At 43.8% G+C, this 288,358-nt stretch overlaps 8 protein-coding genes and 1 pseudogene across 32 annotated transcripts; 4 read left to right on the top strand and 5 right to left on the bottom strand.

Moving 5' to 3' along the window:
• Positions 1-608: 608 nt before the first annotated feature.
• Positions 609-27,299, bottom strand: pole (polymerase (DNA directed), epsilon). Its single transcript, XM_036935548.2, has 47 exons — positions 26,733-27,299; positions 24,442-24,577; positions 23,862-23,942; positions 23,710-23,754; positions 23,519-23,611; positions 22,169-22,323; positions 21,650-21,794; positions 21,353-21,433; positions 21,009-21,116; positions 19,790-19,900; positions 19,591-19,676; positions 19,319-19,438; positions 19,060-19,192; positions 18,633-18,746; positions 18,328-18,540; positions 18,123-18,230; positions 17,612-17,740; positions 17,374-17,476; positions 14,975-15,121; positions 14,731-14,876; positions 14,331-14,479; positions 14,067-14,159; positions 12,138-12,440; positions 11,613-11,808; positions 11,076-11,290; positions 10,818-10,920; positions 10,539-10,619; positions 10,174-10,296; positions 9,651-10,079; positions 9,150-9,293; positions 8,731-8,871; positions 8,242-8,395; positions 7,866-7,972; positions 7,494-7,670; positions 6,946-7,169; positions 6,474-6,694; positions 5,166-5,370; positions 4,778-4,951; positions 4,343-4,468; positions 3,810-3,942; positions 3,457-3,655; positions 3,174-3,305; positions 2,662-2,855; positions 2,198-2,398; positions 1,671-1,796; positions 1,341-1,430; positions 609-1,205 (listed from the first exon to the last, which is right to left on the bottom strand). The coding sequence occupies exons 1-47, from the start codon at positions 26,798-26,800 to the stop codon at positions 1,086-1,088; spliced, it is 6,882 nt and encodes a 2,293-aa protein (XP_036791443.1). The 5' UTR covers positions 26,801-27,299; the 3' UTR covers positions 609-1,085.
• A 592-nt stretch (positions 27,300-27,891) lies between these two features.
• On the top strand, positions 27,892-71,634 carry acacb (acetyl-CoA carboxylase beta). 18 transcript variants are annotated; one of them, XM_090190249.1, is made up of 54 exons: positions 27,892-28,119; positions 31,772-32,429; positions 37,901-38,033; positions 38,249-38,387; positions 38,597-38,706; positions 38,901-38,982; positions 39,129-39,227; positions 44,565-44,674; positions 44,970-45,080; positions 45,308-45,517; positions 45,742-45,912; positions 46,131-46,292; positions 46,400-46,563; positions 46,889-47,039; positions 47,153-47,256; positions 49,352-49,433; positions 49,627-49,772; positions 49,909-50,059; positions 50,175-50,309; positions 50,634-50,780; positions 51,084-51,272; positions 51,955-52,055; positions 52,158-52,246; positions 52,370-52,494; positions 52,842-52,955; positions 53,147-53,260; positions 53,355-53,444; positions 53,540-53,658; positions 54,840-54,863; positions 55,441-55,581; positions 56,006-56,105; positions 56,414-56,521; positions 56,755-56,811; positions 57,303-57,344; positions 57,473-57,688; positions 57,883-58,038; positions 58,335-58,538; positions 58,808-58,963; positions 59,081-59,203; positions 59,363-59,632; positions 60,279-60,376; positions 60,680-60,800; positions 60,939-61,049; positions 61,620-61,763; positions 62,050-62,170; positions 62,382-62,478; positions 62,863-62,959; positions 63,197-63,332; positions 63,648-63,825; positions 63,984-64,108; positions 65,648-65,802; positions 67,269-67,439; positions 67,689-67,825; positions 67,918-71,634. In XM_090190249.1, the coding sequence occupies exons 2-54, from the start codon at positions 31,792-31,794 to the stop codon at positions 68,042-68,044; spliced, it is 7,401 nt and encodes a 2,466-aa protein (XP_090046375.1). In that variant the 5' UTR covers positions 27,892-28,119; positions 31,772-31,791; the 3' UTR covers positions 68,045-71,634. The 18 variants fall into 18 exon arrangements, with proteins under 18 accessions (XP_090046375.1, XP_090046383.1, XP_090046384.1 ...); XM_090190248.1 differs by having other exon boundaries at positions 27,946-28,276; XM_090190250.1 differs by having other exon boundaries at positions 27,946-28,276; positions 63,984-64,096.
• Positions 71,625-90,422, bottom strand: LOC110535758 (forkhead box protein N4). 3 transcript variants are annotated; one of them, XM_090190266.1, is made up of 10 exons: positions 90,295-90,422; positions 87,015-87,115; positions 82,840-83,027; positions 78,928-79,040; positions 78,696-78,803; positions 77,681-77,808; positions 77,364-77,460; positions 76,720-76,927; positions 73,123-73,506; positions 71,625-72,778 (listed from the first exon to the last, which is right to left on the bottom strand). In XM_090190266.1, exons 2-10 carry the CDS (start codon positions 87,092-87,094, stop codon positions 72,453-72,455), a joined length of 1,632 nt encoding a protein of 543 aa, XP_090046392.1. In that variant the 5' UTR covers positions 87,095-87,115; positions 90,295-90,422; the 3' UTR covers positions 71,625-72,452. The 3 variants fall into 3 exon arrangements, with proteins under 3 accessions (XP_090046392.1, XP_036791445.1, XP_036791444.1); XM_036935550.2 differs by lacking the exon at positions 90,295-90,422 and adding an exon at positions 87,760-88,013 and having other exon boundaries at positions 71,625-72,709; XM_036935549.2 differs by lacking the exon at positions 90,295-90,422 and adding an exon at positions 87,760-88,013.
• A 10,058-nt stretch (positions 90,423-100,480) lies between these two features.
• On the top strand, positions 100,481-145,012 carry LOC110535759 (unconventional myosin-Ih). The gene is made up of 32 exons (XM_021620998.3): positions 100,481-100,617; positions 104,017-104,166; positions 104,369-104,484; positions 106,155-106,353; positions 106,770-106,850; positions 107,044-107,223; positions 107,388-107,486; positions 107,691-107,804; positions 110,237-110,308; positions 110,475-110,594; positions 110,693-110,760; positions 110,856-110,961; positions 117,376-117,456; positions 117,667-117,758; positions 118,020-118,114; positions 118,274-118,320; positions 119,187-119,267; positions 119,544-119,649; positions 119,820-119,937; positions 124,032-124,145; positions 124,235-124,311; positions 124,393-124,461; positions 127,124-127,208; positions 127,415-127,577; positions 127,689-127,772; positions 136,584-136,677; positions 142,415-142,470; positions 142,633-142,768; positions 143,004-143,074; positions 143,333-143,430; positions 143,605-143,704; positions 144,667-145,012. The coding sequence occupies exons 2-32, from the start codon at positions 104,041-104,043 to the stop codon at positions 144,691-144,693; spliced, it is 3,075 nt and encodes a 1,024-aa protein (XP_021476673.2). The 5' UTR covers positions 100,481-100,617; positions 104,017-104,040; the 3' UTR covers positions 144,694-145,012.
• Positions 145,013-145,766: 754 nt separating this feature from the next.
• On the bottom strand, positions 145,767-151,255 carry LOC110535030 (BTB/POZ domain-containing adapter for CUL3-mediated RhoA degradation protein 3-like; annotated as a pseudogene). The gene is made up of 6 exons (XR_016484506.1): positions 151,154-151,255; positions 149,912-150,069; positions 149,445-149,531; positions 149,272-149,324; positions 147,357-147,553; positions 145,767-147,034 (listed from the first exon to the last, which is right to left on the bottom strand). The product of XR_016484506.1 is annotated as a BTB/POZ domain-containing adapter for CUL3-mediated RhoA degradation protein 3-like (transcript).
• LOC149979604 (BTB/POZ domain-containing adapter for CUL3-mediated RhoA degradation protein 3-like) lies at positions 149,268-164,420 on the bottom strand. The gene is made up of 4 exons (XM_090189056.1): positions 164,354-164,420; positions 149,900-150,069; positions 149,445-149,531; positions 149,268-149,324 (listed from the first exon to the last, which is right to left on the bottom strand). Exons 1-4 carry the CDS (start codon positions 164,418-164,420, stop codon positions 149,268-149,270), a joined length of 381 nt encoding a protein of 126 aa, XP_090045182.1.
• A 1,963-nt stretch (positions 164,421-166,383) lies between these two features.
• LOC110535760 (ubiquitin-protein ligase E3B) lies at positions 166,384-190,818 on the top strand. 4 transcript variants are annotated; one of them, XR_002475305.3, is made up of 28 exons: positions 166,405-167,278; positions 167,437-167,606; positions 167,720-167,831; positions 168,028-168,087; positions 168,198-168,302; positions 168,419-168,515; positions 168,635-168,720; positions 168,830-168,912; positions 169,204-169,309; positions 169,465-169,585; positions 169,783-169,960; positions 176,908-177,071; positions 177,286-177,453; positions 177,545-177,716; positions 179,475-179,593; positions 179,703-179,817; positions 181,611-181,710; positions 181,818-181,937; positions 182,134-182,310; positions 182,556-182,666; positions 182,883-183,020; positions 183,381-183,446; positions 183,530-183,588; positions 184,168-184,350; positions 184,589-184,700; positions 185,640-185,732; positions 187,745-188,246; positions 189,192-190,818. XR_002475305.3 is itself a non-coding variant. In XM_036935556.2 (27 exons), the coding sequence occupies exons 2-27, from the start codon at positions 167,446-167,448 to the stop codon at positions 187,934-187,936; spliced, it is 3,198 nt and encodes a 1,065-aa protein (XP_036791451.2). In that variant the 5' UTR covers positions 166,384-166,540; positions 167,437-167,445; the 3' UTR covers positions 187,937-190,818. The 4 variants fall into 4 exon arrangements, 2 of the variants coding, with proteins under 2 accessions (XP_036791451.2, XP_036791449.2); XM_036935556.2 differs by having other exon boundaries at positions 166,384-166,540; positions 187,745-190,818; XR_016484507.1 differs by having other exon boundaries at positions 181,789-181,937; positions 187,745-190,818.
• A 3,759-nt stretch (positions 190,819-194,577) lies between these two features.
• mmab (metabolism of cobalamin associated B) lies at positions 194,578-198,836 on the bottom strand. Its single transcript, XM_021621001.3, has 9 exons — positions 198,627-198,836; positions 198,089-198,153; positions 197,910-198,003; positions 197,765-197,822; positions 197,604-197,676; positions 197,399-197,496; positions 195,482-195,546; positions 195,326-195,385; positions 194,578-195,230 (listed from the first exon to the last, which is right to left on the bottom strand). The coding sequence occupies exons 1-9, from the start codon at positions 198,731-198,733 to the stop codon at positions 195,146-195,148; spliced, it is 705 nt and encodes a 234-aa protein (XP_021476676.3). The 5' UTR covers positions 198,734-198,836; the 3' UTR covers positions 194,578-195,145.
• Positions 198,837-198,870: 34 nt separating this feature from the next.
• mvk (mevalonate kinase) lies at positions 198,871-227,067 on the top strand. Of its 2 annotated transcripts, none has more exons than XM_036935558.2 (10): positions 198,871-199,290; positions 213,707-213,854; positions 214,253-214,400; positions 215,194-215,349; positions 217,665-217,768; positions 218,137-218,182; positions 218,634-218,724; positions 220,109-220,228; positions 220,437-220,590; positions 226,017-227,067. In XM_036935558.2, the coding sequence occupies exons 1-10, from the start codon at positions 199,213-199,215 to the stop codon at positions 226,166-226,168; spliced, it is 1,197 nt and encodes a 398-aa protein (XP_036791453.2). In that variant the 5' UTR covers positions 198,871-199,212; the 3' UTR covers positions 226,169-227,067. The 2 variants fall into 2 exon arrangements, with proteins under 2 accessions (XP_036791453.2, XP_090046393.1); XM_090190267.1 differs by lacking the exon at positions 198,871-199,290 and adding an exon at positions 212,238-212,471.
• Positions 227,068-288,358: the final 61,291 nt, after the last annotated feature.

The following is a 288,358-nucleotide window of genomic DNA, read 5'->3' on the forward strand; positions in this document are numbered from 1 at the left end:
GCATCCAATTACAGAGGAAGGAGAGTCACCATATTATGTTTAGGAATGGTGGGGTTTCCTGATCTGGGCAGCAGCACTCAATGAGTGTTTAAATGCGCATTAATAATTCGATATTAAACAGATTATTGCAGAGTATGCAATTGTCATGTCAACACTTTACTCGGTTTATTTTAAATCGGCGTAAGGTCAAAATCAAATAAGCATACGCCGATTATAACACCTGGTTTTCTGAGCAATCTTTTGAATTATTAGGACAAGTAATCAACTTAAAATCGGCGTTCCAGCGGTATATTTGATCTGCGCATATGCCAGCACCGGACGAGAGCCTCCCTCTTTAGTGTGAGTGAAGTGAGTTCGGAACAACAATGTATACGAAGTAGTTCACTTCACTTGCCCGAATTAAGAATAAAATATGCTTCCCAAAAAGATAACATGTTCGCTGTGGAAGAACGTTTATTATGAGTGCCGATTTCCTGCATTTATCAGCGTCATCAGGTAGCCTGATTTCAGATGTGTCCATGTAAACAGAAACTGATAAACGGGACTGATAGAGGATCTCACAAACTCTGCCTTCAGAAAATGTGCATTGAAAGAAACTGTCCATTGTGTACTCATTACAAAAAAATATTTATTGACAAAAATATTAAGACAATATGAAACCCTTGACCAGAGGCCTATAATTTCTCTCATCAATAAGCATTCCTATACAAAGTCAAAACACCATATCTACAATTTCGCATTGAGACTGGAAAGCTGATTGGCAACTCATTTACATTTCCAGTACTTGGGTGGTCAAGAAATGTATGTTTATGTTGTTTTTACAGCTACAGTATAGAAAAGCATAGAGGAATAAAGATGCATTATCATAATTTATTGTCACATCAAAGCTCTGTCTCAAAGTGAGCAATATTCCCATTCTGTCCATTCTGCATTTAAATATCTCCAAGCAGGTGACATCTGGGTGAATTTGTCCAATAAGAAAAAGCCTGCGGTGTGCTCTAATGAACACAACCCTGGTAACTGACAGGATCTCCAGATACAGCCACAAAAGCCAGTTTTAGCTCACAGACTCAGACTATGGCTCATCATCTAGACTGGCTTATTTGTGGACTCATGACCAGTAGCCAGTCAATGGTCTCTTCCAGGAAGTTCATGTTGTAGTGTGCGGCGATGTTCCGGAACACTTTGATCTGCTCTGAGAAACTCTGTGGATGGAGAAGAGGAGACCTTTACATATCCGAGAAAACACAATGGTTCATAACCTTTGAATTTAAGATATTATAGTGGGTGGCACATCGTTTTAACACGGCTAGGGACACATGGGTTGGAGGAGCACAAACCTTGGTGGGGAAGGTGAGTTCAAAGTCTCCTGCACAAGTGCAGTAAAGAGGCATGTTGGCCTCCTTCACTCCTTTACACTTGGCACAAGCCTGCAAGGGAACGCAAGGCACGTTTTTACTTCCCAGTGAGACACGGTCACAATTCCTGAAAACAGTAGTTACTAAGTAGTGAACCTGGGTTGTGTTCATTAGGCACCAAACTGAAGAAACAGGCAGGGACTACCTGAACTTCTCCTTTTGAAAACGTATTCTGTCGCTTTCCTTAATGAACACGACCCAGGTCATATGAATCCCAAAGGATGCGTCAGATATGAGGTTTTGTTTCCTCACCAGGTCCTGCAGAGTGTAGCTCATGAGTTTCTTCTGCAAGGCCTCCACCAGGGCCATCTCAATGGACTCAGTCTCATACTGGGTCTGGCAGTTGGAGCAGAACCACTGGGGCAAAACAGAGCCGTCCTGTGAGCACCGAACAGATGATTTACATAGTGAACACGAAGGAGCACGCACGCACACACAATTTAAACCAAATTGAACATGTTTCATTACTTGAGACAAAATCAATTTAATTTGAATTATATTAAAATAAAAAAGTGTTAATTCAGTATTGTTGTAATTGTCATTATTACACACACATACATATATATGTGTGTGTATGTATGTATATAAGTATACACACACAAATAATAATAATATTAATAATATTAATAATATTAATAATAATAATAATAATAATAATAATAATAATAATAATTCGGCCGATTAATCGGTATCGGCTTTTTTTGGTCCTCCAATAATCAGTATCAGTGTTTAAAAATCATAAAATCGGATTGGATGAGCTGTAGGGGGGGGGCACTGACCTGTGCCACCGAGGGGTCCTTGCAAAGGTCGAGGTCGCGGCAGAAGTTGCAGTGGTGGCAGATGACCTCGGGCAGGATGTAAGAGTTGCAGGGGTCGCGGAACTGGGCTTCCTCCGAGAACTCACCCACATCTACCAGACGCAACAGGTCCCTCTTCAGCTTGTTCACCTGGTTCACTATGTTGGCATCCAGGGAGAGGACCTACAGGGGAAGGTTGTGTTCATTAGGCACCAAACGGAAGAAAACAGAACTGAAATGCTCATTTTTGTTTTCCGTTTTGAAACAGTGTGCACTAATGAATACAACTCTGGCGTGAAATCACTAGGCACAAAACGGAAGCAAAACGGGTTGAAACTGGGAGGGACTACCTGAATTTACCCAATAAGAAATTACACATTTTCATTGCAAAAATGCTTTGCTACGGTGTGCACTAATAAATATGACCCTGGTTCCCAGTCACTGACCTGGCAGACGTATTTGATGAATTCCAGGGCTGGGTTGCTGAGAGGCAGGTGGGAGCCAGGCAGGACGGGGAACATTTCCGAGGGCTGGGTCACGCTCCGGGTGCCTGTCACCTTCTTCTGGATCTTCTGGGTGATGGTGAAGAAGTTCTGGGTCAGCTCGCTGGACACATACTCTTGAGAGAAGGAGATCATACCTGTGGAGGAGAGACGGCTTATTTTCATCTGTAGACTGCTAGACTGGATAGGTGGGGAGACTATTGAAGGTTATAGCTGGCTAATAGTCAGGTATTGCTGGGTTGTCCAGTGTAAGCCAGCTAGGGGAGACTATCGAACAATGTAGCTGTCTAGTAGTCACAGGAAGTAAGTGGTGGACAGCAATGTAAAAGCTATTTGGAGATTAGACACAAACCAGATCACCTTAGACACCCGTGGTGGTCACTCCTCTGTTTTCACACCAAAATAACTTTGTTTATGTCTGCGTATGGTTGTGGTGCCGCTCTCTCGTTACTTACCGGGAAGTGCTGTGGAATCTCCTGCTGCCTGCTGGGAAGTCTGGCTTCCGCCCCGCCTCTTAATGGGCGTGGCTCCCGGGGCATTGCGTCTTAGCTCCTCCCGCATGCTGTGGTAGATGGCAGCAATATAGGCTGAGAGGAAAGAGGAGACATGGTAAAAGACAGACGAGCACAGGAAATCAGGGAGCTGTGCCCACGGACCACCTCCAACTTCATTCTGGATCAAACACTGTACACGTGCTAGGCTAATGATGACGATGCTTGCGATAGTGCGCTGGCCTACCGGAGATGATCATGAGGAAGTATTTCTGACAGGAGGCGGTCTGAGGCAGATACTGCATGATGTTCCAGCTGCTCTCGATCAGCTCCTCCACGTCATCCACCTCTCTGGCTCCATCCTCCTCCTCCTCCTCGTCAGGTTCCTCCTCGTCCTCGCTGCCCTCCTCACCATTCTCCTTCCCCTTCTTCTGGGCTGTCCCGTTCTGAAAGTCAATGTAGGTAGTGAGTGTCATTTCAACCCCAAATATTTTCATTGGTTATGAGACATAGGAAAAACAACACACACATCCGTTAAATGTGAAATTAAATTGTACTGGTCGCATACACATATTTAGCAGAAGTAGAACTAGAAGGTACCTCTCCATACAGGACGCTGGAGGGCAGTTTGCCCTTCACGCCTCCATAGTTGGCCAGATCCATCCACATAAGGAACTCCCAGCAGCGGGAGAAGGAGATGGAGAGGGAGTGGAAGATTTCCCGCGAGTGAATGCTGAGGAAGATTATTATTTTTTTTTTAAAACAACCTCAGTCAGAACAAGTTGGAAAAAAAAAAAAGTTCATAAAACAAAACCTTGCCTACTAATTTATGGTTAGTGCTTGAACCCATAGGGTGACGGTATGCTTGGCTGCATGAAATCAAAAAAAGGTGACGACTAATTTCCACAAACCTTCACCCCATGCGATCTAGCTCTGAATTTATTAAACAACAAACTAAACAGGGCTTGCACTCACTCTCTAACCACGCATCACTGATTTACGAGCGCTGTTTGTTTATTAGGTCTAGAAATGTTTGATAGACAGCAAAATTATTATTTTACAGTGACGACCAAACCCTCCCCTAACCAGGGACGACGCCGGGCCTGCCCTACGGGTAGGTTAGCTAACCCAACCTGTTGGTGATGTACTCCACGTAGCCGATGGCGTCGTCAATCCGCCGCTTCTTAGTGCAAAGGAGGATGCGGTTAAAGTTCCCGTACACCACGGTGGAGCCCAGCCGCTTGAACTCTGCCACCAGCCTGAGATAGGAGAGCAGAGAGAGCCATTCATCAAGGCATCCAACGTCAATACATGACGACAGACCGTTTAGAATTAGAATACATTAATACAATTTGAGTAAAATTGTTATTTCTAAATTTTCAAAGTTGGGACAAAAATAAATTGTTGTGTCCAATCACATAAAATGATACCAACAATAAGAATTCTGATCATGTCGTCATCACCCCCCCCCCCCCCAGATAAAGCTGCATTTGAAATGTCTACAGTTGACTCCAATGGAAACAACCAAGGGCCAAGTAGGGTTGTGTGTGTTGGGCAGTGTCACTTACTGGAGGAATACCTTCTTCATCATGTTGTGTAGGGTGCGGTGCAGCGCCGGGTCGTAAAGAAGCGAGCTGGGCGAGCGCAGCCAGCGGTAGAAGTGCATCACCTGGTTGTCGGCGTAGACGTTGTGGTACCGCGTGATCTCCCGCACCCAGCCAACCACCATGCTCTTCAGGATCCTGCTTGCAGACAATACATCAAATCAAACTTGATATATAAAAGTACATTATTTTAACCTGTGCTGGGCTACAGTGCAAGGAAACGTTGTAAAAATCAGCAAAAAAACAACAACACGCAGGCTAGTTAGTTTAGAGGCGAAACGGGTTGCTTGAGGGATCTGGGGTGTTTCGAGGTGTCGGCGGCAGTGGTTGCATGTTATTACGAAGCGGTCACCTGAAGGTGTTGGAGCAGAGGGCGGTCTCGTCGTAGCTGGCCACGGCACTGGCGCCCTGGTTCCCCGACATCATTTCCTCCAGCGAGGCTTGCTGGATGACGTCAAAACTGACGCCCAGGCTGGCTCCTCCCTCCATGTCGTTGACATGCTGCGACTGCAGGATGGTGTTGACAGCCAAACTCTGCAGGTCCAGCTCCACACACACTGAAAACACAGTAGAACGACAGGGGAAAGCAGGTTGAAAACTAGTTGAAAGCATATTTCCATTTGTTCCCAATGAAGTTGTTTTAAAATGTACCGCATCACTGGTAGCTATGTACAGCTGATTAATTCCTAACTACAAGACAATGGTTGGGGCTACTTCAATGTGTCAGTGTTGTCCATAATGTTTGTATTAGAGCAGGGATGATAACCCCAATAATTACAGGCAACATCATTTTCCTATCTCTTTCTTCAATTTTGCATTTGTCAGTTATGTTTGTGTGATTATGCTACACAACGTCCCTAAAACCATTCTTTGGTCATCGGTAATGTGAACTATATGAATTCCTGCTATGACAACATCTGAAAGTATCTGCCTGTCCCGGGTTTCGACGCTGTGTGAGTGAGCCACTCCATCACCCACTCCGTTGACATTGTGCAACCTTTCAAAATGCAACTACTTAACTACTGTCGTTTCCGTTAAAAGATGGGAGAGTGTCTCAGCTTCCTGTGCGTGTCTCATCGATTTCTCAACTCTCAATATCGAGCAAATGGCACCACTTTACGACGACAGCTGGCTAAGCCATACGGTTTTGGTGTGCACACGGAGCGTGGCCTTTGCAGTGAACACATCAAGTAGGCCCACGCCTAGGAGCTGGGAAGTTTGAGTAGGACATTCATTAAAATGACATAGCTATCGAGCACCAAAATCATAATTAGCGCAATCTAGCAAAGTGTTTTTGGATTCCCACTTCCTCCGGCGGTGAATGATGTAGCCTACGTAAGTTTGCAATTTTTTTCGGGGGGTTGACAAATTCATCTAGAAAAAGAGCCAAAAGAAATGAGATAATTCTGGGTCATATTTTTAAAATGTTGCACATCAAAATAGCAAATCATGCATCTCCTGGATATGATGGAAGAAATTGACATTTTTTCTTGTATCAAAGACATCTGAAAAAAATCGCTATGGGGAAGCAACTACGTATTCATGTATTTTTTCATTTTATTGGTTGTATTTATTGTTATCAAGCTAAATGTTTAAATGTATCATGATTTGACCGTTTGTCTATACGGCCCAGTGTGTGTGAATGAGTAAGGCTGGCTACCTGTTGAGTAGCAGCCCTGAGCGTTGATCTCCATGGAGCCCCGGTCATCAGCCTCCATCACCAGCCTGCTGTCGTCGGCCTCCTTGCCCCCCAGGTCAGGCCTGGCGGTGGGGGACAGCCACAGCAGGTGGTTGTGTTTCCTCAGGTGCCTGGCCAGGAACAGGTCAGAACCAAAGATGGACACGTCGTGGGGCAGGTTCCCCACCGGCAAGTGGTAGTATCTGAGGTGGGATGGAGGAGAGGGAACAGTAAGCGACAGTAGCCCAAAATGAGCATAAAAGTCAATGATATGACACAAATGAAACCCCAGACTAAATATGTAAAGTGTGAAGATTATTATATTGTTTTTGTATATACACAAATAGAATGTAACGTAACCCCCCCCCAGGGTTCTTATTCCAGATGTGCCATGTAGACTGTGCTAGGTGTACAGAGCCAGGAGACAGACCTAGTCTCGTGCTGTGTTACCTACCTGGCCATGTCAAAAGCCTGCGACAGGCAGCTGTCCAGGTTGAGGTAGTGGCGGACCATGCGGCGGGCACCGTGGCGCTGCCAGTCCAGCACGTTGTAGCTGATCTCGTCCACCACATGCACCGGCACCACCGGGAACTCCTCTAGCACCGGCATGCCCGCCACCAGCCGCCTCAGCTCCCAGTTGGACTGCACTGCGATCAGGGTGGGCCCGCGGCGCTCCCCCTGAATACAGCGAGAGGACAACGTTCAATAGTGTTACCAGGGCCGTGTTCATTATGCACCAAACGGAAGAAATTGGACTGAAACCCGGAGGGAGGACCTGCACTTGCCCAATAAGAAATGCTCATTTACGTTTTCAGTTGCAAAACGACACTGCTCTATCCTATTCATCTGTGATAAGCATATAACCTTACACCTTCAATAGCAAGTCTGAAAACTTTAGAGACAGAGAAGGCCTAAACAAAACAACACACCCGAGAACAAGCTGGAGAGAGCAATAGAGTGGCAGAACTATGCAGGTGACAGGGGTGCAGTGGATGGAGGTACCTTGTAGTTGAGCAGTATGCGCTGCAGGGCTCGGTGGATGGCCTTCACGTCGTTCTCAGCCCGCACCTCAAAGGTGTGTTTCTCGGGGGGCAGGAGCTCTTCGCTGGTCTTCTCCAGCAGAGCTGTACGCTCTGCCCCATACAGGGTGTTCAGGTTGGGCATCTGGTTACTGCGAACCTAAGGTAGGAAGGGGAGGAAGACGAAGGGGACTTGATGTCTTTTTTTTCTTCAACAATTTCCTAGGAAATTAATCACTCTCGCGTCACACGTTTGTGTAATGAAGCAGTACAAGGGAAAAGTCAACTATTTTAAAGGGGAAATCTGATGTGTAGGGTGCCTGGGTAGAGTAGAGTAGATGAGGTGTGGTCTTACCGTGTCCAGGACAAAGATGCTGGCCTTGCGCTGTGAGGGGATGAACAGGCCGAACAGGGCTTTGTGGCCCTGGCTGTGGTGGTAAAGGTAGACGTGTCGGACGCTCCCTGGGGAAGACAACACAACAATACTGATTCAACGCTCCCATCGTCACGTTCAATGTAAGGGGTCGTGTTCATTAGGCACCAAAAGGAAGAAATGCCAGGTTTAGGTTGATTTACATCATAGTAAATGTCAAATCAGTCAACACAATAACTTTAAAAAAAATACAGGTAAAGAAAGATTACAAATAGATGTCAAATATATGGACGACACATTGAGACACAGTAGAGAAACAGTGAAGGGAATCTGCAGTGTCAGTGGGAGCTAGTCCTACCAGGCTCCAGGTAGCTGAACTGGGCCAGGGACCTCATCTCCAGGTGCTCCAGGTCGTACGTCTCAGCCTCCCGGCCGCCCAGGTCCCGGGCCAACTGCTTGTTGACCATGCACATACAGCCCAGCTGTACCAGGGCCCGGAACAGCAGAGGGACCTGGGGGAAATAAAGAGAGAGAGAGAGAGAGAGAGAGGGTTGTTCATTAGGCACCAAACAAAATAAAACAGATGAAAAACATGCCTGGGCTACCTGGACTTTTATTTTACAAACTTATTTTAAAACTTAATTCTGTTTATATATATGTATAACAAAAAAAATTGTACTGGACACACAGAGACTAACACTCAAAACACAGCCATTGATTAGATTTCCCTAGCTATGAAATGTTAAACACGCTAACCAAGACACACAACACTGGATTAACCCCACCTAACTGCTTCTTGTACACATCCAGGAGGAACACGACCTTGTCCTATCCTAACCCCTGGTACCTGTGTCTCGTAGACCCCCTCTATGTCTGGGGCAGAGAGGTCAGCGTTGATCTCGTTGATGTGCTCCTGGTACATGTCCTCAGGGACAGAGTACTGGTACAGGTAGTAGACGACGTTGGAGCGTGGCAGAAGGCGGTTCACCTGCACAGAACAAAAACCAGAGTGCTCAGTCATCAAATAATAACAGTAATGATGAGAAATTTTACATTTATAGAGCTTTTCATTACAAAGAAGAAAAAAAAACCCAACAAGCTTTTAAGCGACACCAACAAAAAAAAAGCCAGGCAATTTGAAACCGACGACATATCATTCAAGAGTAGACGGACGCTCACGAGAGGGTCGGGAGGCTTGAGCGGTCAGCGGAGGGAGATTGTCACGGGTCTATTAATCAATCCGTCTCTCATGGGACTAACATGTACCTTCTTGTATGTGGCTCCCTCCTCCTGCTTGGGAACCTTCTGGTTGACGTAGAACACCCGCGGGATGTTGAGCTTCATGCAGTGCAGGTCACTGCCGATCACAGCCCACAGCTTATACAGCCCAGGGTGACTGGTCTCTGCAATCTGGGGGAGAGAGAGAGAGGAGAGGACAGGACATCCAGTCACACACAGACTTCTGGGTTTAAGCATTATATTAATTAGGAAGAGCATTCACAAGATATATACAGGTTGTTTTCCTTCTGTTCTGTACAGTTCCCATGAACTATTCAGAAACAAAACAAAATGGTATTTAGCGTTTTAGTCAGCGTGCACACAGTTTAAGCCTAGTCCTGTACAAAATACTTTAAACAGATTGACTCCATTGAGCAGCAGCATGCTTTTTTAGATCAGCACGAGGCTTGATCTGTGTCCCGGAAACCGGCCTAACTAAATGTTATTTGACCCCCCCCCCCCCCCCCCCGTAGGCCTAACTTAACCCACCTGTACGATCTGCCAGGGCATGTCCAGGATACTGCGCGCCGTGCGGCGGAGGAAGCTACCCAGGCCTGTGGCGGGGCCCGCGTCCCGGATCACCCCTCCCCCCATGGCCTGGACCTCGCCGTCCAGCAGGCGCCGGCGCTTCCGGCGCTCCTTCCTCTGCCGCAGCTGCAGCTCCCACTTCTTCTTGTGGTAGCGCAGCCACACCAGGCGCGCCTCCTGCGTTTCCCCAGTGGGTGGTGGAGGGCCGAGGATCTCCCTCCAGGACTGGGTGAGCTCCATCTCCTGGGACTCCACGGCCTGGCTGTTCTCTCCCTGCGACACCCGCTTGCGCTTCGTGCTGATCAGTATGGCCGGCTGCAGGGGTCGGGCAGGCATTCCAAAGTCCTCAATGTCAGCCGCCTGCCCTGCCTCCAGGGCATGATGGGCCACCTGAGAGGGGGAGGCAAGAGAGGGGGAGTGGCGTGAGTGGGTGTGTGCGTCTTTCTGTGCGTGTCGCCGCTAACCGTTGGCTAGGCGGGTGTACCTGTCTCTTGCCCTCGCTGGTGAACAGCTCGCTGATCTTCTTCTGCTTGTAGATGTCGTTCTTCTCCAGCAGCTTCTTGTGGAGCCAGTCCGGGTGGCGCACTCTGGGCACGGGGTTCTTCACCTACAGCCCGGATCATAACGGGACCAGATAGGGTGAGCAGCGAGCACGGAGCAGGTACAACTTGAAATAATCTACATGGATCAGGAGTAGGGTGAAGTTGCACCTAGGCACTGGTCTTGGATCAGTTTTGCACCCCCCACTAATGGGTAAGGTTAGGATTTGGGGAGGGCAAGCTGATCCTAGATCTACACCTAGGAGCAACTTCACCTCAGAGCCACGGATCAGAGCTGCTGTGGGTTTACCTGTTGCAGGGCAGCTGGAATGGTGATGATTTTCTGGATGGCACTACCCAGTCTCTCAATGTAGTAGCTCCAGTCAAGGATCTGGAGAGAGCCCATGGCTAAACTCGTTAGTGACTGTGACTCAGCTAAAACGCTATAAGAATTGCGTCACTCTTATACAAATATATATATATTATTTTTTTTAAATCGCCCATTCAGCACATCAACAGTCTTTGTATCGCTGCATTGCAGTGTGCCAATATGGAAGCGTCATGAAGTGAAAATCGCCCAGAGACTTACGGAACGGATGTCCAGGTCGTGGAGGCTGGGCATCTTCAGCCACTTGCGCAGGAAGTGCTTCTTAACACTGGGTTCAGCTTGGAAGATGGCCAGGGGGATGGCCCTGTCAGAGAGAGAACGAGAGAGAGGAATTAACACTTCTCCACTGTCGTCATTAGCAATAAGCGACACTACACTAAAATGAGCTGAAGACAAAACGGGAAGTGAGGAGCCATGACTGTCAGTCTATGGTTGTGGAGTGTGGGTCGTCTGCCTCACCGCTCCGTGACCGGCGTGCCCTCTGGCTTGCGGGAGATGATGTAGCGGCAGCTCAGCCCGGCGTCCTTCACCATCTGGTCACCCAGGAACTCGGCCAGACGCTTGGCCGTGCTGATGGTGTTGGACTTCTGCTCGCCATAGTCCTCCAGCTTCCGCGACATGGAGCGGTTCTCCGAGATGAGCTCAAACAGTTCCGCGTCTGGCATGTTGGCAGCCTGGGCAAAACAAATCCCGTCAGGACACAGCATAGTAGAACGCTCAGATTACTTCTAACAAACACGCCCTCTGACATGTAGCCCCGCCTGCAACGGGGAATCACGTCAGCTCTCTACTATTGACAATCTGCAACTTTCCGCAACATTTTCCCCCCGAATGAACGGGGTCCGGCTGATGTAGCTTTCAACATGCAAGCAGAGATGGGGAATATTATTACAACGGCCCAGGTTGGATCGCTCTTTTAGTACATGGATGAATGAAGAACTGATCAAATGTAAAAGTTATCACACACGGGCGCGCGCCAGGAAACAAGCACGTTACCTTGCTGTAGAGCACGTCGAGCCAGTAGTCGGCCACCTTGGCCACCGAGTCATACACCTCCTCTAGAGTGGTGCCTTTGAGGAAGGCCTCGAACACAGACGACTGGAAGATCTTGATGAGCTGCAGCTCGCCTCGCCTCTTCACCTCGAAACCCTTGAGCTCGGCCAGCGAGCCGTCCTCGTTGAACACAGCGTACCTGGACACAGGGCAATGTCGTAATCAGTGTTATCAGGAGAATGTCGCAATTGTGTTATAAGGAGAATGTCGCAATCAGTGTTATCAGGAGAATGTCGCAATCAGTGTTATCAGGAGAATGTCGTAACCATGTGATTATCAATGTCATTGGCTGGATTCCCTCTCTCTGATTGTTGGGAAGGGCCCGCAAGTAAGCATTTCATTGTTAGTCTACACCTGTTTTTCACAAAGCATGTGACTACTAATTCAATTTGGATAAATGATGCCAGCTGGCCACCAAGAAAGGAGAACCATCATTCTCCATATTCCCCCCCAATCGCCAGTATGTACCTTTTCTTCAGTTTCTTTCCCTCCTCTTTGGAGGCGGGCAGGATCATGGCCAGGTAGGGCCCGTCCACCTCGAAGAAGATGCTGTTTTCCGCCCGCGTCTCATAGGTCAGCGAGGCAGGGTCCACCAGCTCCTGGTACTGGTCGTTGGTGAAGCCTTCCTTCACCATGATGTTGAGCATGGCGCCCGGGTAGGAGATGGTCACCTTGGGCTTCTTCTCGTTGCTCGTCTTCACCACAAAGTTCTCGGGAAAGGTGTTGGGCAGGACGCACCAGATACCATCCGTGTCCAGCTCCAGAGGCCTCCTGTAGTGCCACAGACAAAACACAGTAACATAAGTGGTCGAGTTTGCATCGAAAACAGAAAATATATATGGGGAGGGGGGAGGAAACTATGCTGCCCTACCAAGCAAAATGGAACTGAGAACAATTGCTTTAATTTACCTTGGTTTCACAGTAACTTTATGCAGTTACTGCTAACATGACCCCCATTTTCTAAAAAACACAATAGAGGCAGGATACTTGTCCACATGATTAAGCATGTATTTAATGTAGCAAAAATAACATTAACTCATTTTTAGACCAAATAAGCAGTTACTGGTACACAACATGCAACAATTTCAAAGATTTTACCAAGTTACAGTTCATATGAGGAAATCAGTCAATTGAAATAAATTAAATAGGCCCTAATCTATGGATTTCAAAAGACTGGGAATACAGATGTGCATCTGTTGGTCACAGATGCCTTAAAAAAAGGTAGGGGCGTGGATCAGAAAATCAGTCAGTATCTTGTGGGACCACCATTTGCTTCATGCAGAGTGGCATCTCCTTGTCATAGAGTTGATCATGCTGTTGATTGTGGAATGTTGTCCCACTCATCCTCAATGGCTGTGGGAAGTTGCTAGATATTGGCGGGAACTGGAACACGCGGTCGTACATGTCGATCCAGAGCTTCCGAAACATTCTCAATGGGTGACACGTCTGGTGAGTATGCAGGCCATGGAAGAACTGGGACATTTGCGCACAGATCCTCACGACATGGGGCTGTGCATTATCATGCTGAAACATGTGATGGTGGTGGCAGATGAATGGCACGACAACGGGCCTCAGGATCTCATCACGGTATTCATGTGCATTCAAATTGCCATCGATAAAATGCAATTGTGTTCGCTGTCTGTAACTTACGCCTGCCCATACCATTACCACACCGTCACCATGGAGAACTCACAACGTTCACAACGTTGACATCAGCAAACCGCTCGTCCACACAACGCCGTACACGTGGTCTGCGGTTGCGAGGCCGGTTGAACGTACTGCCAAATTCTAAAAAACGATGTTGAAGGCGGCTTATAGTAGAGAAATTAAACATTAAATTCTCTGGCAACAGCTCTGGTGGACATTCCTGCAGTCAGCATGCCAATTGCACGCTCCCTCAAAACTTGAGACATCTGTGGCATTGTGTTGTGTGACAAAACGGCACATTTTAGAGTGGCCTTTTACTGTCCCCCAGAACAAGGTGAACCTGTGTAATGATCAAGATGTTTAATTGGCCTCTTGATATGCCACACCTGTCAGGTGGATGGATTGCATTGGAAAATTAGAAATTCTCACTAACAGTACTGTAAACAAATTTGAGAGAAATAAGCTTTTTGTGCACATGGACAATTTCTGGGATGTTTTATTTCAGCTCATGAAACATGGGACCAATACTTTACATGTTGGGTTTATATTTTTTGTTCAGGGTATATTCACTGTAACAATAAAAAAATACCTGTGACCATGCCATGTACAGCCATGGTGAAGCAGAGTGCTGTTCATGCATGATCCGTGTGCTACCCAGCACTACACACAGGTCTCTCTAAAAAAGACAAGTCTCCATGACATGAGTGCTAAAAAAGAAAGCATTTAAGAGGATGGACATTATTTAGTTACCCGATCTGTTCCACGATCTCTCTGGCCTGGGTGATGATGTTGGCTCCGGTGTAGCACACGATGCCAGCCATCTCCATGGAGTACCAGCGGGCCCTAGTGGAAAGACATGGCAACCACACAAACACAGCAGCACTGTCAACAGGTTGCAAAAACATTTTCTACCTACTGAACACAGCCCAGATCATTTTTTCTCTCTCTCGATAAAAGTAAATATTCCTCTCTGGGAAGGGGGGGGGGGGAGAGAGACACTGCAGCTGCACCTACCCTTTCCTCATGACGTAGCCATAGAAGGAGTTGAGGATGCACTTGTGGGCTAGCTGGAGAGAATCGTAGAGGATCTCCATGTTCTTACAGCGCTTCACCAGGGCAGCGTCACCACTTTCCTGGGCTGCAGACAGTTTCTTCTTCCACACCTGCAGGACCACAGAGGACGGAGAGGAGAGAGGGAAACACTTAACACGCTGCGGACAGGCATTGTCCCTGGAATCATGAATGTAGCGACAACAACAACAACAAAAAGCCAGCACGGTTTGGGTTGGCACGAGTGTAAAAATGGTATTCCTCCCCATGTCAAATGCACACCTTGTGTTGTATGCATGATATCTTTGGGGCTAGTTTCTAGTGGGAGAAGAGTAAATAAGTATGGTAGCTCTTTGGCAAGTACCTTGTGCAGTCCCTTAAACTCATAGCGACGGTCTCTGAAGGCTCGCACAGTGTCCACGTAGAAGGAGTTCTCCCTCTGGCAGATGGTGGTGACCCGCTCCTCCAGCTTGGTCTGGCGGACCTTCTTATAGGCCCTCCTGCAGTAGTCTGGGACAGAACAGACAGCGCGCGAATGTCATGAAGTGAAGTGCACAACAGTAACTCACCGACTACTTCTGGGCAATCTAAATTTCTCCCTCGCTCACCGCCCAGGCGTTTCTTCTCGTGGCGGGCCTGCTCCTCCAGGTTGAGCTCATGGAAGGCCCGCGGCCGGCCGTTAGGGAAGAGCGGAGGAAACTTCTCTGATTCCAGCTGCTGCTGGATGCGGTGGAACTCACTGCGGCTGGCCGGCACTGCAGACAGGGCAGAGCAAGCAGGTGAGCGGGAAGGGAAGAAAGAGGCAATTACAATTAGGGCAATATATTGAATTAATCCAAATAAAATTGAGCACGATATTCCAAATGCCTTTCAATCATTATTTTTATGAGCGCCTATGTCCGCTTGTTGCCTTTTGGTCTCGTCTCCTTCTGTGCTGCGTACCTCTTCCCATTTACTCGCATGCACGCACACAAAGCCCCTCCCCCCTGCCACTCACAACAACAAAGATGAGAGATCACTTCTTTCTCTCTGACAAGCGGTTTCAACTCGCCATTTGGTCCAACAGAAAATCGGGTTATATGGGCACTGAAGATAGGCCACCTGATTTGAACATCTGAACAAAGCGGACAGGCTAGCACGCTGTTCAAACCGTTGGAGACGGACAGAAGGGTGTGCTCATGACAATTCAACTGTTCTACCTTACTAGCTGGCAAATGGATCCAAGTTGGCAAACTTGAAATATAGAGATCCGCTGGCTGACTCACTAGCATGTGGGCTTGTGCTTGAGACACTTAAATGAGACTTGAATAGATTTTCTCTAATGCCTTCTACTTGAAGTCATTCATTATTAGTGAATGTGCAGTGTGGCATGGTTCTGGTTAAATTTGGAACAAAAATGGCATTTTCATAGACTGAGTTGGAAGCCAGATTATTGAAAAAAAAAAAGCAGGGTAAACTATTTTGATAAAAATAATTAAATTATTAGTGGGTTTTATGGTTGTGGAAGACTTATATTTAGCCGAGGTATACATTTCACAAGCCCTGAATTTATTTGATTATTGCTTGAATGTTTTAAATGCCGTGTATTTAAAATTGTACAAAAAGCTTATTTAAAACAATTAAATAGATTTCTGGACAATTCATAGCCATATTGCCCAGCCCTAATTACCATTAAAAACAAAAAACTGTTTTAAGTGAGAAGTAGGCATTGGCATGAAGCACCCCACCCCCCCAAAAAACAGAAGAAATTCACATGGAGCACCATAATGCCTACTCCACCCATGCTCTACCAAGGTTTTCCAGCACACAGCTTTGACCTACAGTAGCTATGTTGGTCTATTGTACTTCAAACAATGTGTATGGAGGTTGCTTAGGATTCAAACCTTCTCAAACAGCTAGCTGCTAATGGCTTAAGTAATTTGTGTAAAAACCTTCCACAACCAAATAGATTTTTTCCTGTTCGTTAGTTAACTGTTAGCCATCTTTCAGATAACTGGTGTTAGCTAGTTACAGAGACTAACTGCTGTACTTTGGGTACGCACGCTAACGTTAGCTAGGTAAGGCTAGCTAGCCATCTAATTGGTCGACATGAAAAATATGTTCGCATTGTCGGAAATGCTTCAAAAAGGAAGCACATCGTTGGTTCTTAATGGACAGAAATGGGCACGTGAGAGCGATAAATTATCAACACGTAAGAAACTATTGCACCTACAAATTTAGTCGATCCAACATGTTTTATGTCAAATGGTCACTTTACGGACACTATAGTCTCGTTTTAATCCGACGACTGGAATTTGAGCTAGGTGGGTGGAAATAATTTTTCTGAAAACTACCTTGTTAAAATTCCAGTATGTGGGTCTTGGTAACGACTGGACAGCTAATGATGAAAGTTTTGTTGTGTACCTCCAATTTAAAACATTTAACAAGGCAAGTCAGTTAAGAACAAATTCTTATTTACAACGACGGCCTAGGAACAGTGGGTTAACAACAGATTTTTACCCTTGTCAGCTTGAGGATTCGATCTAGCAACCTTTCAGTTACTGGCCCAATGCTCTAACCACTAGGCTACCTGCCGCCCCCAATCAAGTTGATTTGCTAATTTTCCTCGACATTGGTGTCATATTGACTTGGATACGATGGTAGGTAGATATGAATTTAACATTAAGTTTCAGCCATTGTGACAAGTTACATCTCTGAAATAGACCGTCTTTAAAGCAAAGCAAGGGCTTAGGGTGACACTGGTACAGCAGCAGAAAACAGAGGCCAGTCTAAAAAGAGCTGACCTCCGCAACACATGTTAAGTTAGTGTTTTATGTATCCCTATATTTCTGTAATTACGGGACTATCACTCAGTCAAGAGTGCGCCTGAGTCTTATCGTTGATGGACCTAGCCTGGAGTGGAATGGCTACCATGTTGTGTGTTCATATAGTATAGTAAACTTTGTTAAACTGGAACCTTGTCGTTGTGTCATTTCGAGTTAACAACACACACACTACATGAACTTACTGATCTCCCCCCTCCATTGCCAGCTCATCTTCCTCTGACAGTTGGCCCCCGGCTTGTTGAAATCGCAGGCAGCACACGTGGCCTCGTCAACCATAGCAGAGGGCTGAGGAAGAGAAAGGGAACAGAACAGTGTTGCTTTCTGGAGCGTTGCCAGACCGAGCCCTTCGAAATGATGCACGCAATAAAGGGAGCATCCATTGTTGACACGTGCGCGCATTCACACAGCAGTGTAGTTTACCTGCAGGCGGTTGGTGAGGATGATGTTGGGGTACATGGCCGCCACGTCCAGATGGTAGATGAGTGGACACTCGATCCTGTTGGGGACCTCCTTCAAAGAGAGGAGCTTCTTCTTGATCTCGTCACACACCTGCAGACAGGGCAGATGATGATTCATGGAAAGTACAGCATTTCATTGCGGAGAAAATAGAGGGAATGTATTTTCCATTTACACGCACACTATGGGGGTCAATTCTAACGTTCCCCTTTCTTTAGGGGGAACATTTTTACTTTGACAATGAGAAAGTGGATGGTGTTTTGTGGCCCGAGATTGTACATCAAGAGAAGTTGGTAACGCTATAGATGTCACCGTTCTTAAATATAAGGAGACGTAGGTTGTTGGCATGATAATGGGCGGGCCACAATGGAAACAAGTCTAACTATTTGTCTATATAATCCTCGGCAATTTTGGTACATGTATTGGTAGGCCTGGCGTGGCTTCTTTATGTACTGTATTTTAAATCAAATCAAACCTCGTTGAAGTTGGTGACTTGCTCCAGGGGAATCTTCTCCTCCTCCTCGATGGCGTGACGCAGCGTTTCCTCCACCCGCTGAAGCAGGAAGTCGAATGCCGCCGGATTCTGTCCAACACACCAGAAAGAAAACCGTGTCAACAAAACACGTCAACTAAATACCCACACAGGCAAATAACGGACTGGGCCCCGAGTAGTGCCATACCATTTTGAAGCGGCAGGGGATGTCGCTGCGGAACACGCCGGACTCCAGGGCCTCCACGTGACCCCCCACGTAGGTCTCAGAGTCCATGACGTGACCATCGTCTGTCAGCTTGTTGAACACCTGCTCCTGCTTGTTGGGGAAGACGATGTTGGCATGGTAGGCCTGCACCATGAGCAGCGCCTCACACAGGGTCCCCGAACCCTTGCGCAGCACCTGCACACACAACCACACACACCAGTGAGCAATAGTCCAATCCCACCACCCCACAGTCCATGTTTCAACTGACAAACTGATAAGAGACAAACCTCATCCGGCTCCATAGGGATGATGGTGCAAAGAGCAAAGATGAAGGGGTGGACGTACTTCATGTAAAGATAATACGTGGCCACGGCATCCGACACAGAGTAAGTGGCCAGAGTCTGGGGACACAGCCATGGGAAAAACAGTCAGACAACCAACCTGCATCACATCTACACCCACAACTTGAACTCGTTCTCAATTCACCTTTCCTCCATCCCTTGCAACCTCTCTTACACGCCGCCTCCTTCTCAAAATACACTGGATAAGAGGCTCGAAAAGGGGAGGGACCTTGGACCTTCTCCTCCAACACGAATTAGAAAGCGGCGAGGAGATAGGATATCAGGACTCAGAGAAAGACATTGAGATAGGACCTATCTCACCACTTCTAAAAGCGGTGCCTGTGTTTGTGTCTCCCAGAATGCACCAGCTGACCTGTGACTCCTCTGTGGCCATGCGGCACATCTCCTCGGGGTCCAGCTCCACTGGGTCATAGCCCAGCTTGGCCTTGGCCGCCGCCTTCAGGTTGTGACTGCCAACCGGCAGGTAGCTGTCACGCTTCACCCACCTGGCACACACACACACACAGGTGGGTTAGACAGTTTGTGTTAGTGTGCGCGTATCATTATTTGTGCAGGTACAACACCACACAGATAGCGAGGCACTGTGTTATGAGATGCATGGTGGCCCTTACCTAAAGGCGTCCATGTGGATGGCCTGGCTAGCCCTGTACTCGCCCTGGTTGTCCTTCTGGAAGCCAATCTCTCTGTACATGTTCAGGCCGTGGTGGGCAGCCCTGGTCTCCACAAAGGGCCTTTTGGAGGGGAGAAGTGGAAGAGGGAAAGAGATAAGGATGAGGGGAGAGTGATGAGGCAAGTGGGGGGGGATCAGTTGAGCACAGTAAACCAAACTAAATTCAGTTGATCAAAGAGTTGATCGGTTGATCTGTCCCCCAGACCGCCTCACCAATCGAAAAAGTCTCCGTTGTAGGTGACAAAGATTTCGGGCTTAGTTTCTTGGACGTGCTCGAACCATCGCTGAATGAGACCCGCCTACAAGCACAGAACACAGCATGTCGTCAAGTATGTATGTCTTTATATTGTACGTATTTATGTATGCCCGTAGGCGTTTACTTGTCTTTCGTTATTGATGCTCCCCTCCTTACCTCGTCCGGCTCATTGAATACAGTGAAGGGTCCCTCGTACTCTGGCTTAGGGGTGAACTCAAAATCCTCAATGTCCTCAGAGACAATCTCTCGGTTTGTGATCAGGTAGCCCTGGCAGGAATCATGAACAGTTAAGACATCAGTTAAAGAAGCAGACGGGAAACAGACAGGAAATCCAGAGCTCCAGATTAGGACATCCTCATCGTAGACCCAGATCGGGATGTGCTTTTGTGCTAACGACAACTAAGATACAGGGATGTAAACTACGGGGGGCATTGAAACATGCAAAAAAAGAATCCCTGCTAGGTGGGAACGCAGGTTTTAACCAATTAAACAACAAAGAATATGATCTACATGATCCGTCTCTGTGTGTCAAAGAAAAAGTGGTTCATGTGAACCTAACCTAAAAAAAAAGAAATCCAACTTTACTGCAAATAGAAAAACAATACACTAATATTGCTGTTAGCCATGACAGCCTTTACAATAGAACGCTTGTGACCAGACACAGCTAAATATTGCACTTAGGGGAAAAAAACCCATCTTAAGTAGACACAGAATTAAACAAACAGGCATTCTCTTTTTGCTCTATTATAGTGGCCACTATAGTAGACATCGTTCAAGTGCACAAGCCTACATGCGTGCATACCCCTTTATATCCACTGTATTGAATAGGTGAAAAAAAGGTTAAGTGTGTTGTGTTCCTTTCACCATACTGTCGTCCAGCATAAGCCAGGCCCAGCTCCAGCTACACTTGATCCCTGAATCCACTTGTTTGACAAGCAACGCCTCATTTTTCACCTAATTCTCTCATTTCCCTCTACATACTGTAGGGGGGAAACATTACTGTTAGTTCAGTTTGTTAGCTAGTTAAGGTTTCACACAGATTGCCAGGGTCCAGTAGGCAACTATAGTATTTGCGTTATAACTTGAGGAAGGGCAAGGAGTCGTATACCAGTTAATACTATAGAGAATTGGTTAGGTTACTCATGTTAGCTCATCTGATGTTGCAACGTTAGCTAGCTAATGTTAGCTGCCTGACTTTATTAACAAGCTCATTTTCACACCATAAACTAAATTATTTAATCGGATAAGTTGGCCAACGTTGCTCAACATTTCTCTCTCCCCGGCGAATTTAGCCGAAAGGTGACTAGTTTGCATCCCTGAAGATAGCAGTTTGAAATGTCTTGCCAAATCCTGAGACCAGGCTGGTCCAACGTACCTGTCCGTCGATCATGTAGGATATCATCATAATCTGGTCCGTTTCTGCGTCAGGGAATTTCAGAGGAAGCTTGGTGGTCTCTATGTCAAAGGCCAGCACAACTGGGTCCTGAAAAACAGGGAAACAAAATCACGACTACAAACACTGCTCGGAATGTCAGTCAGATTGTGAGTTCGGTCAATTAAATTATAAAAATGAAGATAGAGAAAGATCGTTGTATCTGGACAACAAGAAAAACCTGGATGGCTCAAAGATAATCCCAAACAACTGGAAATCATTTTAAAACATCAGATAGATGGCCATCAGGCATAAGTTAAAAAAACTAAACTAAAACATGTTCTTACTGGTCGTTCCACCAGGTCGCTTCTCAGTATGATCTCTGGAGGGTATGCACTACCCCTGTACCGAACGTTGTACCAGTGAGCCTAGGGAAGAAACAAAGAATGTGAACTGTAAGTCTTCATAGGGGATTACTGTGGAGAGAAAGCCCATCATTCCACAGAGCACCCACTGCCTAGCCTGGTCCCAGATCCGTTTGTTCCGTCTGGCCAACTCCAATGGTCATTGTGGCGAGATAACACAAAAAGGATCTGGGAGCCCGGGCTATCCATTGGCCAAGCAGGAACGTCCAAGGCCCTTACCACGTGGATCTTAAGGTCGATGGACAGGCGCACGTGGTAAGGCACGTCGTACTCTCTCATGTCCACTATGTTGTCCATCTGGTCGGAGGTTTTCTTGGACAGGCCATCTTCATCCGCTGCCGAGACACTGCCTCCTGCCAACGCACTGATGAGCAGAGAGCTCGTCAAAAACAGATCGAAAGACCCAGAATAATAGAATTTCACGATGATACTGTGCTACAGCACTCCACATCACAGTAACACTTCATTCCACAGCCTGTGAGGGTTTTAACCGAGAAACTACACGCTAACACCATAACGAACACCCAAGAATTACTATATTGTAACAAATATCAGGAGGTAACCATTTTTACCACAAAGTTAACTCTTAAAGACTTTCAGATGATTACCAGAAAGTACAACATTTTACCAAGTATTTTCACATTAAATACTGCATTTAAAAAAAGTGGCAATAGGGCTATAAAATAAAATGTTTACCAAAATCACACCGTCAGTCTACGAGTCACTGAGATACTGTACCTCGATAACATTGAGGTGTAGGTATCGTTGGACTTCTCCCTCTCCCGATTCTTGCGCACCGCCGGCGAGATCTCCCGTTTGACCTTCATGAGGTCATCCACAGTGTTGAATGAAAGCTTGATGTAGCTCCTCTTTAGTCCCACCAGGTGATTGGGCTACGGAGAAAACATACGTTGACATGGTTATCCTACAATAATACTGGATGCCATCTCACAGAGGTCAATGTCTGAGCCGGCGTGGACGTTGTTGACGTCATCACGTTTTATTATATAAAACCCAGTGCGTGTACGCTAGAGACGTCCTGCTGCAGCGTAACAGACTGAATCTGCCGGTATTAGCCATTAGCCTGTGTGGTAGACATGCGCCTTGCGTTTTGTCAGATGGCAGGATGGCGAAAAGTCCAAACAGTTTGAGCTATAAACTATTTGGACCCTTACGAATGCAAACATATTTTCTGTTTTGTTCTACGACGCCCACAGACTTCACGAGACTTGTCTCAAGTTGCCGACGTCCCAACTGCAAACAGCTCTTCTCACAAATAGCCTGAGTGGTTTGAGCTACCAACTAATATCAAAATAATAATCGAAAGCTAAGACTCACGAACACGAAAGCGTTCTCCCTTTTGCTCTACGACGACCCCATAACCTTCACAAGACTCGTCTGAAGGTAACCTGGTACTGAGCAGTAAAATTTTTTTTAAAAACGACCAAAAATGAATAGGCTTTTTGGGACCAGGGTAACTAACACATGTAACTTTTTTTGGTTCTACTTGAGATGCTCGACGCGCTGCAAGACCACTCCTTAATGGAGATCAAAAAGATACAAACCCACGCGGATGCTTGAAAGACAAACGAGAAGAGACCAATCACAATACTGTTTAACTAAAAACTAACTAGGTTTCCCTTTTTATCTGTGGACTAAATCGTCAGAGTAGAGAAAGACACTATTTTGTATGACTCCTGGTTAAAAATTCTACAGAGAATCAGCTACAAAAAGAGGACCATATGCACGTCAGGTAAAATAAAAAAACAACCCGACGTTCATCCAGAACAAACTAAGTAGCAACTGCTAGCTAGCTAAATGTCGTTGAATCTTTCATATCTGTTTCAACCTGCCCCGAAATTAATAGAATTGATTCACACTTGATTTTGGTACTTAACATGCGTGTCATGATGACGTCTGGTGGGGATAGACAAAATGATAACGCACGAGCGGGGCCGGCCATGGTGTTAGACTCAAGAGGGTTAACACAATTTCACATTTTAAGAATGATCACGAGCTCAATGACTGTATACGTCTATTATTCAGTGACTTATCTTTTTCTAAATGGGCTATGGTTTGGTTTCTCACCAGATCCAGGTCCTCCTTAGGGAGCATCTCCAGCTTCGCCACCTTCCCTTGGAACTTCTTGGACAAGAATGAGATGACTTCTCTCTCACAGTTCTGGATGGGGCACATGGGTGGTCGACGTTGTCATTCATATGAGAAGCAATAAAGCCTGTTCATTTAAAAACCCGAGTACCTGGTCATCCCTGACTTACCTTTTTAGTGGCTATGTAGAAATAGGGCTTAAAGGGGAGGGGTACCTACAACAAAAGGAAAGTGAAACAGAAGAATGAGATTGCAGCAGCTGAACATCGCCATTGTGATCAGTCTTGCACTAGTGTTTATATCAGGTGCTCAAGATCTTCACCTTGAACCTGCTGCCATCTTCCTGGATGAAATAATAGTCCACAGCGCTGACCATCCGTTTGTCATCGTCCAGAATCTCTGTCTGAGATGGGAACAGGAGGATTAGATATTGACAATAGTCACATTAAGATGAGATGATCAAGCCTTGCTAAAACAGTTCTTAAATTCTGGCACAAGAACCAGACTTGTATTATAAATACCTTATTGGTCTATGTCAGCCTAAGAAAGAGTCTTCCACAATGCAATCCCCAATTTGGGGCGGCAGTGGTTAGAGCGTTGGGCCAGTAACTGAAAGGTTGGTGGATCGAATCCCCGAGCTGACATACAAATCTGTACAAATCTGTTGTTCTGCCCCTGAACAAGGCAGGGGCAGAACGTTCCCAGATAGGCCATCAGTGTAAGTAAGAATTTGTTCTTAACTGACTTGCCTAGTTAAATAAAGGTTAAACAAATATATACAAATACAACTATCATAAAAATAGAACATGAAATACATGAAGCTAAAAGAGAGCAGGTCCAACTTAAGGGCATCCTGATCATCTGCTTTGCAGAGCCCATTCTGGTCTGTGTGGTTGACCTACAGGGTGCATGTTGATGAGCCAGCCAGTCTTCTCTCCTGGGTCCTTCATCCTCTCGAACCCGAAGCGGGTGTCCATCTCGTCGGTGAACTGGCTGCGCTCCAGCCGGATAGCAGCCGACATGGATGACCGGTCATCCCTACAGAGGAGAATACATAACATCAGAAATACTTCTACAGTGTGACTGTTTTGTGTATGTGTAATTAACTAACTAGTTAACTATTCATTTAGCCACGCAGCAGGGCTGGGGTCATTTCGATTGAGGGCAGTCAACTCAGGAAGGGATTTTAATTCAACATAACTTCTACTCCTAAGTTATTTAAGAAATCATTAAATGTTTGTTTTTTCCAAATTTTGAGTTGTTATTTAAGTTTACTTCATGAACTGAGTACCAGCATTTCAATTGGACCCCAGCCTAGCATCTAAAAAAAGGATGTAATAGTTTATTGTACATTGCTCAGCGATTCTCCGGTCAGAACCGTCTACAATTTTATGAATGTAACTTTAGCAGCATGAAACTAGCTATCAGGTACCAATTGTTATATATACAGTGGGGCAAAAAAGTATTTAGTCAGCCACTAATTGTGCAAGGTCTCCCACTTAAAAAGATGAGGCCTGTAATTTTCATCATAGGTACACTTCAACTATGACAGACAAAATGAGAAAAAAAATCCAGAAAAATCACATTGTAGGATTTTTTGCAAATTATGGTGGAAAATAAGTATTTGGTCAATGACAAAAGTTTATCTCAATACTATGTTATATACCCTTTGTTGGCAATGACAGAGGTCAAACGTTTTCTGTAAGTCTTCACAAGGTTCACACACTGTTGCTGGTATTTTGGCCCATTCCTCCATGCAGATCTCCTCTAGAGCAGTGATGTTTTGGGGTTGTTGCTGGGCAACACGGACATTCAACTCCCTCCAAAGATTTTCTATGGGGTTGAGATCTGGAGACTGGCTAGGCCACTCCAGGACCTTCAAACGCTTCTTACGAAGCCACTCCTTCGTTGCCCGGGCGGTGTGTTTGGGATCATTGTCATGCTGAAAGACCCAGCCACGTTTCATCTTCAATGCCCTTGCTGATGGAAGGAGGTTTTCACTCAAAATCTCACGATACATGGCCCCATTCATTCTTTCCTTTACACGGATCAGTCGTCCTGGTCCCTTTGCAGAAAAACTGCCCCAAAGCATGATGTTTCCACCCCCATGCTTCACAGTAGGTATGGTGTTCTTTGGATGCAACTCAGCATTCTTTGTCCTCCAAACACGACAAGTTGAGTTTACCATAAAGTTCTATTTTGGTTTCATCTGACCATATGACATTCTCCCAATCTTCTTCTGGATCATCCAAATGCTCTCTAGCAAACTTCAGACGGGCCTGGACATGTACTGGCTTAAGCAGGGGGACACGTCTGGCACTGCAGGATTTGAGGCCCTGGCGGCATAGTGTGTTACTGATGGTAGGCTTTGTTTCTTTGGTCCCAGCTCTCTGCAGGTCATTCACTAGGTGAATGAACCGTGTGGTTCTGGGATTTTTGCTCACCGTTCTTGTGATCATTTTGACTCCACGGGGTGAGATCTTACGTGGAGCCCCAGATCGAGGGAGATTATCAGTGGTCTTGTATGTCTTCCATTTCCTAATAATTGCTGCCACAGTTGATTTCTTCAAACCAAGCTGCTTACCTATTGCAGATTCAGTCTTCCCAGCCTGGTGCAGGTCTACAATTTTGTTTCTGGTGTCCTTTGACAGCTCTTTGGTCTTGGCCATAGTGGAGTTTAGAGTGTGACTGTTTGAGATTGTGGACAGGTGTCTTTTATACTGATAACAAGTTCAAGCAGGTGCCATTAATACAGGTAACGAGTGGAGGACAGAGGGGCCTCTTGAAGAATAAGTTACAGGTCTGTGAGAGCCAGAAATCTTGCTTGTTTGTAGGTGACCAAATACTTATTTCCCACCATAATTTGCAAATAAATTAATACAAAAAATCCTACAATATGATTTTCTGGATTTTTTTTCCAATTTTGTCTGTCATAGTTGAAGTGTACCTATGATGAAAATTACAGGCCTCTCATCTTTTTAAGTGGGAGAACTTGCACAATTGGTCGCTGACTAAATACTTTTTTGCCCCACTGTATAAAGGTACAGGCTCGCACGCTGTCGCCATAGAATGCCCTTAGATCTTGTCTCTTTAAGTAAGTAATTAATCAGAGGTCTAATATTGGGCTAACCAGAGATATTTTGTTGACATGTGAATTGAAACTTGCATGCAGCCATTTCAGGCAGTGACTTACTGTTGATTGTCCTGGTCACCCCCTTGTCCCCTCTCTGACTTGTACCGTCCACTGTTTTGTAAAACCATCTTGGACGGGATTCTGTGGGTAACGTGGCCGAAAAAAAGGTAACTTGCATTCAGTGACAAATAGTTTGTGAGAGATATGCAAATCCACCTCGCAAGTGAAAGCTACAGCTAACGTTAGCTAGATAACTGTTGGCGAACGTCGTTAGTTGCCACGCGAAACTGTTGACTGTGTTGAAAACACAAAATATAAAACTGCTCGCAAATGGTTTGCATATGGCAAATAACTTCTCTCCGTACACCCAACTGAAACCCTAAAACTTTTTCTCGTTCAAATTCTCATTAGATAGCTAGCCTAGCAGGCTTTGACAGACGTAGGTGTTGTTCTTTTGCAAGTCAGAATTTGGCGCGTTCTCTCCTCTTGCCGCGAGATTGTTTTGGGAGTGGTCAAGTCTTACGTCTCTGTGGATGCCCCGCCTTTGGGGTGGTACTTCGCAAGCCCTTCCCTCTCATCGTTCCTTTGAAACGTAGCAACTCGGGTGCGTTCAGTTCGCTTGGACGTTTGCTACGTTACTGTACGACACGTTTCCCCCAAAACGTTCTTGAACAGACTTTGAGGTACGTTTACGCCATTCGGTGGATGTGCTGGGGTTTGGCTTGAGCAATGATTGAAGTATTTTTTTAAAGGGCAGAGGTGCATTTTCAAACCACAACTGAACCCCTCCCTGATTTTCAAGTGGTCGTTCAGTACAGCACTCCTTGTTCTATTACGTGTTTGTGTAATGAACGCAGCCGTGCTGCCTGCAAATAATTTTCACACTGTAGGGCCATTGTTTTTTGTTTTTTTTACAGGTAGTGAAATCAACTCACAAAATCCATGCATTTCATCCAGGCAATACTAGATGAAGACAACTTCAGACATCTGCCCCTTTAGAATAAGGTTGCATCATTGATTGATGGCAATATTGTTTTGCATAATAGCTACAAGGTTTTAATTTAGTCACTAATGAAAAACTGATTATTTTAGCGACAAACCAAAACAATTTTTAGCAGCACAACACCACATAGCGAGCTAAACATGTTGCGAATTCGATTATGTTGAGCCGCAGGTCGCCGTCTATGGCCCGTGACCTGAACGATAATCGAAACCCCTCAGTAACTATGCCAACAATCGCGACCCCGAACCTCAAGATTTATTACGTTAGCCCACTCACTAGAAATAAATCTACTCTTGTCGAATACATGAATCATGCCAACGTGAGCATGCGATGTAGCTAGATATAATAATAATAAGACAGTAAGATGTGTACTCTTTGACACCGTTTACTCAAAACGAAAAACGTTTTGTAACAAAAACGAGAGGTTCAATTGGACATATTCAGGTAGGTCCCGCCCTGTTTCGTTCGGTCGTTCCAGTTTCTCTGTTGCTTCCGTTTGGTTCCGAAACGGTAAACGGTTAATCTGTTGCACGCGTGTGGCTAGTCGACATCACAATTGTTAGCATCAACACGCCCAATAAAGCTGCAATGGACGGTAGAGGTAAGCCTACAACTAATTAGTTAACTAGCTACAGTACTGAACTAACCATAGTCATCGGACAATAGTTGGCTTTCAAAAACGCGGTAAAGAGTGTAGCTAGCTAGCCAGGCTATTCTTGCTTCCATATAACTAGTCAATGCCCAGCTTGGTTAGGAATGTTTACTATATATTGTTGCCTATTTTAGCATTGGGGAGTTGAAACTTTATGCGACATGTAGCCTAGGCCTGAGATCCAGGATTATCCATCCACATTTGTGTGATATTGTGTAGAATTGGCCCTGAAAAATGTTTTTGCACCAAATCCAGAGATTTGATAGTCTACTGTAATCAATGTCCGAGATACCTAACGTTAGTACTTTTGTAGACTACCCCATCTGAAATATTGATGAGATGAGTATCACTTCTGACCTAGTCTGATGTTTTATAAACTTAAACTATTGCATGGGCATACTTAGAAATCAGAGCATTGAGCACATAACAATCTACTCAAGCATGTCAGAGGAAAGCATATATTAGAAATGGCCCTCCAGTATTCTGAGTCAGGAGCCTGTTCACTTCGAAGTTCAAACTTGGCAGAGAAGAGTATGCCTTTTATTTTGTATTTTTATGTGACATGGTATCATTTGGCCCTTTCGTCCTGTGCTTCATCCTATACCACTGTTGTTTACATGACTTGTCTGTCCCTCTCCCTCCCCACTCCATTCCCTCACGGCTGACCTTTCCCCCATATGGGACAAGGACAGCTGTCAGCCGTGCTCATGTGTGAATAAAACCCACTTGTGAATTAAACCCACTCGGTTCTCTCTCTTCAGCTGCCAGAGACCGGTTGTGTACTGGTCACAAGGTAGTAGTGAAGGAAAAGCCTGCCTCGCTCTGCCGTACCATGTAGCCTAGTCCCCGAAAACACTGCAAAAGGTTTTTTTCTGCAAATGATTCCATTTGGGTTAATTATACAGTAATTTACAGGCTACCTCGTGCACTGTCAAGACAGCATATTTGGCTGATTGTTTTTTTACCGCCTATTTGTGTCTAGTGCTTTTAGACTGTCCTTTTCATTATGAGGTAGAAGTTGCCCTTTACCACAGAACTAGGATCAGATTACATTACTCCCTGACCTTGACAATTAGCAGGATAAAGACCTAAGAAGATAACTGACCCTTGATCAGTGGTTGGGGCAACCTCCACATAGTCAGTTCTCTGTATAATGTTGGTAAAGCATTGAGAGAAAGACTAATCTATTCAGATTGTATATCTGATTTTCTACAAGGTACACTACTAGGTACACTATGTGGACACCCCTTCCTATTAGTGGATTCGGCTATTTCAGCCATACCCGTTGCTGACAGGTGTATAAAATCGAGCAGACAGTAATGGAATCTCCATAGACAAACATTGCCCGTAGAATGGCCTTACTGAAGAGCTCAGTGACTTTCTATGTGGCACGGTCGTAGGATGCCACCTTTCCAACAAGTCAGTTCGTAAAAGTTCTGCCCTGATAGAGCTGCCCTGGTCAACTGTAAGTGCTCTTATTGTGAAGTGGAAAGGTATAGGAGCAACAATGGCTCAGACACGAAGTGTTAGGCCACACAAGCTCACAGAACGGGACCGCCGGGTGCTGAAGCGAGTAGCCCGTATGGTCTCCTCGGTTGTAACAGGCTTGTTCCATACTGCCTCTGGAAGCAAGGTCAGCACAATAACTGTTCGTCGGGAGCTTCAGGAAATGTGTTTCCTTGGCCCTGCAGCAGAATAATGGTCTGGGGCTGTTTTTCATGGTTCAGCTATGCCCCTTAGTTCCAGTGAAGGGAAGTGTTAACCCTACAGCATACAATTACAATTCTGTGCTTCCAACTTTGTAGCAACAGTTCAGGGAAGGCCCTTTCCTGTTTCAGCATGACAATGCCCCCATGCACAAAGCGAGGTCCATACAGAAATGGTTTGTCGAGATCTGTGTGGAAGCGCTTGACTGGCCTGCACAGAGCCCTGACCTCAACCCCATCGAACACCTTTGGGATGAATTGGAACGCCAATTGCGAGTCAGGCGTAAACGCCCAACCTCACTATTGCTCTTGTGGCTGAATGGAAGCAAGTCCCTGCAGCAGTGTTCCAACTAGAGGTCGACCGATTATGATTTTTCAACGCCGATACCGATTAATCGGCCGATTTTTAAAATACAATATAAAAAAATATTAAAAAAACATTTATTTAGTTGTAATAATGACAAATACTGAATGAACACTTTTAACTTAATATAATACATCAATAAAATCAATTTAGCCTCAAGTAAATAATGAAACATGTTCAATTTGGTTTAAATAATGCAAAAACAAAGTGTTGGAGAATAAAGTAAAAGTGCAATATGTGCTATGTAAGAAAGCTACCGTTTCCTTGCTCAGAACATGAGAACATATGAAAGCTGGTGGTTCCTTTTAACATGAGTCTTCAATATTCCCAGGTAAGAAGTTTTAGGTTGTAGTTATAGGAATTATAGGACTATTTCCCTCCATACCATTTGTATTTCATTAACCTTTGACTATTGGCTGTTCTTATAGGCACTTTAGTATTGCCAGTGTAACAGTATAGCTTCCGTACCTCTCCTCGCTCCTCCCTGGGCTCGAACCAGCAACACAACGACAACAGCCACCCTCGAAGCAGCGTTACCCATGCAGAGCAAGGGAAACAACCACCCCAATGCTCAGAGCGAGTGACGTTTGAAACGTTATTATCGCACGCTAACTAGCTAGCCATTTCACTTCGGTTACACAAGCCTTATCTCGGGAGTTGATAGGCTTGAAGTCATAAACAGCGCACTGCTTGACGCACAACGAAGAGCTGCTGGCAAAATGCCCGAAAGTGCTGTTTGAATGAATGTTTACGCACCTGCTTCTGCCTACCACCGCTCAGTCAGATACTTAGGTACTTGTATGCTTAGTCAGATTATATGCAACACAGGACACGCTAGATAATATCTAGTAATATCATCAACCATGTGGAGTTAACTAGTGATTATGATTGATTGTTTTTTATAAGATAAGTTTAATGCTAGCTAGCAACTTACCTTGACTTACTGCATTTGCGTAACAGGCAGTCTCCTTGTGGAGTGCAACGAGAGGCAGGTCATTATTGCGTTGGACTAGTTAACTGTAAAGTTGCAAGATTGAATCCCCTGAGCTGACAAGGTGAAAATCTGTCTTCTGCCCCTGAACCCACCTTCCTAGGCCGTCATTGAAAATAAGAATGTGTTCTTAACTGACATGTCTAGTTGAAAAGATTAAATAAAGGTGTACTTATATATATTTTTTAATCTGCAAATCAGCGGCCATTCCGATTAATCGGTCGACCTCTAGTAACAATTGCTTGTTCACTTGATAGAATTCCTTACATCTGAGGCAGTCACATAATTCATTTTGAATCAATATTAATTTCCTTGTTGGTACAGTGACGACATTTGGATTAGAATCATACTTAGGTTAATTCTCTCTTTTCATGGATTTGCAGTTTCAAGAGGATGTCTGTGAATGCTCCCACTTCTACTCTCGGGATTTCTGCTCGTATTGTGGCTACTCTGGAGGATTAAGGACAAGATGATGCTGGACCAAGGTGTGGAAACTCCGACTGGGTGTGGAAGCTCTGCAGCTGCAGCACAAGAGGAGATGCAAGCGGCCGATGGTCCCACCGCAGCTGTACACACCCCTGCTCCTGTTGAACACTCCACACCAATGGTTCTTGCATCATCTACCTCAGACAGTGGGGCCAACAGTCCCCAAACCCACATTGACCCCTCTGAGGGACCCATGATACCCAGGGCAGGGGGTTCCCAGCCTCCTCAGGCCTCTTCAGAGGGGATGACAGAGCAGTACACACAGACCCAACCATCTCCCTTCGTCGTTCCTCAACCTCCCAGTAGAACGACCAGACCCAAGCTTAGCTCAGGCCCCGAGGTTCGACGAGCCTGTCTCAAGTTCATCCTGGGGGCATCGGAGGACAATTCATCAGATGACGAGCCGCCTTTGACCATGAAACCCCCTACAGGTTCGAGTTCCTCCGAGGCCACCGCCTCCACCGTACGGCAAACTGCATCAGCAACCTCAACCGCCTTCTCCCCCCCACAGCAAGTTCAATCAGTAACGTTAACCACCACCTCCCCTGGCATGAGGTAGGCCAATGCAATGTTGTTTTGCCCCTTAGTTCAAGTTAACTTTTGTTTTCATAATCGAGAACCAGTTTAGACATCCTCAATTTCTCTAGTCGGGTGACATCTGAAATGTATTTTGTTCAGAATGTGTTGGTGGTGAATGCAAGTGCCTGCTCCAGTAACCCAGTATGAATAAATAAATGGACCATTGAGCAAATTAGCTCGTATCTCATTGACTAGTGAGGTGAGGGTACCTGTCAGTGCAGTAGCCTCTCACTGACAGTAGAGTGCGTTGTTGCCCAACAGGCGAGACCAAGTGTTGGCCAGGCCTGAGTGGAACTTTGCCAACCACATTGTGGTATGATTGCTGCCTTGTGTTCTGTCTCCAAACAACCAGCCTGCCTGTGATCGCCTGACCACATCATGCCGCTGACAGTGAACTGTATTATTGTCGCATGCCTCACGTCTCTGCACTATTAATGGAACATGTCTCTTGACTGACCTTGAGAACCAGGGTCCGAGTCCCAAGGGCCACACGACGACGTATTGTATGGTAGCTAGACAAACCTTAATCCCGCCCTTGGAAGGTCTCTGCAAATACATTTGACTTGCTGTACGTGGCCTTTAGGTATAGGCCACGAGGAGCTATTGTTTATATTTTTTTGGTGATATCGTGATGGATATCTGGGGTAGTTGGTCAGCTAAGCTTATCTAAGTCTACTTCTTTGACCGCCCCATTCCACTCTGAGCCAAGTATTAAACACTTGTTTGTAGACTTGAGCCACTTGTGCAGGAATTACCATGGAGGTGAAGCTGAAAGAGGAGAAAGGTAAGAACTTACTGAGAATTTATCGTGTTTTTTTTTGTTTTTTTGTAAATAAGCCTTTTGTTTTTCCTAATATTAAGAAGTAGCATAGGCCTGTGAATAGCACTGACTGACATCATGCTACTGTGTAGGCTTACACAACTATGTTTTGGCAATTTCAGTCAGTTTGCAAAATTGCTACATGAAACGATTAACCTTCAAGTTTTTGTTTACAATGTGCATGAAGGTTATGATAAGCTTTAGTTTGGTGGTTTGTGAAGGGACAACTTGTATTTAACTTTAATGATAATTGATGCACCCTCTGTGTGTGTGTGTGTGTGTGTGTGTGTGTGTGAGTGAGAGAGATATCAGACAAGACTGTCAAAACGCGTCTAAACAAACACTGCGGTGCTCTGTTCCCGTTCCATGTGAGTCTGTGGGTGAAGAATGTTTTGCTCTGCCTGTGTGACTGGAGAGGGGAGGTTGTGGCTCAGCTGAGAGGAAGGGATTGGTGAAGGTCTTATTGTTTTGGTCTCAGATTTGAACTCCGCTATTCACACATCAGAACCAATCTGCCATGTAGGGAGATGGAAGCCTCACCTGGTTCCCGTATGGATCCCCCCCTCACCTGGTTGTCTTAATTGAAAAGAAAAAAACTAAAACCAGAAGACACTAGGCCCTCCATGGAATGAGTTTGGCACCCCAAGCTTTAACATGCTGCAGTAGCAATGTTTTCACCGGTGGAATTGGGGTGACCACATCTAAAAAGCCCAAATGGAGGAAGGGAACTATTTTTGCGGAACAGTGGACAAAGTCAATGTTTCCCATTGTTTCTGCAGACATCTTTTGAATCTTAATTGTTGTCCTGTTTCCTAACTCCTTCTGAGACACCCTCGGAGAGTGGGGTCATGCCAGGCATCAGCCATTATTGACGGCGACCCTGGAGCAATTAGGGTCAAGTGCCCTGCTTAAGGTCAAAAAAGTATAATTTTTTACCTTGTCGGCTCTAACTTCAAGGCCCTGGTCTCATAAACTGTGAGAGATTTTACTGTCATTCTGTTAGTCAAATGTTCTGTGTCAATTGTTACAAGAAGCCTTCTGCAAATAGGTGTATGGTTTGTTGCCATCAAGTTTTTGCTTGGCATATTTTAAAGTGAAAAGTCTCAGCGTCACTCTTATCGTGTCCATTATCAGTCAGATGTCGGCTCTGATGAGTTGAAAGACTGCAAAACTAGCCAAACAGAATGTCTGGAGCTTGACAAGTGCACTTTCATCACAGGAATATGAAACCCCAAAGTACTGTAACTCTTTTGACTTCTGGCTTGAATTCCTGCAATCCTACAGTGCTATAGTCTAACTGAATATCCCCTCCCCCCCATTTCAGCCCTTACTGAAATAGAACATTGGCAAGCCAAGCAATGGAATTGCGATGCCAAACTTTTCCATCCTCCGGATCATTTTAGATTGGATGGAGGAAGAATGAGCTGTGGCGCCCAGTGAACACTACCCCGTGTCATTAGTGATGTTTGTCAACATTTTACTCATTGGCCATGCCAGGATTGTGACTTACACTGCACGCGCACTTGTTATTTAGGCACATGTAATGTCTTTCAGAAGTTTGGCTAGGCTGGTTGCCTGAGGGCTGAAATAGCATGTTTTAAATTTGTCCAAAATCATCCGGAGTAACAGCAATTCATTCTAGTTGAGCTTTCGATCAGTAGACCTTCATCAGAGGATATCTCCACAAAGTGGGACAGATTAGGCCACGCAGTGAGCCAGAGGTAATTGCAGACACCTGTGGTAATATTAAATACCCAAAACGGCCATTAGATAGAAATACAGGATAGAACGGAACGTTATGGATGTATTTCTACTAGAAAAAAACACATGTACGCAGGGAGTGTGGTGTTTGTATAAGGAACCCATACATTCAGAGAGGACAACAAAGCAGAAAAACGCCTAGCGGCCCTATACTTCTGGGTTTAAGTATCAGGCCACTAGGGCTGTCATGAATACAGGACACCCTAATACCAGGGAGGCAGTGTGTGTGAAGCTAAGTTGATAGGTATTACAACATGACCCTCGTCAAAAAGTCCTCACGGTTGTAGGGTGCCTAAAGTATGAACCCAGAAGAGTTATCTATGGCAGAGTTTACAGTTGTTGTCTCCTCCTCTTGGTCACACTTCCACCTTCTCAATGCCCTGGAATTGTAGAGAAGACACACTGGACAAAGTCCAAATCATCCCAAATCTCAATGAAGTTACTTTTAAGATAATTTGTGTAGGACATTTGAAAACATTTAGCCTACATATTTTAAATGTTAAACATTTTGTAATTTGGGTGAACTGTCCCTAATATTTGATTTCCCTAGGCCTAGCTATAGCTTCAACTCTCATTTGTATATGGATTGAGGAGACTGCTGAGTACAGATTTCTTTCTGGTCTTGACATTGTTTTTCTCAGTGATCCATAATTGAATCGTCATAATTTATAGCCACTAGAATCAACTTCACTGAAATGGTGGAAGTGAGTGGCAGGCTTCCTCTTAACCCTTCCCTGGTACACTATCGTTTTATGTCGCGTGTCAGCTTTCAATGAAGTGGACAGAGTTTCTGAAGGAGTCTGGCTACTTATTAAGTCATCACGTGATCATGTTGAACCCTGTTATTGTATCATACCTTTTGCATATGAACTTGGTTCATATTAATATTACTGGTGGTTTGGCACAATGGAGAGATTGTAAAATTACCTGCCAGGCCTTGCGTGTGTAATTAAATAAACTATGCATTTTTGCTGATTACACGTGAACTCTTAATTGGCTCTGTGGTCTGGGAAGTCTTGTTTATACGTGCTGTGACTACCAGAGCCACACTATCTCTGACGCACCTCCCTGACGGTAACAGAGAGGATTAGTACTTTGTTTTATTGACATCTTGTCTGATTGTAGCCGAGTTGGAACATTCGTCTATCTAGGTAGGCTGAACACCCTGTGTAAAATATGGCTGACGAGATCTTTGGCTTTACAGAGAAGGTAAGGAACTTGTGACCTGAGCAACAACGGCACAGCTGCTGCTACCCTACCTAGAGACTAAACTTTGTCTGACTGCTGCAATGGTCCATCGATTTTTAACAATGTCGCCGCTGTTTCCTTCTCCTTGTTATGGGTTTTGTCGCAGAGTCTGATGATGGGCTTTCCCCTTGGGACAGTAAAGTAGGTTATAGCATATTGTAACTTGCTAGCGCTGGACGGGAATTTTCTTCTAGTAGTCTTATGTCCTACTTTACCGGGACATACTTTACATGCGTAGATTTGTCACAACACAGACGTGTGAGTGCCAGTTGCTTGATGTTTCACTTGAGTAGGTACTAGGTTACAAAATTAAATACTGTAGGTTACAACATTGACAAATAAGAGGACACATGTCATTTATGGGGTCTAACAACATGAAATTCCTCCCTAAGCACTCTTTATGCTTTATCAAATGGCCTGTTCAGTGGAAGTGCTAGACTTCCTCTTACTCCCTTCCCTGGTAGGCTATAGAGTTGAGTGTTGGCTCTTTCTCGGTAGTGAACTTCTGAATGAGTCTGGCTACTAATTTAAGTGATCATGTTAAACTGAGAATTTGAAATCCATTTCCAGGTTAATTCTCACTAAGTTGTCATTGTTTCCATTATCTTTTTCATATGAATATGGATATTATTGGTGGTTTGGCACGATGGAGAGATGGTACAATTCTTTGCTAATGATAGCCTAGTTACACAAGTCCTTTTTGCTGATAACACGTTAACCTTTGCTTGGCTCTGTGGTCTGGGAAGTCTTGTTTATGCGTGCGTACTTGCAGTGTGCAGGAATTGAATTACCAGAGCCACACTATCTTTGAGACACCTCTGTAGGTAGGTAAGAGAGGATTAGCAATGCGTTGTGTTGACAACTGTCAGATCGTAGCGGAGTTTAAACATTTGTCACGGTAGACTGAATACCTTGCGTAGGATATGGCTGACGATAGCAGTATCGTGATATCGTTGGTATTGCGGCAAGGAAATAAAACGACGCGTATTTAACTTCTTTAGGAAAATTAGCCCTAATGTTGCAAACAAACATTTGTTGTCATCCAGAGTCACGTGTATTTATTTTCCAAGCTGTAGCACACTATTTTACATACAGCAGGTTTTTAAAAGACGAAAGAGTTTGCTTTGCGTTTTCATTTTTAAAACTATTGCTTTACTGTTGTCGTCCCTGGCATAGCTGACAAGATTTTTACAGAGAAGGTAAGGGCACTTACTTGTGACCTGAGAAACAACAGCACAGATGCTACCCGCTGAAGAGTGCAATTGACTGCTGTAATGGTCCATCGATTACCGATGCTGCTGTTTCCTCCTTGTTATGGGTTTTGTTACTGAGTTCGGTAATGGTTTTCCACTTGGGACAGTCAAGTAGCCTATAGCATATTGTAACTTGCTAGCGCTGGATGGGAATGTTCTTCGAGTAGTCCTATGTCCAATTTTACCGGGACATACTTTACATGATCGTTTTGTCACATCACAGAAATGAGCGGTTGCTTGATGTTTCGCTTGAGTTGGTACTAGGATCCAAAATGAAAGTGTAGGTTACAACACGAAATGTTGACAAAAAATGAGGCATTGACACATTTGTGGTCTTCGCCAACAACTCGTCTGTTTTTCTCCAGGCCTAGCATGTCTCACCCACACCTGGTGAAGAAGGTTCGCGAGATCCGGAAAATGGAGCTGCAGAGAGACTTCACAGTGGCCTCGCCAGCCGAGTTTGTCACCCGCTTCGGTGGCAACCGGGTCATAAATAAGGTAAGACGCCCCTGTCTGTCTGGGCCTTTTGGATGAGTGTCGCAAAATGTTCACTTTTTTTTTTTACTGAACTCCTCGTCAATATACGTGCAACAGAATAAGCAGCCAAAATACAGCGTCAACGTTGTTCTAGAGTATTGTCGTTTATTCTCAAACTATTTTATTTTCTCTCTCTCCATTTCACTTTTGCTCTCCACCTATTTCTCTTTATCAAGGTGCTGATAGCTAATAATGGCATAGCAGCGGTCAAATGTATGCGTTCCATCCGCCGTTGGTCCTACGAGATGTTCCGTAACGAGAGGACCATCCGTTTTGTGGTGATGGTCACCCCTGAGGACCTGAAAGCCAACGCAGGTCAGTGAGACAGGTTTTCGCAGGTCATCAGCAGCAGTTCCAGAAGGATGTTCCTCATTGTGCCACTCAGCAGATCTGGAGATAAAGTCTACAGCGGGAAACGCCATAAATTATTTTCATTAAATGACTCCATGGAAATATCTAAATCATTTCCCTGGAACCTCTGGAAAAATAACTGGCGTGACTGTCTGTGTGTGGCTCTTCTATAGAGTATATCAAAATGGCGGACCACTATGTACCCGTCCCAGGCGGAGCCAACAACAACAACTATGCCAATGTAGAGCTGATCGTAGACATCGCCAAGAGGATTCCTGTACAGGTCAGACTGTGTTCCTCCACTCTCACCCACAGAGACATTCCCAATCCCAAATCAAGTCACAATGTTCTATGATAAGTGGACCGGCGGCCATGAGGGTTCCAGTCAAATTCCCATGTTCTTAGGGCTTTGGTCTTATCAAGTAATTCTATTTTTATGGCTCAGACTCTGATCTCTGCTTTTTCTATTGTTCATAGGGGGTCTGGGCCGGGTGGGGTCACGCCTCTGAGAACCCCAAACTACCTGAGCTCTTGGACAAGAACGGAATCTCTTTCTTAGGTACAGCCCTGCATTAAGCCGTTTGTGGATTATTGGATTGTAATGATTTCCCATTGGTAATTTCAGGTTTAATGACATTACAACACAAGCGCCATTCATTGCGATGTAGATATCGTTGTTGATTTTTTTTTTGGTGCGTGTCTCAGGGCCGCCCAGTAAGGCCATGTGGGCTCTGGGAGATAAGGTGGCCTCCTCCATCGTGGCCCAGAGCGCAGACATCCCCACCCTGCCCTGGAGTGGATCAGGTGATGTACCTCTCTGCCTGCACCCTTACCCTCAGACAACCCTGCCACATTCCCTATCCCCTACTACATAATACTCCTAACATACAGTATTAGGACTCTGACTGGGTTACTGAGTGGGTTGTATATTGAGACTAATGATTGTAAGGGACTGTCAGGTTATTACGAGGCCCGGAATTAAAAGGAGTTGGGAAAGAATGGCTTGTCTGTGGTACATCATCAAAGCTAATACTTTAGCAATATGAATACATTTTGCAGTTCAATAATACACAGAATCATCAGATACAGGTTTTGTGACTGCACCAAGAAGGTACAGACTTTTATTGACAATTTGTTTTGAAGAGAACCTAACTCAGCCACACCTTCTTTCACACTTGGACTCAAATGTGAAGGGCTGATCTCAAACTCAGCCAATCAGAGGTCAAGTAGACAGTCAAACCCCTCCCTGGAACTATAAAATAATGTGAATAACTGAAAAAGAGCTGATGTGATTGGTCAAAAGACCAATTAGTGGGAAAAATATCAGAATTGGGCTGCCTGTGTAAATGCAGCCTCTTTGTGTCCTTTGGAAAAATATAATTTAAGGTTTAGTAAGTACAGTCGTGGCCAAAAGTTTTGAATGGCACATTCATTTTCACAAAGTCTGCTGCCTCAGTTTGTATGATGGCAATTTGCATATACTCCAGAATGTTATGAAGAATGATCAGATGAATTGCAATTAATTGCAAAGTCCCTTTTTGCCATGCAAATGAACTGAATCCCCCAAAAACATTTCCACTGCATTTCAGCCCTGCGCACAAAAGAACCAGCTGACATCATGTCAGTGATTCTCTCGTTAACGCAGGTGTGAGTGTTGACGAGGACAAGGCTGGAGATCACTCTGTCATGCTGATTGAGTTTGAATAACAGACTGGAAGCTTCAAAAGGAGGGTGGTGCTTGGAATCATTGTACTTCCTCTGTCAACCATGGTTATCTGCAAGGAAACACATGCCGTCATCATTGCTTTGCACAAAAAAGGGCTTCACAGGCAAGGATATTGCTGCCAGTAAGATTGCACCTAAATTAGCCTTTTATCAGATCATCAAGAACTTCAAGGAGAGTGGTTCAGTTGTTGTGAAGACTTCAGGGCGCCCAAGAAAGTCCAGCAAGCGCCAGGACCGTCTCCTAAAGTTGATTCAGCTGCGTGATCGGGGCACCACCAGTACAGAGCTTGCTCAGGAATGGCAGCAGGCAGGTGTGAGTGCATCTGCACGCACAGTGAGGTGAAGACTTTTGGAGGATGGCCTGGTGTCAAGAAGGGCAGCAAAGAAGCCACTTCTCTCCAGGAAAAACATTAAAAACATATTCTGCAAAAGGTACAGAGATTGGACTGCTGAGGACTGGGGTAAAGTCATTTTCTCTGAATCCCCTTTCCGATTATTTGGGAAAAAAGCTTGTCCGGAGAAGACAAGGTGAGCGCTATCATCAGTCCTGTGTCATGCCAACAATAAAGCATCCTGAGACCATTCATGTATGGGGTTGCTTCTCAGCGAAGGGAGTGGACTCACTCACAATTTTGCCTAAGAACACAGCCATGAATAAAGAATGGCACCAACACATCCTCTGAGAGCAACTTCTCCCAACCATCCAGGAACAGTTTCGTGACGAACAATGCCTTTTCCAGCATGATAGAGCACCTTGCCATAAGGCAAAAGTGATAACTAAGTGGCTCGGGGGAACAAAACATTGATATTTTGGGTCCATGGCCAGGAAATTCCCCAGACCTTAATCCCATTGAGAACTTGTGGTCAATCCTCAAGAGGCGGGTGGACAAACAAAAACCCACAAACTCCAAGCATTGATTATGCAAGAATGGGCTGCCATCAGTCAGGATGTGGACCAGAAGTTAATTGACAGCATGCCAGGGCAGATTGCAGAGGTCTTGAAAAAGAAGGGTCAACACTGCAAATATTGACTCTTTGCATCAACTTCATGTAATTGTCAATAAAAGCCTTTGACACTTGTGAAATGCTTGTAATTATACTTCAGTATTCCATACTAACATCTGACAAAAATATCTAAAGACACTGAAGCAGCAAACTTTGTGGAAATTAATATTTGTGTCATTCTCAACTTTTGTCCACGACTGTACACGGTAACCTCAGTGCCTTTCGACTGTAGCCTGGTCCTTTGCTGAATTCCAAGGCCTACACTCTGCGCATCGTTGTTGTGCAAAACGTGGGCCTTTTTGCCTCTGTCTTTGTTGTCCAACTGTGGCCGATGTGGCAGCAGTGTAATCTCAATTTGAATGAGGGGGATGAGGTGAAGCTATTGAAGTAGAATAGGGAGCCTCCCATTCAATTACTAGTGGCTATGCCATCAACCCACAAAAGTTCCAGAATGGGGTGAAAATGGCAGCCATATTGGTCCGGGAGAAATATAAACCTGTCTGATTGGAAGTAAGAGGCATAATCCTGATTTTACTTAACGCAGAAAAATAAATATAGAATTATTGTCAACCTAAAATATTGTCATAATTATAATTTCAATTAATACATGTTTTATACAAATAGTCTGTATAAATAGGCTCTGAAAGATAGTGCCTTCGGAAAGTATTCAGACCCATTGACTTTCTCCACGTTTTGTTACTTTACAGCCTTATTCTAAAAATGGTTTTTCCCCCCTCATAAATCTACACACAATACCCCATAATGACAAAGCAAAAACAGGTTTAGACATTTTTGCTAATTTAGTAGAAATAAAAACTGAAATCACAGTTACATTAGTATTCAGACACTTTACTCAGTACTTTGTTGAAGCACCTTTAGCAGTGATTACAGCATTGAGTTTTCTTGGTATGACGCTACAAGCTTGGCACACCTGTATTTGGGGAGTTTCTCCCATTCTTCTCTGCAGATCCTCTCAAGCTGTCATGTTTGATGGAGAGCGTTGCTGCACTGCTATTTTCAGGTCTCTTCAGAGATGTTCGATCAGGTTCAAATCCGAGCTCTGGCTGGGCCACTCAAGGACATTCGGAGGCTTGTCGCGAAGCCACTCCCGTGTTGTCATGGCTGTGTGCTTAGGGTCGTTGTCCTGTTGGTAGGTGAACCTTCGCCCCAGTTTGAGGTCCTGAGCGCTCTGGAGCCGGTTTTCATCAAGGACCTCTCTGCTCCGTTCATCTTTGCCTCAATCCTGTCTAGTCTCCAGTTCCTGCCACTGAAAAACATCCCTGCAGCATGATGCTGCCACCACCATGCTTTTTGCTCGGTGTGTAGCTTTCCAAATCCTGTCCAATCAATAGAATTTACCACAGGTGAACTCCAATCATGTTGTAGAAACGGGATGCACAAAGGGTCTAAATACTTATGTAAATGAGGTATTTCTGTTTTTTATAAATTTGTAAACATTTCTAAACCTGTTTTGGCTTTGTCATTATGGGGTATTGTGTGTAGAATGCTGAATATTTATTTTTATTTGATCCATTTTAGAATAAGGCTGTAAAGTAACAACAAAATGTGGAAAGTCAAGGGGTCTGAATTAGAGGTCGACCGATTAATCGGAATGGCCCATTTCAAGTTTTCATAACAATCGGGAATCGGTATTTTTGGACACCGATTTTGCCTTTAAATTTTTTTTTTTACACATTTATTTAATCTTTATTTAACTAGGCAAGTCAGTTAAGAACACATTCATATTTTCAATGACGGCCTAGGAACGGTGGGTTAACTGCCTCGTTCAGGGGCAGAACGACAGATTTTCACCTTGTCAGCTCGGGTCGCGATCCGATCTTACAACATAACTAGTCCAACGCAATAACGACATGCCTCTCTCTCGTTGCACTCCACAAGGAGACTGCCTGTTACGCAAATGCAGTAAGCCAAGGTAAGTTGCTAGCTAGTTTTAAACTTATCTTATAAAAAACAATCAATCCTAATCACTAGTTAACTACACATGGTTGATGATATTGCTAGATATTATCTAGCGTGTCCTGCGTTGCATATAATCTGACTGAGCATACAAGTATCTAAGTATCAGGCGCGTAAACATTCATTCAAACAGCACTTTCGGGCGTTTTGCCAGCAGCTCTTCATTGTGCGTCAAGCATTGCGCTGTTTATGACTTCAAGCCTATCAACTCCCGAGATGAGGCTGGTGTAACTGAAGTGAAATGGCTAGCTAGTTAGCGCGCGCTAATAGCGTTTCAAACATCACCCGCTCTGAGCCTTGGAGTGGTTGTTCCCCTTGCTCTGGAAGCTATACTGTTACATTGGCAATACTAAAGTGCCTATAAGGACATCCAATAGTCAAAGGTTAATGAAATGCAAATGGTATAGAGGGAAATAGTCCTATAATTCCTATAACTACAACCTAAAACTTCTTACCTGGGAATATTGAAGACTCATGTTAAAAGGAACCACCAGCATATGTTCTCATGTTCTGAGCAAGGAACTTAAACGTTTGCTTTCTTACATAGCACATATTGCACTTTTACTTTCTTCTCCAACACTTATTTATTTAAACCAAATTGAACACATTTCATTATTTAGTTGAGGCTAAATTGATTTTATTGATGTATTATATTAAGTTAAAATAAGTGTTCATTCAGTATTGTTGTAATTGTCCTTATTACAAATAAATAAAATAAAAAATCAGCCGATTTAATCGGTATCGGCTTTTTTGGTCCTCCAATAATCGGTATCGGCGTTGAAAAATCATAATCGGTCAACTTCTACTCTGAATACTTTCCGAAGGCACTGTATGTAAACAGCCATGCATGCATGTCTACATTTTTGGTTTCATGGAAAGCTGTGTGTGCTATTATGTGATACAGTGTCAGTACTTGTTGCATTTACAACTTGTCTAAGTCCTATCATCAGCTGTTTTCAACCAGTGTATGGCTGTGGGTTGACTGCATTGTTTGAAAGGAATGTTGTTTTAAATAACTGCCAATATACCAATTATGGAATAACGTCTCTAAAATTGGCTGGCTAGCTAGCACATAAGATATAGTAAAATAATGAATTTATTACAGCACTGGCAAACCATGGTTGACCAACTCTACTTTGAAATTTGTGTTGCGGCGTGTTTACATGGTTTTGATGATTATTCTAATGTGCCTACACAGCCTATTGTTTATCTCTGTCATTAGTGTATTTGTATAATGCGAGGTCTCTCTGTATCACATCCGTCCGTGATTGGGAGTCCCATAGGGCGGCGGACAATTGGCCCAGCGTCATCCGGATTTGGCCGGGGTAGACCGTCATTGTAAATAAGAATTTGTTCTTAGCTGACTTGCCTAGTTTAAATAAAGGTTAAATAAATAAAAATTAAAAATGTATTTTTCTCCTGCCTGTGCTGTAGGTCTGAGAGTAGACTGGACAGAGGACGACCAGAGGCTGGGCCACGTGATTAGCGTGCCTCCGGAGGTCTACGTGCACGGCTGCGTACGTGACGCTGACGATGGACTGGCGGTAAGCAGCTCCACGCCATCACCCGCCTCACTAACGCTGAAACCACAGAGACAACCTTTTCTAGGCAATCCCTCTGTTTGAAATAATGCCCTTTTTTTAAAAGATGTCTGAAACAATATATTTCAATGTACTTTTCCCAGAGAAAATAAAATATGGCTGCTATTCGGTTACAAACCAAGGTTCATGAATAGTGGAGCAAACTGAAGAAATGCGTTGGTTTTATACAGTAAAATTAGATTTTAAGGGTAGGGTTGCTGAATGTCCTTTCATTTTCAATGTGCCTTCTCCTTTAAAGGGAGCAGACAGAATTGGCTACCCGGTGGTGATAAAAGCGTCAGAAGGAGGAGGGGGCAAGGGCATCCGGAAGGTGGACAACGCTGAGGACTTTGCCAGCTTCTTTAGACAGGTTTGTGTCGTCACACTGTTACACCACACACCTGTATGCTGATTCTCATTGCTGCTGGGGAACGTAGTGTCCAAGAACCACAATCAGGAAATGAGTTGTGCGACTTGGTGTTGTCGTCGACAATGTTTAACGCAGCGTATCTGCGTGTGTGTGTGTGTGTGTGTGTGTTTGAACTTGTTTTTAGTAAATTATCTAACAAAAATCATGCGACGGATCCCCATCCACAGGTGCAGGCGGAGGTGCCCGGCTCGCCCATCTTCGTCATGCAGCTGGCCCAGCATGCCCGTCACCTGGAGGTCCAGATCCTCGCCGACCAGTACGGCAACGCCATCTCCCTGTTTGGCAGAGACTGCTCCATCCAGCGGAGACACCAGAAGATCATTGAGGAGGCCCCGGCCACCATAGCATCTGCCACCACCTTCGAGCACATGGAGCAGGTGAGACACAGAGGGGCTTTCCTCATCTTTAAATTCTCCACTTTGACATTTAGATACTTTTCTCTCTGCCATTTCCAATTTAATATTCCATTTGAACACTAAAAGTGATAGGGCATGCAATGGAAAATGTTTCACAATGGCATGCCCATCCCTGTTTCAGTCTGTTTTTCATTTGGTGCCAAATGAACATGAGCTCTCTATCTCTCTATATGTCTATATGTCAGTATGCAGTGCGGCTGGCTAAGATGGTGGGCTACGTGAGTGCAGGCACTGTGGAGTACCTCTTCTCTGAGGACGGGAGCTTCCACTTCCTGGAGCTCAACCCCCGTCTGCAGGTGGAACACCCATGCACAGAGATGATCGGAGACGTCAACCTGCCCGCCGCCCAGCTCCAGGTACGCTTCAGCCAGAGGTCAGGGGTCACACCCTAGCTATCACAGCCTCGTGGTTTAATCTCTGGTCCTTTGCATTCCAGGTTATATTTTTCCGCAGTCTCAGTGAAATTGCTATGTCATATTAATGTGGTTGTTGAGATGTTATGTTCTGGAAGCCCTAGGGACTGATTGGAGATAGACCATGTTGGGTCTAACTGGGTCAATTTCCTTTGTTGTAGATAGCCATGGGGATCCCCCTCCACAGGATTAAAGATATCCGCGTGCTGTATGGAGAGACGCCTTGGGGGGACACCACCATCAATTTTGAGGCCCCCGACTGTGTCCCCAGTCCCCGGGGACACGTCATCGCGGCCCGCATCACCAGCGAGAACCCAGACGAGGTGTGCATTCTTAATTCTACAGGGCTGGCCGGCCACATTCTAAACAAGCGATGGCATGGGTTCTGTAGGCTCACAACTGGCCCGTCCTCTCTCCTTGTAACTCGCAGGGCTTCAAGCCCAGCTCGGGCACGGTGCAGGAGCTCAATTTCCGCAGCAGTAAAAACGTGTGGGGCTACTTCAGCGTGGGGGCTGCTGGGGGTCTGCATGAGTTTGCTGACTCCCAGTTCGGCCACTGTTTCTCCTGGGGGGAGAACCGAGAGGAGGCCATTTCGTGAGTTTTTCCTTACCTTCTGCCATAGACTAGACTATCAGTCCTTCCGATGATGGTTCTATCGACCCCTAGCCCCTACTTCCTAGCCACTCCTGGAGACCTGAGAGGATTGGATAGGTGGAAGCAACAATTCCACCCGGCCAATCTGAAGGCAAGGTGAAGCTATTATCGTAAGACTTTTCCAATCCTCAGATCTACAGGAGCGACTAGGGTGTATGGGTTAGGCCCGGTTCCGTTTGGAATGCAGCATGAGTTAACGGTGTGTGTTGGTGTCTTGCTGTAACTGGGTGGTGATAGTGGCGGTGGTTACTGTGTGGTGGTGCAGGAACATGGTGGTGGCCATGAAGGAGCTGTGTATCCGGGGGGACTTCAGGACCACGGTGGAGTACCTCATCAAGCTGCTGGAGACTGAGAGCTTCAGGAACAACGACATCGACACCGGCTGGCTGGATAATCTCATCGCTGATAAAGTTCAGGTAGAGAGCACCCTTGTGAAGTGTGAATCTGAACCATTTCAATCCTGTAAATCTAACAGTTGGTAAAAACAAATCTTCTAACGTGCTTGTGTGTGGCGTGTTTTCCCCCGAAGGCAGAGAGGCCAGACACCACGCTGGGCGTTGTCTGTGGGGCGTTACACGTGGCGGACGCCAGCTTCAGGAAGAGCATGTCTGACTTCCTGCACTCACTGGAAAGGTGAGTACTACTTTACTGACTTTATTGTCCCCTTGGGGACATTTTGTCGCAGTTTAAAGTGGCATTTAAATAACAAAACTAATTGACAATACAACATTCATAACAGTTACATACCAATAAAAAGAGACTAACCTGCTGGCCTTACTGAGTGGATAGGAACATTAGCCCCAGCTATTTAGGAGGGATATCACACCTGGCACAAATTGTCTAATTCTGTTTTTCTTGCCGAGGGGTGCCCTATACCTGCACCCAGAGGGGAGTAGTTCAAAGTCCAGGTACGGGGGGTGGTTTGGGTCGAAAACGATTTTGTGAGCCTTGCGGAGAGCCCTGACATTAAAGATCTCCTCCAGGCCTGTTTGTTTGACTCCATGTACCTTGCTTACTGTGGCAGCATATTTCTCTGGCTGACAGTGCCAAACCAACAAACAATAAACAAAAAGTTAAAACCCTCTCATTGAAAGATTTGTAAAACAGAGTCTGTATAGTTGTCTACTTTGAAAGATCCCAGCTTTTTGAGAAAGTACAGTCTCTGTTGACTCTCTTTGTATATCAGGTCTGTACATTTACTCCGCTGAAGCATATAGTCCAAGAGTCCAGATATTTAGATTCCTCTATATTCTCTATGTTCTGACCTCTGATAGATGTTGCAGAGGTAGGTGTTGCTCGCTTCCTGAAGTCTATGCACATCTCTTTGGTCTTGTTGGTATTGAGGACCAAGTGTGATTCGTCACGCCACTCTACAGTCGTTTAGGACCGGGCCATGGTGTTTCCCATCATCATGCATCAGTGAACTTAACGAGGTGTCTGTCAGGATGGTAACTAGTACAACTATTAATGTACAGGAGTGGGGACAAAACACATCCTTGAGGAGAGCCTGTGATGTCTGACACGTGGGGACCTACTATGACCCGCTGTGACCTCTGGCTCAGGAAGTCCAACAGCCACAAAACCAGGCAGAAGAAAAGTCAATAAACGGAACTCTGACATGGGATTTGGCACCCTCTAGATGTCTATAGGCCATGTTGAGGAGTGTAAGAATGGCATCATCAACTCCTCTGCTGGGCTGATCTAACTACCTGAAGGACTAAAAACAAAAGATAACCATTTTAAAATATACTGTGTCTGTAAAATATGTACAGTTGAAGTTGGAAGTTTACATACACTTAGGTTGGAGTCATTAACTTGTTTTTCAACAACTGCACAAATTACTTGTTAACAAACTATGGTTTTGGCAGTTAGGACATCTAGGACAAGTCAGTTAGGACATCTACTTTGTGCAGGACACAAGTCATTTTTCCAACAATTGTTTACAGACGGATTATTTTACCATCACAATTCCAGTGGGTCAGAAGTATACATACACTAAGTTGACTGCCTTTTAAACAGCTTGGGAAATTCCAGAAAATGATGTCATGGCTTTTGAAGCTTCTGATGGGCTAATTGACATAATTTGAGTCAGTTGGAGGTGTACCTGTGGATGTATTTCAAGGCCTACCTTCAAACTCACTGCCTCTTTGCTTGACATCATGGGAAAATCAAAAGAAATCAGCCAAGACCTCAGAAAAAAAATTGTAGACCTCCACGTCTGGTTCATCCTTGGTAGAAATTTAGTGAAGGCATCACGTTCATCTGTACAAACAATAGTACGCAAGTATAAACACCATGTGACCACGCAGCCGTCATACGGCTCAGGAAGGAGACGCGTTCTGTCTCCTAGAGATGAACGTACTTTGGTGTAAAAAGTGCAAATCAATCCCAGAACAACAGCAAACAACATTGTAAAGATGCTGGAGGAAACAGGTAAAGTATCTATATCCACAGTAAAACGCGTCCTATATCGACACAACCTGAAAGGCCGCTCAGCAAGGAGGAAGCCACTGCTCCAAACCAGCCATACGGTTTGCAATTGCACATGTAAACTTCCGACTTCAACTTACACCAATCCGATGGTTTTAAATCATTTTTTTGGGGGGGGGGGGGTCGAATACCTCTGTAAGCAGCAAGAGAATCTCAATGTCTCCCTAGCCTGTCTTATTACTCTAATGCTTGTGCTATGTACTTTTCTAAATCCAGTATGTGAAATGTCTTCTTGTAGAGGCCAGGTGCTGCCCGCAGCCAGTCTGCTGAATACTGTTGATGTGGACCTGATCTACGAGGGGGTCAAATACTGCCTCAAGGTAGGAGGACCTGATGTTACACCTCTCTCATTCTCTGTCATGACTGAACTCCCTCATTCTCTCGGGGACAAATCCTAACCAGTCATGGTTTCACTTAGTCGCCCATTGACGTCAGTGCATGACTAAGTGAATATGTGTCTAAAGAGGAAGTTATCAACCAATTCAACCCCCAACTGTGTTTTATGACTGACAGGTAGCTCGCCAGTCCCCCACTACGTACGTCATCATCATGAACGGCTCGGACATCGAGATCGACGTCCACCGGCTGAGCGACGGCGGGCTCCTGCTCTCCTACAACGGCAGCAGCTACACCACCTACATGAAGGAGGAAGTGGACAGGTGAGACTTCCTGTCCATCTCAAATCTGAATGGATGGATGGACTGGCCATGAAATCGATACTTTCAAAATGGTCATCATTTGTCTCACTTGGGAGTTGATGCTCCATCGTGAACGTATGCGTTTGTAACCCTCTAGCTACCGCATCACTGTTGGCAACAAGACGTGTGTGTTTGAGAAGGAGAGGGACCCCACGGTGCTGAGGTCGTCCTCTGCTGGTAAACTCCTGCAGTACCTGGTGGAGGATGGAGGCCATATCTGCGCCGGGAACTCATATGCGGAGATCGAGGTGAGCAGAGGGTTCCATGAGAACATACTGTACCAGTTTGGGTATGACAATTAGATCCTCATTAGATTGGTTGTGTGTGTGTACACACGGACTGAGGTCTGCGTTACGGTTGCAGGTGATGAAGATGGTGATGACGCTGACGGTGGTGGAGTCGGGCTGTGTCCACTACGTGAAGAGGCACGGGGCGGTGCTGGAGCCTGGCTGTGTGGTGGCAAGATTGGACCTGGATGATCCCAGCAACATTCAACCAGCAAGTCACACATTCACCAACTTCTATACAACTCTTTCTGCATCTGAAATGGCAACCTATCCCCTATATACTGCACTTGGCTTATATCGGGAACAGGGTGCCGTTTTGGGCGCAGCCTTTAATACAGCTATTATAGGAGGCAGCCTTTTCTATTGAAGAAATATCATTTAATACGATCCAAATCACAAAATGATTCTATACGTCTAAAACATAGGTCATGTAAATCACACACTTTCAGTCAGTCAATCGCAGGGTGGCTTGGTGGTCAGGACCACATTTGAAGGCTGTTTTTATCTGAACCCTATCTTCCTGTCGGTCTCCTAGGTGGAGCTGAACACGGCCTCCTTCCCGGCCCAGCAGCCGCTGCCCATCGTGGGGGAGAAGCTCCACCAGGTCTTCCACATGGTCCTGGAGAACCTGGTCAAGGTCATGGCCGGCTACTGCCTCACCGAGCCCTACTTCAGCAACAAGGTGAGGGCCTCCACCCACTGCAGCTGTGCAGCGCGTACCAGTACAGTGGCTTACTGCTTTATTCCAGTTTGTCGTTATTAGCAGACGATCAGATCTCACAACGTCCCAAAGAAGTGCTTTAAGTTCTCCGGAACCACGTCCTTCTTGGATGATTTCTATAAAGACGTGTCTGGAACGCAGGCAATAGAATGGCATGCCTTGTGCACACTGTAGAATAGGGAAGTCGGTCAAGCTGTGGGACGGGGGTGTGATATTGGGGTGTGTGATGGCAGCATGTCTCCCCCCCCCCCCTCCTGCCTGCAGGTAAAGCAGTGGGTGGACACCCTGATGAAGACCCTGCGGGACCCCTCGCTGCCCCTGCTGGAGCTCCAGGAGTTAATGACCAGCGTAGCCAGCCGCATCCCGCCCAGCGTCGAGAAGGCCATCCGCAAGGTCATGGCTCAGTACGCCAGCAACATCACCTCGGTGCTCTGCCAGTTCCCGAGCCAGAGGGTGGGTGACTTAGCCTTAAGCTGTAGCCAACGCTCAAAGTATCTGAAACTTTTCTACATGTGTGTATTTGAATCAGGGGTTGGAACCAGTTCAGGGAACAGAACCCGAAAACAACTGGAAAATAACAAGATTTTTTTTGAAGAACGGAAACAGAACCGGGAACAAGGTTCCTCCGTATTAGCCGCTAGTATATAGGAATCTAGTAGTATATCAATAATTATGGAATTGAGTGAAGGCCTACTGCTAATATCCTAAACGCATTATAATGCAAGTCATATCGTGATGCCCAGCGCTTCAAGCCAAGCCTCCTCCGTGCCCGTCTGTCTCTTTCGCTCTCTCCCCACCCTGCAGAATTTCAGTCGCATCTCACGCCCAGCACTTGTCTGTATGAGTCAAGCTTGTAAACAACTAGCTTTCCTGGTCTATAGAGCAGTTTTCTATCTCCACTGATTGGTGGAGTAATTTAATGCGCTAAATGTCAAAACTGTGTTGCTTTTTGTAGTTAAAGGAACAATATAAACGGGTACCCTTTTTTTTCTGGTTCAAACCGGTTCAGAACTTTATTATGCTGGTCAGAACAGCGGAACGAAACGATTGGAAAATACGTCTGGTTCCAACCCCTGATTTGAACCCAGGTCTGCTCTACAGTACACTTGGTGAATTGGTTTCCCATCCATTTCAGATTGCCTGTATCTTGGACAGCCACGCAGCCACCCTTCAGAAGAAGGCCGACCGGGAAGTGTTCTTCATGAACACTCAGAGTATCGTCCAGCTGGTGCAGAGGTCGCACTTCTCTTATTTCATTACCTGAATCATCACTCCATGACATGTACGACTTCAGATAGGATGTTGGATTGTAATAGTGGGTGGATGAATTTGCCGCAGGTACCGCAGTGGAATCCGAGGATACATGAAGTCTGTGGTGCTGGATCTGCTCAAGTGTTACCTTCAGGTGGAGATGCAGTTCCAGCAAGGTGATTTTGGTGTTTCACTGTGGATCTAATCGAGACGATATCCTGCTGTTTATGACTTGTTTCATGTCGCGGTGATGCATTGTATGGCCACATTATTTTTTTTTTATCCCTTTTTGTGAACAGCTCACTACGACAAGTGTGTGATCAACCTGAGGGAGCAGTACAAGCCTGACATGACCCCTGTGCTGGAGAGCATCTTCTCTCACGCTCAGGTCTCCAAGAAGAACGTCCTGGTCACCATACTCATCGTAAGGCTTCTCTCTCTCTCTCCTCTTCTCTTCTTTCTCACTCTCACTCACACCCACCACTTCGCATCCACTTGATGAAGAACAATGAAATGAAGCTTAAACATAAATTCAGTATAAAGGAAACTTCATTGCGCTAATGTTTTTGCTGTTTTGGAGGGGTCAACCTGCGAACTGTTTTTCTCATTGACTTTCACTGGATAATGAAACCACTCTTTTTAAAATAGTGTAGTTTTCTTCAGTGTAAACACTGCAGTTTTCCTTCATCGGCAATTGATGGTGACGGGGACATGTTTCAAGACTCACCAATGCTAATAGGGAGTGTGCTGTGTGTCCCTGGTGACGTATAGGATCAGCTGTGTGGGCGGGACCCCACCCTAGCAGACGAGCTGATGGTCATCCTGAACGAGCTCACACAGCTCAACAAGATGGAGAACTCAAAGGTGGCACTGCGTGCCAGACAGGTACGTTTCGCAACTGTTTGTACTGAATGATGTTTTCGCACAGCGGAGTGTACCGCTCGTCAACATTCTAAGACCCCCAGTCAGTCTGGTACGATGGTAGCTGTTATTCACTTAGATGGGCACTACATATTGTAGTTTAGTGGCTTCAAAACAACATTCTGACTATTGATGGACACGTGTGTATTTTTCAGGTTTTGATCGCTTCCCATCTGCCCTCTTATGAACTGAGGCACAACCAGGTGGAGTCCATCTTTCTGTCTGCCATCGACATGTATGGACACCAGTTCTGCCCAGAGAACCTGAAGGTGAGCGTCACGATTTCTCCAAAACAGCTTTTTTTGTGTTTTTTTTGTACTTCCGTAAGATCCGAAGGATAATATTTCTTTACCCCTCGGGCAGAAACTCATCCTGTCTGAGACCTCCATCTTTGACGTCTTGCCCAATTTCTTCTACCACTCTAACCGGGTGGTGTGCATGGCTGCCTTGGAGGTGAGCATAGTGCACAGCATATAAACCTGACATGGCTTCATCCTGATGTAGATTTGAGCTCAAAAGGTTTTCCTATCGTGGCCCCCTACCTGTAGGTGTACGTGCGAAGGGGCTACATTGCTTACGAGCTGAACAGCCTCCAGCATCACCAGTTGCAGGACGGGACGTGTGCCGTAGACTTCCAGTTCATGTTGCCGTCGTCCCACCCCAACAGGTACCCAGCCACCAGTTCTCTACCAGAGTCACAAAGCAGCTCTACAACAAACAACCTACAATGTCCCAACTCTGGATTTGCCACTTTCAATACACGGCTGCCATAGCTGCCAACTATCCCCGGTAAAAAAAAAGAAAGTCTTGAGTTGAGATAGAAGGGGTAGGGTAGGGTGCAATTTGAAATAGACAGGAAAGACGTTTAGTTTACAAACTAAAGTTACAACTGTGCCATTATGCTAACTGTGTCGTTAATGAAAAGCAAGTTGGTTATATATAGTTAGCTAATTTACTTTTCACCGCATAAGGATTTCAATGATTCTCAAGCAATGTGAATGGCCATCTTTTTTTTGGTGTATATTTGTTAGTGAATGAGCCAATCGTATTTTATTTTGGTCCGTCTTTATACCGTCTCTCTGCAGTCCAGTATTCCTCTGGTTCTCATTGATCTGCTCCTATTTCCCATTTCTCCCCATCAACACGCAAAAGATTCACCCGAGTGATTCACTCGGCGCGCGCCAACACGTAGTCCATTCAACTCTACATGCTCAGCATCTCTGAGAACGTGTGGTTCAGTCCCTATACTGAGAGCACAAATAGGGCCTGTAAACCCTGGTCATGGTACAGTCTGTGTGCTGTTTCCTTTTGTGTAGAGCAGTAGATCATCTTTGTCCTCCCTGACACCCCCCATAACCCTCTCCTTTTTGGGACAAGCCCTTCAATGTAATTGTTTCTCCACTGCCATTTTGGGGCAAACCGCCAGGCAGAAGTAAACTATTGGGATGGACTATCAAGATGCCAAAGCTCTAATTCCACAAACCAGGAAACTGACTTCCTTTTTTGTTTAAAAAAAAAAATTCACAGTTGCGAAAATTCAATTAGCTGAAAGTCAGGCCCAATTGCAAATGATTGACTTTCGGCTTTCCCCTCTGCTCTATCCTGTTTTGTTAATGTCAGGTTTTGTAATTGCAACTTGATAAATCACAATGGATCTCAATCACACCCAGTAGTTAAAATAAAATTACCCATTAGCTACTTTTAACATTTTAACTTTGGAATGGTTTTTCATGGTCATTATTAATGTGCAAAGCTAGAGTATGCCGTAAAGTGAAACTAATAAGAATGCATTGTGGTCAAGGTTGATCATCCACTGCTTACATTCACCTGTCAATGATCTGATTTCAGAGGGAGCAGCCCTACTCTGAACAGGTAGAGTACAGCTCCTCCTTCCAGGCAGCCTGCCACACTGTGTCTAGCTCCGTCTGTGTATGTCTCCTAGCAATGCATGGCTGAATGCGCTGTTTTGCTCTTCCCCATCTTTATAAAAAAAACACAAAAAAACATAAACCTCTGCCGAAGGACTCCTCCACCACCTCCTTCCTAATTTATACCCTTTAAAAAAAATGTACTGCCTTTCTCAACTTTCATAGAGATAAGTACCTTTTGAGAAGCATATGTACTTTGTCTGACCTACTGTTTGCAATGTGTGTTTTAAAACCTTTTTTTTTGTGACAAAAAGCGCATTCTGTATTCTCCAGTTGCAGATTTGACCCTCTTAGGCCACTATAGTAATCTGCCCTGCCTCTTTCAATCAACCATAGTCAGTTATACACAATCAGTCAGTTAATTTCGAACGTATTATCAAACAAAACATGTCTAGTAAACATAGATGTTGCTGTCTGTTATGCTTTGTGGAAAGAGAACAGGTACAGTATGCTATACCATTGCTCCCAGTGCCCACCCCAACCCTACCCAGGTGTCACCAGTGTGTCGTCCCTTACCTCAGGTTGACGATGCCGGTGAACAGTGTGGGACAGTTTGAGATGAGGCGGCAGGGTAGCGAACTCTTCCTAGATGGGGCGTTCTCTCCCCCATGTCAGCGCATGGGAGCCATGGTGGCCTTCCAGTGTTTCGAAGACTTCAAAAGGTAAAAAACCCACAGAGAACAACTCTTGGATGTCTGGTTTGTCTGGATGTCTGGTAATATAAGCCTTGTCCTGACCTGAGGCGAGTTCAGCTTCTGTTTGCAGCGAACATGTTGCCACAATTTCAGTTGAATGATTTGAATGAACATTCCGAAGTGTTACAGTGAAACATCAAACAGCTACTTTTTTTTGGATTACTGTGGCTTTCTAGCGACAATATTCAAACTGTAAACGACTTAACCATTCCTACTAAATATAGTAGAAAGTCCACATGGCCACTTGATTATTTTTAGTGGAAGTTTAGACCCGAAACAGACATTTTACGTTCGGGGCACACAATCTTCTCATAACTTTAGCGAACAGTCGCGGTTAACACAAAACAAGTGGAATATTAGGTGTGTGTCCGTCTGCTGGGTTTGTGTGCAGGAACTTTGACGAGGTTATCTCCAGTTTTGCTGACCCGCTCCTGGAGAGCCCGCTTTTCCCCGAGGCCTGCCCCAGCCTCTACGAGGAGGATAACTGCAAGGTGACCGTGTGATGGGATTGTGTTTAGAGGCTTTATGGAATTGTTGCTTCTGGGGGGTGCTCTCAAGCCACAAGGGGTCTACTAAATGGACAGAAATATTGGCGAGAAAATACCTCATTAGAACAACAACAAAAAACATTTTTTTTGCTTAAAACAAATTTGTTTCATTAGATAAGAAATGGATATGATATAGATATCTTTGCATATGAACTATACAGCTACAATCTGGGTGTTTTTTTTTTTGGTATACGAGGTGAAGGCTGACATTTCTCACTAAGCTGTGATTATTTCCCCGTGCGCTCCAGCAGAACATGAAGGAGAACCCCATCCACATCATCAATGTGTCCATCAAGTCGGCGGACACAGAGGATGACGATACCTTGGTCACAGCCTTCGCTGCCTTCGCCCAGTCTAAGGTCAGCAGCACGGTTCATCCCACCAAACTCTCACAGTATAATTATGTTGGGGCTTTTTTCCTCATAGGGGTGAATCCTAGATTCTGCTCACGTTGAATTTCAACTTAGTCTCCCGTTGACCTCAAACACAGGATTAAGTGAATATTTGACTGAAGTGGAAGTTAGGATCCTTCTTCATTGTTATCCCGGGTGTCTCCTATGATTATACTTGATATGATGATTTCTTATTACAGAAGGTTTTACTCTTTGAGCACGGCATCCGAAGGATCACGTTTTTAGTCGCACAGAGGGTAAGATGTTTCTACAAGACCATTTTGAAATGGCCTCGTACGGCCATCCTGATCTCGCAAGCTTCCATTCTGTTGCACGGAATCCGCGTAGCAAAACCGGATTGTAAGCTCGCGAGATCGAGATGGTCGTACGAGGCTACATTTTGAAATATCCTTTTGCTGCTGTTGAATACGACTGTTAATAGTGCTCCGTCATCTCTTCTTATTAATCTGATTTGACTTACTATTAACTTAATTTTAATCTACTTTGGATTTACTATTAATATACTATTAACTTCATATTAACTTACTATTAAACTATGGCTAATAAAAGCAGGGTCGTTTCCATTAGTGCACACCGCAGCAAAGCGTTTTGCAACAGAAAACGAAAACGAGCATTTCTTATTGGACAACTTCAGGTAGTCCCTCCCTGTTTCCGTCAATTTTCTTCCTTTTGGTGCCTAATGAATACGACCAAGATGAATCTAATTTTCCTCTTTGATTTTTACCAGAGGGAATTTCCCAAGTTCTTCACTTTCAGAGCCAGAGACGGGGTAAAAAAACAACTTCTTTACAATTTTTTTTTCTTTTTTTTTTTTTACATTAACTAGACATTTTTTATACATGAACAGCTTTAAAACACTACCCACTCTCTCTCCACCTGTGTGTGTCTCTCTCCCAGTTTCAGGAGGACCGTATCTACAGGAACCTGGAGCCTGCTCTGGCCTTCCAGCTGGAGCTGAACCGCATGCGTAACTTTGACCTGACGGCCGTGCCCTGTGCCAACAGCAAGATGCACCAGTACCTGGGTGCGGCTCGCGTGCAGGAGGGCGCTGAGGTCACAGACTACCGCTACTTCATCCGAGCCATCATGCGCCACTCTGACCTCATCACAAAGGTACGGAGGGGGGGGAATAAACGCCACACAAGTGCAGGGGTGGAAGGAGGCCCCTTTACAAAAACTCTCTTCTAAACAGGAGTTAAAAATACATGTATTGATTTTGCTCCCTTACATTGAAAATAAATCATTTGTGTCTTGCTTGGAACATGACTTTTCTCTCAAAACGCTGGCACCCCTTTCTCTCTGTCCAGGAAGCGTCATTTGAGTACCTACAGAACGAGGGCGAGCGTCTTCTCCTGGAGGCCATGGATGAGCTGGAAGTGGCCTTCAGCAACACCAAATGGCGCACCGACTGCAACCACATCTTCCTCAACTTTGTTCCGACCGTCATCATGGACCCCTCCAAGGTCCGTGTGCCTGTGCTGTTGGCTCCTCCGAGACAAAGGATTTTGACAACAATCCCATTTTAGTAATAGTCCATCTTAAAGGGGGCTTATGTGGCTCCTGATCCAAAAAGGGTTCCATAAATGGACAGAAATATTGCCCAGAAATGACAGGGGCACTCCTGCCCATACACACGAGGAAAAGCATGTTTGCCTAACACAAAGGATTGTGGGGTTTCATGAGCTAGTTAAAGTGATTTGTGTTATATCATGATGTGTATATGAACTACAGTATGTGTTGCCACTCTTGTGTCCTGTAGATTGAGGAGTCGGTGCGCTCCATGGTGATGCGTTACGGCAGTAGGCTGTGGAAGCTCCGGGTGCTCCAGGCCGAGCTCAAGATCAACATCCGGCTGACGCCCACTGGGACCGCCATCCCCATCCGTCTGTTCCTCACCAACGAGTCCGGCTACTACTTGGACATCAGCTTGTATAAGGAGGTCACAGACCCCTCAACGGGACAGGTAGGCCGATCAGGAAGAGCACTATAAACCGGCACGCAGGCTGGGATCAGCTCACTGGCACAGATTGGTGCACGATGCACAGCCAGAGAAAGTGTTGAATTCGCAGTGCAGCAGGGTCTACATTTTGCTAAACGCTTCACAGGGTATTCCTGAAGACCATATGGAGGCTTAACAAATCAGTTATAAACACTTCTATTTCAGTTTCTCTATCCGTTCGATGCAATGATCTGCAGCTGACAACTGACCTCCGTCTCCCCTCTGACCTCTAGATCATGTTCCAGTCGTACGGGGACAAGCAAGGCCCTCTGCACGGCATGCTCATCAACCATCCCTATGTCACCAAGGACCTGCTGCAGTCCAAACGCTTCCAGGCCCAGACTTTGGGCACCACCTACGTCTACGACTTCCCAGAGATGTTCCGACAGGTGGGGGTTCCTCTCTCTTTCTCTCTCCTTTTTGACACTTGACCCTTTTTAACTGCAGGTACTTAAACATTTTTTTAAATGAATCTGTTTTTTTTTTTAACCTTTTGTGTCTCATAGGCCCTCTTTAAGCTTTGGGGTCCGGGGGACAGCTACCCTAAAGACGTGCTGATGTGCACCGAGCTGGTGCTGGACCCGCATGACCGACTGGTGCAGATGAACCGCCTGCCTGGAGACAACGAGGTAGAGCACATAGCGTGCTCACGTGGATTGGAGCTACAACATATTCTAGTGTTACAGACACGAGCAAAGGCCATCTTTCTTTTAAAGCCCCTTATGTTGTCCCGAAACCCTCCTGGCAATCCCGAATACTCTACTTGGCTCTTTATCCCTCTCTCCCAGGTGGGAATGGTAGCCTTCCGGATGCGGATGAAGACTCCAGAGTATCCCGAGGGCCGCGACATCATCGTCATCTGCAACGACATCACCTACATGATTGGCTCGTTCGGGCCCCAGGAGGACCAGCTGTTCCTGCGGGCGTCGGAGATGGCCCGGGCCGAGGGCATTCCACGCATCTACATCTCAGCCAACAGCGGGGCGCGCATCGGCCTGGCCGAGGAGATACGACACATGTTCCAGGTTGCCTGGACCGACCCCCAGGACCCTTACAAGGTGACTTATCACCAGTCACTACATAACAGTAGATTCTACAGTGTACATAAGACCTTTTCTTTACAAGGACTGTTCAGTTGAGCGCGCCTGCTACTGAGTTGTCTTCAGTGGCCTTGTAAAAAGGGTTTTGACTTGTAAGGGCATACTATGCAACAATGTACTTTATTTGGTAAATATTTTCTTAACTCTTCTTCAACTGCACTGTCGGTTAAGGGCTTGTAAGTATGCACTTCAGGTTAAAGTCTAAAGTTCTTGTATTCGGCGCATGTGACAAATAAAGTTTGATTTGAAAGGTGGAAAAAATGCACTCTGGAAATGTTAATTAGAAATGTTAGTAGATTTGCAGCAGCAGAGGTCACGGCAATGCAAATGAAATTACGTTTCTTAAGATTTTTATTTTTCTGACTTAATGTTATTCCTTCTGTCTGTGTGACACTGGCAAAGCTGATTTGTTACCATGTGCTGGTGGCGTGGTCTAATGTGTCGGGCAAACTGACTGGTGATCAGAAGAGTGGGTGTGATTGATTTTCTCTGTGGGGCATAATGGCAAGGTGTAATCCTGATGACCTCTTATCAGACTCTACACTGTTTCTGTGTCTGCCCACTTTCTTGGAACTGATGACTGTTTGCTTGTCTCCACCTGTAGGGTTTCAAGTACCTGTACCTGACGCCCCAGGACTACACCCGCATCAGCTCCACCAACGCTGTCCACTGCCACCACGTGGAGGAGGGCGGAGAGTCCAGGTGGCACACGCACGCCCGTCACCTGCGGGGTGTACTACAAAGCAGGATCAATTAGTTAACTATTGATTTGTTGGGACATTTTTTTTTTTTTATGCTCAAACGACATATCTATACCCATTTTCAAGCTTATCTTCAAATATCACAATGTTATGGCAGGTCAGCCAGCTAACTCCTTGAACCTGCTTTGTAGTATACCCCTCTGGTGCTCGTCACCCTTATCAACTAGCACAGCTAACACACACAGTCTGGTATCCCAGAGGTTCGCTGACTCACTCTCTCCCCATCCCGTCGACTGGACTCCAGGTACATCATCACTGACATCATAGGGACCGAAGATGGTCTTGGGGTGGAGAACCTGAGAGGATCAGGCACCATCGCCGGGGAGTCTTCCCAGGCCTATGACGAGATCATCACCATCAGCATGGTCAGGAGGACACACACACACACACACACACACACACACACATCTCTTTGTCTGGTGTTAGATAAGCCACAAGGCATGCTATGCTTAACGACCTGGGTTATGTTGAAGCTATGGTACTGTATGTCCTGGGTACTGCAGGTGACGTGCCGTGCCATTGGGATCGGGGCTTATCTAGTGCGTCTGGGGCAGAGGGTCATCCAGGTGGAGAACTCCCACATCATCCTGACCGGGGCTGGAGCCCTCAACAAGGTACGTCTCTGTCCCCTCTGCTTGGATTCTTCATGCGTTTTAAAACTCTGAGACTTACATAAGAAGTATACACAGGCCCACTGTTAGGATAACTATGGGAGCTTGTATGTTCAAAATAATATATGAAAATGTGTTTTTCAACTAAAATACCCCTCTAACCCTCATACTACCAACATATTTTATATACAGTGCATTGCGAAAGTATTCGGCCCCCTTGAACTTTGCGACCTTTTGCCACATTTCAGGCTTCAAACATAAAGATATAAAACTGTATTTTTTTGTGAAGAATCAACAACAAGTGCGACACAATCATGAAGTGGAACGACATTTATTGGATATTTCAAACTTTTTTTAACAAATCAAAAACTGAAAAATTGGGCGTGCAAAATTATTCAGCCCCTTTACTTTCAGTGCAGCAAACTCTCTCCAGAAGTTCAGTGAGGATCTCTGAATGATCCAATGTTAAGTAGTGAAACCTATTTTAAATCGCTATAACTGCAATGTCCTATAATCCTCTGGATATGTGACGCGTTTCCACTGCCCTTGACAGTGAAGCTGTTGTCGTTACAGGTTCTGGGTCGAGAAGTGTACACCTCCAACAACCAGCTGGGAGGCGTCCAGATCATGCACAACAACGGAGTGACGCACACTACGGTGCCCGATGATTTTGAGGGCGTTTTCACTATCCTGCGGTGGCTCTCCTATATGCCGAAGGTACATTATGAAAAAGAGGAAGCCCAGGTCTGACTCCATATTCATAAAGATTCTCAGAGAAGGAGCGCTGATCTAGGATCACATCCCCTCTGTCCATGTAATCATATTCATTATGATCTGATGGACAAAACGGATCCTAGATCAGCACTTTTAATCTGAGACGCCAATTTGGCAAGACAGCCCAAACAGATCTCAGACCAGGCTGAAGATGTCCTGTAAGAGGTCAAACTCAACCGACCAACCCCCAGATAGGAGTTGTCAGCACATTGTTCTACTCTTATTTCAGACCAAGCACTCTCCGGTGCCGGTGATACCACCCAAGGACCCAGTGGAGAGGGAGATCGAGTTCACCCCCACGAAGGCTCCCTATGACCCCCGCTGGCTACTGGCCGGGAGGCCCCACCCCAGTGAGACACACTCTGCAGCATACATAACCCTCTTAACTCTGCCCAGATTCTATTTCTCCCAGCCCCTGAATTGACAGACATGGCTATGTCACCCAGTGCAGTGTACTGAATATTAAATTATATCAAATCAAACCTTTTAAAGTGCATAAAAAAGTTTGCGATACACTGTACATATTGCTGTCATAGACTATTTTTGTTGTGATGTGTTTAGCTGTAAAAGGAGCCTGGCAGAGTGGATTTTGTGACCATGGCTCGTTCATGGAAGTGATGGGGTCTTGGGCCCAGACAGTAGTGGTGGGCAGAGCCAGGTGAGTGTACTGTATACATACACACACACACACACATGCGCGCAATATAAATGATTACAGAAGACATATGGGTAACAATTTCTTAAAAGCTGCAGGTACAATGCAGTTTTAATACATTCATGCATTTTAAGACTAGTCATGAGCATGTTTGATCCCCGTTACGTCTTATACTCATCTCATAATGACCCTTACTAAATATCAATCATTTCGAGTCAGTTGATACATGGAGAGAGAGACATAGCATTTTAATTATTACATACAATTATGAAGGCTCATCGATGATTAGAACAGCTTGTTCAGCGTTATACCTGCAGGATATGGAATCACTGAGATGTAGCAGTTCCGAAGGCAGACTGCCAACTAATTTGTAACGCAACACCACAGGTTAGGAGGGATTCCCCTTGGCGTCATCGCTGTGGAAACACGCACCGTTGAGGTGGCTATCCCTGCCGATCCAGCAAACTTGGATTCTGAGGCCAGAGTGAGTGGCTTTGTGTCCTCCATTATATGTTGTGATTATGTATTGGACCTGCTTGGGCCGTATGCCAAGGCGACATGTTAGTCAACCATCATGAATTAAGATTTGATGCCTTTGCTCATTTTCAAAAAGGGGACACATGATCTGACAAGGTAATGCAGACTCATTCGACACCTGCAACAGAGTTTAACATCCCTCTGTGTGTGTCTCTCTCACTCTCACTCACACTCACTCACTCAGCTGGTACAGCAGGCCGGCCAGGTGTGGTTTCCGGACTCTGCCTTCAAGACGGCCCAGGCCATCCGTGACTTCAACCGTGAGCGGTTGCCTCTGATGGTGTTCGCCAACTGGAGAGGCTTCTCCGGGGGAATGAAGGGTACTGACTGGCCAACCTGGGATCATTTTCAAATATTGTTGGATTGCTGGATTGAGCTTGCCTGTTGCAATGGGACTACTAGGACATCTCAAGTGCAAGTCACGCTCACCCTGGCACTCCAGCCAGACTAATGCAAATGCTCAACGCATTTGAAAAATGTCAAATAGTATTTGAACCCTAGTCTGGTCCTGGCTGGAAAACCCCCACTACAACACAGCGGGGTTTTTTTTTCTTCTCGTTTTTCTTCTAAATCTCGAAACTATATTGTAAATATTGGTTTTACCACAACTGCAAGTCCGTTTTTATTTCTCTCAGACATGTACGACCAGGTGCTGAAGTATGGGGCCTATATCGTGGACGGCCTGCGTGAGTTCCGCCAGCCTGTGTTGATCTACATCCCGCCGCACGCTGAGCTGAGGGGGGGATCCTGGGTGGTGATCGATCCCACCATCAACCTTCTGTGCATGGAGCTCTACGCAGACAGAGAGAGCAGGTGGGCCTTTTAAAAAAAAAAACATGGCAGGGCAGCTTCTCTCCAGAGTCAATGTGAATGAGCTGCTCTCTTACTCCTTTCCCTCTTCTACTCTCTCTCATCCCCCTTTCCCTGTTGTCTCATCTCCACCACTCTCCCCCTCCCCTCTCCCTGTCAAGGGGTGGTGTGCTAGAGGCAGAGGGCACTGTGGAGATCAAGTATCGCAGGAAGGACCTGTTGAAAACCATGCGCCGGATCGACTCGGTCTACGCCGGTCTGGCTGAACAGCTTGGTAAACAGCCTGGTAAACTCTTACAACAGTACCTGTCGTTCCACCCATATGTACGATAGGCATCGTGTTTTCTTTTTAGTTAGCATTGTAAAAAAATAAAAATCTAAAGGTCATGAACAGTCAATCGTGTTTGTGAAGTTATGATATTTGAAGGAAACCAGATCAAAGTATGAAAAGTGTCTGTTGCTTCTACATTGATAAAGTGTGATCATAAAGTTACTGGGCCCCTCCCCCATGTCAAACACTTAGATTTAGGAGGCGGGATTATTAAGGGGATAGGGTGACATTAGCTCTCATTTTAATACACCGATGATAACATGATATTCTCTTGCCTAATTTAAATAAGTGCCACCTTGTAACCAAAATTGGAGAAGATGTGTTTGCAGAGTGGCATGGTTTATATAGCTAGATAGCTACTCTACTGGTGCCAAAATTCGGAATGTAGGGTATCAGCAAATCTAATTTAAAGTTGACCCTATTCATCTATGGAAAAGATACTTATGTTTCCCCTTTCATCTGTGTCTGGCTAGTTACTGGCTAGCTATGTCTTCAGCTAACTTGGAAAAGGGGGGGTGGGGTCGTTCAAAACTCGGACGCAGTTGTAAAGTCAGCACATCTGTCTGTGATGCATCACAAGAGACATGCTAAACGGGAGATGTATATTTTTTTCAAATGTCCTGGTAGTTAGCCATGAGAGAAAGAACTTTTCAGAATGACTGTTCAGGACCTTTTAAAGTTTTTCCATGTCTAGATTCCAGTGGTGGAAAGTTTTTACGGTTTTTTTTTTAGGTATCTGTACTTTACTATTCATATTTTTGACTTCTAATCCACTACAATCCTTTAGAAAATAATATACTTTTTACTCCGTACATTTTCCATGAAACCAATAGTACTTGTTACGTTTCGAATGCTTAGCAGGACAGGAAAATTGGCCAATTCCCACACTTATCAACAGAACATCCCTGGTCATCCCTACTACCTCTGATCTGGCGGACTCATTAAACACATTTTTCATTTGGAAATTATGTCTGAGTGTTGGAGTGTGCCCTGGTTATTCGTAAATGTTAAATACAAGCAAATCGTGGCGGCTGGTTTGCTTAACATAAGGAATGTGAAATTATTTACTTTTTGATATATTTAAAACCAAATACTCAAGTAGTATTTTACTGGGTGACTCACTTGAGTCATTTTCTATGAAGGTATCTTTACTTTTACTATGGGTACATTTTCCACCAGTGCTAGAGTCACAGGGGTTCGACAACCATTCAGAAAACAGCTGGGTCGTGTTCATTAGGCACCAAACGAAAGGAAACAAGACTTCCTGGACTTGCTAATGCTAATTTTCTGCTTTCCATTGCAAAATGTTTTTAAACATCTTGAATTCGGTGTCCTAATGAACAGGGACTGAAACGGGGAAAGACTTCCTGGACTTGGCCAATAAGAAATACAAATGTTCCACTTTTTATTGCAAAATGTTTTTAAACCTCTTTAATTCTGTGTCCTAATGAACAGGGAGGAGACATTGGTTAATAAATCCTTTTGACTGGCCAGGTACACCGGAGCTGACAGACAAACAGCGGAAGGACCTGGAAGCCAAGCTGAGGGCCAGAGAGGAGTTCCTGCTGCCCATCTACCACCAAGTGGCAGTGCAGTTTGTGGACCTCCACGACACCCCTGGTAGAATGCACGAGAAGGGTGCCATCACGGTAAAATAAAATCCTCCCTTTTGTGTTTTACAACAACACTTTGTGTTATAATTGGGGTTGGAACCCCCAAAAATTCAAATAGTTTCGTTCTGAATGGAACCCACATTTAAATTCCTTTCCACTGTTCCAACTAGCCAAATAACGTTCTGAACCAGTTTGAAAACAAAAAACGTTATGGTTTATATCGTTCCTGTCTGTTATTTTTTTTTAACATTTAGCTCAACATAAAATTACTTCACCAATCAGTGCGGATAGAGCAGCTTGCTATGGAGTGGGCAAGCTATAGTTGTTTACATGCAACTATAGCAAAATGCGACTGAAATTTTGCGGGTGGGGAGTGAGAGATGGTGGAGGAGGCTTGGCTTGAGGCTCTGGGCATCTTGTTATGACATACATTATCTGAATTAGTTACACAAAATTATACCAACAGAAGAGCGGCTTTTATGAAGGAACTTTGAATGTCCTTGAACTTCCAAGAGTTGGCTTAGTGTTGGACCAGAGCTAGCTGCCTAACCTTTTTTTAAAGTTAATAAATCCAATGTGGAATGTGATAACTATAGTAACCTTAACTAGTATTGAAAAAATGTATCCATTCTTTAATTAAAAAATCTTCCTCCCTAATTTCTGAATCATGTTTGTAATGTCGATAGACTACAGTAGCCTATGCTTCGGAGAGGGAGGGGCAGGTAGCCACATCTGGCAGGCAGACAGTGGAATACATTTCTGAGTGACAACGTGAGGGCTTTGCATAGGTGTTTTGTTGCATTCTTTTTGGTACTGGAAAAAACGCCAGAACATAAAATAACTTTATTAACCGGTTGCCATTCTTTTAAAATGACAGTTCTGTTCCAGAACAGTGTAGATCACTTTCGTTCTGATTCTGTTCCTTGAAGGATTCCAATATTTTCAGGTTTTTGGTTCTGTTCCCTGAACTGGTTCCAACCCCCAGTTGTGATAGTCAATCAAACAATGGAAGGTGCCAGAACAAACCCTGGAAAGCAAAATAAAGTTCAATGAGACCTCAATGGGCAGACAGGAGATGAATACAGTGCCTTGCGAAAGTATTCGGCCCCCTTGAACTTTGCGACCTTTTGCCACATTTCAGGCTTCAAACATAAAGATATAAAACTGTATTTTTTTGTGAAGAATCAACAACAAGTGGGACACAATCATGAAGTGGAACGACATTTATTGGATATTTTGATTTGTTAAAAAAGTTTGAAATATCCAATAAATGTCGTTCCACTTCATGATTGTGTCCCACTTGTTGTTGATTCTTTACAAAAAAATACAGTTTTATATCTTTATGTTTGAAGCCTGAAATGTGGCAAAAGGTTGCAAAGTTCAAGGGGGCCGAATACTTTCGCAAGGCACTGTATGTGATGCCTGGTCCCATTCTCCACACCTGCCATGGGGCATTAGTGTCCCTCACTCTATGGTCTATGTAACCTGGTGGTCACATGCAGGACATCCTGGACTGGAAGAATGTGCGGAGCTTCTTCTACTGGCGTCTGCGGCGCCTCCTGCTGGAGGGCGTGGTGAAGTGTGAGGTCCTGCAGGCCAACCCAGAGCTGAGTGACGGACACATCCAGTCCATGCTGCGCCGCTGGTTTGTGGAGACAGAGGGCACGGTCCAGGTATGGATGTCACAACGTAATTGCTCTGTTCATGTGATACAAGCAAGGTTATCCTATTGTAATGTACCCCTGTCTGAAACATTTAATCCCATGTCACCCTCGGAACATTTAGTTATTTTTGGTCCAGTGTTTAAGATGTTGGGTTACTGCGTGGGGGACCCAGGTTTGAATCCCACCGGTTACACAATCTATTACAATCCATGGTGTGTAGAAGTGTTTTTAGAGTTAGGTTCTGTGCTTCATTTCCAGGCGTACCTTTGGGACAATAACAAAGCGGTGGTGGAGTGGCTGGAGAAGCATTTGGCCAAAGAGGACGGCACACGATCCGCCATCAGAGAGAACATCAAGTACCTGAAGAGGGACCACGCCTTGAAACACATCCGCAGGTACACACACACACATACACACACACACATTTCTACACTTGAAAGTACTGTGTGCATATAATCCTATGTATGTACTGTGTGTGTTATCCCAGCATTGTGCAGGCCAACCCTGAGGTGACCATGGACTGCATCATCCACATGAGCCAGTCCATCACTCCATCCCAGAGGGCCAAGATCTCCCACCTGCTGGCCACGATGGACGGCACCGCGCCCAGTTAAACTCCAGATCTGAGGCTGAGCTGCCCAATGCCTTACACAGGAAATCCCTGAAGTTCTAGCATAGGGGAGAGAATAGATAAGTAGGTCTGTGGAATGTGGACCCAGGGCAGGGGGACACATGCACTATCTCCCCATCGGTGCCTCCTACTTTCTATTGTTGAGTTGAGACAATAAAGCTAAGGCGCCAAAGAAGCCAAAACGTGTCTAATTCTCAGGGTTAGGGGCTAGTTCGGGCTGCTCATACGCTATAACCATGCAGCACTATACACTACACATGCACTAGATCAAGGGTCCCTGCTTTGGGTAGATTTATTTTTCTTTCCGCGGATGGTCGGGGGGCCGGAACATAGTTATAAATCATTTGTACACTGCAAATTGACCACAAGAATCCAAAACATATATAGTATTTGACAAAAACAGTATAATTTGAAACCTTGATTTCATTGGAATACGATCACTTATGCCTCTCTATTTATGCGTGGGAATACTTGGGAACAGATTCCCTAAATTAAAATCCCTTTTAGCTGATTTCCTAGCGATTTTAGTCTTCTATGTTCAACAAATGAAATATATTTTTTTAAATCTTCAGCTTGGGGTGCCAAATAAAATCGCCCGGGGGTTTCGGTAAGTATTCAGAACCCTTGACTTTTTCCACATTTTGTTACGTTACAGCCTTATTCTAAAATGGATTCATTCGTTTTTTCCCCCTCACCAATCTGCACACACTACCCCATAATGACAAAGCAAAAACAGATTTGGGGATTTTTTTCTAAATTATACAAAAATAAACACTACAAGCTTGGCACACCAGTTTTTTGGGATTTCTCCCATTCTTCTCTGCAGATCCTCTCAAGCTCTGTCAGGTTGGATGGGGAGCGTCGCTGCACAGCTATTTTCAGGTCTCTCCAGAGATGTTTAATCGGGTTCAAGTCCGGGCTCTGGCTGGGCCACTCAAGGACATCCAGAGACTTGTCCCGAAGCCACTCCTGCGTTGTCTTTGCTATATGCTTAGGGTCTTTGCCCTGTTGGAACCTTCACCCCAGTCTGAGAACCTGCTCCAGAGTGCTCAGGACTTCATCAAGGATCTCTCTGTACTTTGCTTCGTTCATCTTTCCCTCGATCCTGACTAGTCTCCCAGTCCCTACCACTGAAAAACATCCTCACGGCATGATGCTGCCACCACCATGCTTTACCGTAGGGATTGTGCCAGGTTTCTTCCAGACGTCACATTTGGCATTCAGGCCAAAGAGTTCAATCTTGGTTTCATCCTTTAGGTGCCTTTTGGCAAACTCCAAGCAGGCTGTCATTTGCCTTGTGCTGAGGAGTGGCTTCCGTCTGGCCACTCTACCATAAAGGCCTGATTGGTGGAGGGTGGTCCTTCTGGAAGGTTCTCCCATCTCCGCAGGGGAACTCTGGAGCTCTGTCAGTGACTCTTGGGTCACCTCCCTGACCAAGGCCTTTCTCCCCTGATTGCTCAGTTTGGCCGGGCGGCCAGCTGTAGGAAGAGTCTTGGTGGTTCCAAACTTCTTCCGTTTAAGAATGATGGCCTCCGTGTTCTTGGGGACCTTCAATTCTGCAGAAATGTTTTGGTACCCTTTCCCATATCTGTGCTTCGACACAATCCTGTCTCGGAGCTCAAGGGACAATTCCTTTGACCTCATGGTTTGGTTTTTACTCTAACATGCACTGTCAACTGTGAGACCTTTTTAAATAGACAGGTGTGCCTTTCCAAATCATGTCCAATCAATTGAATTGACCACAGGTGGACTCCAAGTTGTAGAAACATCTCAAGGATGATCAATGGAAACAGGATGCACCTGAGCTTAATGTTGGGTCTCATAGCAAAATGTCTGAACACTTACGTAAGTAAGGTGTTTTTATATACATTTTCAAAAATGTCTAAAAACCTGTTTTCGCTTTTTCATTGTGTGTAGATTTATTTAATACATATTAGAATAAGACTAACGTAACAAAATGTGGGAAAAGTATTGGGTTCTGAATACTTTCTGAATGCGCTGTACATGGCAACATATTGGTGTGGTATTGTAGTTTTAGCGGTTCAAGAGCAGTGGGGAATCCAAATACTTCCAAATCAAGCATATGGAGCTTTTATGCACATTTTAAAAGTATAAAAGTTATCAAAAAGCTGTAAACAATCAACCTATTCCAGACTGGTCTACACATTTTTAAGTTTGAAAGGTGTTTCTAGTTATAGGCTAAAGTTTTACCATTCTAGTCTATGGCCATTGAAATGCATTGGGAAAGGGCTGTTTTTGGTGTTTGTAGCTTTTACGGTTTTGGCACTACAGGTTCCAGTGGAATAATAATAATTGAAAACATTTTTTTAAGAGTAAACCATTTTCATTAATCACACCTAATTATCAAAAGTACAACCCCCCCGCCCACCTGACACGACAGGCAGGTTAAAGTAAATGGTCGAAGTATTTGAACTCAGGTCTGGTTCCATGTAGTTTTAACATTGCTATGATCAGAGGGAACCACCACTACTCTTTAGCATTTCTGATTCACTTCATCAATAGGATTTGAAAACATGAATTGAATGGATTGGACCATGTGCCTTTTTATCAGTATTCTATCAAGCTTCTCATTGCTAATGCTGTACACTGGCATTTTACAACGGGGGTGACCAGGGTTTTTGCTCTGGTGTGTTGATCATTCTGTTCATATCTGGGAGAATGTGTGCCGACCTTTGAATGTACGCCAGCCAGGGGCCGAACAAAGCCCTCATTTGTGTACCATGTAAAATACTTTATTTTTTATGTGCCAGTGCAAAGACAATACACAAGCCTGTCTGGGGGTTGGGTGATGTGTAGCCTTTACTTCAAGTATGTTCCTAGGCCGTCATTGAAAATAAGAATTTGTTCTTAACTGACTTGCTAGTTTAAATAAAGATAAGATAAAATATTGACTAATTTCAGTGACATTAAATTACATTAAATTAATTTTAATTCATTTCATTTACAGAATCATTTCAGTGACAATGGTCTAGTAGGACAATTTCATTTTTTCCCCCTCATTAATTTAATCAAAAAATGGGATATGTCAGTATTGCCCTTAAGACTAACCTGTACAATTTGAAAGTCAGGTAATATTTTTTAGTTTTTATTAACCAGTGTTTATTTGTGTGCCCTTGAATTTCTTTGCATTATTGTTTTTTTTGACTGAATAACAAATACACCTGAGTCATTTCGTTTGTAATTTTTTGTTGTCAGTGATGGTGTATGCTGGAGTCTGAGTGAATAATCCTATATAAATGCAGGTGGATAAATTCACACCCGTAGTATTTGTATAGTAATAATTTGGAACAAATTGACATTGATATGACTGACTGTGATGTGTGTTTTCATTGTTTTTAATATAATGCTGATTGTTGCTTAAACGCAGGTGAACAGGGGCAGAGAAGGGTATAATGGGTCCCCAAGCCGTTCTGCTGCTGTTGCCTTCATCAAAATACCAGATATCCATTTGAAATTGTCAATAATATATGTAAAATATCTGCCATGTACTTACCCCTTATTAGAGTAATGTATAGTATCTGTAAATAAATGGAATGAATCTGTTTTCAGCAAGTAACTTTTTATTTATCCATTGTGATTTTACAGTACATGTAGCCTGACATCCTCCCAAAAGTTGTGAATAATTCAATGAATATTATGAATTTGGACTTTGACAGATTTTAGCATATTTTCAAATGCTGAAATTTGTCAAATGGTCTACAAATGCTATTATTAGACAGGTTTTGGAATGTATGGATAAATACTGTTTAAGAAACAAGCTTTTCAGTGGAGATCACAGGGATTTAAAACACAAATATACAGTAAACGGTGTTTGATAAATTCCTCCCCTTCTCCAGCTGCCATTTAATAAATAAAACATCACAGTAATACTGCCTAGCACAATACACACAATGGGTAAATAACAGGGAACTAACAGTGCCATGGTAAGGCTTACAAACACAGGAAAGTCAACATTGTACAAAACTGGCAGAGATGGTTCCTGTTGCCTGCTAGGTTTGTGTACGAACAGTGTAGGACAGCTCTGGGGTCTTTGCTTGGCAAAGTTTCCCCCCAGAGACATCACTATATTTTAGTCAATTTCCTCCCGAATTTCCCTTTTCCTCATTGGTTACTCCTATTGTAAAACCACACAGGTAAAAAAGCAATGACTTTGACCAAATCACCCTCCGAGCAGACTTCTTTCTCTCATCTGAAGTAGTGGCTTAGGTATGGCAACACAAGTTGCTCTGTCATCGGGGATAGAGAAAAGCGATGAGGATTCAGGCTTTTCAGTGGAGGATGTGGGGGCTTTTTGGTGCCAGGAGTGGGATTGACAAGTTGTTGTAGCTCTCCCCTTGTGGTTCCACTCTGTGGTGCAGGGGATGTTTTCATTAAAGCAGGGCAGTGATGGGCTTGCTGTTGCCTGGCGTGCCCATGTATTGTGAGGAGAGGGTGTCCAGGGCGGCGTAGGAGGTGTACATGCCCGTCACCTGTAGGTCTGAGAAGGGCATGCTGCCCCCGCTGTAGACTGGAGGGAGGCTGCCCGTCATGGTGCCAATGTCACAGTCAGACAAACGCAGGGGAGAGTTACTGAAGGTGCCCAAAGCCTCCAGGTTAAAGCTGTCGTCTTTCATCTCCCACAGGTTACCTGGGGAAGGAGGTAATCGTGTCACGTCACTGGTCATCACTGCTTCTGAAAGCCAAGAAAATGGCCCAACTGCCATGCAAAGTCACGTTGGTATGCAGATTGTTAAAGGCCCAATGGTGAAAAAGAAACAAATAGCTTTTTTGGCAAGAGCAATTTTATTGGCAGAGGTTTGGAACTCAGGTTGTTCTATTAACCAATTTACTGCCTGGTGATGTCAGGCAGGCCAAAACATCCGGTTTTCAGGTGGTCTTTTCAAACGACTCTTACACTAAAAGGGCATTATCATAATAGAAGAAAATCACAATATTATTCCAACCTCACAGTGTGGAAATCTATATAAATCACATTTTTGATTGCACTGGAGTTTTAAGACGGTATATAATGTTGTTGTGACTAGTACTATAGCTGCCCACCTTGTAGAGCGAAGTCCATGATGCTGGTGTCCAGTGTGTCCACCTCTGCGTTGACCTCACCATGGAGACTGTAGAACTCGTGCGGCTGCTTGCCGGGATGCTGGGTAGCGAGGAGGCTGTTGGAGAGGTCAGGAACGGTGTGGAGGGGGGGCGTTTGGGCAGGGGGGGGGGACACCGGGGCCAGCCTGGCCTGGGCATGGAGCTGGTGGTGCTGGTGCATGGGCAGGCACTGCAGGGACAGGGTGACCATGGGCTGGGGTTGCATCTGGCCCGGGACAGGCAGGGATAGGCCAGATGGACAGATAGGCAGACGGGTCATCCCGGGGTCCATGGGCTTCCGTCTGCAGCTCTCAGGCCGGTCCGTGATCAACCTGTCCAACTCATCTGACAGGGAAAGAGGGAGCAGACCAGTTCAGCGACTGATGACTCCCTTTAAAATGTAAAAAACAAAGCAGATTCTTTCTCTGTGATGCTGCTTATCACAAGGGCTGGCTTACCAGGGCCCAAGAGGCAGCTATTTTTTAAAAATAAATAAAGTAAATATATACAGTATAGATATGTAATATATATTTTAGTATTTTACTACAACCGCCAACCAGAGGAGGATTCAGGAGCCCGCTCTCAATGAGCGTAGACAGTCTGCTGCTCCCTGCTGCTGCTCTGCTAATTGTCAGTTGTCAGATGGGGGGGGGGCATGCCTTGATTGGGTAACTGATTAATAAAAAATGAACTGCATAATAAATTGATGTGACTGGTCAATTGTGTGAGTCGGGGGCTAGGCAAAAGAAAAATACTAATTGCATTTGTTTATCCAACTACAGGAGCCCGCTCTCAATGTTCAAGATGCACCAGAGAGCATCATTTAGCCACAGAGGATCAATAGTTTCTCAAAAATAACAGTGGATTACATTTTAGCACAAGCACATACAATACAGGTAAAATGTCAAAATAAAGGAAAAACCAACATGGTATCTTAAAAGGCCAACACGAGCTGCACCATGGCATAGATTCTACAACTGGACCTAAACCATGCCAGGAAAATGCTTCCCACTCCCACATTTTATTATTTGTATCCCTCATTTACTCAAGTGTTTCATTTACTTTGGCAGTTACTGGTTGCCTGCAGTCGGGAAGGCCACAATTTGGCCAGCATGCGTGCCAAATATATAGCTTGGTGCGTTGTAGCCATAGACATAATCCATAGAAGGGTTTTGGAACTTCTTACCCTGGCAATTTGACTATTAAACTCATGGGTACACTAGCAATGGCTGCCAGTCCTGACTTAAATGGGAACTGCCATCTATGGATTATATTTCTATGGTTGGTTGCTGCTGTCTGTTTTGCAGGAAAAACATACAGTTTGGAAAGCCAATGCCTTTCGCTGAAAAGAGAAGACTAATCTGTCTTTAGAACCAATAGAAGCAATAAAGCCCTACAAAAAGGGCTTTATTACAGGCAGAAATACTTCTCAGTTTCATCAGCTCTCCGGGTGGCTGGTCTCAGACGATCCCGTAAGTGAACAAGCCGGATGTGGAGGTCCTGGGCTGGCGTGGTTACATGTGGTCTGCGGTTGTGAAGCCGGTTGGTCGTACTGCCAAGTTCTCTAAACGACGTTGCCAATTGCACGCTCCCTTAAAACTTGAGACATCTGTGGCATTGTGTTTTGTGACAAAACTACACATTTAAGAGTGATGTTTTATTGTCCAAAGCACAAGATGCACCCGTGTAATGATCATTCTGTTTAATCAGCTTCTTGATATGCTACACCTGTCAGGTGGATGGATTATCTTGGCAAATGAGAAATGCTCACTAACAGGGATGTAAACAAATTTGTGTACAAAATTGTAGAGAAAGAAGCTTTTTGTGAGTATGGAAAATTAATGGGATCTTATATTTCAGCTCATGAAACATGGGACCAACACTTTACATGTTGTGTTTATATTTTTGTTCAGTATATAGTGCCCCATCATGACAAAGCAAAAACAGGTTTTTAAAACTGAAATATTACATTTACATAAGTATTCAGACCCTTTACTCAGTACTCTGTTAAAGCACCTTCGGCAACTATTACAGCTTTGAGTCTTCTTGGGTATGACGCTTGGCACACCTGTATTTGGGGAGTTTCTCCCATTCTTTTCTGCAGATCCTCTCAAGTTCTGCCAGGTTGGATGGGGAGCGTTGCTGCAAAGCTATTTTCAGGTCTCTCCAGAGATGTTCGATCGAGTTCAAGTCCGGGCTCTGGCTGGGCCACTCAAGGACATTCAGAGACTTGTCCGGAAGCCAATCCTGCGTTGTCTTGGCTGTGTGTTGTTGGGTTGTTGTCCTGTTGGAAGGTGAACCCCCACCCCAGTCTGAGGTCCTGAGCACTCTGGAGCAGGTTTTCATCAATGATATCTCTGTACTTTGCTCCATTTATCTCTCCCTCAATCCTGACAAGTCTCCCAGTCCCTGCCACTGAAAAACATCCCCACAGCATGATGCTGCCACCACCATGCATCACCGTAGGGATGGTGCCAGTTTTCCTCCAGATGTGACGCTTGGCATTCAGGCCAAAGAATCAGACCAGAGAATCTTGTTTCTCATGGTCTGAGAATCTTTACAGTAGATGCCTTTTTGGTAAACTCCAAGTGTGTGCCTTTTACTGAGGAGTGGCTTCCGTCTGGCCAATCTACCATATTGGTGGAGTGCTTGGTGGAGTGCTGCTTCCTTCTAGAAGCTTCTCCCATCTCCATAGAGGAACTCTGGAGGTCTGTCAGAGTGACCATCAGGTTCTTGGTCACTTCTCTGACCAAGGCCCTTCTCCCCCAATTGCTCAGTTTGGCTGGGTCGGCCAGCTATAGGAAGAGTCCTTGTGGTTCCAAACTTCTTCCGTTTAAGAATGAGGGAGGCCATTGTGTTCTTGGGGACCTTCAATGCTGCAGACATTTTTTTGTAACCTTCCCCAGATCTGTTTCTCGACTCAGTCCTGTCTCGGAGCTCAAAGGACAATTCCTTCAACCTCATGGCTTGGTTTTTGCTCTGACATGCACGGTCAACTGTGGGACCTTATATAGACAGGTGTGTGCCTTTCCAAATCACGTCCAATCAATTTAATTTACCACAGGTGGAGTCCAATCAATTTGTAGAAACATCTCAAGGATGATCAATGGAAAAAAAGATGCACCTGAGCTCAATTCTAATGTAAGTATCATAGCAAAGGGTCTGAATAGTCATGTAAATAAGGTATTTATGTTTTTATGTTTTATACATTTGCTATAATTGATGTTATTATGGCTTTATTATACGGGTTCTTGTTGTTCTTTAACATCAAATTTACCACGCATCCAATTGCATCTCGGTGCACAGATTTGTTTACCGAAAATGAGGGTGTGACTATGATTTCTTAATCCAGCCCTGTTTATAGCAGTCCACCAAATGTGACAAATGGATAACCTCTTTCGTTTATTCTTGAATTAGAATGTTTTTAAACATTATGCAATGGAAAAGGTTGTCCCTCCCGGTTTCCTCCCGGTTTCCTTCCCTTTTCTTTCATTTTGTGCCTGTTGAACAGGACCCAGGTTATGTGTGAATGGGCCTCAGTTGGTCCTGTGGTCTCACCTGGGTTGGCCATGCTGCGGCGGATGGCTGGGAGGTCCTTACGCTTCCACTTCTGCATCTCCTCCTCCATCTTGTCGATCTTGACCGGGTTCAGGGCCCAGAGGCAGCCCTTACGAGACGACCCACTCGTCTTGTTCTCCACCTTCTCAAAGCACTTGTTTAGCGACAGGTTGTGTCGGACTGAGTTCTTCCATCCGTCTGGTGCTGTCTTCAGGCGGATGAAAACCCAGGAAGAGGAAGGAGACATTTAAACGACTGACTTAGCACAATGCTTACCTAAAATATCTGCTTCCCCAATCCCTATTGAATATTAGGCCAGATTAAGCCTAGTCCTGGACTAAAAAGCATACTCAATGGAGATTCTTTATTGAGCGTGCTTTTTAGTCCATCGCTAGGCTTAATCTGAGTGGGAAACCAGCCCTTTGAGCTGGGGTGTCAATCTCATTCTATGGAGTGCCTAGTGTCTGCAGTTTTTTGGTTTTTCCTTTCAATTAAACCCTAGACAACCAGGTGTGGGGAGTTCCTTACTAATTAGTGACCTTAATTCATAAATCAAGTACAAAGTAGGAGCGAAAATCCGCAGACACTCAGCCCTCTGTGGAATGAGTTTCACACGTGCCTGAGAGGATCCGATCGAGTCATACCTTAAAGTAGGGGAAATGTTCCTTCATGAAGGTGTAGATCTCGCTGACTGGGAGACTGCCTGTCTTGCTGTTCTTCAGAGCCATAGAGATCAAACAGCTGAGGATGGACCGAAGTAGCGAGGCAATAAGTGCATTAGGCTACACATACTGTGGATAATTAGACCAGGTTCGTGTTCACTGGGCATCAAAGGGAAGAAAACTGACTGAAAAAAGGAAAGGACTACCTGAATTTGTCCTTTTCCTTTGTCTGCCCTAATGAACACGACTCAGGCAATACAATAATACTATAATTCCACATGGCCCAGGGGGAAGCTCACCTGTAGGAGTAGATGGGCTTGGGGAAAGTCTTGGGCTGCAGGTCCTGGTTTTGTGGAACCAGGCGCGGCTGTGTGAACAGGCTTTGGTTGTTGAACGAGACATTGCCATAGAGCCCAGCAGGAGTACACTGAGAGGGAGAGAGGGCAATGAGAAATTAGTGAACAATCTAGAAAATCTGTATCGTGTATTATTTTCAACTTATTTCAAAAACATATTTCTTGTTGTTTGAATGAATGGCATCTAAATATCAAACCCTTAATCAGCAGCAGGCGGTAAACTGGTAGAGTAATCTCTAACGAATTACATTACGTTGCTCTAATACCCATGTAATAACCCTGTAATTACTCTAATAACAATACTATATTAACAGGTTTACATTGTAACTTAGTTATCCACTGGACAGCTCTTATAACTATTTTAGTAACACTAAATACTCAAACTATTCTGTGTACAAAATATTAGTCACAGCTTCCTAATATTGAGTTGCACCTCCTCAGAACAGACTCAATTCGTTGGGGCATGGACTCTACAAGGTGTTGAAAGCGTTCCACAGGGATGCTGGCCCATGTTGACTCCGATGCCTCCCACAGTTGTGTCAAGATGTCTGGATGACCTTTGGACCATTCTTGATACACATGGGAAACGGTTGAGCGTGAAGAACCCAGTAGCGTTGCAGTTCTTGACACACTCAAACCGGGGCGCCTGGCACTTTCTACCATACCCCGTTCAAAGACACTTCGCCTTGCCCATTCATCCTCTGTATGGCACACACACACAATCCATGTCTCAATTGTCTCAAGGCTTAAAATCTCCTTCCCTTCATTTACACTGATTGACGTGGATTTAACAGGCGACATCAATAAGGGATCATCATTTTCACTGGGATTCAGCTGATCAGTCTATGTCATGCAAAAAGCAGGTGTTCCTAATGCTTTATACACTCAGTGTATGTAACAATTCATCTCTAATTAACAAACTGCATCCACAGCCCAGTTGCAGGGATGACGTAGTTACCTGGCTAGTCTGGGTCAGAGTGAACACTTGTTGGGGTGTAGGTTGGTAGACAGAGGCAGGGCATTGGTACCCTGGGGAGGGCTGCCCATTCATGGAGAATGGAGACATCTGTGGAGTAGACCGAGGACAAGTTTAGTATATTACGTTTTTCCTGTACTTTATTGTCCTAGAGTATAAGCATTGATTTAAAAAAAATGTGTTGATAAATAATTGGTCGGGAAGCAAAACGTACACTTCCGCTTTGGGCGGTGATGACATTAATTCCCAGGGGGCTGTGCTGCATGTTGCTCTGTAGGTGGATCATGGCTCCCTGTCCCCCTGCCATGGTTATATTGTTCATCTGAGCTGTGAGGAAGGAAGAAGTACAACATCCAGGTCAGTCTCCAATCAATCTCCACACATCGGCCCTGTAGATATATTAAGCAAGACTACCACCCTATTCCTTTCAATAATCAGATCTGTGATTGTTCAAGGAGGATGCATTTGCAAAGCCCATGGCCCTATCAAGATTTAGCACAGGCCCGAGTCTATACCCCCTTATACTTTAACGATTTTATTTGTCTTGCAAGTCTTAGGTTGGCAGTTATAGCTTGTTTCCAACTGTAATGGCTTTGGCTAACTTGTCCATCCGGGCCTAGCTGTACTCCTGAACTATCCAATCAAAGCATATGTGTGTGGATTTGAAATGGCGCTGCCCCACCAACGTGGAGTGTGGGTGCATCTCACATTGAATCTCACATTCAATCTCACATTGAATCCAAGGTCGTGTGTGTTTGTGTGTCTTATCCTGTGTAAATAGCCGGTCTTTTTCGTATATATCTTTTTTTTTGTACTATTTCTTTTATTTATATATTTTTTTGTTTTGAATTTTACTTTTGCTACAACTCCCGTACGGGCTCGGGAGAGACGAAGGCTGAAGGTCATGCGTCCTCCGATACACAACCCAACCAGCCGTACTGCTTCTTAACACAGCGCGCCTCCAACCCGGAAGTCAGCCGCACCAATGTGTCGGAGGCTACACCGTGCACCTGGAGGCTAGCGCGCACTGCGCCCGGCCCGCCACAGGAGTCGCTGGTGCGCGTTGAGACAAGGAGATCCCTACCGACCAATCCCTCCCTAACCCGGACGACGCTAGGCCAATTGTGCGTCGCCCCACGGACCTCCCGGCCGCGGCCGGTTACGACAGAGCCTGGGCGCGAACCCAGGGACTCTGATGGCACAGCTGGCGCTGCAGTACAGCGCCCTTAACCACTGCGCCACCCGGGAGGCCCTTTTTCGTATATATCTTAATCTCACTTTCTATCTACGAACTAAATATACTTTCCTGCAACCCGCCTCACCCAATGTGGTACGGCTCTGCTATTTTTTATTCATTTTAACTGGAACTTCCATCAGGAGCTAGCCAGCTAACTAGCTACGAGTCTTTGTTAGCCACGGCTAGCGGTCTTCACCTTTTTCTCGGTCACCAGCCAGCCTTAGTTCGGACATCACCTGCCAGTCTGCACAGCATGATATCAACCCAGAGCATATCAGACTGCTTCTCTCTACCACATCACTGGATTCCTGCCGCTCTGGATCATTATACCGGATCATCGCAGCTACAGTGCCTTGCGAAAGTATTCGGCCCCCTTGAACTTTGCAACCTTTTGCCACATTTCAGGCTTCAAACATAAAGATATAAAACTGTATTTTTTTGTGAAGAATCAACAACAAGTGGGACACAATCATGAAGTGGAACGACATTTATTGGATATTTCAAACTTTTTTAACAAATCAAAAACAGAAAAATTGGGCGTGCAAAATTATTCAGCCCCCTTAAGTTAATACTTTGTAGCGCCACCTTTTGCTGCGATTACAGCTGTAAGTCGCTTGGGGTATGTCTCTATCAGTTTTGCACATCGAGAGACTGAAATTCTTTCCCATTCCTCCTTGCAAAACAGCTCGAGCTCAGTGAGGTTGGATGGAGAGCATTTGTGAACAGCAGTTTTCAGTTCTTTCCACAGATTCTCGATTGGATTCAGGTCTGGACTTTGACTTGGCCATTCTAACATTCTTCAGCTGCCCATTGCACTAAGACTAGGAAACACTGTCACCACCGATAATAGAGAATTTCAATAAGCATTTTTCTACGGCTGGCTATGCTTCCACCTGGCTACCCCTAACCCGGTCAACAGCTCTGCACCCCCCACAGCAACTTGCCCAAGCCTCCCCCATTTCTCCTCCACACAAGTTCAGATAGCTGAAGTTCTGAAAGAGCTGCAAAATCTGGACCCCTACAAATCAGCCGGGCTAGACAATCTGGACCCTCTCTAAAATTATCCACCGCAATTGTTGCAACCCCTATTACTAGCCTGTTCAACCTCTCTTTCATATCGTTTGAGATCCCTAAAGAAAGCTGCCGCGGTCACCCCTCACTTCAAAGGGGGAGACACTCTAAACCCAAACAGTTACAGACCTATATCTATCCTACCCTGCCTTTCTAAAGTCTTCAAAAGCCAAGTTAACAAACAGATCACCAACCATTTAGAATCTCACCGTACCTTCTCTGCTATGCAATCTGGTTTCCGAGCTGGTCATGGGTGCACCTCAGCCACGCTCAAGGTCCTAAACGATATTAAAATGCCATCGATATTAGACAGTACTGTGCAGCCGTCTTCATTGACCTGGCCAAGGCTTTCGACTCTGTCAATCACTGCATTCTTATCGCCAGACTCAACAGCCTTGGTTTCTCAAATGACTGCCTCGCCTGGTTCACCAACTATTTCTTAGATAGAGTTCAGTGTGTCTAATCGGAGGACCTATTGTCCAGTCCTCTGGCAGTCTCTATGGGGGTGCCACAGGGTTCAATTCTCAGGCCGACTCTTTTCTCTGTATACATCAATGATGTCGCTCTCGCTGCTGGTGATTCTCTGATCCACCTCTACGCAGACGACACCATTCTGTATTCTTCTGGCCCTTTGGACACTGTGTCAACAAACCTACAGATGAGCTTCAACGCCATACAATGCTCCTTCCGTGGCCTCCAACTGCTCTTAAATGCAAGCAAAACTAAATGCATGCTCTTCAACCGTTCGCTGCCCGCACCCGCCCGCCCGTCTCGCATCACTACTCAGGACAGTTCTGACTTAGAATATGTGAACAGCTACAAATACCTAGGTGTCTGGTTAGACTGTAAACTCTCCTTCCAGACTCACATTAAGCATATCCAATCCAAAATTAAATCTAGAATTGGCTTCCTATTTCGCAACAAAGCATCCTTCAATCATGCTGCCAAACATACCCTTGTAAAACTGACTATCCTACCAATCCTTGACTTCAGCGACGTCATTTACAAAATAGCCTCCAACACGCTACTCAGCAAATTGGATATAGTCTATCACAGTGCCATCCGTTCTGTCACCAAAGCCCCATATACCACCCACCACTGCGACCTGTATGCTCTCGTTGGCTGACCCTCGCTTCATATTCGTCGCTAAACCCAATGGCTCCAGGTCATCTATAAGTCTTTGCTAGGTAAAGCCCCGCCTTATCTCAGCTCACTGGTCACCATAGCAGCACCCACCCATAGCACGCGCTCCAGCAGGTATATTTCACTGGTCATCCCCAAAGCCAACTCCTCTTTTGGTCGCTTTTCCTTCCAGTTCTCTGCTGCCAATGACTGGAACGAATTGCAAAAATCACTGAAGCTGGAGTCTTATTTTTCCCTCACTAACTTTAAGCATCAGCTGTCAGACCAGCTTACTGATCATTGCACCTGTACACAGCCCATCTGTAAATAGCCCACCCAACTACCTCATCCCCGTATTGTTATTTATTGTTTTGCTCCTTTGCACCCCAGTATCTCTACTTGCACATTCATATTCTGCACATCTATCACTCCAGTGTTAATTGATACATTTTAATTATTTCGCCACTATGGCTTATTTATTGCCTTACCTCCCTAATCTTACTACATTTGCACACACTGTATACTTTTCTATTGTGTTATTGACCGTACGTTTGTTTATCCCATGTGTAACTCTGTGTTGTTTGTGTCGCACTGCTTTGCTTTATCTTGGCCAGGTTGCAGTTGTAAATGAGAACTTGTTCTCAACTGGCCTACCTGGTTAAATAAAGGTGAAATAAAAAGAATATGAAAATAAACCTGTCTGCTGCTCCAGCAGGCTGGCCCCCAGCCCCTGGGAAGGCCCGTTGAAGTCTCCTTCGCCACCACCGCGACCATCGGCCATCTGCTGAAGCCGGGGAACGTCTACAGAGGTGAGCCACGACAAAGACTGCAGGTCCCCGGGGAGATCCTCCTCGCAGAGCTGGGAGGGGTCTGTGGTCAGAAGTCTGCAGAGGCGGGACACAAGCAACACAACCACTCAGATACACAGCCTAGATTACAACTGTTCATTATATCCAGACCTATGTTCAAATACTAGTTGAAAGCATTGTTGCGATAGAACCAATACCAAAAGTCCCAAAAGTGCAAACTCTTAAACAAATGAGAAAGTAACATTTTAGAAATAGTATTCGAACCCAGGTCTGGTTATATCTAGGGCAAATATAAAATACACTGACTGAACAGCGAGTTATTGTGAAGTAATACATTCAATACTGGAGGGGGAGAAGTGAGAACAAGTCATTATTCAGGAGTATCATTTTATCTGGGATTTACCACAAGTAGATTATAGAGTGCTATTTAATTAGGTAATTACTGCAATAGTAACATTATGGACACTAGCCAAGATTCTCAACATTATTAATCCCTCTTCAAATTTGCTTGTGAACTTCCTCATCAACATTAGACATTTTAATGTTTACTTCCCCAGTTTTGGGAAATACTGTACAAAAAAGTCTAAAATGAATTTCCTTACCAGCGTACAATGAAATGAGTTAGGATTTACTGTATAATTTCTGCTTAATCGGGGCATGGGCCTGCCTCTCAGCTTTTTATCATTATTTTTATTTTTTTTAAGTAGGGCTCTGCGGGAAGAAAAGAGAGGAATCCTCTTGAATCCTCTCCAGTCGTCTTTGCACACACTTACTGTAGAAGACTTCAGTAATTGGGGTCGCTATGACAACACTCACTATTCAGTTTCTTTGTGGGTCTGAACACCGTAGGACCCCAACCCAACCCCAACTGCAAGCAAAATCACCCCTATGTCAGGTGACCACAATCTCCCTCTAACCATTGGCTGAATCATACGTACACAGCGCATGAGATCATTTGAAAACATGGGAGAGCGGCACATGTTGCTCTGTAACAGTTGGCCTTGTCTATTGAAAAGTGATTGTGTCCCAAACGACAAATCTGCCCAGTGGCACGTGGCTCTATTGTTTCCCCCCAGACCCTTCCTTGATTGTCTTTGCCGTTTAAAAAAAAAAACAGTCCCTGCATTAATCTGTTGGAATGACAGCTCTCACACAAGAGACAAGTAGGATGCCATCTGCTTCCCTGTCCCTTTCCAGCCTCTCCCCTCAATGCCCCCCCCCTCCCTCCCTCCCTGCAGAAGGGCAGTAGACAAGGCCCTGGGGGAAGGTGGGGGTGAGGGGTTGGAGGTCAGGCCACACTGCTCACTCAACCTGTCACCTGAATAAATTACATCATTTCACCAGGGCTTTGGACACCTTGACTGCGTGTGCCAGTAAAGGCTTGTGAATAACCGTCTCTTTCAAAGCAGAGAGACAGAAGCTCCTGTGAAACTGTATACCACAGACAACACCTATTTCATCTTGAGCTTTGAAGTATGAGCTTCCTCTACCCCCCCCCCCCCAAAAAAAAAAGACACGTACATCCGCCACGTACATTCTCTCTCTCTCTCTCGCTCTCTCGCTCTCTCGCTCTCTCGCTCCAGCAGAAAAAAACACACCAAAAATATATATAGTTAAGGCTAAATCCAAATTGGTAAAACACATTTTAGAGAGCACTAGTTCCAATGGAAGCATATGCCCAAAATATTATTATTTTGGCCTCAAAGGAGCAATCTGCAGTTGCTACATACATTTTTTGGCTTACAAATGAATAATAATAACAATTGTTTCTTGAAGAATATAACTTAGAAAAATGCCTCTTGAGTTTAGTTCAGTTGTTGTACCCCATCAGAATCCAAAATATAAGCTTGTTTTACTCTGTTTGTAAACATCGTAAATGTAAACAAACACTGTAAAGCCTCAAAGATGCTTGAAAATATAATTTGGATATCTTGGATGATCAATCCTTTCATCAATATCTCTGTTTGTCTATACATTTAAGAGTGGTTATGCATTAAAGAGTGGTTATACATTTAAGAGTGGTTATGCATTAAAGAGTGGTTATACATTTAAGAGTGGTTATACATTTAAGAGTGGTTATACATTTAAGAGTGGTTATACATTTAAGAGTGGTTATACATTAAAGAGTGGTTATACATTAAAGAGTGGTTATACATTTAAGAGTGGTTATACATTTAAGAGTGGTTATACATTTAAGAGTGGTTATACATTTAAGAGTGGTTATACATTAAAGAGTGGTTATACATTTAAGAGTGGTTATACATTAAAGAGTGGTTATACATTTAAGAGTGGTTATACATTTAAGAGTGGTTATACATTAAAGAGTGGTTATACATTTAAGAGTGGTTATACATTTAAGAGTGGTTATACATTAAAGAGTGGTTATACATTAAAGAGTGGTTATACATTTAAGAGTGGTTATACATTTAAGAGTGGTTATACATTAAAGAGTGGTTATACATTAAAGAGTGGTTATACATTTAAGAGTGGTTATACATTAAAGAGTGGTTATACATTTAAGAGTGGTTATACATTTAAGAGTGGTTATACATTTAAGAAGCTTTTTTATTGTTTCAACTCAATGCAACTTCACAGAATTTTTCCACTTACCTTGGCTGTAGTTGGATCCCCAATACAGTTATTGGGATATGTATTTTGTTTAATTTACATAGGTATTTGATAGTTATTGTGTTTTGTCAGTATGCCAATAGCCCCCCCCCCCCCCCCCCCCCCACAATTCTTTCTGAAATAGTCTAAAGCACCTTACAAGCACACCAAGCCAACTCATATTACACAAGTATCCCTCTCTCAAGGACGTCTGACGTTTATGGTGGTTCAATCTACTTTTGAATGTTATAATTGAGATGCATCAAATGCAGACATGACATTGAGATGCATCAAATGCAGACATGACATTGAGATGCATCAAATGCAGACATGACATTGAGATGCATCAAATGCAGACATGACATTGAGATGCATCAAATGCAGACATGACATTGAGATGCATCAAATGCAGACATGACATTGAGATGCATCAAATGCAGACATGACATTGAGATGCATCAAATGCAGACATGACATTGAGATGCATCAAATGCAGACATGACATTGAGATGCATCAAATGCAGACATGACATTGAGATGCATCAAATGCAGACATGATTCATGAATGAGTATTGGGGTGTTTGTAAGGTGTTTTGGACCTTTTTTTTCCAAATGAAAGAGGTACAAAAATCATGTTAGGTTGTGTTTTGAGTAAAACATGAACATCCCTTTAATGATTAGTGGGATTTGAACTAAATATTTCAACTCGATTGGAAACAGTCCTAGCCTATGACTCTTACTTAAACGTGTTAAACGAATGAAAACTATGCAAGGAGGTCCCATTCTTAACGCTTGTCTGAAAATCTCGCAAACATCTCTAGACCCTCCCTCCCTCCCTCCCTCCCTCCCTCCCTCCCACACACTTAACCCACAATAAAGTGGATGTTCAGCGAGGCAAGGCATGTTGGACTATGGTGTCCCCCATCTAGCACCAGTCACACACGTTCAACACTGCAGCTCACCCCGCTCCACCCCCTCCCCCTCTTATTCCCTCCACCTCCTCCTTCTAATTGGGAGCCACTTCTCTGCAGTAGTCACCCGGAGAGCCCCATCTCCCCCTCGGAGCCGGCGGGCCAAGAGGCTCAGTCTCTCCGTGTGCCGACAGCGGGAGTGTTAACAGAGCTGATGGTTTCTGACAGATCCATTCAGACTGAAAATCATTCATTCTAAGGTTGTTGTTTTTTTTTCTCCACTTTTTCATAAGCCCCCTCCCTTCACTGAAAGAGCTGTCCATCTACATTTAGATGAAACATATAGGGATATTTTGGGAAAATATATCTTGGAATTATCCTTATGCCTGAACATTTTGAACCATATTTTCAGTGTTTAAGCGTTGCCAACTTTACAAAATACAAGATGTATCAAAAACCTTATATCGGTGGTTAGGATTTAGTCTGGTTAAAATCATTCAAAGGCTGTCTGTAAAGTAACTGAATGTTATAAATCCAGTCTTACCTGTAGTCTTGTGGAGAGGGATGATGACCTGAATTTTCGAGAATTCCTGACATGCTGGTCGTAATTCTACTTTCTATCATTTCCTGGGATGTTTGATAATGCTGCAACAAGGGAAACAGTGCAACTGCGTAAGACATCTAGGCTACAGTGCTTTCATTTCATTTAGGCCTGGGTCTATTTCTGTTTTCAAAACTGAAACAACAATTTGAATTCCTTTGTTTCCTTGTTTTAGCAACTCATTATATATGTTATTATACTGGCATTTAGATAAATAAAATATTAGCACATCAAACAGACTACTTATGGGGAAAAACAATAATTTTCTATTATTTATTTAATCATACAAGCTACAATGAATGTATATAGAAAACCATCTGAATCGGATTATGACCAGTTAATGATGGGACCTGTAAGCTAATGACAATCATATCATAACACTTTAATATTAACATAGAAAACAACACGTGGGATCTTTTTGGTGTAAAAATGATGGTGTAAATCAATTTATTGATATTGCCAATAATCGCTTTTTATTTCATTTCAGTTCACAAGGCTATTTATTAACTTGATTGCTTAAAAAATATATACTTGATGTGCAATCCCAAAATATCGCCGCGTTTCCCACCCTCACTGACATATCAATTGTCCTCTAATTGAAATGATCCCCTCTCACTCAAAGTCTTAGGCCTACAACTATTTGCTGATAGTCGTTCTCGTAATTCCGAGAAAAAAATGAAAATCTTACCTGTTTAGAATTATCTGCAGCAAATTTGAGCTGGCGATGAGCCCCGTGTAGCCTACTGTATTTTCACTGTGCTGCACTTGTTTCCCAAAAACCGTTTTTAAATTTCCCTCTCTGGAACTGTCCAGCAGACTGTCATGCGCAGTAGGTCTACCCTTGTTGCTCAAGGGGCCTGCTGCCAATGTAACAACTTGTGACAGTCCCGTGGAAGACAGCAAGCACACCATCCACACAGTCTAAACAGATCTGCAGTCTGTGCTTACTTTTTGTATTTAGGCCTATATGCTAGTTCTTCCTTTAATTATTGGGATTGTGCGCAGTTCCTGGATAAACTGTAGATATCGCGCTCAATAGCTGCAGCCACTGAGACTTTATCCAATATTGTTGACAATTGTCATAGTAAGATGACAGATGATAACCTATATGTGTGATACTTTTTGTTGGTCAGCTAAAATAAATTGCTTTGGTTATGACCGATGCGCAGGTGCACTTTAGATGCGTCGCTAGACTACAATAGGCTACAAAACACTTCATCACTCTGCCAAGCCTTAATTGAAAATCAGCACTAACCTGTAAAAAAAAAAAAAAGCACACACACATATATATATATATATATATATATATATATATACTAAGAAGTAAGCGGAATAATTGATCAAGTAAAATGTTATAGCCTATTTTTAGCCTATACAATTTTCCTTCAATAAATTAATGTCGAGTCCATCTCCATAAATTCCTTTTTTTTTTTTAAGTATTCAAAAAAATAGAGACCCTCGACTGTTATGGTGTCTCGCTACTTGTGAGCGTCTAAATGAATGTACATTTTAGGCGAGTGTTTGCAGACAATTGTTTCCCCGCCACTGCACCCGCGTCTTTCTCTGCACAAAAGCGGGAAAAAATAGCCTGGGAGGCGCGCATGGGAGGTAGGAGCCCAGGAAACCTCAAGGCTGGAAAGGTTGACAGTTGTCAGAGGAGATTTGCGCTGGTGAGGTCAACCTGTGTTATGGAACACAGACAGTATTTCGACAAGTCTTCAAGCGACAATAAATAGTAGCAATAGACTCTTATGGGCTATAAGCACCCATAAATAGAGTAAAGACTGTTAAAAGTAGGACAAGTTTTCCTTGTTTAGGCCTATAGGCTACTTTAAAAATATATATATATTTTTTTTTTACTTACCTTATTTTGTGGGTTTACCAGATTTAAAATCTGTTGACCACGTTCACATACACAAATAGAATTGGAAAGACTTCTAAAAGTACAATTCACAACGGGAAATTAACATAAATTCCTCTAAGTCTGTGGGGATAGAGCCAATGACAGTGTCAACCCCATGGGACACCACAGATGGTAAATTGCGCTGTCACAATAGAAACAATCAACGATTACATGCATGAACGTAACGGACAAAATAAGACCATCAAAGACTCTGAACGCTTAGGTCCTAGAGCCTGTGGACTTCCACTGTATTCTTCACAGGGCTTCAGTTAGATTTTTTTTTACCGAGGAACACAAACCCCTTCACTGATTCATGCATGTCTATTGTATTTATAGGGATCTCCCATAGATATGTAAAATTATAATGGTTTATTTATCACTACAGTCTATTTTATAATATTGTTGCTGTTAAGAGAGAGAAACAAATATGTTGACAGAGAAATTATGGGATTGTAACTAAATATTTCGAGTTCTGCTTGTGTGTTTAATACTGTCTGGTGTCCTTTTGACTGTGCCCTTTGCACTCTCAAATGATTTCACAAGTGGTTACATTAGTTAAATTATACTGGTAAACGATTGGAGTGTGTGACATACAGACACTGTCTACAGCCAAGGCAATCAACCAGTGCCCGGTTTCCCAATAGCATTTTAAGGCGAAGTTCATCGTTATCGTTGTTTCCAAAAAAACATTGTTTTTAACGTTGCACTTGAAAACTCTCACAATCTAACGCCTGCCCCAAACCACTCGTAGAATAGCTAAGTGCGTCGTTAAATGTTTTTTTTTGCGTCACTTTTTACACAAAAGTTATCTGCCAAACACAGAATCACAGTGTTTATTCATCTCTGTGACCGCCGATAACTTCACAACTAAGTTCATGTTAAATACACATGTGCCAATGTCTTTGCAATTGTTACAAACAAGCAAATTATATAAATATGCTTAAAATTAAAAACAAGATGATTGCATTACAAGATGAATAGCCTACCTACAGTATAGGCTATAGGTGTATACAGTATATTTCAATGAAATTGAAAAACATTTTCATGCTCTTTGAATTTAGTTTGATTTTGCTATTTGGCTACTGTCAAAGTTTTTGCCTCAATATATTTCCGAATGTGTAGCCTAACGTGCGCAATGATGTGCCAAATATTGATTTAGTGTATTATTATAGGGTAAGTATTAAAATAAGCCGCCTCAACATTTGCAGCAGTAGGTGGTAATATCTCTATAGGAGCTGATCCGTCGTCAGTAGGCCTATTGTGAAACAATTACAATGTTAAGATTTTAATGGAGAAAGCTTTTACAAAAGCAGCACTCACTTTCGATCCTTTAAGTATCGACACATACTGTATGTTCCAACGACGCACGTAGATACCTTCTCCCTGTGTGGTGTTCTGGGAAATGCACGTTACATCTTTGGCCCATGCTTTTCTTTCGATCCTATCAGTATCAACACATGTTCTAACAATGCACTTAGCATCACAAACGTTCTCTCTACGCGCTTGTTTGGGAAACACGTAAACAAGTTCCCTCGTAAATAACGAAGTATCTATCTGGCATGATCATCATAATGTTTAAGTTACATCACAACTGGGAAAGAGGCCTTGGGCCCATATTCATAAAGACTCAGAGCAGACATGCATGGACAGGGGGGACCTGCTCATAGATCAGCTCTCCTGCTCTGAGATGATTTATTAATATGGCCAAGATCACCAGATCCCCCTTAAACAAGTACTGTCACCACTGTTTGCATCAGTCAAGGAAGTCCCAGTAAACGACTCCCTGCGGTTCAGTGAACACAGTGATGACATTCCGCTCTCTCAGGAATAATGGGGGGGAACAACGGGATTCCCTCTCTAAAAGAAGCAACAACCAGTGTTTGGTGGCTCTGTTTTTGTCTTCCACCTAAGTGTTTACCAAAACACCCCTGTCTGTCCTTTGGACACTTCTAATAGGCACCCCAGCCAGAGAGCCAGAGCCAGAGTGTCCCCCGGAATGACACATTACCCAGGGTGACCTCATGGCCAGAAAGAGGAAGCTAGCTGTCAGCAGTGCTTAACCAAAGTGCAGCAGGAGAGTTCAGCATGCAGCCAAAGCCTTTCTGTTCCTGATTAGGCCAGGGTTGACCTGATGGGCTGACCTCAGACTTGGGGTCATTCGGACCAAAGGCCTTGTTGCTTTTGGCAGTTGCTGCCAATTGCTACCTAATAAGAAGTTGGTGGTAAGAACATGGCTTTATTTAATTCAAGGGGTGTTTGAGAAGTGTAGAAGTGACCACTGAACCAACCCATATGGAAGTTTACACATTTGTTGATGTATGGACAGTATCTTAATAATCCTGAACACTCCAGTAGGTCGACATCAGTGTCAGCTCTGACCTTTTAAGGTGAAAAAAGTGAGGGGTGACTGGACATGGTCTCTAGACTCCAGTAGTACACCCAAATAAGCATTTGGGGACAATCAGACAATACAAGATGCCATTCTGACATTATATTCATTCTCCATTATAAAAAAGACAAAAACACCAAAAAGAGTTACAAAAAAGTGACTGCCACTAGTCCATCCATTCTATATTTTATATTCTCTATCTTTTGCGGAGGCAGGTAACCTCATGGTTAGAACCGAAAGGTCGCTGGCTTGAACACCCAAACCGACAAGGTGAAAAATCAGTCGATGTACCAGGGCGCCTTACTACAATGCCTGACCCTGTAAAACAACACATTTCACTGCACCTACCCGGTTTATGTGACAATAAAAACATATATTTTTTTATAGTTCTAAAATGGTCTAGAGAGAGCAAAGATATACTCCTTCAGGACTGTCAATGAAGTTCTCCTGGAGTATGCTCTGGAGGACAGCTAACGACTGCCATAAAGTTTTGACTTTGAACTGCTCTAACACAGGCAGTCATCTGTTAGATTCAGACAGAGAGGAAATAGTCAAAGAGGTTGAACTTCAGGGGTGACTCTCTCAGACAGGCTATTTTATTGATCTATGCCCCATTTAAAGTCCTCTCCTGCAGTTTCAAGCCTTACGGAAACCCTGAAGCCCAAGGCAACAACAACAAAAATAGACTCTTGGACTTACAGTATCTCATCTGGATGACTTAATATCTCATTCGAACAACTTAGTATTTGGTTTGAACGACTTAGTATCTCATTTGAATGACTTAGTAATTTTTGAAAACAGAATTGTTCTTTTGTCTAATAAGGCCTCATTTATTTACGCATCGATGGGGGGATTGTGAGATAAATCTCCTGGTAGACGCTGCACTTCCCAGGAGTCACGTGTATCCCCTGTCGCAAGCGGAGACAGTGGCTATGGAGACATATGTCTCCAAATCCCTGCGTCAGGGGTACCTTCGGGCCTCCACTCCACTTCTCAATCAAATCACGGTGAGGTACAGTTACCCCGCTACCTCTTATACCACAGCAATTGGGTCAATGCACAGGCGCGCTTCTTCACAAAACTGGATCTCAGGTGCGCATAGTACCACCTCAGGGCATTATGAGTACCTCGTCATGCCGTACGGGTTGATGAATGTTCCATCAGTCTTCCAATCCTTTGTAGACAAGATTTACAGGGACCTGCACGGGCAGTGTGTAGTGGTGTATATCGATGACATTCTGATATACTCCGCTACACGCGCCGAGCATGTGTCCTTGGTGCGCAGGGTACTTGGACAACTGTTGGAGCATGACCTGTACGTCAAGGCTGATAAATGCCTGTTCTTTCAGCAAGCCTTCTCCTTCCTAGGGTATCACATTTCCACATCAGGGGTGGAGATGGAGAGTGACCGCATTTCAGCCGTGCGTAATTGGCCGACTCCCACCACGGTAAAGGAGGTGCAGCGATTTTTTTAGGTATTGCCAATTACTACCAGAGATTTATCCGGGGTTTTGGTCAGGTGGCTGCTCCCATTACCTCACTGCTGAATGGTGGTCCTGTACGTCTGCAGTGGTCAGTTGAGGCGGACAGGGCTTTTGGGCAACTAAGGGCTCTGTTTACCTCGGTGCCCGTGCTGGCCCATCCGGATGGATCCCTCTTTGGCGTTCATAGTGGAGGTGGACACGTCCGAGGCTATGATAGGAGCCGTGCTCTCTCAGCGCTCGGGTAGGCAACCGAAGCTCCGCCCCTGTGCCTTCTTCTCGAAGAGGCTCAGCCCGGCGGAGCAAAACTATGACGTGGGGGACCGGGAGCTGTTGACTGTCGTCAAGGCCTTGAAGGTGTGGAGACATTGGCTTGAGGGGGCTAAACACCCTTTTCTCATCTGGACTGACCACCGCAATCTGGAGTACATCCGGGCAGCGAGGAGAATGAACCCTCGCCAGGCAAGGCGGGCCATGTTTTTCACCCGTTTTGTTTTCACCCTTTCGCACAGACCAGGTTCCGAGAACGTTAAGGCAGACGCACTGTCCCGGCAGTATGACACAGAGGAGCGACCCATGGATCCCACTCCCATACTCCCCGCCTCTTGCTTGGTGGTGCCAGTAGGTTGGGAGCTGGACGCGGACATTGAGCGGGCGTCACGTGCAGAGCCCGCTCCCCCTCAGTGTCCAGCTGGGCGTCTGTACGCCTGATCTATTGGGCCCACAAGTCACCCTTTTCTGGTCATCCTGGGATCGGTCGGACGGTGCGCTGTCTTAGTGGGAAGTACTGGTGGCCCACTTTGGCTAAGGATGTGAGGGTTTATGTTTCCTCCTGCTCGGTGTGCGCCCAGTGTAAGGCTCCTAGGCACCTGCCCAGAGGTAAGTTGCAACCCTTACCTGTTCCACAACGGCCGTGGTCGCACCTGTCGGTGGATTTCATAACCGATCTTCCACCTTCACAGGTTAACACCACGATCCTGGTTGTTGTGGATCATTTTTCTAAGTCCTGTTGTCTCCTCCCTTTGCCCGTTCTCCCTACGGCGCTACAGACTGCGTCTTCCGGCCCTATGGGGTGCCTGAGGATATAGTGTCTGATCGGGGTTCCCAGTTCACGTCGAGGGTCTGGAGGGCGTTCATGGAACATCTGGGGGTCTCGGTCAGCCTTACCTCAGGTTTTCACCCCGAGAGTAGCGTAGGAAGGTTCCTCTGCCCTCTCTGGACATCGAGGGGGCCCCGGCATACACTTTTTGATCCATCCTGGATTCGAGACGTCGGGCGAGGGGCCTTCAGTACCTCGTGGACTGGGAGTGGTACGGTACGGAGGAGAGATGCTGGGTTCCGGAGGAGGACGTGTTGGACCCTTCTATGCTGCGGGACTTCCACCGTCTCCTTCCAGATCGCCCTGCACCTCGCCCTCCGGGTCGTCCCCGAGGCCGGTGTCGACGCGCGGCAGGAGCCGTGCGTCAAGGAGGGGTACTGTCACGACTTCTACCGAAGTTGGTTCCTCTCCTTGTTCGGGCGGTGTTCGCCGGTCGACATCACAGGTCTTCTAGCCATCGCCGATCCATTTTTCATGTTCCAATTGTTTTGTCTTGTTTTCACACTCACCTGGTTTTAATGCCCTAATTACATGTTGTATATTTTCCCCCATGTCCTTGTCGGGAATTGTTTATTTGTAAGTATTTGTGCTATGTGTTACTGGTACCCATGTGTTTGTTGTTTTGTATGCCGTTAGTTTTATATATTAAACTGCTCCAGCTATTCAACAAGTTCTGCTCTCCTGCATTTGACTTTCCCTGACACCAGTTACATGCATTCTACTCGTATAAATGTATGGAAAAATATGTTCTATTTAATTTTAAATATATTTAATTGTATATTATTATTATTATAAAATACTATAATACTCAAATTTTTATTATGAATTGTGAGGGACTCCACAGGTGTAACTAAAATATGCTGGGAGTCAGAAAGCAAGTGCAGGTGGTGAGTTTAATATTAAACAGAACATTGAACAATATAACAAACATGAGTAGCATATAGACATGAAACACACAGTCAATACTGCCTGGGGAAAGAACATAAGGGAGTGCCAGATATAGGGGAGGTAATAAGTGGGGTAATGGAGTCCAGGTGTCACCGATGATGATGTGCAGGTACTGCTTAATGATTGAAGCCAGGTGTGCGTAATGATGGATCCCAGGACGGTTGGTTAGTTTACCGGCGATCAGAGGGGAGGAGCGGGAGTAGACGTGACAATGGGCAAGAAAGGCAATGAATAGCCTACTTCCTACAAATGTGACTTGTTATGTTATGATTTTGATGATGTCAAGGTTTGTAATAATATGTAATTGGCCAATCAAATCTAAAAAATGTAACATGTATGTAACAATAGACACTAAGAAATATCAGATTGTTTTTGAACTAGCGATCCACACATAATGGCAGCTTCATCTCAATGTATTTTTCAATTTTAGACTTTTCAAATATATTCCATTCTCCTGTTTATATTCTGGGTATTTTCCCACTAATATTCCTTTATGTAATTAAGCTTTCACATGTGTGTTTTTCTGTTTAAGAATCTTGTTGGTACTTGCTTCTGTGCACAAATCAATTGCCGCTGCAGTTTGAGACTATTTATTCAATTTCTTTATCAAAAGAAGCTGATACTGGCCTTTATTATGTATGATTATTTCAGCCTAATTAAATTGATTAATATTAGGGTGTTTCTATTCATACATTTGACAGTGGCTCATAGCTCATGCAGTGGCGACCTGTCATTCAGAAATGAATAAATAAATACAAGTCACATGTCAGTTTGCAAACAATGTAAAAAAAAATATTGAATTCAGTTAATAAAGCTGCATACACATGGTCTCTTTTTTGTTTTGTTGAGTAAGGCAGCTCCAAAATGCAGGTGTTTCAGCCTAGCTCAGTGCTTTCTGTGGTGGTGGGGGGGGGCGAGCCAGCAAAAAGAGGAGCATTGCGCCGTGATTTGCTCAGTGTTCTGTCACTCATGGGGACAGTAGGTCATCAACAAGTTTAAGTTCTTTGTAAGGGTAGCCATCCCAAATTTCAGCCCTTTGGGTCTTGCGATAGAGTTATATCACAAGTGCCCTTCCAAGAAGGCTCAAGGTCATTGGCCACAGATAAAATGTCAAATCATGTTATATTTACAGTAGCTTTGATTGGACTGATCATGTCAACATCTTACTTTCAAAGTTTTAGCTAGTAGTCATGAATCAAATTGACAATCTACTGGAAAATCCTTTTTAATCCTTATCATATGAAGATAAATAATGAAGAGAAATTATAGATACAAATGTATCTGTGCTCATTGGCCATTGGGCATAAAGTTTACTCAAGAAGTTGGAAGTCACAAATTCAACAATGAGTCGTTTGGAAGGAAAGAGTGGCTAACTACAAGCATTGCAATGCAACCACTAATGTTAGCCTGCTATTCAATGGTGTGGCTCTGTGTTTTTTCCCCCGAGTTCCCACTATAAATCCAGAGAATGCCAGACTTTGATGACAAAGTTTGATGACAAAATTAGCCCACAAAGAAAATGTATTGTATGCTGCTGCATAATTTATGTAATATGCCAGGGAGATATGTATACTGTAGCTAAGAAAGTAATACTAAGTGTATGTTGTGTAGTGAGCTGTTAGTAGCCCATGTGCCTCACCATAATAATTTGGTCTATTTTCACCAACGCGGTACTGTAAACACATCATTCATGGCTGGTGTGTGCTTGTTTGCCAACTTTTTTTGTACAGTTTTGACAGTGCTACTGAGGTGGCGCAAATTCAGCACACACAACATTCTATAATAGTGTTATTGTCACGCCCTGGCCTTAGTATTCTGTGTTTTCTTTATTATTTTGGTTAGGCCAGGGTGTGACATGGGTGATTTATGTGTCTTGTCTTGTCTAGGGGTTTATTAGATTTATGGGGTTGTGTTTAGTAGAGTTGTCTAGGAAAGTCTATGGTTGCCTGGAGTGGTTCTCAATCAGAGGCAGGTGTTTATCGTTGTCTCTGATTGGGAACCATATTTAGGCAGCCATATTCTTTATGTATTTTGTGGGTGGTTGTCTCCTGTGTCAGTGTTTGTACCACACGGGACTGTTTTGGGTTTTCACGTTTCTTGTTTTTTGTAGTTTGTTCATGTATAGTTTCTAGTTATTAAAGAACCATGAACTTCAACCACGCTGCGTCTTGGTCCTCCTCTCCTTCCCAGGAAGAATCCCGTTACAGTTATTTGTGTTATTATGTGTTATTTGACATGTCAAATTAAAAGCTTATTTGACGCATTAAATAGTGTTATATGACGTGTATCTTTTTTGACAGGCAAAGTTCAACGTGCCTCACCCTAATAATTTGGTATTTTTTCACCTCTTAATTTCGCCTACTGTTCTAACTTGGTGGTGCACATGTAGCCTATAACCTGTTTTAGAGAAATGTAATCATCGAATTTTGCAAGAACTTTCATTGTCTTCTTATATGCCGCCTTTTTTTTAATCCTACGGCTCTGACTTGACTTGCCATAGTTTGTACATCATGTCAGCCATATCAGCTATGTTTTTTTTAAAGGCAGTAAATGAGCCTGAATGAACTGTTTCGCTGCCAGACAAGGCTCCGCTGAAAGCCAGGTGTAGCAGTGGTAAGGTGTTGGGACTGCTGTGGGGACAGCTTTATTTAGACCCTTACAGTTTGTCGGTACCGTTTGGCACCGCTATAGTGCAATTAATGTATTGTTTAGTGTTGTGTTGTATAGTGGCTTTGCTGGCATGCATCCCACATTTTTTTTGCCCCACCAAGATGTACATGCTAAAATCACCACTGAGCCCATGTAAAGCCTACCTAAAACATGTATAGCCTACCTAAAACATGTATAGCCTACCCTACATTTGAAGTCCTTCAAAATAGAAACTAGATATCTTAGTGGTAGAAAGTAGAATATAAACTGGATATAGGCTACTGTAGGTTAAATAAATACAACCAAATAGGCCTAATCAAAAGAATAGTGATAAAGGGGGAAAAAAAGATAAGCAGAGCATGCCCAGAGCTTGTGTCTGAGCACTACCAGAGCGAAGTTGGAGTGGGAGAAAAGGCCGTTTTTTTCTTTTTTGATCTTCTCCAGCCATTCCAGACGAATTACACCCGCTCCTCGCTCCACACTCGCCCACTAACACGCTCTGGCACTCAAAAGCAGCACTTTCTTTAGGCTATCAAAAGGACTGTCAGTGCGGAAGTATATCAACGGATGGAATCAGTGAATAAATGGCTGCAGCAACGGTCTGATTAGCACAACTGGCAGTGCACAACAAATGAGACCTAATTAACACAAAATAACAATTCAGTAGTTTGAACAAGATAATCAGTCATTCAAACGAGATACTAAGTCTTTCTAACAAGATACTAAGTCGTGCTGACGAGATCATTCCAAGAGTCTGGATTATTTTTTTGTTGCCACGACTTCTATGTGACGTGGCAGATAGTGACCGTGCTCTGAGAGACCGCTGCATATGCCTAATATCAAAAAGGTTGCTCCTGTTCCTCTGTCACAGTGCTATTGTATTGGGAGATCACACACCCTCCATCTTTCAGGTTTCGAGGTGGTAAATGGGGTTTACCTTTGTGTGACCAGGGTCAAGACCAATCAGCTGTGTTCTTTGGGAGGACAGCCCTTTTCATGGGCTTAGAGGGTAAGATGAAGACACATTTGTATTCTCATTCACGGGTGATCTCCGCACAACGGCGGCTTTAGACATTGCCTCAACTCCAAAAGATCTATCAATATGCCCTTTGAAAAAGACACAGCAGTCGCTGTGTATTCCAGAGGGATGGATGGTTCATGGACACTTCAATGTCAAGCTGCCTGATTTTTTCTCTGTATTTAGCCTTGTCTATGATAGGCTGCATCCTTATAGCGCACTACTCTTGACCAGGGCCAATAGGGCATAGTGCAATGGCCATAGTACAACGTCGGCCATGTTGGGAATAACTTTCAGTCATTTTTCCACTCTTATCCTTTGTGCATTCCTATTTTTCTGCACTGTGGATGTATTCAGTGCTATACATAGGGGGGAAATGCTGTTCACACATACATCTGAAATCATATGTAGGTTAAAAGAAATACAGGTGTTTTTTTTATATCATATAGCTTCCTCAGCTAAGAGAGAGACAAACATTTTGTGAAAGTAAAGAACTGCCTTCGATGTACTGTATACAGGGAGTAAGTAAACTTGCTGACCCTATCCTCCAAGGCGGGGACCTGAACTGAAGACGGGGGCCCATTCTTCGTTCTGCTACTCAGAAAAAATTACTATGATGGACTATGAGAGAAAGAAAAGAGAGAAAAACTGAGAGCGAGAGAAGGAGGAATAGGGGGAATGGGAAAGAGAGAGAGAGAGAATGAGAAAGAGAGAGAGAGGGACCTGGCAGTAATGGTCTGAAGATGTGAGTGGTATCATCCAGCCTTCATTCTCAGCATGGAATCTCTAATGGGAAAATCAACCTCTCTGACTCCTCTGTAATTGGATTTAACCGGGTCTCGTGCAGAATCAGCCCAGTGGGTAGCTCAAAGCTTGTTAAGATTGGACAAGCATTGCTGGGCTCCCTGGTTGGGGAGAGTGAGGCGAGGGGCTCAGGCAAAAGAAGCCCCCTGACAACTTCTCGGAGTGGAGGGTGGATAATTGAAATGGGCAACATCTGAACATCCATTATGTCTAACTTTACTCTAATGCTGGGAAGCAGCTCCAACTGCCACAAATAGAAGGAAATTGGATCTTTTCATTTGGTCATCGTGTCAGTGGAAACGGACACCTGTGCTTCCCCTGTGTGTGTGTGTGTGTGTGTGTGTGTGTGTGTGTGTGTGTGTGTGTGTGTGTGTGTGTGTGTGTGTGTGTGTGTGTGTGTGTGTGTGTGTGTGTGTGTGTGAGAGTTTGCTACTACAGGTTACCATGTTACTGAGATAACCAGGTTACTGCTCCCTTATGGTCTTTCCCTGTGAATAGTAAATGTGGGGAAGACCACAAACAGTCTTCAGGCTAAAGTTTTTATTTTAAAAGTGGTCTCTTTTTTTATTTCAACTGTGTATTATTAGGGCAAAAAGTGGACTAATATGATGTGAGAGAATGATTGGAGTATAAAGGGCCATTATGTTGGTATTCCTTGGCCTTTTGGAGATTATTTTGTAAACATTAGGCATTTCCTGTCAAGCATGTGTAGTTTTCCATTGTGCAAACTCCAAGCAAAGTTTTGTGAATCAACAATTAACAGCTTCTGATCAGAGAGCTCTGAGATTTGATATTAGGATTGTATTCATTGGGCCCCAAATGGAAGAAAAAGGATGGAAACAGGGATTATCTAAATTTATCCAATAAGAAACACTTGTTTTTATTTTCTGTTGCTAAACATTTTGCTACGTTTTGCAATGGTGTGGATGAATGAATATGACCCAGTTTGGCACCTTGACAACAGCCTTATGTCGAGCAGGGAGTATTTGCAGCAGCAGTCAGGGACCCTTATGAAATAGTAGTGGCCCGGTAGAACTATAAACTGAGTAGTTTGTAATTAGCCCGTCGTTTATCTGTCTAATCAAATATCATTAACAGGACCTATGCTGTGCCAGCAGGGGGTTGCTGTGGTGGTGGTGCTGCTGCAATGACACACACGCGCGCACGCTTAACGAGAGCGACTCGGAGGACGGTTGGATTGGATTGTGTTTCTGCATCTTTGTGTTACACCCCATCGAGCTAGTAGACCACTCAGGTAAGCACCGAATAAGATCTCCCTCTCCCTCCACCTCCGTTCTCGACGGCATGAATGATAGATTAAGCAGCTGGGCCGCAGTCTCCCGAGGATGGGTCAGTGCGATCACGGCGTGGAGGAGCAGAGCACGCAGGTATACAGCACCACCATACCCTGTGGTAGATCTTTACTTAATGGGTAGCGGCTACAGAGGAGAGAGAGGACTGTACCGTAAATACACAATTTCTTCAGAATTGGATTTTTGCCAACTAACTGTCAGCACACATGTGACATAACTCTGGTCCAGAGAGGGTGAAGAATTTACATCCAACCTGGATGTCATCATCCCGTTCCTGAGTTTGACTGAGAACTTACCCACACAGATTTGGAGAATGCAGGTATGCTTCAAATGTACTGTATGTGTACCATTTTGTCTTTTCACAGATGGGATGTTAACTTTTCATAAGGTCTACTGTAAAACATTCCTTGCTGCTCCTTGGCCCCTAAGAGCGTTAACTAGTTGAAATGCTTTAAAGTCGAAAGTTTGATTCATGCTAAAAGATAAAATAACCAATATCATCCCTTTGGGTGCTCACTGCCTGACCGTGTTAGATTTAGAGGGGGGGGGGGGGGGGGGGGGGGGCATAGAGGCCCAGCCAGTGGACCATAGATAGATAAAGTGCTTACGACAGGGATGGAGGCCCACTCTTTGTTAGTGGGGCGTAACAGGATCGTGTGGGTCAGGCAAAGAGATTGGCTTCCATACCGTGGGGCGGAATAGAAGAAGGGAGGGAGGCAGATTCATTCCATCCTTAGAAGACGGATATGTTTTCCTCATGGAAACATTAGGGCACGCAATGGAAATCGTTTGAAAATGTTTTGCAACAGAAAACAAACATGAGTGTTTTGTAGTCCCTCCCTGTTTCATTCCATTTTCTTCCATTTGGTGCCTAATGTTTATGACCTATTTTTCACTGGGTCTTGCTAGTTTGTTTTCCCCTCCTGCAGTTCTCTCACGGGGACGAGAGGAGGTCAACATCGTCTCAGGTGACGTTGTTTGACACTCTAGACCGAGACGAAGGGGCATCTCTTAATTCATTCATTTACATTTTAATTGGGCGGGCTGCAGCTAGCCTAGCGGTTAGAGCATCGGGCCAGTAACTGCTAAGGTCGCTGGTTCGAAATACCTGAGCCGACAAGGTGAAATATCCGGCGATGTGCCCTTCATCAAGGCCCTTAAGCTCCAGGGGCGTCGCACTACTATGGCTGACCCTGATAAAACAACACGTTTCACTTCACCTATCCAGTGCATATGACAAAATAAAACATCATCATTTTTAAAAGGCAATTATTGGTCCCCTGATCTGACAATGAGTCACTTTTATCAGTCTATAAATTCTGTATAGCCTAGATGGAGAGACACATGGAAAATACATATGTCCATTGAATTATGTTACACTGTGTTGAGTCTGTCTCCGATACAGTTCCCTCACAGATCCAGTGTCTTGTGCACAGTTATTGGTTTACTGTGACCACTCTCCAAATACAGGAATTGTCCATCAAGGTAGTTGTATTAACAGTAATATTTACCCGTTGTCCATATGATCTGTTATGGAGCTGTACGGTAGACTCCCAAATCCCCCCTGTCTCTGAGCGTTGCACATCATCTGTTTGCACTGCCTTGAGAGATGCTTGTTCCCATGAAGGAATGGGGTGTCACAAATACCCCACACAGCCAACACCACTACCATCATATTAGTAGATTGATTTTGACGTCTCAAATGGGGTGCCTTCAATGATATTGTTCACCTGTCTCATTGGCTTAAAGTGGGGGTGAGAATGCTGAGAGGGGGTTGGTGAGAGACACGGGGTGAGGGTTATTGTTAAGAAGAGGGGGTGGGATTGGGGGGTGGGTTAATGGGGGGGTAGGGGGGGTGCTCTCATCCGACTAGCCCCCCTCCATCCATCCATGAGGCCCCATGTGAGGAGGGTAATGAAGTCCAAATTGCAGCACAGGATTGCTTGGAACAAGCCCCTATTGTCCGCCCTCAAGGCACACTAAATGAGTGTCACAGCAAACAGCGGGACACAGACCGTTACTGCACTATTTAGTCTGCCCCGTTGTCTCAAGACGGCCCCATTTCAGAGGGTTCTCAGATCAGACAAATACTGCCCCTCTCCCTCATTCCCTCCCTCCTTTGCCCTCACCCTTCCTCTGTCCAACCGAACCCCCTTCTCATCCAAACATAGGGCAAATCTTCTCTATTGTGTTTTGACTGGCCAGCATGAAATTGATTGTGACATTAAATGTTTTCTAATGAATAATTACTGAATGGATATGCTGGGGGACTATATGTAATGGATTGTAGACTGCATTTTAAAAACCTTATTTTTGTCTCTGCTCCATGGTATTTACAGGACAAAAACACTTGGCCTTTCTCAGAAGTAATGAGGGCTATGGAATAGGAAAGGGGACTTGGGGGTGGGGGACTAAGGGCTTTGTGTCAATTACATCCAATGGATTATCTTTTTAAAATGTTTAAATGAGAGTTGAGAATCAAAGGATTTCTGCCTTCCAAAGAAGGAGAAAAAAACCAACCAACAAAAGCTGGGAAAAAACCTTTGGACCAAGTGTTGGTGTTGAGAATGCAAAACAGATTGGTGGAATTTTTCCCACTCTGCTTTCTTAAATGTGCCGCTGTTTTGTCGTTCCCCTGTTCCATTTGCACAGGGTGAGGGTGGTGTGGTGGTTTACGGGCCGCTGGCCGACGCCTCTGTACTATGTGCTCTGTAGCAGTCATTAGTTTCTGTCTGTAGACTACCATTGCCCAATCAGAGGGCTCTGCTTCAAAGCCCCATGAGACCCACAGAGCCCTCGTTTCAATAGAGCTAACAGCTAACTTTAGCTTTTTCTGCGGATTTCACACCTCCGCTGGGTAACCAAGGACCCCTCTGCAACTTGACTTAAATATACAATATGGAGGTGTAGTTGCTAATTGTTTACATTGTTGGCTGCATGGTTATACAGTACACATGATATACATATGATATAATATGATATAATATGACATATGATATAATATTAATCAATTTCCTATCTCATGAAAGCACACAAATCCTTAGTTTTAGGCAAACAATATCTGATTTTGCTCATGGATTGGAGAGGTGTGCCTCGTTCTGTCCAATTAATTTATGGACAATATTAAAGTTTTGTATCGCATCTTATATTCATCCTGCTTATCCATCCACTTTTGTTTGGATGCCTGTAAAAAAATCACGTAGAACTACATAAAAACATCCATAAAATGCATTCATAAGCAGTACAATAATACATTTATGAAACACTTATCTTCTTCATTCTTCCAGTCCTTATGTAGGTACCCTTCAAATCAAATGTTATTTCCATGTGCTTGCCTGCAGGGGTGTGCCCGGGGTCAGCTGGACATGGAGGGGGCTCTGACCGCACGGGACCGCGTGGGGATCCAGGACTTTGTCCTGCTGGACGCCCACACAAGCGAGACTGCTTTCCTAGACAACCTGAAGAAACGCTTCAGTGAGAACCTAATCTATGTGAGTTTGGTCGACTTAGTACCAACATTTAAAAACATACATAGCATGATGTATAATGACACCACTTGCAGACCCTGTTTGTTGCAATAGTTGAAGGAAAGATATATTATAAGTAACATTCTGGGAAACATTTAGAGAATGTACAGCTATCAACTTACAGATATTAACCACAGTTATTAACCAGGTTTTTCTTCACATGAAGACCTATATAGGCACTCTGCTAGTGTCTGTGAACCCCTACAAAGAGTTGGATATCTACAGTAAAAAACAGATGGATATATACATGGGCGTCAACTTTTTTGAGCTTCCACCGCATATGTGAGTGTCATATAATTAGCACGCCAATGTGTGTGTGTGTGTGTGTGTGTGTGTGTGTTTTTGCATGTCTGTTTGCAAATCTTTTTGATTGTCAGTTGTGAGAGGATATGTCATACCACAGGATAAGCCCATACATGGTATACTGGTCATTCTACAGAAGTGGTACAAATTGGGGGTTGAATTTCTTCTCCAAATTTGTATCCTGTATCTTTCAACATATGTCAGGTAGACATATACATTGGGGCAAAAAAGTTTTTAGTCAGCCACCAATTGTGCAAGTTCTCCCACTTAAAAAGTTGAGAGAGGCCTATAATTTTCATCATATGTACACTTCAACTATGACAGACAAAATTATGAAAGAAAATCCAGAAAATCACATTGTAGGATTTTTAATGAATTTATTTGCAAATTATGGTGGAAAATAAGTATTTGGTCACCTACAAACAAGCAAAATTTCTGGCTCTCACAGACCTGTAACTTCTTCTTTAAGAGGCTCCTCTGTCCTCCACTCGTTACCTGTATTAATGGCACCTGTTTGAACTTGTTATCAGTATAAAAGACACCTGTCCACAACCTCAAACTGTCACACTCCAAACTCCACTATGGCCAAGACCAAAGAGCTGTCAAAGGACACCAGAAACAAAATTGTAGACCTGCACCAGGCTCGGAAGACTGAATCTGCAATAGGTAAGCAGCTTGGTTTGAAGAAATCAACTGTGGGAGCAATTATTAGGAAATGAAAGACATACAAGACCACTGATAATCTCCCTCGATCTGGGGCTCCACATAAGATCTCACCCCGTGGAGTCAAAATGATCACAAGAACGGTGAGCAAAAATCCCAGAACCAGTACATGTCCAGGCCCGTCTGAAGTTTGCTAGAGAGCATTTGGATGATCCAGAAGAAGATTGGGAGAATGTCATATGGTCAGATGAAACCATAATATAACTTTTTGGTAAAAACTCAATTCGTCGTGTTTGGAGGACAAAGAATGCTGAGTTGCATCCAAAGAACACCATACCTACTGTGAAGCATGGGGGTGGAAACATCATGCTTTGGGGCTGTTTTTCTTTGGGGCTGTTTTTCATGTGTGTTTCGGTAGTGACATTAAAAGGTGGGACTGCATTTTTTATGTTTAAAAATGAACAAAACGACTTATTAGATCAGTATGTTTCAATGTAATAAAATAACAACTCCATATGTTCTACTGAAGTAAAAGTGTTAATGCAAATTTTAAATCGTTAATAGCTTTATCGTCAAACATGAAGTTTAGGAGCAAGGGATTAGAACAACCTCAACTCAATTGAAATACGTGTATAAACAATGACTTTGCACTATATTAATTTAATAATATGTTTATTATTGCCTTGGATTGAATTAGAATGTATCGTCATGTAAATAAATGTCTGACATTTGGAGACTTAACTGTTTTGGTAAATCGTTTTTTTTTTGTTGAGGGGGTGGGATTGCAATTTGCACCACTTCTGTAGAATCATCCATATACAACATGTATACAGTGTTTATACGGCTGTCTGACAAAATACCATAGGTGGGTCCAGACCTAAAGCATGGGAGCAGCATATACCATCATTATCATCATTGCATCGTTGAAGAAATTTGAAATCTGGAATGTGAATATACATTTCACTTGACACACTATATTTCTGTAGTTTTGCCCTGGCAGACAATGCCTACCACACCATGCTGGCTGAGGCCAACAACCACTTCATCCTCATCTCTGGGGAGAGTGGCGCTGGCAAGACAGAGGCTTCCAAAAAGATCCTGCAGTACTACGCTGTGAGCTGCCCCAGTACCACCCTACTGGACAATGTCAGGGACCGGATGCTGTTGTCCAACCCTGTGCTGGAGGTCTGATCGGACAGTTCCTGTCATTCACTGTTATCACACATCTGGTCAGATCTTGTCCCAGATCTGTTTGTGTTGTCTCGCCATTGTGCTGTGCTATAGTCATTGCCATCATGACTATATTGTACAAACAGATCTGGGACCAGGCTATCACACACCATGGATCACATAGTTTATTTTGGGGTGGCAGGTAGCCTAGTAGTTAGAGCGTTGGACTTGTAACCGAAAGGTTGCAAGATCAAATCCCTGAGCTGACAAGGCAAAAATCTGCCGTTCTGCCTCTGAACAAGGCAGTTAACCCACTGGGCCGTCATTGAAAATAATTATTTGTTCTTAACTGACTTGCCTAATAAAATAAAGGTTAAGAAAACATTGTAGTTAACCTCTTAGTGACTAACACCTTTGTTCTTCCTCCACAGGCTTTCGGCAACTCCAAAACACTGAAGAATGACAACTCTAGCCGCTTCGGGAAGTACATGGATATCCAGTTTGACATCCAGGTAAGGATGGATGGGTTTATGTTCTTAAAGTAAGCAGAAGGCATACCAGGGTATTGTTTCTTTCAAATATTTTTGCTGCGCTTCATGGCGCATTGGAGAAAAATTGCATTCCCCACCCACCTGGCACTTCAGATAAGCAGTTTGTTGAGGCTAATTGGATCATTAATCATTGTCACATGTCTGGCACTCTCAGGGGGATGCCGTGGGGGGGCACATCCTGGGCTACCTGCTGGAGAAGTCCAGAGTGGTCCATCAGAACCACGGAGAGAGGAACTTCCACATCTTCTACCAGCTGGTGAAGGGAGGAGAGGAGGACCTGCTGCATCAACTAGGCCTCGAGAGCAACTGCCAGCACTACAGCTACCTGGTGCAAGTATGGGCTACCACTGTGGTCAACTGATGTGCTAGCTCGGACTAGGCTAACTGGTGCATGCTTGGGCAACCACTGTAGTCCGCTGACGGGCTAGCTAGAGCTAGGCCAACTGGTGGGAGCCATGCATGGGTGCCACTGTAATGTTGACTCCCTCTCTCAAAAAGGGCGAGTGTGCCAACGTGGCCTCAATCAATGACAAGAATGACTGGAAGACAGTGAGAAACGCCCTGTCCGTCATCGACTTTGACGAGAGAGACATACAAGTGAGTTGCTGTCACACTGCTTGTGGAAACAGCTTTTGTGATGACATTCATTCAATTGCTTATTGTGCTATACTGTGCACTACTACGCTGTACATCATTTTTGCTTTACTACTACTCTGGCCACCACCTCAAACCTAACCCTAACCCTAACCCTAACCCTAACCCTAACCCTAACCCTAACCCGCATTTCTCCATTCTCCACAGGACCTGTTAGGGGTCATCGCAAGCGTCCTCCACTTAGGGAACGTGCAGTTTGAGCCTGACAGCAAAGGCTACGCCACGTTGAACAACAGCGCTGAGCTCCTCTGGGTGTCAACAGTAAGCTTTGTTAGTCCTTAGACACTCCACAACAACACCATGCCAATGCCTTGCTGGTCCTTAGACACTCCACAACACCATGCCAATGCCTTGCTAGTCCTTAGACACTCCACAACAACACCATGCCAATGCCTTGTTAGTCCTTAGACACTCCACAACAACACCATGGCAATGCCTTGCTAGTCCTTAGACACTCCACAACAACACCATGCCAATGCCTTGCTGGTCCTTAGACACTCCACAACACCATGCCAATGCCTTGCTAGTCCTTAGACACTCCACAACAACACCATGCCAATGCCTTGCTATTCCTTAGACACTCCACAACAACACCATGCCAATGCCTTGCTAGTCCTTAGACACTCCACAACAACACCATGCCAATGCCTTTCTATTCCTTAGACACTCCACAACAACACCATGCCAATGCCTTGCTATTCCTTAGACACTCCACAACAACACCATGCCAATGCCTTGCTATTCCTTAGACACTCCACAACAACACCATGCCAATGCCTTGCTGGTCCTTAGACACTCCACAACACCATGCCAATGCCTTGCTAGTCCTTAGACACTCCACAACAACACCATGCCAATGCCTTGTTAGTCCTTAGACACTCCACAACAACACCATGCCAATGCCTTGCTATTCCTTAGACACTCCACAACAACACCATGCCAATGCCTTGTTAGTCCTTAGACACTCCACAACAACACCATGCCAATGCCTTGCTGGTCCTTAGACACTCCACAACAACACCATGCCAATGCCTTGCTGGTCCTTAGACACTCCACAACAACACCATGCCAATGCCTTGTTAGTCCTTAGACACTCCACAACAACACCATGCCAATGCCTTGTTAGTCCTTAGACACTCCACAACAACACCATGCCAATGCCTTGCTGGTCCTTAGACACTCCACAACAACACCATGCCAATGCCTTGCTAGTCCTTAGACACTCCACAACAACACCATGCCAATGCCTTGTTAGTCCTTAGACACTCCACAACAACACCATGCCAATGCCTTGCTGGTCCTTAGACACTCCACAACACCATGCCAATGCCTTGCTAGTCCTTAGACACTCCACAACAACACCATGCCAATGCCTTGCTAGTCCTTAGACACTCCACAACAACACCATGCCAATGCCTTGTTAGTCCTTAGACACTCCACAACAACACCATGCCAATGCCTTGCTGGTCCTTAGACACTCCACAACACCATGCCAATGCCTTGTTAGTCCTTAGACACTCCACAACAACACCATGCCAATGCCTTGCTGGTCCTTAGACACTCCACAACACCATGCCAATGCCTTGCTAGTCCTTAGACACTCCACAACAACACCATGCCAATGCCTTGCTGGTCCTTAGACACTCCACAACACCATGCCAATGCCTTGCTAGTCCTTAGACACTCCACAACAACACCATGCCAATGCCTTGTTAGTCCTTAGACACTCCACAACAACACCATGCCAATGCCTTGCTAGTCCTTAGACACTCCACAACAACACCATGCCAATGCCTTGCTGGTCCTTAGACACTCCACAACACCATGCCAATGCCTTGTTAGTCCTTAGACACTCCAAAACAACACCATGCCAATGCCTTGCTGGTCCTTAGACACTCCACAACACCATGCCAATGCCTTGCTAGTCCTTAGACACTCCACAACAACACCATGCCAATGCCTTGCTGGTCCTTAGACACTCCACAACACCATGCCAATGCCTTGCTAGTCCTTAGACAATCCACAACAACACCATGCCAATGCCTTGTTAGTCCTTAGACACTCCACAACAACACCATGCCAATGCCTTGCTAGTCCTTAGACACTCCACAACAACACCATGCCAATGCCTTGCTAGTCCTTAGACACTCCACAACAACACCATGTCAATGCCTTGTTAGTCCTTAGACACTCCACAACAACACCATGCCAATGCCTTGCTGGTCCTTAGACACTCCACAACAACACCATGCCAATGCCTTGCTAGTCCTTAGACACTCCACAACAACACCATGCCAATGCCTTGCTGGTCCTTAGACACTCCACAACAACACCATGCCAATGCCTTGTTAGTCCTTAGACACTCCACAACAACACCATGCCAATGCCTTGTTAGTCCTTAGACACTCCACAACAACACCATGCCAATGCCTTGCTGGTCCTTAGACACTCCACAACAACACCATGCCAATGCCTTGTTAGTCCTTAGACACTCCACAACAACACCATGCCAATGCCTTGCTATTCCTTAGACACTCCACAACAACACCATGCCAATGCCTTGCTAGTCCTTAGACACTCCACAACAACACCATGCCAATGCCTTGCTAGTCCTTACGACACTCCACAACAATGCTTTGCAGACCACGGTCCCTGTACTTTGCTGACTTTGTGTTGTGTGTGATCATCTGTAGTTGCTGGGCGTCAATGTTCAAGTGCTGCAGGAGGGGCTGACATCCAGGAAGATTGAGGCCAAAACAGATGAGGTGAGAAGGAGAAGAGGGGTGGTGAATGACTAAATGAATGAATGAATGAATGAATGTCGAGAGAGAAGGCAGGGACTACACTCACTAATAATGGGCATTTCTAACTTAACTCACTCGTCAGGTCAGGTAGTTGTTAATGTGTGCCTTCTTTTTCATCAACATCCAGGTGCTCAGCCCGTTCACAGTGGACCATGCCATCTATGCCAGAGATGCCCTCGCCAAAGCCATTTATGGACGCACCTTCACCTGGCTGGTCAATAAAATCAACGACTCCATGGAAAATAAGGTTAGCAGATACAGTAAGTGAAAAGTACATGTCAAGATAAAACAGGAGCATTGGTGATCCGTGTGAATGACCACAGTTTCCTGAAATCTTTTCGACAGGACTCTTCAAGGAAGACAGTAATTGGTCTCCTAGACATTTATGGCTTTGAAGTTTTCTATGTCAACAGGTAGGTGGACCTAAGTTGTGCAGTACATTGTAGAAAACTATTGGGCTACATTTTAAAGTGCACTTCAATTGAAATATGTTGTCTGTCAATTCCAGTTTTGAACAGTTCTGTATAAATTACTGCAACGAGAAACTGCAGCAGCTTTTTATCCAGCTGACCTTAAAGTCGGAGCAGGAGGAGTACGAAGCAGAGAATATTGGGGTAAACGTAATTTATTCTTTTGGGTTCTATTTGGTTCTGTTTAGTCAATACATATAATATGGAATTTTTACCTCGTCAAAGTATTACTTTGGCATTATAGGTATTGTTGAATCCTGGAATGCCTTCCCACTGGGAACAAACTGATTAAAACAATGTTGTTTCAACATAATTTGTCAACGTATTGTGACGTGGAATCTACGAGGAAAATACATAGGATTTTTTTTTAAGTCATCAACCTGCTGCAGTTTCAACTGTTGTTTTGAAGGTGAAATTTCACCCACAGGATTATGTCATCGATTTTCAACACAGACAAACTTTGCATAAAATATGTTGAATTTGTACATTTAAAACAATGTCAGATCTTCAACGTAATATCCACTATAAGAAAACAAACTATACTGAGCAGCAACTCCTACTTGGGAATTGATCTGTCTTTGGTCTCCCATCCAGGGCTTTAACCAAGTCTCCACTTAATAGATTCACTGTTGTTATATAAGACATTCTAAAGGATAGGTTTAACAGAGCAAATGAAAGATAACCATATTTCAATGATATATCATCAATGATGCAAATTTAGGCCTATATAGCATTTGTGAAGTAATCCACAGCTATTGTTTCAATTCAACCCAGGACTCAACTAAAACTAGACAATACATATAGGCCAAGGGTTTCAAGCTTTGGTTGATATCAAATGGAATTCAACAAGTTAATTCAAAAACGACAGTGGCTTCAGAAAGTATTCACACCCCTTGACTTTTTCCACATTTTGCTGTGTTACAAATCGGGATTAAAATGGAACAAATTCAAAAAGAAATTCTCAACATTCTAAATAAAAAACTGTAATGTCAAAGTGGAAGGAACTCCAGTGTGTATTTGGCCTTGAGTTTTAGGTTATTGTCCTGCTAAAGACGAATTTGTCTCCCAGTGTCTGTTGGAAAGCAGACTGAACCAGGTTTTCCTCTAGGACTTTGCCTGTGCTTCGCTCTATTCCATTTATTTTTATCAACAACAAAAACTCCCTAGTACTTGCCTATGACAAGCGTATCCATAACATGATGCAGCCACCACTGCTTGAAAATATGAAGAGGGGTACTCAGTGTTGTACTTGATTTGCCCAAAATAGCACGTTTGTACCGACAAAACTGTGGTTATATGTAGAAACCAGACAACAAAGTTTACAGTAAGCCTCAAAAATCTCTAAATCTATATATCCCCAAGCAACTGTTATGTACAACTGCGAACCAATCAGTTGGTAAAACAGAGCGGTGACACGAATCCAAACAACTTCTACAATTTGTTATTACAAAAGTGGATTTGCTCGAAAAGAATGTAGAGGCGATCGTGTCACACGCACAACAAGGCATTTGAATGAATGAGCAAGATAACAAAATGAGTCTTTTGGAAACAAAGTTGCAAACATTAGAAAATGAATTGGACCAGCAATAAAATAGAATTAGACGAAACAGCATGAGAATATTGTCCTTACCGGAAAATGAGGAAAAAGGTGACCGTACCAGCTATGTGGTCAAACTGATATCAGAGGAACTTCACATGGCTATATCACCAGAAGATCTGGAACGATGCCACAGGATCGGCATGAAACAAAATGACGCTAAATACCCAAGCATGGTAACCTTCAAACTGTGGAACTATCAAACCAAAATTAACATTCTGAGGTCACAGGGGGGAAGGAGATCAAAATCCACGGTTGGTCCATTCGATTCGGCCAGGCTGCTAAGCTGAAAGAGAGACGCAAGGAATAGATTCCAATCAGACAGTTACTGTAGGAAAAGGGGATCGAGCCTCAGCTCTGTTCCCAGCAGTGCAGTGGGTATGGAAGGGAACGCAAAGGATGGAATTCACAAGCGCCAATGAAGCCCTAGTTACAAGAAACCTTCCCAGTTGAAGGAGGAGAGCCCCCTTCTCCGAGAAGTGGACGAAGTAGGAAAAAACAATGAGTGCACTAGGCTACATACAGGGATGCCTAAGACCATCTTATTGTACATTGAGACCATATCCTTTCCCTCTCCCCCCAATACAATCTACAGTAGTGGCCAAAAGTTTTGAGAATGACACAAATATTAATTTTCACAAAGTCTGCTGCCTCAGTATGTATGATGGCAATTTGCATATACTCCAGAATGTTATGACGAGTGATCAGATGAATTGCAATTAATTGCAAAGTCCCTCTTTGCCATGCAAATGAACTGAATCCCCCCCAAAACATTTCCACTGCATTTCAGCCCTGCCACAAAAGGACCAGCTGACATCATGTCAGTGATTCTCTCGTTAACACAGGTGTGAGTGTTGACGAGGACAAGGCTGGAGATCACTCTGTCATGCTGATTGAGTTAAAAAAATAGACTGGAAGCTTCAAAAGGAGGGTGGTGCTTGGAATCATTGTTCTTCCTCTGTCAATCATGGTTAACTGCAAGGAAACACGTGCCGTCATCATTGTTTTGCACAAAAAGGGCTTCACAGGCAAGGATATTGCTGCCAGTGAGGTTGTACCTAAATCAACGATTTATCGGATCATCAAGAACTTCAAGGAGAGTGGTTCAGTTGTTGTGAAGAAGGCTTCAGGGCGCCCAAGAAAGTCCAGCAAGCGCCAGGGCCGTCTCCTAAAGTTGATTCAGCTGCGGGATCGGGGCACCACCAGTACAGAGCTTGCTCAGGAATGGCAGCAGGCAGGTGTGAGTGCATCTGCACACACAGTGAGGCGAAGACTTTTGGAGGATGGCCTGGGGTCATGAAGGGCAGCAAAGAAGCCACTTCTCTCCAGGAAAAACATCAGGGACAGACTGATATTCTGCAAAAGATACAGGGATTGGACTGCTGAGGACTGGTGTAAAGTCATTTTCAATGATGAATCCCCTTTCCGATTGTTTGGGGCATCCGGAAAAAAGCTTGTCCGGAGAAGACAAGGTGGGCGCTACCATCAGTCCTGTGTCATGCCAACAATAAAGCATCCTGAGACCATTCATGTGTGGTGTTGCTTCTCAGCCAATGGAGTGGACTCACTCACAATTTTGCCTAAGAACACAGCCATGAATAAAGAATGGTACCAACACATCCTCCGAGAGCAACATCTCCCAACCATCCAGAAACAGTTTGGTGACGAACAATGCCTTTTCCAGCCATAAGGCAAAAGTCATAACTAAGTGGCACGGGGAACAAAACATCGATATTTTGGGTCCATGGCCAGGAAACTCCCGAGACCTTAATCCCATTGAGAACTTGTGGCCAATCCTCAAGAGGCGGGTGGAGAAACAAAAGCATGGCTTGGGTGGGAAAGGATGGAAGGTTGGGACAGGCTTGGCTTGGGTGGGTAAGGATAGGAGGTTGGGACAAGCATGCCTTGGGTGGGGTAAAGGGGCCAGAAAACAGGAAGAGTGAGGTGGAGAGGGATGGGTTTGGCTTGGGAGAGAGAGAAAGAAGGATTTAACAATACTACAATGTACATTTATTTAAAAAAAATTGCAAACCTGATGTAAAATGAATAAGATGAATATGAATAAGAGTTCTGGACAGATTAGGAGATGTTGAGAAATTATTATTCCTTGTTTGTCTTTATAGCTCAGTTGGTGGTTGTTGGTGAGAGTGGAGCGGGGCTCTGTCCGAGGGAGGCCTGATTCACGCAGTCTCCTCTGAACAGTTGATGTTGAGATGTGTCTGTTACTTGAACTCTGTGAAGCATTTATTTGGGCTGTAATCTGAGGTACAGTTAACTCTAATGAACGTATCCTCTGCAGCAGAGGTAACTCTGGGTCTTCCTTTCCTGTGGCGGTCCTCATGAGAGCCAGTTTCATCATAGCGCTTGATGGTTTTTGTGACTGTACTTGAAGAAACTTTCAAAGTTCTTGACATTTTCTGGATTGACTGACCTTCATGTCTTAAAGTAATGATGGACTGTCGTTTCTCTTTGATTATTTGAGCTGTTCTTGCCATAATATGGACTTTGTCTTTTAACAAATAGGGCTATCTTGTGTATACCCACCCCTACCTTGTCACAACACAACTGATTGGCTCAAAAGCATTAAGAAGGAAATAAATTCCACAAATTAACTTTTAACAAGGAACACCTGTTAATTGAAAGCGTTCCAGGTAACTACCTCATTAAGCTGTTTGAGAGAATGCCAAGAGTGTGCAAAGCTATCATCAAGGCAAAGGGTGGCTAGTTTGAAGAATCTCAAATCTATTTTGATATGTTTTACACTTTTTTGGTTACTACATGATTCCATATGTGTTATTTAATCGTTTTGATGTCTTCACTATTATTCTACAATGTAGAATAGTCAAAATAAAGAAAAACCCTCGAATGAGTAGGTGTGTCCAAATATTTGACTGGTACTGTATGTACAACGACATAATCCACAAACGTTTGGTACAGAGGAGTTGGATCTTAAAAGCCCTAAAAAGGCATAGTGCCTCAAACTACAAAGAAGTACGTTGCATTATGTTTTTGTACGTTTTCTGTTAAGTGTCCACTCAGCCCTCATGCTCACATGCTTTATGTATGTAATGTATACAATAACTATGTATTCATACTGTGACTCTCCCATATCATGGAATACCCACCGCCCTCATATGACATGTCTGCCAAAAAGTTTTATCTGGTTCTTTGATTTGATTTTATACAGGACCAACAATTTATTGCATGGAATTTGCACGGGCTCCAAAAAAAGAGAGAAGCCTATTGTTCTTGAACACGTAAAAATAGGTTGTCAGAAGATGTGGTTTTCCTGCAAATGTTACATTTTAAAAAAAGGAGGAATTTAAAATTTAAAGAGGAGCTGGGTTGGAGAGGCCTATGCTGCCACCTACTGTAGCAACAGCAGAGGTGTAGGCATCCTGATAAATAAGAATACATCCTTTTCCCGTATATCCCAGTACACGGACCAAGAAGGCCATTTTTCTAACATTGAATTGTACCTTATATGGTGAAAACTACACATTGATTCCATTGTATATCCCACCAGGGGCAAATCTTTTTTTTGTTGTTGATAGAATTCAAGCTATATTAGATCAAATCCAGACAGTAACTATTATTTTAGCAGGTGATCTAAAGCATAATGTACATTCGATAAGATTGGCAGACATAGAAATAAAAAAGGCACATTCAAGGGACCTCCAAAGAGGCTGAAAAATTCTATCGCTACAAATAATTTACAGGACACCCGGAGATTACTATTCTCAGCTACGAAAGACTAATCCTATTTTTCTCAAAGTAAGAAAAGCTATTCAAGAATTTACTACATTTCTATTTCCAAAAATGCTCTCAACAACATTCCATGATATAGTGATATTGGATCATTCCATACGCTTTAAAATGAAGGCCAGGCTGTTAGGAAGGGTAATGCAACCCCTGGGCCAGACTACACTCAATCATAGGACCTACTGAAGAGATGAGTCTTCAGTAAAGACATAAAGGTCGAGACAGAGTTTGCGTCTCTCACATAGATAGGCAGACCATTCCATAAAAATGGAGCTCTATAGAAGATAACAAGCTAGCTAGCTAACAAGACGAACTAGCTAGCTAGCTTGCTCGCTCACAAGACTAACTAGCTAGCTCGCTCATAAGACTAGCCAACTGCGTTGTTGCTTGCATGAGATTGGCTGTTGTCTTGGGGGTGGCACACAGCCTGTTAGGCATCATTCAGGATTTAAATGCCCCATGAGGGCTTAGATGCTCCACAAGCTTTTAACTCAAGATAAGTGACATTTAGCTTGCTAACATTCTAACTTATAAACTGATAATGAACTCCAAACACAAATGAAAGCATGGTGTTAGCATGAAATGTACCATCGCTTAGCGTAGCAATCAATAAAAACGTATGCGCTGATCCATTGTGGGCTCTGCCGCTTCAGCCATAGTATTATTGTCAATCCATCATCAATACGTCCACACTCCTATTCATAGAGTTTATTTTGTGATCTTCCCAAAACAACTTTTTTTATGTCACGATCATGAGATAAATAAGTTGTGATCTCGACATAATGAAGGAATTTATTTATTTATTCATATAATTCTGTATGTTACATTGTTATTACACTGTAATAAGGACCCCTGAAAATGAAGTGTTACCGAACCTTGTTGTGCTTTTAAATGTTTGAAAGCGCAGTGATAAAAAAGTTTGGTGACAACCTAACCAAAAATTTGACATTGATTTTCCATAGGAATTTGGTCATTTTTTAGATGGTTGAAAGCATAGTGATAACACATTGGGAATTCAACAAACTTTCGGCTGTCTTTCTGATGTTGTAATCTTATTGATCACGTAACAACCAAATATTACCCAATTGTCAATGCTGAAATGACCCAGTGGGTTGTGGATGTTTCTGTTGAGTTTGACTCAGGTAGTATTTCCCTCACTTACCCATGTTTTCCTATCACCTATTTCCTTTCCTCTTCAGTGGGAGCCTGTCCAGTTCTTCAACAACAAGATTATCTGTGACCTAGTGGAGGAGAAACACAGGGGCATCATCTCAGTGCTGGTGAGGACACACAAACAGCACCCTATTCCCTATCTAATTGCACTACATTTGATCAGGGCTCTGGGCAAAAGAAGTGCACTACATACGGAATAGGGTGCCATTTTGGACACCCATAAGACTGAACCCATACAGTAACATGAAGCATCCTATTGGTTTTGGAAAGGACATAGGCTGAAATGGCGAGCGGTGATAATCTTGTTGCTTTCTTAGGATGAAGAGTGCCTGAGGCCTGGAGAGGCCACTGACCTCACGTTTCTGGAGAGGCTTGAGGAAAAATTAGACAGTCACCCTCATTTCGTCACGTGAGTGTAGCTACCTCCCCTCCCTCCCGGCCCCCCACTCCTGCAAACGTACATATTGACCACGCACAACCCTTCTCAAGGATATACAATGGTGTAACTTTATCACTTAAATCAACCTCCCTTATCACTTAAGCCCAAAGCCTTAAACATTTTGCTGATAGATCTATTATTGTCCCACCCTGTGAGTTGACACAATGAGCTAAGGCTCTGTCCTTACATTCCTCTCACTCTTCATCCCTCTCTCCATCCCATTGACTGCAGGCACAAGCTGGCTGACAAGAAGACACGTAAGACGCTGGAGAGGGGCAACTTTCGCCTTCTGCATTACGCCGGGGAGGTCACCTACTGTGTTGTGGGTAAGGGAAACCATGGTGTCAGGCCCAGTGGGGGCGTTACTCTGCTCCTCAATGTCCCTACATGTCCTACTACTAGATCTCACTGCCACTATCACGTGTCCCTTCTCATTCAGGACACTCTCTCACATGTTGTTATTGTTTTTATTTGTGTCATCCCAGGGTTCCTCAGCAAAAACAATGACCTGTTATACAGAAACATCAAAGATGTGAGTCTGCAGGTTTCTACTCATGTATTATGTGAGACGAGGAAGGGACTCTTCAATTGGTTCCTTAATTATTTACTCTCCTGTAGACTTATTGTAAATAATAGAGGAGGAGGGGAATGCAGTGAATTTGGCCAATGGGTCTTGGGTATACACTTGATGGGTGGTGTGTGTGTGTGTGTGTGTGTTTATCCCAAAGAGATCCTATTAAATTACTAGAGGGGCAATGTCATAAACCCTCGAAGTTCCAGAATGGGGGGAAAATGGCAGCCATATTGGTCAGGGAGAAATCCAAACTAGTCTAATTGGAATAAATGGCAGGAGAGGCATTATCCTGATTTTACTTATGCAGGAAAATGAAAGTAAGGCATGTGATATGTCAAAAATTGTGTAATATAATTATTGTCAATCTAAAATATTGTAATATAATTATAAATACAGTTTATATGGGTATTATACAAATGTACTGTATAAATAGCCTCTATGTATATATGTAAACACACCATAAATTACTACATTTGTGCTTTTATATGATACAATATTAGTACTTGTTGCATTTACAACTTGTAGAAGTCCTATCATCAACTGATTTCAGCTGAGGATTGACTGCATTGTTCGAATGGAATGTTGTCATATTGGCAGTTAATAAAAACAAATGTATGGAATCATTCTTCTAAAACTGGCTAGCTAACATACAGTGCCGATCAATTCTTCAAATTCTTTATTTGACACAATATCTTATCATAGCACTGGCACCTCCTTGACCAAAAAGGCTGACCTTTATCCAATCATCAGGTTCATGTCCATTCTGTTATTTTAATTCCTAATTCTATTGTTTAACCCCCCCCCCCCCCTTTCCCTACTCACAGGTGATGCGGCAATCTAAAAATACCATAGTCAGAGAGTGCTTTGCATCAAAGGAGTCGGATGGCAGGCGGCGACCAGAGACGGTGACAGCTCACCAAGATTTTCTCCCACCTCTTTCCCATCTGTCCCCCTGAAGTCACGATTACATTGTTTCTTTCCTTGTACATTGCCTCAATAGTATAACATATTAAATATAGCATGGCTGTATGGGGACGTACCGTTTTCAGAATTACCAATAACTGAGAAAAGCAATGTGCTCTGTGTTTAAATTAGATTATTCATTGTCCCCTTGAAACAACACTAAATTGTAAAAGCAGTCTGCTAGAACTGACACTGATTCCAGGCCTGTTTCTTTGTAGGTTGCTAGCCAGTTTAAGAGCAGTCTGCTGGGACTGACAGACATCCTCATGTCTAAGGAGCCCTGGTATGTGCGCTGCCTCAAATCTAACGAGTCCCAACAGCCAGGTGAGAGACCCTCTGACCTCCACCACGTGCACCACATCTTCACCAGCTGGTGGCACTTCCAAACTGCAAAACGGCAACCTGCCAACTGTGTTTATGAAGCAATTTCTCCTCCTTTCTTTCTCTTTTGCCCTCTGTCTTTCCCTCCTTTTGTGTGCGCACACGCACAACAGGGCAGTTTGACGACGTGCTGGTTCGGCACCAAGTGAAGTACCTGGGGCTGATGGAACACCTTAGGGTCAGACGGGCAGGTTTTGCATACCGATGCCGCTATGACGTTTTTCTGCAGAGGTAGGACAATAGAACTTATTACGTAGAGGGAGGAATTTCAGCCTATGATTTTGCCTTCACATGAGCTGTTGATATTAGGGGCCTGGTCAAAAAATTGCATCCACCTCCCAAACGTAAAAAATATTTTCACATGACCCTGCTCTTGTACAGTAAAATAAATTGCACACCCCCCCTCATAGAATGAACTCAAAATAAGTCAGATGTTCAACATTGTGATGCCATATTTATAATTATATATATATATATATATATGCAACAAATCTTCCACCAACAGATTTGTGTCAATGCAGCACACAACTATAAAGCATACTGACTTCGGCAACTTCAATATCACGGTTTGCGTTAACACCACAATAAATAGACTATGTCAATCTTGACCAACAGAAAATACATCCCTCCCTACCATGTAGGTTCTACCCAGTATTGAATGTCATTGAACGTTTGTGTTTTGTAACAGATGTCTCTTTCCATTCATCAAATGGACGCTGCACAGTTTAGATTGATTGAATGGTTGGTTATATGTCAGTAAAACAAAAAATTGTTGTGGAAATTACCACCAGGGATACCTGAAGTCAATTGTAACAAGTGCGCTGAGAGTCGGGAAGCAAGTACAGGGAGCGAGCGTTTTAATAAATAAACAAAACCATAAACAACGCAAAACAGAAACAACGCATCGACATGAAACAGAGTCAACTCTAGGCATACTGATGGTTTTGTCACAAAAAATGTTGCGTAAGTATAGCGAATATTCCCACTCTGCTATTAGCATGTGCGTTCTAGTCAACTGCTCGCAGATACAGTGCGGGTTAGCCTACTAAATGATGTGATTATTATGGACAAAAATTATTTTTGTTTATCAAACGGCAGCCAAACATCAATCATCAGCCGCGTCCTCAGAGAATGCGCAGACCAGATGGCTCGAGTGTTTCCGGACATATTCAATCTCTCCCTATCCCAGTCTGTTGCCCCCACTTGCTTCAAGATGTCCACCATTTTCCTGTACCGAAGAAAGCAAAAGGTAACTGAACTAAATGACTACCGACCCATAGCACTCACTTCTGTCATCATTAAGTGCTTTGAGAGGCTAGTTAAAGAGCATATCAACTCCACCTTACCCGACACCCTAGCACCACTGCAATTTGCATACCGCCTCAAAAGATCCACGGATGATGCAATCGCCATTGCACTGCCCTATCCCATCTGGACAAGGGGAATACTTATGTAAGAATGCTGTTCATTGACTACAGCTCAGCCTTCAACAACATAGTACCCTCCAAGCTCATCATTAAGCTCGGGGACCTGGGTCTGAACCCCGCCCTGTGCAACTGTGTCCTGGACTTCCTGACAGGCCGCTCCCAGGTGGTGAAGGTAGACAACAACACCAATGGCGCATGCTCAGCCCTCTCCTGTACTCCCTGTTTACCCATGACTGCGTGGCCACGCATACCCGAGCCACAGACCGCCATCATCCAGAAGGCTAGGTCAGTACAGGTGCATCAAAGCTGGGCCCGAGAGACTGAAAAACAGCTTCTATCTCAAGGCCATCAGACTGTTAAATAGCCATCACTACCCGGCCTCCACCCAGCACCCTGCCATGAACTTAGTCACTGTCTCTAGACGGCTACCACCCGGTTACTCATCCGTGAAACTTAGAGGCTGCTGCCCTATGTACATAGACATGGGACACAGGTCACTTTAATAATGGAACACTGGTCACTTTAATAATGTTTACATACTGTTTTACCCATTTCATATGTATATACTGTATTCTAGTCAAGTCCATCCTATTCAACCATTGCTGTACATGTACTATTCTACACATGTATTCTTCAGATATACTATATATTCTATCCACATGATGGCCATAATGTCTATACATCCCATCACATATACATGTATATACTGTGTGTGCATGTATATATATATATATATATATATATACACACCGGACTCCGACATTGCTCGTCCTAATATTTCTAAATTTCTTCTATAACATGTGTATGTGACCAATACAATTTGATTTGATTTGATTCATGTCACCTGAACCCTCGATATTTATTGAAAGGAACATAAAGCTCATCACCGTGCACTTTCACCACCTTGTGAAGTTCATCATAACTTAATTAATCTGTATCCTAAAAAACTGCATGATTTCCCATGATGTCGTGACATGTTTTATCTGCATGTACACTCTTAGACAAAGGTTTCCAAAAGGGTTATTCAGATGTCCCTATAGGAGAACCCTTTTTGATTCCTGAGAGAACCCTTTCTGATTTCACGTAGAACCCTTTTGGGTTCCATGGAGAAACCTCTGTGGAAAGGGTCCTACATGGAACTCAAAATGGTTTTAGCTGGAACCGAAAGGGTTCTACCTGGAACCAAAAAGGGTTCTTCAAAAGGTTTATCCTATGAGGACAGCCGAAGAACCCTTTTAGGTTCAAGATAGCACCTTTTTTTCTAAGAGTGTACTTTACTCGCATAAAAATGTTGGATGGAACCTGGTTAATGTGAAGCCATTTTGAGGATGTTGGAATTATATTTTGGACAAACGCGTGCATGCCTAATCCCTTATCAGATTAAAACATTGTGAATGTTCGTACCACATATAAAAAGGTAATACATTTTAAAAGTTAAATTATACAGTAAATATTTAGGCTGTATTAAAGCGTTAGGCCATTCCTCATGCACCTAGAACCTGTAACGGCTTTCTAGGTGTGAAGGAGAGTCGGACCAAAATGCAGCGTGTAGATTGCGATCCATGTTTAATGAACAACGTAAACACGAATTAACACAAACACTACAAAACAAAGTAATGACCGAAAACAGCCTATACTTGTGTAACCAAACACAGACTAAGGACAATCACCCACGACAAACTCAAAGAATATGGCTGCCTAAATATGGTTCCCAATCAGAGACAACGATAAACACCTGCCTCTGATTGAGAACCACTTCAGACAGCCATAGACTTAGCTAGAACACCCCACTAGCTACAATCCCCATACATACACACCACATACAAAAACCCATGCCACACCCTGGCCTGACCCAATACATGAAGAAAACCACAAAATACTTAGACCAGGGCGTGACAGAACCTATGTTTCCACGTTATTATAGGAAGACATGGGAGACTGATGATCTGCAACAGACAGCGCATCAGTATCAGAATTAAAAATACAGCGAATGGCCTGCTACTGTGTCTTTCTAAACCTTATAAACTGCCGAGAGGAGATCCACAACTGATCCAAATGGAATGAAACATTGAAATCAATGCCTTTGCCAAGTTATATTTTCACTGCAGCCTAGTGTATCATTTTGTACACTTGAAAACAGTAATACAATTATTCATTGCATTGTGGTGTTGTAGGCTAGTCTAGCTAGGATAATTGTATTGTCCCTAAACAAGATCTACAGGGGAGCTTTCTGATCTGCGTGTCTCATGTCCTCACTGTTCTTTCATGCACAATAATGCAGCTGGCCTATTCACTGTCTATCAGCTATTCCTATTTGTTATTGTGGATTCACATTGAAAACTGATGCTGCTTTGAATGCTTTTATATGTGGTATGATTGCTAGTTAGCCTATTGCATATCTTGACAAATGATCCACCTACAACTACATATGTCACTATGACAGTTAGACTGGAAGACTATTACTGATCTGTGGCACAGTATAAGTTAGTGTGTAGAAAAGTGTAGTGCATAAGGGACGTACCAAAACACATTGATATGGTGGAGGCACATGCAAGCAGATAAGGAAATGTGACTATGTGTAAGAAGTTATAAACAAAAAATGATATGGTAAAACCTGCTAAAGACTGAAAAAAAAAATGCACTACTCTCCCCTGTGCCCAATAAAAAAAACATACAACACTCCCCAAAGTAATTTTTAATTTTTTTTTAAATAGGGGATGGTTGTCAATGTCTACCTGTCCATTATTATTATTTTTTTTTTGTGTCCCCTTGGGGAAATTTGTCTTGTGTCTCAACACAAACAAGCACAGGTATTACATGCAGTACAACATACTGTAGAGCATTAGGCCTACTCCATCTAGGTCTAGGACAATCAGGTGATGTGTGATCCACCTCCAGATACAAGCCCCTATGCCCAGCCACCTGGCCCTATTGGAGAGGAGTGGCTGCAGAAGGAGTGGAAGTGCTGGTGCAGCACCTAGGTTACCTGCCAGATGAGTACAAAATGGGCAGGTGAGAGCAGCTAACCAGTGTGGGCAACTCATTTCTCCTTGACTAAATTGGTTCATACAGAACTCTGTTACCTTTCCATTTCACTTTAGAACCAAGATATTTATCCGCCACCCCAGGACACTTTTTGCTACAGAGGATGCATTTGAGGTCTGCAAACATGATCTTGGTAAGGACAGGAAAACTAAGATAAATCAAGAGGTTTTATTTATTTGCATAGAGATTTTAATATTACTCATTGATATTACAGCATCAAGGATTCAGGCCCAGTACAAGGCATACTGGCAAAAAGGACAATTCAGAAGACAGAAAGAAGCCGGTAAGTGACTGCTAAGCTACATGGTGTGGTCCTCTGTAGCCATTGTTGGGGAAGCTACTCTAAAAATATAGTTTACCAAGCTACCAATTACTTCACACTAGAAGACATTAAGCTACACTAAAGCTACCCTTAAAGGGCAAGTCCGCCACTTTTCAACCTCATTTTCATCATCTCCAGCACCAAACCAGTGTCTACATATGTGAAAACAGTACATTTCTATGATCTGTGGTAAAAAAAAAATATAAGAAGAAATTAAAATTTAAAAAACAGGGATTTTCAAAAGCTGCAAGAGTTTCTAGCCAAAGGGAGGGTCTTTTCTTGCTCCTCACATCACTGCGAATCTCATAGTGTTTTAAAATAACTGTTCATATTTAATGATGTCATCGGGTAGAACTTTTTAACTTTATAACTTCTACAAAACGTAGAACTGCGCCGTTGTGAAAATATGTTGACACTGGTATTGTGCTGGAGGTAATGAAAATGAGGTTGAAAAGTGGTGGAGTTGTGCTTTAAGAAAAATGTTGAAAAAGTTGTTCACTACATCCAAACTACTCCATCGTGAAAAATTCTATATCATAGACTACAAATCAGAAGAACAGATCAATTTAGGTTCATATGTTAGCAGAGGGGTTAACATGGCAAAAAAGTAATTGACTACTGAAAAGATTACCTAGATTTGAATTAGGTTCAACTACCACTAAGCTACTGTAAAATGTAGTTAAATTACTAGTTGAACTACATGTAGTTCACTATTCCCAAACACTGCCTGTAGTTTAGTTGGTAGAGCATGGTGCTTGCAACACCAGTATAGTGGGTTTGATTCCCAGGACCATCCACATATAAAACAAAAATGGATGCACGCACGACTGTAAGTTACTTTGAATAAAAGTGTCTGCTAAATGGCATATATTTATTAAATATACACTGAACAAAAATATAAATGCTACATGTAAAGCGTTGGTCCCATGTTTCATGAGCTGAAATAAAAGATCCCCAAAATTGTCCATATGCACAAAAAGCTTATTTCTCTCTGATTTTGTGCACAAATTTGTTTACATTACTGTTAGTGAGCATTTCTCCTTTGCCAAGATAATACATCCAACTGACAGGTGTGGCATATCAAGAAGCTGATTAAACAGCAGGATCATTACACAGGTGCACCTTGTGCTGGGGAGAATAAAAGGCCACTCTAAATTGTGCAGTTTTGTCACACAACACAATGCCACAGATGTCTCAAGCCTTGAGGGAGTGTGCAGTTGGCATGCTGATTGCAGGAATGTCCACCAGAGCTGTTGCCAGAGAACTGAATGTTAATTTCTCTACCGTAAGCCCCCTCCAATGTTGTTTTAGAGAATTTGGCGGTACGTTCAACCAGCCTCACGATCACAGACAAAGTGTATTGCTTCGTATGGGCGAGCGGTTTGCTGATGTCAATGTTGTGAACAGAGTGCCCCATGGTGGCGGTGGGGTTACGGTATGGGCAAGCATAAGCTACAGACAAAGAACACAATTGCACTTTATCAATGGCAATTTGAATTCACAGAGATACCGTGACGAGATCCCGAGGCCCATTGTCATTCCATTCATCTGACACCATCACCTTGTGTTTCAGCATGATAATGCCCCATGTCGTAAGGATCTGTACACAATTCATGAAAACTGAAAATGTTCCAGTTCTTCCATGGCCTGCGTACTCACCAAACATGTCACTCGTTGAGCATGTTTGGGATGCTCTGTATCGACGTGTACGACAGCGTGTTCCAATTCCCACCAATATCCAGCAACTTCCCACAGCCATTAAAGAGAAGTGGGAAAACATTCCACAGGCCACAATCAACAGCCTGATCAACTCTATGTGAAGGAGATATGTCACGCTGCATGAGGCAAATGGTAGTCACACCAGATACTGACTGGTTTTCTGATCCACGGCCCTACCAGATGCATATCTGTTGTCACGTTCTGACCCTAGTATTTGTGTTATTTGTTTGTTTGAATTGGTCAGGACGTGAGTTGGGTGGGCATTCTATGTTTTGTGTTTCTAGGTTGGTTTTCTGTGTTCGGCCTAGTATGGTTCTCAATCAGAGGCAGGTGTCGTTAGTTGTCTCTGATTGAGTATCATACTTAGGTAGCCTGGGTTTCACTGTTTGTTTGTGGGTGATTGTGTCTGTGTTTTACACCACACGGTACTGTTTTCGGTTTCGGTTATTCACGTTACGTTTATTGTTCAGTTTGTGTTTTAAATAAACAACAGTGGACACTTACCACGCATTGGTCCTCCTATCCTTCTCCTTCAGACGAAGAGGAGGAAATCCATTACATCTATATTCACAGTCATGTGAAACCCATAGATTAGGGCCTAATGGATTTATTTAAATTGACTGATTTCCTTATACAATCTGTAACTCAGTCAAATCTTTTCAATTGTTGCATGTAGAGTTTATATTTTTGTTCAGTGTATTATGATGTGTGTCACATGATATAGGATAAATGGTAAATTTTTTTGGAGAGCAGGAACATTGTAGACAAGCTGTATATTAATTTAGCTGGCCATGGAAACAGAATGGAGTAGTCTGAACTAAAACTAAATATACAAAGACATTCAATGAGTTCACCGTTCTCTCCATTTTTTATTAAGAGACCTGTTGTGTCATGTGATCCTTAGCCACCAAGATTGAGACTTGCTGGCGAGGAGTACAAGCCAGGAAAGCGAAAGGGAGGAGGCAATGGGCTGTCAAGGTCATCAAGAAGTAAGATGGAGGACGAGGTTATATCTTCAGGCTCTAGCACTACAATGTTGACCCATCAACCAAAATTACATAACCTCGTTTATAATCTAGACTATGTCATAGTTTAGGTCCATAGTGGATTGAAGCTTATCATTTCCTAGCACAGTCACAGAAGACAGAGGGCAGTGTTACAAATACATGAACAATTTGATAATTTTCTATCCCAGGTTTATTAAAGGATACATGGCCAGAGGGGAGGCAAAGACCACCGATAACTCAGAATACCTGGCCTTTGTCAGACAGAACTACCTAAACAGGCTGAAAGACAATCTCCCCAAAATGGTTCTGGATAAAACCAGCTGGCTAACCCCTCCACCGGTATTGATGGAGGTATGTATTGACATTGGAATTAAATTACATTGAATTGAGGATGGCTATTTTGCTTAAAGGGGAAGTTCAGTGAAACTTGGCTGTGGAACTGTGCTTGCTCTACTTGTACAGACCTCAGAGATCCTACGTCAGCTCCACATGCGTCTCATGGTGAGGAAGTATATCAGAGGTATCACTGCACAACAGAAGGCACAGGTAAAACCATAATTACTCCTTCATTTTCCATTTTTACCCAATGAGTCCCACCATCACGCCAGTCTTGAATTAGGACCAGAAGTTGAAAGAATACTGAAATATCCTACTCAAGTAGATGTACTGTTACTATGTATAATGACAAAGGCTACATACACCTGTTAGTCAGGCGTATTGAGGTAGTATGTACATGTAGGTATCGTTAAAGTGACTGTGTATATATGATGAACAGAGAGTAGCAGAAGTGTAAAAAGAGGGGTTGGCGGGTGGTGGGACACAATGCAGATAGCCCGGTTAGCCAATGTGCGGGAGCACTGGTTGGTCGGGCTAATTGAGGTTGAATGTACATGGATGTATGGTTAAAGTGACTATGCATATAAGATAAACAGAGAGTAGCAGCAGCGTAAAAGAGGGGTTGGGGGGGGGGGGGGGGGGGGAACACAATGCAAATAGTCTGGGTAACCAGTCTGGGTAACCACCTGTTCAGGAGTCTTATGGCTTGGGGGTAAAAACTGTTGAGAAGCCTTTTTGTCCTAGACTTGGCACTCCGTTACCGCTTGCCATGCGGTAGTAGAGAGAACAGTCTATGACTGGGGTGGCTGGAGTCTTTGACAATTTTTAGGGCCTTCCTCTGACACTGCCTGGTGTAGAGGTCCTGGATGGCCGAAAGCTTTGCCCCAGTGATGTACTGGGCTGTACGCACTACCCTCTGAAGTGCCTTGCGGTCGGAGGCCGAGCAATTGCCGTACCAGGCAGTGATGCAACCAGTCATGCTCTCGATGTTGCAGCTGTAGAACTTTTTGAGGATCTCAGGACCCATGCCAAATCTGTGCCCGACAGGCTGGGACGAAGGTCACTGTCTACCGGTGTACAGCTAGCTAGCTACAGTTGTCCCCCCGCCCTTTCTTCTGTGGGGTTTATCGGCGGATGCCATCCAACGTTATTGTGCATTAACGCCACCTACTATACTGGAGCGCCCCCCCTGCCTCCCATCTGTCCTAGCATAAACATTTACCAATAGAAGTATAAAGAAGGGTTCCTGCAGATGCAGGAATGCCAACATGCAGGAACGGCCCGAATTGCAGGCCGCAATTGCACCCTTCTCAATATGGGGAGTGCCAGGGCACACTGGACATACCCAAAATATTTGATGTCAAATTAGCTCTAAAGGCAACAACAAAACCTCATGGAAATGCAACAAATAACAATGAACCAAATGCGGTGTGCGCCTGTGACTCTAGAGACGAGGGGAGCAGGGAGGGGGGAGAGAGAGCAACCAAGTCGACTTGCACTGGTAGATTAAAGGGTTCTCCACAGTGATTTAACAGTCTTTTTATTTTTATTTATCCTTTATTTAACTAGGCAAGTCAGTTAAGAACAAATTCTTATTTACAATGACGGCCTACCAGAAGGAAAAAGGCCCCTGGTGGGATGGGGGCTGGGATATTATTATATATATTTTTAAATATATAAATATAGGACAAAACACACATCACGATAAGAGAGACAACACAACACTACATAAAGAGAGACCTAAGACAACAACGTAGCAAGGCAGCAACACATGACAACACAGCATGGTAGCAACACAACATGACAACAACATGGTAGCATCATAACAGACAACAGCACAGAGGGCAAGAAGATAGAGACAACAATACATCACGCAAAGCAGCCACAACTGTCGGTAAGAGTGTCCATGATTGAGTCTTTGAATGAAGAGATTGAGATAAAAACTGTCCAGTTTGAGTGTTTGTTTCAGCTCGTTCCAGTCGCTAGCTGCAGCAAACTGAAAAGAGGAGCGACCCAGAGATGTGTGTGCTTTGGGGACCTTTAACTTCGATCTTTAACAGAAAGTGACTGGCAGAACGGGTGTTGTATGTGGAGGATGAGGGCTGCATTAGATATCTCAGATAGGGGGGAGTGAGGCCTAAGAGGGTTTTATAAATAAGCATCAACCAGTGTGTCTTGTGACGGGTATACAGAGATGACCATTTTACAGAGGAGAATAGAGTGCAGTGATGGTAGCATTGGTAGCAAATCTGATGGTAGAATGATAAAGAACATCTAGCCGCCCGAGAGCACCCTGACCTGTCAATCTATAAATTGTCTCCGTAATTTAGCATGGGTAGGATGGTCATCTGAATCAATGTTAGTTTGGCAGCTGGGTTGACAGAGGAGCGAATGCGATAGAGGAAATCAAGTCTAGATTTAACATTAGCCTGCAGCTCTGATATGTGCTGAGAGAAGGACAGTGTACCATCTAGCCATACTCCCGAGTGCTTGTATGAGGTGACTACCTCAAGCTCTAAACCCTCAGAGGTAGTAATCACACCTGTGGGGAGAGGGGCATTCTTCTTACCAAACCACATGACAGTTGTTTTGGAGGTGTTCAGAACAACGTTAAGGGTAGAGAAAGCTTGTTGGACACTAAGAAAGCTTTGTTGTAAGACCGTTTAACACAAAATCCGGAGAGAGGACAGCTGTGTATAAGACTGTATAATCTGCATTTAAATGGATGAGAGAGCTTCCTACTGCCTGAGCTATGTTGTTGATGTAAATTGAGAAGAGCGTGGGGCCTAGGATCGAGCCTTGGGGTACACCCTTGGTGATAGGCAGTGGCTGAGACAGCAGATGTTCTAACTTTATACACTGCACTCTTTGAGGCAGTTAGCAAACCAGGCCAAAGACCCCCTCAGAGATACCAATACTCCATAGCCGTCCCACAAGAATGGAATGGTCTACCATATCAAAAGCTTTGGCCAAGTCAATAAAAATAGCAGCACAACATTGATTAGAATCAAGGGCAATGGTGACATCATTGAGGACCTTTAAGGTTCCAGTGACACATCCATAACCTGAGCGGAAACCAGAGTGCATACTAGAGAGAATACTATAGACATCAAGAAAGCCAGTCAGTTGCTTATTGCTAAGTTAAGGCAAAATATAAATAGGCCTATAATGCAATTGCCAAATTAAATTCTTGAGGTGGAGTAACTCTGCAAGATCAAGGTCAAATTATGGGCTGAACCTGTTTTTAGTTCTCATTTTCTTTATGGGGGTGTGTTTGATAACAATAACACTGAAAATATCAAAAAAGAAAGTCCAAGTGTCTTCAACAGAGGGGATGAAGCTGATTCTATATCATTTTAGAGGCCAGTTCATGAAGGAAGGCTTGCTCATTAATGTTTTTTAGCAAGCATCTATGACAAATCAGGACATGTCATGTCACTGAGCAGCCATTACAAACAAAGGCTGTAAAACAGTGATCACTAAGGTCATTACTGAAAACACCAGACTGATAACTGTCAGGATTATTTGTGAGGGTAACATTGAGGAGAGTAGCCTTTTCTGGATGTTTGGAGTCATACTTTGTGGGATTGGTAATAAACTGAGAAAGATTTAGGGAGTCCCATTGCTTTAGGACTTGGTCAGGTGGATTTAAGTATGTCCCAGTTCAGGTCACCTAACATGACAAATTCAGACTTAGTGTAAGGGGCCAGGAGAGAGTTTAGGGTAGGTAGGGTACAGGCCGGTGCTGATGGAGGACGATAGCACCCAGCAATAGTCAACAAAGAGCTATTTGAAAGTTTAATGCTTAGAATCAAATTGTTTGGGGACAGACTTGTTGGAGACAACCGAGGACTGAAGGTGATCCTTGGTAAAGAGTACCACTCCCCAACCTTTGGAAGATCTGTCTTGCCGAAAAAGGTTATAACCAGAAAGGTTAACATCAGTGTTCAAAACACTTTTCCTTAACTACGTCTCAGTAATGACCAACACATCTGGATTGGATCTGTGAACCCACACTTTCAATTGATCAATTTTAGGTAATACGCTTCTAGTGTTAACGTGCAGAAAACCCAGGCTTTTACGAGACCAGAATCAGTGAAGCATATATCAGAGCACAAGACAGAATTGGGTCTTGCAACAGTAGATGGGCCAGGGTGTACATGCACATTTCCAGATATCATCAGCAGTAATACAATCAAGGCACGGCAGAAGACAGGGAGACCTATGCAGCGCTGATTTATCTGAATGTGCATTAGATGGCAACAAGATCATATTGTACAGCAATTTCATCAGGTAAGATGAATACAAAGCTGGCGAGAGGTGGTTAGAATAGGAGCTATGGAGTGTTCCAAAGATTCTGCTGCACAAAAGTATGTAGAACTTCAGGACTACACAAGCAAAGCTCCGTTGGATCCGTCACGGATCCGTTAACTGTGTGGAGCCCTTAATTTATGGTTAGATATGTATAATCTCATCTGAGGAGATAGTACCAGTCTTGACCACATCAAACCAAAATAAGCTAGTTACACTAGCTAGCCAGCTAGCTAACGTTAGCTAGGCTAATTGAGACTAGCTACATAACTTTAACTGTGTGCTTTCTCCACACCATTCAGATTATTAAGTAGCAGCCCATTGTTGGCTCTTGGTGTGGTAGCCATTCCTTCTCTTTTAACTTTTAGTTCTGTTATTATATTTCCATCTTCCATTGATTAGCCTAGATATCTAATAAATTGCCACATGGAGGCTCTAGCTCTATAGACAGGTTAGCTGATAACGTCACGAAAACAATGCTTCAATGGGGCAGAAATCCTGTGTTGTTGTGATTCTTGGTGGCCAGATAGCTAGCAACAATGACAAGAAGCTGCCATGTGGGGAATGGTAGGTGGATAGTTTCAGTTAGTTTTATCTTATTATTGATACCATGTCTTGTTTTGAGGTGTTTCGACACATCTACACTAATATTATTAAAATTAGCTAGGTAGCTAACCTAGCTAAAACTATGAAATAACACATATGGAATGATGTAGTAACCAAAAAAGTGTTAAACAAATCAAAATATATTTGAGATTCTTCAAAGTAGCCACTCTTTGCCTTGATGACAGCGTTGCACACAATTGTTTTGCCTGTTTTGCATGTTATTTTGGCATTAATACGTGTCATATCAGTTTACAAACAATGTAAAATAATATATATTATTCAGTTAATAAAGCTGCTTACACACACATTCTCTTTTTTGTTTTCTTGAGTAAGGCAGCTCTGAAATGCAGGTGTTTCAGCCTAGCTCAGTGCTTTCTGTGGTGGTTGGGCGAGCCAGCAGAAAATAGGAGCATTACGCCGTGATTGGCTCAGTGTTCTGTCACTCATGGGGACAGTAGGTCATCCCCAAGTTTAAGTGCTTAGTAAGGGTAGCCATCCAAAATTTCAGCCCTTTGGGTCCTGCAATAGAGTTATATTACAAGTGCCCTTCCAAGAAGGCTCAAGGTCATTGGCCACAGATAAAATGACGCCAAATCACGTTATATTTACAGTAGCTTTGATTGGACTGAACATGTCAACATATTACTTTCAAAGTCTTAGCTAGCAGTCACCATCATGAATCAACAATCCACTGGCAAATCCTTTTTAATCCTTATCATATGAAGGTAAATAATGAAGAGAAATTATAGATAAAACGTATCGGTGCTCATCGGCCATTGGACATAAAGATTACACAAGAAGTTGGAAATCGCAAATTCAACAATGAGTCGTTTGGAAGGAAAGAGTGGCTAACTACAAGCATTGCAATGCAACCACTAACGTTAGCCTGCTATTCAATGGAGTGGATCTGTGTTTTTTCCCCCGAGTTCCCACTATAAATCCAGAGAATGCCAGACTTTGATGACAAAGTTTGATGACAAAATTAGTGCACAAAGGACCGTCACGCCACCTTCACAAGATGAGTCCAAAAATGTATTGTGTTCTGCTGCATAAATTATGTAATATGCCAGGGAGAAATGTATACTGTAGCTAAGAAAGTAATACTAAGTATATGTTGTGTGCCTCACCATAATATTTTGGTCTATTTTCACCAATGTGGTATTGTAAACACATAGTTCGTGGCTGTTGTGTGCTTCTTTGCCAAACATTTTTGGACAGTTTTGACAGTGCTACTGATAGTAGTGGTGGCGCTTGGAAATTCAGTACACACAACATTCTATAATAGAATTGTGTTATTTGACGTGTCAAATTAAAGGCTTATTTACGTGTCAAATAGTGTTATATAACGTGCATCTTTTTTGACACGCAAAGACCCAAACGGTGTTCAATGTGCCTTACCCTAATAATTTGGTCTATTTTCACCGTTCTGTTCTAACTTGGTTGTGCACATGTATCCTATAACCTGTTTCAGAGAAATGCAATCATCGAATATTGTAAGAGCTTTCATTGTCTGTTTATATGTCCCCTATATTTATCCTACGGTTCTGACTTGTACAGGGAGTACACTGTAAAAACGGCCCATGTTCTGAATTCTGTCGCTGTACATTTCAAAAGTGCTGAACAAATAGTTATATTGACTAGATAGGTGGTCTTTCGCTCATTAATGTCTTAATCGAAAATACGGATTGCCTCTTATCCGCTTGTCATCCAGAAACCACATTTGTTTATGCAAGTCAGCCATATCAGCAGTTTTTTTTAAAGGCAGTAAATGAGGCTGAATGAACTGTTTCACTGCCAGACAAGGCTCCGCGGAAAGCCAGGTGTAGCAGTGGTAAGGTGTTGGGACTGCTGTTGGGACTCTGCTGTTGGGACAGCTTTATGTAGGCCCTAACAGTTTGTGGGCACCGTTTGTCACTGTTATATTGCAATAAGTGTTGTTTAGTGTTGTGTAGTGGCTTTGCTGGAATGCATCCAACTTTTTGTTTTTTGCCCCACCAACATTTACATGCTAAAATCACTGCTTATTATTCTCAGATACTGAGACTGTAATGAGTCTGTCAGATGTTCTCAGACCTAAAAAGTTGCCTAATGAGATGAGCCTATGTCTAGCTGTAGCTATTGTGTTGACACACACAGTCATATGCAAGATGCATTAATGTATTGTTCTCTCTCACTTCACATGCAGACACACAGTCAATGAAATGAGATTGATGAGTAGACAATACATGATTTGTGAGAAACACTGATGTTGAATGAATACATCAATCATTAAGGTTAATGTAATGAATGATAGGCCTACTTCAACTCTCATTAATGTGTAATGAACGGCTGCACATTTTATGTGATTGAATTATGTGATACTTGGCTATTTTATGCTTTCATACATCATCTGAGTGATCTAACCAAATATAGTTAACGAATAACGAATAATGAATAAAAGAATAATGAAACTTGACCCATTCTATTTTATACTTACTGAGTCTGGCTTTTAGATTAACATTATCCTACTTTGCACATGACTAAGTACATCAGATAGCTAAAAATCCTAAATCTCTCGAAATATGTCATGACCAAGCAAGCTAATGTTAGCTAAATAGCTAGCTAGTTCACTTGTTTTTGATGTTAGCCTCGCTAATGTTGTTCCCTAGCCCACCATACATAGTGACAATGACGTGCTAGCCACAATAACGGCTAATATTTTCGGGTGCTGGTTAGCCATGCAGCTAGCTAGCTAACTTACTGTAGCTGTAAGGATGGCCTCTCTTGTACTTGAAGGAGAACTGGTCACTGAAATGCAACCATTGATTCTCCTCCTTGTGTTTTCCAGAAGACACAGACACTGGGTATGTGTCTGGATTGTCTCCTGACTCTCCTCAGTCTCCTCCGTCTCCATTGTTTTTCACACACACCGCTTTGATAAAAAAAATGTTTTACTCTCTTTCACGACAAGTCAGACTAACAAAGTTATTTTTGCGTTTTTGAAAATCTGCCTACCATCATCGTTCAGTCTGCGTGCACGGCTTAATTGGATTGGCCTGTTTGGTGAGCAATGCGCAACATTTTATTTGAGGGGCCCCAGCCCATGTAACATCATGATAAACTATGAATAGCCTACAAAATTGTAGTCTGTAATTTATGGCTTTAAAAAGGTAGTGAAATACAATAATTAATTCAAAACATACTTAAGTCAAAATGTAATTACTGACTTAGAAAAATACTCAAAGTACTCGGGAAAGCTACTCAATTACAGTAGCAAGAGTATTTGTAATTAGTTACTTCCACCCCTGTTTAGGACTTTTAAAACACAAAGTGTGTTTGAGCTACAGACTTCTGGGTTGTACCATTGGAGTCGTCTATTTTTTCTGCATCCATACCAATCATTCGTTTGTGTGATTAACGGGGGCTGAGCTAGAGCAGTGTTTGAGAGACAAGAGCAGATCCCGAAGAGGCTCCGGGCTGGGTCTTTTTTACTAAAACATCCGAATGGTTAAGCTACTAAAAACGATTAAAAGCTATCTATGAAAAGATGAGACTCTCATGTACACGCTCTAGCTACACAAGAGTTTTTAGAAGGTAAGGGGTTCTTCTACATAGAAGATCGTAGGAAATCCCAGAACATAGTGTCTACAATACAGTAATAAGCTCACACTTTCACTCCAAATTCCTGACAGTTGTCACTGACGAGTTGGATATTTATTTCCCACTGAGCAAACCATTTCTGTACTTACAGCTTCATATAAATTCATTCATTTTTGTTTTGGCGGACCGTATTTTCTTTAAATTGACATTTGTGAATCAAACTCATGAAATCAACTGTTTATGTGAAATTGTTGTTCAATCTAAGGGCTGAACATGCAGATAAATGAAAGTCAGATAAATAAAAACTAGATTTTTGCTATCCATTACGTCATGGATATAGTAGGCAACAGACTTTTGTTGCAGTACTGTACATGTTTTATTTTATTTACTGTGTTGTAGGCATAGGGGCCTAAAAGGTTAGGATTTTAAACCTTGTATAACCTGTATAGCCTATGCAGATGTTTGTGATCACATGAATGTGTAATTCCATCTTTGTGATGTTTATTAATTGCGTTTCCCTCCCAGCTTCAACTCAAGGGGATCACCAGTGTCATCTTCAAGGGCAAGAAGGACAGCTACCCACAGAGTGTCTCCCAACCCTATGTGGACACCAGAATCAGTCAGTATATAGTAGCACAGCGGTTCCCAAACTAGGGATCGCAACCCCATGTGGGGTCGCAGGAGGGGACCTGATATGGGGTTGCAGGAGAATTTCCAAAATCCTGAGAATAAAATACGATATACAACTATATATATCTAAAAAATATACAGTGTGTATATATATATATATATATATATATATATATACACACTGTATATTTTTTAGATATATATAGTTGTATATCGTATATATATATATATATATATACAGTACCAGTCAAAAGTTTGGACACACCTACTTATTCAAGGGTTTTTCATAATTTTTGACTATTTTCTACATTGTAGAATAATAGTGACGACATCAGAACTATGAAATAACACATATGGAATCATGTAGTAACTGTCACTTTGGCATGAAGAGATTCGGGAGACAGGCGCAGGAATGCGTAATAGTTTTTTTTATTATGCCCAAATTACGGCGTGCTGTGTTAAGGCACAAGGACAAAGACCAAACAAACACGTAACAAAAACACAGGGTTGAAACTCAAACAAAAGAGCGTGGAGTACCTCTAATAAAATAACACACGCACACAATGATTATCGCACGGGACGAGACCCGTAATCATCTGCACAATCCACAAGGGCACGAAAGCCCATAACACACAGCACAGGTACTCACACGCACCAACAGACGTAGTAACAATAATCGACAGCACCATGGTGAACAAAGGGGACATTATACAAATACAATCAGTGGGAATAGCTGCTAGGTGTGCGCTATGAAAGTTCCAGAGGGATCCATGACAGTAACCAAAAAAGTGTTAAACAAATCAAAACATATTTTAGATTCTTCAAAGTAGACACCTTTTGCCTTGATTACAGCTTGAAGGAGTTCCCACATATGCTGAGCGCTTGTTTGCTGCTTTTCCTTCACTCTGCGGTCCAACTCATCCCAAACCATCTCAATTGGGTTGAGATTGGGTGATAGTGGAGGCCAGGTCATCTGATGCAACACTCCATTACTCTCCTTCTTGGTCAAATAGCCCTTACACAGCCTGGAGGTGTGATGATAGTGATGATAAATGATAGTCCCAATATGCGGCAGGTAGCCTAGTGGTTAGAGCATTGGGCCAGTAACCGAAAGGTTGCTAGATCGAATCCTCGAGCTGACAAGGTAAAAATATGTTGTTCTGCCCCTGAACAAGGCAGTTAACCCACTGTCCCTAGGCTGTCATTGTGAATAAGAATTTGTTCTCAACTGACTTGCCTAGTTAAATTGTCATGAACGTTGTTGTAAGGACTGTCGGACCAAAGTGCAGCGTGGTATGGGTTTAACTATTTATTTAGTGAACCGGCACAAAAAACAATAAAGCACAAACGAAACGTGGAGCTAATGGCGTGCTCACAGGCAACTAACCAAAAACAAGATCCCACAAAAACCCAGTGGGAAAAGGCTGCCTGAATATGATCCCCAATCAGAGACAACGATAAACAGCTGCCTCTGATTGGGAACCATACCAGGCCAACATAGACATACAATAACCTAGATAACCCACCCTAGTCACAGCCCCACCTAACCAACATAGAGAATAAAAGTCTCTCTATGGTCAGGGCATGACATTAAAATGTTTTAAAATAAACACAAACCAGATGGGATGGTGTATCCCTGCAGAATGCTTTGGTAACCATGCTGGTTAAGTGTTTTCTAAATAAATCACTGACAGTGCTCGTGTTTCTTGGCCCAATCAAGTCTCTTCTTCTTATTGGTGTCCTTTAGTAGAGGTTTCTTTGCAGCAATTCAAACATGAAGGCCTGATTCACGCAGTCTCCTCTGATCAGTGGATGTTGAGATGTGTCTGTTACTTGAACTCTGTGAAGCATTTATTTAGGCTGCAATCTGAGGTGCAGTTAACTCTAATGAACTCATCCTCCTCATGAGATCCAGTTTCATCATAGCGCTTGACGGTTTTTGTGACTGTACTTGAAGTAACTTTCAAAGTTTTTGACATTTTCAGATTTGACTGACCTTCATGTCTTAAAGTAATGATGGACTGTAATTTCTCTTTGATTATTTGAGCTGTTCTTGCCATAAAATGGACTTGGTCTTTTACCAAATAGAGCTATCATCTGTGTACCATCCTTATCTTGACACAACACAACTGATTGGCTCAAACGCATTAAGATGGAAAGAAATTCCACATATTAACTTTTAACAAGGTACACTTGTTAATTGAAATGCGTTACAGGTGACTCATGAAGCTGGCTGGGAGAATGCCAAGAGTGTGAAAAGCTGTCATCAAGGCAAAGGGTGGCTTATTTTAAGAATCTGAAATATAAAATATATTTTGATTTCTTTAACACTTTTTTGGTTACTACATGATTCTTTCTATATGTGTTATTTCATAGTTTTAATGTACATCTCTACAATGTAGAAAATAGTCAAAATAAAGAAAAACCCTTGAATGAGTAGCTGTGTCCAAACTTTTGCCTGGTACCATATATATATTACAATATCGTCTCTGTACCTCAAATTCGTTGTCATGTGGTTAACCATACAAATCTAAATGAAAATGATTCACATCTAAAAGATCAAATTCACACTTGACCGTTGTTCTTGAACCATTCCCACTGTGAACGTCTAGACCTGCTACGCTGTGAAACCACACACTAGTCCAGAGACTGATACTACCAGCCGCAATTGATATGGTGAAAACAATGTGTGGGGTGACAGAGGCACAGAAACTCACATCAATACCTTTGCCAGATAACACTGTTGAGCAAATAATTGATGCTATTGCTAGCAATCAAGAGGGACTCTGACTGAACGACTCAAAAACTCCCCAGGTTATGGACGTTAGCTGTGAGGTGCCGAGATGCCCATGCATTAACTTTGTTCGCTCTACATGTCGGGGGATGCAATTCACAAGGACGTGCACGCCTGTTCGCAAACCTATGTGGAGATATGGGATCAAAGCATGACAATGTTCTATTTCACACCAAGCCTTGGTGGTTATCAAGAGGGAGTGTTGGAAAGATGTTTCGAATTGAGAGGGGAACTGTTGTCATTCACAATAGATGTTAAAAAAATATATAATAAAAAGAGAGACTTGGTCGACTTTGTAATGGAAATAAAATGTGTCTCCTTGCCTATGTAACAGACATATTTGGGAAAGTGAACGAACCCAAGCATGCAGGGGAAATACAAAAACATTCAACAGTTGAGTGACCGAATCAGTGGATTCAAAGGAAGGAATTCTTATTGGAGAGTCTTTCAAAAGCAAACCATGCCCCATTCCCTCGGCTGTGCATGTTTCTAACAGAAAACAGCATCAGTAAAGTGTCCCACACGATTGATGCCTGCTCACCTCCAACACTTGGAAGAGCGCATATTGACCTACAGCGGCAAGAACAAGTATGTGAACCCTTTGGAATTATCTGGATTTCTGCATAAATTGGTCATCAATTTAGATCTGATCTTCATCTAAGTTGCAACAACAGACAAACAGTCTGGTTAAACTAATAACACACAAATGATTGTATTTTTCTTGTCTATATTGAATAGATCATTTAAACATTCACTGTGTCTGTTGATAAAAAGTATGTGAACCCCTAGGCTAATGACTTCTCCATTAGCTAATTGGAGTCAGGAGTCAGCTAACCTGGAGTACAATCATTGAGACGAGATTGGAGATCTTGGTTAGAGCTGCCCTGCCCTATAAAAAACACTTACAAAATTTGAGTTTACTATTCACACGAAGCATTGGCTGATGTGAACCATGCCTCGAACAAAAGAGATCTCAGAAGACCCAAGATTAAGAATTGTTGATTTGCATAAAGCTGGAAAGGGTTACAAAAGTATCTCTAAAAGCCTTGATGTTCATCAGTCCACAGTAAGACAAATTGTCTATAATGGAGAAAGTTCAACACTGTTGCTACTCTCTCTAGGAGTGGCCGTCCTGCAAAGATGACTGCAAGAGCACAGCGCAGAATGCTCAACGAGGTGAAGAAGAATCTTAGAGTGTCAGCTAGTCTTAAAGAAATCTCTGGGACATGCTAACATCTCAGTTGTTTGGAAGGAACACACAACACTATGTGTGGAGAGAAAAAGGCACAGCACACTAACATCAAAACTAACATCATCCCAACTGTAAAGTATGGTGAAGGGAGCATCATGGTTTGGAGCTGCTTTGCTGCCTCAGGGCCTGGACAGCTTGCTATCATCGATGGAAATATGAATTCCCAAGTTTTTCAAGACATTTTGCAGGAGAATGTAAGGCTATCTGTCCGCCAATTGAAGCTCAACAGAAGTTGGATGATGCAACAGGACAATGACTCAAAACGCAGAAGTAAATCAACAACAGAATGGCTTCAACAGAAGAAAATACGACTTCTGGAGTGGCCCAGTCAGAGTTGTGACATCAAACCGATTGAGAGGCTATGGCATGACCTCAAGAGAGCGGTTCACACCAGACATCCCAAAAATATTGCAGTTGAAACAGTTTTGTAAAGAGGAATGGTTCAAAATTCCTCCTGCCCGTTGTGCAGGTGTGATGCGCAACTACAGAAAACATTTGGTCGAGGTTATTGCTGCCAAAGTAGGGTCAACCTGTTATTAAAACCAAGGGTTCATATACTTTCCCCACCCTGCACTGTGAAATGTTTACACAGTGTGTTTAATAAAGACATGAAAACATATAATTGTTTGTGTGTTATTAGTTTGAGCAGACTGTGTTTGTCTATTGTTGTCACTTAGATGAAAATCAGATCAAATTTTATGACCAATTTATGCAGAAGTCCAGGTAACTCCAAAGGGTTCACATACTTTTTCTTGCCAATATACTTCCCAATCTGTTTCAATGTGATCCTGGCTCTGCTGACATGCTGGTAAGTGAAATCGAACAGCTGATTGAGCTGTCATGTGACCAAATGCATTTACGGGTCACTACAGATGAGTTTTGGTTCCTGACTCAACGGGAATACCCTGCCGTTTCCCTCTGAGCATTTATGTCGCATTCAAAACAACTGGGAACTCTGAAATCTCTGACTTCAGTGCGTTCAAGACAACTGGAAACTCGGAAAGAAATGGTCATCCAACTCGGAATTCCAACTCGGGACCTCGGGCCTCTTTCCAGAGCTCCGGCTTTCCGACCTGAAGATCACTGACGTCATAATTTGACCTTGAGTTCCGAGTTGTCTGAAAAACACCATAAAACTTGTGGTAGGCTACCCTTCACCAGCTCATATCTGTGTGAAGCTGGATTCAGTGCTCTCTCCTGCATTAAACCAAATATTGAACCAGTTTGGATGTGACCTCAGAGATGAGGTGCGCACTGTTGACCACGCCCCTTGACTTTGAGAAGCTCCGACACGACATGCATCAAGCACACCCATCAAGCACACCCATCTCGTTAGTGGTGGTAAGATAAGAGACTATGTCAGACTCATTTGCAATTGACTGTCATAGCCCCACATTACAATGTGATGGTGAGTTAAAAAGACAATCAGAAACACTCTTAGAAAGTTTTTAAATTGACTGCCACAGCCCCAAATAAACAAGTTAACATCGGCTGTTAATTACATTTTTTTTTTCACCAGGTTGGGGTCGCAGGATTTTTCAGATATCAAAATGGGGTTGTGGAACAAAAACGTTTGGAAACCCCTGTAGTAGTGAATAGTATCTGTGTATTATGGGGTGTCTTACTTAAACTCGTATTTTAGGGTCAAATGCCACATTTTGCGCTATGTTCTTTTTTCAGGTGAACAGGACATAAATATGAAGGTCCTGCAGATGATTCGCCATGAAGGAATCAAGGTAATCAAGACACTTGTGTTGCAGTGTGTCCTTGACACTTAAAACTTTTCTCTCTTTTTCTCTCCTGCTCCCTCTCTCACTCTCACTCTCGTACTCTTACACCATCTCTCTTCTCTCTCTCGCCCCTCTCTCCCACCATCTTTCTTCTCTCTCTCTTTGCAGTACAGCATACCAATAGTGAAGTACGACAGGAATGGATTTAAAGCCCGACCTCGGCAGCTCATCCTCACACAGACTGCTGCCTATGTGGTGGATGATGCCAAGATCAAGCAGAGAGTGTTGTACACTACTCTGAAAGGTGAGCATCCAGCATGCTTTGGATGGGATGGATGGGGTTCTAGCTTGTCTGATCGCTCTTGCAAAATAGATTTGATCTCAATGAGACGAATCTTAACTTCCATTTAAGTCACATTTTCACAAGGGGAAGTTCGGATTCTCCCCAATGGGACTAATGTGGATAAATACTGGTTGTATAGAATAGATTTGGTTTTAAAGTGTACTGATCTGTGTGAGTGCTGCTTACTCGATTACAGGTGTGTCGGTCAGTACCTTGAGTGATGGCATCATCATTTTCCATATTCCAAGTGAAGACGATAAGCAGAAGGTAGGAGGACACGGTCTCCACACCCTCACACAGCGTATAGAATAATAGCCTGGTAATGTCCGTGTAGTGCCTCTGTTATTCAAGTGATTCTAACCAGGAACTGCTCAAAATGGAATCCGATGTGCATCCAAAATGGCGCCCTATTACATATAGTGCACTACGTGTCCTGGTCAAAAGTATTGCACTATACAGGGAATATAATGCCATTTCAGACACAGTCCTAATGCTATCCAATGTGTCCTGACCTCGTGTGCCCAGGGGGACCTAATCATGCAGTGTGACCACCTGTTTGAAGCGTTGACCAAACTCAGCGTGGTTGCCAACAAGCAGAGCGCCATCAACGTGGTCCAGGGCAGGTAAGGCTGTGGCTGACAGGATTGATTCTGGGAGTTCTAGTCCGATGGATCAAGAGGCCAGATGAGCTTAATTCTGATTGTTATTTCATTTAGGATAGTCCACTCAGTAACAATTTCCAGTGTTTTCCAATGAGTTCTGGGTGAATATGACTATGATATGTGGTTATTTTTTAGCGTCAAGTTTCAGATGAAGGCGGGGAAAGAGGGCATTGTGGAATTCAGCAGTGGCCAGGAGTCCATGGTGTACAAGGACAAGAATGGACATCTCATGGTGGTGAGTGATGCTGTTACTGCTGCTGAGAGGGGCCTGGTTGCCTGTTCCCAGACCTGTTTGTGCTGTCTTGGCCAACTCCTATGGCCATTGCCACATAATTTGCCTCAGATCTGGGACCAGGCTCGTGCACAGCTGGTTAGAATCACATGCTTTCTGCAGATTTTTATTTTAGCTGCTAGAAGAATGTCACGGCTTCAATAAGTAGTGAGTGCAGGAGTCAGGCGCAGAGAGCAGGGTCGTTCCAAAGATGTGGATCTTTAATATTCCAAAAAACCAGAGAGACGGTCACGCCACACACACAAGGGCGCGTAAAGTCCCAGTCCAAACAAACAAGACGAAACTGATCGGAAAAAAGAAACCACAAGAATAATCAAACGCCATAACCAGAAAAACAGGTGCAACAAATCAGACACAACTAAATGAAACAGAAAAGGGGATCGGTGGCAGCTAGTAGGCCAGCGACGACGACCGCCGAGTGCCGCCCGAACAGGAAGAGGCACCATCTTCGGCGGGATTCGTGACAAAGAAGACATTTATTTTTAGTAGAATGTTTCCTTTGGCTTCCCAGTGGCATTATACACAGAACAGACAAACAAATATTGAAATGACTGTGGTCGCATTGATATGATATCAAACATAGGAAACGTTAACAAATGTTTGGAGTAAGATGCAGTTATTGTATGGTTTTTCATGAGGGCATGCTCTACCTTGGGTTATGGACATACTGTGAACCATACAAAAAGGAATCCGGAGTCCTTTTTGCAGCAGGCAGCTCCAGGATCGCATTCATTTGGCACCAAACGGAAGAAAATGGACTGAAACAAAGAGGGACTACCGTGTCCAATAGGAATCTTTCATTTAATTGCAAGGGTTTTCAAATGTTTTCTGTTACGTCCCCTAATTAACACAATGTAGGTGATCAACACATGCAGGCTGAACGAATGACATATTTGTCACTCTAGGTTTCCACTCGGACCAGGGCTCGATGACCTGTGCAGGACATAGAGACACACTAAGGAGAGGATGGACAGGCACCCAGCAGACAGACACATCATCTGGATTAGACCAAGATTTTTGCTCTTGTATTGCCTGATTCCAGATCTGTTTGTGTTGTACACAAACTCAATAGCCAGTTGCAAACAAATCTGGGATCAGGCTGGTTTTTGTTAGAGATGAACACCCCAAAAATACCTACAGCTGTTGCTTTCAGAAAACCCGAAACTGCAAATGTACAAACCATTGAATCAATCAATGTATTTAATGTCAATCAGGCAATCTCTTAAGAAAATATATTTCAGTTCTTCTTATGCACCAATCCTGTGTGATAGAATTGACTGGAGCCAACCAAGTGTTCATTTAAAGACATACTCCGGTACTTTGGCGACTAAGAAAGTATTTTTAAACCTCCCACATTGGGCTGAATGTGTCAATTTGTAGTTTGTAGTTTGAAAGCGACTTTTCTTGAAGCTGTGCTGCGTTATTTTCCCTAAATTTAACCTCACGTGGCCAGCCACCTAGCAATTTGAGTTCTAGCCAATGAGCTTGCATTTGAGTGACAGTGTTATCCAACAAAGTTGCAGGGCGGGCCCAACGGCTCAGTGGACACAGCAGAGAGAGAGAGAAATGACGTCGTGCACATACAGTATGTGACATATTATGCCATTTTCAGGGACCACTTTTGGCTCATGAGCACTACTTTCATAACTACTGACTAATAAGTATACAAAAGTACCGGAGAATCTCTTTAAGGGACCCAAGAAAAGCACAAACCTGTGTCATGTCTATGATCTACCACACACTTGTATATTTCAATTCATTTCTGTTTGTGAATTCAAGGCTAAGGGAGCCTTTATGTCTCTGCTGGTTTAGTATTTCAGATGTAATATTCACATTACGGTGTTGTTGAATTCAGAGCAAAGTGTACTTACTCTCTAAAATAGTACATTATATATTTTTGTACTATAGCAACCGTCAGGCTAGGAATCATTGATTTTGGAACAAAGTCATGTGTATCATAATTTTGTATTTCAACCAACATTCAAATGAAATTAGAAAAATAAAATCACAACATTATAGAAATCTTAAATTATTTGATAAGAGGTATCTATAAACATTTAAATGCAGGACAAGTATGGTTTCCTAAAAGAGAACACATGTGGACATACAGTTACATTCCTTAATGAATACCCTGATGAGGGCCAGGTCTAAATGATCTGCCTGTTAAAAGCTTGTAGGAGAGAGCTCTCTCCTCCTTCAGCCTTGGAGCTCCATCATTCAATCAACCTGGATAACACATCACAGCTCAAGTTCTTCCCTTGTAAGCAATCACTTACATGGCAAGAAGGGACAATGGGTTAAATGGGAAATCCTATTAATTAAAAAGTGGTTGTGGTAGAGTAGAGGTACTCTATTGTATGATATCTTTTTAATCAACTAAATGTTGACTGATATTCAATAGGGTGAATTTAAAAAATGCAACAAAAATCGTTGGAAATTGATAGAACATGAAAGGCTGCGAGCAGCGACACCGTCTCAGACACAATGAGATCATCTGATTCGATACTGCCCCCTAGTGGGCTTTTATTGTAGAACACCTGATTGACAGCCATCATACAGCTTCTTCAAACACTTAGAAGACTTTTCTTTCAACACATCCAAAAACTCAGTGACAAACGTTGCATGATTCTTGTTCTTCTGGATTGCATTATAGCAAGGACCAAAGAACACGATGCTGACATTGCAATTCCCTCCAGTATAACAACTGACATTTCCATTCCACACATTTCCAGTCCCATTAACAATCCTATTTACATTCACGCACAGTAGAAAAACAAATCATCACCTCCAAACTCTGCAACCACCAACCGACAGATGAGAAAAACAAAAATAATCCTCAGAGCACTACACACAACAAGATAGCCTACAAATGAACACACGTGAAACAACTTCACCACATCACACTACGCTTCAACTCGTCTCTCATCCTCAGCAGTGAGCTCCTGTGTGAGAGTAGGAGTGGGGAAGAAGAGGGAGAAGGAGAGGCGCTGGAAGTAAGGCACAGAAGATTTCCACTGAGTCCAGGGTCAGACATTTAGGGCCGGGCTTTGTATGGTCGAGGTCAGTCAGGGGTTACTGGTGGTGGTGTGTGCGGTCGTCGGGCCGCTTGACGTGGATCCTGCTCACCCTGTCAACGCGCTCCTCGTCTTCGTCCAGGTGGTGCGAGTGGCCGGCGGCACCCCCTGTGGCCTCCAGCGGAGCGTTGTCAGGACCCCTCCCGTCCTGGGACTCATACAGCAGGATGTTGAGGGGCTCCTCGTAGATCCACTCCACCTGGAACGGTAGGGGAGTGGATATATATGCATTTATGTATGTCTGTCTGCCTGGGTATTATGTTATCTGAACGTAAAGTACGCCTGTACTTTGTTAAAAAAACAAATGTCACAACGGCATATTAAAGTACGCTATTTTATGCTAACAGAAGGTTAGAGACAACCAACTCATGAATTGAAATAATTTACTAAGAAGGAATCAGTTCTGTCATCAGAGATGGAAGCCAGACACATGATGTACTTGCCCAGTTTGTGCTGATTAAAATATCTTAATGACGACATCTCACTATAAGCCATCCCAGAGTATGATTCACTTGCGTTACCTTGGTCTGCTTCTTCTCGGTGGCGTAGACGATAGAGGTGCAGCACACCTCGGCGATCTTGCGGCCCTGGCCATATAAGGACCAGCAGCAGATCTCGTTGCCGATCACGTCTTTGTTGAGGACAGCTTGTTAAACAGCTCGATGTTCTTCAACATGTTGTCATCAGAGTTACTGCCTGGAGGGAAGGAAGGGGAAGCCTGCAACAACCGGCTGCGTGTCACATCATCGACTATGCTGTCGGACATCAGATTGCAATATCAAATGACGTGGCTATGTGATATGTTGTGCGATATTGCAGATTTTTCACTTGAGATTTACAGTTAAAGTCGAAAGTTTACATGTACTTAGGTTGGAGTCATTAAAACTTGTTTTTCAACCACTCTGCAAGTCGGTTAGAACATCTACTTTGTGCATGGCACAAGTAATTTTTCCAACAATTGTTTACAGACAGATTATTTCACTTATAATTCACTGTATCACAATTCCAGTGGGTCAAAAGTGTACATACATACACTAAGTTGACTGTGCCTTTAAACAGCTTGGAAAATTCCAGACAATTATGTCATGGCATTAGAAGCTTCTGATAGGCTAATTGACATCATTTGAGTCAATTGGAGGTGTACCTGTGGATGTATTTCAAGGCCTACCTTCAAACGCAGTACCTCTTTGCTTGACATCATGGGAAAAATCTAAAGAAAGAAGTCCTCGGAAAAAAATTGTAGACCTCCACAAGTCTGGTTCATCCTTGGTAGAAATTTAGTGAAGGCACCACGTTCATCTGTACAAACAATAGTACGCAAGTATAAACACCATGGGACCACGCAGCCATCATACGGCTCAGGAAGGAGAAGCGTTCTGTCTCCTAGAGATGAACGTACTTTGGTTTGAAAAGTGCAAATCAATCCCAGAACAACAGCAAAGGACCTTGTGAAGATGCTGGAGTACAAAAGTATCTATATCCTCAGTAAAACGAGTCCTATATCGACATAACCTGAAAGGCAGCTCAGCAAGGAAGAAGCCACTGCGCCAAAACCGCCAGAAAAAAGACAGACTACAGTTTGCAACTGCATATGGGGACAAAGATCATACTTTTTGGAGAAATGTCCACTGGTCTGATGAAACAAAAATAGAACTGTTTGGCCATAATGACCATCGTTATGTGTGGAAGGAAAAGGGGGATGCTTGCAACCCGAAGAACACCATCCCAAACGTGAAGCACGGCAGTGGCAGCATCATGTTGTGGGGGTGCTTTGCTGCAGGAGAGACTGGTGCACTTCACAAAATAGATGGCATCATGAGGATGGAAAATTATGTGGATATATTGAAGCAACATCTCAAGACATCAGTCAGGAAGTTAAAGCTTGGTCGAAAATAAATGGGTCTTCCAAATGGACAATGACCCCAAGCATCCTTCCAAAGTTGGACAACAAAGTCAGGGTATTGGAGTAGCCATCACAAAGACGTCAATCCCATAGAACATCTGTGGGCAGAGCAAGGAGGCTACAAACCTGACTCAGTTACACCAGCTCTATCAGGAGGAATGGTACAAAATTCACCCAACTTATTGTGGGAGGCTTGTGGAAGGCTACCCAAAAAGTTTGACCCAAGTTCAACAATTTAAAGGCAATGCTACCAAATACTAATTGAGTGTATGTAAACTGCTGACCCACTGGGAATGTGATGAAAGAAATAAAAGCTGAAAGAAATAATTCTCTACCATTATTCTGACATTACACATTCTTAAAATAAAGTGGTGATCCTAACTGACCTAAGACAGGGAATATTTACTGGGATTAAATGTCAGGAATTGTGAAAACTGAGTTTAAATGTATTTGGCTAAGGTGTATGTAAACTTCCGACTACAACGGAACCATAATTCACTGCCAATTTGTCTTTATAGACGTAAGAGTCTCACCTGGTGTAGGAGTATTTATCGTTGCTTTTGTTGTGTAACAGTTTGACAGTAGGCTGTGTAGAGACAAAACAACAGAGGAAGATGCCAGTAAATATTCAATATGTGAGACTAGATCTTCCCTAGTAAATACCGGACTTGTCCGTCACTCTGATGCCTGACTCAGTCAACAATACCTTATTAGAGGTGGCAATGAGTCTGTGATCTTCCTTCGATGATGTCACCAGGAGAAGTTTACAGAACTGCTCGTACGACTCTTTGTTCTAGAACACCAATAAAAACACGAGACGGTAAAGACAGATTTTGTCCAGAATCAATATGAATTTGGACATAGATCCTCTAACAGATTGGGTGGGTTGGCTGGGCCAGTAATGATATATTTTTAGGAGGTATAGGCAGTGAGAGGAAGTAGAGCTATACAAAGGCAGAGTGTGGGTGCAGGGATGAGACTTAAACTATTTCACACATTGTGCCGACCAAAACCGTACTGGCTCTAATATTTTCATTTTGACATGGTCCTTTCCAGCACGATTCAAGCAACTATGGTGGCTGCATAACCAAACCAGTGCAGCTTGGCTCAGCAGTGTGAAAAGGGTGTAAAGAAAAGACTAGTCTTGAGGGTGAGGGTTACTTGAAGGGCAGCCTGACACTCATCAGCCAGGCCCTGGACCAGATAGTACTTGGACTCAGCCAGCATCTCCTCAGTCTCCCGACGACTCTCTGGGAGTGGCACCACTCCATCTCTAAGGTAGTTCAGAATTGTCCCAAAGTGTTTCCCACACCGGTCAATCAAGATCCAGCCTAGAAAGGGACAAGCACCAGATTAGAGACCACTTTCATTTGTAATTAGTGTATGGGGTCAATTCCATGGTAGTGATGCTAAGACTCAGAGCTCTCGCTTTAAAAATGTATCCCAAACAAAAAACAATGTTTTCTATGTTAAATAAACCATACAACTCTATGCACAAGGATGACTTTGAACAATTTCCACTGAAAATTTTACCAACACCTTTACTTAAAGAACAGTGCAGATGCAAAGTTTGATAACAGAATGATGGCGCCAACAGCACAAACCATCACTGTTCTTGAAGTAAACGTGTTTTTGTAAAAATGTCTGTGGAAATTGTTAAAAGTAGTCATTGTGCATAGTTATATGGTTTGTTTAACTCTGCAATCATTGATTTTCGTTTCACATACATTTTAAAGTGAAAAAGCTGAGACTTAGCATCACTCTGTTCCTGAAGAATTGCCCATAGCCAATTCCTAGGCTCGTTGTCATGCTCGTCTTGACAATGAATATTTAGGAGTTGGCAAGACAGCACAGACAGACCTCGGACCAGGATAGCAAAATACAGAAGCATGTTACAAAGACTCCTCACTCAGACACTCTGGATCCCTCCAACCATGCGTTGTGGTGCCACTGACGTCTGACAGATACAGTACCTTCACTGCCTGTGAGGACCTCCATAGGACCTGCTATGGCCTAACCCAAAACCAATCTGATTCTCAATTCTCACAGTTGGTCGTCTTCCCCAGTTAGTTGCCCTGCAACGTACCCTCCACTCACCGAATGGCAGCTAACTTTTGTTTTGGCCACAGGTCACATACATAACCACAGCTTTATATTCTAGACATAACTAGACTCCCCCCAGTTAACTAACGTTAGCAGACTAGCTAACTATAGGATAACCCATTCATAGTAGCGCCTATTGACGATAATACCTTCTGGCCTGGGTTGGCCGCAGGAGTGTTGTTAAAAGAGCCCAAACGTTCATTCTGAACGTTAAAACGCATCGCGTGCGGTACGGTTTGGGAAACATAATCTTTATGTATCTTTAAAAATCAGCGACAAATACTTTTCCAAAAAGTTTAAATTAGTACACACCTTTATAGGTTTAGAGTTCCCACACGGCCATATTTCCATGTTACAGTGGAAGACAGTGGACGACCTGTTCTAACTAACTTCGCTATCTGCATCTCCGAACACCTGTGTGTAAATGGAATAGAAGCCACGGAAAAATACTGTCAGCTTTAACTGTTAAAACAATGTATACTATACATTGTATAGGAACGCTGTATTTTGCATTTGTGAAATTATTTTGACATGATATAAAAAAAAACATACAGTACCGCAAATGAGAACCGAATCATGTTTAGATTGAATATTTGGCTGTTTTGGCTTCCAAGCCCAATTCGCCCTTTAAACAGAACAGTAAGGTCCAATACTGGACTAAACCAAGAAGACTAGCTAACGTTAGGCCAAAGAGACAAGAATGTCCCACATTTGACAAATGAGTGATCATTGATTCAATGTTTTCTATTCCCGAAAGTGCTAGCTAACTACCATGTGATTTAGAACAATAACATTATTCAGTCATATCTACCATAGAACCCACCCCCAACAGATTTAGGTAATCTAGCACCAGCTCGAGTCAGGAATCACCCACTTCCGGACACTAGTATTTTGCCAGCGGAACTTCTTATGTGATTATGTTTAACGGCGGTTTGCATTCAACAAATGTTGCATTACCGTCAACTACTAGACTGGAGTATAACTCCCTTATACTTTGCTTGATAAACAAATACCCTACAATCTACAACACTCACAACAAACAAAAAAATAATAATAATGTTAAAAAATAACACCACCCTACTCCACTATTTAAATATATTTAGTCCCACTTCAGGCCAACAACCTAAAAGGATGAGACAACCCCACCTTAACACACCCTGTAACTTTTCTGATGTAAAGTCTTGCACACCCAAATACCTCTCTGCAGCTGCCACCACAACCTCAACTTTCTGCGAGTTACGTTCCATCCCTGCAGTACAGTTGATAACCATTGCTATAAAAAAATCCAATCTTACTGAAACATATATCACTTGTTGGCGTCTCCTTCCATACTGGTACAGATCTACTACTATGCTACACATTCATTTGTCTCATGCCCTTCTGCACACTTCTAAACTCTCCTTCCAGACTCATATTTAGCATCTCCAATCCAAAATGTAATCTAGAATCGGCTTCCTATTGCGCAATCCTTCACTTATGCTGCCAAATATACCCTCATAAAACTGACTATCCTACCGATCCTTGACTTTGGCAATGTAATTTAAAAAATAGCCTCCAACACCCTACTCAGCAAATTGGATGTAGTCTATCACAGTGCCATCCGTTTTGTTACTAAAGCCCCATATACTACCCACCACTGCGACCTGTACGCTCTTGTTGGCTGGCTCTCACTACATATTCGTTGCCAAACCCACTGGCTCCAGGTCATCTATAAGTCTATGCTATGCCTTATCTCAGCTCACTGGTCACCACAGCAACACCCACCCGTAGCACGCGCTCCAGCAGGTATATTTCACTGGTCATCCCAAAAGCCAACACTTACTTTGGCTGCCTTTCCTTCCAGTTCTCTGCTGTCAATGACTGGAACGAATTGCAAAAATCACTGAAACAGGAGTCTTATATCTCCCTCTCTAACTTTAAGCATCAGCTGTCAGAGCAGCTTACCGATTACTGTACCTGTACACAGCCAATCTGTATATAACACACCCAACTACCTCATCCCCATATTATTACTTACCCTCTTGCACTTTTGCACCCCAATATCTCTACTTGCACATCATCATCTGCACATCCATCACTCCAGTGTTAATGCTAAATTGTAATTATTTCACATTTCTTGCCCCCATTCATTTAACGTGGAGCGCCTTCACCCTCTGACCAGCAGAAACACAACCAATTATCACAAGACCACTTCTGGTTACCCTCACCGATTCCATGGCATCCAACTCCGTTTTCACCCACCCTGAAACCACAAATGGATCAGCCAAAAGGCAAGAGTACACTTTTTCCAAAAACTTCACTCCGACTGTCACAGACTCATCTTTATCCTGACCCTCCGAGAACATCACCAAACCTATCACCTTCCAACTCTTCGCCCTCATGTAACAGTATAACTTTAAACCGTCCCCTCGCCCATACCCAGGCGCGAACCAGGGACCCTCTGCACACATCAACAACAGTCACCCACGAAGCATCATTACCCATCGCTCCACAAAAGCCACGGCCCTTGCAGAGCAAGGGGAACCACTACTTCAAGGTCTCAGAGCAAGTGAAGTCACCGATTGAAACGCTATTTAGCGCGCACCACCGCTAACTAGCTAGCTATTTCACATCCGTTACACTCATTCACTTTCATTTCTCCGCCTGTCTTCAGCTCACTCTGCTTACACTTTCTACCATTCTTTAACATCTCCCCTTTTCCCGCAATTTTTAACCGACTCAAGCCACCCTCTTCCTCCCTCTCTCTCTTTGACCTCTTCTGCCTCTCATTTTCCCTCCATTCGTCCTCTGTATTACAAGTAAACATCTCCTTATGATAATACTGCACTGACATTTGCCAGGAGAACAAACTATGACGTCAGTTTAGTATGGTAATAAGGAAACCTCATTCAAAAGATATTACCAGTGGTGGAAAAAGTACCCAATTTTCATACTAAAATTAAAGATACCTTAATAGAAAATGACTCAAGTAAAAGTGAAAGTCACCCAGTAAAATACTACTTGAGTAAAAGTCTATATTGTTTTTATTGAACCTTTATTTAACTAGGCAAGTCAGTAAAGAACAAAGTCTTATTTACAATGACGGTCTACCAAAAGGATAAAGTTATCCCACGGGGACGGAGGCTGGGTTTAAAAAATAAATAAAAATATAGGACAAAACACACATCACGACAAGAGAGACAACACAGCACTACATGAAGAGAGACCTAAGACAGCAATACAGCATGGTACGCTACTGCTACTCTCTGTTCATCATACTGTATATGCATAGTCACTTTAACCATATCTACATGCACATATTACCTCAATCAGCCTGACTAACCGGTGTCTGTATGTAGCCTCGCTACTTTTATAGCCTGTCTTTTTACTGTTGTTTTATTTCTTTACTTACCTATTGTTCACCTAATACCTTTTTTGTACTATTGGTTAGAGCCTATAAGTAAGCATTTCACTGTAAGGTCTACACCTGTTGTATTCAGCGCACATGACAAATAAACTTTGATTTGGTAGCAACACAACATGACAACAACATGGTAGCAACACAACATGGCAGCACCACAGCATGGTAGCAGCACAAAACAGGGTACAACCATTATTGGGCACAGACAACAGCACAAAGGGCAAGAAGGTAGAGACAACAATACATCATGCAAAGCAGCCACAACTATCAGTAAAAGTGTCCATGATTGAGTCTTTGAATGAAGAAATTGAGATAAAACTGTCAAGTTTGAGTGTTTGCTGCAGCTCGTTCCAGTCGCTGGCTGCAGCGAACTGAAAAAACGGGCAACCCAGGGATGTGTGCTTTGGCGACCTTTTACAGAATGTGACTGGCAGAACGGGTGTTGTGTGTGGAGGATGAGGGCTGCAGTAGATATCTCAGAGACGGGGGAGTGAGGCCTAAGAGGGTTTTATAAATAAGCATCAACCAGTGGGTCTTGCGAATGGGTATACAGAGATGACCAGTTTATAGAAGAGTGCAGTGATGTGTCCTATAAGGAGAATTGGTGGCAAATCTGATGGCCGGATGGTAAAGAACATCTAGCCGCTCGAGAGCACCCTTACCTGCCGATCTATAAATTACGTCTCTGTAATTTAGCATGGGTAGGATGGTCATCTGAATCAGGGTACGTATTGCAGCTGGGGTGAAAGAGGATCAATTATGATAGAAGAAATCAAGTCTAGATTTAACTTTAGCCTGCAGCTCTGATATGTGCTGAGAGAAGGACAGCGTACCATCTAGCCATACTCCCAAGTGCTTGTATGAGGTGACTACCTCAAGCTCAAAACCACAGGGAGGTAATAATCACACCTGTGGGGAGAGTGGCATTCTTCTTACCATACCACATGACCTTTGTTTTGGAGGCATTCAGAACAAGGTTAAGGGCAGAGAAAGCTCGTTGAACACTAAGAAAGCTTTGTTGTAGAGCGTTTAACACAAAATCCGGGGAGGGGCCAGCTGAGTATAAAACTGTATAATCTGCATTTAAATGGATGAGAGAGCATCCTACTGCCTGAGCTATGTTGTTGATGTAAATTGAGAAGAGCGTGGGGCCTAGGATCAAGCCTTGGGGTACACCCCTGGTTATAGGCAGTGGCTGAGGCAGCAGATGTTCTGACTTCATACACTGCACACTTTGAGAGAGGTAGTTAGCAAACCAGGCCAAAGACCCCTCAGAGACACCAATACTCCTTAGGCGGCCCACAAGAATGGAATGGTCTATCGTATCAATAGCTTTGGCGAAGTCAATAAAAATAGCAGCACAACATTGCTTAGAATCAAGGGCAATGGTGACATCATTGAGGACCTTTAAGGTTGCAGTGACAGATCCATAACCTGAGCAGATACCAGATTACATAACAGAGAGAATACTTTAGACATCAAGAAAGCCAGTCAGTTGATTATTGACAAGTTTTTCCAACACTTTTGATAGACAGGGCAAAACAGAAATAGGCCTATAGCATTTATGATCAGCTTGATATCCCCCTTTAAATTAAGGATGAACCGTGGCTACCTTCCAAGCAATGGGAACCTCCCCAGAGAGGAGAGACAGGTTAAAAAGGTTGGAGATAGACTTGGTGATTTATAGGTGCAGCAACCTTAAAGAAGAATGGGTCTAAACCATCTGATCTGGATGTTTTTTGGGGTCAAGTTTAAGGAGTTCCTTAACCACCTCGGACTCAGTGACCGCCTGCAGTGAGAAACTTTGTAGCGGGGCAGGGGAAAAAGAGGGAGGAGCATCGGGGCTAGTCGCATTAGAAGGCGTGGGAGATGAGGAAATGTTGGACGGGCAAGGAGGCATGGCTGAGTGAAATAGGAATCCTGACTTAATGAAGTGGTGATTAAAAAGCTCAGTCATGTGCTTCTTGTCAGTAACAACCACATCATCAACATTAAGGGACATGGGCAGCTGTGAGGAGGAGGGTTTATTCTCCAGGTCTTTAACCATTTTCTAGAACTACTTGGGGTTAGACCCACAGAGAGAAAACTGCTCCTTAAAGTAACTAACTTTGGCTTTCAGGATAGCCTGAGTGCACTTATTTCTCATTTGCCTGAACGAGAGCCAGTCAGCCTGAGTATGCGTTTGCCGAGACTTTCGCCAAATGCAAATCTTAAGGTGGAGTAACACTGCCAGATCACAGTCAGTTATTGGGGTGTGTTTGTTAATAATATAACTGAAAATATAAACAAATAAGGTCCAAGTGTCTTTGACAGAGGGGATCAAGCTGATTCTATACCAATTTACAGGTATTTTGTTATAAATATACTTAAGTATCAAAAGTAAAAGTACAAATCATTTCAAATTCCTTTTATTAAGCAAACCAGATGGAATGATTTTCTTGTTTTGTAAATGTATGGATAGCCAGGGGCACACTCCCTCACACATGTACAAATGAAGCATTTGTGTTTAGTGAGTCCGCCAGATCAGATGCAGTAGGGATGACCAGGGATGTTCTCTTGATAAGTGTGTGAATTGGACAATTGTTCTGTTCTGCTAAGCATTAAAAATGTAACTAGTACTTTTGGGTGTCAGGGAAAATGTAGTAAAAAGTATGTAATTTTCTATATGAATGTAATGGAGTAAAAGTAAAAGTTGTCAAAAACATAAAGAGTAAAGTAAAAAAAACTTTTTTTTTTTTTTTTAACTAGGCAAGTCAGTTAAGAACACATTATTATTTACAATGATTGCCTACACCGACCAAACCCGAACAACACTGGGCCAATTGTGCACCACCCTATGGTACTCCCAATCAAATCAAACTTTATTTGTCACATGCGCCGAAAACAACAAGTGTAGACCTTACCGTGAAATGCTGACTTACAAGCCCTTAACCAACAGTGCAGTTCAAGAAAGAAAATATTTACCAAATAAACTAAAGTTAAAAATAATAAAAAGTAACACAATAACACAACAATAACGAGGCTACAGTGCCTTGCGAAAGTATTCGGCCCCCTTGAACTTTGCGACCTTTTGCCACATTTCAGGCTTCAAACATAAAGATATAAAACTGTATTTTTTTGTGAAGAATCAACAACAAGTGGGACACAATCATGAAGTGGAACAACATTTATTGGATATTTCAAACTTTTTTAACAAATCAAAAACTGAAAAATTGGGCGTGCAAAATTATTCAGCCCCCTTAAGTTATTACTTTGTAGCGCCACCTTTTGCTGCGATTACAGCTGTAAGTCGCTTGGGGTATGTCTCTATCAGTTTTGCAGATCGAGAGACTGACATTTTTTCCCATTCCTCCTTGCAAAACAGCTCGAGCTCAGTGAGGTTGGATGGAGAGCATTTGTGAACAGCAGTTTTCAGTTCTTTCCACAGATTCTCGATTGGATTCAGGTCTGGACTTTGACTTGGCCATTCTAACACCTGGATATGTTTATTTTTGAACCATTCCATTGTAGATTTTGCTTTATGTTTTGGATCATTGTCTTGTTGGAAGACAAATCTCCGTCCCAGGTCTTTTGCAGACTCCATCAGGTTTTCTTCCAGAATGGTCCTGTATTTGGCTCCATCCATCTTCCCATCAATTTTAACCATCTTCCCTGTCCCTGCTGAAGAAAAGCAGGCCCAAACCATGATGCTGCCACCACCATGTTTGACAGTGGGGATGGTGTGTTCAGCTGTGTTGCTTTTACGCCAAACATAACGTTTTGCATTGTTGCCAAAAAGTTCCATTTTGGGTTCATCTGACAAGAGCACCTTCTTCCACATGTTTGGTGTGTCTCCCAGGTGGCTTGTGGCAAACTTTAAACGACACTTTTTATGGATATCTTTAAGAAATGGCTTTCTTCTTGCCACTCTTCCATAAAGGCCAGATTTGTGCAATATACGACTGATTGTTGTCCTATGGACAGAGTCTCCCACCTCAGCTGTAGATCTCTGCAGTTCATCCAGAGTGATCATGGGCTTCTTGGCTGCATCTCTGATCAGTCTTCTCCTTGTATGAGCTGAAAGTTTAGAGGGACGGCCAGGTCTTGGTAGATTTGCAGTGGTCTGATACTCCTTCCATTTCAATATTATCGCTTGCACAGTGCTCCTTGGGATGTTTAAAGCTTGGGAAATCTTTTTGTATCCAAATCCGGCTTTAAACTTCTTCACAACAGTATCTCGGACCTGCCTGGTGTGTTCCTTGTTCTTCATGATGCTCGCTGCGCTTTTAACGGACCTCTGAGACTATCACAGTGCAGGTGCATTTATACGGAGACTTGATTACACACAGGTGGATTGTATTTATCATCATTAGTCATTTAGGTCAACATTGGATCATTCAGAGATCCTCATTGAACTTCTGGAGAGAGTTTGCTGCACTGAAAGTAAAGGGGCTGAATAATTTTGCACGCCCAATTTTTCAGTTTTTGATTTGTTAAAAAGTTTGAAATATCCAATAAATGTTGTTCCACTTCATGATTGTGTCCCACTTGTTGTTGATTCTTCACAAAAAAATACAGTTTTATATCTTTATGTTTGAAGCCTGAAATGTTGCAAAAGGTCGCAAAGTTCAAGGGGGCCGAATACTTTCGCAAGGCACTGTATATACAGGTACCGAGTCAGTGTGCGGGGGTACAGGTTAGAGGTAATTTGTACATGTAGGTAGGGGTGAAGTGACTACGCATAGATAATAAACAGCGAGTGGAAGCAGTGTACAAAACAAATGTAATAGACTTGGCACTCCGGTACCACTTGCCATGCGGTAGCAGAGAAAACAGTCAATGACTTGGGTGACTGGAGTCTCTGACAATTTTATGGGCTTTCCTCTGACACGCCTATTATATAGGTCCTGGATTGCAGGAAGCTTGGCCCCAGTGAAATACTGGGCCGTTCACACTACCCTCTGTAGCGCCTTACAGTCAGATGCCGAGCAGTTGCCATACCAGGTGGTGATGCAACCAGTGTCAGTATGCTCTCAAAGGTGCAGCTGTAGAACTTTTTTAGGATCTGGGGACCCATGACAAATCTTTTCAGTCTCCTGAGGGGCACTGTCTTGGTGGGTTTGGACCATGATAGATTGTTGGCGATGTGGACACCAAGAAACATAAAACTCTCAACCCGCTCCACTACAACCCCGTTGATGAGAATGGGGGCCTGTTCAGCCAGCCTGTTCCTTTAGTCCACGATCAGCTCCTTTGTCTTGCTTACGTTGAGGGAGAGGTTGTTGTCCTGGCACCACACGGACAGGTCTCTGACCTCCCCCTTATAGGCTGTCTCATTGTTGTCAGTGATCAGGCCTACCACTGCTGTGTCATCTGCAAACTTAGTGATCGTGTTGGAGTCGTGCCTGGCCATGCAGTCATGGGTGAACAGGGAGTGCAGGAGGGGACTGAGCACGCACCCCCGAGGCCCCCTGTGTTGAGGATCAGCTTGGCAGATGTGTTGTTACCTACCCTTACCACCTGGGGGCGGCCCGTCAGGAAGTCCTGGATCCAGTTGCAGTGGGAGGTGTTTAGTCCCAGGGTCCTTAGCTTAGTGATGAGCTTTGAGGGCACCATGGTGTTGAACGCTGAGCTGTAGTCAATGAACAGAATTTTTACATAGGTGTTTATTTTGTCCAGGTGGGAAAGGGCAGTGCGCAGTGCAATAGGGATTGTATCATCTGTTGGGGTGGTATGCATATTGGAGTGGGTCTAGGGTTTCTGGGATAATGGTGTTCATGTGAGCCATGACCATTCTTTCAAAGCACTTCATGGCTACAGACGTGAGTGCTACGGGTCGGTAGTCATTTAGGTTACCTTAGTGTTATTGGGCACATGGACTATGGTGGTCTGTTTGAAACATGTTGGTAGTACAGACTCAGTCAGGTACAGGTTGAAAATGTCAGTGAAGACACTTGCCAGTTGGTCAGCGCATGCTCGGAGTACACGTTTTGGTAATCCATCTGTTCCGAAGGCCTTGTGAATGTTGACCTGTTGAAAAGTCGTACATCGGCTACAGTGATCACACAGTCGTCCGGAACAGCTGATGTTCTCATGCATGCTTCAGTGTTGCTTGCCTCGAAGTGAGAATAGAAGTAGTTTAGCTCGTCTGGTAGGCTCGTGTCACTGGGCAGCTTACGGCTGTGCTTCCCTTTGTAGTCTGTAATAGTTTGCAAGCCCTGCCACATCCGATGAGCGTCGGAGCCGGTAAGGCTTATGGCCTTATACAGCTCGTTAAGTGTGCATCGGTTTGTGGTGGTATATAGACAGCTATGATGACAACTCTCTTGGTACGTAAATAGTGTGGTCTACTGCTTATCTGTGACGTGGTAAGGTTGGACTCAGATGCAGAGAAGAGACCATACGAGGAATCAGAGGTTAAGGATAAACGTAATACTTTACAGAGAAACGGTAGCCGCAGGATCACAGTACACTTGCAAAAACAACAAACAGTAAGTCTCGCAAACTCACTCAAGGAACAAACACACACGGATAACAATTCAAGCTTCTGCAAAGTACAAAAGAAAACACACCTCTTTTAACAGGGAAATCATAATGAGTAAATTGGACACACCTGAGTGACGTTAATGTCTCTATGACGGTATCTGCTACCCTCTGGTGACCACTGGAACCATAAGATTATCATGAGATACTCTACATCAGGCGAGCAAAACCTTGAGACTTCCTTAATATTAGATTTCGTACACCAGCTGTTGTTTACAAATATACACAGACCTCCACCCCTTGTCTTACTGGAGGAAATTATGATAGTGTATTTTGTCATTATGTGTCAGCTAACAGAAGCATGCTATTAAATGCATGACAATAAGATCATGTGTGAGCATGGAAGAAGTTGTATCCATAGTTTCTGCACTTGGCTTCAGGGTTTTAAAAGCGTTCGAAAATGAGGTTGATATCGGTCAGCTAATAGAGGACTAATAAAAGCCAAGTGCACTACTTTTGTGAAAAAAGAATGAAAAAAAATCATATTGTTTTTTTTATTAATATCAGATTTTTCAGGGTGTGCTGCAGCACCCTCAGCGCCCCTACTTCCCTCTAAAGTACAGCTTCACCAGGTCATCTAACTCAGGCATTTCAATGGTGGTGCACACAGCACAAACCACTTAATTTTAATGTCGAAATATTGCCACTTTATTCTCAAAATATTGCCACTTTATTCATACAATTTAATTTAGGCTTTATTCTCAAAATATTGCCACTTTATTCTCAAAATATTGACACTTCATTCTTGAAATGTTGCCACTTCATTCTCAAAATATTGCCAGTTTATTCTCAAAATATTGGGACTTCATTCTAGAAATATTGCACCGCAGTTAATGTATTTCTTCTCTTCACTTGGTCCTAATACTCTTCTGTATTATTGCGAACAATATGCATTAGAAAAAAATCATTTTTGTTCTGTACAAGCTTCCTTCTTTTCACTATGTCCATTTAGGTTGGACTAGTAACCAAGTGGTTGCAAGTTCAAATCCCCGAGCTGACAAGGTACAAATCTGTCGTTCTGCCCCTGAACAGGCAGTTAACCCACTGTTCCTAGGCCGTCATTGAAAATAAGAATTTGTTCTTAACTGACTTGCCTAGTTAAATAAAGGTTATAAAAAAGGTTAGTATTGTGGAGTAACTACAATGTTGCTGACCCCTCCTCGGTTTTCTCCTATCACAGCCATTAAACTTTATAACTATTTTAAAGTCACCATTGGACTCATGGTTTAATCCCTGGGCAGTTTCCTTCCTCTCCGGCAACTGAGTTATGAAGGACGCCTGTGTCTTTTTAGTGAGTGGGTGCATTGATACACCATCCAAAGTGTAATTAATATCTTCACCATGCTCAAAGGTATATTCAATATCCACTTTTTTTTACCCATCTACCAATAGGTGCCTTTTTTTTGTGAGGCATTGGAAAACCTCCCTAGTCTTTGTTGTTGAATCTGTGTTTGAAATTCACTGCTCGACTGAGGGACCTTACAGATAATTGTATGTGTGGGGTACAGAAATGAGAGCCATTACATTGTTTTATGTTAAACACTATTATTGCACACAGTGAGTTCATGCAATTTATGTGAATTGTTAAGCACATTTTTACTCCATAACAAAGGGTTTGAATACTGACTGACCCAAAACATTTCAGCTTACATTTTTTTTTAAATGAATCTGTAAAAATGTATCAAAACATAATTCTACTTGACATTATGGGGTATTGTGTGTAGGCCAGTGACACAAAATCTCAATGAAATCCTTTAAAAATTCAGGCTGTGACACAACAACGTGGAAAAAGTCAAGCGGTGTGAATACTTTCTAAAGCCTCTGTGTATGGTGTTATTTCATGGGGGACTGAGGTCTAAATACAGCACATTCTACTCCACCCGCTCCATTGGTCCCAATGCAATACACCTTAGACCTATAAATTACAAATTGGCTTGTTGATAAGAAATGGGGGACTGAGGTTGTTATACCCAGCAGCACTTTATAATCCACCCATTCCAGTGGTCACAATGCAATACACTGTAGGGCCAATTACATATTGGCTTAAAAAAATGAGAAAAAAAAAACAATTCTATGTGCCAAATTAAAATGGGGTTGGGATTACTCAGTAGGGTCTGTAGAATCTATATACGACTTTATTTATTGGGGGACTGTGGTCTAAATCCCCAGCCGCACTTTCTACCCCACCCACTCCATTAGTCAGAATGCAATACGCTATAGGCCTAGAAATGACAAATTGGCTTACAAAGAAAAAAACATTTGATGTGCCGAGGTAAAAGTGTGGTTGGGAATACACAGTAGGGTCAGTAGAATGTGTATACTGTATGGTGTTATTTCATGGGGGACTGAATAATACAGAGCACACTATATGGATTACTGGATATTAATCCTGTGTTACATTAATCCCAAACCAATGAATTAATTGACTGGTGTGTTGAATATCAGTTGGAGAAAAAAAACACCTTAAAAAAAATGTTAGGATTAGCAATGTTCGAGTCGGGAGTATAAATATATAAATACAGTATATATACAGTGCATTCGGAAAGTATTCAGACCCCTTTACTTTTTCCACATTTTGTTACGTTACAGCCTCATTTTAAAATAGTTTTTTTCCCCCTTATCAATCATGCACACAAAATATCACGTAATGACAAAGCAAAAACAGGTTTTATACATTTTTGCAAATGTATTAACAATAAAAAACTGAAATATCACATTTACATAAGTATACAGACCCTTTTCTCAGTACTTTGTTGAAGCACCTTTGGCAGCGATTACCAGTGGCGACCCGTCATTCAGGGCAGAGCCCCACATTTTTTGCAAAAAATAATAATAATAAATAAAATAAAAATCTATGAATATTGTTTTGGGGGGGCTTGCCTGTTTTGCATGTTATTTTGGCAGTAATACGTGTCACATATCAGTTTACAAACAATTTAAAATAATATATATAATTGAGCTAATAAAGCTGCATACATACTTGGTCTCTTTTTTGTTTTCCTAAGTAAGGCAGCTCCAAAATGCAGGTGTTTCAGCCTAGCTCAGTGCTTTCTGTGGTGGTGGGGGGGCGAGCCAGCAAAAAGAGGAGCATTGCGCAGTGTTTGGCTCAGTGTTCTGTCACTCATGGGGACAGTACGTCATCAACAAGTTTAAGTGCTTAGTAAGGGTAGATATCCAAAATTGCAACCCTTTGGGTCCTGCCATAGAGTTATATTACAAGTGCCCATCCAAGAAAGCTCAAGGTCATTGGTCAAAGATAAAATTATGTCAAATTACATTATATGTACAGTAGCTTTGATTGGACTGATCATGTCAACATCTTACTTTCAAAGTCTTAGCTAGCAATCATAATCATGAATCAAGTCGACAATCTACTGGCAAATCCTTTTTAATCCTTGTCATATCAATAGAAATAATGAAGAGAAAATTTAGATAAAAACGCATCGGTGCTCATCGGCATTTGGACATAAAGATTACACAACAAGTCAGAAATCGCAAATTCAACAGTGAGTCATTTGGAAGGAATCAGTGGCAACTGCAAGCATTGCAACGCAACCACTAACGTTAGCCTGCTATTCCACACTGAGGACCTTGGGTCTTAGGGGCGAGGACCTTGATGATCTTCTTGGCCTTCTTGTGACACAGGGTGCTGTACATGTCTTCGAGGGCAGGCAATGTGCCCCCGGTGATGCGTTGGGCAGACCACACAACCCTCTGGAGAGCCTGCAGTTGCAGACATTGCAGATGCCGTACCAGGTGGTGATACAGCCCGACAGGATGCACTCAATGGTGCATCAGTAAAGATTTGTGAGGGTCTTAGGGGCCAAGACAAATTTGTTCAGCCTCCATCTTCTGTGTGAGTGGACCATTTAAGATTGCCACTGATGTGTACCCCGAGGAAGCTTTTCACCTTCTCCACTGCGGCCCGTCAATGTGGATGTGGGCATGCTCCCTCTGCTGTCTCCAGAAGTCCACGATCAGCTCCTTCGTTTTGTTGATGTCAAGGGAGTGGTTATTTGACTGGCACTGCTCTGAAAAAGGGCCCTCACCTCCTCCCTGTAGTCTCTCTCAATGTTGTTGTGATTCAGGCCTACCACTGTTGTGTCATCTGCAAACTTAATGATTGAGATGGAGGCGTGTGTGGGCACACAGTCATGGGTGAACAGGGAGTACAGGAGGAGACTGAGCACGCACCCTTGTAGGGCCCCTGTGTTGAGGATCGGCGTAATGGATGTGTTGTTGCCTATATGAGTTATTGGAGAGTAAATTACTTTGTTTAAAGAAGTTAAGGTTTTATGCTTGAAGGAGACAGCAGACTGATGAAATGAAGATATATTCTTAATAATTAAATGATATTTAAATATAAATGTGTTATTTATTTAAGGTTAGGGTTAGGGTTAGTAGTGGGCACCAATGTTGACAATTCGATATATTGTTTGATATCGATATGAGCAAGGCATATTGTGATATCAGTTTATTCTTCCTCTTAACCTACACTACATAAATCAAAATCAAATCACATTTTATGGGTCACATACACATATTTAGCAGATGTTTATTGCGGGTGTTGCAAAATGCTTGTGTTTCTAGCTCCAACAGTGCAGTAGTATCTAACAATACACACAAATCTAAAAGTATAGGAATGGAATTAAGAAGTATATCAATATTAGGATGAGCAATGTCTGAGTGGCATTGACTAAAATACAGTAGAGTACAGTATATACATATGAAATTAGTAAAAAAGTATGTAAACATTATTAAAGTGACTGTTGTTGCATTTAAATTGACCAGTGATTCCATGTCTATGTACATAGGGCAACAGCCTCTAAGGTGCAGGGTTGAGTAACCGGGTGGTAGCCGGCTAGTGATGACTATTTAACAAGTTGTTGGCCTTGAGATAGAAACTGTTTTTCAGTCTCTCCATCCCAGCTTTAATGCAACTGTACTGACCTCACCTTCTGGATGATAACGGGATGAACAGGCCATGGCTCGGGTGGTTAAGCCCTGTGGTTGCGGGCGGTGATACAGCCCGACAGAATGCTCTCGATTGTACTTCTGTAAAAGTTTGTGATGGTCTTAGGGGCCAAGACCCCACCTCCTCCCAGTAGGCTGTCTCGTTATTGTTGGTAACCAGGCCTACTACTGTTGTGTCATCTGCAAACTTTATATTTGAGTTGTAGGCGTATGTAGCCACAGTCATGGGTGAACAGGGAGTACAGGAGGGGGCTGAGCCCGCACCCTTGTGGGGGCTCCAGATGTGGTTAGCGGGTGTGCGCTAAGTGTTTCAATTGGTGACGTCACTCGCTCTGAGACCTTGAAGTAGTTGTTCCCCTTGCTCTGCGATGGGTAACAATGCTTCGTGGGTGACTGTTGTTGATGTGTACAGAGGGTCCCTGGTTCGAGCACAGGTAGGGGCGAGGAGAGGGACAGAAGCAAAACTGGGACTCTTATATAGAGAAAACTAAATACGCTATTGTTCTGCCAGCATAATATCCTGCTGCTATGAGAATGGTAAACATGAAGAAAAAAAAAAGATTCAACAAGTGATTCTTTATAAGCCATAAATAGCGTTGGATTGTTATACGTCACTAATTAGCTTCCGCCCCACAAAGGAGTAACCAATAATAGCTCCCCCCTTTTCATAGCAATACCTATAGTTCCTATAAGTTGCATCAAACGCTTAAATTGAAGAGATCCAGTTCAAACAAGAGTAATTGTGACAAAATAAATGCTAATAGTTCAGTATACATACAATGTATCAATACTGAAATTATTATGTAAGTGTCTACTCTCACACAATTACATCCCACTCACAATATATTCTGTGCGACAGTGCAAGGATTAATGGTTAAATTGGATGCAGTCAATGTGTATTGTTTACATTTTGAAACAGCGTACGGACTCTACTTAATGAGGGTGTCATTTCCAGTGAACGTTCGGTTATTATTGAGTAATGTTTTATTTCGTTTTTCATGTTAGTAAAATGCTTTGACAAGTATATCAATCAATTGGTGGCGATGAAGTATCTAATCTGCTATGCTAACCAACACAGCTAGCTAGCTAACCATAATAGCTAGCTGACTGGCGACAAAAGCTAGCGAGTTATTTGCCGGGTCTAGTTATCTACCTAACGCTACTGTAGTACGCTAACTAACCGATACAATTGATTGGTACCACATTGTCAGTTTGTCCATTGGATAAAAACATAGTTTATGTTGCTAGCTAGCTACCTGCCTTAGGAATGTCAACGTTTGAGACCAGACAACGTCGTCAATTTAGCTAGCTAGTTAACATGGTCTCAAGTTGTAATGACGTGTTAATGTTACATATGTTATTTAAATAGTTATTTTCCTAGAGTTGACAATTGTAGCTTTTGCTGGGCTAACCGAAGCGCAAGCTAGCTATAGCTCTCGAAGGGTGTCTAAAAACTTGGATCTCGAGGATGTACAAATGACTTGAGAAGCATAGCGCATTCTGAGCTGCAAAGGTCTAGGCAAGACCAGAGGAAAACACAGGTATACCTTAATTTGAATGTATTCATATTCTATTCCAGTGTATGGTTCTTCCCCTCCCCTTACCACACTGAGACTATAGATGTGTTAATTTGACCATGAATATTCATCCCTATTATGTTTCAGCACCAACTAAGTCTGTCCATTTTGCCTGACCTTAGGGGTGCACAATGTTTAGTGCAGCTCAGAGTTCCAAGTCTGAGTTTCTGGACAAAGCCAGGCAGGCACGTGAGGAGAGGAAGGGGTACAAAGCAAGGGACAGAGCAGCCACCCTAATTCAAGCGCTGGTCAGGAGATTCCTCTGTCGCTGCAGACTCCAGAAACAAATAAGGTTCGCTTTACAAGCAATGCGTGCTGTTATGCATTAGGACACACAATCTTTCATGAGACTAGTTTGTGAATAAACCTTTTGAAGTAATGTATGAATGCTCTCTTTCTTACTAGGAAAGAAGTTGATGACTTATTCCAAGATGCCGGGACCACAAAAAGAAACGCACTATCCATTTTTAAAATTGCACAGAAGTTACTATTCATTTTTTGCCAAGATGATAAGTTGGTAAGTTCTTTAACCCCTACACTTTACCCTCACTGATTTGAATGTATGTTTTGTACATCATTATTAATTGTCTCTTACAGGATGATGTCTCTTATTTACTAATTGAAAGGCAAATGAATGATTACATATCAGTATAGTACTTGAGATTGTTTAGTGTACATATAACTAACCAGCTATGATGCTTTTAACTACACAGAGATTTGAGAAGCTTTGTCGCTACATTCTTGGCAGCATGGATGTTGAAAATGAGCCCAAAGTGAGTATGATTATAGTGAAGGAATCATCAGTGAGAACAGATTTTGAATTAACCCAGGGTGTGATTGACTCTGACTTTATATATAATAATGTATTGTTCTTTGTTATCAGGTTTGGTATGTGTCATTGGCTCTTTCTAAAGACCTCACCATCCCTTGGATCAAGCAGATTAAAGATCTCCTGTGGATCTCCTGTCAGTTCCTGAAAAAATTAAAGGTAAATCAGAATGCTTTGATGATAATAACCTTCTTTAAGAAAACAGGTGTACCATTTTAAATATTGAAATGTTATAATTGGATCTTTACACCCCTTCTTCCTTCTGTCTCTTGTAGCCTGACATCATGCAGGACAATAAGCTGGTGACTCTGTACCTCACTATGCTGGTGACTTTCACAGACACATCAACCTGGAAGATAGTGAGAGGGAAAGGTCGGTCTCAGGTCAAACCACTGCTGCAGTACACATACCTCCTCTATATAAGTGTCTTGATGTTGAAAGGAAAAAGACAAAGTGGAATCCTCCATTTTTTTTTTCTCCCTCTGTGGTAGGCGAGGCCCTCAGACCAGCATTGACCCGGATCTGTGAGAACATCATGGGGCATCTCAATCAAAAGGGATTTTATTCAATACTGCAGGTACAGTGACTCATACGACATCTTCCATCTTTTCATCAGGGCTTTTAGAATTATTATTATGTTGCTGATGTTTTATTGGTGGTTTCTGCAATTTTGTATTCCCTGGTAGATTCTACTCACCAACGGATTGGCACGCTCCAGACCCTCACTTACCAAGGGCACACTCACAGCAGTATTCACACTGGCATTAAGGTGAGTGGCCACTGGAAGCTCTCTCATTCCCATTTGACCACCACGGATCAATTGTCTCTGCATCACTAGAGCCTGGGCCAGATCTATTGTTGTATATACCCAATGTTCTGCTTGCTCACACTTCCCTCTGTAACTGGGTTTGTTGGAAGAAAAAAAAATCAAGTGGCTTAGCTTCATGGAATATGAGGTCCTATCTTATCATAGTGTATGATCTGCTTGGTCACCTTTTAGGAATGCTTGGAGCTGAAGAAGGCTCGGGAGCCATTAGTGTAACTTGTCTTTATTTTACAGACCTGTCATTGCTGCTCACTTCTCTGACAACTTGCTGAGGTCTCTCCTCATCCACATCATGTCTGTCCCAGCAGTTGTCTCCCACATCTACACCATCACCCCAGAGGTAAACGCTAAACACTCAAAAAGAAGAAATTGCAGCCAATTCTCTACCTAGTGCACCGTGTAGGGTGCCACTTCAGATATATAGACATTATTGTATAAACATATAATAGCTTGTACAATGACAAAGCCTCTGAGTGTGTGCTTGTCTCTGTGCAGTGCATGACCACCATCCAGACCCACGACCTGTTGAGGAAGTTCATCCTGTTCCTTAGCTGCGAGGAGCAGTGTGTCGACATCTGTGTCTGCCTGGAGGGGAGCCACACACTGTGCTTACTGGGTAGGGCCGTTTACACTGACTCTCATATCTATTCTATGGAAATATTGGCTACTACTGTGAGTGTGCATGTTTGAGTTGCCTTTTTTTTGTCTCTCTCTTTCTTGTCTTTCTCTGTGCGGTGCTGTGGGAAACATATTGAATCAGTTATTTGGGGTTGCTGCTCTGCGGGGCCTCCATTTCATCCTGTTGTACTGTAGGTAACCTGATTCACCTGGGCTACCTCAACGAGAAAGTACTGGAGGAGGAGGCCAACCACTTTGTGACGGAACTGACGGACATGCTGTCCTACTGCCAGAGATACGTGTCCCAGAAGAAATCTAACCTCACCCACTGGCACCCTGTCCTTGGCTGGTTCTCCCAAACCGTAGACTACGGGTCAGTGAGACATCCTCATAGCCTGATCACAGATCGGTTTGTGCTCTCTTGCCGACTCTTATGGTTGTTGTCATTCCAAAATCAAGTGTCAATGACCTTAGGGGCAAAACAGCACAAACCGATCTGGGACTGGGCTATGAAATGGGATCTCAACTAGGACAGTTATGGTGTCTGCGTTACTCCACACCGGCAGTCACGAGTCATTAGCCTTCTCCAAGCTCTGATACTGCTGATGGTCTTTAGTAGCTTACCAACTTGCTAACTGCCTTGTACTCAGTCCCTCTAATCACTCTGACAAATGTAAACGAAAATCTAATCAAATACTTAATGAGAGCCCATGAGCTCATGTTGTGCAATATTTCTATAGGCTATGCAATTGAGAAAACAGAGTTTAAAAAAAAAAAAATGTTTTTACCCCTTTTTCGTGGTATCCAATTGTTGTAGTAGCTACTATCTTGTCCCATTGCTACAACTCCCGTACGGGCTCGGGAGAGACGAAGGCTGAATGTCATGCGTCCTCCGATACACAACCCAACCAGCCGTACTGCTTCTTAACACAGCGTGCATCCAACCCGGAAGCCAGCCGCACCAATGTGTCGGAGGCTACACCGTGCAACTGGCAACCTTGGCTAGCGCGCACTGCACCCGGCCCGCCACAGGAGTTGCTGGTGCGCGATGAGACAAGGAGATCCCTACCGACCAATCCCTCCCTAACCCGGACGACGCTAGGCCAATTGTGCGTCGCCCCACGGACCTCCCGGTCGCGGCCGGTTACGACAGAGCCTGGGCGCGTACCCAGGGACTCTGATGGCACAGCTGGCGCTGCAGTACAGCGCCCTTAACCACTGCGCCACTCGGGAGGCCCCCAGAAAACAGAGTTTTGATGGCCTCTATTAAAGAGAGGAGGATCTTATCAGTTTTCTATAGGCTAGACCTACTATATTTATTTCTCAACTTTCCTAATAGTAAGCACATTGCTTCTCTTTACTGGCTGGCATGAAAGTGAACCATGGGAAAAGCGTCCTCCATTCCCTATTTAAGTGCATAGATAACATGTATTTCTTTCCCATGCCCCTGTTTTGAGACAGGTCATGCTAATGGTCCATTCTAAATCAAAACAAATTTCACACATATATTATTTAGTATATGTAAAGACTAGATTAAATCAAGAATAGTCTGATTGTTGACAATATTAGCCCATCACTTGTGAATGACATAGTATCACTTGTGAATGATGCCCAGCCTCTGTGCAGTGAGGCAAGAAACAGTGCATGCCTTTTTTTGCAACTTTTTCAAATCATAGTCGCAAACCCCTTTGCGTGGCCAAATAACTTCTTAAAATTAAGAACATTAATTTGCTTTACAACTGGTGTGGAGCCTAACTAGCATACATAGGAGCCTAACTAGCATACATTTCGTGGTATCCAATTGGAAGTTATAGTCTTGTTCCATCACTGCAACTCCCGTACGGACTCGGGAAGAAGCAAAGGTCAAGAGCTGTGCGTTCTCCTAAACACAACCCAGCCAAGCCGCACTGCTTCTTGACACACTGCTCGCTTAACCCGGAACCCTCCCCTACCTAACCCGGATGACGCTGAGCCAATTGTGTGCTGCCCCGCGGGTCTCTCGATCGAGGCCGGCTGCGACTGAGTCTGGACTCGAACCAGGATCTCTAGTAGCACAGCCTTGGACCACTGTGCCACTCGGGAGGCCCTGGCAGCGTCCGAGTTTCAAGTTTGGGGAAGATAATTGTTGCCATATATAATAATTATAATAAAGCATTACATGTATAATCGCATTTGCGGTCACTTTTGAGAATGGTATATTCCCGCTAATTGCATTCTCAATATTCACTGTTATAGCCTACTGCCGTGAGCTTATAATGTGAAGAAATAGCCTAATAGTTTATCAACATTTTAAGCTAAACCAGGGATCCCCAACTGGCACCCCATGGGTGGTTTTATTTGGCCCCCCAGGTTTTCTGAGGAAAAAAACTTTCAAAACATTTTCAATTAATTGTTGGACATAAGACTGTAAAAACACCAGGAAATCAGCTCCAAGTGATTTTAATTTAAGAAATCTGCTCCCAAGTATTCCAACGTATAATGGAGAGATGTGATCGTATACAAATGTAAGCAAGGTTTAAAATGATTATGTTTTAATCAAACATTATATTGGTTTGCGCTTCTTGTGGCCAATTTGCAGTCCACAAATTATTTGTAAATAAGTTCTGGCACCCGACCTTCCGCTCAAGAAAATATCGTCCCACGACTTAATCTAGTTGACAATCAATGAGCTAAATATTATGATCTGTTGCATCAGCCCAATTGCTTTAAACATGTTTTTTTATGCTAGTGGTTGTATTTAATTTGGGATCTGTCGCATTCGACAACTGTCCCAGATTATGTTTGGAATATTTATTTCTCGCACCAATAGAATAGGTCAACTTTTGTACTATGGGAGTTAGTAGATTGACATAGGATAGTGCTTTTGCTGTTCATTTGGCCTTCCAACATCTTCAATATGCGCCTCAGAATTTGATAAGTACGAGCACAGTTGCGTCCCAGATGTGTGTGTTCACTTGTAGCCTGTGAGAAGGACCTGATCACGTGACGGTCATTGACTAATAAGAATTGCGGTATCTGAGAAAGCCACGTGAGTGAGAGGTGCTTTGGAGAACTCAGCTGGGGGAAGGAATTATTATATTTATCCAAGGGCACCATGACCGCTAGGCATTATCAATTGCTTGTCAAATTGTGAATGAGAGACTGATAAAGTGTGTGCAGCCTGTGCAAAAAATTAAACAAAGCAGCGCTCATGCTTTTCATGCGTAAAAAGGGAAAATCATTAGTCACATCCTGCAGAATGTATTAAAAATCAAAACATGTAGCCCAATGTTTGTTTCACCACTAAAGTTGCATAAATAACTCATCATATATGAGGACCTGTTAATTTGTTAACCGCTCAACACAGAATTTCATTCCAAAATCGTTTGAAGAAAATATACAGTGCCTTGCAAAAGTATTCATCCCCCTTGGCGTTTTTCCTATTTTGTTGCATTACAACCTGTAATTGAAATAGATTTTTATTTGGATTTCATGTAATGGACATACACAAAATAGTCCAGATTAGTGAAGTGAAATTAAAATAATGATTTGTTTCAAAAAAATTGTAAAATAAATAAATAATGGAAAAGTGGTGCGTGCATATGTTTTCACCCCATTTGCTATGAAGCCCCTAAATAAGATATTGTGCAACCAATTACCTTCAGAAGTCACATAATTAGTTAAATAAAGTCCACCTGTGTGCAATCTAAGTGTTCCATGATCTGTCACATGATCTGTGAATATATACACCTGTTCTGAAAGGCCCCAGAGTCTGCGGCACCACCAAGCAAGCGGCACCACCAAGCAAGCGGCACCATGAAGACCAAGGAGCTCTCCAAACAGTTCAGGGATAAAGTTGTGGAGAAGTACAGTTCAGGGTTCGGAGCACCATTAACTCCATTGTAATTTTTTTTTAAAGAATATGGCAACACAACAAACCTGCCAAGAGAGGGCCCCCCACCAAATCTCATGGGCCAGGCAACGAGGGCAATAATCAGAGAGGCAACAAAGAGATCAAAGATAACTCTAAAAAAGATAACTCTTCAAAACTCCACAGCAGAGTGTCCATAGGAGCACTTTAAGTAGTACACTCCACAGAGCTGGGCTTTACGGAAGAGTGGCCAGAAAAATACTTTACTTAAAGAAAAAAAGAAGCAAACACGTTTTGTGTTCGCCAAAAGGCGTGTGGGAGACTACCCAACCATATGGAAGAAGGTACTCTTGTCAGATGAGACTATAATTGAGCTTTTTGGCCATCAAGGAGAACGCTATGTCTGGCGCAAACCCAAAACCTCTCATCACCCCCAGAAAATCATCCCTCCAGTGAAGTACAGTGGTGGCAGTATGATGCTCTGGGGATGTTTTTCATCTGCAAGGACTGGGAAACTGGTCAGAATTGAAGGAATGGTGGATGGCGCTAAATACATGGAAATTCTTGAGGGAAACCTGTTTCAGTCTTCCAGAGATTTGAGTCTGGGACGGAGGTTCACCTTCCAGCAGGACAATGACCCTAAGCATACTGCTAAAGCAACACTCAAGTGGTTTAAGGGGAAACATTTAAATGTATTGGAATGGCCTAGTCAAAGCCCAGACCTCAATCCAATTGTGAATCTGTGGTATGACTTAAATATTACTGTACACCAGCGGAACCCATCTAACTTGAAGGAGCTGGTGCAGTTTTGCCTTGAAGGGGCAAAAATCCCAGTGGCTAGATGTGCCAAGCTTATATAGACATACCCCAATAGACTTGCAGCTGTAATTGCTGCAAAAGGTGGCTCTACAAATAATTGACTTTGGGGGGTTGAAAAGTCATGCATGCAATTTTTTTTTAGCATCTTCAAAGTGGTAGGCTGTATAAATCAAATGATACACCCCCCCCCCCCCATTTTTTACAAATATATATATATATATATATATACAGTGCTTGCGAAAGTATTCGGCCCCCTTGAACTTTGCGACCTTTTGCCACATTTCAGGCTTCAAACATAAAGATATAAAACTGTATTTTTTTGTGAAGAATCAACAACAAGTGGGACACAATCATGAAGTGGAACGACATTTATTGGATATTTCAAACTTTTTTAACAAATCAAAAACTGAAAAATTGGGCGTGCAAAATTATTCAGCCCCTTTACTTTCAGTGCAGCAAACTCTCTCCAGAAGTTCAGTGAGGATCTCTGAATGATCCAATGTTGACCTAAATGACTAATGATGATAAATACAATCCACCTGTGTGTAATCAAGTCTCCGTATAAATGCACCTGCACTGTGATAGTCTCAGAGGTCCGTCAAAAGCGCAGAGAGCATCATGAAGAACAAGGAACACACCAGGCAGGTCCGAGATACTGTTGTGAAGAAGTTTAAAGCCGGATTTGGATACAAAAAGATTTCCCAAGCTTTAAACATCCCAAGGAGCACTGTGCAAGCGATAATATTGAAATGGAAGGAGTATCAGACCACTGCAAATCTACCAAGACCTGGCCGTCCCTCTAAACTTTCAGCTCATACAAGGAGAAGACTGATCAGAGATGCAGCCAAGAGGCCCATGATCACTCTGGATGAACTGCAGAGATCTACAGCTGAGGTGGGAGACTCTGTCCATAGGACAACAATCAGTCGTAAATTTCACAAATCTGGCCTTTATGGAAGAGTGGCAAGAAGAAAGCCATTTCTTAAAGATATTCATAAAAAGTGTTGTTTAAAGTTTGCCACAAGCCACCTGGGAGACACACCAAACATGTGGAAGAAGGTGCTCTGGTCAGATGAAACCAAAATTGAACTTTTTGGCAACAATGCAAAACGTTATGTTTGGCGTAAAAGCAACACAGCTCATCACCCTGAACACACCATGCCCACTGTCAAACATGGTGGTGGCAGCATCATGGTTTGGGCCTGCTTTTCTTCAGCAGGGACAGGGAAGATGGTTAAAATTGATGGGAAGATGGATGGAGCCAAATACAGGACCATTCTGGAAGAAAACCTGATGGAGTCTGCAAAAGACCTGAGACTGGGACGGAGATCTGTCTTCCAACAAGACAATGATCCAAAACATAAAGCAAAATCTACAATGGAATGGTTCAAAAATAAACATATCCAGGTGTTAGAATGGCCAAGTCAAAGTCCAGACCTGAATCCAATCGAGAATCTGTGGAAAGAACTGAAAACTGCTGTTCACAAATGCTCTCCATCCAACCTCACTGAGCTCGAGCTGTTTTGCAAGGAGGAATGGGGAAAAATGTCAGTCTCTCAATGTGCAAAACTGATAGAGACATACCCCAAGCGACTTACAGCTGTAATCGCAGCAAAAGGTGGTGCTACAAAGTATTAACTTAAGGGGGCTGATTAATTTTGCACGCCCAATTTTTCAGTTTGATTTGTTAAAAAAGTTTGAAATATCCAATAAATGTCGTTCCACTTCATGATTGTGTCCCACTTGTTGTTTATTCTTCACAAAAAATACAGTTTTATATCTTTATGTTTGAAACCTGAAATGTGGCAAAAGGTCGCAAAGTTCAAGGGGGCCGAATACTTTCGCAAGGCACTGTATATGTATATATATTCCAGGTTGTAAGGCAACAAAATATAAAAAATGCCAAGGGGGATGAATACTTTCACAAGCCATGTTATTTTCTAGTTTATTCAGCTACAAAATTAGTGGATTTAGTTATTTCAGCCACACCCGTTCCTGACAGGTGTATGAAATCGAGCACATAGACAAACATTGGCAGTAGAATGGCCCGTACTGAAGAGCTCAGTGACCTTCAACGTGGCACCGTCATAGGATGCCACCTTTCCAACAAGTCAGTTTGTAAAATTTCTGCCCTGCTAGAGCTTCCCCGGCCAACTGTAAGTGCTGTTATTGTAAAGTGGAAACGTCTAGGAGCAACAATGGCTCAGCCGTGAAGTGGTAGGCCACACAAGCTCACAGAATGGGACTGCCGAGTGCGGTAGCGCGTAAAAATTGTCTGTCCTCGGTTGCAGCACTCACTACCGAGTTCCAAACTGCCTCTGGAAGTAACGTCAGCACAAGAACTGTTAATTGGGAGCTTCATGAAATGGGTTTCCATGGCCGATTAGACGTACCAAGATCACCATGGGCAATACCAAGTGTTGTCTGGAGTGGTGTAAAGCTTGCTGCCATTGGATTTTAGAGCAGTGGAAACATTCTTTGCAGTGAGGAATCATGCTTCACCATCTGACGGATGAATCTGGGTTTGGCGGAGAAGCCTTACCGGAAGAGTGGAGGCTGTTATAGCAGCAAAGGGGGGACCAACTCGATCTCACACACACACACACACCCACCCACCCCCTTCCCACTCAACCTTTACTTCATCCCTCCAGTCTGAATGAGTCCATGCCACTGGTCACGAAGCAGTTGCAGTACCTGTGGGGCATGCCTGTGATCCGGACTCTCTTCAGTGACGTCCTCAGCAAAAAGCTGGAGACCCAGGAGCCCACGCCTCCGCCACAACCTACCACATCCCAAAACAACCTGCCAGTCAAGAGTAAGTCGAATTTGTATTTCAGTTTCTCTTTTGTTTTCTCATCAGGCACTTAATCGTTTAATGTCATGGGTTATTTATTTTGACACCATTATCAGATTTATTATCACATACCTGGGTTGTTGTTGTTTGATCCAGATTATATTATAGAAGTGCATAATATAAGTTGTGTTTTTTAAAACAATGAACTAACCTTATTGGATCGGTTTCCTCTTAGGTCTATTCAAGCGGGCATTTCAGAAGTCTGCCTCAGTACGAAACATCCTGAAGCCAGTTGGCGGGAGACGGGTGGACTCCGCAGAGGTTCAGAAAGTGTGCAGTATCTGTGTACTGTACCAGACAGCCCTCACCACGCTCACCCAGATACGACTGCAAATCCTTACTGGTGAGTCCCTGCATAGTTCCATTTGAATCAGGCACGCATACACACGCACACGCACATTCTCTCATGTTGTGTTCGGTGCTGTCCCCCTCAGGCCTAACCTACCTGGATGACCTGCTGCCTAAGCTGTGGGCCTTCATCTGCGAACTAGGACCCCAAGGAGGGCTCAAGCTGTTCATAGAGTGCCTGAACAACGACACAGAGGAGTCTAAACAGCTGCTAGCCATGCTCATGCTGTTTTGTGACTGCTCCAGACACCTCATCACGTGAGCTCCATGAAATGCTAACACATAACTTACACGTTATACAGTATGGGGTGGTTTCCTAAGTATAGATTAAGTCTAGTCCTTGACTAAGAAGCACCTCTTTCAGTCCTAATCTGTATCCAGGAAACTGGCCCTAAATACAATATCCCATCTCTGTGCTTACTTATACAGTCATGGCCAAAGGTTTTGAGAATGACACAAATATTAATTTCCACAAAGTTTGCTGCTTCAATGTCTTTAGATATTTTTATCGGGTGTTACTATGGAATACTGAAGTATAATTACAAGCATTTCATCAGTGTCAAATGCTTTTATTGACAATTACATGAAGTTGATGCAAAGTCAATATTTGCAGTGTTGGCCCCTATTTTTCAAGACCTCTGCAATCCGCCCTGGCATGCTGTCAATTTACTTCTGGGCCACATCCTGACTGATGGCAGCCCATTCTTGCATAATCAATGCTTGGAGTTTGTGGGTTTTTGTTTGTCCACTCGCTTCTTGAGGATTGACCACAAGTTTTCAATGGGATTAAGGTCTGGGGAGTTTCCTGGCCATGGACCCAAAATATCAATGTTTTGTTCCCCCGAGCCACTTAGTTATCACTTTTGCCTTATGGCAAGGTGCTCCATCATGCTGGAAAAGGCATTGTTCGTCACAAAACTGTTCCTGGATGGTTGGGAGAAGTTGCTCTTGGAGGATGTTGGTTCCATTCTTTATTCATGGCTGTGTTCTTAGGCAAAATTGTGAGTGAGCCCACTCCCTTGGCTGAGAAGCAACCCCACACATGAATGGTCTCAGGATGCTTTACTGTTGGCATGACACAGAACTGATGGTGGCGCTCACCTTGTCTTCTCCTGACATGCTTTTTTCCGGATGCCCCAAATAATCGAAAAGGGGATTCAGAGAAAATTACTTTACCCCAGTCCTCAGCAGTCCAATCCCTGTACCTTTTGTTGAATATGATTCTGTCCCTGATGTTTTTCCTGGAGAGAAGTGGCTTTTTTGCTGCCCTTCTTGACCCCAGGCCATCCTCCAAAAGTCTTCGCCTCACTGTGTGTGCAGATGCACTCACACCTGCCTGCTGCCATTCCTAAGCAAGCTCTGTACTGTTGGTGCCCTGATCCCACAGCTGAATCAACTTTAGGAGACGGTCCTGGCGCTTACTGGACTTTCTTGGGCGCCCTGAAGCCGCCTTCACAACATTTGAACCGCTCTCTTTGAAGTTCTTGATGATCCGATAAAAGGTTGATTTAGGTGCAACCTCACTGGCAGCAATATCCTTGCCTGTGAAGCCCTTTTTGTGCAAAGCAATGATGATGGCACGTGTTTCCTTGCAGGTAACCGTGGTTGACAGAGAAAGAACAATGGTTCCAAGCACCACCCTCTTTTTGAAGCTTCCAGTCTGTTATTCGAACTCAATCAGCATGACAGAGTGATCTCCAGCCTTGTCCTCGTCAACACTCACACCTGTGTTCACGAGAGAATCACTGACATGATGTCAGCTGCTCCTTTTGTGGCAGGGCTGAAATGCAGTGGACATGTTTTTGGGGGATTCAGTTAATTTGCATGGCAAAGAGGGACTTTGCAATTAATTGCAATTCATCTGATCACTCTTCATAACATTCTAGAGTATATGCAAATTGCCATCATACAAACTGAGGCAGCAGACTTTGTGAAAATTCATATTTGTGTCATTCTCAAAACTTTTGGCCACGACTGTATATGTTATATGTTGACCATCCTTTGTGTGTTATACAGGATCCTGGATGACATTGAAGTTTACGAAGAGCAGATCTCGTTTAAGACGGAGGAGCTTGTAACCATCTCCTCATTTCTCAACACGTTTGTTTACAAGATGGTCTGGGATGGCATTTTGGGTGAGTCTCCTCCTCCCTCTGTTGAATTCTTGTCGTACTCAAAGGCGATGTCTTGAGGATAGGGTCGTTGAGTGTGTGCATTAACTTAATGTGATGTTGTCTGTGACAGAGAATGCCAAGGGAGAGAAGCTGGACCTGTTCCACAGCGTTCACGGCTGGCTGATGGTGCTTTACGAGCGGGACTGCAGGAGAAGGTTCTCCCCTGATGACAACTGGCTGCGCAAGTAAGTGCCCCTCCGGGAAACATACTTATCCTAATCCCTGATCCTTCCCATAGTTAGTCTGCACTTCCCAAAACCTGCTAAGGTGATCCTAGTGATCAGTAGCGGTCAAATGCTTGAGGAGCGCTTGATGAAGCTTTCCCACCACAATGGAACCAATGGAACATTTGTGCCAACTTTGACCACCCAGTACTCCACGCAAGCCATGTTGGGCCCACCTCCAGTACTTGGAAGTATTTGACTGAATTGAAAATTGATTGAATTTAGATTCTGTGTCACACACAATAACCCATAATGTCAGTGGAATTATGCTTTTAGAAATCTTTACGAATTCATTAAAATGAAAAGATGAAATGTATTGAGTCGATAAGTATTCTTATGGCAAGCCTAAATAATTGAAAGAGTAAAAATGTGCTTAACAAGTCACATAATAAGTTGCGTGGACTCACTCTGTGTGCAATGAGTTTTTGACATGATTTTTAAATGTTACCCCATCTCTGTACCCCACACATACAATTATCTGTAATGTCCCTCAGTCGAGCAGTGAATTTCAAGCACAGATTCAACCACAAAGTCTAGGGAGGTTTTCCAATGGTTCGCAAAGAAGTTCACCTATTGGTAGCTGACATTAAATGTCCCATGGTGCAGTTATTAATTACACTTTGGATGGTGTATCAATACAGCCAGTCACTACAAAGATACAGGCGTCCTTCCTAACTCAGTTGCCAGAGAGCAAGGAAACCGCTCAGGGATTTCATCATGAGGCCAAAGGGGATTTAAAACATTTTATAGAGTTTTTAATGGCTGTGATTAGAAAACAACTGAGAATGGATCAACAACAATGTAGTTGCTCCTAATACTAACCTAATTGACAGAGTGAAAAGAAGGAAGCCTGTACAGAATACATTTTTTCCAAAACATGCATCCTGTTTGCAATAAGCCACAAAAGTAATACTGCAAAAAATGTGGCAAATAAATGAACTTTTTGTCCTGTATTCAAAGCACTATGTTTGGGGTAAATCCAACACATCACGTAGTTACCACTCTTTATATTTTCAAGCATGGTGGTGGCTGCATCATGTTATGGGTATGCTAATCATCAAGGACTAGGGAGTTTTTTTTTATTATAAAAAGATAAGGAATAGATCCAGGCAAAGGCACAATCCTAGAGGAGAACTTAGTTTGGTCTGCTTTCCAACAGACACTGGGATACGAATTCACCTTTTAGCAGGACAATTACCCAAAACACAAGGCCAATTATGCACGAGTTGCTTTTTTTTCAATTATGCACGAGTTGCTTACCAAGATGACATTGAAAGTTCCTTAGTGGCCTAGTTATGGTTTTGACTTAAGTCTGCTTTAAAATCTATGTCAAGACTTGAAAATGGCTGTCTAGCAATGATCAACAACCGACTTGACAGAGCTTGAAGAATTGTACAATCCAGGTGTACAAAGCTCTGAGATTTACCCAGAAAGACTAGCTGCTGTAATGTATTGACTCGGGGTTGAATACTTATCTAATCAAATTATATCAGTGTTTTATTATCCATAAATATTTTTAGATTTCAGAATTTTTCTCACTTTGACGTTAGAGTATTTTGTGTAGATCGTTGACAAAAAAATGACAATTAAATCAATTTTAATCCCACTTTGTGACACAATAAAATGTGGAAAAAGTCAAGGGGTGAATACTTTCTCAAGGCACTGTATTTGTCCCAGGCCTGATCAGTAGGGGAAAAAAAATTATATTTGAAAAGGTAAACTCACTGACTCACTCTTTCACCCCTTGTGTCCAGGGATCTAAAGCCTAGCCTTTTGTTCCAAGAGCTGGAGAAGGGCAAGAGGAGAGCTCAGCTGTTACTTCAGTACATCCCACATGTCATTCCACACAAAAACGTGAGTCTGCACAGAAATAATATTTGTCCTTCCCTGGCATTCGTATTTGTCGTTTCACTATACCAATAATGCACATAGTGTCTCACTCGTTGTCCTCCCCACTTTAGAGGGTCCTGCTGTTCCGAAACATTGTCACCAAGGAGAAGGAAACCTTGGGATTGGTGGAGACCAGCTCCGCCTCTCCGCATGTCACCCATATCACCATTCGCCGCTCACGGATGTTAGAGGTATGAAATGGATGTATCCATCTTTTGCATGTTTTCCTCCACACTAGCATATCACTAAGAATGTATTCTCGAAACAGTGTTATGCAAAGGGTACATATTGGCACAGAGCCTGATGTCAAATACAGTCAGGCATGGTGGTTGTAACTGATACCCAAACTGATCACCCAAACTCTTTGTGTCTGAACTCTCTCATAAGGATGGCTATGACCAGCTCCGCCGGTTGCCCGTCAACTCCATCAAAGGTGTGATCCGCGTGAAGTTTGTCAACGACCTGGGTGTGGACGAGGCCGGCATCGACCAGGACGGCGTCTTCAAGGAGTTCCTGGAAGAGATCATCAAGAAAGTCTTCAATCCGGCTCTCAACCTCTTTAAGGTTGGCTCTCCAGACCTTGCTTCAAATACTTTTTGAAATAATTTTGAGTGCTGTATCTGTGCTTGATTGAGCTTGCCTGTTGTACTGGAACCAATAGAAAAGTCTCAAAAGTGCATACACTGCCCACCTGGCACTCCAGGATAGGCTAAAGCTAACACTCATAGTCTTTTGAAAGATTCCAAATAGTGTCAAGGTACTTTTAGCCACTGCTGCTGCTGATTTTATGCTGATGTCTCCCCCCATAGACCACCAGTGGCAATGAGAGGCTGTACCCCTCCCCTACGTCCTACATCCACGAGAACCACCTGCAGCTCTTTGAGTTTGTGGGGAAGATGCTCGGAAAAGCCATGTATGAGGTGTGCCTGCGCTCACAGAGGATGTTATTCATGTGAAATGATGAAATATGTAACAAGAATGACTTATTTTAAAGCCACTAGCCCAACTCACCACTTTTTCCCGCTATAATGCTGAGGGATAGGTCTGGAGAAATGTTGCCACAATTTATATATGGAGCTATCGATGCGAAGCCTGATAGTCCATGAGATCAACGTGTGTGTGTGTGTGTGTTTCAGGGTATCGTGGTAGACGTACCCTTCGCCTCCTTCTTCCTCGGCCAGGTCATGGGCCACCATCACAGCACTTTCTATAGCTCCATTGACGAGCTGCCCTCCCTGGACTCTGAGTTCTACAAGAACCTCACCTCCATTAAGGTCAGAAAGACCCCTCCCCCCCTCCCAACACACAGACACTGATAGTTGTTTAGTTCCTGAGATCATGTTCATTACAGCACGCAATGGAAAACGATTCAAAACAATTTGCAACTGAAAACAAAAGGGAGTGTTTCTTATTGTATAAGTCCATGAGGTCCTTTCTCCCTGTTTCGGTCTGTTTTGTTTCTGCTTGGTGCCTGATGAACACGACCCTGGTTTATGGTGACTGCTATTTTGATTTGAGAAGTTTTTTTTTTGCTTCGCTGTTAATCCGTCGCTACTTTCTGTGATCAATATCACTCCGAAGTTGTGGAAGTCGACTCAAAATAGTTATTTGATCTTCGTCTTGTCCTTTTCCAGCGCTACGACGGGGATGTTGGTGATCTAGGACTGACGCTATCGTATGACGAGGATGTTATGGGACAGGTAGAAGCCATAGTTTTTCTCTGAATGTAGAAAAACAGAACTCTTCTCTCGTCTCTTAATACTGTCTTCGTGTCATATCGCAGCTGGTCTGTCATGAGCTGATTCCTGGAGGAAAGACGATGCCAGTCACCAATGAAAACAAGTGAGAAAGATACAGTATCTAGAACAAACATGTATATTTTTACATTTGCTGATGTCATTTGATGTTAACACTCTTGTTTATTGTCCCTGTAGTTATAACAAGTTGGGTTGGATGACGACGTGGGGTTCCGTCCAGGAACAACCCCTAGCCCCTACACCCGGCCCTTTGACAGTTGTGGAGATCTGATAGGTGTAATCAATATGGTGTATGTCCTACCAAGCCTATCACAGGGCAAGGTAGATAGGTATAATAAGCAATACGCTAGTACATCTATCAAAACTTTTCAGTTCTCCACAAGTACCTAGGCGGAAGGGCTAGAGGGTTGTTTCTAGACAGGCCCAGGGTTCTCCCCAAAGGATGTAAGCGGTTCGCTGTGCCATCTTGCGGACTGTCTGCACCACTATGTTAAAAAAAAAAGGAAAGGAAATGTTTGGCTCTAGATTATAGGAAATGGCCCCCCTGGGCCTCCCCCACAGTACTCGGCAGCACCACCTTGTTAAAAAATGCTGGGGAGAACCCTGAGGCCCATGGTGTTCCGAGTCTGACTTAACCTCACCTTTGACGTTGTCCGTGTTGCAGGATCAGCTATATCCACCTGATGGCGCACTTCCGCATGCACACGCAGATAAAAGAGCAAACGGCAGCTTTCATCCGAGGGTTCCGCAGCATCATCAACCCAGAGTGGCTGCACATGTTCTCCACCCCCGAGGTCCAGCGCCTCGTCTCCGGGGACAACGCCGAGATAGATCTGGATGACCTCAAGTGCGTGACCTTCCACCCTCTTTCCCCTCAATTAGCTTCTCCACAGCTCTTCGACCTGCCAATTCCCAAACATTGTAGGGAAATCCTGAAATCCTATAATCCTAGGTTTGAATGTCCCATTTGATTGGGTAACGAACAGTGAGTTGACTGTGTAAGGTTGTAAAGCCAAGGTGAAGGTGCTTGCTGACATGGTCTCTCTCGCTCTCTCTTTCCTGCCCGCTCTCTCTCCTGTTGTCAGGAAACACACAGTGTACTATGGAGGTTTCCACAGCAGCCATCGGGTCATCATCTGGCTGTGGGACATCCTGTCCAGTGACTTCTCCTCTGAGGAAAGGGCCATGTTCCTCAAGGTAGTAACAACCCCCAAATGTTACTATCCTGAACAAAAATATGAACACAACATGTAAAGTGTTGGTCCCATGTTTCATGAGCTGAAATAAAAGATCCCAGAAAGGTTCCATATGAACAAAAAGCTTATTATTCAAAAATGTTTCTTTACATCCCTGTTAGTGAGCTTTTCATCTTTGCCAAGATAATCCACCCACCTGGCAGGTGTGGCATATCAAGAAGCTGATTAAATAGCATGATCATTACACAGGTGCACCTTGTGCTGGGGACAATAAAAGGCCACTCTAAAATGTGCAGTTTTGTCACACAACACAATGACACAGATGTCTCAAGTTTTTAGGGAGTGTTCAATTGGCATGCTGACTGCAGGAATTTCCACCAGAGCTGTTGCCAGAGAATTGAATGTTAATTTCTCTACCATAAGCCGCCTCCAATGTCAATTTATAGAATTTGGCAGTATATCCAACCAGCCTCACAACCGCAGACCACGTGTAACCACGCCACCCAGGATCTCCACATCCGGCTTCTTCACCTGTGGGATCATCTGAAGAGGGGAGGATGGTTCTGAGGAGTATTTGTCTGTAATAAAGCCCTTTTGTGGAGGAAAAAGTAATTATGATTGGCTGGGCCTGGCTTCCCAGTGGGTGGGCCTGGTTACCAATTGGGTGGGCCCCTGCCCAGTCATGTGAAATCCATAAATTATGGCCTAATGAATTTTCAATTGACTGATTTCCTTCTATGTAGTGTAATAAAGTAAATTCTTGTAAATTGTTACAATTAACGTTTATATTTTTGTTCAGTATAAAATGCTATTTTACTGTTCATACGTTAACTGCATTACGCTGGCTTGCGGGGCTGTCAGTTTGAGACCCCTGCTCTAGAACGCCCTTTGCACTTGTATAGTTATGTGATCCTCCGTTGTTGTTGTTCTGCTTTTACAGTTTGTCACCAGCTGTTCGAGACCACCCCTCCTGGGTTTTGCCTACCTCAAGCCCCCTTTCTCCATTCGCTGTGTGGAGGTGTCCGATGATCAGGTGAGAACACTTGGATCATTGGAAAGTCCTAAGCCACATGTTTGTTTAAAAAATAAATATATATATATATATATATATATATATATTACTGCTCAAAAGAATAAAGGGAACACTTAAACAACACAATGTAACTCCAAGTCAATCACACTTCTGTGAAATCAAACTGTCCACTTAGGAAACAACACTGATTGACAATAAATTTCACATGCTGTTGTGCAAATGGGATAGACAACAGGTGGAAATTATAGGCAATTAGCAAGACCCCCCCCCCCCCCCCCCCCCCAATAAAGGAGTGGTTCTGCAGGTGGTGACCACAGACCACTTCTCAGTTCCTATGCTTCCTGGCTGATGTTTTGGTCACTTTTGAATGCTGGCGGTGCTTTCACTCTAGTGGTAGCATGAGACGGAGTCTACAACCCACACAAGTGGCTCAGGTAGTGCAGCTCATCCAGGATGGCACATCAATTGCGAGCTGTGGCAAGAAGGTTTGCTGTGTCTGTCAGCGTAGTGTCCAGAGCATGGAGGCGCTACCAGGAGACAGGCCAGTACATCAGGAGACGTGGAGGAGGCCGTAGGAGGGCAACAACCCAGCAGCAGGACCGCTACCTCCGCCTTTGTGCAAGGAGGAGCAGGAGGAGCACTGCCAGAGCCCTGCAAAATGACCTCCAGCAGGCCACAAATGTGCATGAGTCTGCTCAAACGGTCAGAAACAGACTCCATGAGGGTGGTATGAGGGCCCGACGTCCACAGGTGGGGGTTGTGCTTACAGCCCAACACCGTGCAGGACGTTTGGCATTTATTTGCCAGAGAACACCAAGATTGGCAAATTCGCCACTGGCGCCCTGTGCTCTTCACAGATGAAAGCTGGTTCACACTGAGCACATGTGACAGACGTGACAGTCTGGAGACGCAGTGGAGAACATTCTGCTGCCTGCAACATCCTCCAGCATGACCGGTTTGGCGATGGGTCAGTCATGGTGTTGGGTGGCATTTCTTTGGGGGGGCCGCACAGCCCTCCATGTGCTCACCAGAGGTAGCCTGACTGCCATTAGGTACCGAGATGAGATCCTCAGACCCCTTGTGAGACCATATGCTGGTGCGGTTGGCCCTGGGTTCTTCCTAATGCAAGACAATGCTAGACCTCATGTGGCTGGAGTGTGTGAGCAGTTCCTGCAAGAGGAAGGCATTGATGCTATGGACTGGCCCGGCCGTTCCCCAGACCTGAATCCAATTGAGCACATCTGGGACATCATGTCTCGCTCCATCCACCAACGCCACGTTGCACCACAGACTGTCCAGGAGTTGGCGGATGCTTTAGTCCAGGTCTGGGAGGAGATCCCTCAGGAGACCATCCGCCACCTCATCAGGAGCATGCCCAGGCGTTGTAGGGAGGTCATAGAGGCACGTGGAGGGCACACACACCACTGAGCCTCATTTTGACTTGTTTTAAGGACATTACATCAAAGTTGGATCAGCCTGTAGTGTGGTTTTCCACTTTAATTTTGAGTTTGACTCCAAATCCAGACCTCCATGGGTTGATAAATTTGATTTCCATTGATAATTTTTGTGTGATTTTGTTGTCAGCACATTCAACTATGTAAAGAAAAAAGTATTTAATAAGAATATTTCATTCATTCAGATCTAGGATGTGTTATTTTAGGGTTCCCTTTATTTTTTTGAGCAGTGTATATATATTTAACCTTTTTATTTATCTAGGCAAGTCAGTTAAGAACAAATTCTTATTTACAATGACAGCCTAGGAACAGTGGATTAACTGCCTTGTTCAGGGGCAGAATGGCAGATTTTTACCTTGTCGGCTTGCGGATTCAATCTAGCAACCTTTCGGTTACTGGCCCAACGCTCTAACCACTAGGCTACCTGCCGCCCCAGCACACACAACTAGTACGCCTATTTTAGTTGAAGAACTTAGGTTTGGGAAGTCAGTCCCTTGAGACTACTTTGGTTCTCCGTGTGTTAGTGTTTTCACGCTCCTGTCACCCATCTCTCTCTAGGACACGGGGGACACCCTGGGCAGTGTCCTGCGGGGTTTCTTCACCATCCGGAAGAAGGAGCCTGGCGGCCGCCTCCCCACCTCATCCACCTGCTTCAACCTGCTCAAGCTGCCTAACTACAGCAAGAAAAGCATCCTGCGTGACAAGCTCCGCTATGCCATCAGTATGAACACAGGTTTTGAGCTCTCCTAAAATAAACTCCCCCCTGCTCGTGGTCTGCTGCCAGCAAAACTAAAGGATAAACAACTAAAGAGCATCCTCCTTACCCAGGCTAAGGGTGGCAGCCGGTCAAGTCAGTGGAGCTTCACCAAAGCTGAAGGCGAAACAAATAGGATACCCCCTTATCTTTATCCCAGTCTAGGAAACCAGAAGAGCGCCACCCTCTTTTACCCCAATCAGTCTGGATTCTGGAAACTCCACCCACCCCAAGGGCTTTCAACCCTATTTGCTGCCTGTGCAACCATGGTAACTTATGTTCTGACCAGTGGCAGTCATTGCCCATGTGAGTTTATTTCATTTTTTTAGTAGCTAAAGAAATTGTGGGAACAGCACAATAGAAACAGTCACTCTTTACTCCCACACACCCGAAAACCAAACCCATGCTAATAATCGAAACAAGGAGGAATGTTTAACCTAACACATTGCTGAACTAAAATGGCTCAGTGTCTTACTATTTCTTCTCAGGCTTAACAGAACGATACTTGGATCTAGCACTCCCACGTTAAACAAACTGGAAAGCAATATAGATGCAATGCAAGCGATTACACGCGATAGACTCCACACTGGAGCAAAATCATATGAAGCTTTGTTCTACCTGTTGGAACAGGATGTTACCCGAGCAACTGTCCGCTGTCATTCGGCGAGTCTTAATAACCTTGTTTTTAACATGACGGAAGCACCTTTTCATAAAGAGACGACAAATCACCGCCTCGTGTTCAACGACAAGTTCTGACCACGGAGATGTGGTCACGTGTTGGCGCCTGTGTCATATCTGTTTATTGTCCCTCGTGGGTTAATTAGGGAATTAAATCCTGACGATCTGTCTCTCTCCCCATACACACACACACTACAGTCAGTCACCTGACAACAGCTTTGGAGCCTGTTCTCTAATGTATTCAAATTCATGTTACACAGCAATGCATTTGTGACCCGAAGTGATGCCATCAATACTTAAACCAAACTCCATGCCGTTATTTGATACCAGATGTCCCCGTTATCTTCTGTCATGGTTCCGGAGTCTCTTTTCTTGTTGCATTTGAAAATGGATAATACAGTGGCTCTGTTTTTTTAAATATGTTTTGCTGTGAAATATCTGGGTCATATAACAACATGCGGACACAACATTGACAACCATTGTTTTTTCCACTTTGCATGTCCCTAATTGTGACATTCCCAAGCTAATCTGTTACAGTGAAGTCAATCATGAACATTTCTCTATATCCACTAGGATTGGCCATGCCTCTTGGAATGGAATCAAGCCATGAACACATAGGACAAGGACTTGAGCCTGCTTACAGACAATTGAAGTCCCATGCTCCCTTTACCGCCACTGAACCGTCCAACCCAGGAAGGTTTGGTGTCAAGCATGTACTGATTCTCACTTGTGTCTGGTAACCTTACAGCCACGTGGAAAAGGGTATACACAGGGAGCAAACCATACTATTTGTCATGGGCTGGTTGATCATGTGAATCTGAAAGCATTGCGTGTGTGTCTCTCTCTCTCTCTAACCTCTCCTTTCTTACCTACTCTTTCTTGCACATATAACCCTGCTCTTTTTGTGAGGGACACACACACAAAAAAAAAAATATTCTAAAGATCGGAAATAATTACACCATGCAAAACGTCAAAGGGGCAAATAAAAAGAGACAATTTGGGGCAGTTGTTAGTGACGTGTAGTTCCAACGTCAAGGTGGTTGCAGACGAGGCAGCAAAGGGTCCTTAGTTTTAATCATGTGGAAGATGAACAGGCTGATTTAAAAGCAATAGCCTATTTGTTGATTCAGTATTTTATGCAAAACTGTTTCATGAGGGGTGTACATGTGTGCGCTGAGCGGTTGTCAGAACCATAGACATGGCTCTGGTCATAAAAAAAGGGAATAAAGCCTTTTTAAGCACCATTTAATAACTATCTCTTATATATCCTGGCCACTGGTTAACAGAACTTAGTTCTGATGATTATACAGGCATGTTATGGGCATTAAACAAGGTTCTATATGGTTTTGAATTGCTTTGCTAACTGAAATCTGTGCTCGATTTGTCTGTGTATAGGAATATTAAGGGGGTACAACATACCTGTACAGGCATTTCCCCCCCATTTATAAATGCCATTAATCTCATTGACAAATAGAAATGACAATTTGTCTTAGTGACTATGGGAAGACTTTACCTCAATGTTCAGTCTGTTGTGATCACTGCGATATATTTCCTTACTTCCCAAGGACCTCTGACGAATCATTCGCTTACAAAAAAAGATTGCAGTTTTGAAACTGCAGTAAAAATGCAGTAACTGCAGTCGACTGGTACCTTGAACTGCAGTTACACTGCAAAATTACTGCAGTAAAAAAAAAGTATTATTTTGGACGCAGTATTTGCAGCATACTGTAGTTATACTACAATCTGACTGCATCTTTTTCACTTCAGTGGTGCCAGTCTGACTACAGTTACCCATTTTATTTCCATCAATTGTTTCAGCATGCTGAAATGGGTTAGAAATGAGTCATGGAATGGAAATGGTCAGTGTCCCGGAGAAGACTGGAGGATACCTCACAAGCTCTGTCTGGTGTTTTAATGAGGGCACTCCTCCATTTTAAACGATGTCATGAAATCTCGCTATATCTTTTTATGAATTAGAAGAAAAATAAATCCAGGAAATGTGCAACATACTTCTATGAAAGTACTGTCCCTTCACAATCTGTGAAGTGTCTTTGGGAACTGGTTGCACTATGTGAAATGCAGGTAATTGAAAACTCAATTTCAATGTAAAACATGTCTGTGTAAGATACTATTTATTCTGTAAAAACAGTAACATAATTGTTAACCATAATTATTCTAAAAACTTTACTTATCAACTGAAGTGAGTGTGTCTTGGTTTTATTTCTAGAGGAATCAATCCATGTATTTTCTCACTTCGGGACAAGTTCTGTATAGCCCAGAGCGGTATTTATTAATTAAATAATGATATAACAGTTGTGAAGAACAGGTTCTGTCAGTTTCATAGAGATTCATCTTTATCTGCCATTATAGCGTCTGACACCATGGGCAGCGCCATTGAGGTTATCTCCATTTTAACGTAGTACATTTTCTTCTTCACGATTGGCTGATCCTTCCTGATGAGCCGGTTGGACATGACTCCAGGTATTCAGGAGGGATCAGCCAATGAAGATGCAAGTCACACCCAGTTGACTGCGTTAAAATGGTGGAAGCCCTCAATGGCGCTGCCCATGCTAAAATTGCCTTTTGGCCACTAGAGGCCTCTATCATTCTCTATGGTCAGTTCTCTATTAATGTCGTTACTATCTGCAAAGTTTGATTGTGTCACATGCTGGTTTATATTGTGCACACCCGAAGCACCCCAATCTGTCAGTCGACTCTGATGTTTGGGTTGTGAGCATGAATATCAATGCGTCCTTTTCAGAAACAGTTTGTTTTCTGATCATTTATCTAAAAAAAAATAAACACAAAAAAAACACGAGTACCCATCCAAGTCCTTCTCCAACGCGCTGGTTCACAGCTTTGCGGAGGTAAGTGCATTAAAACTAGTCAGACGCATCAATTCGCTGTCAAAGTTCACATTAATTACTTTGTTATTACTACCAATCTGCAATGATTTATTGATTTACTTTTGTTTCTCAAACTTAAGGACATTGTTCATCGTTGAGATCAAAATTACTTTCAGAAAGTTAAGGAGACAGGATCGAACAACTTGAATTTCTTTATCACATCTGTGACTGGTTTACTTGCATTGCCTGATTTTAAGTCATTTCCCTCTGATACTGGGGGTTTAATGGTATGCTTACTGCCCAGGGTCTGTCCTCTGTTTAGTATACACTTTTTCAGCAGGCTTATTTATATATATATATATATATTTTTTTTTTTTTAAAGCCTGTTTGAGAGGTAAACATTCTACAGCATTAGTGGGAAAGCAAGAGCCTGCTATGCATGCAAGAGTAATGGTCACCTGACATGCAGAAGGCATACTGAATTATGATTTGTTATGGACTACTACAGTAACAACAACTTGTTTGGTTTACACATAAGAATACACTGGCTTTTGTCTATGTGTTGCAGGACCAGGCTGGGGGAGCCCTGCATGAAGACTTATCTTTTAGAATGTGTGGAGGATGAATGGGCAACTGGGTATGGTTGTAGGTGCCAGGGGCACCGGTTTGTGTCAAGAACTGCAATGCTGAACAGTTTCCTGTGTGTATCAAAAATGGTCAACCACCCAAAGGACATCCAGCCAACTTGACACAATTGTGGGAGGCATTGGAGTCAACATGGGACAGCATCCCTGTGGAATGATTTCAACACCTTGTAGAGTCCATGCCCCAACGAATTGAGGCTGTTCTGAGGGCAAAAGGGGTGCAACTCAATATTAGGAAGGCGTTCTTAATGTTTTGTACCCTCAGTGTGTATGTATATGTATGTACATTTCATTACAAATGTATGTGAACACCCCTTCAAATTAGTGGATTTTGCTATTTCATTCACACCCGTTGCTGACAGATGTATAAAGTCGAGCACACAGCCATGCAATCTCCATAGACAAACATTGGCAGTAGAATGGCCCGTACTCAAGCTCTGACTTTCAATGTGGCACCGTCATAGGATGCCACCTTTACACGCAGTTTGTCATATTTTTTTTCCTGCTAGAGCTGCCCCGGTCAACTGTAAGTGCTGTTATTGTAAATTGGCAACATCTAGGAGAAACAACGGCTCAGCCGCTAAGTGGTAGGCCACACAAGCTCACAGAACGGGACGGACGAGTGCTGAAGCGTGTAAAAATCATCTGTCCTGCATTGCAACATTCACTACCGAGCAACGGCAGCCCAATAACTTAATCGGGAGCTTCATGAAATGGGTTTCTATGGCCGAGCAGCGGCACACAAGCCTAAGATCACCATGCGCTCGCTGCCTTTGGACTCTGGGGCAGTGGAAACATGTTCACTGGGGTGATGACTGACGTTTCACCATCTGGCAGTCCGACGGACGAATCTGGGTTTGGCGGATGCCAGGAGAACACTACCTGCCCGAATGCATAGTGCCATCTGTAAAGTTTGGTGGAGGAGTAATAATGGACTGTGACTGTTTTTCATGGTTCGGCCTAGTCCCCTTAGTTCCAGTGAATGGAAATCTTAACACTACAGCATACATTCTATACGATTCTGTGCTTTCAATTTTTTGGCAACCGTTTGGGGAAGGCCCTTTCCTGTTTCAGCATGACAATGTCCCTGTGCACGAAGCGAGGTCTATACAGAAATGGTTTGTCGAGATCAGTGTGGAAGAATTGACTGGCCTGCACAGAGCCCTGACCTCAATCCCATCGAACACCTTTGGGATGAATTGGAACGCCGACTGCGAGCCAGGCCTCAGTGCCCGACCTCACTAATGCTCTTGTGGCGGAATGGAAGCATGTCCCTGTAGCAGTGTTCCAACATCTAGTGAAAAGCATTCCCAGAAGAGTGGAGGCAGTATTATCATATATTGTATGTGTTTTATTATTTTATTGTGTAGTAGATCATATGGGTTGAAAGTTGTTTTTGTTCTCAGACAGACATAAAGGTCATAGCTTTCTAGGGGGGAAACAGCACATTAATGAAATATTGCCGTCTTGCTAGATTGATGACGAAACCCACAGCTAAACAGTGTAAAACATCTGTCAGCTCAACTGGTTAATCTTAACTAACAGTAAGTTGAGACCACGACTGACTTCCTAAGGGGGGGGCTTGTTCCTAGAAATGGCACTGATTATACACATACTATACGCTGCTCCAATGACAGGGTCCTGCAGAGCCTGATGGTGGTCCTGCCTTTTCAGGGAGTAGGTAGGTTCTAAAATAGTCTGGGTCAGATCGCTGCCTCTGGTCTTTATCTCTTCTCAGTGCGGAGACATGGGTCTTGTTCATTAAAGCAGATTGTTTTTGTAGCAGAACAAATTTGTTATTGGACAACAACAAAAAAGTATCTCCCTTTTTTCAAAACATTTGCTCCCTACTGAACACAACCCTGGACTTTTGATCTACTCTTCCATAATAAGGTCTGGTAAGCAGCACCATAGTAAATTAATAAATACATATTGTCACATACACATGAAAGGTGAAGTGAAATGTGCTTTACAGGGTCAGCCATAGTAGTACGGTGACCCCGGATCAAATTAGGGTTAAGTGCAATAATCCTCCATCTTTGTTTAAAACTCCACTTGACAGGAACCCATAACACTGGCACCTACCCTGTGTGCTACAGCTTTAATAGCTTCTCACACAGGAAATCATGACTGCTCAATCACCCACCTGCATTACCCGCCATACGAGGATCACAATCTGTCTCTTATGACCTGGGCCAGTAGCATTTCCCAGAAAAGCCAGGCCTGGTGCCAGATAGTGACGGTGTGTGAGTTGGAAGACAGAGCCCTTTTCACAGTAGTGAGCCGGACCGGGCTGTACTATGCTTGCTTGGTTAAACATCCACCATAGTTGTTGAAAAGATGTTGGAAAGCCCAGTGTGAAATGAGGATATCTGAACCGACAGTACAGTTCTGAGGACCAGTTGTAATAGGTTTCCAATATGACCTTCAGCACTTTACAGTTGAGGTGTAGAAGATAATGGTAATGTGATGATGGAAGAAGTTTATTTACTGCAGCATCGGATGACAGCATAAGAGTTTGTAGAAATGCTATACAAATATAGGTTTATGATCATTCAAAATGGAGTCTCATCTGTTTTCATTAGAAAAGTGTACTTTCTGATGCCGAGTGATAAAAGCTAGTCATCCAGTTCTCTGAAATACCTGATAAAGAAATTGTATTGAAAGCTTCTTGTGATACAACCTGTGCTTCATATACACAATACAGGATTATAACTTGTGCGCGTCATTACAAAATCAAACCTCATTTTATTATTATCCTGTTCAAAAATGGTTGTTGCAACATTTTAAAAAGTACCGCATGGCAAAAGTAGTGTACGTACGTTTAGATTTTGCCTCTAGCGAAGTCAAATTTGGATTCAAGTGTTTATTTGAAATCTAGGAAAAGTTCCATCACGAGATACAGTATTTAAACTTAGACCCATCGAACTGCCTTTCACATAAAACAATGCCGATGACTTGATTAATTCAACCTAGAAGCAGAACAAACGTTGTTCCACAAAGGTCCCTGGTTTGATCTTTCACGTGTAGACGTGTGTCACTCGGGTCTTTTGTAGATCGTCTCCTCGTTGCCTTCTTTCATGGCTGTGTACCTGGCCACTGTGAACAGGTAGTCGCTCAATCTATGGGAAGACGTTGATAATCATTTACCTCACAAGAGTACACCACTTCCTTAAACGCATGATAATACATCTGCACATTTATACAAGGATAATACCTGTTCAAATATTTGGCAACATCAGGATCGGCCTCACCTGACCGCACAATAGGGGAAACACTGGAAAGATAAGACGAGTGTTATGGCTGTTTCTGGGGCTATCACAACGTTATACAGTGTTGGGTCTAAACAACCGTATGATTCGTTGGAACTCACCTGCGTTCTGCTCTGCGACACACTGTCCGTGCTATGTGGAGGGCCGCACTGCTCTTTCCTCCAGACTAACCGGACAGAGAAGTTAAGATAAAAACACAAACCAATATGCACAGACAATGTATTCACCCAAAAAGGGTCCTTATGAATAACACCAATATATACACAGTGCATTCAGAAAGTTCAGACCCCTCCACTTTTCCCACATTACAGCTATATTCTAAAATGAACATTTTTCCTCAATCTACACACAATACCCCATAATGATGAAGCAATTTTTTGCAAATGTCTAAAAAAAGAAAAGAGAAAAAAAAGCATACCTTATTTACATAAGTATTCGGACCCTTTGCTATGAGACTCAAAATTGAGCTCAGGTGCATCCTGTTTCCATTGATCATCCTTGATGTTTCTTGATTGTAGTCCACTTGTGGTAAACCCAATTGATTGAACATGATTTGGAAAGGGACACACGTCTATATAAGGTCCCACAGTTGACAGTGCACGTCAGAACAGAAACCAAGCCATGAGGTTGATGGAATTGCGCCGTAGAGGGCCGAGACAGGATTACGTCGAGGCACAGATCTGGGGAAGGGTACCAAAAAAAATGTCTGCAGGATTGAAGGTCCCCAAGAGCACAGTGGCCTCCATCATTCTTAAATAGAAGAAGTTTGGAACCACAAAGACTCTTCCTAGAGCTGGTTGCCCGGCCAATCTGAACAATCGGGGGAGAAGGGCCTTGGTCAGGGAGGTGACCAAAAACCCTGACCGAGCTCCAGATTTCCCTCTGTGGAGATGGGAGAACCTTCCAGAAGGACAACCATCTGCAGCACTCCACCAATCAGGCCTTTATGGTAGAGTGGCCAGACGGAAGCCACTCCTCAGCAAAAGGCACATGACCGCAAGCTTAGAGTTTGCCCAAAGGCACCTAAAGGACTAAGACCATAAGAAACAAGATTCTCTGGTCTGATGAAACCAAGTTTGAACTATTTGGCCTGAATGCCAAACGTCACGTCTGGAAGAAACCTGGCATCATCCCTACAGTGAAGCATGGTGGTGGCAGAATCAAACTGTGGGGATGTTTTTCAGAGGCAGGGACTGGAAGACTAGTCAGGATCGAGGGAAATATGAACGGAGCACAGTACAGAGAGATCCTTGATGAAAACCTTCTCCAGGGCGCTCAGGACCTCAGACTGGGGCGAAGGTTCACCTTGCAACAGGACAACGACACTAAGCATACAGCCAAGACAACTCAGGAGTTGCTTCAGGACAAGTCTTAAATGTTCTTGAGTGGCCGAGCCAGAGCCCGGACTTAAACCCGATCTAAATATCTCTGGAGAGACCTGAAATAGTTGTGCAGCGACGCTCCCCATCACACCGATCTGCAGCTTAAGAGGATCTGCAGAGAAGAATGGGATAAACTCCCCAAATACCTGGTGTGCGAAGCTTGTAGCGTCACACTGAAGAAGACTCGAGGCTGTAATAGCTGCCAAAGGTGCTTCAACAAAGTACTGACTAAAGGATCTGAATACTTATGTAAATGTGATTTATTTTTATACATTTGCAAAAATGTCTAAACCTGTTTTTGCTTTGTCATTATGGGGTATTGTGTGTAGATTAGAGAAAATATTTAATCAATTTTAGAATAAGGCTGTAAACTAACAAAATGCGGAAAAAAGTCAAGGGGTGTGAATACTTTCCGAATGCACTGTAGTACAAGTCCATACACATGCATTGAGTTGCTTTACACATGGATTCACAAATACAATTACAGTACCTTATCTGCCTCCTGCTGTTTTACCTTGAACATATTGTCAGCTCATGTATTTGGAATATGAACCCCTAAGCCTCTCACAATTCCACATCACGTTTTAAATAACATTTCAGTTTTCTAAAAGATTCATCCAGTGTGTGAGTGCTTACAGGTAATATGAAGTTCGTCAGTGGTGGAAGCTTCTCTGTGAACTCATCAATCCAGCCTTCAAGGTCTGCCACTGGTTGGGAACTGAACTTAGTTTTTTCTGTTGACAGGAGTGCGAGAGAGTATAATAAGGACAATGAGAAGACCATTGACTCGGGTAAGCTGTGTGGAATGATTCTTCAAAATTATTTACACTAAGTCATTTACTTATATGAATTTCTCGTGCAGATGACTGAGGTGTGGCAATGTTGGATCCCACATCTTGTAAGACACACTGAATCTGTGGGGTTAGAAGGGTAAACGTTGAGTGCAAGACAACGTTCGTCATTACTCTCCATAAATGAACGGGAAAAAGTTACAACTCAGACCTTGTCCAGTTGATCTGTGAATGTATGGCCTTTGTCGATACAAAACTCCCTGGCCAAGCTGCAGAAGACAACACAAGACGGTGAATAAATTCAGTAAGGAGGAACAAAGCATAATACCCAATAGAAGGAATGGACATCACATTACCCTATCGCTGATGACAACTCATCTGTTGTTCCCAATGCTTCAAACACATGATCTTCCTTGGGTCTTCTCTCTCCAGTGTAAGTGCTAGAGAAACCTTTGGCAATGACAGGAAGACGATAAACAAAGCGTTCCTTGTTGAAATCACCATATGATGTGCAATAACTTGCTTGCATACTCACCTTTATCACCAGTTTTAGTGTATATTTTGGGGATCCTGCTTTCTCCATCAGTTTTGGAGGCATAACTTTACAGGAGAAAAATATAACCAAGAGCTTTATGCTAGCTTGGCTATCAGTGCAAGCAAGATCATTTCAGCTGTCTGTCTGTAGGCAATATTATTGGCTAGCATAGTTAGCCGTCATCTACAACAATTTCAGGTGTGTTTCTTATCCCATTCTCTTGCACTACCTGTGTGACTAGTACTAACGTTACATGTGAAGCATAGGAGGCTGATGGGAGGAGCTATAGGAGGACAGGCTCACTGTAATGGCTGTTATAGAATAAATGAAGGGTATCAAAACCTATGCAAACCACATGTTTGACTCCGTTCCATTTATCCAATTCCATCCACTAATGGAACCCGTCCTCCTATAGCTCTTCCCATCAGCCTCCACTGATGTGTAAGCTAACTGTGTGTCAAATAACTATGGCACATAGCTAGCTAGCTACCAAACAAGATCAACTATTTGTATAAGAAGCGATGGTCCATACAGCTACCTTCTTTCTGATCCAAATGATGTCTTTGTCCAAGTCACAGCTAAACATTTGCTAGTCCTTGTCAGGATACAACGTAGGTGAGATGGTTTGGTAATCATTGAAGCCATGTTTGCATAATATAAAAACGCGCGTTGTGCCTCTTGTTTATCCCTGGTATCCGTATGTGCGTGGGATGGACAGCTTGTCGCACGACCAATGGCACGAGGGACAGAGTAGGATGTTGATTGGCTAGCAAAAGATCTGTACATCTCACCTCTAGCGCTGATTGGACATGAAGCAGAGCTATGGCCCGCTGGCTGCCTGCGTTGTGTTGACAGTTCACTGTCGCATGATGTTTCCACTATAATTACTGTAGCAAGCTATTTAAGTGGCAACAGCTTCATACTGACGTTTTATCCCTTTTAAAAATACATCGGGATTGTGTATAGACGACCCCTCATCATTCGGAGTGGTTGACGTATCACTAATAATTGCCAGATAACGTTTTCCTGGCGAATTGTCTGGAGGCTAGCCAGCTAGTTACCTTGCTAACAACTAATAATTTACTTAACAAATTCGCTGTACCAAAACTTAGCCCGCTATCAGAATGCATATCAAGGAATGTATCATGTCTGCACCTGGGAAAGCTATCCTCCACGGAGAACACGCTGTCGTGCATGGCAATGTAAGTATAGTAACGTTGGAGCGCAGTATAATCAGTGGACCACCTAGCTAGCGCCTGCCTTATTCCACACTTTGTGTTACAGCCTGAATTCAAAATTGATTCAATATAATTTCTCCCCCATCTACACACAATACTCCATAACGACGAGGTGAAAACATGTTTAGACGTTTTAGCAAATGTATTGAATGAAATAGAGATCTAATTTAAATAAGTATTCACACCCCTGAGTCAATACTTCGTAGAAGCACCTTTACAGCATTGAGTCGTCTTGAGTGTGTGTATAAACTTTGCATATCTGGATATGGGGATTTTCCCCCCATTTTTCCTGGCACATTTTCTCAACCTCTTTAGAGTGATGGGGAGTGGTGGTGAACAGCAATCTTCAAGTCTTTCCACATATTTTCAGTGAGATTCAAGTCTGGGCTTTGGCTGGGCCTCTCAAGGATTTTCACATTCTTGTTCTGAAGCCATTCCAGTCTTGCTTGGGGGAATTGTCCTGTTAGACTGGGGCAAATATGTACATTCCAAGGTAGTTTCCACTCAGAAGAAGTTTCTCATCAAGGATTTGTCTGTATTTGGCTCCAGACATTGTTCCCTCTAGCCTTACCAGTCTTCCAGTCCCTACCACTGAAAAGCATCCTCATAGCATGATGCTGCCACCACCGTGCTTCACGGTTAGATGGGCTTTGCATTCAGGTCAGAGTTACATTTTTTTTTTATGCCCGCCCGGTCTTTCACATGCATTTTTGTAAACTCTAGATGTGCTGTCATGCCTTTTTCTCAGGAGTGACTTCTGTCTGGCCATTCTCCCATAAAGCCCAGATTGGTGAAGTGCTGTAGAGATCTCGTCCTTTTATCATGTTCTCCCATCTCGGCCAAGGAACTCTGTAGTTCTCCGAGTCGGGTTCTTGGTCACCTCCCTGATCAAAGGCCCTTTTTAAAAAAAAAAAAATTTTTAAACCCTTTTTCTCCCCAATTTCATGGTATTGTTGTTGTAGCTACTATCTTGTCTCATCGCTACAACTCCCGTACGGGCTTGGGAGAGACGAAGGTTGAAAGTCATGCGTCCGCCGATACACAACCCAACCAAGCCGCACTGCTTCTTAACACAGCAGCCAGCCGCACCAATGCGGAGGAAACACCGTGCACCTGGCCACCTTGGTTAGCGCACACTGCGCCCAGCCCGCCACAGGAGTCGCTGGTGCGCGATGAGACAAGGACACCCCTACCGACCAAGTCCTCCCTAACCCGGGCGATGCTAGGCCAATTGCGGCCGGTTACGACAGAGCCTAGGCGCGAACCCAGGGACTCTGATGGCACAGCTGGCGCTGCAGTACAGCGCCCTTAACCACTGCGCCACCCGGGAGGCCCTCAAAGTCCTTTTTGCCAGGTTGTTTGGTTGGATGTCCAGCTCTAGGCAGAGTCTGGGTAGTGTCATTTTTTAAATTTTCCAATGATGCAGAAATTATTGTATACCCTTTCCCAGATATGCCTCATCACAATTGTACGTTGGACCCATTCCGAAATGGACCTGAGGACAACTAGACCTAGTTGGATCCAGACCCGTTCCGATCCGAGTGAGGGAAGCAGCAGAATTGTTTTATTTTTTTATTAAAGGGAGAGGATGGAGGGAGAGATGTGCCGCTCTAACAGGCAGGGAGGGGCCGTACTGTGAGCGAGTGACACGGGGAGGAGAAAGCGAGAGATGAGACAGCAACCAACCAAGCTGACTCGCGCTATAGTAGGCTAATAGCTGCCATAGCTAGATTATTTATCATCGTATGATTACGTAGTATTGGTCTTGACTGGATCAAACCGTGAGAAGTTAGGTAGGTAGGCTAACTGAGGCTGCAGTGCATGCACTTTCTAATCCTAGTTACAAATAACTCCATTCAGAATATTAACTAGCAGCCTACTTGTTGGCTCTTGGTCATTGTAGCCTATCCTTCTCCTTTAACTTATAATTTTGTCATTTTCACTTCCATTGATTAGATATCTTCTTACTTTTGCAACACACAGAGCGAGGCTCTATGACTGTAGCCTATTGCCGCTTTGATGACTCATGGATTGGCCAACAACAAGCTACACGCTTCACTCTTGTAAAAAGCAAGAGCAGCAGCATAAATTATACCATTTCTCTCTTGCTCTCTACTGCAGCAGTCACGTTCAGATCCTTCCGGACAAGTCAGTCAAAATACACATACCTTAGACCTGTGACGATCATATCAAATCCAACTCAGACCTGTGACATTATTTAGAATTCTGGATCCGGATCCTCTCGGGTCCAGGATCGGGTCTCGGGTATTCGCATACAGGTGGATTCGTGAAGAGCTTTACTCTACATCTCACTGCAGTTGGTTGCAATGACTGTGGGCGGAGTGTACCTCCCGACTACATCGAGTCGCTGTCAGTCGATATGGGGAAACAGTCGGTGGTTGTATTTGATTAACGGTTTATTAAAAATATATAGATTTCAGCAAACAAAGCCGCACAGCTACAGAGGACAAACATAGGTAGAATGAATATTTTAGAAGTATCGACTGACAATGACTCAACGTAGTCAGAGATACAGTCCACACACTTGTCTACCACTCAACTCCATTGATGTGTTGTAACTACATCGCAGAGTTGAGAAACCCTCAGCTAGCCAGTGAAGTAGAATTATTTGCTAGAATCAACAAACACAATTTGAGCCTAAGGGTGTTTTCACACTTGGTCCCTTTGACAGTTTTTGTGAACTCAGTGCTGTTTGCTTACATTTTTGTGCAGTGTGAACACTCCAAAGAGACTCAGACCCCTCCAAAAGAGCCCCCGAAGCGAACCGAATGGAGACCATCAAGAGATGGTCTGAGTTCGGTTCGCTTTAATTCCTTAGTCCGGTTCCCTTTAAGGCAGCGTGAACGCAAAGCTCCCCAGGGTCTCTTGTCATTATTTCCGCACCATACACTAGACTACTGCAACACTGTTTCCCCTGCCATAAACCCTTACATTGGTGCCACAAAAGACAGAAGATGGTGATGTGCAGTTTCGCGGGAAAAAATGTGTAGCCTTTTCTTCCTATAAATCGGTCATCGGTGGAATGATCAGCCAATACCGATATAGCGCTAAAAGGCCAATATCAGCAGATAATATTGATGAACCTATACATTGGTCGGGCTCTATGTAAAAAGACCCATGATCACCAACGTGAGGTTTCTAGGAGCATGTCAAATAAAAGCAAAGAGTTATTTTAAAAAGGCATTCTTGTCAAACAGTTGGAAAAGGATTCTTAGAAAACATCTACCAGAAAAAGTCTTAAAGGTTTTTGAAATACATAAACATAACTAATATCAACACTTATATTTAGTTTAGGATACTTTTTTCTGACACCGCCTAGTATATTAGTCCTGGATGGCAGTTAGCATAACAGGTGGTGGCGCAACCGGTCAGGATGCTCATGATACTGCAGCTGTACAACTTTTTGAGGATCTGGGGACCCATCCCAAATCTTTTCAGTCTCCTGAGGGTGATGTGGACACCAAGGAACTTGAAACTCTCAACCCGCTCCACTACAGCCCTGTCAACGTTAATGGGGGCCTGTTCGGCCCTCCTTTTCCTGTAGTCCACAAACAGCTCTTTTGTCTTGCTCACATTGAGGGAGAGGTTGTTGTCCTGGCTCCACAATGCCAGGTCTCTGACCTCCTACCTATAGGCTGTCTCATGGTTGTCAGTGATCAGGCCTACCACTGTTGTCATCAGCAAACTTAAGGATGGTGTTGGAGTTGTGTTTGGCCCTGAAGTTGTGGGTGAACAGGGAGTACAGGACTAAGCATGCACCCCTGAGGGGCCCCGGTGTTGAGGATCAGCGTGGCAGACGTGTTGTTGCCTACCCTTACCACCTGGGGGCAGCCCGTCAGGTAGTACGGGATCCAGTTGCAGAGGGAGGTGTTTAGTCCCAGGGTCCTTAGCTTAGTGAGGAGCTTTGTGGGCACTATGGTGTTGATCACTGAGCGAGCTGTAGTCAATGAACAGCATTCTCACATAGGTGTTCCTTTTGTCCAGGTGGGAAAGGTCAGTGTTGAGTGCGATTGAGATTGCGTCATCTGTGGATCTGTTGGAAATTGGAGTGGGTCTCAGGTTTCTGGGATGATGGTGTTGATGTGAGCCATGGCTAGCCCAGTGCTACGGGGCGGTAGTCATTTAGGCACAGGGACTATGGTGGTCTGCTTGCAACATGTAGTTATTAGACTCGGTCAGGGAGAGGTTGAAAATGTCAGTGAAGACACTTGCCAGTTGGTCCGCGTGTAACGGATGTGAAACGGCTAGCTTAGTTAGCGTGGGCGCTAAATAGCGTTTCAATCAGTGACGTCACTTGCTCTGAGACCTTGAAGTAGTAGTTCCCCTTGCTCTGCAAGGGCTGCGGCTTTTGTGGAGCGATGGGTAACGATGCTTCGAGGGTGACTGTTGATGTGTGCAGAAGGTCCCTGGTTCGTGCCCGGGTATGGGCGAGGGGACGTCTAAAATTATACTGTTTCATTGATGCTGTTGACCCGGATTACTGGTTGCTGCGGAAAAAGGAGGAAGGTCAAAAGGGGGGTGAGTGTAACGGATGTGAAACGGCTAGCTCAGTTAGCGTGGGCGCTAAATAGCGTTTCAATCAGTGACGTCACTTGCTCTGAGACCTTGAAGTAGTAGTTCCCCTTGCTCTGCAAGGGCCGCGGCTTTTGTGGAGCGATGGGTAACGATGCTTCGAGGGTGACTGTTGATGTGTGCGGAAGGTCCCTGGTTCGCGCCCGGGTATGGGCGAGGTCTAAAATTATACTGTTACACGCGCATGCACTGAGTACATGCCCTGGTAATCCGTCTGGCCCCACGGCATTGTGAATGTTGACTTGTTTAAATGTCTTGCTCACATCGGCTACGGAGAGCGTGATCACACATTCGTCCGGAACAGCTGGTGCTCTCATGTGCTTTAGTGTTGCTTGCCTTGAAGCGAGCATAAAAGGTAAGCGTGCATCATTTCGCAGCTCGCGGCTGTGTTTCCCTTTGTAGTCCGTAAACCCTGCCACATCCGACGAGCGTCAGAGCCGGTGTAGTAGGATTCAACCTTTGTTCGGTATTGACGCTTTGCCTGTTTCATGGTTCATCTGAGGGCATAGCGGGATTTCTTATAAGCATCCAGACTAGTGTCCCGCTCCTTGAAAGCTGCCGCTCTAGCTTTTCGCTCGGTGCAGATTATGCCTGTAATCCATGGCTTCTGGTTTGGATATGTACAGTACCAGTCAAAATGTAGGACACCTACTCATTCCAGGGTTTTAATTTATTTTTACTATTTTCTACATTGTAGAATATTAGTGAAGACATCAAAACTATGAAATAACACATGGAATTATGTAGTAACCAATAGTGTTAAATATATTTTAGGAGATTTTTCACATTCTTGTTCTGAAGTAGCCACACTTTGCCTTGATGACCGCTTTACACACTCTTGGCATTCTCTCAGGCAGCTTCATGAGGTCACCTGGAATGCATTTCAATTAACAGGTGTACCTTGTTAAGTTCATTGTCTCAAACACATTAATAAATTCCAATCAGTTGTGTTGTGACAAGGTAGGGGTGGTATACAGAAGATAGTCTTTTACCAAATAGGGTAAATGTCAAGAACAGCTCAAATAAGCAGAGAAATGACAGTCCATCATTACTTTGACTGACCTTCATGTCTTAATCTGGAAAATGTCAAGAACTTTAAGAGTTTCTTCAAGTGCATTCGCAAAAACCAACAAGCGCTATGATGGAACTGGCTCTCATGAGGACCGCCACAGGAAAGGAAGACCCAGAGTTACCTCTGCTGCAGAGGATACATTCAATAGAGTTAACTGTATGCCAGATTGCAGTCCAAATAAATGCTTCACAGAATTCAAGTAACAAGCACATCAACTGTTCAGAGGAGACTGCCTTAATTAGGCCTTCATGGTCTAATTGCTGCAAAGAAACCACTACTAAAGGACACCAATAAGAAGAAGAGACTTGCTTTGGCCAAGAAACCCGAGCAATGGACATCAGACTGGTGGAAATTTGACATTTGTAACTGCTGTGTCTTTGTGAGATGCAGAGTAGGTGAACGGATGATATCCGCATGTGTATTTCCCACATGAAGCATGGAAGAGGTGGTGTGGGGGTGCTTTGCTGGTGACACAGTCAGTGATTTATTTCGAATTCAAGGCACACTTAACCAGCATGGCTACCACAGCATTCTGCTGCGATACGCCATCCCATCTGGTTTGGGCTTAGTGGGACTATCATTTGTTTTTCAACAGGACAATGATCCAAACACATCTCCAGGCTGTGTAAGGGCTATTTGACCAAGAAGGAGAGTGATCGAGTGCTGCATCAGATGACCTGGCCTCCACAATCCCCCGCCCTCAACCCAATGGAGATGGTTTGGGATGAGTCAGACTGCAGAGTGAAGGAGTAGTACGATTCTGACAGGATTTGTTTTTTTTCCCAAACTGCCCCCTGTAATTATTTATTTTCAATACATTTTTTCAGTTATGACTGAAGTGTCGCGATAATATTTGAATTGAGGAAGTGTGATCATAATCATTAGGATATTTGGGCGTTCCGCATTAAAAGACGTCCTAAAAGACCTCCTTAAATGCCCCCCAAGAGCACTTGCACTTGATATGTGTTGTTAAGCTATGAATGAGAAACTGAACTTGTCATTTCCAATTGTTTAGCTTGGTTTTATGCTGCTTTGCGATCTATTATCAGCAAGGGTTGCATTAAATAGGCACAATATTATTTTATGATGCATTTGACATGTTAATTTAATTCGTACAAAACGTATAAGCAAAGGCATTCACTGTGACAGTTGATACATGTAGGCCCTTCATACATTGCATTCGGAAAGTATATTGACTCCATTTTTGTTATGTTACAGCCTTATTCTAAAATTGATTATATATATATTTATTATGTTTTTATACACATAATACCCCATAATGACAAAGCGAAAACAGGTTTAGACATTTTTGCAAAAAAAAAAAAAAAAAAAAATGATATGCCTTATTTACATAAGTATTCAGACCCTTTGCTATGAGACTTGAAATTGAGTTCAGGTGCATCCTGTTTCCATTGATCATCCTTAACGTTTCTACAACTTGATTGGAGTCCACCTGTGGTAAATTCAATTGATTGGACATGATTTGGAAAGGCACACACCTGTCTATATAAGGTCCCACAGTTGACAGTGCATGTTAAAGCAGAAACCAAGCCATGAGGTCGAAGGAATTGTCCGTAGAGCTCCGAGACAGAATTGTGTTGAGGCACAGATCTGGGGAAGGGTACCAACAAAAAGGATCCCGCATTGAAAAACACTATATATTTTGAATTAAGCTGTAATACAATTGAATAGCCTATTATTTTCGTACAGTAGTGTATTATCCGCAGTTAACAAAAACTTTACCTCAGGCTACACTGTTTCTTAACATCTGTCAAAAACCCATCATGCATATGTAACAGTATAGCTTCTGTCACTCTCCTCGCCCCTACCTGGGCTCGAACCTCTGCACACATCAACAACTGACACCCACGAAGCATCGTTACCCATCGTGCCACAAAAGCCGCGGCCCTTGCAGAGCAAGGGGAACAACTACTTTAAGGTCTCAGAGCGAGTGACGTCACCAATTGAAACGCTATTAGCGCACACCACCGCTAACTAGCTAGCCATTTCACGTCGGTTACACTTAGTCACACTGTTACTACTGCCTACACCTTAGCTAGCTAGCTTAGATTTCTACTGCATCAATGGATTCGCAGGAAATAGTAATGTTGTGCTGGGAGCTGTTTCAGACGATCAGGGCTGGCAACTTATTGCCGACTACATTTTGACACCTGAGCCAGAGAGTGTGTCCATCAGCGACTCCAGACAGCACAGACACCGAGTCAGACGAGCTCACCGACGTTGAGGCCAAGCCCCTTGAGGCAACCGAGGAAGACCACCCGTTAATGTTGGCTCTTTCAATTACGGTGCTTCAGTCGGTTGAGGGGTAATATGTCAGTGATTCTGGACAAGAAATTGAAAAGGTTCGAGTTCAGGTGCACTTGCAAGTCCAATGAAGGGAGGCCCTGCTATTTGCTTTTTACCCCCAAGGAGATGGTCGAGACGTGACCAGTTTTAATGAACTCACCAATGGTAAGTGCTTGCCATTTCAACTATTAGTCAAGTTTAGTTTGCTGTGTGTGTGTGTGTGTGTGTGTGTGTGTGTGTGTGTGTGTGTGTGTGTGTGTGATGAGACAAATAGACTGACTAGCTAGCTAGCGTATTAAAGCCGAGAGCGAGACCTTAAAATATTTACAGTAACTTATTCAACCTGTGCGTGTGTGGTGGGTGCTTATATTTGTCCTAAAGACAGGTTACATAAATGCATGAAATGGCCATCAATAACGTTATCAAATACCTTCATATCAATACTAGCAAAACTGTGTACTGTTTGTGTGTGTTCACGTATGCATTTGAATGAGTGCAGGTTGTGTAATTATTGATATTTGAAAATGTATTGGCCAAAATAGATGACAATGACTGAATGTTAAAGAATTATATATTGTTATCTTACTTTTCCAGAGAAAAAAACGAGTAGCTTTTTCCAAGAACCTCTGCAAGAAAACGTTCAGCTCTAAAAGGAGCAAACATCAGAGGACATATTTCCTTGATGGCAAGCAAATCTGAAGAGAAACATTCACGTTCCTACACTTAAGTTTTCTTTAGAGTAATAGAACTTGGATGTTTTCTGTTATTATTGGAGCTGCAACAGTGGTAATGAGGTACTTCAGGAAGAATGAGTAGTAGGCTGTATCATGAATAGAAATAAGAGCTCAGAATACATTGTTCCTTTCAGCACATAAAGGCATGTTTTCAGTCATTTATTTTCTGGTTTCAGAATTTCTACAAATAAGCTGACAGCAGTGATAAAGTTCTACAAGGAACGTGGTGTGGTTCCAAGGAAGAAGTAGTGTGGTGGTCGTCTCGCCAGCAAACAGGTGCTGTACTACGAGGACATTCAGCGAATCGTCCACTATGTCAACAACTTCGCCAATGTCCACGCGATGCCGCTCCCAGGATGGAACCCTGGATTTAAAAAGGGCAGACATCCGGGTGCTACCGACAATTTCAGACCAAGTCCTCTGTGTGGCACAAGTACAAAATATCGATACATGAACTTGGTGTCTTCCTGAATCTTGATACATAGAATTGTATCAAACGTTTGTCAGCTCAAGCCAGCGGACCAGCGGCAAAGACTCCCACACAAATTGGATCCAAAAAAAAAGACGATCAGTCCTCACTCTCTCGGGACGTGTGTGGACATATTTTCTCTAACATTTCTCATTTTAGTTGCTGCTTAGAGAGCCCAGAGCTTACTCTGACCCCTTTTAGCTCTCATCTCCTCCATCCTCTTCCCTGGTTTAGCTCTTTTCAGATGTAGTTTACTCTGTGCTCGGGGACGTGTCAGACTGAAACAATTTGTTTGAGTATAGCCTATACACATTCTGCGACACGTATTTTATAAAGAGATGTTATTTAACGCACTAATCATTTATCCTACCAAGCCTTCTCCCCGAATGTAATCTGACATGGAAAAAGCAAGGGTCACAACCATGATATGTGCGAGGACTACATGGGATGTGCATGCATTTGTCTGCACATGCATGTGCACATGCGCCACGAACGCGTGCACACCACACGTAGTCCTCACACATGTTTCGAACATATGCAGTATGAGTTTCTCTGTCACACATGTACATGTGTGAAAATAAGTGAATGTAGCCAATGTGTATCCCGTTGCTTTCTATGTGTACAAACGTATACATGTGATCGTGTATGCATATTTGTGCACGACAACGATGCAGACGGACACTATGTCTGTATAGTTAGAGCAAGATGTCATTTTGTGTGTGTAAGAAGAACACGGACACGTCATGTCAATGGATTTCATGGTTTGGTGATGTTCCGCATGTAAATGGCACTAATGGAGGCTGCATAGGGGAGGACGGATCAAAATAATGGATGGAACAGAGTGAATGGAATGGCTTTAAACGCACAGAAACCATGTGTTTGATATGATTCCGCTCCAGCCATTACCTCGAGCCCATCCTCCCAAATGAAGGTGCCACCAACCTTCTGTGAATGGCACGTAACTCGCTTGATATTTGGAGTAGAGAGCGCTCATGTTGGTCTCATAAGGAAGCTAACATTCTCCTCTTTCCGGCACTGTATCCAACTCCATGTGTTTTGGGGTCAATGTGACTGATTATGATACAGAAAGTCACTTTACCCAAGTTGATTCCCACAAAAACTTTTATTAATTCACTTAAAATTGGTCCCTCCCAAAGATGATCTATTGCCTCAGCGAACAGAATGTGTGAATGGGGCTCTGATGGGCAGCCTCCCTGTTCTCTCTTGAACTATGCCATTACTGGTTAAAGAGACAGCTCACACGTTTATAAATTAAGCTCATTTCTATTTAAATGTTGTTGATCAGTCCAATGAAACAGGTTGCAAGTTGATTCATCTGTAGCCCCATGAAATCAGCCAAAACACGCTCCGTAACTTAATGCATGCACACACTCCTGTTTGAATAGGCCTAGGCTACAACTTGATTTACCCAGTTTATCAATAAAGATTTACCATTCAAATTCACTGAACAGAAATATGAACACAAAAAGCGTATTTCTCTAAAATTGTTTGCACAAATGTGTTTACATCCCTGTTAGTGAGCATTTATCATTTGCCAAGATAATCTATCCACCTGACAGGTGTGGCATATCAATAAGCTGATTAAACAGCATGATCAATACAAAGGGGCACCTTGTGCTGGGGACAATAAAAGGCCACTTTAAAATGTGCCGTTTTTTTCACACAACATAATGCCACAGATGTCTCAAGTTTTGAGGAAGTGTGTAATTGGCATGCTGACTGCAGGAATGTCCACTAGAGCTGTTGCCAGAGAATTGAATGCTCTTTTCTCTACCATAAGCCGTCTCCGTCATTTTAGAGAATTTGGCAGTACGTCCAACCAGTCTCATAGCGTCTCGTGGGCGAGCGGTTTGCTGATGTCAACGTTGTGAACAGAGTGTCCCATGGTGGCGGTGGGGTTATAAAGTATGGCCAGGCATTTTATTGATGGCAATTTGAATGCAAAAATACTGTAATGAGATCCTGAGGCCCATTGTAGCCCCATTTATTTATTTTTTAAGGTATCTGTGTCTAAAAGATGCATATCTGTATTCCCAGTCATGTGAAATCAATAGATTAGGACCTAATGAATTTATTTCAATTGACTGATTTCCTCATATGAACTAACTCTGTAAAATCAATTAAAATGTTGCGTTTATATTTTTGTTCATAATAAATGGATACTATTATGTTATGTAGTTAGATTGATTTTATGATTGATTCACTAATGCATTCATGGCTGCCTCTGAAAAATGTTGATGTAAAAAAAGTGTATATTGAACTCAAAAGAAGCTCAACAATTGAACAGAGCTTTTTGTTAGCTGAGTTTGTCTGGATCTTTCTGTGACTTTGGTTTCTTTTTTTTTGCCTTGGTATTGTGTTTTTTAATTGTTTTTTAGTATTGTGATACTAAACCTTAACCTGGTTTCTAAGTCAAAATTCTGGTATCGTGACAGTAAAGAAAAGTAGAGTTCAGTACAGTGCACAGTAGATTTATAACTAAACCAAGATAGACCAGTACCTGTCATTTCCAGTGGGAACAAATGATTCCAAGTGGGCAGAACAAGCAAGGAGGTGGGCAGAGTCAAGCATGCGCTAGCGTGATCCTATTGGCGCGTTTTAGCACACATCTGCATATTTCCGTTAGGGAACGCCTACTCCGAAGTGCACGTGTGCAATATCTCAATTCACCTTTGCACTCGTTCTACACAGCACGATTTTTTTTTAAACCGAAAGTCTACAGAACTTAGTCCAAACTGTTCATAACATATTCTAGTTTTGTGAACAGAGAACTGTATTGAGAGCAAATGTTAGATCAATAAGAAAATGTAGGCCAAAATCCATCGTTCCATCTTCTCCCCCTGCCTGTCAGTGGAAATGTCAAGCTGATGCTTCACATTTATACACTACCTGTCAAAAGTTTTAGAACACCTAGTCATTCAAGGGTTTTTCTTTATTTTACTATTTTCTACATGTTCTACATTGTAGAATAATAGACATCAAAACTATGAAATAACACATGGAATCATGTAGTAACAAGTGTTATACAATGCATTTCAATTAACAGGTGTGCCTTAAATTAATGTGTGGAATGTGTGGACAAGGTAGGGATGGTATACAGAAGATAGCCCTATTTGGTAAAAGACCAAGTCCATATTATGGCAAGAACAGCTCAAATAAACAAAGAGAAACGACAGTCCATCATTAATTTAAGACGTGTTATTTCATAGTGTTGTTGTCTGCACTATTATTTTCTATTATGTAGAAAATAGTAAAATATTGAAAAACTCTTGAATGACTAGGTGTTATAAAACTTTTGACCGGGTAGTGTACATTCAGTGAAATATCTGTCTCGTTGTTCAATCTGTGGTAGGGATGTGACAAGTGTACCACTTTGTTCAAGTTTAAACCATAAGAAAAATCCTAAAATGACGTGATTGAGATATGATTCTGCGTTTTGACCGCTAGTTGGCAATGCAGTTTAATCTACTGAAGTCCTGGATACCTACCAGACTGCACTCTTACTGCTGTCCCCCACACACTCGGCAACAATGGTAGTTAATGCCATTGTTCTCAGATGTCAGTACATGGGCTGTGTGATGGCTCGTTTCAGTGATGCATGACAGCTTGTTCATCGATGTCCAACAATCTGCTGTTAACGCCACGCATGGTGTTTGAGAGCGCGCGCTTTTTACTTGCAGAGCAATCATACAATTTCTCCATCCGGGCTGTCACGTTTTTTTTCGGCATCTTCCGTCTGGTTATAGATATGCCATTCGGACATTGAAGCCGTCATCCTCTACCATTGACAGTGTCTGCATATCAATTGCAATACTTTCTGTAGTCGGTGCTGAGATTTCTCTCACTACGTCCCTTATCGCACTGCTGCCAGCAACGGGTTGGGTCTCATGTTCCCTCCCTTTCAGCGTTGCACCTGTACTGACACTGTAGCTCAGTTTCACCTCGCAAGGTTAGCAGATTTCACCACCTTCTCATTTAATTTCTCAAAGTATTCCCATACAGGATTTTGCTGCTGCCGCTTCACTGTCTCACTCTGACATTTTTCCAACTGTTAATGACGAGCGGAGCGCTTTATATCCATGGCAAATAATTTGAAAGATACGGATTTCCTCCTAACGTTACAGCATTGCTGCATTAGGTATTTGTTTAATTCGTTTTCCCCCCTTTATGATGGTGATCGGGACCTGTTAGTGCTAAGTTAACTGCACTGTGATTTTAATTTTGTGAAAAACTAAAACGATTGGTTAGGGAGCTTTTCTAAAAGTTAACGATCCTAATTGAATTTATACGTCACACCCCTAATACACAGTAGAGCCCACTAGAGTTGAGTACACTACACTATAATGAACTATACTGTACTCTACTGAGCTCTTCTGTGCTGCCCAAACTTGTGGAACATATAGACGTCTATGATTGGTTCAGATTTGGTCCGGACCAACCAAATTTGGTCTTGTTTGGTGGCAGAGCTCATTAAAATAATAGCCTGTGTGTAGGATAATACCCAAATATGCAAAATAAGGATATTGCATATTTCTGCCTTTGTGTACCTGTTGAGGATACGTCACCATAAAGAGAATGACATTCATAACCATAATTATGCATTTTTGTGCAGTACAGAACAGAAACCCATGATGTAATTCTTTACCGCAATGCTGTTCCCTGGTGTAAATCCAGTTCAGTTACTGTAGTTCAATAACCAAAATAGTTTTTGTTCTAAGTCAAGGTGTCATCATAGCTGACACCTCATTATTTTCTGCAGACATATTTTAATCTTAATTCAGAGCAGATATTTAAGAGTTTTTGTAAAATGGTCACAAAAAAACAGTGGCAGATCTCCACAGTTTTAATAGTACGTGTGCTTTGGAAACATTTTCTGTGTAAATTGTTGAAAGTATTCATTGTGCGTAGAGTTTGTATGGTTTGTTCAACTTTGATTTTTATTTTTTTTGGCATAGGTAACATTTTAAGTGAACAACCTGAGTCTCAGTGCACCTCCTTTACCATGGAATTGCCCCCAGGCTAATACAACATCTTTATACACTCATGTATTCATGAAAGTTGTTCACCCAGTACAGACACAGTCTATTCTGTGTTTGCACTGAAAGAAGATTGGTTGTTGACATGAAATTGATTTGACTATAACCAACAACAATTCAGAGGTCTGTTTTCTCCAACCCCTGCTAGGTGGCTCTGGCTGTGAGTTTGAACCTGCGCACATACCTACGGTTGCAAGCCACATCCACCAGTAAAGTCTGCATCAATCTCCCCAACATCAACACTTTCCTCAGCTGGGATGTGACCAAGTTGAAGCAGCTGCTTCCTGACTCTGGAGGTGAGAGGTGCTTTCTGGCTGGAGGATTGAAATGTACTGTAGTGAATTTGAAGGGGTGGCCCGAGTGGGATTGGAACCCTGGTCATTACACCAAGAGGCCATTACACCTCACCAAGAGGCTTAAACCTCCTGACAAGGTAGGTGTTGTACTAAGTTTGCTACACTACCCCCTTGGAAAGTCATATCCTTGTGTCCGTGCTATGGGACATAATGGCCTCCCAGCAGCTCCATTCCACTTCTGACACCAATGCAGCAAATTTGGGAGAGAGCCTGAACTGGACTTGAACCCCAAAACTATTGATCAAGCTGTAAAACAACAGCTCAAAATATAATTGTTGGTTTGCTTTGTTTTTATTCTTCTATGGTAATGTTGTCTATTTTTGTAATTCTGCTTACAGCCGAGCTGGGGAATGTGAATGAGCTTGATGCAGAGCTTGTCAGGAGGCTGCGAGACTTGGTTGGCGTATCAAATGGAACCTTGGATACTCGCAGCATGGCCATCTTAGCCTTCCTCTACATCTACCTCTCTGTCTTTGCTGGGTCAGGGTAAGAATTGAAATTGATAGAGCTAATTTATATAGGAGTGTTAACAAAGGATAATTCTAATCTTGACACCCAAGAACCAAACCTCTAATGAACAATACAGACCCCATGCTAGTGAGGAAGATTTAAGCAGCTGGGAGCTGGGCGGATGCTAAAGAGTAGGCCTAATCGGGGCTGACGCGGGCAGCGCTAGGCTAGTGTGTTTGAGAGAAGAGTGGACGGGCTCTGACAGGACGGACAGCCACTAATTAGAGGCTGGCACTGGGCCCCCGCTGCAGCCTTAACAAGTCTGGATGTGTTTGTCCCTGGGGAGAAGAGCTCCACAATTAGTTTAGAGCACCCGCGTTTCCTGTCTGCCCAAAAGGAGTCTGACTGTCATGGACATTGACAGCGGAGCAAGTCTACTCAGCTCACACCCATGCACATATGCACACCACACTAGTCATTCCCGAGGGAAAGTACTGCTGTGCCTCGGTCCTTTGGCCTGTTTGATTAAGATCACAGGAAGTGTGCTTTCTGGATATTTTTGCTGTATGAGCTGTTGCAAAGTGTGAGGTTTTTGTGTGAGATGGGTGCCCAAAAGCCTCTTACGAACAGTAGTAGGTACAAACAATAGCCCAGTTTTAAAGTGATTTCATGGAAAGTGTTTATTTATTGTATCTTTTCCACCCAAATGATATACTTTTCTCCCTAGCCTATCTTAGTCTTAATAAATCATACTACTTTCCTATTCCTAGATATAAGCACATCTAAGCTGAGAATGAGAATTTGGTTCATGGTTCTTGCTCCATCGCAGGGAGTTACCCAGCCTGACTGTGTCTGTGTGGTCAGAGTTGCCAACTGGAGCGGGTCTGGGGTCAAGTGCTGCCTACTCTGTGTGCCTGGCTGCAGCTCTGCTCTCTGCCAGTGGGACCATCCCTTCTCTACTGAGTGACCAGGAAAGCACAGCCAGGTAATGACTGCACAACAAATTGTCTACTAGATCTAATAACATTGCAACATTTAAATTGTCTATTGGAACAATGTAAGCCATATTTGTCTTAGTCTGCATGTACTGTAGTTTTATGTAGAGTACTTGCACCACTCAATGCACAGTCAGACAATGCACGGTTCTCTCACCGTAACGTATGTCCTAATATATACAGTGGGGCAAAAAAGTATTTAGTCAGCCACCAATTGTGCAAGTTCTCCCACTTAAAAAGATGAGAGAAGCCTGTAATTTTCACCATAGGTACACTTCAACTATGACAGACAAAATGAGTAAAAAAAATCCAGAAAATCACATTGTAGGATTTGTAATTCATTTATTTTCAAATTATGGTGGAAAATAAGTATTTGGTCACCTACAAACAAGCAAGATTTCTGGCTCTCACAGACCTGATACTTCTTCTTTAAGAGGCCTCCTCTGTCCTCCACTCGTTACCTGTATTAATGGCACCTGTTTGAACTTGTTATCAGTATAAAATACACCTGTCCACAACCTCAAACAGTCACACTCCAAACTCCACTATGGCCAAGACCAAAGAGCTGTCAAAGGACACCAGAAACAAAATTGTAGACCTGCACCAGGCTGGGAAGACTGAATCTGCAATAGGTAAGCAGCTTGGTTTGAAGAAATCAACTGTGGGAGCAATTATTAGGAAATGGAAGACATACAAGACCACTGATAATCTCCCTCGATCTGGGGCTCCACGTAAGATCTCACCCCGTGGGGTCAAAATTATCACAAGAACGGTGAGCAAAAATCCCAGAACCACACGGGGGGACCTAGTGAATGACCTGCAGAGAGCTGGGACCAAAGTAACAAAGCCTACCATCAGTAACACACTACGCCGCCAGGGCCTCAAATCCTGCAGTGCCAGACGTGTCCCCCTGCTTAAGCCAGTACATGTCCAGGCCCGTCTGAAGTTTGCTAGAGAGCATTTGGATGATCCAGAAGAAGATTGGGAGAATATAATATGGTCAGATGAAACCAAAATTGAACTTTTTGGTAAAAACTCAACTCGTTGTGTTTGGAGGACAAAAAATGCTGAGTTGCATCCAAAAAACACCATACCTACTGTGAAGCATTGGGGTGGAAACATCATGCTTTGGGGCTGTTTTTCTGCAAAGGGACCAGGACGACTGATCCGTGTAAAGGAAAGAATGAATGGGGCCATGTATTGTGAGATTTTGAGTGAAAACCTCCTTCATTCAGCAAGGGCATTGAAGATGAAACGTGGCTGGGTCTTTCAGCATGACAATGATCCCAAACACACCGCCCGGGCAACGAAGGAGTGGCTTCCTAAGAAGCATTTCAAGGTCCTGGAGAGGCCTAGCCCATCTCCAGATCTCAACCCCATAGAAAATCTTTGGAGGGAGTTGAAAGTCCGTGTTGCCCAGCAACAGCCCCAAAACATCACTGCTCTAGAGGAGATCTGCATGGAGGAATGGGCCAAAATACCAGCAACAGTGTGTGAAAACCTTGTGAAGACGTTTGACCCCTGTCATTGCCAACAAAGGGTATATAACAAAGTATTGAGAAACTGTTGTTATTGACCAAATACTTATTTTCCACCATAATTTGCAAATAAATTCATTAAAAATCCTACAATGTGAATTTCTGGATTTTTTTTCTCATTTTGTCTGTCATAGTTGAAGTGTACCTATGATGAAAATTACAGGCCTCTCTCATCTTTTTAAGTGGGAGAACTTGCACAATTGGTGGCTGACTAAATACTTTTTTGCCCCACTGTATACCTGCCCACAATGTGAATGATTTACTTCTGTTTGGTCGCAGTTTCTCCAGTATTTGTAATTCATTTGTAGTTTTAAGGTTATGAAAAATGGCACGTTTTTCCCAGAAGAATTCTTGCCATTGTGTTGTCAGTGGTACAGTGGGTTCTACATATTGTTTTCCAGTCTTCTTCAGAGATGTTGGTCGATTTCAAATCCCAATTTCTTTATTTATCTAAACTTTTTTATCCGTCAGGTAAATTGACTGAGAACACGTTCTCATTTGCAGCAACAACCTGGGGAATAGTTACAGGATGAATGAGCCAAATTGTAAACTGTTTTATCTCACATGTATTAGGTACTGCCGCCACTAAAGGATGCTATTCCAAAAATCAGTTAGGACTTTGTTACTGATGTCCTCACATGTTAGTATGGGTCGGGCTCATCACAAGCACAGACTGAAGGACAGCAGGGCAATGCTGATGGGGCTTGAATGCCCAGTGTACATTGTCATTGTAATCATCTCTACTATATTTCATCATGTTTCGACAGGTGGGGTGAGGTGGAGATGGAGCTGATCAACAGGTGGGCGTTTCAGGGGGAGAGGATCATCCATGGGAACCCGTCGGGGGTGGACAACGCCGTGGGGACATGGGGTAAGACCCAGATCCCTCTGCCTTTTGCACGCAACACCACAGACACCACAGTACCACACAGCTTTGCATTGTGATGTATGATACCATGAACTGTGTATGTGGACACTACAACGGAATGATATGATACAATCTGCAGACGACAGATGTTGCCAGAACTCAGTGTTGTAGGGATTGATCTTGTTGTAGGATCTCTGTGAGAAGGCAGACGTTATTTGTGCGGATGTTACAGTAAACGGAGGGGAAATGTGCTGCACTATTCCTTTGTGTGTTGCGAGGGCTGTTTTGCGGTCAGAAAATGTATGCTCTATTGTGTTCTTTATTTTCATCCGATGCCCATTTCTTTCACTTTGTTTTGACTCTTTGTTTAGGTGGCATATTGAGATACCATTCTGGGAAAATAACACCCCTAAACAGGTACTGAACAGTTTTTTTGCCTAACAAATCACCTTTCCATGAATATGCTCGCTGGGCCTAATTTACATTGACAGATTTACAGACTGTGATAGCAGACATCATTTTAAAGTAGTCTACTGGGTTGGGAAGGGATCCCAGAATGTTATCCAGGTCAGTGTGGGGGGGGGGTGGTGTCAGCCTGTGAATTATACACTTGAGCGAACATTCCAGCAGGGCAGGTGGAATTTAAATCCCCAAGTGAAGTTGAAATTGACTACTTTAGAATGAAGACGGCGTTGCCCATGCTGTCACAAGAGTGGTCAATGGAAAAGATAGGCGATGCTCCCTCTGTGGACTCTACTATTGCCACTCGTATGAGGGAACCCATAACAGTAGCAACACCTGGACAAATACAGGTGCATCATGTGGTATTATATTGCTAACCTGCCTTTTTTTATTTTCCCATTTGCAGGGTCCCAATGTTAAGGATCCTACTCACAAACACCAAGGTCCCTCGCAGCACCAAGGTACTTGTTGCTGGAGTGAAGGACAAAATGAACAAGGTACTAAATGGCTGCCATCTCATCTCCCCTGTGTTCACCTCCCCAGCCCTGTAATTAGTGTAATCGCCTGTGCTTTCATTTGTATGGGAAAGGCACTCTGGGGCCTGGCATTGAGTGCCTTTGGGTCATTCCATGTCATTTCAATCACTTTCTGACTGCACAACTTTTTAGATTTCAACAAAACCTTCCGTACATGTTTGCCCGTGGTAGAAGTTATCAGAAAGTGACATTTTGGACCTGAATGCCAAAACATTCAGGAGATAGAGGTGCTCAAACCACCCTACCATGGGCAAACATGTACCACCCTACCACCCTACATGTAAACCACCCTACCATCAATGAAAAATATAAATGTTTGATATAATCTTACAAACAGGTTGTTTTTTTTTACCTTTAAAATTAATAATCTAAATGTGATTTATTTTAATTTTAAATACAGTATCTGTTGTAGCTTAGATACAATTGTACATAATCCGAGGTGTTTGTGTTGTGCCCACCATTGGTTGAGACAGCATGCTCTTGAATACTTTTGTCATGTTTTGGCTGATTTAATGAACAAAAAAATTCTACTTTCAAAATGGTTGGAAAGATGGTTGGATGTCCACACATCAGAGAATGATGACCTGAGTAGGAATATTCATTGTTTTAAAATAAACTGTCAATCTTCCACAGTAAACCTATTGAAATCATAGAAATATAGAGAATAGAATAGACATTTCCATTCAAGTTGAAATTCAACGGGGGGTGGACTGGTGTCCATCTTTCTGTTAGTAATTGAAATGGAAATTCTGTTTCTATGACTGCAACGACACCCCCCCTCCCCCTATATTCAAACAATTATTTGACAACCCTTTTTGTAAGCTCAATCTCCTGAATCTTTGGGCATTCAAAGAGTCCCTTTCTGAACACTTCTGACATGGCCAAACATGTTTGGAAGGTTTTTTTTTTAATCTAAAGGGGTGCAGTCAGAAAGTAATTGAATTCATATGGAATGGCCAGTTCATAAAACATGGAGATGAAGCACTCAGCTAGCACCCCTGTGTGGCGTTGCCTTGACGACACCCACAGGGGTGAGCACTTCTGTTCTGTTAGATCGACATAGGTGGTGTTACTGGCAGTGTTATGATTGGGGGGGGGGAGCAAGCAATGTTTTTCACTCAGCACTGAGTGACTGGCTTTTTGTGTTGCTGCTGTACGGTATCTGACTGTTTAAATGATTATGACCACTAGATGAGATATGAGTATTTGCTGCTTTAGTCTGCACTGTGGACTTCCTTTAGTATATTTAGTGTTGTTCAATTCCTTTACATTCAATTCCCAATTATTTGTAAAAAGTATTAATTCTATGTTTATTTGCTGTCCCCCCCCCCCCCCCCCCCCTCAGTTTCCCTCTATTATAAACCCTGTACTGGAATCTGTGAATGCAGTCTCCTGCACCTGCGAGCAGACCTTATCAGAGATGACCAACGACATCCCCACACCAGAGCACTACAATATCCTGGAGGTACCGTATGGAAATGCATGCACACGTTGCCTATGGACAGTGTGTCCTGGTGCTGCAGACACACTACCAGTGTGACACAGTGTAGAAATGATTCCCTTCCTCTTACACACGGTAAAGACTACAGCTGCATGAAAAGACAAAATAGTATTTTCATGCAAAAAAAAAAAAGCTCAAATAAAAACGACAGCTGCTATTATGTCTACCGTAGGAACTCATTGACATCAACCAGCACCACCTGAACGTGATGGGTGTAGGACACCCGGCGCTGGACACCCTGTGCCGTGTCACCTTGGCCAGAGGGCTACACAGCAAGCTGACTGGTGCCGGCGGAGGGGGCTGTGGTATCACCCTGCTTAGACCAGGTACTGTAGCTCGCTATCTACTTACCTCACTATCTGGCTTACAGTAATCAGGTGGGGGGAGGGGGGGGGGGGGTCGTCTGTCCCTATTTGTTCTTACACTGCATCGCCATCATCTTTGGTCCTCACCTTAATTTTGGGTTAGAGAGTTACCATTTTCTATTTGTAATGAATCCTTTTAAAAGTGAGAGATCTATGAAAGGACATCTGTAGATTTGGCTCCATTGTATTGATTGGATGTGGGGGTGGGGGTGGGTCCCTTCCTGCTGGAATTATTGTATGTCCTGGAAATCTCTACCTTAGTCGTACTTATCTTCTTCCTCGTTTTAGGGAAAAGCTCTGTAGTCTCAAACCGACGGCGTAGAGAAGTAGGGATATGTCAGTACGCCAGGAGAGTGACAAACAGGATCCTATCTTCCACAAAAACAAAACAGGCAGAGAACCTGTCTGAATCCACTGCCTTCTTTGTTTATGCCTGCAGCCTGTAACACGTTGCATTTTAAATCAGCTAAAGATCTCCTAAATATATCCCCAACTGATGTTGATTTGCTTTGTTGTACTAGCAAGCAAGTGTTGCACATTTTTGTGGTTTGAAGCTATTTTCCAAAAAGTTTACTTAAGTGTCTGTTTTCCCTCCCAGTGCTCTCAGATCAGCTTTGGGCTTAAAGGCTTTGATTTGAGGTAGAGCAGGGACGAGCATGCAGTAGAAGTAACCTGCTATCCTCCTGCCTTGTTAAAATCCACCACTGTCTGGTGACGTGCTAAATATTTATAATTTCTTTGCTGATGAGCATTGTAATGTTTTTTCCTCCACATAGAGATGTACTTTAGCTTATGGTTGGCTCTTCAGCTAAGTAAATACTACTATTACTAATAATACAGTATATGCTATTTCGCAGAGGCTTTTCATCCAAAGCAGCAAGTGAGAGCATCATTTTTTTTAGTATATTTGACCCCTAATGGGAATTGAACCCACAACCCTGGAGTTGCTAGTGCCACTCAATTTCCAACTTATGCCAGTTGCCACACGGTTTCGCCACGTTTTTGCTGTCCCAGGCTAATTTTCATGATCGGGGTGAAATCCTATGAACTTGGGCTAGTGTCAGTACGTCAGGACTTGTGTAGTTTGAGCGGATCAAGGACTCAACAATGATGGCTGTTCCATTCACCAGACCCCCTGTTGGTTGTGCATCTTGTAGTATGAGCATTGCTACGATGCGATTAGACAAGGACTACTTCTAATAGCCAATGAGCACTCAGCATGTGAGACCAAATCAATGATGGCTAACACGGAACCCAAACCGTTTGCGCGTGTGCGCCATCGTGCATAAATGTATTTTGTCCCCCCACACCAAACGCGATCACGACACGCATGTTAAAATATCAAAACAAACTCTGACTAGACCTATCGGACAATTTTTTTGGGCCTCTATAACTATATCACATTTTTTTGGCGAATTGGATTGATCCCCTCTACCACACGGAACCCCACTAATCCTACCGATGGAAACGCATGAGGTGGCAAAAAACAGACCTCCATCCTATGCTAGCTTGCTACCGATGGCCCGGCTAGCTGTCTGAATTGCCGTGACCCCAACCAACCTCACTACTCACTGGACCCTTTTGATCACTTGACTAAGCATGCCTCTCCTTAATGTCAATATGCCTTGTCCATTGCTGTTCTCGTTAGTGTTTATTGGCTAATTTGACTGGAGAGCCTCTAGTCCTGCTCTCTATACCTTATCCAACCTATTACTTCCACCACTCACACATGCGATGACATCTCCTGGTTTCAATTATGTTTCTAGAGACAATATCTCTCTCATCATCACTCAATACCTAGGTTTACCTCCACTGTATTCACATCCTACCATACCTTTGTCTGTACATTATACCTTGAAGCTATTTTATCGCCCCCAGAAACAACCTCTTACTCTCTGTTCCAAACGTTCTAGACGACCAATTCTCATTGCTTTTAGCCGTACCCTTATCCTACTCCTCCTCTTTTCCTCTGGTGATGTAGAGGTGAATCCAGGCCCTGCAGTGCCTAGCTCCACTCCTATTCCCCAGGCGCTCTCTTTTGATGACTTCTGTAACCGTAATAGCCTTGGTTTCATGCATGTTAACATTAGAAGCCTCCCTAAGTTTGTTTTATTCACTGCTTTAGCCCACTCTGCCAACCCGGATGTTCTAGCTGTGTCTGAATCCTGGCTTAGGAAGACCACCAAAAATTCTGAAATGTTCATCCCAAACTACATTTTCAGACAAGATAGAACTGCCAAAGGGGGCGGTGTTGCAATCTACTGCAAAGATAGCCTGCAGAGTTCTGTCCTACTATCCAGGTCTGTACCCAAACAATTTGAACTTCTACTTTTAAAAATCAACCGCTCTAAAAACAAGTCTCTCATCGTTGCCGCCTGCTATACACCACCCTCTGCCCCCAGCTGTGCTCTGGACACCATATGTGAACTGATTGCCCCCCATCTATCTTTAGAGCTCGTGCTGCTAGGCAACCTAAACTGGAACATGCTTAACACCCCAGCCACCCTACAATATAAGCTTGATGCCTTCAATCTCACACAAATTATCAATGAACCTACCAGGTACCTCCCCAAAGCCGTAAACACGGCCACCCTCATAGATATCATCCTAACCAACTTGCCCTCTAAATACACCTCTGCTGTCTTCAACCAAAATCTCAGCGATCACTGCCTCATTGCCTGCATCCGTAATGGGTCAGCGGTCAAACGACCTCCACTCATCACTGTCAAACGCTCCCTGAAACACTTCAGCGAGCAGGCCTTTCTAATCGACCTGGCCGGGGTATCCTGGAAGGATATTGATCTCATCCCGTCAGTAGAGGATGCCTGTTTTTTTTTTTTAAATGCCTTCCTAACCATCTTAAATAAGCATGCCCCATTCAAGAAATTTAGAACCACTATAATTGAGAATTTCAATAAGCATTTTTCTACGGCTGGCCATGCTTTCCACCTGGCTACCCCTAGCCCGGTCAACAGCACTGCACCCCCCACAGCAACTCGCCCAAGCCTTCCCCATTTCTCCTTCTCCCAAATCCAGTCAGCTGATGTTCTGAAAGAGCTGCAAAATCTGGACCCCTACAAATCAGCCGGGCTAGACAATCTGGACCCTTTCTTTCTAAAATTATCTGCCGAAATTGTTGCCACCCCTATTACTAGCCTGTTCAACCTCTCTTTTGTGTCGTCTGAGATTCCCAAAGATTGGAAAGCAGCTGTGGTCATCCCTCTCTTCAAAGGGAGGGACACTCTTGACCCAAACTGCTATAGACCTATATCTATCCTACCCTGCCTTTCTAAGGTCTTCGAAAGCCAAGTCAACAAACAGATTACCGACCATTTCGAATCTCACCATACCCTCTCTGCTATACAATCTGGTTTCAGAGCTGGTCATGGGTGCACCTCAGCCACGCTCAAGGTCCTAAACGATATCTTAACCGCCATCGATAAGAAACATTACTGTGCAGCCGTATTCATTGATCTGACCAAGGCTTTCGACTCTGTCAATCACCACATCCTCATCGGCAGACTCGACAGCCTTGGTTTCTCAAATGATTGCCTCGCCTGGTTCACCAACTACTTCTCTGATAGAGTTCAGTGTGTCAAATCGGAGGGTCTGTTGTCCAGACCTCTGGCAGTCTCTATGTGGGTGCCACAGGGTTCATTTCTTGGACTGACTCTCTTCTCTGTATACATCAATGATGTCGCTCTTTCTGCTGGTGAGTCTCTGATCCACCTCTACGCAGATGACACCATTCTGTATACTTCTGGCCCTTCTTTGGACACTGTGTTAACAACCCTCCAGGCAAGCTTCAATGCCATACAACTCTCCTTCCATGGCCTCCAATTGCTCTTAAATACAAGTAAAACTAAATGCATGCTCTTCAACCGATCGCTGCCTGCACCTGACTGCCTGTCCAACATCACTACTCTGGATGACTCTGACTTAGAATACGTGGACAACTACAAATACCTAGGTGTCTGGTTAGACTGTAAACTCTCCTTCCAGACCCACATCAAACATCTCCAATCCAAAGTTAAATCTACAATTGGCTTCCTATTTCGCCACAAAGCATCCTTCACTCATGCTGCCAAACATACCCTTGTAACCATTGTAACCATCCTACCAATCCTCGACTTCGGCGATGTCATTTACAAAATAGCCTCCAATACCCTACTCAACAAATTGGATGCAGTCTATCACAGTGCCATCCGTTTTGTCACCAAAGCCCCATATACTACCCACCATTGCAACCTGTACGCTCTCGTTGGCTGGCCCTCGCTTCATACTCGTCGCCAAACCCACTGGCTCCATGTCATCTACATCTAGGTAAAGTCCCCCCTTATCTCAGCTCGCTGGTAACCATAGCATCACCCACCTGTAGCACGCGCTCCAGCATGTATATCTGTCTGGTCACCCCCAAAACCAATTCTTTCTTTGGCCGCCTCTCCTTCCAGTTCTCTGCTGCCAATGACTGGAACGAACTACAAAACTCTCTGAAACTGGAAACGCTTATCTCCCTCACTAGATTTAAGCACCAGCTCTCAGAGCAGCTCACAGATTACTGCACCTGTACATAGCCCACCTATAATTTAGCCCAAACAACTACCTCTTTCCCTACTGTATTTATTTTATTTATTTATTTTGCTCCTTTGCTCCCCATTATTTTTATTTCTACTTTGCACATTCTTCCACTGCAAATCTACCATTCCAGTGTTTTACTTGCTATATTGTATTTACTTTGCCACCATGGCCTTTTTTTTGCCTTTACCTCCCTTATCTCACCTCATTTGCTCACATCGTATATAGACTTGTTTCTACTGTATTATTGACTGTATGTTTGTTTTACTCCATGTGTAACTCTGTGTCGTTGTATGTGTCTAACTGCTTTGCTTTATCTTGGCCAGGTCGCAATTGTAAATGAGAACTTGTTCTCAATTTGCCTACCTGGTTAAATAAAGGTGAAATAAAATAAATAAATAAAAAATAGCTCCCTTATTTGACACATTCACACCCTAAGTGTTTTTTAAATATTTTTTTTACCCCTAGCCCTTACACATTTTTTAAATCCAGTTATTTGTTTTGTCCCATTTATTTGGCACCGCTGGAATGCGCCCTTCTGCTGTTTGCTGGCGAGGGCTTTGTGAGCAGCTCTCACAGCGGCCATCAGACTCCCACAGCACAGAGCTCTAGGGTGCATCCAGGGCAAAGGGTGCCAATTGTGTAGCAGCCAAAGTCATTCTCAGAGATGAATTAGGTAAAAACCTACGCAGATGTAAACTAATCCTCTTGCACAAGAGGCACGCACGGAGGGGCAAACACTGTCGAGTTGTGTGTTTTGAATGTAGCTCACTGTTTGTGACTTTGTTTTTCTTTGTGATTTCCTCTGGTAGAAACGGAGTGCTCGGTGATCCAGAACACTATCCAGGACTTGAGAGACTGTGGCTATGACTGCTGGGAGACCAGTGTAGGTGCAGAAGGCGTGCAGCAGCACTCTCCCCTCGCTGTCAAAGAGGAGGCCCTGGAGGTTTTAGCACGCTACTGAGACCCACTGGCCATGGGTCTCCCCTTCCTATGGGTGAACAGGTGATGCTTTGCTCCATTACTTTGGCCTACCAAGTCTTCTATTGTTAAGGCCTGACAATTTCCAACAGAAGAGTTGGCTACAGCACAATACAGCATGGGACATGCATAAATGCTAATACAGCTTCTCTAACGACCAACCGTCAAGACAGCCTCTTTGTTTCAGGGAAGGACAGTTGCTAATCACCCACTCATCATATATTTTTCTGCCATTTCATGGGGTCATGGAACTAAGATTGTAGGGGCACTAGGCAGGTGATCACACCTCCCTTTTAAAATTATTTTCATTATTTGGTATGCACTGTAGCCCTCCCTATCCCCTGGCTTGAAATGATTGTTTACTAATGTGTATTTAAACTGTTTTTGGTTTAGCAGGAGCTTACCACGAAACTTCAAAAGAAGATGTTGCAAAAAAGCAAGATAAACCCAGTGCGTAGCAGTGTGTCTAGGTGCTAGTATTTAAAAACGAGTAAAAAATGTATTGAAAGAAGACAGGCGACCGACCTTGACTCCAGTGTATATTTGTTTTTCTTTTTAATATTAGCATTGCATCAAACTCAAAGTTGGTCACCTGATTTATTTTTCTTTTTTTCAGTTTGCAGTTTACGCTTGTTTTTGAATATCAATACCTTGGTTGACTTGTTCTTCGTTTCAAATGAGGGTGCTGTGAGCCATTTGTCGTATAGATGGCAGCAAAATGTAAGAATGAACTAACCTCTTAACTGACATGAGCAAATCGTAGCGAAGAGATTGTCATTCAGTTTTTGCTTCAGGTGTTAATACAATGCCAAAGCAGATGCATTCCTAGGTATACAAACCTTTTTCAAACTGAAAATAAAATGTGCATAATTCTCTGTGTCACATAAGGGGAATTGTTTTCTCAATGTCCAAAGCAAAAATGTAATTCCTCCATATTTTTGGTGGCGAGAGACCATCTTTTGAAGACAGCCCCTCAAGCTCTTCTTTCCAAGAGATGAGTATGAACTTGAAAATGACAGCATTTCTTTGATTTCTTTGGTCATCAAATATGTCTGACATCACGCCACAGACCAAGAATTGTAAGGCCTTTAAAAATAACTATTGGTAGGTAGGCTACCTCTCTGCCTCCGCCTTTCACATTGGTGTTCACGGTTGTAATATACACTCAGTGGCCAGTTTACTAGGTACTCCACTCGGTTCACGAAAAAGGTTCGCTACTACAGTCACGTGAGTCACGTGTGGCTGTGGCTTGCTATATAAAGTAGGCAGACAGGCATCGAGACATTCAGTTACTGTTTGATTGAACGTTAGAATGGGCAAAATGAGTGACCTAAGCGACTCTGAGCATGGTATGATAATCGGTGCCAGACGCGCCAGTTCCAGTATCTAAGAAACGGCCGGCCTCCTGGGCTTTTCATGCACGACAGTGTCTAGGGTTTACCGAGAATGATGTGACAAACAAAAAACATCCAGTCAGTGGCAGTTTGGTGGGGGAAAACAGCCTGTCGAAGGGGAATGGCAAGAATTGTGCAAGCTAACAGGTGGGCCACAAACAAGCAAATAACGGTGCAGCACAACAGTGCGCAGAATGGCATCTCGGAACGCACAACTCGTCAGTCCTTGTCACGGATGGGCTATTGCAGCAGACGACCACACCGGGTTCCACTCATATCAGCTAAAAACAAGAAGAAAAGGCTCTAGTGGGCACGCGATCACCAACACTGCCTGGTTCGATGAAACCTGTTTCCTGTTGCGTAACGCTAATGGTCAGGATTTGGCTTAAGCAGCTTAAGTCCATGAGTCCCATCCTGACTGGTGTCAATGGTACAGGCTGGTGGCGGTTGAGCAACGTTTCCATGCCCCAAAGAATTCTGGCTTTTCTGGAGGTAAAGTGGTGTCCGACCTGGTACTAAATGGGTGTACCTAATAAACTGACCACGGAGTGTATATGAACCATGATGCTGGGATTGAAATATCTACGTTTTTGTTGTTGTCATTGTTCTACAGAAAATACTCATGTAAAAAAAAACATCTACAAATGAATGAAAACAAAATAACTAAAATATAGTCGTTACATAAGTATTCACCCCTTTCGTTTGGACAAACATACATTCGTTCAGGGGTCAAATTTGACTTAACAAATCACAAAGTTACATGGTCCCACCAGTCAAGTATAGAATGTTAAGTCCAGATTCAACTACAAAGACCAGGGAGCCTCATAAAGAAGGGCAGTGATTGGTAGATGGGTAACAGTAACAAATCAGACATTGAATATCACTTCAAGCATGAAGTTCAATAATTATGCTGTGGATGATTTATTAAACTACCCAGAGACAGCAAATATAGTTGTCCTTCTGAACTGAGCTGCATGACAGTAAGGAAACTGCTCAGGGATGTCACCATCGTGATTTTAGAACTGCTAATGGCTGTGATGGGAGATCTAACTAAGCACAGGAACGATTGATTATACAGGAATACCTGCTTTACACCACACGTGGGAGAGGAGTTCAACTTTCAGCAGGAAAATAACATACAACACAAGGCCAAATCTACAATGGAGTTGCTTACCATGAAGACAGTGAATGTTCCTGGCCAAGATAGTTTTGACTTCAATCTGCTTAAATCTCTGGCAAGGCTTGAAAATTGCTGTCTAGTCATGATCTCTTGACAGAGCCTGAAGAATGTTGAAAAGAATAATGGGCAGAGGCTTAGAGGCTAACCCAAGAAGACTAACTAACAACCCAAGAAGACTATCGCTGCCAAAGGTGTATTGACTTGGTGGTGATTTTTCATTCATCTTTTTTTTTATTTTTTAAGTAAAATGTTTCTCCCACTTTGGCATTAGTGTTTTGTGTAGACATTGACAAAAAAGAGCAATTAAATTCATTTTAATCCCACTTTATAACACCAATAAAATGTGAACAATCCATATGATACCCACTGTAATAGTCATAGGGGAAAAAGGGTATCTTGAATTGCTAAATGTGTAACAGTACATATGCATCCCATGTTTCTCGTGATGTCTTTTCAAAGTTAGGAAAGTAAATTGATCTTAGTTTGTTTTTGATCATTTTTAATGTTTAGTGAGAAAAGTGGTGTAGGACAGGAAGTGGAGGCTGGATCGGTAAGGCTCTTCAGGGAGCCTCTGGAATAGCTTCCCTCTAATGTGGATAAACAGCTCTGTGGCGTGCAGAGACTCACGCTTCCATTTGTTCTGACAAATTTGTTCCAATCGTTTTGCGTAACTGCTCACCCCCTAAGCATAACAGAATTGTCAGCCTGTGCTGCATATACAGTAAGATATGGATTAGCCGAGTATAGAAAAACCTCTCATTTTGGAAAAGGTCAGTTGGGGATATCTGAGTCTTGAATTTCCATTTTTATTTAATTTTAAATGTCATGAAGATTGAGTAGTGTGGACCTGGCCATTGTATATGAATGAACACCATTTGTCACATTCCCCCACCACCCCTTTCCGCCTGTCGCCCCTTCCATCCCCCAGAATTGTGTCATCTGTATGTCAGGGCAGCCCCCGTCACTGCTCGGCACAGTCGCCCCTAACCCCTGCTGCAATTTAATTACCACTGCGCTTTTCAATTGAAATGGCATTGACAAGGGGGGAGAAGAGGGAGAAAGCTTGCCCAGTCACGCCCGTTTCATTTGAAGACCCCCTTTCTCATCCCTCTCTCTCTCTCTCTCTCTCCCTTTTACCCCTGTGGCACAGATGTTTTCTTTTATCAATGTCAGCGCCCGCTTCTTTCTGCTCTGATGAATAGATTCTAAGGAGACCCTGACATTATTTCAGATAACAGCGGGAGCACGGAAAGGGGGTCAAGGATAGAGGGAGAATGTCAACACTGGAGATGAAATGAGAACACTACCCAAGCCTAAAAGCCTTGTCCCAGGAGATAAGAGAGATGTAAAATGGTAATTTTTTGGGGGGTGGTTTTGTTTTCACGGTGTGCAGTTTGAATCATTGTGGGAGAGTAATAAGGAATGCAGAAGTTTTACTGCTCATGCATGAGTAATGTGATGGTTAATTTTGTGTGTGAAATGGAGTGGTCGTGTATCCTGATCACTGTGGCACCAATCATGCCTCTGTTCTCAACAAGTTGGTGAAATGTTGTCAGGAGCCATTCATTTTCTTATTTTAATTTAATTTTGAACCCCTTTTTTCTCCCCAATTGGTAGTAGTTTGTCTTGTCTCATCGTTGCAACTCCCTTACGGACTCGGGAGAGGCGAAGGTCGAGAGCCATGCGTCCTCAGAAACACAACCCAACCAAGCCACACTGCTTCTTGACACAATGCACATCCAACCCGCCGCACCAATGTGTCGGAGGAAACACCATACACCTGGCAACGTGGTCAGCGTGCACTGCGCCCGGTCAACCACAGGAGTCTCTAGTGCACAATGAGACAAGGATATCCCTGCCGACCGAACCCTCCCTAACCCAGGCAAAGCTGGGCCAATTGTGCACCGTCCCAGTCGCGGTTGGCTGCGACAGAGCCTGGGCTCGAACCCAGAATCTCTGGTGGCACATGCGATGCAGTGCCATAGACCACGACGCCGCCCAGGAGCCATTCACTTTCAACACACAATTGGAACTGACTGACAAGATGTCACATAGTTCTTGACCATGACTAATATTTGCGTATGCATGTTTTTCCTTGCAGTTCATTATATTGGTATCTACCCTGAACAAAAATATAAACACAACATGTAAAGTGTTGGTCCCATGTTTCATGAGCTGAAAAAAAAATCCCAGAAATGTTCCATACGCACAAAATGTGTATTTCTCTCAAATGTTGTGCACACATTTGTTTACATCCCTGTTAGTGAGCATTTCTCCTTTGCCAAAATAATCCATCTACTTGACAGGTTTGGCATATCAAGTTGCTGATTGAACAGCATGATCATTACACAGGTGCACCTTGTGCTGGGGACAATAAAAGGCCACTCAAAAATGTTCAAACACAATGCCACAGATGTCTCACGTTTTGAGGGAGTGTGCAATTGGCAAGCTGACTGTAGGAATGTCTACCAGAGTTGTTGCCAGAGAATGTAATATTAATTTCTCCAACCTGCCTCAACCGCAGACCATGTGTATGCCGTCATGTGGGCGAACAGTGCCGATCTCAATGTTGTGAACAGAGTACCCCATGGTGGGGTTATGGTATGGGCAGGCATGAACTATGGACTACACACATGTATTTTATCAATGGCAATTTGAATGCACAAAAATACTGTAATGATATCCTGAGGCCCATTTTAAGGCGTTTGTGACTAACAGATGCATACCTGTATTCCCAGTCATGTGAAATCCATAGATTAAGGCCTCATATGAATTGTAACTCAGTAAAATCAATGAAATTGTTGCATGTTGTGTTTTATATTTTTGTTCAGAATGTCAGTTGGAGATTTTGAGTGCAGTATGTGGTCATTTACATGCATATGTTTATACGTGTATTTTGTTTAATACAGTATACGAGGAGATCTATATGTCAGGGTGAGAGGTGATGGTGTGTATAGAGTACATCTATATGTCAGGGTGAGAGGTGAGGGTGTGTATAGAGTACATCTATATGTCAGGGTGAGAGGTGATGGTGTGTATAGAGTACATCTATATGTCAGGGTGAGAGGTGATGGTGTGTATAGAGTACATCTATATGTCAGGGTGAGAGGTGATGGTGTGTATAGAGTACATCTATATGTCAGGGTGAGAGGTGAGGGTGTGTATAGAGTACATCTATATGTCAGGGTGAGAGGTGATGGTGTGTATAGAGTACATCTATATGTCAGGGTGAGAGGTGAGGGTGTGTATAGAGTACATCTATATGTCAGGGTGAGAGGTGATGGTGTGTATAGAGTACATCTATATGTCAGGGTGAGAGGTGATGGTGTGTATAGAGTACATCTATATGTCAGGGTGAGAGGTGAGGGTGTGTATAGAGTACATCTATATGTCAGGGTGAGAGGTGAGGGTGTGTATAGAGTACATCTATATGTCAGGGTGAGAGGTGAGGGTGTGTATAGAGTACATCTATATGTCAGGGTGAGAGGTGAGGGTGTGTATAGAGTACATCTATATGTCAGGGTGAGAGGTGAGGGTGTGTATAGAGTACATCTATATGTCAGGGTGAGAGGTGAGGGTGTGTATAGAGTACATCTATATGTCAGGGTGAGAGGTGATGGTGTGTATAGAGTACATCTATATGTGATGGCGTGTGTATATGTAGAGTACATCTATATGTCAGGGTGAGAGGTCGCCAGACAGACGCACGGACCGACAAACAGGGCTGACAGACATCAGCCTCTGAAAGCCCTCGCGGGTCTAGCCTGCGACCCCTCTCACTCATTACGTGCTCTGTGACCCTCCTGCGGGGAGGTTGCCCTTTTGGGGGAAGTGATAGGGGCGGAGGGGGGTAGGGGGCGACTGATTGTGATGAAAGCAGGGGTCTGCTGACCCAATTAAGGCCAGCGGGGTGTGGTGGAATCTGTGACAGAATTCCCCACCCTTCGTTTAAAGAGGTCTGAAACGTTGGTGCCACTTTGTGGAAAAGCAATGGGACACTCTTGTGACTATCACATGAGTTAATCCGAGTTCAAACCATGACTGGTTTCCACTCCACATACCATATTCCATCATGGAATTGTATCATGTCATTGCATTGATCGGGTAATTGATTTTGTGAAGGACACCTGCACGGTAGTATGTCATCCCCTTAGTGCCGGCAGCTCTCTTCTTTAATTGCAGGCTAAGGCCTCTCTTTTTCTTGTTGCCTTTTGAAGAGCCTCATTCATTTGTATACCACCCCTCATCCATGCTCTCCTTGTTTTAACAGCAAATCCCTTATGGCAAAGTTGCCGGGAATGTTGAAACATGAAATGTGGCAGCGTTTTTTTTTTTTTTTTTTGCTCTTCACACAGGCTTTCAGGTGTCGTCTTGACATTAAAGTTGTGAAAGATCTGTCTCCTCTGCTTTTTAAAAAGAGTGAGAGGATGTACTGAAGCTGTATTTTATCCCCCCCGCCTGTGTTGTGGAAGGGGCCGCTCAAGGCTCTGTTAAAAAAAAATATATATATATATTAAAGGCTTCTACCGAACGAGCCAAGTTCAACTCAACTCTAAAGCAGCTACGCTCCTGTTGTCATGGTTAAATGAACAGACCCTGTAGAAAGTCACCCCCCCCCCCCCCCCCAAATAAACATTGCCAATAATGATTACTCAGGTTGTGTGGTTGTCTTCTGTAGAATGAACGGTATCTACATTAGAATTTGGATGAATATTTAAAGTGAATATTGAACTTGCTCACTTGTGATATTATTACATCAATTTAAGTGATTTATCTTGATCTCTGTTATTACGCTTCAATCGGAAATATGCACAATTCGTTGCGTCTAGTATTCGAAATGCAGCGACGCCAAATCGGATGCCAATCCTTTCGTCATGCTACCACCTCGCGTTGAGAAGAACTCAATGTAATTGCATTTGGCTCTCTAAAGAACCAAAATATCCAAGCACAAATGTTATTAGCGTTCATTTAATAAGAGACGCGCGTACTCTAACATGCATACTTTGAACTGCCTTTTGAATTGAAAATACACTAATTTCCCCTGGAATAGTTGCCAATTCATTGCATCCTGCTGTGTCTGTTTGTCTCCGAGGTTTTGAGTGGTAGATGTTGATCTTTGTATTTAATCACGTGCCGCCACAGTGTGGTTTGATGGACAATAAAAACTCTATGTCAACCGGTCATACTTAAAAGGCAGCATTAAAGGCCCAATGGGAGCCATTTTTACTTCAATATAAAATTATTTCACAATTTAAGTACCTTACAGTAATAGATTTCCATTGAAATGTGTAAAAAAAATAGTTTTTCAGCCAAAAACCTTCTCATGTAATAAGTGGTGTGGGGAGAGGAAATCTGAAAATCAGCTATTACTGGCAGAGAGGCTTGGAACTCTCTTTATTGGTCTGTTAATCAATTTACTGCATAGTGATGTCACTATGGAAAACTGAAACTCCTGCCCATGCAAACCTGCGATTGAAAGGTCCCATGTAGATTTTATTTTTCAACCAGCAACTATCAGGAAATAACACTGATCAAATGTGTTCACACATTTACAGCGTTATGTTCATCAGCTATTGTACAATATGATATTAAACACAGGAAAAAACTGAATTTTGACTGCACTGTGCCTTTTTAAAATGAAGAAATCAAGCGGGGGAACAATGGGATCCATAGATAGGGGAAACGCATTCATCCCCATTACAAGCTCTGTGTCCACATCCCTATATCCTGCTGTTCTGTGCTCCACTGGGGGCCACACACACAATTACTCCCCCACCCCCCATCTATTTCTCACCAGTCCTTCTCTCTCTCTCCCACTGCCTGTTTAGACCACTCGGGCTCATGTAATTACTATGGGACAGGTAGGAGTGTTCATATTTCATCCGCTGCATTCACGATAACATCTCAAATCTGAAAGCGTTGCAAAATTGGTATCTCTTTTTTTTTCATGCATTATGAATGAGTCGCTGATTGCTTTTTTGCATAGATTAGCAATCATTTCTCAGAAACCTTTTCATATCAAAATGTACCAGGAAGTTTCGTTCTTTTTGTTTTTTTTTCCTTCTTTTTTTTTAAACGACTTGGGGTGAGGCATCCCTCCTCTTTTTAAGATGCAACAGATCAGGTGATATTGTCTCTCCACCGGCTGTCTCTCTTCTATTTTCCCTCTTGCTCTGCTCTCTGATTTGTTTGTCCATGCATATTATCATCGGGGGGAATATGTTAATCTGCAGTGTTGTTGTGTCTGGGTCTGAGTGGCTAAGCACCGCAGGGATGTTTTAATATCAAAGTAAACATTTCCCCACAACCCAGGAAAAGGAAGATGGCCTACTGATACAATCCTTTAAGTTTCCCTCCTTGATGTTTGACTTTTAGTTGTCCCAGCACGTAGGAAGATTGGCATGAAGTATATTAAAGGGCTGGTATGGTCCGGGGGTTAGGAAAATGGACTGGTGACTAGACTGCCATTGTTACACACGCACACGCATGAACCCAGTTGTCCTTTCACTGCATTATACAGTGACTGGACTGCGTGTGTGGTTGTGTACCTTGTGTCTTCAAATCTTGACCCCTGACCTTTGCCCCTCTCCCTCAGCTGGCAGGTCCTCAGCCAGAGCCCTGTGGAGGTTGGTGACCTCTGTCTGACAGCCCATCACTGTGCCATGGTGGCAGTGTTTTTGTTACACCCCCCCCCCCCCCCCCCTTTCTTTCTGCAGACAATTCTGTCTGATTGGGAGTATTGTGTGAATGGCCCTGTCACACTCGATAAGCCAGCAGGGCAACCTGTGATGGGGACATATGGCATGCTTGACAGGGAGAGAGGGTGTGAATGGTGCTGAATGATAAAATTGTGTCTTTCCCCCCTCGGCAATGTCATTCTTTCAGACAAGTGTGTGGACCATCGCTCAGTCAATTGGCGGACTTACTCCGGCCTCCTCGTGACATCTCCTTCAAGGTCCTGGGGGTTTCAAGGTCCTGCCTCGCGCCTGGCCAATTCTGACACTCCGGGCCAACGCTGTGCCGGCTGCAGAGCTGGAGCGCCTCGCCACTGCTCGGTTAGCCTGTCAATGTGGGGAACATAATTGGATATCAGTTTAGTTTAGTAATGCGGAGAGGGAAATTCATCTTAAGAGCCCGTTCGTCTCTGTTTCCTCATGCAGCTCTGTCTGACTGCAGCACACCAGCTCCCCTCCTCTGAGCCAGTCACACTTCACAGGCAGTCCCTTCAGACGCCTATGGCTGTGGACCTGAACCCAGTAGGAACCTGACATGTTTTAAGAGAGAGAGAAGGCGAGAGAGACAGGCTGGGATTCCAGTGGTCGATGGAGGGCTGTTTAGCCGTGTGCACCTCCTCCACGCTGTCGCCAGGGTCTTTATTTCTAGTGCTGCAGCCTCAACTGCTGTCCTGTCATGTGCCACATAAGTCTGTGTTTGTAGCCCTGTGACAGACAGCCCAGGTGTCACACTCAGGCTTCAGTGCACCTTCGGTTGCATAGCTTGCCTGCGATCCCCAGTGGCTCACAGTCAGAGAGACAGCACAGCCCTTTTTCCTCCCTTACCTGCCTTGCCAGGCCCCCACCTCCCCTGCCAGGCCCCCACCTCCCCTGCCAGGCCCCCACCCCACCTCCCCTGCCAGGAAACCCTGTGGAGACCTGTGAGGCGGGTGACAATATGGGGGCATACTTGGAAGCACAACAGTCGATGCAATATTAAAACTTGCTGGAAAGTCTACCCTGATCACTGCAACAAAGTTTTTGCAGATCTATATAGACCTACACAACATGCTTATAAACTAACTGAACCATTTAGAAAGTAACTTTGTTATAAAGTCTTTTTTTTCTTTTCTTGGTGAGGGGAAAGCAGAGTCTGTCTTCACAAAGTGTCGCAAAGCAGGTGTGCTGATCTAGGATCAGGTCCATTTGTACATATAATTGCATTCACCATGATCTAAAAGGGAAATCTGATCCTATATCAACACTCCTACTCTGAAACGTTTTGTGAATATGGACCCAGGTCTTTATTTTATATTTGTTGTCTTTCTATACCTGAATATGATTAGTGTATAATGTCCTTATACACCAGTGTCCTCCTAGTCCCTATGCTCTCTGTGATTGCAGCTGCGCCATTTGGCGCTCCAATGTGGTCATAACACCAGAGACACCTCTGGCCCTCATTGACACGCTGCTCCCACTTCTTTTTCTGTCCCCTAGTACACACCCAGTCAATAACGCTTTGAGTGACAGGCTCTCTTGTCACGTGTGCCGTCTAACGAATCCCAAAAGCAGACTATGGGTGTGTGTCCCAAATCAAACCCTATTCCCTATATAGTGCACTATATATGCTGCCATTTGAGATGCCGACTATAGCTTTTACAGGAATTATTGACCTCGGCGTTGCGACAACTCCCACTGCAGTGCGGCTAGCGGACAAATGAAGGACCAGTGTCATCCACTGATCGCCTGTTGAAAGCAATCAGATGCTCTTCTCGGAATGGAAGAGAGGATGGTGTTTTTCTTCTGCCATGCAGCGAAGGGCATTTGGGAGAGGTTTGGAGGGAGTTTGTTTTATGTAGGTGGTAGCGATTCAGAATAAGCACTGTGTGACAAAGCGAAAACAGGTTTTTAGAAATTGTGGCAAATTTAGATTTTTGAAAAACAGAAATACATTATTTACGTAAGTATTCAGACCCTTTGCTATGTGACTTCACATTTAGCTCAGGGGCATTCTGTTTCCATTGATCAATCTTGAAATGTTTCTACAAATTGACTGGAGTCCACCTGTGGTAAATTCAATGGACATGATTTGGAAAGGCACACACACCTGTCTATATAAGGTCCCACAGTTGAGAGTGCATGTCAGAGCAAAAACCAAGCCATGGGGTCAAAAGAATTGTCCGTAAAGCTCAGAGACAGGATTGTGCCGAGGCACAGATCTGGGGATGGGTACAAAAACATTTCTTCAGCATTGAAGGTCCCCAAGAACACAGTGGCCTCCATCACTCTTAAATGGAAGAAGTTTGGAACCACCAAGATTGTTCCTAGATCTGGCCGCCCGGCAAAACTGAGCAATCAGGGTAGAAGGGCCTTGGTCATGGAGGTGAACAAGAACCCGATGTTCACTCAGACATAGCTCCAGAGTTCTTCTGTGGAGATTGGAGAACGTTCTAGAAGGACAACCATCTCTGCAGCACTCCACCAATCAGGCCTTTATGGTGGAGTGGCCACTCTTCAGTAAAGGCACATGACAGCCCGGTAGGAGTTTGCCAAAAGGTATCTAAAGACTCTCAGTGATGACACCAAGTTTGAACTCTTTGGCCTGAATGCCAAGCATCACATCTGGAGGAAACCTGGCACCATCCGTACAGTGAAGCATGGTGCTGGCAACATCATGCTGTGGGGATGTTTTTCAGCGGCAGGGAGTGTGCGACTAGTCAGGATCGAGGGAAAGATGAACGGAGCAAAGTCCAGAGAGATCCTTGATGAATACCTGTTCCAGAGTGCTCAGTACCACAGACTGGGGCGAAGGTTCACCTACCAATAGGACAATGACCCTAAGCACACAACGCAAGAGTGGCCTCGGGACAAGTCTCTGAATGTCCTTGAGTGGCCCGAACGAACATCACTGCCAAAGGTGCTTCAACAAAGTACTGAGTAAAGAGTCTGAATACTTATGTAAATGTCATATTTAAATGTCATGTTTTTAATAAATTAGCAAACGTTTCTAAAAACCTGTTTTTTCTTTGTCATTATGGGGTATTGTGTGTAGATTGATGAGGGGGGAAAAACAATGTAATCAATTTTAGAATAAGGCTGTAACGTAACAAAATGTTGGAAAAAGTGCTTCCGTTTTTCAACGGCCAACCCACAACTAGTATCCATGGCCAGAGAGCTCTATCTTCCATGTCATCTGACCATAGCACCGGTTCCAGTCCAAGTCCCAATGCTGTTTATCAAACTCTAGGTAGTGCTATGGTCAGATGACATGAAAATATAGCTCTTTGGCCACACACACGTTATTCTCACAAGAGTAGAATGCTGGAGCACTGAAAGCGGGTGCAAATCATTTTTACCCCTATCTTTAATATATATACACGACCATTCAAAAGTTTAGGGTCACTTTGAAATGTCCTTGTTTTTGAAAGAAAAGCCTTTTTTTTTTGTCCATTTAAAATAACATAAAATTGATAAGAATTACAGTTTAGACATTGTTAATGTTGTAAATGACTATCGTAGCTGGAAATGGCAGATTTTTTATGGAATATCTACTTAGGCGTACAGAGGCCCATTATCAGCAACCATCACTCCAGTGTTCCAATGGCACATTGTGTTAGCTAATCCAAGTTTATCATTTTGAAATGCTAATTAATCATTAGAAAACCCTTTTGCAATTATGTTAGCACAGCTGAAAACTGTTGTCCTGATTAAAGAAGCAATAAAACTGGCCTTTGGACTAGTTGAGTATCTGGAGCATCAGCATTATGTGTGTTTGATTACAGGCTAAAAATGGCCAGAAACAAATAACTTTCTTCTGAAACTCGTCTGTCTATTCTTGTTCTGAGAAATGAAGGCTATTACATGCGAGAAATTGCCAAGAAACTGAAGATCTTGTACAACGCTGCGCACTACTCCCTTCACAGAACAGCGCAAACTGGCACTAACCAGAATAAAAAGGGGAGTGGGAGGCCCCGGTGTACAACTGAGCAAGAGGACAAGTACATTAGAGTGTCTAGTTTGATAAAACAGACGCTTCACAAGTCCTCCATTAAATGGTACCCGCAAAACACCAGTCTCAACGTCAACAGTGAAGAGGCGACTCCTGGATGTTGGCTTTCTTGGCAGAGTTGCAAAGAAAAAGCCATATCTCAGACTGGCCAATAAAAAGAAAAGATTAAGATGGGCAAGAGAACGGATCAAAAAGAAGAACATTCATGGGACGCAGAAAATGTGAAAAGGAGTGCTTGATGCCATCTGTCAAGCATGGAGGCAATGTGAGGGTCTGGGGGTGCTTTGGTGGTGGTAAAGTGGGATATTTGTACAGGGTAAAAAGTTATCATGAAGAAGGAAGGCTATCACTCCATTTTGCCATGCCATACCAAGTGAACAGTGTTTAATTGGAGCCAATTTCCTCCTACAAGTGGACAATGACCTCAAGCACAGCTCCAAACTATGCAAGAACTATCTAGGGAAAAAGCAGTCAGCTGGTATTCTGTCTATAATGGAGTGGTCAGCACAGTCACCGGATCTCAACCCTATTGAGCTGTTGTGGGAGCTTGACAGCAGCTAGTATAGTATGTAAGAAGTGCCTTCAAGCCAATCCAACTTGTGGGAGGTGCTTCAGGAAGCATGGGGTGAAATCTCTTCAGATTACCTCAACAAATTGACAACTATAATGCCAAAGGTCTGCAAGGCTGTAATTGCTGCAAATGGAGAATTCTTTGAAGAAAGCAAAGTTTGAAGGACACAATTATTATTTCAGTTAATATCATTATTTATAACCTTGTCAACGTCTTGACTATATTTCCTATTCATTTTGAAACTCATTTCATGTATGTTTTCATGGAAAACAAGGAAATTGTGTGACCCCAAACTTTTGAACAGTAGTGTAAACAACATCTCTTTCTCTGAACATTTCCCATTTTTTTCTAGCATGAAATATAGCTCGTTATTTGTATGATTTATTTTATAGTATTTTTTTGCTCATCATTTATGAAGGGTGCCAATAATTATCAAATCAAAATCTAAATCAAATGTTTTTGTCACATACACATGGTTAGCAGATGTTAATGCGAGTGTAGCGAAATGCTTGTGCTTCTAGTTCCGACCATGCAGTAATATCTAACAAGTAATATAACCTAACAATTTTACAACAACTACCATATACACACAAGTGTAAAGGAATGAATACGAATATGTACATACAAATATATGAATGAGTGATGCCCGAACGGCATAGGTAAGATGCAGTAGATGGTATAGAGTACAGTATATACATATGAGATGAGTAATGTAGGGTATGCAAGCATTATATAAAGTGGCTAGTGATAAATTGATTACATCAATTTTTTCATTATTAAAGTGGCTAGAGTTGAGTCAGTATGTTGGCAGCAGCCACTCAATGTTAGTGATGGCTGTTTAACAGTCTGATGGCCTTGAGATAGAAGTTGTTTTTCAATCTCTCGGTCCCCGCTTTGATGCACCTGTACTGACCTTGCCTTCTGGGTGATAGCGGGGTGAACAGGCAGTGGCTCGGGTGGTTGTTGTCCTTGATGATCTTTTTGACCTTCCTGTGACATCGTGTGGTGTAGTTGTCCTGGAGGGCAGGTAGTTTGCCCCCGGTGATGCGTTGTGCAGACCTCACTACCCTCTGGAGAGCCTTACGGTAATGGGCGGAGCAGCTGCCGTACCAGGCGGTGATACAGCCCGACAGGATTCTCTCGATTGTGCATCTGTAAAAGTTTGTGAGTGTTTTTGGTGACAAGACAAATTTCTTCAGCCTCCTGAGGTTGAAGAGGCGCTGCTGCGCCTTCTTCACCGCACTGTCTGTGTGGGTGGACCACTTCAGTTTGTCCGTGATGTGTACGCCGAGGAACTTAAAACTTTCCACCCTCCACTACTGTTCCGTCAATGTAGATAGGGGGTTGCTCCCGCTGCTGTTTCCTGAAGTCCACGATCATCTCCTTTGTTTTGTTGGCATTGAGTGTGAGGTTATTTTCCTGACACCACACTCCGAGGGCCCTCACCTCCTCCCTGTAGGCCGTCTCGTCGTTGTTGGTAATCAAGCCCACCACTGTTGTGTCGTCTGCAAACTTGATGATTGAGTTGGAGGAGTGCATGGCCACACAGTCGTGGGTGAACAGGGAGTACAGGAGAGGGCTGAGAACGCACCCTTGTGGGGACGCAGTGTTGAGGATCAGCGGGGTGGAGATGTTGTTACCTACCCTCAACACCTGGGGGCTACCCGTCGGGAAGTCCTGCACCCAGTTGCACAGGGCGGGGTCGAGACCCAGGGTCTCGAGCCTAATGCCGAGTTTGGAGGGTACTATGGTGTTATGCTGAGCGTAATCGATGAACAGCATTCTTACATAGGTATTCCTCTTGTCCAGATGGGTTAGGGCAGTGTGATGGCGATTGCGTCGTCTGTGGACCTATTGGGGCGGTAAGCAAATTGGAGTGGATCTAGGGTGTCAGGTAGGGTGGAGGTGATATGGTCCTTGACTAGTCTCTCAAAGCACTTCATGATGACTGAAGGGAGTGCCACAGGGCGGTAGTCATATAGCTCAGTTACCTTAGCTTTCTTGGGAATAGGAACAATGGTGGCCCTCTTGAAGCATGTGGGAACAGCAGACTGGGATAAGGTTTGATGGAATATGTCTGTAAACACACCAGCCAGCTGGTCTACACACCAGCCAGCTGGTCTGCGCATGCCCTGAGGACGTGGCCGGGGATGCCGTCTGGGCCTGCAGCCTTGAGAGGGTTAACACGTTTAAATGTTTTACTCACATTGGCTACAGTGAAGGAGAGCCCGCAAGTTTTGGTAGCGGGCCGTGTCAGTTGCACTGTATTGTCCTCAATGCGGGCAAAAAAGTTGTTTAATCTGTCTGGGAGCAAGGTATCGTGGTCCGCGATGGGGCTGTTTTTTCTTTTGTAGTCCGTGATTGACTGTAGACCCTGCCACATACCTCTCATGTCTGAGCCGTTGAATTGTGACTCTACTTTGTCTCTATACTGACTCTTAGCTTGTTTGATTGCCTTGCGGAGGGAATAGCTACACTGTTTGTATTTGGTCATGTTTCCGGGCACCTTGCCCTGATTAAAAGCAGTGGTTCGCGCTTTCAGTTTTGCACAGATGCTGCCGTCAATCCACGGTTTCTGGTTGGTGAATGTTTTAATAGACGCTGTGGGTCACCGATGCACTTGCTAATAAACTCGCTCACCGAATCAGCGTATTCATCAATGTTGTTCGCCAAAATGAGGAACATATCCCAGTCCACGTGATCGACGCAATCTTGAAGCGTGGAATCCGATTGGTCGAACCAGCATTGAACAGACCTGAGGGGGAGGGCCTTATATGCGTTGCGGAATTTAGAATAACAGTGATCTAGGGTTTTGACTGCCCTGGTAGCACAATCGATATGCTGATAGAATTTGGGGAGCCTAGTTTTCAGATTAGCCTTGTTAAAATCCCCAGCTACAATAAAAGCAGCTTTGGGATATGTGGTTTCCAGTTTACATAGAGTCGAATGAAGTACTTTCAGGGCCGTCAATGTGTCTGCTTGGGGGGGGTAAATACACGACTGTTATTATGATAGAAGAGAATTCTCTTGGTAGATAATGCGTTCAGCATTTGATTGTGAGGCATTCTAAGTCAGGTGAACAAAAGGACTTGAGTTCCTGAATGTTGTTATGATCACACCACGTCTCGTTAATCATAAGGCATACACTCCCGCTATTCTTACCAGAGAGATGCTTGTTTCTGTCGGCGCGATGCGTGAAGAAACCAGGTGGCTGTACCGACTCAGATAGCGCGTCTCGAGTGAGCCATGTATCCGTGAAACAAAGAACGTTACAGTCTCTGTCTCTCTGAAAGGCAACCCTTGCTCGGATTTCGTATACCTTGTTGTCAAGAGACTGGACATTGGCGAGTAGTATGCTCGGGGGCGGTGCGCGATGTGCCCGTCTACGGAGTCTGACCAGAAGACCACTCCGTCTGCCCCTTCTACAGCGCTGTTGTTTTAGGTCACCGGCTGGGATCCGATCCATTGTCCTGGGTGGTAGGCCAACCAGAGGATCCGCTTCGGGAAAGTCGTATTCCTGGTCGTAATGTTGGTGAGTTGACGTTGCTCTTATATCCAATAGTTCCTCCCGACTGTATGTAATAAAATATTTTCTGGGGTAACATTGTAAGAAATATCACATAAAAAAAACCAAAATACTGCATAGTTTCCTAGGAACGCCAAGCGAGGCGTCCATCTCTGTCGGCGCCGGAAGTAGAATGGACCTGACTAAATGAAGATCTCATTCACAAGTGGAGCTGCCATTCAACACATGCAAATGTGTTTAATGCATGGACCATGCATCTATGAGGTTACATTTGCTTTCTTTGTGTGTGTGTGTGTGTGTGTGTGCAGTCTGATGTTTGTGTGTTCTACATAGTGTTGGGAAGCAGAATATATGGGAGGGGAGGGGGTGCATACATAAGAGCTCCAGGCCTTTCCTTGCTGCCTCTCCCCCAGCCCTGTAATTAAGAACAACATTTGGTGTTAGATTATAGGGGGACCCAGCGTGCCATTGTGCTGGCCTGCCTGATTAATAAAAGGCAGCTAATTTCGGTGGTGGAAGGCAGTGCTCCAAAATGGCTCCTAATTACACATTAGGAGTGTGAAAGGCCCCCCCCCCAACCCCCTACCCCCTTGCTGGGGTGCGCGTGCTAGCGTGCCAGCGTGCCCACCGACATATTAGCGCCAGCTCCCAGGAGTTGCTAATTCCAGCCAGCCCCACCAACATGGCAGACGATGAATATCCTTGATGTTGTGGGTAGAATAGCAGCGCAATGGGAGAAAAAAGGTTCCCTTTTCTCCGGTACCATTTCGTCGGCCAAACAAGCATATACTGTGGATATTCATATATATATATATATATATATATATATATATATATATATATATATATATATATATAAAAACTTGATTTCTATTTGTCATTTCCAAATGGGGTCTGACTGCAAATTGGATGTTTTAGTCAAGTTGTCAAGGACTTTATGAGTTGGAGCGGCTGCCTGGCGGTATGAAGAGTGCACCCGCTTGGGCTGTGATAGTGCTGATGACTTCCCGTTCACCCCTCCCCTGGGTGGTCAAGTCAAGGGCTCCGGCAGCTGGGAATAATGTCCCGGAGAGGGGAACACAACCTCTCACCGCACAACATTTGCATGGCTACATGATTACAGTTGAAATGGAAGGGGGAGGGAGTGACTGCAACAGCTGCAGAGACCAGGGACACACAGGAAATTAGAGCTGTTTTTTTGGTCACTGCTACTACAGGCAAGATGAGAGTGGAGTGAACCAGAACCAGACTTTGAATATGGTGATTATCCTTTAAGCCCAGGAAGCAGCCATTCAATTTGCCATTCACCAGCCTTTCAAGCCTAATAATCACGTCAAAATACGTTCAGTACATACCAAAGAATCGAGATTCGCTGAGCAACTATCTCCATTACTGCCGTCCCGGCCAGTATGTACTTCCAAAAAAAGTCTAAATAAAAAGTTGGATGCAACCAAAGAAATGCCTTGTTTGGAAAGAATCAACATATTGTGCAAAGTCGCCAAATCCACATCTTCTGTACCTCCTGTAATATGAGTAATGGAATTAAAAGAGACTAAATAAAGACTATATAGAATTATACAATCACTGTAAAAACGCACCGCTTAATTTTTTTAACATTTTATTTCACCTTTATTTAACCAGGTAGGCTAGTTGAGAACAAGTTCTCATTTACAACTGCGGCCTGGCCAAGATAAAGCAAAGCCGTTCGACACATACAACCACACAGAGTTACACATGGAATAAATAAACATACAGTCAATAATACAGTAGAAAATGTCTACAGTGGGGCAAAAAAGTATTTAGTCAGCCACCAATTGTGCAAGTTCTCCCACTTAAAAAGATGAGAGAGGCCGGTGATTTTCATCATAGGTACACTTCAACTATGACAGACAAAATGAGAAAAAAAATCCAGAAAATCACATTGTAGGATTTTTTATGAATTTATTTGCAAATTATGGTGGAAAATAAGTATTTGGTCAATAACAAAAGTTTATCTCAATACTTTGTTATATACCCTTTGTTGGCAATGACAGAGGTCAAATGTTTTCTGTAAGGTTTTCACACACTGTTGCTGGTATTTTGGCCCATTCCTCCATGCAGATCTCCTATAGAGCAGTGATGTTTTGGGGCTGTTTCTGGGCAACACGGACTTTCAACTCCCTCCAAAGATTTTCTATGGGGTTGAGATCTGGAGACTGGCTAGGCCACTCCAGGACCTTGAAATGCTTCTTACGAAGCCACTCCTTCGTTGCCAAGGCGGTGTGTTTGGGATCATTGTCATGCTGAAAGACCCAGCCACGTTTCATCTTCAATGCCCTTGCTGATGGAAGGAGGTTTTCACTCAGAATCTCACGATACATGGCCCCATTCATTCTTTCCTTTACACGGATCAGTCGTCCTGGTCCCTTTGCAGAAAAACAGCCCCAAAGCATGGTTTTCCACACCCATGCTTCACAGTCCTCCAAACACGACGAGTTGAGTTTTTACCAAAAAGTTCCATTTTGGTTTCATCTGACCATATGACATTCTCCCAATCTTCTTCTGGATCATCCAAATGCTCTCTAGCAAACTTCAGACGGGCCTGGACATGTACTGGCTTAAGCAGGAGGACAGGTCTGGCACTGCAGGATTTGAGTCCCTGGCGGCGTAGTGTGTTACTGATGGTAGGCTTTGTTACTTTGGTCCCAGCTCTCTGCAGGTCATTCACTAGGTCCCCCCGTGTGGTTCTGGGATTTTTGCTCACCGTTCTTGTGATCATTTTGACCCCACGGGGTGAGATCTTGCGTGGAGCCCCAGATCGGGAGAGATTATCAGTGGTCTTATATGTCTTCCATTTCCTAATAATTGCTGCCACAGTTGATTTCTTCAAACCAAGCTGCTTACCTATTGCCGATTCAGTCTTCCCAGCCTGGTGCAGGTCTACAATTTTGTTTCTGGTGTCCTTTGACAGCTCTTTGGTCTTGGCCATAGTGTAGTTTGGAGTGTGACTGTTTGAGGTTGTGGACAGGTGTCTTTTATACTGATAACAAGTTCAAACAGGTGCCATTAATACACCATAAGTTGCAAATAAATTCATTAATAATCCTACAATGTGATTTTCTGGATTTCTTTTCTCATTTTGTCTGTCATAGTTGAAGTGTACTTATGATGAAAATTACAGGCCTCTCTCATCTTTTTAAGTGGGAGAACTTGCACAATTGGTGGCTGACTAAATACTGTTTTTCCCCACTGTATATATTAGGACATACTGTATATACAGTGTGTGCAAATGAGGTAGGATAAGGGAGGTAAGGCAATAAATAGGCCATGGTGGCGAAGTAATTACAATATAGCAATTAAACACTGGAATGGTAGATGTGCAGAAGATGAATGTGCAAGTAGAGATACTGGGGTGCAAAGGAGCAAGATAAATAAATAAATAAATAAATACATACATACAGTATGGGGATGAGGTAGTTAGATGGGCTATGTACAGGTGCAGTGATCTGTGAGCTGCTCTGACAGCTGGTGCTTAAAGCTAGTGAGGGGATATGAGTCTCTCAGTGAGCTGAGATAAGGCGGGGCTTTACCTAGCAGAGACTTGTAGATGACCTGGAGCCAGTGAGTTTGGCGACAAGTATGAAGCGACGGCCAGCCAACGAGGGCGTACAGGTCGCAGTGGTGGGTAGTATATGGGGCTTTGGTGACAAAATGGATGGCACTGTGATAGACTGCATCCAATTTGTTGAGTAGAGTGTTGGAGGCTATTTTGTAAATGACGAAGTCGAGGATAGGTAGGATGGTCAGTTTTACGAGGGTATTTTTGACAGCATGAGTGAAGGATGCTTTGTTTGCGAAATAGGAAGATTTGATTTTGGATTGGAGATGCTTAATGTGCGACTGGAACGAAAGTTTACAGTCTAACCAGACACCTAGGTATTTGTAGTTGTCCACATATTCTAAGTCAGAACCTTCCAGAGTAGTGATGCTGGACGGGCAGGCAGGTGCAGGCAGCGATCGGTTAGAAGAGCATGCATTTAGTTTTACTTGCTTTTAAGAGCAGTTGGAGGCCACAGAAGGAGAGTTGTATGGCATTGAAGCTTGTCTGGAGGTTTGTTAACAGTTTCCAAAGAAGGGCCAGAGGTATACAGAATGGTGTCGTCTGCGTAGAGGTGGATCAGAGAATCACCAGCAGCAAGAGCGACATCATTAATGTATGCAGAGAAGAGAGTCGGTCCGAGAATCATGAGAGTCATGTGGGACCCCCATAGAGATTGCCAGAGATCCGGACAACAGGCCCTCCGATTTGATTCACTGAACTTTGTCAGAGAAGAAGTTGGTGAACCAGGCGAGGCAATCATTTGAGAAACCAAGGCTGTTGAGTCTGCCGATAAGAATGTGGTGATTGACAGAGTCGAAAGCCTTGGCCAGGTCGATGAATCCTGCTGCACAGTAATGTCTCTTATCGATGGCAGTTATGATATCGTTTAGGACCTTGAGCCTGGATGAGGTGCACCCATGACCAGCTCTGAAACCAGATTTCATAGCGGAGAAGGTACGGTGGGATTCGAAATGGTCGGTAATCTGTTTCGAAGACCTTTCGAAGACCTTAGAAATGCAGGGTAGGATAGATATAGGTCTGTAGCAGTTTGGGTCTAGAGTGTCTCCCCCTTTGAAGAGGGGCATGACCGCGGCAGCTTTCCAATCTTTGGGAATCTCAGACGATACGAAAGAGAGGTTGAACAGGCTAGCAATAGGGGTTGCAACAATCTCGGCAGACCATTTTAGAAAGAGAGGGTCCAGATTGTCTAGCCCGGCTGATTTGTAGGGTTCCAGATTTTGCAGCTCTTTCAGAACATCAGCTATCTGGATTTGGGTGGAGGAGAAATGGGGGAGGCTTGGGCGAGTTGCTGTGGGGGGTGCAGGGCTGTTGATCGGGGTAGGGGTAGCCAGGTGGAAAGCATGGCCAGCCGTAGAAAAATGTTTATTGAAATTCTCAATTATAGTGGATTTATCGATGGTGAGTGTTTCCTAGCCCTAGTGCAGTGGACAGCTAGGAGGAGATGCCCTTATTCTCCATGGACTTTACAGTGTCCCAGAACATTTGAGTTTGTGCTACAGGATGCAAATTTCTGTTTGAAAAAGCTAGCTTTAGCTTTCCTAACTGCCTGTGTATATCGGTTCCTAACCTCCCTGAAAAGTTGCATATCACGGGGGCTATTTGATGCTGATGCAGAACACCACAGGATGTTTTTGTGCCGGTCAAGGGCAGTCATGTCAAAATCAAATCAAATCAAATTTTATTTGTCACATGTCTGGAGAGAACCAAGGGCTATATCTGTTCCTGGTTGTACATTTTTTGAATGGGGCATGCTTATTTAAGATGGGGAGGAAGGCACTTTTAAAGAATAAACAGGCATCCTCTACTGACGGGATGAGGTCAATATCCTTCCAGTTTTCCTGGGCCAGGTCGATTAGCAAGGCCTGCTCGCTGAAGTGTTTTAGGGAGCGTTTGGCAGTGATGAGGGGTGGTCGTTTGACCGCAGACCCATTACGGATGCAGGCAATGAGGCAGTGATTGCTGAGATCTTGGTTGAAAACAGCAGAGGTGTATTTGGAGGGCAAGTTGGTTAGGATGATATCTATCCCCCTATGTCACCACATATGTGGGAGGTGGAACTATGGTTGGTTAAAATGAGAGCACCTGGGGAGTAGGAGTGGAGCTAGGCAATGCAGGGCCTGGATTAACTTCTACATCACCAGAGGATCAGATGAGAAGTAGGATAAGGGTACGGCTAAAGGCTAAAATAACTGGTCGTCTAGTACAGAGAGTAAAAGTAGAGAAAAAACTGGACGTCGGAACAGAGAGTAAAAGGAGCAGGTTTCTGGGCGCGATAGAATTGATTCAAGGCATAATGTACAGACAAAGGTATGGTAGAATGTGAGTACATTGGAGGTAAACCTAGGCATTAAGTAATGATGAGAGAGATATTGTCTCTAGAGACTTTTAAACCAGGTGATGTCACCGCATATGTGGGAGGTGGAACTAAATGGTTGGTTAAGGAATATTGAGCAGGGCTAGAGGCTCTACAGTGAAGTAAGACAATAATCACTAACCAGGACAGTAATGGACAAGGCGTATTGATATTAGGGAGAGGCATGCGTAGCCGAGTGATCATAGGGGTCCAGTGAGTGGTTGGGCTGGCTGGAGACACGACGATTCAGACAGCTAGCAGGCCGGGGCTAGCAAGCTAATAGTAGTGCCTTAGAGAGACAGAGGAATGTCTGTTTTAGCCTCCGCATGTGGTGACGTCGATAGACCAGTCGTGATGTCAATAGACCAAGTCCAATTGTCAAAATAGGTATAGTGGCCCAAGAAATTGGCCGATGGATCTATTCAGCTAACAGTCCAATATGCTCTCGACAGCTAGCGGGCCGTGGCAGATTACGTCGGTAGTCCAGTCATGAAAGATTGGCGGGGTTCCATGCCCCGTACCGGCAGTAGAAGGGGTCTGGGTATTGTAGCCCAGGAGTGGCTGATGGGCCTCTTCAGATAGCCGGGAGAATGGTTCTAGCATGGGCTATCTCCAGGCTAATTGGTGCTTGCTTCGGGACAGACGTTAGCCAGGAGTAGTCACTCAGATTGCAGCTAGCTAGCTGCGATGATCCAGGTGAAGAGGTTCAGAGCTTGCGGCACGAATCCGGGAAATATGGAGAGAAAATAGGTCCGGTATGCTCTGGTTTGAGTCGCGTTGTACAAACTGGCGAGAGCTTTCCGAGCTAAAGGTTAGCTGATGACTGCTAGCAGTGGTTAGCTGACTACTAGCTAGTAGCTAATGAGCTGGCTAGCTTCTGTTGGGGGATTCTGGTTCCGAGGTAAATAAAAATACTTTAGAAAAAACAGATCCACACCACATTGGGTGAGGCAGGTTGCAGGAGAGTATTTTGAAGTTGAGGTTTAGAAAAATATAAAAAAAGATATGCGAAGAAAAATATGTAAAAAGATATATACATGGGACACGGCAAGATGAAGGACAAAGACGTCTGACTGCTACACAATCTTGGATTCAAATCCTATATTGTCTACCTAGTAAACTCACATGAAATATTATTGCATTCCGTATAGCGTGGGTAAAACTTCAGATTGATATGATGTTCATACATGGTTGTAGGTGATAAAACTGAAATCTGTGTATGATAACGAGATTCTCATGTCTCTGCCCTAACAATGGGAGTCGTTGTCCCAAAGGCAGGAAGGCAGGTTACAAGCTTAGGTTCTAAATAATTCCATAAAAACGCATTGGGCTTATTTTTGCCTCTTCCTCTCTGGATAAAATCAATGACCTTTCCTTAGATTAGATTAGTTTATTATTCACATGCACAGGGTTGCAGATGTAATCACAGAGCTCCAACAGTGCAGGTCAAAAATGGATCAGCCTACTACTGGATCAGTCGACCTGGCGTGGCAGTAATTTGTGAGGTGAAGAAGAGGTGAAGAAGAGGGCTATTTGGCCTTTGGACCTTTTTTGAGAAACTAGATCAGGGGTTCTCAAACTTTCTGGGGACCTCTTTTGTGATGCCAAATTCATCAGGAACCCTTCATAATCAGAATACAACTCGAGCGAGATACAAATAGTGTATAAGGAGTTTTACTGACTTCGGCAGTGCATGGCAGGACGAACAGAGTCTCGGGGTCCTGGGAATGAAAATGTTAAAGGCTCATCTCTTGGTATTCGAGAGTAAATGATGCCGTTTCCAAGCTAATTTCCTGCAATTCTACACATTTTGTCATGGGGCAGAGAGATTTTTGTTGTTGTTGCAGCTTTAAAGCTAAAATCATCCATATCCACCCATTTTGCTATGTGTCAGAGAGAATCCGTTTCAAAGCTTAAATTACAATGCATATATGTAAAAAAATATACATCCTTTTTTTGGGGAATTAAACAATTATTGGTTGATTAACTGTGGATACCAATATCCCTGTAAGCCTCCCAGGTCCATGTTGCCCAGGGTTAAGAACATAATATGTAGATGAATACATTGTATTCATTACATTACATTGTATTGTATTACACACTATAAACTTATTTCACAGAACCCTTAGCCAAAAGTCGTTTCATCTGTTCTTAGTAATATTCATTAAAAAAATTTGAAATGTAAATACATCTCTCTCTCATATATATATTTCTTTATACATTTTGAGATCTGACTGCGGACCCCTGGGGACCCCACTTTGAAAACCAGTGGTCTAGATAATACTGTATTTAAGGTACTGTTTCTATTCATTTGTACTGTAGCCTCCTTAAAGACAGATGTGTGGTTTCATATAATGTATATTTTAGTGTGATGAAATAAAGCCAAAATAAGATCATGTGCATTGCCTGGCAGGTGCAGGATACTTCGTGTTAGGTCTGACTACCTTTGATATGGATGGGAGAGCAATAGACACTAGACTTACTATATCTACTGTGTCCAAGCAAGGTCCCTGAGACGTGATGATCAAATTGGACACCTTGTCAAAACAGACGCCCGGCTGATGATGTAGGTTGACTGGCTCGCTGGCTGACTGGCGTGCTGACGGGCTGCAGGTGTGTGTATTAGATGTGCACCTGGAAACCCCACAGGGGGTCACTGCCTGGGCCAGTGGCGTGGGTGGATGAAGAGGTGAGGTGGAAGACGGGCAATCTGCCAGGCCGGACTTCACCTTGCCACCCCAACTGATTCCAGAGGCCTATTACCTCTACCTATTACATATTATCTTTCCTACCATTCATCATCAGGTGGCCATGACAGGCAAATTCATTTGAGCAGGAAGAGCAGCCTTGTCTCAAAGACTAGACGTAACATAGTAAACATAAATTTGTGACCCTAAAATTAGTCAAATATGTTACGTAAGACAGAGGTTACTTAAGCCAAAAACGAAAGGAGGGAGGTTGGTCGGGGGAAGATGGGTGGGTGTATAAAGCATGAAAGGTACTTATCACAGTAGGAGGCCATTCCATCTCTTGCTAGAACAAAATACGTACCTGCTTTGTACCGACCTGGTACCGACAAACCTGCTGTTTCTACTTGTAGAATCGCAATGCTTGGCAGTGGCTGACAACTTGACTTTGAGCCAATCAGAAAGCACAAACCTTCATATTGGGCAGCTGACAGGAGTGACAAGAAAAAGGAAGGGAACTTTTTCCAGTCTAATCCACCCTCTTATTTAATTGTTTTAGTCTTTTTTTTAACCCCTTTTTTTCCCCATTTTCGTGGTATCCAATTGGTCCATCGCTGCCACCCCCATACGGACTTGGGAGACGAGAAGGTCGAGAGCCGTGCGTCCTCCGAAACACAACCCAGCTAAGCTGCACTGCTTCTTGACACAACGCCCGCTTAACCCGGAAGCCAGCCGCACCAATTTGTCGGAGGAAACACCGTACACCTGGCGACCGTGTCAGTGTGCAGTGCACCCGGCCCGCCACTGGAGTTGCTAGTGCGCGATGTGACAATAACATCCCTGCCGGCCAAACCCTCCCCTAACGACGCTTGGCCAATTGTGCACCGCCCCATGGGTCTCCCGGTCGCAGCCGGCTGAAACAGAGCCTGGACTTGAACCAGGATCTCTAGTGGTACAGTTAGCACTGCGATGCAGTGCCGTAGACCACTGTGCCTCTCGTGAGGCCCCTAATCCACCCTCTTAATCAGAATTGTTCTGACGAACATTAAAGCTGCATAATTCATTTTTTTCTGGTCTTTGTCTTTTACGTCTAGCTAAGTAGTTTTGTGCTGGAAGAAGGATTTTAAAAATTACGTTTGATCATGTGCACTAGCTTATTACTTAACTAGCTAGCTAGCTAACATTAGCTTGCTAACTGAGCAAGGCAGTCACACACATTTCATATGAAACGAATGGGGTGGTGAGTGCAATAAAATACACACAACACTAAATGCTTTACCAAGCTAGCTGTCTGGCCACTGTAGCTAATGCATTGTAATTAAATCACAATGGATTCGTTTCCATGAAGCAGCTGCCTGTAGCTGGCTGCCGAGAGTCTTTGCAGTGTCTTTACTTTACCTAGCTAGCACAACAGCTAGCTAGCTAGTGAATCATGCTAACCATTTAGCTAACATTAGCCAGCTTGCTTAACATTTATCTTTTGGGCTGTATGCGATTATGGAGAGTGAATTCAATTATTTATTTGCCATCTTTGCTAGCTAGTTATCTAGCTGTGGCCATCTGGCTATTATCAACAAAGGCGTTCTACAACAATAGCAACATTAGTGCCGCTAGCTAGCTAACATTGACTAGACCATAAAGCAACACACTTGGACATGCTTTGACAAACAACGCTACTGCCACTTCTGGTTTGGAGAATTTAAAAAAGGCTGAGTGGCTGACGACTTCAAGGTCTTTGCTGTGTGAACACGAAAGAGATTGACTGCCGACACTGTTCATAGGTGCTAAGTACTGTCGGCAGGCAAACGTTTGACAATCCTACCGGTGTGTCTGAGCTATAACGCACATTTATAGCAACCCAAAGATTGCGTGTTCACATCGCAGACAATTTTAGTATTTTAGCTAATTAGTAACTTTTCATCTAGGCACTAACCTGTGTGTGTGTATATATATATATATATATATATATATATACATATATATATATATATATATATATATATATATATATATATATATACATATACATGTATATATATATATATATATATATATACACATATATATATATATATATACATACATATTTACAGTATAAGGTCCCACAGTTGAGAGTGCATGTCAGAGAAAAAACCAAGCCATGAGGTCAAAGGAATGGTCCGTAATGCTCAGATACAGGATTGTGTTGAGGCACAGATCTGGGGATGGGTACCAAAACATTTCGGCAGCATTGAAGGTCCCCAAGAACACAGTGGCCTCCATCCTTCTTAAATGGAAGAAGTTTGGAACCACCAAGACTCTTCCTAGATTAGCCCGCCCGGCCAAACTGTGCGGAGGAGGAGAGCCTTGGTCATGGAGGTGACCAAGAACCGATGGTCACTCTGACAGAGATCCAGGCTTCCTCTATGGAGATTGGTGAACCTTCCAGAAAGACAACCATCTCTGCAGCACTCCACCAATTAGGCCGTTATGGTAGAGTGGCCAAACGGAAGCCACTCCTCAGAAAACGGTACACTTGGAGTTTACCAACTGGCACCTAAAGGACTCTCAGATCATGAGAAACAAGATTCTCTGGTTTTCTGACACCAAGTTTGAACTCTTTGGCCTGAATGCCAAGGGTCACATCTGGAGGATACCTGGCACCATCCGTACGGTGAAGCATGGTGGTTGCAGCATTATGCTGTGAGGATGTTTTTCAGCGGCAGGGACATGGAGACTAGTCAGGATCAAGGCAAAGATGAACGGAACAAAGTACAGAGATCCTTGATGATAACCTGCTCAGGACTGGGGCAACGGGACAGTGACCTTATGCACAGAGCCAAGACAATGCTGGAGTGGCTTCGGGACAAGTCTCTGAATGTCCTTGAGTGGCCCAGCCAGAATGTGGACTTGAAGCTGATAGAACAGAGACACTCCCAATCCGACCTGACAGAGCTTGAGAGGATCTGAAGAGAAGAATGTGAGAAACTCCCCAAATACATGTGTGCCAAGCTTGTAGCGTCATACCCAAGAAGACCCGAGACGGTTATCCCTGCTAAAAGTGCTTCAGTCAGAGGTTTGAATACTTATGAAAATGTCATATATATATATTTTATACATTTGCAAACATTTCTAAAAACCTGTTTTTGCTTTGTCATTACGGGGTATTGTTGTAGATTGATGAGGGGGAAAAAACTATTTAATCAATTTCAGAATAAGGCTGCAGCGTAGCAAACTGTGGGAAAAAGTCGAGGGTGTGAAGATTTTCTGAATGCACTGTATCATACGTATTGAAAATTCGTAACATATTGTAATGAATTGTAATTCGCAACATGTCATACAAAATGGGTGATGGACATCCACAAATGAATACATACCATACGAAAGGTAACGTACTAAGCATACTAAATAGAGGGTGCAAATGTATGTTAACTGTGTTACTTCTACCTCCAAGTCCAGGTTGGGAGGAGAGAGGAGACTAGGCTAGCTAATCCTCTCGTCCAGACAGTGTGAGACTGGGTAGGACAGTAGGGAAAAAATTAGGTTAAAACTGCTGGTGCTGTGTGGTGGGGACCAGAGGAAATTGGCTGTGTCAGTCACAATGAGTAACGTACAGTGGCAATTTTAGGCTGGTTGGCATTTATCGTCGTGAATCTTGACCTGGAGGCAGCTCTGCAGAGTGGTCACTAGCTAGCACAGCCAGAAAGTCATAACATCGGATTTTAAACCTAACTTTAACCACACTTCTAACCCTAAATTAAGACCAAAAAGCACATTTTTGTTTTCAATGGCATTTTACAATATAGACAATTTTGACTTTGTAGCTAGCCCATCTAGGAAAAATCGTTCAGTTCTGCCTCCAGGGCAAGATTCATGACAATAAATGCCAACCTGCCAATTTTAGACGCCTGTGGCTAACTCTGACTTATTGAAAGAAATGTTTTTAAACTACAGTTTAAAGCAGAGGAATAGATAATGGTGTTTGTCTTCTCTGATAATTTGGGTTTCTTTCCTGGGTACAGACATGGCATCGTCATCCATCAAAGAGGTTAAAGTTAGTGTTGTTTCAGGGTTCTGCTACTTTCCCTGTAGGGCTGTATATTGATGTAATTTCCTGATGAGTGCCTCACTTCTGACGCCCACTCGGCTCCTCATAATCGCAGTGGTCAGCATATAAGTGGTGTCTCCACCAGCAATATTGCGAAGCGAAAAAAAAATCTATTCATTACCATGTTCATCTGAATGCAGAGTGGAATCCCCAGAAGGGTCAAGTCGTTACTGTATGTAAAATAACCCCAATAGAATCATTGTGAATACAATGTCCCCCCTTGAAGGCCATGTGCTTTTCCTCTAGCCTGCTGTCTCCCAGACTCCCGACTTCTGACTTAAGACGTGTGAATGCTGTCTGGCTGCAGACAGGCCTCTCCAAATAGAAGACTGAGGAGTACAGGGGTGATCATTCCTGGAGTTTTTTCCTCCTTCCCTCGAGTGACTCTGAAATACAATCTGGGTGCCCTTTTGTTGGAGGAAGACTGAGTGGCGAGCGGCCCGAGTTTCTCCTCAACAAGGACGAGAAGGAGGAGGAGGAGGCCCAGTGTAGACTAATGAGAGAGAGAGAACAGAGGCTCGGCTCCTTCGGCCTCCTCGCCTCATTTTTCTTTCTCTGCACAGGCTTCCTGCTGGTCAGGTGATGGCAGTGCCAGCTGGGGTATCCAGCACTGATGGCCGCCGATTCATTTCACCCTGCCGGATTTATGGGCCGGCAAAAGGCACCGGGTGGAGCCAGCGCGCATGGCACCGGCCGCCGGAGTTAGTGCACTCTCCGGCTCCCGTCATGCTTTACAACACAGCGGGCTGGACTGTCTAATTTACGCTGGCAGACAGTCACATATATCACCCCCCGTTTGGCCGATGAAGATTGGTGATGTTTGAAAGGGTCTGTGTACAGTCGATTTTACCCATGCGTTACTGCCTGCCTGCGAACCTGGACTGAGCAGGACTTTTTTTAGTTGCTTTTGCTTCACCTTTTCTTTCAGTTTTTCTGTTTATTCTTCCTTCTTCCATCTATCCTCTTTCTCTCTGCTCTCTCTCTCTCTCTCTCTACCCCCCTTCTCCCCCTCTCCTCTCTCTCTGTCCCTCTACCTCCCACTCTCTCTGTGTGTGTCTCTCTGTCCCTCTCCCTCCCACTCTCACTGTGTGGATGTAATGTGAAGTGACTGCGGTGGAGGGAGGCACTCTCACGGGCCTACTCCGGCTCTTGAGGACTGGGCCCTTCTGCACGGGGGAAGCCCGGGGAGGTCACAGTAGGTAGCTCCCCCGAGCCGCGGCGTATTAATGCCTGCACTGACCTTGGCGATAAGAGTGGAGGCTTCAGGCACATGTTTGATTCATGAGCCCATCCTGAGTTGGCCCTGGGGGGGGGGGCTTTCTTCCACTGGCTGTCCTTTTACTGGCAGAGCGAGAGAGGAAAGAGGAGTGCTGCTGGGGAGTTCAGCACTGTCTGTCACAGAGGGGCTGGGGTGTGATGAAGGTATAGGGATGTCTGGGAGAGGGGCAGGGACCTATGAGCGGCCCCTATGTGGAACACATGCGATGGACTTAATGTCGAGTGGTGATGCGGTGAAGTGTTGAGGATTATTGGAATGGATGTCAGCGACGGGACCCCCCCCCCCCTCCCCTTCTGTCTCTCCTTCCCGCCTGCCTGCTTGTCTGCCTGCCTGGAGGAGGGAGTGTATGGGGTGGGGTTGGTTGGGTGGGAGGGAGGGAGACTTTGAAAGAGGGATGAGAGACTGGGTTGTGGGGGGGGGGGGGGGCAGTTGACAGTTCAACTTGTGACATCTTTTTCAATGTTGTTATTTCCATGACTGACATGTTTTAGGCCTGGCAAGAGGCATGGATCTAAACTGAGATGGGATGGAAGATGGGGCTTTTGGGGGGTAAGCGGACACAGTTTTGTTGCCAGCGCATATCTCCAAATTACATCCTCCAGAGTTTGGTTGGGGATTACCCCTGTCTAATCCTGACAAATGCTGCAGAGTGAAACGCCTCTCTGACAACAGGGCAAACGGCACAGCCTGTGATGACCATGGTGATCAGTTTAAACAAGTGTAAGACACAGGACGTACACTCGCCCACGCAAATAAATCTCAGGATGCTTCGGCTTCGCATTGGCTCGGGCTGAAAATACAAAGGGAAATTGAGATGTTTATTTTGAACTGGCACAAAAAAAAATCCTACATTGTAATGACAGAGTGATGAACTAGACCTAATTAGTGATTCATTTGTGAGTTTCACCATATAGTCAGTCACTGGAATATAAACTAAAAAAACCAAAGCAAAACATCTGACCAAGCTTTTATGCTTTAAGCAAATAGTGATTTTCCAAAGGCACAGATCTCAGTAATTACATAGATGCACACAGAGACATCCATCCTTGAAGTATCTTGCCAAAATATACATCAGCTCCGAATGCCAGCTGTTTGAACAGCGCTATGTAATTCATAATCCCGATTAGTGTTCTATTCAGTCACCCAAAAATCCGTACACGCCTCAAAGAAACTTGTCAAGGCTTTTCAGTGTGCGTCGCATATTTACACTCAAGTTGAAGCGTGCCAATCCTACTGCTATCAAAAAAACGAGTGACAGTCCACGTTTCACAAGTCCCATTGCTGTCACCTCATTCTGCCTGTCACTAATCTTTCACAGCTATTTGCAGTTTTAATATGAATCTCAAATCCCCTTTCCTCTCTCTCTCGCCTCTCTCCCTCTCTCTTTGTTCTTCTTTTGTGGTTTGCTGGAGAGCTGAGATCGGGGGTATAGAGTGATCCGTCTCATTCCTCAGTGCGTTCCCATGGTCGTGCTTTTGTTTTTGCTAAACTGGTGCCCCCCGGATTTAAAGGGAAAATAATCTTTCTTTGGTTGTCTTTTTTGTTTTGAAAGCCCGCCCGAAAAGCGATCTGTTGATTCTTCTCTCATCTTTCACAGATTAAGTTGAAATTGAAGGAGAATTTGAGGCTAGCGTCTGTTTATGTTTGTGCATGCTAAGGCAGGGGTAATGTTGTCATTGTTTTTTTTACGTTATGGGTTTTAGGTTCTGTTTATTTAGCAAATCTCCTTTTTGGCTCTGCTTAGTCGACATCGTTTTTGGGCGGATTTCCTTTTGAACACCGTTCTGCATCAGAAGAGGATATCAGCCTGAGATTCTAAATCTTATGTGCATGACACTTTAAGATGTAAAGATGTCTGTTGGATTTAATACGTTCAATAAAATCTTTGAGTCCAATATGTTTGAGTTCCTCCCCCACCCCCCCACCCCCAGCCATCAGTGTCAGATGGCAGACTAATGCTGAGATTAATGAAGCCATTGCTTTAGTCAGAAAATCAATAGTCACTCGAAACAGTAGACATATCTCGGTGGGATTGGATGCTGACCCAGTTCCCATGCAATGACCTATCCTAACCCACGGAGTATTGTCTGATGCTCACAACATCTGCTACACTATACGATACATTTTATATTTACTATATGTTGCAAAACCACTTGAAAATACAGTACAAAGAAGAACAGAGACTAAATGACAGGGAATTGGGGCAGCTGTAATTTAGAGGGGGTTTGTGAGTGGGAACAAGCACCACAGAGAATACCTGGATTTACTAATGCGTTACACAAATAGGAAGACCAATTCTACATCATTTCAACATCCACTAAAGATAGGTAGGAAGGATGGACTGAGATGTTAACCTGGCTTTGGGATGAAACCTCCTGTCTTATTGTTGGATCTCCTTAGTTTGTGAACGACCCAACGGCGTCTGTGCTGGATTGGGGCCACTGAGAGGCCAGCTGTCCTGGGAGGTCGAAGCAGGCACATGAAACACTCACATGCACACCTACACTGATACCCACAGACATATACACACTGTACATTTCCATCAGAACCCATGAACAGCATATTGCGTTATTATTACTTTAGTGGCTTCTGAAATGAACCCACTACAATTCAAATGTATAGCTTTGGAGTGCATGTTGAAGCAAGATGAGTAGGAAACGAATTCTGATTTTCCAGCTTGAGCAGCATGAGCGAGCCACTATGAGCTGTGGGGGAACTGAAGGTGTGCATCCTCAGATCACCCACATCCGTATAAAAACAGTCGTTTTACCCAGAGATGAGGGATATAAATTGATATATCGTATCATTCTGACAGTATCGCAACATTTTCCAGTATTTCTCCTTCGTCGCTTGTTCGCAAACCTTCTTTTTAAATTTGTTTTCCGGCAATTTTATTTGACTGATCAAAACTGTTTTTCTCGGTGCTCTCTCTTGTTCCTCTGCAGCAGACATATGTTGAGCAATATGTTTGGAGCATCGAATCGCAATACGGAAAGAATCGTGAGTATCGCAATACACATTGTGTTGGCACCTAAGTATCGTGATACTGTTGTATCGTGAGGTCCCTGGCAATTCCCTGCCCTAGTTTGTCTTCTCCCAGCTCTTTGGAGGAACTGTGAACTAACATACCCCCACTGCTTTAGCATTTATTAGGATCTTCATGTGATGATTTCCGTGATCAAGCCACATCCTATGTAAGCTACCCCAAAGTAGAAGTTGTAAGACATTTCTGTGTGTAGGGAGACCAGGGAATTTTCCCCAAAACTTTGTAGCAACAGTAATGTGCTACCTTACTTCTTTCAACGAAGTGCTTCGTTTGACATATTGTATTGGCACCTAAGTATCGTGATAATGTTGTATCGTGATAATGTTGTATCGTGATAATGTTGTATCGTGAGGTCCCTGGCAACTAGGGATGTGGTTCACCTTATTTTTTCTCGAACATCAGGCCCCCACACCGAGATTTTTAATATTGTTACTGTCTCACGGCTGGGTGGGGGCCTGGTGGTCGAGAGAAAATAAGGTGAACCACATCCCTGGTTGGTTTACACAGAGACCAATACCATAAATGACAATGAGGGGTAAGTCAGAGGAATGGTGTAGAGTAGACATTAGGCATTCCCCAAAGCCCACAGAATACCAATACAAAACACAACCTGGTCCTGGTAGGCTAAACTCCCCCCCCCCCACCCTTCCCTCTAATTTCCACATTCTAATCCAATAGTGTGTTTAGAGCAGAGGGAAATGATAGTTAGGGAGAAATGCTAGTCCTGCAGAGGTGGGGGGAGGAGGAGGGTGTGTGTAGCTACGGTGTGGCCTGTTTCACTCCTAGTATTAAATTGAAATATTTGCAGACAAATTTGCTGGATATCATTCCTGTTTCATCTAATAGGTTTATTTTTGAATTATTCAGATATGTTGTACTATATTTGTACTGTGCACAGTGCCTTCAGAAAGTATTCACACCCCTTGACTTTTTCCTCATTTTGTTGTGTTACAGCCTGAATTTAAAATTGATTAAATATACAGTGCCTTGCGAAAGTATTCGGCCCCCTTGAACTTTGCGACCTTTTGCCACATTTCAGGCTTCAAACATAAAGATATAAAACTGTATTTTTTTGTGAAGAATCAACAACAAGTGGGACACAATCATGAAGTGGAACGACATTTATTGGATATTTCAAACTTTTTTAACATATCAAAAACTGAAAAATTGGGCGTGCAAAATTATTCAGCCCCCTTAAGTTAATACTTTGTAGCGGCACCTTTTGCTGCGATTACAGCTGTAAGTCGCTTGGGGTATGTCTCTATCAGTTTTGCACATCGAGAGACTGACATTTTTTCCCATTCCTCCTTGCAAAACAGCTCGAGCTCAGTGAGGTTGGATGGAGAGCATTTGTGAACAGCAGTTTTCAGTTCTTTCCACAGATTCTCGATTGGATTCAGGTCTGGACTTTTACTTGGCCATTCTAACACCTGGATATGTTTATTTTTGAACCATTCCATTGTAGATTTTGCTTTATGTTTTGGATCATTGTCTTGTTGGAAGACAAATCTCCGTCCCAGTCTCAGGTCTTTTGCAGACTCCATCAGGTTTTCTTCCAGAATGGTCCTGTATTTGGCTCCATCCATCTTCCCATCAATTTGAACCATCTTCCCTGTCCCTGCTGAAGAAAAGCAGGCCCAAACCATGATGCTGCCACCACCATGTTTGACAGTGGGGATGGTGTGTTCAGTGTGATGAGCTGTGTTGCTTTTACGCCAAACATAACGTTTTGTATTGTTGCCAAAAAGTTCAATTTTGGTTTCATCTGACCAGAGCACCTTCTTCCACATGTTTGGTGTGTCTCCCAGGTGGCTTGTGGCAAACTTTAAACAACACTTTTTATGGATATCTTTAAGAAATGGCTTTCTTCTTGCCACTCTTCCATAAAGGCCAGATTTGTGCAATATACGACTGATTGTTGAGTCTCCCACCTCAGCTGTAGATCTCTGCAGTTCATCCAGAGTGATCATGGGCCTCTTGGCTGCATCTCTGATCAGTCTTCTCCTTGTATGAGCTGAAAGTTTAGAAGGACGGCCAGGTCTTGGTAGATTTGCAGTGGTCTGATACTCCTTCCATTTCAATATTATCGCTTGCACAGTGCTCCTTGGGATGTTTAAAGCTTGGGAAATCTATTTGTATCCAAATCCGGCTTTAAACTTCTCCACAACAGTATCTCGGACCTGCCTGGTGTGTTCCTTGTTCTTCATGATGCTCTCTGCGCGTTTAACGGACCTCTGAGACTATCACAGTGCAGGTGCATTTATACGGAGACTTGATTACACACAGGTGGATTGTATTTATCATCATTAGTCATTTAGGTCAACATTGGATCATTCAGAGATCCTCACTGAACTTCTGGAGAGAGTTTGCTGCACTGAAAGTAAAGGGGCTGAATAATTTTGCACGCCCAATTTTTCAGTTTTTGATTTGTTAAAAAAGTTTGAAATATCCAATAAATGTCGTTCCACTTCATGATTGTGTCCCACTTGTTGTTGATTCTTCAAAAAAAAATACAGTTTTATATCTTTATGTTTGAAGCCTGAAATGTGGCAAAAGGTCGCAAAGTTCAAGGGGGCCGAATACTTTCGCAAGGCACTGTAGTTTTTTTTTGCCACTGACCTACACACAATATCCCATAATGTCGAAGTAGAATTATGTTTTAAAACATTTTTACAAATAAATGAAAAGCTGAAATGTCTTGAGTCAATCAGTATTCAACCCCTTTGTTATTGAAAAACCTAAAATAAGTTCAGGAGTAAAAATAACATGCTTAACAAATCACAGAGTAAGTTGTATGGACTAATAGTGTTTAACATGATTTCTGAGTGACTACCTTAATCTCTGTACCCACACATACAATTATCTGTGAGGTCCCTCAGTCAAGCAGTGCATTTCAAACACAGATTAAACCACAAAGACACAGGGAGGTGTTTCAATGCCTCACAAAGAAGGGAACCTATTGGTAGATGGGTAAAAATAAAAAAGCAGACATTGAATATCCTTTTGAGCATGGTGAAGTTATTAATTACACTTTAGATGGTGTATCAATACACCCAGTTTCCGGAGAGGAAGGAAACCGTTCAGCGATTTCACCATGAGGCTAATGGGGACTTTAAAACAGTTGAATGGCTGTGATAGGAGAAAACTGAGGATGGATCACAATACTAACCTAAATGACAGAATGAAAAGAAGGAAATCTGTACAGAATTTAAAAAATCCAAAACATGCATCCTGTTTGCAACAAGACATTAAAGTAATACTGCAAAACAAGTGGCAAAGCAATTAACTTTGTCCTGAATACAACGTGTTTCTGTATGTTTGGGGCAAATCCAATACAACACATCACTGAGTACCACTATCCATATTTTTAAGCATAGTGGTGGCTGCTTCATGTTGTGGGTATGCTTGTAACCGTTAAGGAGTTTTTCAGGATAAAAAAAGACATGGAATGGAGCTAAGCACAGGCAAAATTCTAGAGGAAAATCTGGTTTGGTCTGCTTTCCACCTGACATTTGGAGATGAATTCACCTTTCAGCAGGACAATAACCTAAAACACAAGGCCAAATCTACACTGGAGTTGCTTGCCAAATCTACACTGGAGTTGCTTACCAAGAAGACAGTGAATGTTCCTGAGTGGCCGAGTTACAGTTTTGACTTAGTGCCTTCAAAAAGTATTCACACCCCTTGATTTATTCTGCATTTTGTTGTTTTACAGCCTGAATTCAAAGTTGATTAAATATATTTTTTTCTCACCCATCTACACACAATAAACCTGTTTTTAGCAATGTTAGCTAATCTATTTCAAATGGAATACAGAAATATCTCATTTATGTAAGGATTCACATGACTGAGTCAATACATGTTAGAATTCCCTTTGGCAGCGATTATAGCTGTGAGTCTTTCTTTCTGGGTAAGTCTCAAATTGTTTTGCCTACCTGAATTGTACAAATGTTTTATTTTTTTATTTTTGCCCATCTACAAATAGGTGGCCTTCTTTGCGAGGCATTCAAAAATCATGTTAAAGACTAGTATTGCACACCGAGGGAGTCCATGCAGCTTTTTATGTGACTTCTATGGTAGAAAAATTACAAGATTGATTTAATACTGTTTATGCATCGAATAGCTTTGATGAATACTCTCTCATCTGTGTCTGTGGGACTGAGTTGGGCCTCTGGGGCTTGGTGCTGGCGATTGATTTATGATGCCTTGGTGATAGAATCTACAGTAAGGTGCACTATTTGCGGGATTTACTGGTCACTTCAATAGCATTGGGTCTATGTTACTGACTGAAATCTGGGTTTGTAATTGTAGTTCAACTATTGCCATGGTTTTCTTAGCTAGATACAGCAGACAGTGTTTGTTTTAAGATGTAAACTGAACAATTTAGCAGCTTTCTTAATTCAAATTGAAAAGCTCATTTATTCAACATGAATAGCGAGGCGATATCAAAGTAATACGTTTTTGTGTTGCCTAATCACCTGATAGGATGGGCTACCGAGAATGGTGTCATAATTTAAATCACTGAATCAAAATGAATAATATGGATATGAACTGTATATATGCTTGTCGACAATGGCAAGTGTTTGTTTTATTACCCGTAGTCTAATCAGAAGGGACTGTTACCTAAATCTAATTCCTTCTAATAACTGCTGATTGGCAATTGTGATCGAGCTGTAACCATGATTATGATAAAACAAGACGACAACACCAATGGATTGAAGTTGTGGGTAGTAAGAGGCTGTAGTATTGTGAACAATTTTAGCTCACACTGAAATGTGTCTTTTCCCTTAAGAATTGGCTGATGTATTTTATAAAGTTGGCGCATTGCATGTTAATCTTTAAAATAATAGATGTTTAAGAAGTGTGAAGCAGAAAGGGAATAATAGAGGTTGGTATTACAAATATAGAGTATTATTGTTTGGGTAGACTGAAATGAAATCAATGCCTTCTAATAATGTGAATGGAAATATGTTATTAGTTATTAGTGTTTTTTGGATGGACTCTAATAATGCCATGTTTAAGTCCGCGGGTGAAAGCGAGTCGTGCTCGCTGGGCTATATCAGGCTCTAGGGGGACGCAGTGGGACATTTGGAGCGTAGGCCTGAAGAGTTGAATCAGAAACGATCTTTGACAGTTTCTGATTATTGTTGCACGGTTTTGTAGTTTAGAGAATTTGAGGAGGAATGTAATGTCATTTAAAACGATAATCTCTTTCCATTACGTGGAACAGTGTTAATTATTTAAAGGGAGTGTTTTAGTATTGAATATTGAGCTGATGAATATTGAGCTGACGGTGCCAACTTTTTGAAGGTCCTAGATTTGTTAAAACAGGTTTTATATTTTGACTAAATTAATGCAACTGGTTAAAATGATAAGATTACCAGAAAAGGGCTCTGGGATTGTTTACTTTAGAAGGTGTCTATTCCACTTAATAGAACATTGTATTATCTGATGTGTCTTGAGTAAGATTCTTTCTTCAGGACTGATGGAAGTCCACTACAGTATGTATGTTAAGGGAGCTCCCAAATTAAATAAGGCCTGGCCGAATTGTTCTAGTTTTACCCTACATGATGAATATTTGTTAGTGGTGTTAATACTGTATTTGATTTATTGTGTGGGGTCTTTTTATTTGGTTTTAGTAGGTTTTTCACAGGTTAGAAAGGATGCACCTTAAAAGGGGCACACAAATGACATTTTCTGAAGTTTCTATTGTCTAACACGTGAATTATTTTGAAAAGGAATGTACTGAGGAAAAAAACAATGTAAACCTGGTACACAAAATGTATGAAATGTTTGACATGTTTTAAAATAATTAGTCTGAGGTACAGAGACAGGACAGGGAGAGAAACACTCACTTGAAGGGGTTGAATAACCTCTGAACTCTGTTCTGACTTTTTGGTGATGCCTGATCACCTTCACTAGAGAGCCCAGAAACATTGGCAAATATTTATATGTAATATGTAAATACTCATAATTACAGATAAGTTTATAATTAATAGTTCTATGTGTGATTCGGACCACAAGAAGGACAGACCTGTCTCTATTCTATTTTACTATGACCTATATATTTTGGGATACAATTATTTCCTTATGGAGTTATTATTAAGGGTAGTAATTCTAATTTGATTTGTTGTGTCAAAATGGGGGAATTACCAGTCCTCTGAGATTTTTTGGATTGAAGATTACACACCTCGAGTGATATGTAGGAGTGTAACGAGTGATATATGAAGGAGTGTATTGTTGTGTTGTTTGTTCTGTTTCCATTTTGTTTCAATACAAATCTCACCAGATTGGGTCTGCTGGATGATCGGGATTTCTCCCTAAGGATAAGCCCTCTAACTTCCTGACCCTGTGACTCTGTGATGAGGTCGACAGTGTGATAAGGGAGTATAAGACAATTTGAAAAAATGGTTTCAACAGAATGTGTTATTTTCTTTGACATTTGTCTTAGAAATTTGTATTAGGAATATTGGCAGTAGTAATAATTTGTCATTCAGTAAATCATTTGTCTGGATTTCTTGAATCGGAAATGCCTAAACTAAATTGTTTTGATCTGTCCTCTTTCGAGGTTATGGCAAATGTGACCACAGATGGTATCTAGATGCATGGCAGGGACAATTGGACCAAGGAACGGTGTGGACCTCAAACCCTCTCTAACCGGCTGAGGTAATGGCGAAAATGGCGTTCAGTATGGTCCTTCACCACTTCTACCTGAGACCTGAGTCCAAGCCGACAACCTGTACACAGCATCCAGTCGAAGCTATCAACTGCCTTTTCTCTCATGCTTTTTCTCTCAGGAGTGCGACATGAGTCCACGTGGAGGGAGCATGGAGAGATATCATGTCCAAATTTCCCTCATGCTGCTGGTATACTGGTTGACAAATGGACAAGACATAATGGGTGGTAAAGGTAGTGGCGGCCCAGGTGAGACATGGACATTGTCATGGGTATTGTCATGAGACATCGGGACATTGTAATGGGCCATCCACTTTGAACTGTGAAGTTATCTTGAAAAAGACAATGAAGAGATGCCAGAAGAAGGAGTGCCTGAAGGGGGGATTGGTCAACTGTGCCCATAATTTATTTAGTTTATTTGGGGTATCAGGTTGATTTTGGAGGTCTACACACTGCACAATTTATAGTAATTTAGACTAAGAATGCATTGAGATACTGATCTGTAATTATAACCCTAAGGAAAAAGTTAACGCTAGAATAATAAGAATGTTATGACTCTCTTGGATGAGGATCCAAGGCTCAGATCAGCGTGGCAATGGCTGACGAATGCCAGAACTCCTCTCACCTACAGAAGACGAGAGAGGGGGCTGGGCCGGTTATGGTCACCTTCACACCATGTCGTAAATCAAGCTGGAGAGAACTATTTCTTGCTCTCTAGTATTGGGATCGGAATGTCTTAGTCTAAGAGAGACTTTTGCACCCCAAAAACTCTAACGTCCAAGAGTGAACTTTGGAACAATATTTCTAACATCCAAATGTGGAAAATGGTCAGTGGGGACCTAAAGAATAATAATGTCATGTTGCTTTTCATTATGTGACGTTATTAAAAACTGTATGAACCAAATACTGTAACTTAGGAAGGAAGCCCACTTTATCTGTCAAGTTTCCATCCGATACGTTGTCTATGTGATATGAAACTATGGTTGTTAAGATAGGAAGGCGATTTTAGGAGTCATAAGAGATTACTTCTAATCATATCCTTTGCACATTAAGTAGCCACGTCCCGAATGAGGTCAGAGAGTTTGTCAGTGTGATGGAACTGCCATTTTCGACCAGAGTGCTTAAAAGGACTGGGTAATAATTAACATATCATACCAGAAGATGTGAGATTGTGGTCCACATGTTGAAATGGTTGGAAACTCTGAAACTCTCAACTTCAATATGAGGTGAAGAAGATAAACTCACCAGACTATACCCGAACATGAACAGGCTGCAGCTTAGTTGTCTGGTCTCCAATGGGATGTTTTTGTTCAGAACTTGTTCTTAGCTTGTGTGGATAGTCAGAGTTTGACCCCCTTTACACGGAGAGCCAAGATAGACAACGAACAAAGACATTCAACAAGTAAATACATTTGTTATTTTCTTACCCAAACGGGCAGTGGTTCATGTGCAAGGTATATGATTAATGTGAGAATGTATCCATGATAAATGTCCCTTTTTCTTCCTCTCTATCCCTCTTCCCCTCCCCCTCCATTTATGTTGTAACAAGCGTCATATCTTGTCAGTTCAGGGACTTTTGTCTCTTGTACAGTTGAAGTCAGAAGTTTACATACACTTAGGTTGGAGTCATTAAAACTCGTTTTTCAACCACTCCACAAATGTATTTTTAACAAACTATAGTTTTGGCAAGTTGGTTAGGACAAGTAATTTTTCCAACAATTGTTTACAGACAGATTATTTCACTTATAAGTCACTGTATCACAATTCCGGTGGGTCAGAAGTTTACATACACTAAGTTGACTGTGCCTTTAAACAGCTTGGAGAATTCCAGAAAATTATGCCATGGCTTTAGAAGCTTCTGATAGGCTAATTGACATCATTTGAGTCAATTGGAGGTGTACCTGTGGATGTATTTCAAGGCCTACCTTCAAACTCAGTGCCTTTGCTTAACATCATGGGAAAATCTAAAGAAAGCAGCCAAGACCTCAGAAAAAAAATTGTAGACCTCCAGAAGTCTGGTTCATCCTTGGGAGCAATTTCCAAATGCCTGAAGGTACCACGTTCATCTATACAAACAATAGTACGCAAGTATAAACACCATGGGACCACGCAGTCGTCATACCACTCAGGAAGGAGATGAGTTCTGTCTCCTAGAGATGAACGTACGTTGGTGCGAAAAGTGCAAATCAATCCCAGAACAACAGCAAAGGACCTTGTGAAGATGCTGGAGGAAACAGGTACAAAAGTATCTATATCCACAGTGAAACAAGTTCTATATTGACATAACCTGAAAGGACGCTCAGCAAGGAAGAAGCCACTGCTCCAAAACTGCCAGAAAAAAGCCAGACTACGGTTTGCAACTGCACATGGGGGCAAAGATCATACTTTTTGGAGAAATGTCCTCTGGTCTGATGAAACAGAAACAGAACTGTTTGGCCATAATGACCATCATTATGTTTGGAGGGAAAATGGGTGAGGCTTGCAAGCCGAATAACACCATACCAACCATGACGCACGGTGGTGGCAGCATCATGTTGTGGGGGTGCTTTTCTGCAGAAGGGACTGGTGTACTTCACAAAATAGAATGCATCACGAGGAAGGAAAGTTTTGTGGATATATTGAAGCAACATCAGTCATGAAGTTAAAGCTTGGTCGCAAATGTGTCTTCCAAATGGACAATGACCCCAAGCATACTTCCAAAGTTGTGGCAAAATGGCTTAAACCTCTCTGGGATATACCTGGCCAAAAGCCATGGAAAATGCAGTGCGCCAAATTCAAATAAATTACTATAAAAATCAAACTTTCATTAAATCACAGATGCAAGATAGCAAATTAAAGCTACACTTGTTGTGAATCCAGGCAACATGTCAGATTTCAAAAAGGCTTTTCGGGGGAAAGCAAACGATGCTATTATCTGAGGATAGCACCTCCGTAAACAAAGAGAGAAACCATATTTCAACCCTGCAGGCGCGACACAAAACTCAGAAATAAAATTATAATTCATGCCTTACCTTTGACGAGTTTCTTTTGTTGGCACTCCAATATGTCCCATAAACATCACAAATGGTCCTTTTGTTTGATTAATTCCGTCGATATATATCCAAAATGTCAATTTATTTGGCGCGTTTGATCCAGAAAAACACCGGCTCCAACTTGCTCAACGTGACTACAAAATATCTCAAAAGTTACCTGTAAACTTTTCCAAAACATTTCAAACTACTTTTGTAATACAACTTTAGGTATTTTTTAACGTAAATAATCGATAAAATTGAAGATGGGATGATCTGTGTTCAATACAGTAAGAAATCAAACTGAAGCATGCTTTCTGGTCACCAGCCTCTATCTAACAGTACACTTCAAGTGACTCTCGTTCAAGATGGCCGTACTTTTTCATTACACAAAGGAATAACCTCAACCAATTTCTAAAGACTGTTGACATCCAGTGGAAGCGATAGGAACTGCAAGAAGGTCCGTTAGAAATCTGGATTCCCAATGAAACCCCATTGAAGAGAGAGTGACCTCAAAAAAAAAATCTGAATGGTTTGTCCTCGGGGTTTCGCCTCCTAAATAAGTTCTGTTATACTCACAGACATGATTCAAATCGTTTTAGAAACTTCAGAGTGTTTTCTATCCAAATATACTAATAATATGCATATCTTATCTTCTGGGCATGAGTTGCAGGCAGTTGAATTTGGGAATGCATTTCATCTGGACGTGAAAATACTGCCCCCTGTCACCAAGAAGTTAAGGACAATAAAGTCAAGGTACTGGAGTGGCCATCACAAAGCACTGAAAAAGTGTGTGCGAGCAAGGAGGCCTACATACCTGTGGATATATTGAAGCAACATCTCAAGACCTCAGTCAGGAAGTTAAAGCTTGGTTGCAAATGGGTCTTCCAAATGGACAATGACCCCAAGCATACTTCCAAAGTTGTGGCAAAATGGCTTAAGGACAACAAAGTCAAGGTATTGGAGTGGCCATCACAAAGCCCTGACCTCAATCCTATAGAACATTTGTGGGAAGAACTGAAAAAGCATGTGCGAGCAAAGGAGGCCTTACAAACCTGACTCAGTTACACCAGCTCTGTCAGGAGGAATGAGGCCTACAAACCTGACTCAGTTACACCAGCTCTGTCAGGAGGAATGAGGCCTACAAACCTGACTCAGTTACACCAGCTCTGTCAGGTGGAATGGGCCAAAATTCACCCAACTTATTGTGGGAGGCTTGTGGAAGGCTACCCTAAATGTTGGAACCAAGTTAAACAATTTAAAGGCAATGCTACCAAATACTAATTGAGTGTATGTAAACTTCTGACCCACTGGGAATGTGATGAAAGAAATAAAAGCTGAAATAAATCTCTCTCTCTACTATTATTCTGACATTTCACATTATTAAAATAAAGTGGTGATCCTAACTGACCTAAGACAGGGAATTTTTAGTAGGATTACATGTCAGCAATTGTGAAAAACTGAGTTGAAATGTATTTGGCTAAGGTGTATGTAAACTTCCGACTTCAACTGTAAGTGTGTATGTGTATTCTGTGTTATTATTTAGTTGGTTAGTAAATTAATTATTAAACCAATTTGTGTAGTACTGAATAATCAGCAAAGGGGTTCTTGGGGCTCGGGTTCTTGCGGATCCAAGAAGGTTACGACTGTTCAGAATGAGAACTGATATGAGGTAATGATTAATAAGTGACTGTTATCGATATATAATGAATATGAATCTTCTTGAGTTTAATTCGGGAGATGGTATCTCATTAAATACCTTGTTCCATGGTGCCCCAAATTCATAATGAGTTAATTGTTGCATGATTCATTTAATCGGGTAACAATTAAACATAGTTAGTGGATTGAATAAATAACAATCATCAGATTGATGAAAGTCACGTTGTAATGGTTTTCTTCATCTGAACGAGAGGCAGTGACACCCAGGCTACCTAAGTATGATTCTCAATCAGAGACAACTAATGACACCTGCCTCTGATTGAGAACCATACTTAGGTAGCCTGGGTGTCACTGTGTGTTGGTGGGTGATTGTTCTTGTCTCTGTGTTTGCACCAGATAGGACTGTTTTGCGGTTTCACATTTCTTGTTTTTGTTAGTTTGTTCATATGAAGTTATTTATTAAAACATGAATCAAAACAACCACGCTGCGCTTTGGTCCGCCTCTCGTTCAGATGAAGAAAACCATTACAGAATCACCCACCACAACAGGACCAAGCGGCGTGGTAACGGGCAACGGAGGAAGCAGCAGCAGGAGAAGGAACAGAGGCAGCAGCAACAGGAGCAGCAGCAGCAGCAGTGGGAGAAGCTGCACTACTTGGAGAAATGGACTTGGGAGGAGATTCTAGACGGGAGAGGACCCTGGGCAGAGCCAGGAGAATATTGCCGCCCCAAGGCCGAGCTGGAGGCAGCAAAAGCAGAGAGGAGGCATTATGAGGAACTAGCACGGCAGAGCGGATGGAAGCCCGAGAGTCAGCCCCAAACATTTCTTGGGGGGGGGGCTCACAGGGAGTATGGCTACGCCAGGTAGGAGACCTGAGCCAACTTCCTGTGGTTACCGGGGGACTAGAGAGACCGGGCAGGCACCGTGTTATGCTGTGGTGTCCCCAGTGCGGGTGCACAGCCCGGTGCGGTACATTCCAGCTCCGCGTATTGGCCGGGCTAGAGTAGGCATCGAGCCAAGTGCCATGAAGCCGGCTCTACGCATATGGTCTCCAGTGCGTCTCCTTGGGCCGGCTTACATGGCACCAGCCTTGCGCACGGTGTCCCCGGTTCGCCTGCATAGCCCAGTGCGGGCTATTCCACCCCAGTGCGACCGGGACCATTCAACCGGGTAAGGTTGGGCAGGCTCGGTGCTCAAGAGCTCCAGTGCGCCTGCACGGCCCGGTCTATCCGTCACCACCTCCACGCACCAGCCCTCCGGTGGCAGCTCCCCACACCAGGCTGTCTCTCCGGCCCATCCTTACAGGGGCTCCCTCCTCTCCAGCGCTGCCGGAGTCTCCCGCCTGTTCGGCGCTACGAGAGCTACTCAGTCCAGCGCCATCTGAGCTTCCCGTCTGCCCAGCGCCATCTGAGCTTCCCGTCTGCCCAGCGCCATCTGAGCCTCCCGTCTGCCCTGAGCCGCCCGTCTGCCCGGCGCCGCCAGTGCCGTCCGTCTGCCCGGCGCCGCCAGTGCCGCCCGTCTGCCAGGGGCCGCCAGTGCCGCCCGTCTGCCAGGGGCCGCCAGTGCCGCCCGTCTGCCAGGGGCCGCCAGTGCCGCCCGTCTGCCAGGGGCCGCCAGTGCCGCCCGTCTGCCAGGGGCCGCCAGTGCCGCCCGTCAGCCAGGGGCCGCCAGTGCCGCCTGTCAGCCGTCAGCCAGGGGCCGCCAGTGCCGCCCGTCAGCCAGGGGCCGCCAGTGCCGCCCGTCAGCCGTCAGCCAGGGTCCGCCAGTGCCGCCAGTCAGCCAGGGTCCGCCAGTGCCGCCAGTCAGCCAGGGGCCGCCAGTCAGCCAGGGGCCGCCAGTCAGCCAGGGGCCGCCAGAGCCCCTCTGTCCAGAGCAGCTGCCCCTCTGTCCCGAGCAGCTGCCCCTCTGTCCCGAGCAGCTGCCCCTCTGTCTCGAGCAGCTGCCCCTCTGTCCCGAGCAGCTGCCCCTCTGTCCCGAGCAGCTGCCCCTCTGTCCCGAGCAGCTGTCCCTCTGTCCCGAGCAGCTGTCCCTCTGTCCCGAGCAGCTGTCCCTCTGTCCCGAGCAGCTGCCCCTCTGTCCCGAGCAGCTGCCCCTCTGTCCCGAGCAGCTGCCCCTCTGTCCCGAGCTTCCGCCCCTCTGTCCCGAGCTTCCGCCCCTCTGTCCCGAGCTTCCGCCCCTCTGTCCCGAGCTTCCGCCCCTCTGTCCCGAGCTTCCGCCCCTCTGTCCCGAGCTTCCGCCCCTCTGTCCAGAGCTTCCGCCCCTCTGTCCAGAGCTTCCGCCCCTCTGTCCCGAGCAGCTGTCCCACCTCTGTCCCGAGCAGCTGTCCCACCTCTGTCCCGAGCAGCTGTCCCACCTCTGTCCCGAGCAGCTGTCCCACCTCTGCCCCGAGCAGCTGTCCCACCTCTGTCCCGAGCAGCTGTCCCACCTCTGTCCCGAGCAGCTGTCCCACCTCTGTCCCGAGCAGCTGTCCCACCTCTGTCCCGAGCTTCCGCCCCTCTGTCCCGAGCTTCCGCCCCTCTGTCCCGAGCTTCCGCCCCTCTGTCCCGAGCTTCCGCCCCTCTGTCCAGAGCTTCCGCCCCTCTGTCCAGAGCTTCCGCCCCTCTGTCCAGAGCTTCCGCCCCTCTGTCCAGAGCTTCCGCCCCTCTGTCCCGAGCAGCTGTCCCACCTCTGTCCCGAGCAGCTGTCCCACCTCTGTCCCGAGCAGCTGTCCCACCTCTGTCCCGAGCAGCTGTCCCACCTCTGCCCCGAGCAGCTGTCCCACCTCTGTCCCGAGCAGCTGTCCCACCTCTGTCCCGAGCAGCTGTCCCACCTCTGTCCCGAGCAGCTGTCCCACCTCTGTCCCGAGCAGCTGTCCCACCTCTGTCCCGAGCAGCTGTCCCACCTCTGTCCCGAGCAGCTGCCCCACCTCTGTCCCGAGCTGCCCCACCTCTGTCCCGAGCGGCCCCTCTGTCCAGTGGGGTCATTGAGAAGGGTGGCCATGGTGAGAGAGCCACGGAGGCGGACAATAAGGCGGACTAAGACAATGGTGAAGTGGGGTCCGCGTCCCGCGGTGGACAGACGCCCACCCAGACCCTCCCCTATAGGTCAAGGTTTTGCGGCCGGAGTCCGCACCTTTGGGGGGGGGGGGGGGGGGGGTGTACTGTCACGTTCTGACCTCTATTTCCTTTGTTTTGTATGTAGTTAGTATGGTCAGGGCGTGAGTTGGGTGGGCAGTCTATGTTTGTTGTTTTTCTATGATTTGGGTATTTCTATGTTTCGGCCTAGTATGGTTCTCAATCAGAGGCAGGTGTCATTAGTTGTCTCTGATTGAGAATCATACTTAGGTAGCCTGGGTGTCACTGTGTGTTGGTGGGTGATTGTTCCTGTCTCTGTGTTTGTTGTCACGGGATAGGCTGTATAGGTTTTCACGTTCCGTTCGTTGTTTTGTAGATTTAAGTTATTTCATGTATCGTTCATTTTTCCATTAAAGAACATGAGTAACCACCACGCTGCTTTTTGGTCCGCTTCTCCTTCTACAGACGAACGTCGTTACACACGTCACAACAATATATTCATCTTGTATGTTAATATAAATGTACATTCTGCCTATGTTGATGTGTGTTAAGTTGAGGGTTTTAACTTTGAGTGATAGAACTAACGTGAATCACTAAGCATTGTCATTCTAAATTTGGGTTGGATAATTAATTGGGTTTTAATTATGATTTGGAAACTGAAAGATTTTTTGTAAACTGACTGATTTGAGTACATTTTTAGTATGTTAATAACGATATGACTGGAGCAATTAATGTTTTATGGATTGATTGTTTTGATTGTTGTTATGCTAATTGTGACGTGTGCTAAGAAGTTGTACTAAAGCTGTTGACATTGTTCTCACCATGCCCTGCTGAGTGGAGAGGGGGAACCCTCTGATCCTGAGAGTGAAACTGATCCTAATTTATTTGACTTATATCCATCACCAAATGACCTTTTAATGATAATACTTAGGAACTATAGCAGGTTTGTGATAATGACACAGAGTCCATAGGCGATGCCCTTGTAAACAGTGGGATCATGATGCTTGTCCTGGGTCGGATTGATGCCTCGTGTTTTTCTACATTTTGAATTGTCTTTTTGAAACTTGTAATTATATTTTAAGTTGAGACAAGATCCAAAATGGGGGATTATGGTAGACAATTTACAAGATTATATTTTAATACTGTTTATGCATCGAATATCTTTGATGAATATTCTCTCTTCTGTGTCTGTGGGACTGAGTTGGGACTCTGGGGCTTGACGCTGGCAATTGATTTACGATGCCTTGGTGATACAGCCTGCATTCCATTGAATGGCTAGTATCTCTGTGTTAAGGGGAGCTTGTATAAACAAGCAGTAAATTACCTAGAGACAGAAACCTGAAGCAATGTACATCTGTCTGTTGCTTGATAGCACTATGTACCTTTGTATAATTCTATACATCTCTTGTTTGTCATTAACATTCAGGAGGATGTACTTCGCTATAAAATTCTGTGGCTCAAATCTGCTTGTTGAGCTCTCGGCATCACACTTCCGAGTGTGAGTGTGACCGACCAGCTTCATTATTGTAAAGAAGGATGATTGTTTGAAGAAATTAGAAAGTCTCTCTCCTTTGAATCAGAAATATTCCATGACATTTCTTAAGCACATTTTTACTCTTGAACTTATTTTGTCTTTCCATAACAAAGGGGTTGAATACTTATTGACTCAAGATATTTCAGTTTAAAAATTTTAAGTCATTTGTAAAAATGTCTAAAAACACAATTCCACTTTGACGTTATGGGGTATTGTGTGTAGGCCAGTGCCCCCAAAAATGCATTTATTCCATTTTAAATTCAGGCTGTAGAGCTGTAGGTGTCACTGAGAGTCTCCCTTTTTCGATGGTGGAGTCATATTAGTGTGTAACCCAACCCGTTTGGACTCGACAGATAGAAGTTGGCACATCGGCGGTACTGATTTTGTGGGGGTCATAGAGCAAAACGGAGAACACCAAACCTTTCGGACCCTACGGATGTTTCCGTCAGAAGAGTGATTTTCGGTATGTCTCCTGGTCTGACAAAGACCGCTCTAGCTCTGGAAGGCCGACATTGACAGATGCGGTGGATTTAGACGCAAAAAAACAGACATCTTTAGCTTAAGGACCTGTTATCAAATATGAATAATGAGCACGTACATGTATATACTTCATTTAATGGGTAACAAACTGTCAATGTTTATAAGCAGTTTATAAGCAGACCTTCAAAAACAATACTGTATTGCTTAATGGGATTTTTTTTTATTTCTCCTCCCATTTGTTCCATGACACTAGTTTCTTTCTTGTTGCATCATTAATGTACATTACTTCTCACCATTTCCCCCTGTTCTGCTTTGTCATTATGAAACAATTCATGCGAGCCCTAAAATTGGCTTTAGTGGAATAGCACATTTGAGGAGCATAACGCTAACCCAGTTTGTCATTAACACTCCATTGTTTCAGCAGCCTCATTAAAGCAGCACTATTAGACGATGATGCCACCACACTCTGTGTGTACATGAACGTTCCACTAAGGCGTCTGTGAGAATTACATTGGGACTCACAGATTCCGTTGATAATGTACGTGGGCACTCAGACAGACTCTACTTAAACCAATCCCCTTCATTGCGCTCTGCAGTAATGCAATTAGGTGATATTCTCATTGGCACAATGGGAGCAGAGCGGGGCAGGGAGAAGAAAGGTGGGGGGGGGGGGTGGCAGACAATTGCAGGCTGCACCCAGTCTATTTTTGTCAATTCAACAGTTGCCATCTCATCATGCTGGAGAGTAGCGTGTTTGGAGACGGTTCAGTGCGTAATAACGTGAAGCTCAGAGCTACAGGGAGAAACAGCTGGGACAGTCAGCTCGCTCTGCTCAGGCACATGTGGATAATGGATAAATATCATGCCATCGCTGATGCGTTTGCACAAGTTAGAGGGAGTAGAGAAGGGCGTGGAGGGAGACAGGTTATGTTAAATTAAATGTGGAGTGAATGCATAATGAACTGTTAAGGACGGGGGGAGGGGGAGCAAAGCCACATGGCCAACTAAAGGGGTTACTCCACAAACCTCTTTCACCCCTCAGAGAGGAGTCCTGGTGAGGGAGAGGGTTTGTATGTGTTTGTGGGGTGATCATGTGCTGGTTGAATTGAGCGTTTTCATAATTTTAGGTCAAACCTCACCCCAGGCCCCTGACCATCTGCTCCTGGGATGGTGGCCAAGGAAGTGCCACAGGGCAGGGAAGCAAGAAGAGCGCTGGCCCTCTGGAGGAGGACGCCACCATGCATGCCAGGGAGCTGGGTGGGCGAGCAGACTCTGAGACTGAGTTAGTGAGAGCAGTAGTGGTGCGTGGGTAAGATTACCTATGTGTTACGATAATTGCGTTGCTTGCTCTGTAACTTGTTCATTCATATGCCTTGCGACTGTGATATATAGGCCTAAAGGCAGAGACAATAAGAAAACACAGTGGCATAATACATTTAACCACACCTTTGTTTAATCACAAAACCGGAGAGCAACCTCTGTCCGGTGAAGAACCACCTACAGCATAGTCAAGCAAGTTAATGTTTCCGACTGTGGTCCATAGATAGATGGCCTACACATAGAGACAGAGGGGCGCTGTTTTGCTTAATCGGATGCTTTCTCCAGAGAGAAAAAATTGTGAAACACAATGTCCAAAGATAAATTGTATACGTTTTTGGTCAAGCCTGCCTCCCTTGGCATCCATGAATACACGCAAGAGACAGACAGACAGACAGACAGCCAGCCAGCCAGCCAGCCAGCCAGCCAGCCAGCCAGCCAGCCAGCCAGCCAGACAGCCAGCCAGCCAGCCAGCCAGCAAGCAAGCAAGCAAGCAAGCAAGCAAGCTGAGATCAAGAACAGCCCCGCACCGCTCTGAGTGTGTGTCTGAAATGTCCACTAAGCGGGAAGTGGTCTAAAGTTGTGCACATTATAGGGAATAGGATGCCATTTCACAGCCTGACTCTACACTCCGCCAGCTTGGTGTTTCACGTGTTCTCCCTTTTTACTAGCCTCCTCCAGGGACCCTCTCTGGGCTAGAATGGATGACTGCCTGCGCCCGCTGCATTAGACACATTAATCCCCACTCTTGTCATGCAGGAAATGATGAATTGGGAGCGTCAGCGCTGGACTCACCTTTGTTGTCATTTGAACAGAATCAAAGATTTAAATCACAGGCACTGCACCTGGTAATGGGAGGGGGCTGGCATTCTAATACGGCGTGTGACAGAGCTGCACTGCTTCCTGCTGATTTAATAACTCTGGGATCCATGAGGGGTGTAGTGGGGGGTGGCGCTGGGCTAAATGAACATTTGAGCACCGTCTCGAAAAACGATGATTGCCGGATGAAATGGCAGTTGCCCTCGTTTCTTTGGTAAATGTGCCCGTTCTCTCTCGCCGTATTACAAGTCGCCCAAGTTTTGGCTGTCAATGTCGGGCCCTTTTTAGCGGTTGCCGTGCCGTTCCCAATTATCTGGATCCCGACTTGACGTGGCTATTGGCACAGAGATTTCTGGCACGTGCAGGATTTTTTGGCGGGGGGACGTAGATGATGCCCACTCTGCTTCCCACATGGCTTCTGCTCAGGGTTCCCACTGCTCCACTGACGTTTTCCTCTCATTGACATGGAAGGGGGAAACTTTGTTGTACACTAAAGATATGGTCGACGTGTTCGAACTATGCATTCCATGCCTCAAGCGTGTAGCCTACACAAAAAGACATTGACATGTTCGTTCCCTCGTTGTTGTCTGTTGTAACAGTACCTTCAGGCAAGCAGATGGAACACAAAGCAAGACACATGCAGGCAGTCAAAAGAGCTTTTATTTTCTCATCATTGCAAACATTAGCTAGTTATTTATTCAGCAACTCTCGCTACGATGTTGCAGAATAACTGTGAAATAGTAGGCAGTCTACAGCAATAGTTGACAAACAATGTAAGGAATAGACAATATCCAAAGGTAAATGTGTATTATTGATATCATGAATTTGGCATCCTATTTATAGGGCTACGGGTAACTAAACGTCCAGTGATCCAATCAACCATTGATGAATGATAGTATACCTAACTACACGTTGAAATGATGGTGTCCTTTGTTGGGCAAATCAGATGTCATTGTAGCCTACATGAACCCAATCCCACTCTGAATTGACTTTCACATACAGCTTGTGTAAGAAAAGTTAGAAGAGTTACTTTCAACTATTCAATGCTATTTACATAGTCTACGCAAATGAGTATGGAAGCTGATCCATGTTTAAATGTGTTGACATGATAGCTCAGCTGAAACAAACACAGATTGTGTCCAATGCTAAGCAGGGTACATAGAGGTAGGCATCTGGATGGTAGACTTGTTCTCACTGAAGTGTGTTTCCCCTCCTATTCCAGAAGGAGTTCAGGCAGAAATTGTGGGACTGTGGCTCCACATTTTATTTCAAGATAGCTTTTTATTTCGGTTGATGTTGAAACAATGACGTTGATTCAAAACATACCATTTCACTATCAACATTGAAACAAGGTCAAATAAAATGTCCCTTTCAAATCTAAAATTCGACTTCATTTCAACCACCCAATAAACTGCATATTGAAAATATTCTGAACAGAAATATAAACACAACATGCAACAATTTCAAAGATTTTCCTGAGTTACAGTTCATATAAGGACATCAGTCAATTGAAATAAATTCATTAGGACCTAATCTATGAATTTCATATGACTGGGAATACAGATAAGCATCTGTTGGTCACAGATGTCTTTAAAAAAAAGTCAGAGGCGCGGTTCAGAAAACCAGTCAGTATCTGGTGTGACCACCATTTGCCTCATACAGCGCGACACATCTCCTTCACATACAGTTGATCAGTTTCTTGATTGTGGCCTGTGGAATGTTGTTCCACTCCACCTGTGGAAAATGCAATTGACTGGACATGTTTTGGAAAGGCACACGCCGGTCTATATAAGGTCCCACAGTTGACAGTGCATGTCAGAGCAAAAACAAAGCCATGAGGTTGAAGGAATTGCCCGTAGAGCTCCGAGTCAGGATTGTGTCAAGACACAGATCTGGGGAAGGGCACCAAAACATTTCTGCGGCATTGAAGTTCCCCAAGAACACAGTGGCCTCCATCATTCTTAAATGGAAGAAGTTTGGAACCACCAAGACTCTTCCTAGAGCAGGCTGCCCGGACAAACTGAGCAATCGGAGGAGAAGTGTCATGTACTGTCATGTTGTGTCTTGTTTCTGTCCTTTCCCTTCACCCTGTCTCCCTCTGCTGGTCGTTGTTAGGTTACCTTTTCTCCCCCTCTTTCCCCCAGCTGTGCCTTGTCTCCTCCTAACTACCTCGTCACCCCTTTTCCCACCTGTTCCCTTTTTCCCTCTGATTAGTCCTCTATATCTCTCTCTGTTTCTGCTCCTGTCTTTGTCGGATTCTTGTTTGTGTTGTTCATGCCTGAACCAGACTATCGTCATGTTTGCTGCAACCTTGTCCTGTCCTGTCGGAACCTGCCGGTCCATCTGAGCCTACGTTTTGTTTTGTTATTAAAGAAGCTCTGTTTACGTTAATTCGCTTTTGGGTCCTCATTCACGCACCGTAACAGAAGAATCCGACCAAGAATGGACCCAGCGACTTCGGATCCTCTCCACTCAGCCGTCGAGATCCAGGGAGCGATGCTAGGCAGACACAAGCAGGAATTGTCTGCTGCTCGACATGCCGTTGAGACCCTGGCCACCCAAGTCTCCAACCTCACAGAACAGGTTCACCATCTCCGCCTCGATCCACCGGCCACTTCCAGGGCTTTCGAATCTCCGGAGCCCAGAATCAATAACCCGCCGTGTTACTCTGGGGAGCCCACTGAATGCCGCTCGTTCCTCACCCAGTGTGATATTGTGTTTTCTCTCCAGCCCAACACTTACTCCAGGAGCACTGCTCGTGTCGCCTACGTCATATCTCTCCTTACTGGACGGGCTCGTGAGTGGGGCACGGCAATCTGGGAGGCAAGGGCTGAGTGTACTAACCAGTATCAGGACTTTAAGGAGGAGATGATACGGGTTTTTGATCGATCTGTTTTTGGGGAGGAGGCTTCCAGGGCCCTGTCTTCCCTATGTCAGGGTAATCGATCCATAACAGACTACTCTATTGAGTTTCGCACTCTTGCTGCCTCCAGTGGCTGGAACGAGCCGGCTTTGCTCGCTCGTTTTCTGGAGGGTCTCCGCGCAGAGGTAAAGGATGAGATTCTCTCCCGGGAGGTTCCTTCCAGCGTGGATTCCTTGATTGAACTCGCTATTCGCATTGAGCGACGGGTTGATCTTCGTCACCGAGCTCGTGGAAAGGAGCTCGCGTTCTCCGTTGCCCCCCTCTCCGCATCACTACCATCTTCCTCTGCCGGCTCGGGTGCTGAGCCTATGCAGCTGGGAGGTATCCGCATCTCGACTAAGGAGAGGGAACGGAGAATCACCAACCGCCTCTGTCTCTATTGCGGTTCTGCTGGTCATTTTGTCACTTCATGTCCAGTAAAAGCCAGAGCTCATCAGTAAGCGGAGGGCTACTGGTGAGCGCTACTACTCCTGTCTCTCCTTCAAGATCCTGCACTACCTTGTCGGTCCATCTACGCTGGACCGGTTCGTCAGCTTCCTGCAGTGCCTTAATAGACTCTGGGGCGGAGGGCTGTTTTATGGACGAGACCTGGGCTCGGGAACATGACATTCCTCTCAGACAGTTAAGGGAGTCCACGGCCTTGTTCGCCCTGGATGGTAGTCCTCTCCCCAGGATTCAGCGTGAGACGCTACCTTTAACCCTCACTGTTTCTGGTAATCATAGCGAAACCATTTCTTTTTTAATTTTTCGTTCACCTTTTACACCTGTTGTTTTGGGCCATCCCTGGCTAGTTTGTCATAATCCTTCCATTAATTGGTCTAGTAATTCTATCCTCTCCTGGAACGTCTCTTGTCATGTGAAATGTTTAATGTCTGCTATCCCTCCTGTTTCCTCTGTCTCTTCTTCACAGGAGGAGCCTGGTGATTTGACAGGGGTGCCGGAGGAATATCACGATCTGCGCACGGTGTTCAGTCGGTCCAGGGCCACCTCTCTTCCTCCACACCGGTCGTATGATTGTAGTATTGATCTCCTTCCGGGAACCACTCCCCCCCGGGGTAGACTATACTCTCTGTCGGCTCCCGAACGTAAGGCTCTCGAAGATTATTTGTCTGTAGCTCTTGCCGCCGGTACCATAGTCCCCTCCTCCTCTCCCGCCGGAGCGGGGTTTTTTTTTGTTAAGAAGAAGGACGGGTCCCTGCGCCCCTGCATAGATTATCGAGGGCTGAATGACATAACAGTGAAGAATCGTTATCCGCTTCCTCTTATGTCTTCAGCCTTCGAGATCCTGCAGGGAGCCAGGTTTTTCACTAAGTTGGACCTTCGTAACGCTTACCATCTCGTGCGCATCAGGGAGGGGGACGAGTGGAAGACGGCGTTTAACACTCCGTTAGGGCACTTTGAATACCGGGTTCTTCCTTTCGGCCTCGGTAACGCTCCAGCTGTCTTTCAGGCATTAGTCAATGATGTCCTGAGAGACATGCTGAACATCTTTGTTTTCGTTTACCTTGACGATATCCTGATTTTTTCACCGTCACTCCAGATTCATGTTCAGCACGTTCGACGTGTCCTCCAGCGCCTTTTAGAGAATTGTCTTTTTGTGAAGGCTGAGAAGTGCTCTTTTCATGCCTCCTCCGTCACATTTCTCGGTTCTGTTATTTCCGCTGAAGGCATTAAGATGGATCCCGCTAAGGTCCAAGCTGTCATTGATTGGCCCGTCCCTAAGTCACGCGTCGAGTTGCAGCGCTTTCTCGGCTTCGCAAACTTTTATCGTCGTTTCATCCGTAATTTCGGTCAGGTGGCAGCCCCTCTCACAGCCCTTACTTCTGTCAAGACGTGCTTTAAGTGGTCCGTTTCCGCCCAGGGAGCTTTTGATCTCCTCAAGAATCGTTTTACATCCGCACCTATCCTTGTTACACCTGACGTCTCTAGACAGTTCATTGTCGAGGTTGACGCGTCAGAGGTGGGCGTGGGAGCCATTCTTTCTCAGCGCTCCTTCTCTGACGACAAGGTCCACCCTTGCGCGTATTTTTCTCATCGCCTGTCGCCGTCGGAACGTAACTATGATGTGGGAAACCGCGAACTGCTCGCCATCCGCTTAGCCCTAGGCGAATGGCGACAGTGGTTGGAGGGGGCGACCGTTCCTTTTGTCGTTTGGACTGACCATAGGAACCTTGAGTACATCCGTTCTGCCAAACGACTTAATGCGCGTCAGGCGCGCTGGGCGCTGTTTTTCGCTCGTTTCGAGTTCGTGATTTCTTATCGTCCGGGCTCTAAGAACACCAAGCCTGATGCTTTATCTCGTCTCTTCAGTTCTTCAGTAGCCTCCACTGACCCCGAGGGGATTCTCCCTGAGAGGCGTGTTGTCGGGTTGACTGTCTGGGGAATTGAGAGGCAGGTAAAGCAAGCACTCACTCAAACTCCGTCACCGCGCGCTTGTCCCAGGAACCTTCTTTTCGTTCCCGTTCCTACTCGTCTGGCCGTTCTTCAGTGGGCTCACTCTGCCAAGTTAGTCGGCCACCCTGGCGTTCGGGGTACGCTTGCTTCCATTCGCCAGCGCTTTTGGTGGCCCACCCGGGAGCATGACACGCGTCGCTTCGTGGCTGCTTGTTCGGTCTGCGCGCAGACTAAGTCCGGTAACTCTCCTCCTGCCGGCCGTCTCAGGCCGCTTCCCATTCCATCTCGACCGTGGTCTCACATCGCCTTAGATTTTGTCACCGGACTGCCTTCGTCAGCGGGGAAGACTGTTATTCTTACGGTTGTCGACAGGTTCTCTAAGGCGGCTCATTTTATTCCCCTTGCTAAGCTTCCTTCTGCTAAAGAGACGGCACAAATCATCATCGAGAATGTTTTCAGAATTCATGGCCTTCCGTCAGACGTCGTTTCGGACAGAGGTCCGCAATTCACGTCTCAATTTTGGAGGGAGTTTTGCCGTTTGATTGGGGCTTCCGTCAGTCTCTCTTCCGGCTTTCACCCCCAGTCTAACGGTCAAGCAGAACGGGCCAATCAGACTATTGGTCGCATCTTACGCAGTCTTTCTTTTCGCAACCCTGCGTCTTGGTCAGAACAGCTCCCCTGGGCAGAATACGCCCACAACTCGCTTCCTTCGTCTGCGACCGGGCTATCTCCTTTTCAGAGTAGCCTCGGGTACCAGCCTCCGCTGTTCTCATCTCAGTTCGCCGAGTCCAGCGTCCCCTCCGCTCAGGCTTTTGTCCAACGTTGCGAGCGCACCTGGAAGAGGGTCAGGTCTGCACTTTGCCGTTATAGGGCGCAGACTGTGAGGGCTGCTAATAAGCGTAGAACTAAGAGTCCTAGATATTGTCACGGTCAGAGAGTTTGGCTCTCCACTCAGAACCTTCCCCTTAAGACCACTTCTCGCAAGTTGACCCCGCGGTTCATTGGTCCGTTCCGTATTTCTCGGATCATTAATCCTGTCGCAGTTCGACTTCTTCTTCCGCGATATCTTCGTCGCGTCCACCCGGTCTTCCATGTCTCCTGTGTCAAGCCCGTTCTTCGCGCCCCCGCTCGTCTCCCCCCCCCCCCCCCCCATCCTTGTCGAGGGCGCACCCATCTACAGGGTCCGTAGGATTTTGGACATGCGTCCTCGGGGCCGTGGTCATCAGTACCTAGTAGATTGGGAGGGGTACGGTCCTGAGGAGAGGAGTTGGGTTCCCTCTCGGGACGTGCTGGACCGTGCGCTGATCGATGATTTCCTCCGTTGCCGCCAGGTTTCCTCCTCGAGTGCGCCAGGAGGCGCTCGGTGAGTGGGGGGGTACTGTCATGTACTGTCATGTTGTGTCTTGTTTCTGTCCTTTCCCTTCACCCTGTCTCCCTCTGCTGGTCGTTGTTAGGTTACCTTTTCTCCCCCTCTTTCCCCCAGCTGTGCCTTGTCTCCTCCTAACTACCTCGTCACCCCTTTTCCCACCTGTTCCCTTTTTCCCTCTGATTAGTCCTCTATATCTCTCTCTGTTTCTGCTCCTGTCTTTGTCGGATTCTTGTTTGTGTTGTTCATGCCTGAACCAGACTATCGTCATGTTTGCTGCAACCTTGTCCTGTCCTGTCGGAACCTGCCGGTCCATCTGAGCCTACGTTTTGTTTTGTTATTAAAGAAGCTCTGTTTACGTTAATTCGCTTTTGGGTCCTCATTCACGCACCGTAACAAGAAGGCCTTGGTCAGGGAGGTGACCAAGAACCCGATAGTCACTCTGACAGAGCTCCAGAGTTCCTCTGTGGAGATGGGAGAACCTTCCAGAAGGACAACCATCTCTGCTGTACTCTACCAATCAGGCCTTTATGGTATAGTGGCCAGACGGAAGCCACTCCTCAGTAAATCGCACATGAAAGTTTGCTTGGAATTTGCCAAAAGGCACCTAAAGACTCTCACACCATGAAAAAAAGATTCCCTGGTCGGATGAAACCTAGATTGAAGTCTTCTGCCTGAATGCCAAGCGTCACATCTGGAGAAAACCTGGCACCTTCCCTACGGTGAAGCATGATGGTGGCAGCATCATTCTGTGGGGATGTTTTTCAGCAGCAGGGATTGGGAGACTCGATTGGGATCAAGGGAAAGATGAATGGAGCAAAGTACAGAGAGATCCTTAATGAAAACCTGCTCCAGAGCACTCAGGACCTCAGACTGGTGTGAAGGTTGACCTTCCAACAGGACAACGACCCTAAGCACACAGCCAAGACAACACAGGAGTGGCTTTGGGACAAGTCTCTGAATGTCCTTGGATGGCCCAGCCAGTAACCAGACTGGAACCCGATCGAAAATGTCTGGAGAGACCTAAAGATATCTGTGCAGCGAAGCTCCCGTCCCAACCTGACGGAGCTTGAGAGGATATACAGAAAATAATGGAAAAAACTCCCCAAATACAGGTGTGCCAAGCTTGTAGCGCCATACCCAAGAAGACTTGAGGCTGTAACTACTGACAAAGGTGCTTCAACAAAGTACTGAGTATAGGGTCTGAATACTTATGTAATTGTGAGAGCATTGTATTTGGTACAAATCATTCCCCAAGCGCTAAACCTCAGCTGAATATGGTAATGAATGGTGTGGCTGTGGAACAAGTTGAGGTGACTAAATTACTTGGTGTTACCTTAGATGGTAAACTGTCGTGGTGAAAACATATAGATTCAATGGTTGTAAAGATGGCGCGAGGTCTGTCCGTAATAAAGAGATGTTCTGCTTTTTGGAGTCTACACTCCACATAACAAGCCCTGCAGGCTCTAGTTTTGTCTTATCTTATTGTCCAGCCACGTGGTCAAGTGCTGCTAAGAAAGGCCTAGTTGAGCTTCACAACTTGCTCTTCATGGTAATCAGCGTGCTAATATAAATACTATGCATGCCAGTCTCTCTTGGCTAAGAGTTGAGGAGAGACTGACTGCATCACATCTTTTTATAAGAAACATGAATGTGTAGTGAATTCCAAATTGTTTGCATAGTCAACTTACCCACACGTCTGACACACACAATTACCCCACCAGACATGCCGACAGGTGACTTTTTCATAGTCCCAAAATCAAGAACCATTATTGCATGGAACTCCAGTTCATCTCAACTTGCTCAAATGATCAGAAAACCTGGTTTCAAAAAACAGATAAAGAAACACGCACAACGCCTCGCCCCTATTTGACCTAGATATTTTGTGTGCATGTATTGATGTGTAGGCTATGTCTGCCGTTTTTAAATGTACAGTAGTTCTGTCCTTGAGCTGCTCTTGTCTATTAATGTTCTGTATTATGTCATGTTTCATGTTCTGTGTGGACCCCGGGAAGAGTAGCTACGGCTTTCGCAACAGCTAATGGGGATCCTAATAAAATAACAAAATAGCCTCCTGTACACCCTGTTCACCAACAACTGTGTGGCCACGCACAACACCAAATCCATCATCAAGTTTGCTGATGACAAGACGGTGGTCGGCCTAATCACCAACGGCGATGAGACAGCCTACAGGGAGGAGGTCATAGACCTGGCAGTGTGATGCCAGGACAACTACCTCTCCCTCAATGTCAGCAAGACCAAGGAGCTGAAACAACTTGGCATGGCCTGTCTGTCACTCTATATAATGATAGGAGACAGGCGCAGGAAAACGTAATAGATGGTTTTTATTTCTCCACCCAAAATAAAGTATGTAATGAAAACGACGGGCATGATATATATAACACAGGGATGTAACCCAAACAAAGTGAGGTGTAAACCTGTAAATAATACACGGGACGAAACCCGTAATAACAAGTGCACAATAACACATAGCATGA

Source organism: Oncorhynchus mykiss, chromosome 11 (genome assembly GCF_057628025.1).
Source record: "Oncorhynchus mykiss isolate SJ-2025 chromosome 11, ASM5762802v1, whole genome shotgun sequence".
NCBI lineage: Eukaryota > Metazoa > Chordata > Actinopteri > Salmoniformes > Salmonidae > Oncorhynchus > Oncorhynchus mykiss.

What these genes read in the sequence shown, in the direction of transcription:
- pole (XM_036935548.2), bottom strand. Translation starts at nt 26,800, where the DNA reads ATGGTTTTACAAAACAGTGGACGGTACAAGTCAGAGAGGGGACAAGGG. An exon ending in GAGATCGTGGAACAGATCGG is followed by an intron (nt 12,441 to 14,066) that starts GTAACTAAATAA and finishes GTGGCACTACAG; the next exon opens with GAGGCCTCTGGAGCTGGACA. An exon ending in GCATACTGCTCAACTACAAG is followed by an intron (nt 7,170 to 7,493) that starts GTACCTCCATCC and finishes CGCTGTATTCAG; the next exon opens with GGGGAGCGCCGCGGGCCCAC.
- acacb (XM_090190249.1), top strand. Translation starts at nt 31,792, where the DNA reads ATGCTCCCACTTCTACTCTCGGGATTTCTGCTCGTATTGTGGCTACTC. An exon ending in TCATCGCTGATAAAGTTCAG is followed by an intron (nt 47,040 to 47,152) that starts GTAGAGAGCACC and finishes TTTCCCCCGAAG; the next exon opens with GCAGAGAGGCCAGACACCAC. An exon ending in GGGTCAAATACTGCCTCAAG is followed by an intron (nt 49,434 to 49,626) that starts GTAGGAGGACCT and finishes TATGACTGACAG; the next exon opens with GTAGCTCGCCAGTCCCCCAC.
- LOC110535758 (XM_090190266.1), bottom strand. Translation starts at nt 87,094, where the DNA reads ATGATAGAAAGTAGAATTACGACCAGCATGTCAGGAATTCTCGAAAAT. An exon ending in CCCTCTCCACAAGACTACAG is followed by an intron (nt 83,028 to 87,014) that starts GTAAGACTGGAT and finishes CCGCCTCTGCAG; the next exon opens with ACTTCTGACCACAGACCCCT. An exon ending in TCACCGCCCAAAGCGGAAGT is followed by an intron (nt 78,804 to 78,927) that starts GTACGTTTTGCT and finishes TCTACTCCACAG; the next exon opens with ATGTCTCCATTCTCCATGAA.
- LOC110535759 (XM_021620998.3), top strand. Translation starts at nt 104,041, where the DNA reads ATGGAGGGGGCTCTGACCGCACGGGACCGCGTGGGGATCCAGGACTTT. An exon ending in ACTACAGCTACCTGGTGCAA is followed by an intron (nt 107,224 to 107,387) that starts GTATGGGCTACC and finishes TCTCTCAAAAAG; the next exon opens with GGCGAGTGTGCCAACGTGGC. An exon ending in GTGAAGACGATAAGCAGAAG is followed by an intron (nt 143,075 to 143,332) that starts GTAGGAGGACAC and finishes TCGTGTGCCCAG; the next exon opens with GGGGACCTAATCATGCAGTG.
- LOC149979604 (XM_090189056.1), bottom strand. Translation starts at nt 164,420, where the DNA reads ATGTACAGCACCCTGTGTCACAAGAAGGCCAAGAAGATCATCAAGGTC. An exon ending in CCTCGCCCCTAAGACCCAAG is followed by an intron (nt 150,070 to 164,353) that starts GTCCTCAGTGTG and finishes GTCCCTTTCTAG; the next exon opens with GCTGGATCTTGATTGACCGG. An exon ending in TCATTGCCACCTCTAATAAG is followed by an intron (nt 149,325 to 149,444) that starts GTATTGTTGACT and finishes GTCTCTACACAG; the next exon opens with CCTACTGTCAAACTGTTACA.
- LOC110535760 (XM_036935556.2), top strand. Translation starts at nt 167,446, where the DNA reads ATGTTTAGTGCAGCTCAGAGTTCCAAGTCTGAGTTTCTGGACAAAGCC. An exon ending in CCAGTCACCAATGAAAACAA is followed by an intron (nt 183,589 to 184,167) that starts GTGAGAAAGATA and finishes TCCGTGTTGCAG; the next exon opens with GATCAGCTATATCCACCTGA. An exon ending in TGGAGGTGTCCGATGATCAG is followed by an intron (nt 185,733 to 187,744) that starts GTGAGAACACTT and finishes ATCTCTCTCTAG; the next exon opens with GACACGGGGGACACCCTGGG.
- mmab (XM_021621001.3), bottom strand. Translation starts at nt 198,733, where the DNA reads ATGGCTTCAATGATTACCAAACCATCTCACCTACGTTGTATCCTGACA. An exon ending in GAGTTGTCATCAGCGATAGG is followed by an intron (nt 197,823 to 197,909) that starts GTAATGTGATGT and finishes TGTCTTCTGCAG; the next exon opens with CTTGGCCAGGGAGTTTTGTA. An exon ending in GTTGCCAAATATTTGAACAG is followed by an intron (nt 195,231 to 195,325) that starts GTATTATCCTTG and finishes GTCTTCCCATAG; the next exon opens with ATTGAGCGACTACCTGTTCA.
- mvk (XM_036935558.2), top strand. Translation starts at nt 199,213, where the DNA reads ATGCATATCAAGGAATGTATCATGTCTGCACCTGGGAAAGCTATCCTC. An exon ending in TCTGTCTTTGCTGGGTCAGG is followed by an intron (nt 214,401 to 215,193) that starts GTAAGAATTGAA and finishes GCTCCATCGCAG; the next exon opens with GGAGTTACCCAGCCTGACTG. An exon ending in TATCACCCTGCTTAGACCAG is followed by an intron (nt 220,591 to 226,016) that starts GTACTGTAGCTC and finishes TTCCTCTGGTAG; the next exon opens with AAACGGAGTGCTCGGTGATC.